Source organism: Vanessa tameamea, chromosome 15, assembly GCF_037043105.1.
Source record: "Vanessa tameamea isolate UH-Manoa-2023 chromosome 15, ilVanTame1 primary haplotype, whole genome shotgun sequence".
Taxonomy (NCBI): domain Eukaryota; kingdom Metazoa; phylum Arthropoda; class Insecta; order Lepidoptera; family Nymphalidae; genus Vanessa; species Vanessa tameamea.
In genome coordinates, this window is record NC_087323.1 from 4,204,951 (window position 1) to 4,475,260 (window position 270,310).

The window sequence follows — 270,310 nt, forward strand, 5'->3', positions numbered from 1 at the left end:
TCAGTGCGAATGTATTGCTTAACTGATCATTTATTATATATGTTATTATTAAAGCAGTCCTTCGTCATAGACTCGAGTCTATATAGCCTTCTGGCGTAACTAACCAAAGATAATGAAATGAAATGTATGTACATTTGCTCTATGAATTTCATCAATTTTTTCACTATCAAAAAATAATTATACTTAATAAAGAATTAAACAATTTAACTAAGCCCTCAAAACTGTTGCACTTTAATTTTTTTTATTATTATTATTTTCCTTATTACTAAAATAATAAACACTGTTTCATTAATATCTGCGATTTTCAATTCATTTATATTTAAATGAAGAAGTTGTATCCATTTTAATATTTATAAATATCCATTTATATATTTTTACATAACTAATGAATACAACACGATTAAATTCCTGTAATCGATGTAAATGTATCAATTTTGCCCACCTTATAGTTTTGATATCCACTATCAGACATTCTTCAGTTAAATAGTAAATTGTGTTTCACAGGTAACATTAAAAAATATAAATTTCATCAATAATAATATTTAATATTTCACCAACTTGTATTTACATGATTACTTAAAATATACTGATCTATAATCAAACAACAATTCAAAAACCATAAATATTTCGGGTGTACTTAAATAGATTTATGCTCAATAAGCATTCAATTGAAGCTTACGCGGCCTTTAGACTGATCTTGACGTTTTATTTGTAACTACGGATTTTACAGATAATATAAATTCATGTGACACAGATAATAAACGATTACAGATAACAAATTAATGTTATCTTTTCTATCGTAGTTTTACAAATAAAACTTAAAATGTATTCACAAAAAAAAAACTGCTGGAATGCTTACATACAAGAACCTACATATATGCTCGAACAGCCAATTTTACGTACCATCGGACTTTAAACCATAACACCAGGTGATAAGTTATATTTTCAAGCGAACAACAATGACAACATTATATATACAGAGCTATGAACACTGTAATATCATTTAATTTCTTTATTCAGTCAAACCGGAAAGCCTTTAAAATAATGTAATTTTTATGATTTAATATTGGATAAAAATTATTTAAAAAATCCAATAAAATTTTCCTTATTATATAGAATAACAATAAGAATATAATCAATAGTTACTTTTAAAAGATAAAAATAATACTGTAAAAATATAAATGTGTGCGACGATTGAAAATATATAGAAGTAATTGTCACCAATAAAACTATTGAAAAATCATTAAAGTTAAGGTCAGGCTGGGATAGCAAAGATTGGCTCCAATTTGACTGCTTGCACTACGAAGATTAAATAGAAGGATCCTAAATGGAATTTAGAAGAGCAAGTCTTCGTCTCCCTCGTCGAGTAAGTTCGCGATGTTGTCGCGCACGTCTCTGCTCGCCAAGAGCATTGCAGCTTTTTTCTGTAAACAAATAAAATTACTCGAATAGTTATTTCAAAAATATTACAAAAAAAGTAAGTATATAGAAATGGAGTTTTATTATTTAAGTACTACTTATATTTATCAAACCTTAATAATTTAAAAATAGTACTTAAGTTAAAAGTGTTACTTTATAAAAAATATTCAACAATATACGAAATCGTTACTAGCAAATTAGTACGAAATGTAAATTAGTATAAAAATAAACATTTATCCACTCAAGAGATATAAAAAAAATTAAATTATAATATAATGATGGGATGGATGAACATGAAGATCATCGAATATGAAACGATGAAAAAAATAAAATTGTTCATAATTTTGAACAAGGAACGGATCTATAAAGGGAACCGGGAACCTGGACATATTGATTTATAAAAAATTTAATTTTCAAAATAATTGGGCCAAGTCTCATTTGATTTCGATGCAGATTTGGGCATCCACTTCCAGTACAAAAAAAACACCTGTATATTATTAGCTGCCCGTCTTACTTCGTTTGGGTGAATAACGATTTTTATTCACTTTCCAACATACGGCATCATAGCACGGCACCTACCAGGTCGAAGATATGCTTGTTGAATGAGTATGTATTTTGAACCGGCTAAAAAAATTATTGGAGAAAAAAAAAGGTGTTGCCAGCGTACATATTACAACACTATACACAATTTAAATATAATATGTGATACTAATGACCCAAAAATTGTAAAATTATAGTTCCTCAACGATTTTTACTTAACATTTTGCCAACGTAGAAACTAGCATATTCGGTGTCCGTCACTCTATTCATAGAGAACTATCAAAAAGCCTTTTCGAAATTGAGAAACACTGTAACGCGTTTTTTTTTGCTTTATATTATATAACTAAGTGTCGCTCGCGTTTTAGGCGTTGCTCGTCAAATAGGCATAAAAAGCTATCTATGTTCTTTGGTTTCAAGATTGCTTCATAACAAATTTCATCAAATTCGGTTCAGTAATTTGGTCGTGAAAGCATAAAAGCAATGTCCAAAAAATTGAGTTTAAAAATCGAATTAAATAAGCTTACCGCTTCTGCCTTATCTTTGATAATCTTCTTCTTGTCCTGGATCTTCTTCAGCCGGTAGAACTCCTCACGCTCCAACTCGTCCAGCTCGGAAATGATGTACGCGAGTGTACGCTCCAGCCGCGGGATAATAACTTAAATGAAAAATTATACTTATATAAATTGTATAAACGGCAAATAAAACTCCAATAGACAATTCTTAAGACAGTTCTTAAAATAAATACATAACCATAATCTAAACAAAAAATATATCTTGCCCTTTAGATAAATACAAAGTTTGATAAGGATGTTGTGTAGGCAATTAATGCCTTTGATTAATGGATTTAAGAAATATAAATACAATAATTATTTTTTCATACATACTATACTTATTTGAGGATTAGTTTATTATTTTCAAACCTATGTTATAAAACAAGGGACATAACATCATAGTTCCGAGATTGGTGTGCATTGCTGACATCAGGAATGATTAATATTATTTTCAGTAACAATGTCTATTGACAGTGGTGACCACTTACAGTCAGGTGGCCCCACTAAGCTAACCTAACCAGTCCGCCTACCTATGACATAAAATGAAAAAAAAAAGAGTTAAATAAATACTTATTGCTTAGACTTTAGAATCTAGAGATGTGTATAGAAACAAGAAATTATAATTAAAAAAAATGTGATCAAGGACCATGAATCAAAAAAGTTATATGTGTTTTTTATTGTAACTGTCAATATTTAATTAGACATACACATTAAATGAATTAAATGATCATTATTTAAAAAAATATATAAAAAAAATTGCATTTTAATTAAATATATTTAAAGAATATTGTGTATAAAATTTAATTATTTAGTGCTTTTGTAACCCATTAGACATACTAGTTTGATCTAGTTTAGTTTCATAAGTCTATCAAGAACATGTTAATGGTAAGAAACTTAGAATTAAATAATTCATAAAGAAACAAACATTACCGTGCTCAATAGCATTAACACGCCTATTGGTGACCTTGATAACCTCATCCAGGGTGACGAAAGACGTCTGGAGGGAAGCCAATTCAACTAGCAGTTTTACTGCACTCTGGAAGTTCTTCTTCAGCTTGGTGAGCTGCTGTCCACCTCGGGCGAGACCAGCCAACTCATATGTATCAGAGCCATCTTGATATGACTCGAAGATTGGGAGAGTGACACCTGGAAGAAATAATTGTTATAAAATGATGGAATTATCAAAATTCTATTAGTGATACAATCATTCATTAAGCCATTATTCGTTTATAGTAACTAGAAATGTTAGTACACAGTTTTTATTTATTTTTTAGCAAAATTGACTTATGAAAGAGAAATAAAACCATTTTTTATCATTCAGGCAAACACTTTTTAATCATAACATTTATTGCTAAGGATTCAATATAGGATTATATATATAAAATATATATCTGTATAAATAAAATAAAATAGACTACTTTATCAGAAAACAGGGACTAGTATAAATTTAGTGGTATAGGCCTATAAGTTTACTTATAGACAAAACTCATAGGTTTGGTTTAGGCACAGCATGACACACATATCAAAGGTGATGAGAGAAATACACATAAAAAAGAGATTTTTATGTGTATTCCTCTCATCAAGCAAAGTAAAGACCTACTTTACTTTTCATAAAATTTTTTAGTAACCAATATTTCTGCCAGCCATAAGCTAACCTCTTCATTATATTTTTTGTCATCTGGTCAGTGAGAGATCCTATTTGTCCAAATATATCTGTATGTTTTCTAACAACTAAAGTTATGTTAAGACTAAAGTTTGGTTAAAATAACTTAGATTAAACTTTTTATATAAAAATAAACATTGAGTTATCAATGTGCCACTGCTGGATAGAACTTGTTTTATTTAGCAGAAGTATCCAACTTGCAATAAACAAACATAATCAATAAGAATAAGTTCAGAATCATCTTAAAATTATAATATGTATTTAGATGTAGGTACCTACCAGCAACATTGTCTTTCTTGGAACGGATCTTAATTTGAGCTTTAGTAACGTTTTGCAACACAACTTGGTTAAAGTCTCCAGTAGTGAACTTAGCCTCAGCCAGTGAAAATGCAGCCTCTTTCATCACTTCACCCATAAGGGTTTTAGTCTGAAAGAAATTGTATCTTACATAATCATAGAGTACAAATTATTATTTAACCATACAATTTTAAATACAACTTTATCCATAGTGATGCACAGGTAACATATATATTTAAATTATTTTATTCTTTATATAACAACATGCTCTCACATTTTCACTTGAAACAAGAATTACCGCACCCCTTTGGGGCATAGCGTGATGTAATATAAATAATAAGCTTTCACAATAAATGGACTATGTAAAAATATTATTCTTTTTTAAATAGATTCACTCAACTTATCTAATACAAAATTGGCATGCATATTTTCTCTAAAAGTAATGAAAATCATTCAATTCTTATTAGAATTTAATATCTATCAAAATATATATATTTAAAATATAACTTGATCAAACAAATTAACATTACATATTATGGAAATATGTTAAATATTAGCAAGTATATTTCATATTTGAATTGATTATTCTTCCATGATAAATATAATTTTCATATTAAGTTTTATACTTTCTCTCAAAAGAAATTCTTGATCAACAATACCGATGAACTAAGCATACACATTATAAAGAGCAAAAATATTAATTATTGTATTGCCTGAATTAGATATTTATTTGAATTTTGACAATCATTAAATAATGGGAAATAAAGCATCACCATTAAAATTATTTAGGAAGTGATCAACCTTGTCTTCTTTTTTCAATTTTTCTTATTTCAATAACAGAAAGAGAGTAATCAATGTTTATTTAAAACATATGATGAATTGTTAAAAAATTAATTAATGTTTTACTTGGTATATTACTTGGCCAAACCATGTTAAGATAAGCCAATAAAAATAATTGATTTCAATTAATTTAGGCATGTTAAGAAACATTGATACACTTATTTGCACAAAAAAATGGTTAATGATAAATTTTTTGCTTGTTTTTTTTATAGAAATTACCCAATATAGTGAGTACCTTTATAGTAACTATTTCATAATTTAACTAGAGTTAAATTGCTAAAGCAAAATTTAATTTAAGTAAAATTATATTTATTCTATAATAATTAATAGTATACTTTATTATTTCACTTAGAGTTTCTTCAAAACAATAATTTCATGAGTTTATCTATTAATAAAAAAGATCATCTTACCTCAATAATTTTTCCCAGGATCATACGGAACCTAACTTGTAAAGCATCTGCTTTCTTTTTCAAGAGACCATGGCCTTTTTGTGCTCCAGCCAGACGGCCTTTTATTAACATTTGAGCCCTAAAACGCAAAATAAAAATCGTATCATCTACGAATAATTTTATTAGAAAGAGTATTACTTAATGATTCAATTATTAATGTTCAACTTACCCCCGAGAAGGGAAAATCGCTAATTTATCCTTTCCAGACATATTGATTTAAGAAAATATTGGCGTTTTATCCCTATTCAGGATTTTTACTCCCAATTCCAATCACCTGATGACAGAAGACAAGTTGGTGATAAATGTGTGTCTATGGCTGGTCTTGTGATCTCCTTTATAAAAAAAATAATTTAGTATATGTATCCGATTTTTCCAAAAAAAAAATCAAAACATATTTTCATACAAATATGTAATAACAAATATGAAAACTTATTACTCCATTAATGATTCAAAGGTTACTTTTAATTAATCAGAGGCTTCCAAATTTAATTATTATTTCATAGAATAATTATTATTTTATTTGTAGCAATCCATGACGATCTTACCAACAGAAAACTGTCTTAAATGACATATTTTGATTTCTATTGTCAAATGTCAACTCTAATTTATAATGTTGTCAAACAACTAAACAAGTGTATGAAGAATTTAAAGTATTAACTATCACAAATAATAATTAAATTTCATAAAATGTTTGATCTTGCAAATGTTACGATAAAACATGAGAATGAAAAATGAGGTCTGTATTTCTAAAATATCATATATGATTAAAACAGTTAAGTAATAAAGTCTAATTTCCTAACATGGAAGAAAATATTTCAATAAATTTATGCAGAATCTGTTTAGAAAATGGGGCCAATATTTCTATATTTGCAAAGAATGAAGATGAAAACTGTGATATACAATCTAATCTATCATTATGTTTGAAAGAAAAGGTACATATATTTATAATAATAAATAATCTCGAATTTCATTCATTGGACTTGACTTGAGCTGAATTTGAGCGTTCTTTTTTAAATTTACAGATAGAAGATATAGAGGGTTACCCACGTTTTATATGTCAGGCGTGCAATGATATATTAAATGTGGCATGTAGTTTTATCAACAAATACAGGGACACATGTAAAATATTGGAAAATGGATTGGATATTTTAAAGCGTGAAAATGAGGAGCTTAGTAGTGTAAGTTGTAAAGAACAGTCTGAAGAAGAGATTGAAATAGAAACCATAAAAAATGAGTATAAAAGTGACGATGAAGATGAATTAAGTGATCATCATCAAGATTTTTTTAAACCATTACAACTTAAACTTAAGTTCAAGGTAGAGAAGGAAAAAATACCAAAAATCGTTAAGAGAAAAAGAGGTGTTCCCAAAACAAATAGTAAACAAATCACAAATAAATTAGCCTCTTCTATATTAGAAGGTGAATTTGCATGGAATGGTGATGAATGGTGGTAATATTATTTAATTTTATTCTATAAAATCTATTTGGCTTTAACTCAATTTCATATTCATTTCTAATAGATTATGTATGATATATAAACTTGCTGTCTGGAAATGTGACAACTTAGTTTGAAATAAGAAATTATTTGTTATTAATTTCAAAAGTATTTTTTTATCAAATTTTAAAATTACCAAATTTTTAAATATTGATAAATTTTAAAATTACCAAATTTTTGAATATTGATAAAAAATCTTGGCCTTCCAACTCCAATACCTTTGAGAAATGTCTAACAATATTAGTTTTCTTTTTAGTTTAAACTCCAGTAAAAGTAAGCAATCCCTAGTAAAGTTGAAACGGATGAAAAAAAAACCTGAAATTCGAAAAAGAATAAAAGTAAAAATACCAAAAACAAAGAAACCAAACCCACCAAAATTATGTGATTTATGTGGTGAAGTATTTAAAAATCAAGATAAATTATCAATCCACAAGAAAAATGTACATTTCAGGAACCCTGTTAAATGTGTACATTGTTTAAGATTATTTGTATCTGATTATTACTTAAACAGACATATGAAAAGAAAACATGACCCAGATAAAAAGTTTATATGTGCAATATGTGGACGAGGATTCGCCTTTAAAGGAGAACTCAGCAGTCACAATAAAAATGTACATAACAAACATTTGAAACCAAAGAAACAATATAAATGTAAATTTTGTAATAAATTATACAAATGTGCTAAATCTGTCATAGTACATGAAAGATCAGCACATACAGGTAAAGTTTTATTTCATGTTATCTCTTATTACTACATCTGGCTCATCTTATATTCTCTTTTATTAATTTTTTATGTATTTCAGGTCAAAGGCCAGCTGTTTGTTCTGTATGTGGAAGCAGTTTCTATCATGATGACTATTTAAAGGAACACATGAGACTACATACTGGGGAGACTCCATTTAAATGTCCCATTTGTGACAGAGGATATGCTCAAAGATGTAATATGAAGAGTCATCTCAGAATACATAAAAGATCAGAACTAGATGCAGCTACTTTGAGTAAACTGAGACCTAACTATTTAAGACTTCTCAAATCATAAATTTACTCACACATTATTATAAGCTAGTAACAGGACACTATATTAGTGTCTAATTTTATAAATAATATTAATAATTGTTATTCTTCCAGAAAACAATTTCATTTTCTATTATAAATATTTTTAAAGTAAGCAATTAATGTTACTGTCAATTACTCTAAATTCACAGTAAAAATAAGGTAATATTAAAAAGTGTTTCAAACAATTACATCCTAAAACAAGACAAAAAACTAGCTAGATATTTTTATTTATTATATTGGGATAAATTATCTTGCTTAAATTTGATCATTTATATTTTTAATATCATAAATGACATATATTTAAAAAAAATTAACATCTTTGAAAAGGATGCAAATGTTGTATATATTTAAGATTTTGTTTCAAACATGAAATAATTATTAAATATATAGTTAAAATAATTGATTATGACCATTGATCATGGTGTAAAAAAATACTATTTTTAAGAAAACTGTTGATAGATACCATAATTATTTGTTACATTTTCATTATAAAATGATATTGTTTGTTTCCAAATTGTAGATGATTATGTAGTGTCTTCAAGACTCCTTTCTATGTTTAAACATTTTGTTAATTTTAATTATTTTAAAAAAGCAGGTGTTATATATTGAATAAAACTTATTTTTTTAAACTGACTAAATTATTTCAAATTAAAGAAAATCAGAATCTAAAATAAAAATATTCTTTACTCCTTAAATAATTTACATTTTTTTAATATACCTTCAAACATTCCTTCTTCCATAAAATTTACATTACATTGTGAAGCATAGTGTTAATATTTTTCGTTCATTCCAGCAATCTGAAAAAAAAAAACAATTATTGCATTTTATTTAAATAAAAATATGTCATTCACATATATACAGTTTTAATAGAACATAAAATTCAATATTATTTCTGAATTAATCAATTATATAATACTAACTAACTAACTCCTTTAATGAAGATGATATATCCTGCATTATTTTTTACCTTTTGTTCTTCAATATTTGACAGAAAATTACTTTATTCACTTCAATTTTTTTCAACTTTAACTCATCACCTTTTAATTTTAGTTCAAGTCCTTTTAATTTTAATTCCTCATTATGCTGTATTGTCTCTCTATATCTAAAATAGGTCCTCAATTTGATGTGTTACATTTTTCAGTAATAATAAAATCTTATCATTTTCGTTCTGAAACATAAAAAGAACATTACATTAGATAGTGTTTTTAAAAAATAAAATATTATTAAATACTACAATTAAATACCTTCCATAGGAACTACCTTATTTTTTGAACCAAAGCATTCATTACCTGTAATACAGAAATAAAAATAATATAATCTATTTTGTCAAACAATCCATTTTTACATGTTAATTTTAAATACTAAATATTTTTGATCATATTAATAATTCAAATTACTGGTGAATAATATAAAAAATATATATTTCTTAATAAAAACTTCATTATTACAAAGATCCTTTAGAAAAAGAAACTGGCTTTATACCCAATTTAGCATTAAAGTGAGTGTATGATCAGGCTTATTTTAAAGACAACAGGTTTACTTTTTGGGTTTATAATTAAACAATAACTATCATTTTATTTATTCTATTATAGAATAAATAAAATTCTAATGGTTAAGATTTACTAATAATAAAGTAATATTTGGATTTTTGTGTGTAGTAGATTAGTAATAATAGATTTTCATTTTATTTTTAATTCAAATGAGGTGTGAAGATGAATCTCACGGGCTGGCAAGGCTAGGGTGACTAGTGCAGCTTATTCTAGCTGACTGTACTAGTTCTGTACTGTACTGTTCATGATTGGACTCCACTTCCACTTACCATCAGGTGGAGTGTAGTCATATGTCTGTCTGGACAATATAAAAAAAAATTCATCATAATCCATAACTATAATATTATCATTTATATATTCTTCTTCTTCATTTATATCATTTTTTTTAGTTAGTTTATTATGTATCGGAAATTCAACAATATGTAGCTAATCAGTCACAAAGCAAGGCATTTGCAATCTTGCAAATTAAACTATACTAATATTTTAACATTAATATTTTACATTTTGATTATTTATTGTTGATTGATTTTTTTAGTATATAGTATAGAGTATATTGTATTTTAAATGTTTTAGTTTCTAAGAAATAACTCATAATTATATTTTTTATTATATTAACTTTCATCCACATTCAGGTTGAAGGAGTGCAAAAGATCATTAACATGGTAATTATCATTCTCAACAATTTAAACTCAAGTTTAGTAAATGATGGTATTTGGCTTGAATTTAATTACTTTTTGCTTAATATGAGGTCAGCTTTTCTTTTTGTTTTGTTCTTCCGATCAGCCCACATCTAAAAAACCAATTTTTTTTTATGACTTTATTAGGCAGGTGGAAGGTGGCACAAAGTGTACGACCCTCAGTAATGAGGAAACGACTAAGAACAAGAAGAAGAAGAAGAAGGTAGGCAGATGAGTAGGATCACTTGATGAGATGAGTGGTCAATATTCAGCTAGTGGCAAGAACTCATTAATTACAAATGAAAAATGTTCTTATTAATACAAGTCATTTAAAGCAATAATTTTTATTGAATGTAGTTACGAAATACATTCACATTCCCAACATTGTAATTTATCAGTACTTAGTAAAATGTTTCTGTTTTTTAATCAAGTAAGTAAAGTGTAAACTAATAACTATATATAGTCATGTAAATATTTCTGTCCAATGAATATTTTTATATAGGTACAACTGAACATGATATAAAGCTGTATATATATTTAATATAAATTCAATATTGTTGAAGCACTTACTGTTTGCAATGAATGAGTTATTCCCATAAGTCGGTAGACTATAAATTATACTCACAAATGAAATATTAATTAATTTAGTTCTTACTTTACAGCATTTGAAAACATTTTTTGAACGCCATTATCAATATTGTACCGTAGTGCGTTTCCAGAAAGTATGTCTGCTCACATTATGGTATATAACCCTGCTTTTTACCAAAATTCCATCTCCGCTTAATAATTCTAATAATTTCACCATTTGAGCTCGACTTATTCTATCGCCTTTATTTGCCCTCCACATTTCGTATGTAATTTTTGACAATAAATCAGTACTATTAGAAACTCTTAACGTTTACTATTCATTCTATTACTTATTTATTTCAATTGAATATTTATTTATTTTTTTAAATATCTTAATTCAAATAATCTGTCATCCGGCTGTCGCTGGGTATATATTTACTATTTTTACTTTTTCTAGTTTATGGCATTTTAAAAAGTAAATATAAGTCCGTAAAAATTCAATTGTATTATCGAAAAGTAGAAAAAAATTAAAGTCGGTGGCTTATTATTGTGTATACATTCATATATATATATCTAAATTTTAGAACTAGGTGGTGTAAATAAATATTTAGATCTACCTCCAAATGTTCTTAAATATGACCATTCCACATTTAAAACTACATCTCAACTTGAATTAAGAACAGAGTTTCTATCAACATTTAACAGCGCTGAATACAAGAATTTTATTGCTTTTTTAAAATTATAGCCATAGCTTTTAGGAAATTTGAACATCACTATACAGGTACATTTTAATTGTCATTTTAGTTGTCAAATGTCAAAGCTGACAAATAATTCATTTTGGTGTCGTTAACTTTTCTTTATTATTATTTACTGCAATAAACGTATTTTTATTTCCTTTTTCAACATTTTCAAGCATACAGCTAAAATATTTTATTAAAAAAGTATGTTGCGCACCAAAATTCATATAGCCATAAGTGCTATAGGTGCGATATTAGGATTGTCAGCGTTTATATGTTTTTGCATTGTTTATGCAAACATTGAAGCTGGGATGTGGGCGTTATTGTCCGGTAAGTGTTTTGACTTTCTCATAAGATTTTATATTTATATTTAAGATTATAAGATCTAAGGTTAATTTAAATGCGTTAAAACAAGTGTAGACTGTAACACAAGAATTGTTTGTAATGTAAATTTATTAGTTCATTTGTTATATATATATATATATACACATATAGTTAATCATATGAACATACATTGATAATACTTATGAATCAGACATTTCACTTAAATGATAAAGATTACCACAATATTTCTGTATTGCCTCATAATTACTAATTTTATTTCAGGCATACATGCATCATTGACTTTCATGCTACATTGCCACTATCTGAAAGAGTCCTTACATGTCAACTTTTCCAGAAAAGCTCTCCAATATCTAGGAGATTTTGGCATGGTCGGTTTTGTCTCTGGAACTGCTCTCACACTGTTTTATTTGTTTTTAGAAATATACTATAAAGCTGGTAAGTAATATTTGAATTTTTGTGTATGATATAGATTAGTAATAATAGATTTTCATTTTGTTTTTAATTCTCAGATATTCTACCAATACAAACAAGCATAATCATCCGCATGATATGGTCCTTCATGATGCTTAAATGGGGTCTCTTGTTATACATATTTACAAAAAAATACCTACGCACCTATAATGATCACCAGCTATTCTCTGAAAACCCAAACATTGAAGAAACATAATTAAAACAAATTCGAATATTTTATTTGAAAAATAATCATTTTGATATAGTTAAGTAGTTACATAAGTGATTTATATACTACTATTATTGTATGATATATTATTTACAGCAACTTTAATGTATCCTCAAATAAAATGAGAGACTGTCTATCTTCAAAATACAATAAAATTGGTGTAAATATACATAGTTTATATATCTTATTACATTGCAAATTTCCTTTGATATGTTTGATTAAATTATATTTTTAATAAAGAATAGATTAAATACTGGCAACATTAATTATTATAATCATATAAATGCATCATATCTTACAATATATTTTTTAGTACTATTAATTACTTCTTTTTTTTTTAAATAATTAATAATCAATTGAAAATTTTCTTATGTTATTTCTTGTATGATATGTAATTCTTTTGTAATGATTAATATTTAATTTTAATATCTATTATAATCTTTACTCATTTATCAACTACTTTTATTAATTTTAAATATTAATGAGTAGTTTCTTTATTTTATGTATTACTATGCCTTTGGTTTAATTTTGCATGTAAATGCTTATATTAGTATAAAACTTTGTGATATATTTTTTTTATATATGTTATTCATATAAAATTGACTGAAATTGAAAATATCTGTAGCTGTATTAAAAATGCTTTACTATTTATTTTTTTTTAGTTATTTTTTTTTTAAATTGTAAGTAGTGTTTTAGAACTCTTTTTTTGTTACACAATTAAAGTTTGCAGTAGTTTTATTTTGCATTTACTTTCAAAATTGTGTTATCATAATTTGGTTTTGATGAAATCTTTATGAACAAAAACCGGGGTATGACTTAAGGCATTATTTATGTTAAGTAGTTAGTGGTGATAGTAAATTTCTCAAGCTGTAATGTTTTATAATTAGTATTACTGTTAAGATTGAAAATTTTATCTACTATTTATTATCTTTACATAATATGTATTGTAATTAGATAAATAGAAAATAAACTTGTTTTTTTACAAATTTCGTTTTATTTTTAAATGAACTTGAAAATTAAATTAAATGTCCAATGATCTTAACACCAATTTATTGTCTAGTTTTCTGAAAGGATCAAAAATCCTGGTTATCAAACACGTAATCTTGCGCTGCGCATCCCGTTAAAATTGTTAAGAACGTAAGAACGTATAAGAAAGATGCTTTGAAAACATTCAGTGTAAAGACAAGCGAGCGGCGCGCCACACGTGAAGAGATTGCAGCGTTCGAAATTTAAAGACGCGCGGGAAAAATGTTAAGAACTTATATATATGATTTGGTGTAATGAAATTAATTTAAACATATTTAGTGTTGTTCTTATAACTTTATAGTACATGTGGATTTTTTTAAAGTAATACTACGTTAGTGGTAAGTGAATATAAATAATTTATAGGTATTTCATGAATTGCCTAGTCTTTATGCTATTTCAATACTAGCTTTTAACTACCTTTTGTTAGATCACATAAATGTTTTTACATAAATATTTTATTTACTATAATTAATCCTAAACATTTGATTTCTATCAAAATTTTATTAGAAACCGTTCCGCCATTCGAACGCTATTTGTTAACGTGATGTACGTTAACAAATTGACAAGCTAGGGTATAAAATGTACCTAAGATGATTATTTGGTAATCGAATAAGTTTTATTTCATATAGTTTTTTATTTGCGAAAGTATAAAAGTGCAATAACGTTGAATGTATCTTAAGATGATTGGTTGTTATTTTTTCACATAACGTAGTTTTTTTTATCATAGCTGTCGATATTTTAACAACTTTGACTATATTAAATTCATATGAAAAACTTGACTTCCCGTAATCCCAACAACAGTAAGAGTACAATAGAGATTCGTAAACTTAAAAAAATCTTCAAAATTTGCACACAAAAAATATAACAAGTTGAATTGGTGTTTTTTTCAACATAAACGAAAGTTACCTTATTACTAGTATTTTATTGCTACTAAGGCTGTGAAAAGAAAGGGAAATTATTAGGGTCTTAAAAAGTAAGATATAGTTTTATGTCGTATTTAGTTTGAAACCTAAACAATAACACGCCAATTAAAAAAATAAGCAATTTTATTTATTTTAATAATTTTTAGCTATGAAAACTATGAAACTTTAATGATAACTGCATAAGACATTGATAAAGGTCAATGATATCCAAATTAATTCCTTTTTTACAACTCGAAGATAGCTGAGACTATTACTTACGGAACCTAATTAAGTGTCGTATGATTTATATACTATTTGTTATTATATATCTGATTCAAAAATATCACCATCTAATAGCACGTGCAAAATTCGTAGGTAGGTACTAAATTTTCATTTATCTACCCATAAAATTAACTCAATAAAAATAAGCTTGGCTTAAATTAATACATACCTATTATAGAAATAAAAAAATATATAAGATTTATTGATAATTTTAGATTTATTAATTTAATCGAGAATTCTCTATTTGAAAGCAATAGACATTGTATTAGAGGTATATAATGGGTCATCGTTTGAGCATTCGTTCCGTTCCGCTGAGGGCATCGCTAATGGTTCGTCGTTTGTTATTCAGGCGGAGCAAGGTGCAGGAAGAGGAAATTATGTAAACATTCTAATGATCGTGATTATATTATGATTAATCTCGAGACGAAATGTTGAATTATTTATGCAAAAATAAATACAAAAACGGAAATAGAAGGCATATTTTTTCAAAAATGGAATAACATTTTCGAAAAAATGTTCGTCCTATTATCGACGAAGTTTAAAAGTCACAAACATAATTATATATGGTGCATTAGTATTTCGGATCGGATAATCTATATCACTTCGTTTATACATCGTTGACATTTGAATTATGCCAAAGTATTATTTTACAGATCAAATATAATTTCATCAATAAAGGAAAAATAAAATTAACAAGTTCTTATTATGCTTCCCGTAGCTCTGAACAGCCTGAGAATTTATAGCTTTTAGCTATGGAATGAAAATGATGATAAAATGTTATCTAAAAATGCTAGCTGTAAAAGCTTAACAGCTTTAAGAATGTTCGATGAATGTACATAATTTAAAAAAGACAGGACATATGACAACAAATCTTGGATGAACTCGATTTAAGCAATTGTAATTCTAATAATGTTTGTAAGTATATTTAAATTGGATAAAAAAACAATAACTCGGGAACATGAAGATGATCTAAGCTAGGATATGGAATTCTTAATTGTGGTTTTTAGTGATTAACTAAAGTTCTTTCCGTTTTTGGTGTCAGTTAGTTTACTTTGTCGAGTTCCATCTATTGCGCTGATGAAATTGTCCGAATATTCAACTTAAACACATTAAAAATATCCACAGTAAAAATTAGATAGAACCCTAAACCTACACTGAACCCAGTAGGTACTAAAAGAAACATCAAAAGCCGGTTCATAAAAAAATATGTGAAAATACACTAAAACATATATAAACTTCTCCTTTTTGAAGTCCGGTAAAATACTGGCTAGTTTCAATTTTATAACATGTAGTTACGTATATTTAGAATGGAATTAAATTAGTCCAGTAAACTTTTATTTTATAGTACCTAATGGTTTCAAATAATCGCAAATTAAATGCATAATAATAGTGCTCGGTCAGTGATTGAAATTCTACTTTATTAATTGTAAAATTGAAGAAAACAGGATCAATTTATATGAGTTTGCTTGTTACGATTTTTTTTCTCCTCTGAATTCTATTTTTTTTGTTAACATTAAATTTCGCCGCAGTGGCGAGGCAGGACCAAAGTCCAAATTAATGTGGACATTTTACGAGGTCCTCTGGTAAAGCAACATCTTCGAAATATAATTTTTTAAATGTCCATTTTATTTCGTCATCGTGCAAATATCAACACTGTATGTCACTGGTACTGGGATTGAAGACATTAGGTGTCACTTTTATTTTTATGTATGAAAAATATAAAAATGGTTATATGATCTATAACAAAGTAAATACACTAAAATACGATAACTGCGTGTGATATTTTTATTAAAAATTTAAAATGACAAAACTGGGGCTATCTTTTCCAAAATATTTTATTCATTTTATATTAAGACTAACTGTCCATCCGGATTTCGTCTAGGAACTTCGTTCGGCACCTTCCGGGACCAAACTACACCTCTAAGGACCTACTCAAATACACACGAAATCGACCCAACCAATTAGTAGTTACATACACACGTACAGAAGTTTTATGTATATATACATATATAAAGATATTCCATCGTTAAAAGTTTATGGTTCTACCGACTACGTGTGAGTCTGATTTGTCGGAGGAATTTGCTCAATAATTATAAACCTATTGTAAAATCCATCATAAAACGGTTCAATTTAATACGTTCACGTAAAACCCTGATTGAAATGCTTTAATAGTTACTACCCATATAGTGATTCGAATAATAAAATCTGAAATAACTAAGCATTCGTTTTTATGTTGCTTTTTATAATTTAGAGTAAATTCGTCTAATGTATCGTTTCATATAGGTAAAGGTATTAAACTAGTCGATGAATTGTCTAGTCGATGAACTAGTCGATGAAGGTATATAACTAGTCGAATGAACTGAGTACGCGGATTTTTATCATTTAAATAATTAATATGCCTAGATATACTTATCCAGAACCCAGGCTACCTCAATGTCAAATTTCATTACGATCGGTTCAGTGGTTTAGTCATAATGTGGTAACATACAGACAGATAGAGTTACTTTCGCATTTATAAATAATATTAGTCATTGTATAGATATGATTTTGAAATATTGAATTTTTATTGTTTTGGTACTATTAAACATCGTGTAAACTGTATACTTCAATTTCAAAGTTGTGTGTTATAATGTCCAAGTGTAGCTACATTTATTTTAGTTGGATAATTCTAGATACGCAAAACCGGCTAACTAAATAGGTTGCCGGCACAGATATCTCGTTATATATATGGGATAGCTGACTTAAACAGTAATCTAACTGAACACACTTTGTTTATGTCCAAGATTATGGTCTGCGTCTTGTGAACTTCATATAAAGTAATAAACACAGTGGATATAAACCGAAGATTCGAAAGAGATCGTGACTTAAAGTCCGCGACTGTACAAGTAGTTACTTAATTTTTAATTTGTGCTCCACCTGAATGTTTTGCGTACATGTAATTTCTATCGTTTTTTCATATGCAATCATTGTTTAACATCAACTGATCGGAAGAGATATTTGTACCTAACCGATTGTTAAAATTATTATTTACTTTTTATTAATATTGAAAAGAAGACATATTTGTTTGTTTGTAGTTATATGTTTGTAGAGGGAAATCTCCAGAATGATTCATCCAATTCTTAAAATATCTTGACTGGTATAAAGCTAATTAATTCCTGAGCGCTAAAGGGTAAATTAAACCCTTCGAAGTCGGGGTTAATCACTAGTCTTATTTGCATAAATATCTGTATGAGATTAACACATTTTCACACTGTTATCCGGATCCCTATATAAATTAGTATATACGTATATGTATTTTTCATAAAGAAAGTTTTTATGCTATCTCTTTTATTGTAACTCACGGCTAGATTTCGCTGAAGGATATCTTCTATATAACACTGCCTGTGGTTAGGCTTTTGTTACGTTTTGCATTTATTATAAGGATTACGATTGTACGATTATACATTTGTTTGCCAATACAATATATATACTAATAATGCTTGCAATATCAACACACAAATTTTCGAAATGAAATATTTCGCCGTCTTGATTTATAGTTATAATTTATGTAGTCTAAAACATAGCGCACTTAATTATAGTAGAAATTGTAATACATAGTTAAATCGAGGTTATCGTGTGTGGTAATTGTGCGATAGAGATTTACAAAATATCCGGCGTACCTTCGACCATTGTACATATCGGTCCTATTGTAGAACATCTTACATTGTGTTTCTTACAACATCCCATTAGTACGTACTAATAAAATGCATGTGTTTTTATTTACAAGTCTCAACTTATGACCTCTCTTCCGTTCTATTTAATATTGATTATTTAAACAATGATATAATGCATTTAAATTTTAGCTCTATGGAGATCTAATATATAAAATGTAATCTGTTTTACACGTGTACTATTGTTTTTTTTTTAGTACAATCTTACGAATCAATGAAAATTTTGGACTGGCTTTACAGTCAATTAGGTAAGCTAAAATTTTACTCATATTTTTGGTGATTGTGACATTATAATCTTGTATATTTAATTTTATTTATTTTACCGGTTAAAATAAAACCTTCTTAACTTTCTTAACCTTATGTACTTCTTAAATGTTATATTATAATTATATTGCTTTGTCTTCAGTGCTTTGTTTTATCGTTTAAAAAATATCAAGCCCAACATTGCATATTATGTTAATGTTCTATATTTTCATCATTTAAATAAAATCATATTATATATTGTTTCTGTTAATCACTATTAAGTAATAGTGATTAAACATGCAAGGTGAAATGTATCGTGACAGTTCAATATAAAATTTGAATGAGAGAACCAAACAAAACGTCTTAAGAAAAATTAGGTTTACGTGACGCAGTTGACTTAAACAAATGATGTAAAGTAACACAATAGGTACATTGAAAGTAAAACTGATAAAACGAATGTATTAACGGAGTCAACATTCACTTTTCCAATCCTACTATTTTTGTATACCAAATTATAATATATTTTTTATATTACATACATTTACATTTTGATTAAATTTTAAAATATGCGAGCCGGTATTTTAGAGCTTTTTGTATTTATGTATAACTAATTGTCATCCGCGACTTATCACTAGGCCTATCTATCTAGCCTAGCCTGCCTAGCATAGCCATGTCCATCCTTGGAGTTACCTATCTCTCGTTTTATACTCAATTCCAACAAATTCGGTTCAGTGGTTACTTACGCAGTTATGATATTAGTATAGAAAAAAAATGATTATATTTCATATATAATAAAGAAGCTGTATGATACATAATAAAGAAGCTGTACCTACCTTTTAAAATCTTCTTCTCTGTTAATTAAATTAATTTTAATAACTTCTTTTTTTACAAAATAATGCTTCCTTTAGGATAAACCCGTACCTATCGGGAGTGCGGAAGCAAGCACGACAAAGTCTTATTCTTATAACCTATTCCAATTGCCAAAGGGCTAGAGATAAACAAACATAAGATTTACATATTGCTATGTTGTGCACTACAAATACTTCTTTAATAATATAATATCTATATTAAAGGCAAGCGGGCCGTCTGGGGCTTCGCACGGGAACAATTTATTTATTTAAGAAAATGATACGATGTTACGTACGTAATTTATTTCTTATATACTCTGGAATAATTTATGTGGGCACTTAGTTCCGGAGATCAAAATATAAAAAATACAACACTGTTCCACTAGGTTCTTATTTTTTTCTTCAAAAGATCTGTTAAGAATTTCGCAGACATTCAATATGCCATTTATCTTGAAACCGTAATGAATACCATTGATTATTTTAGATCTGGCCCAATCGTGTCACTTCAATTCAAAGTCGAGATTGTTTAATTAACTTTTATCCTCCTGCCATCGGAATACCTAAAGCATATGTAACTCGTAAATGTTTCAAAACGAATGCTTTTTTTATTCAAATTTTTGACCACTCAGTAACGAGGTCAATTTGTGATGTCCTTCTGTGTACAATGTACATTCTAAGTAAGTAATAAAATTCCAGCTAAGTATTTTTTTATGCACTAAATATTTTAATTCGTTTAATGATAACACGAGAGAATTCCGAAATAAATTTCTTGTAACTTCGCCAAAGCCTTCAAATCGTAATATGTATATATTTTTGTCCTGGTTCCCAATATTTTATCGATAGTAACCCTAAATGTACAATGTTGATGACCAGACCTAACGCTTATCAAGCTCAAAAACTAAGCATCGTCATTCCAATATTAAAATACCTTAGTCCGCAGCCCGTAGACATTACCTATACAATTACAACGGTAACATTTTCTGTGTTTTAATGACGAATAGATGTAAAACTGATCTAGATTCAAGCGGCTTAATAAAGGCGTCTAATAGGTGCATAGTTCTTTTATATTTGTTTAAAATGCATTTTTTCTTTATAAGAAAGTTTGATTGTATTCTAATTCCTATATTTATATAATACGTATGCTTCTTAAGTATATTTATTTTTTATTATGATTCGTTGAAAGTACCTTCGTGTATAGATTCGTATCTCATAATAGAAAGTGAAGAGAACTTACAAACCTTTTATGTTACGTAATTACATCTGAGAAATGGCAAATTACTTAAACACAAAAAGGAATACATTTTATATCGGTACATAATTATGAATTAAAAAATATGATCAGTTTTCGTGCTTATTGTAAATGTTCAACGTATCTTAATGTAAAACATCAAATAATACAAGATAATTAACTACCTATTTTTATAGGGAAGTCACTTTTACATTATCCAAATAAATTACTTATGGTTACAATAGAAATAATATAAAACAGTATGTCCATATGCACCTACCATATTTATTATTTCAGATATAAGTTATTATGTAAACAAAGAGAAAATCATCGATATGTTTGTCTTACTTATAATATTCTACTTCAAAAATATTTATTATAAACAGGTTTTGTAACTACTATTTTGAAAAATTTACTGTACACAGAATAGTTACCAAGTTAAGTGAACTTCAAACAAAATTAACGATACGCTGGAACTTTTAATTAATTGCATAAAGAGGATGCACTTCGAAAACAATATTGCATAATATTATGTTTCATAAATATGGTGAATAAATTATTCGAACATTCATTCGAAATCAACACTCGTATTCATGTTATATGTTCAAGTACATGTATCGATTTAGCATCTACTTTCTAGATTACATCTTGAATTTAAATCTTGTCTTACGTGTTTCTTTTTTTTTTGTAAATCTATCGTGAGTTGGATTTTCGATTTTATTTGTTACCGAATTTTCGTAAGCGCAATTTGCATTCGAAGAAATGCTTTTAATAACTTTTATTCAAATTATAATTACACGCTGCATATATTCGGTAATAAGAAGATAGTTGTTTTTTTCTTTTTTTAAATTATTCGCAGATGGTTTTAAGGACTTGGAATTGAAATATTTGTATCAGGCATCATTCTTGTACAGTGTGTAATAAAATATAGAAAACTGACTTACTTTCCTTCTCTCGATACTAAGATGATCTAACATATGTAATGCATACTGCGTGATGCGTTTCAATGTGCCTGTAAGCAAATCTTATTAGAATGAAAAGCAGATCTCGCGATCCAGCGATGCCGCGCTTTCATCACTTATGCAACCGAATACGCCTCAGAGTGATTGCTAATTACTTACTTATTTAAAATATTTAAAAATAACTTATTTAAAGTATTTAAAAATGTTATAATTTCTAAACAATATGCAGATTTTTGAAATTCAATTATGTCTGAATAGAACGTTTTGCTTTTTTATATTTAGTTAATTATAGTATAAATGTTAATAATTATAATTTAAACATATTTTTATTCATTAAAACGTAGCATTTGTTAGGTTTCTACACGGCAGAATATTCATTTTATATATTTATTTTAAATATGAATATAAGCAATGAAATCGGTATAGATAGGGAAGAAATAATAACTATTGCTTATAGCGCTATATCCTAGAGATATAAAATGTTGTATGTAGTCTTTATAGATAATTATACAGATTGACCATCGGACCAAACGGAATCGTACGATAATTTATGAGTAATTTCAATAATATTTAAAATTATTAACTTAAACAACAGAGTTTTTGGCAAAAAGTCAAATCTCAGATTAAAGAATAAGATCTCTTTTATTCTTTTTCGTTGGTCTGAGGGTCAATAGTTCACGAAACATCGTATCAATAGTAATTGTAAGGTATTAGCTTACTTTACTTTCGTACAAACTCAACATAAACTTTAAGTTAATAGTACTTAAAGACTGTTATTAAGGCAGGCTTTCATCGCATAATTGTAATTTTAAGCGATTGTTAATAAGTTGATTATAATTTTTTGATATCGCATGCCATTCGAGATTAACCTCCTTTTCTAATAATAAGAAGTAAGCGAATTTACCTTGTAATATTTATCTGTATTTAATTGTGTTTTAAGTGTTTTAATGATTGATTATGTACCTAAATGACGACGAATGATTATATAAAATTATATATGTTAAAGTGATTTAATTGAATGATTTTTTTTTTCAAAGATATATTCGACACTAACAGATAAATCTATCTATTTAAATCATAATCACAATCAATGATATAACTATACGTGATTATGTATTCGGGGAAATGACAAAGATATATTTCTAGACATTTCTAGAGATGTATAAATTCCTAGCGACTACTAAAGAACATTGTAGACTCTATAAAAAAACATGGACGATAGACATCGGAATGTTTGCTGTGCACATAACGGTGTCCTATATACTAAGGCACCATAGCGATCGATAATTGTATAGGTAGTTCAGAGATAAATTAAACATTTGATCCAATGAATTGATTTAAAAAAAAACTCAATTATTCTGTAAATCTGTGTAACGATGAATGAAAATTGCCATTTGGTGTGCTACTTGCCCAACAATTATACCTCATCCATAATTCGAATTTTAAAACTGAAGAGAAATTAATTTAATAAGCGAAAGACATCATGAATGATGTAACATCAATCATCATTACTTTTTATCTTATCAATAACAAACTTGAAACATTAATAGCATTTAAGAAATTGTGTAAACGAAAAAAATATAGATTTATGCAAATAAACTAGATCTAGCTGATTAAAAATATAAAGAACCGTTAGACGTCCGACCTCCACAAATCATTTCTGTACAATAATTTAAGCAAAATGTGCCACATAGATAAATTAAGCACATTCTCACGCAAACAGTCCCACGTGCCAATAGCGACATACAATTATTGTAAGTTCAAACCCGAACGCTATAAATTTTCCAATTTATTTACCACTATCTAGTTCGTGCATCCAACAAATACTAAGCTTAAACTGGACCTACACTGAACGCCTACCTGCACCTTTCTCAAGGTATTGTAAAGCGTCTGTTACATGAATGTTTGGATATTTTCCTTTTATTTACTTTGCATTTGACTGTTATATAGAATATAGATATATATATATAAATAGTAAAAAAGTAATATTGTCTATGTTTAAATCTCATTGTCTTTGATTAGTAACACCGCGGGTAACAGCTAGTATTGAATATATGACATCTTGTAGATAAAAAATGATACTTTAGTAAAAAATGACCAATAATATGTTTCTTGAAAGACGTATTGTATTTCATCATTACATCAATCGCAATATTCAGGTATCACCTTTCTTAAATGTCCTTGAAGGAGACAATAGAAAAACTGCTCTATCGAATGGAATAAAAACATAGATTATACAAGAAATATTTAGATAAGGGAGGTTAAAAGATTGCGTTGTGCATTATGCGTACTCAACTATCATCTATCCATAGACACATACGTAGACAAAGCGTGAGCGTCAATGTCATTATTTGGACTGTTGTACATCGAACGTCCTGAAAAAATTCCTGTCAGTAATTTATAAAGTTAAATATTGTCTATGAATAATTGTTAATACTTTATAAATATTGTGTACCAAATGGAAAATTACTAAGCCCCGCTTTATAATAGCCTACATACTCGTAGATACATTAAATTCTATGTAACTGATATTAACTATTAAGAAAGCAAAACACACGTAAGCATGTAGTCCCGGCTCGCTTCACAGGAGGTAGAGAATGCTTCGATAACAGTTTATCTGCTGAACAATGAGGTTCAGGTTGATTGCACTTGACTGCGAATGGCTTAGGCCTTGTACTTCCGCCAGTTGGATCACGCGAGCCTAAGTTTAACGGCCCCATTGAACGTTAGATATTTACTTGCATACGTTTAATTGTTTCGTCTATTCCAAAAATATCGTATTACATATTTTTGATTTGTTTTTGATGTCTTATCAATTTTATATTCTGACTAAGATTTCTAACTATTTCCTTTTATTTATGTATAAAGTAATATTATTATAATCTTTATTTTATGCAACGAAATGGACTTATTAGGCTAAGTAAATGGTCAAATGTTTTGTGACTTGTATACTGTGAATTTATTTGCTTATCTCGATAGTTAAATGCAGAATAGATTGTTTAGATGTTTTCCGTGTTTTAGATGTAAGTATACCTAGTTAGTAGTAACATTAAATGAAGACGGAGTTAAATCATTTATTTGAGTTTAATATTGCATTCATACATATTTTAAGATTGTGATGTCATTAAAATATAAATATAATTCATTCATCTTAAATAAATTTTCAATCGAACTTAAACTTAAAATGTTAAGTTAAGAAGAACGCAGCAAAAAGGAAGCTCTGCAGTAAGTAGTATATATATGTACTAGCTGTTACCCGCGGCCTTGCCCGCGTAGAATATGAATATATTTACAAATTAACTTATAATGTTATGCATTATATACAAAAACCTTCCTCTCAAATCACTCTATCTATTAAAAAAAACCGCATCAAAATCCTTTGCGTAGTTTTAAAGATTTAAGCATACAAAGGGACATAGGGACAGAGAAAGCGACTTTGTTTTATATTATGTAAAGATAAAGATTAGAGGATTTTTAAACATAATTCTTAAATTTACCCTGGATCAATCACAAAAAATACTTAAATAAAAATAAAAAAAATATTATTAATAGGCAAAGTTAAAACTCTTTGCGGGATTTTATTATTATTATTTTGTTTATATATATATATATTTGGACACACACACCTAAAATAATAGATGGAGTAAGTTTGCCGGCACATCGCGACTGATATCAAATTACCGTCGTGATCTGTAGGGCTAGAGTAACGGGAACCGGCTGTCTTAAGGCTATTTATTAGACTATTATCGTTACAGTTACTTCAAGTGCTTTCCTTTACTTAAATTGCTTAAACAATTGTTAGTATTTTCTAAACCTTTGCGTAATAATGATTTGCAGAATCCGCAAAGGCAGTATATGCATTACAGCCTAAATTCATCTTTATTAATGCTGCATTAAATTGCTCATATATTTAAAAAATATAAGTGATTTAGTTTTTTATTAAAAATATGAAGACTTCTAAGAGAAATATTCTTGCGTTAGCCCTGATGTCACAAGTAGATGTCAGAGGTTTACGTCATGGTTAGACCTATTTGCAAAATATGTTTATATTTTTAAGTATAATTTTATCGTAGTTCTTTAAAGTTAATAATATTGAAATCGTAATAAATCACGGTGATGTCTCTAAACCGTGACGTGAAAACAGAGTAAAAGTCTGTAAATGTCTAATTACTGGGCTAAGGCATATCTTTGAGATGGTTTATGTACCGTATTCCACCACGCTGTTGGAATACGGGACATGCTGCGGAATTTCATCCAACTATCCGATGTCTTCCTTTACCGCTGATTACGAGGAGAATAATGAATTATAAACACAAATAATTAATAACATGAAAATGCAGTACTGCTTTCGAACCTTTAACCTTAATTTAAGATTGAATTAGTTCTGCAGTAATATACGAGTACGAGCTTCAAATGAGTAATTGATATGAATCGAACCTTTCATTTTTACGCCTGAAGCTATAGGAAAACGTATTACTTCCTAGTTCATCCAGCCATTACATGCACATGATTGAATAAGCAAAGCAATCTATTCGTCTATATGCTAATACAAATTGTATGTATGCTTTATTGCAATTTGCGCTCCTGTTTCAAATGTATGGGATGTGTTAGCCGGCCCACGCATACAAGACAGGCATGATTTGCCTGTGTTTACCTCAATAACGGTATTGCATTCCCCTAGGCACTCTGTGCTTATGTATGCTTTGCAAATTATAATAACCGCTTATTTCTTCTTAAGAGGAAATTGTATAGAATACAATACTTAATTAGTTAGTTGTATTTGTACTGGAAGGTTATAAAAAATCTTATTAAAATACTAAATCTAACTCGAAATGACTCCGCGCAGTCTGTTGTAGTGATCTTGCTCTTGTTTTGTGTTTAAATATATTATCAAAGAAAAGTATATGTATAATTATATTCATACTAATGAATCGTATAGATTAATATAGGAACATGTATTTTTTAAATATGACATAGTTATTATACTTATATTACAAGGTAATGTATTACTTATTTTATATTGAGAGAAAGTCATCGCTTTTATAGCTCCATTAATTTTAGCGTCTGCTCTTCACATACCGGGTACAAACAAGTGAAATTTATACAGTTTAATTGCAGCCACGAATAATTGAACGCCACAAAAATCCTTGGAATTATGTTGTTATTATTTTATATTTATAATCTGTGGTAAATATTTTCTATGGTCACAATTTTGGTGCAACTATCTTAGAGCGTTTATGACGAGGCTAAATATAGAATGACATGTTTTTCTTGTTTGCACAGATAATGCAAGCGATACCGTATTATGCACAGACAAGTTCAACTTTATCTAACGGAATGTCTGACCTACATCAGGGCTTCTCATTACATCACGACACGTGTTCATGACTAGTCTAGTTTTTTTAGCAATGATGACATTCATGTTGGTGTTAAGGACATAAAGTTCAATTTGGTACGGCATGTTTGTTTAGGTAATACCAGTAATAGGTAGCAGACTATAGAGCAAGTCATCGTTCTGGGCGGTCACGGTCAAGTAACGGTGAGTTATGCCCTAGAAAAGGGTCCGGTGAACTTTACTGACGTTATGGTTTTGTTATGAACTTAAGTTATTATCACATAAATTTCGACTTCTACACGAATATTTTCACAGCGTAACCTATTTCTGTAATAATGATCATTAATAAATAGTCTCAAACAAATTCCGAAATAGCTCCAATGCGTTCGATTTAGGTTATGTCTTTGGAAAGATTCACATTCATATGAAATTAAATTATTGAAATGTTTTATATGGTTTTAAGTGAAGGTCAAGAAATGGTTTTATGTCAAGTTGTATGTCAAAGACGTAATAATTTATTTTACTGTTCCTCATTAAAAAAGAAATATTATTTTTCACCATCGATATATCGGTTACGCAATTATCAATATAAAAATACGTTTGATTTTAAAATATTTCCTTATTAACCGGTTATAGAGATGTTAGCAAATATACATATCATCATACAAAAATAAACTCAACTTCCGTCCTATGTCTTCGTTTAAAGTTTAACTAGTTTGTTTTTTTTTCGAAGTTCTTTTTTCTAGATATAAATATTAGGTATTTGTCAATTTTTATATACATGAGTGAATTCCCCAAATACCAGGGTCAGGCTTGTAAATATATTGGGTTTGTCTCCACAGCAACCCGTTTTTTGATAACTGTCAGTGTTTCTACTCCTATTTACAATTAAACTTAATTACGAGATAGGGAGTGCACTTGTATTTTGAACTGTAATATGTCCTGCACAGTTGGCTACTATCGCTTGTGAGGCCGTTCGTTAGTTCGTTAATATCAGTAGTAGTAGTATCGTATTATCCATCATAATTATAGGGTAGTCATAGCACACATAACTAATAATTTTAACGTTAGTATCTTTTTATTTATCTAAATTCAAATAGGCAGACGGATAACCAATCATAACCACATACGTTGCACTATGAATACCATAAATATTGGCACTGTAATAAATATTAACTATCCCTTGACCCTTGCCATTTCACCACCAACCACAGGGACTAGATGTTCCGGAGTGCCTAATCAGATCGTCTGCTCCTGATCCTGAGCTAGATATTATGGTACATTAACCGTTATATTGAGATTACCGTAGTACACAGGGAACCTTGTTTCTCTAAATCATGCGCTCTTGGAGACCTAGACGAAGATGCCTTGACAATCTTGATGGTTCGTGACGAGATAACGCTAGTTTACACGTTAAAGTTAACTCAGGCCGGATGACATAATTAGTATAGTCGTGTCTCTGCTGATTTTATTTCTTTAAAACACGATTTGCATGGGAACATAAGTTGAATGTACATTCATGAAATGAAAATGCATGCAATTTAGCATAAAAAATATTATGCATTTTTTTAAAATATATAAATAAAAAATAATTAAGTTTCTACAAATTGTTAAATCATGTTTATACTAGTATATAAAGGAAAAATATAATTATAATTTCGTGCTATGGTACAAATACAATTTATATTAATAACAGTTTCCTTTTATTATTTTACAATACAAGATGGATACGAAGTTAGATGATTGCACCTGAGTCACTCTGCCACTATTTAATTCAAGCATAGCGTGAGTCGAACAAATAAGCTTAACCAAGGACTATGACCCTATGGGATTTCTCACGGGTCCAATACAAATATTAAATAAGATCTTGTGAAGTGGCCTTGTTGATGTTCGATTTCGAAACTATTAAGCAATACTATGACAAAATTGAACACAGTCAAGAAGCCAGAAGCTATTAAATCTAAAGTCAAATTTAATAATAATAAATAAATAAATATTGGACAACATCACATACACTACTCTGATTCAAATGTAAGTAGCTAAAGCACTTGTGTTATGGAAAATCAGAAGTAACGACGGTACCACAAACACCCAGACTCAAGACAACATAAAAAACTAATGAACTTTTAAACTACATCGACTCGGCCGGGAAGCAAACCCGGGACCTCGGAGTGACGTACCCGTGAAAACCGGTATACACACTGGTCGACCACGGAAGTCGTCAAATTTATAATGCACTATAAAATAATTAAATAAAAATTCTTTCTTGAAACAAAACGTTTGTTAATTTCTCTTGAAATTGTTACTGTCATATGCAATAGAAAACATCTAAGCACAAATCAATTGTATTTTGATCATACATTTTCATAATTACAATTAATATTCTTTCCGCTCAATAAAATATACCTTTCATTTTCATGCGCAGGAAACGATCAAGCACATCGGCTCTCGGGAGAGACTGGGTTGTATGAATTATCTGTCTTTTGGTAGAGCTCTATTCAGCGGCGATAAAATATATCTTATCTTCACCGCATTTTTGGTTTAAATTTAATTTAATGATCCTGATATTCACCGTCACCTTAATTTGAACATTTTAATATCAGCATATAAAATTCGTATTCGTTGAATATAGTGCAAGTTAGAAAGAATTTAATTGTAAGTAATGAATACAACTATAATGATTAGTATGATTAAAAATGAAACTGCAGTGTCTTCCTGGTTCTTCTGATTAATAGTATACTGAGATTTCAGACGTGCATACTTGAGAAAGTTTATTTTAATTTTGAATGTTAAGATGTATTAAATAATGGCAGCTACAATTGGATTTACTACTACTAAACCAATTATGATCATTCTCGACTTTCACGAAACCAAAGTCAAGGTTCTGTAGGTCATAGGCACAAGGGGTCGTCACGAGGAAACCATACTGATCGCTCCTGTACTACATTATCCAGTTGAGTCATTCTATTTTGAACTCTATTTCGAAGCTATAAGATAATTTTTGAAATCCAATAAGTGAAAAGTAATGCCGCTCTAGACATGTTTAATACGTGATAAGGATATGAAATTTGATAATTATGCGACGTAGCGGGATCGCGTTCCGTTTAACGCGGAGCGTGAGCCAGTTTAAAAAAAAATAATTAAACAGTTGGAGAACTTTATTTTATAGACGTGTTAGCAACATACAATAGCATTGTAACGAATTAATACTATTATAGTGCAAGGTCGTTAAAAACAATGCAATGTATTTAAATCTCGGCAAGTTGTATAACATGACAAATAAAAGAAATAAATAAATGTACATTCATTTCAAATTTCAGATCATGAGGAAAAATATTTAGATATATTGTTTTTCTTTTCTTTCTGCGTGAATCACGTACCACAACTACTGAACGTATCGGTACGAGACTATGACCAATTGACGCTGAATATTCCGTAAACAGTAATAGGCTTTTTTGAATACCGTTGTCCCTTTCCACTTTTTATTTAATGCCGAGCGGACACGGACACGAACCTTTCCCAGCTACTATATTTTAAATACTAATGTCAAATTTGTATACGTATTGGACGATCTATGCAGGTATAGTAACCTGCATAGATCGTCCAATACATTCCCTCTATAGAATAAACAAGAGGTCTTATATTGTTAGGTCACGAAAATAAATAATACACAATTTACTACAATATTTTTAGAGACATAAATATTTATAGAGACGTTAAACTAAAACGACTAAATTACATCAGAATTACGGATTAGATATGCAAATATATGCTATAGCTCCACGGGATGCGTGATACTGTCGGAAATGTGAGTAATATTACTATAATCTTTATTTACGAGCACATTAGCCAGTGATATAGTTAATCATAGCTGTGGTTTAGTTTCCGGGAAGCACTACATGAAAATTTTCAAAGAAGTAAAACAATAAGTACTAAACATTTATAAGGCATTTCCCAAGAAATATTATTACACCAATGTAATAATTTTTTTTTTCAAAAAATACTTTGTTTTTAAACGTCAAATCTGGCTCTAAATGATATTTTTCCAATTGGTACTGAGTGTCGATTTTACCTAGAACCGACAAGAAACATTAGACTTCAAATGAAATATAGTCAACATATACATTAGTAAGTCCTGTATGTATATCAACGAATATAACCCACACGCTTTTCTATTATCTATTAAAAAAGATTTCTTTTTTATATTTTCGTATTACATAATAAACATTTTCTATTATTTATCATTCTGTTGAGAAGAAGATGGAAACGATTTGAAGTTATTACCCAATGCTTTTTCACTTTGGGTTGATGGATGTACAAGATTCAGTATTACATATAACACATGCAGATTGCAGGGCGATCACGACTTTCCTTTCACCGTTGAGCACGAGATGAATGCTGCCAGGGTTTGAACCTGTGGCCTTTGAGATCCGCGTTTTCTATCTAACGAATTATCTTGGCATTTATTAGGTCACATATTTAAGCAGGACAAGTTAAAGTTAAAACAAGGCTGAGGAGGCAGATTGAGATTGGAAACCTTAACTAAATCTAGCCATATCAAAATACAGTATTTCAACAATCCAGGCTTATCTATGGACTACAAAAAAATATGTCTAATGACATTCGTTTTTAATAAAAAAAAAATTAAAATATATTTTTTATGAAATCATCTCCCAAATCATCTCTGCCAATCACTGAAGCTCTCTTGAATCCAGACTTGATTTGTCTAAAATAATCTTATTCTTTCTTCAGATCCATAAACCATATACTTAGCATCTTTACAGATGTATAACAACTGTGCCAAATATAAGATTGTTACACGATCTGAAGACATATAATTCATCAAATAAAGGTAATGTTTAAGCACTGAGTTATTATGAGAAACGGTGATATTAATTAGCGGTTTTGTTTCGCTCGGTCTCGCTTCGCTGGGAAACAAGATGCTGAATGTGTTTTACTTGTTGCCAATTTCACAAAGTTTTTTTTCCGTAATTTAATGACAACTGTGGTCGCTCATTGGTCGAAATTCAACTGTAATTTGCTATAAAATGAGACTTCACATCATAAATCCATTATCTGCTACAATGCTTACATGACTTTCTTAAATTTTTGTAATAGTTTTCGAGATATTTGATAGGAAAGGCTGAACGAAATCTTTGTATCATTACGATGAAAAGAAAGCAAGAAATTATAAAAAGTGCGTTTATTTTTTTAAATTTTGACACATGTCAACAGTTAACGTAAACTATGAATATATAGATGTATAAATATAATATAAGTATTTGTAACACACTTCATATAAACTACAAAACTGATCCATGCGTCTCTTCATGTAGATATTTGGGATAAACGGTTTTTTACTTTATGAAGCGTAGGTCAGGTACTAGACGTGAAATAAAATACGACTGAGATAAGATAACGAAGAACATTACTATATCAGAAATTAGACTGAAGAAATGAATTGCAACAATACTGACTCAATAATATTTTAACAAATACCCAAAAAAATCTTTAAAAAGCAATTAAAATTTGTAAATCGAACACTTTTCCTTAAATAATTAGGTGTAATGATTCCAATCCTTCACAGATTTTAAAGCTTTAGAACGTTTTTAATGGCAAAGGTTATTGACTCCTTTTCTATACTAAGAGTCTATTTATTTTTGTATATTCTAGTAATGATAAGACTAATTATAATTTACAGCTACATTGAATCACCAAACTCACTCAAGTGTAAACTAACGTCCATCATCCTAAATGTTGATGAAAAAAATCTGTGATCTTAGTTTACCAATATACCGAAGTCATTTTCGAACTTTTGTTTATCTCACTGATTTCGTCATCAAAAAGTTTCGATGAAGAATAGTTAGGTGAGATGACTTTTATCAAAATAAACTTATTCAAAACGACTCGATATTCATAGTTAAAATAAATTATAAGTACTAGTATCATGATTAGCTGCATGATTATTTTATTTTAGGAAAAAGCAATGCATTATTTTACATTAATTTAATTGGGAAAACTATAACTTATGATAATTTTAGATAAAATAAAAAGAGATACGTTTGTCAACAAGTCGTATTATAATTTATGTATTAAATAGTGTTTGCTCGGCTCCAGTTAGATAACAATCACGAACCTCCGAGAGTGAAAGCGTTCCGCCGGATTCACATGTGATCAACCTCAGTTACGTCAAGATGCGTACGGTTTTCTTTGCCAAATGATGGCTATGATAAAATATTAAGGGGACTACATGAGCTAAATGCAAGTTTTATAATGCAAAAAAGTATATGATCCAACGCAGTAAACCAAATGAAAAAAATATATGATAATTTTCAGGATACATGCTAGTTATTTGTTATTTTGAAAACATGATGTAAATAATTTGGTACGATAGAAAAAAATCACAAAGTTACCTCTAAAAAAATATTTTAACAAATAATAACTATACTTATATACATTCAATAATTCTGGTATTTTGTCAGATAATTCTACAAGCAATATACTACTTTACCTCTGTGTCACTTTTTTAGTAAAATCAATAGATCTTTTGAATATCTACATGACGATATATTCAGAAAAAAACCTTTCCAATAAATAAATATACTTAAATTAATGTTATTTTCTCTAAGATATTTTAAAGATTATTTGTTTAGACTTAAACAAAACAAAATCATAACCTCGAATAATAAAAGTAACGGTACGAAAGTGATTTACATATTATAGTTAAATTAAAACAAGCAATAAATAAATTATAACGTTTATAACGGAAAGTATAGTAAAAATAAAATAAAAAACAACGAAAAAACACGCTTACACTCTAACTGACAAGTAACGGTTACGACACCAGAATACAAACATACAAAGTTGTTTAAAGAGAGAAAACATTTAATGTTTTTATGCCTCCACGCATAACAAAGGAGTTTCATCTTGATGGGGAGACAAATTGACAGGTGTCTACGTCAAAAGAACTTCGAGTGGGCCACAATAGCTATTAAGTAAACTGATTATATCGTCTATAGCTCAGCTTATGTAAGGTTTCAATGGCTTAATTAGAGGTTATTTATGGAAGTTGTATTCTTTTATATTATTAATCGATACGGATCTACTTATAGCCTATTTCAGTTGAAGAAGGTAAAAATACCTTCGATTTACATATTTCATGCCATTTCTTATTACCTTCCTATATTGCGCTTTTTACAGTTCTTGATTAGTATATCTGTAGTAGTTTCCGCCCGTGGCTTTGCTTGCGTGTGAGGGGAGAGGTGTATAGTTAGTAGTTAGTAATTATATGTGCCATTCCAGACTTATAATAATTTTCGTTCAGATCCGTTTAGCAGTTCTGGCGCGACTGATTAAAAACGTCCACCCTTTCATCAAAACATTCGCATTTATAATACTAGTAAGATACAACACCATACCATATAATTACCTACTTACATATATCCAAAGATGTATAATGTATATTTGTCTTTGCTCCTCTTGTGGTAGAAAGAGGATATACAACTTTTATACTCCACCCAACTTTGTCTTTCCCCAAAACCTGGTGCTACCTTATGTAACTCATACATACTACTTGTAATAAGAAGTAATAGAAATGTACGGTACTAGAAGTAAGATTACGGACTACTTGTAATAAGTTTGTAATTTTTATAACAGAATCTCTAGTAAAAGTGTAGTGTAGCGTTCAGTACGCCTAGAGTCTGGTTACCGTTGCGATTTGCGGTCGTGTACAACTAAGTATCATGTGAAATTATGTTTTCTACGACGACTTTGTTATTGTTAACTGAAAACAATTAAACATCGCATCTTCAACGATAATAAAAATAAAGATATCACCCAAAATATTTTTGTTTCGTTGTTATTTTTCGTGGATATTTAAACTTCGCAAATTAGTTTAGATATAAATAAGTTGATCTTAATCAAGGTTAAGCATATCTGTCTGATTCTAATGTCAAATTTCAGTTACAATTAGTATTGGGAAAATGCTCGTTAACATATATATTGATCAAAGTATTGAACAAAATATTAATTAATAATCAGAGATTAAATTCAATATATTTAAAATCTTATCTTAATATTTAAATTCGTTTAATTTTCTATTGTCACTTTGCTGATTCAATGATTCGATGATCCTTCCGATAAGTAATGGTAAGAGTGTTAAGCCAGAGCAACATTGAGATCATTAATATAACGTCAATCAATCTTCGAAATAATAGTTATATTTTTTATTAAAATATTACAAATAAAATATAATATCGTTTACATATTTCGTCTATTGCCAAGACCATCGCTTAATGATATGAGCAATACCAAAAGATGGATGACTACGAATGAAACGCTGACAGGTTGACAGATTGTTAGCCTCGATTTGCAAAATGCACTGTAAAGTAAGTATGCATTACTTTCCCTGGCTGACATTCACAAAAAAATAAGCGTGAGAATTAGTTATATGTAAATAAGATACACATCTATGTCATGAATTCGTGAAAATGCAAAATAATCGACGCACATTAAAGAATTAAATGTGCTTCTGATTTATTAACCCCATAAACAATTATACTTAAAAAAAACTTGTAACTAGTTTTTTTGTATGTACTTTCAAGACTAATCATTAAAATCCAATGCAAACCGTAAAATTAAAAAAAAAAACTTATAACGCTTAGAAAAATACTAGTAACGCTCCGTTAATCGATTCAATAAAGTTAACGACGATAAAATTGAAAACGTCTTTACAATAAATTGAAACTATTAACATCCAACTAAGAAACGTCCGTTTTCCTGTTATGGGAAATTAATATTCTTTTACTTATATTCTGCCGTTAGCGTGGTATTTACGAGAAAACACATTTCTCGGGTTTCCGCCGTCTCACAGCGGCAAGACTCATTACCAGGTAACGGAACCGTTGCCTTGGTACTGTTAGAATCACAGAACATTCCGGTGGTTGTGTACTAGTTGCTCGCTTAATGGGTTACTAGTATTTATGTAAGGGTTACTAGGATACACGCTGTCGTGCACAAGTTCATTGTATAAATAAAGACAATCCCATTATACCACGTACAAATTATATACGTACTATTGTTATGTATCTATTTTGCGTCTACGTGCTTCCATTACAATTATAATTTGCTTGGTAAGATTAAACAATATACCTACAATCTACATATTACTTAAAATTATTACTGAAAATATATGCAACCCCGCGATCATCGAGGCTAAATTAATTGTTTTCGTTTTTGATTATTTTAATATATTTTTTTGCTTTATTGTATAGCGTAGGTTTTATCTTAAGGCGGCCAGTTATTTATGCTCTCGAGTCTCACGAAGAAATATAGACCAACCCGAGTTGAGACCTAAACGGGGTCTTATTAATGCAATCTCAGACGACACAAATTCATATTACACATACAATTGAGACACTAAAATATATTTTCGCAAGCAATAAAATGTTTTAATATATTAAATTACACTATATATAAAAAAAAATTGAATTGGTAAAAAATGTAATCAATACTCCTTAATATGGTTGGTAATTTTATCCTTAACATGTCAACTATCAATTTTTTCTGAGAATTGGCCTTAAGATTACAATCGCCTACGTTGTTTAGGTATTGTGCTACCAACTATAAGTATACTGACAAAGCATAAAACTTGAAAAAAAGTAAATTATTTATTACAAAAAACCTCCAAATAAGTAAGTATACTTTTAACAAAAAAAGAAAAGAATATGGGAGTTAAAGTCTTAAAAGTTTTTTTTAAACGGAAAGGTTTTATTTTAGCAGATTTTTAGCACATTGTATATACTATTCTTTTTCACTTACATAAGATTTATTAAAACTAAGTCATAATTTATAAAAAAGAAATTGTTACTGCTTAAATCATGACCGCGAGGAATGGTTGTATGAATGCTAGCAGCTTTTGTCCGTTGTAACGCAATTAACACAAAAAAGAACCAACTCTATGTCACTAGTGGAGACAATATAGAATGTTATACTTTTAATAAAGGTTTTGCATTATTACTCCATGGTCCCAGTATTTCAACAAACGAAGAAAGACATAATTTGGAATAAGAGACGATTATTTGCATAGTTTGTTTGCTTGAGCTTTTTCCACGTCGGCTCCGCCATTAACGTTTACAGACTTTACTCTTAGAAATGAGCTTTAAAGCTTATACAGATGATACTTGTCATTCTTATATACGAGGACTAATTGCTCCGCGTGGTTTCGCCTGCGTTAAAAGTTGTATCTCTAAAACAGAGGTAATGGCGCTTAATGTTATATCTGGTTTAATACCATATCTCGATGAATCAACTATTTAATTCCAATTTTTCAGTTTAAAAATATCTATAGTGCTTTTAAAAAATAAAAATTGTAATGTAGTGTAGTTTTTATGTACAACAATATGGCAATAATAAGATTCAGTTTTGTAAATTTACTACACGAATTATTACAATACGTGTAGAATTACGACACGAAATTCGTAAAATTAGAACTAATCTTAGTAGGTTCACATGTTTTGCTAATTATTAATTGTTAAATATTAATTATTCGTAATTTTACAAAAAAAAATTATAATAGTATAGTGTTGATGACAAGTTTCCTATTGGAATACATTGTATACCTACTTAGAAATGTTGCATTTCCAACGTTGTTACCTGCCATTCATCTAGACGATATAAAAAGGCGAAACTCATCGATTGTTACGGAGCCAATGTCAAAGAAACTTGCTCACAATGCCTGTGAGAAATAATCTTTTACTGAAAGAATATCTAGTGTAAGATATCTATTCTATACAAGACTATGCATGTGTAATTACAGTTATTATAATAAAAAATAATAAAAATGTTAATTTTTATTTCTTCAATTAATATATCTTTGTTTTACATCACTTGGAACTCGTAATTAAGTAAAGATTTTCGCTTGTATTTGTATTTGCTCTCTTCCATATACCGTTACTTTATAAATTAATGAAATATTCTATACAAGATTAATTTTAAAAATCCATTTAAATGGCAAACTGTAAAAGGTGTACTGGACAAAGGCCTCCGCTACACTCGAGGAAAATGTTTGGCACTCATTATACCACGCCGCTCTAATTGGTTGGTGCATGTATACACACATAGCAGAATATGGTATACTATGTTTGAAAAAGTACTTCAAAATGTAGATTTTCCTAATCAAAAATCCACAAAAAATTATACTTCGGCAAAATAAACACGTTTTATTGCCATAAAATTAAATTAAATTTTAAATCTTTTTTATTCCCGCAAAAACGCTGTCAGTCATTTTGGTGACATCACAAAGCAAAACATCTTCCGCACAAACAGCTATTAAACTGAGAGCCAGTGTTCCGCAGACTTACAGTATAGTAGTAAACTCCATATATATATATTTTTTATGATTTCGGTAAGCGGACGAGCAAATGGGCCACCTGATGGTAAGTGGTCACCACCGCCCATAGACAATGGCGTTGTAAGAAATATTAACCATTCCTTACATCACCAATGCGCCACTAACCTTGGAAACCAAGATGTTACGTCCCTTGTGCCTGTAGTTACACTGACTCACTCACCCTTCAAACCGGAACACAACAATACTGAGTACTACTGTTTGGCGGTAGAATATCTGATGAGTGGATGGTACCTACTCAAACGGGCTTGCTCAAAGCCCTACCACCAAGTAAAAATTAATTAATGCCAGGTATACTCTTTTACCTGCAGTTGGTGAAATGGAGGTGATCACTTTTTCCATCAAAGGTTCCTTTGAGCGTGCCTAGAAGTCCAAAGGCATAAAAATAGACTTTCAAAACTTGATAGCACCATGTCTGCCGTTTTGATATCTTAAAATATATAAAAAAAATCAATGACAGACACTTACTTTGGTCCCTACTAAATTTTATTTAATTACTTAAATTTTATACAAATTTGCGTTATTTCAGTAAATTGGCGGAAAGATTCGTTACACCGGAGTAGATAAGAGGGACAACTTACAGTGGGTATTATATTGGATAATTTCCACTCACCTTTGTCAGTATCTAAATAGACTTAAAAATAGTGGCCAACAATTACACTAAGTACATTAGTATTTAGTAGTACACTAAGTACACGCTCACTAGTAAAGTAGAATGACGTTTTGCAAGTGTCAAGAAGCAGTCACGCACACCAAAACAATAAAGTTGGACCGTTTGTTATAGTTCTTTTATAATGCGACACTTTATCTAGATTTATAAATAATCTAAGAGGACCGGCGCGGGCGATTGCTTCTCGTAATTTCGTGAACTTTCGAACCAGTGAGTGTGTCGTGATTTTTTTTTCCGTTCATAATAGGTCAATGTTTCGCATTCGAGGTTTGCCATCCATTCCATTTTTAAACATTAAGGCGAATATGAAGCACGCCGCGTACATAATTGTCATAATAATTGAAATAAACTACGATCACGACACTGTAGATAACGGTGTACAGCATTAAGAGCGTTTTAGACTAATGACAGTCTTGGTAAAATATATAATAATATAACTTATTGTATGTATGTCAAAATGTAAAATTCGCAGAAATGATTTGTTGTGCTAAATTACCTTTACGGCACGGTGCTGCCGAAAATTTAAACGTTGGATTTTTTTGCTTTTTTTTATAGCTCGTTGAATTTTTTTACATAATATATCAACGGATCGTAGGCTTTTCAATTTGTATAATTATGTAAGTTGATGATAGGTGATGTTATATAAGTATTTATTTATATCATTTTATTATATTTTTATCAATGTATAATTTTATGTTTTTGGGATAATTATTAAGATCCGTTAATATAACTGTAATAATTATAAGTTCAAAAAACGTATTTACAGTTATCTACGTATATAGTTCTTGGTTTGTATGACATCAATACTATTTAATCACGTAACTTAACTATTTATCGATGAAATAGTGTAGTTATATTTTCATCACTACTTTCGTCCTCATTAACATAAGTAACAATCAGGCTGATGGTACTTGTGACACTTGTAATTTGCCCAAGTTCTACGTGCCATTAGCGAAATAATCTATGCCCTATTAGCCAGACTGCAAGCCACTAAACTAAGAATTTAACTGAATTGATCGAGATCGAGATCGATATATATATGTACATGGTACATTGTTATATTTGTTTGTGATTATTATTGATGATTATTAGAGTTCCTCTCCTTTGTCGCATGTTATGGAGGATGTTTTTATATTATCAATTCAGTTGTAACGCCGCTCAATGGCGCTACACATCAACTTCTATACCATAAATTGATAGATATTGTCATGGAAAATGATAACTATAATTTTAAAGAATGCATTTGTTTGCCATAATATATTAACAGGCTTTGCAAGGCATGCCGGGTATTAGATAGTAATATTGACACTACCGAACTAGTAACTGTCAAAATAAAAAACTGTAAAATCAAAACATGCAAAATTTATTATATGTACTTAAATGTCAAAACATGTGACTACTATTTGCTTCCAAGTAAAACCAAAATGTTCACTTCTAAAAGCGCTATTTAAACTAATAGACAATAATCCGTAACAACTTAACCATATGAATAATAGTACTTGAAGAAAATTGGTAATTATAGCCGGTTCAAAATTAGGCGGCATTGAACTTGGCCCGCGGCGTTGCTACGTAATAATACGGCGCAAGGTGAAAATTATAAATGCTATTATCTCCTGACATGTAATTACGATGGGATTTATGATATCTTAGAAACAACGCGATTCACATGCTCATCTATACTTGTATTAATATTACGGAAGTTATTATACTATCTAATCTCTGCGATTGAAAACTTCGACTGGCGTATGTTACGAAATAATATACCAATTTATTTAAATTTTATGCGTTTCGACGATTTCACTATTTTCTTTAAATCCAACGTATTATTATTATTTAGTTATTTTTGAGTCAGGAAGCTTTAGAATTGAGTTAGAATTGTGTATAAAAAATGTTTTTTGTATATTTGTATGTAATGTTTGTTTCCCCGCGTGAAGTGAGGGGATATGTAGGACTCGCCGGTACCAAGGACGATCTACTGCGTACTACTCTATGCTTCATGCTTCACACTAAGTTAGGGTGTGGTACGCCATGTCCATTATGTAAATACCTATTATAAGCATATTAATGCTAAAATAATATTTTATATGAATTAAGTAGGCTTATATGTGTATGTATGTCGACCTAACCATTTCGAAATCTCGACAATGGCGGCCAATGTCACAAGAGTCTAGCCAACTACGCAGGACATATTATTGTGAACATATGTGTGCGTAAGCATTCCTTAATCCGACCGGACAGAGTTTAGGCGCAGCACCAACTGCTTTCCGTGCTTTCCGAGACACGGGACACACTTCCATCATTTAGAATCTGGTCTGTTATTGAGATTTTTCCTGTCTGATCTGGGGTTTGAATCCAGGACATTAGAATCTGGGTCCTTATAACTAGACCAACGAGGCAGGCATAATTAGTCATTTAACGGCCTAATTGGTCCCTTTTTTTCTCATTACACAAATTGATCAAGCATTCAATAAAATATAAATATTTTAAAGTAAAGTAATAACACCTACTAAAACTGAGATCACTTTTGAAGAAAAATCTCAATCAAAGTCGTCGCTTATCTCGATTTTATTTAGATAAACGAAAGACACAATGTTAACTTTGATATATTTTGTATGAAAGATAAAGCTAATCATAGTCTGTATCACCGTTTGCTGATAAAATCAGAAAGTATTATTAATATTTGTTTTAGCATTTTATTAACTTTTGAGAATATACTTTAAAAAATCGATAAAATTTTGACCAAAACTATAAAAATAGATGTTTAGATTATTGAAAAATACTCGTAATCGTAGGGGGGAGACAGTGATGACGGCCTAGTAAATATAAGTATAAAATGATGTCCCCGTTAATTATATAATCTATAAACCAATGTCGATCACATAACCGCCTACTTTTTAAGTCGGTTAAAAGTACACCAGTATCTATGATGCGACGGTAAGATATGACTATACTTTCTCTTATTTATTGGTAGGGCTTATAACGGTGTATAGATCATTAAACGTCTCCGTTACGTTCTAAATCTATTTTGATATCAGTAAATTAAATTTAAACCTCTTATGGCTTACAAATCTTGTATCTCTGAAATGGTATCAGATTGAGACCGTAAAATCTTATGTCGATTCGAAATTCAGTGATTCAGTAAATCTTCTATTAGGTTTTCCGTCCTAAAATAAAGATACTTTTACTATTATTGTATAAAAAAAGACGTAAATGCCCCGCAGCGGGGTTAAGATTACAGTGCAACCTTAATATAACATACCTCAATATAACGACTTCCTCGATTTAACAAATTCTTCGTAATCCCCTTGAATTGTCCATAAGAGAAGTAGAATTGGGACATGAAGATGTGCTAGCAACGGGTGGTTTCAAAATATCAAAAACCAAACGAGATTGTTTTTTCGAAAAATATGCGGTAAAAGTGGTAGAGTTAATGAAAAAGTATGTGATGATTGGAAAGACAAACTGGCAGAGCTGACCGCCGGATACGATCCCGAAGACATCTTTAACGCCGATGAAACTGGACTATTCTATAAATGTTTACCTGACAAAACCTTATCATTCAAAGGCAATGAATGTACTGGTGGAAAAAACAGCAAACTTCGCTTAACAGTACTGCTGGGAACAAATTGTACTGGGACTTACAAACTTAAGCCAGTGATTATCGGAAAATATCAATAATCTGCCAACATATTACACGTCCAACCATAATAAGGCTTAGATGACCAGTGATGCTTTTTGCAAATGGCTTAAAAGTATGGATAAAGAGATGAAGAAAAAAAACAAGATAATTCTAATGTTCATCGATAATTGTACTGCACACGAAGAAATTCCTAAACTGAAAAATATAAAATAAAGTACTTACCTCCAAATACCACTTCAAAACTACAACCACTGGATCAAGGCATCATCCAAAGCTTCAAAATGCATTATACGAAGGAAGTTCTCAGACGATTTCTTGCTGATGTTGAACGTCAAACACCAACTACAATTGACGTTTTACAAGCTATATGGATGATCGCCAAAGCTTGGAATCTAGTCACTGAAAAGACCATTGCAAACTGCTTCAAGAAAAGTGGGTTTAAAGTAACATACGAAGATGAGGAGGACGATTTACCAGTCGCAGAACTTGCTAAGGCCTGGCAAAGAGTTCAAGAAGAATTACACCTTCAAGAAAATGAGTTCGAAGACTTCGTTACCTTTGATAATAATTTAGCCATCTGTGGAGAACTAACTGATGCTGACATCGTCACATCTGTGTTGCCAGTTACTAATGCAGAAGCGGATGAAGACGAGGAAGAAGTAAGTGAAATTGATGAGCATAACTTCACAATAAAAGATGGTTATAATGCTTTAAATATTATAAAATCTGTGTTTCTCAAAAAGGGAGGTTTGAGTGACGATGTAGTGAAATCCATCACGAAATTAGATTGCGCTTTGGATGTGATAACTCTTACTGGTGGTAAACAGACAACTATTTATGACTTTTTTTCTAATCAAGATGAACAAAATTGAGATTAATCTACTATAATAACATTGTTAATTCTTTACCTTGAATTCGTGAGTTTTGTTGTGCGAATCTTTGGAATTACCATTAAATTACCTACATAATGTATGTACCCACCAAGATGTGTACCTACTTTTACTGCATTTAATTTTGATTATTAATGTAAGAAAAAAATGTATTACATACCTAATTGTTTTTAAATACATAGAAAATACGTATATGTAGTAATTTGATAAAAATGTGTTATCATTATAACAAGATAAGTACGTAATGTTGAGGTGAATAAAACTATTGTTTACCTCGTTATAACGAATTTTAGACCAACCTAACCTCAACATTACAAACCTCAGTTCAACAAATTACTTGATATAACGAATATTTTCTTGTTCTCCTCCGATTTGTTAAATCGAGGTTGCCCTGTATTTCCATTTTGAGGCTCGTCCATTGTGGCAGATTTTCATCCAACACATTAATTATTTGTATGTTTTTTTATAATAATTAAATATTAAAAACAATACTAAAAGTATATTAACCTCAGAAAATCGAAACGCAAAAGCTCTACAAAATAAGACTCTTTATTAAATTAATTCTAAAATTTCAATTACGGACACAATTTTAACATTATTAAATAATAATACGTAATGTTACTGTGGTACATTCACACGCACGACTCACGCAATGTAAGAACACAGTTTTAATTACATTTTATAAAAAAAATGACGCATTTAGTTGTAACTGTGCTCTTTAACTACCTCTTAAATCACCTGTATTAAAATCGGCTTATTTTTCTCATCGACGTCATATAATGTGCTATGTTTTATAACAGAGTCACGGCCCCAAATATTAGTGAGTTAAACTTACAAAATCAAAAATATAATAAAATAATAAGAATTATTATTATAAATGAAATAAAAATTATTGCTCTCTGACACCGTAGGTTGTAGTGTAAAAGGTTAGCTAAAAGGAAAGCTATAAAGCTTAGGTAACCTTTATAGCCCTCTGTCACTATCGACTAAATATAGGTCGCTTATTGCGTTTATCGACTAAAGAGATTATCTATGGTTTTTTTTTCAATTCCACTTTATACCGAAAAGCCAAATCTCAGAGCCGTTTCTTTTTCTTTCTAAAAAGAATCCATCGTGACAACCTAACAAAAATATACAGTATACAAAATGACAACAACTGGCGAAAATATACCTAATTATAATATACGACTGATAAAATGGAATCCGCTTCTAACACCATTTAATATATAATCCTAAACTATTCAGTACAATATATATCATGGTCTACAAGTACAGACAAAATCAAATGAAACTTAGTAGTGCATAATATTATATGTCAAGACATAACTAATGTAAACTTTGTCGTCTTCAACTATACTAAACTCTGATGCAAATGGCGAAATTATCACCAACTGAGACATACTAATCGCTAGGCGGTTCTACGAATATAAACTATAGATTTTATTATTTTCAACTACTTCTCTACCAAGTATCCTAGTTTAAGACAATGTCTAGTGTTTACTCCTGGACATAAAACAAATAAATATCTCAAGCAAAATAATTGCCGTTTTAGAACAATGAAGAATTATGACGGAAAACAAGAATCGGATACCGTTACTCCGCTCTTCCGTTCTTCGCTAACTTTGATAACCCATTTTGATTAGAGCTGTTAGTGGCTCAATGAAACTGTTTAGATCATAATATGATAATTAAATAAAATGACCAGGGAGAGATATTTGAAGTTGAAGGATGCATTCGAAATCGATTTATTACTACCTAAAAAATAAAATTTAACATTACATCTCCTTTTATGCAATCGATATGTTATTAATTACTTTTTACATATGTTTGCGCAATAGATATACCTAATAAATTTAATGTAATCAATTACAAACTTACATAAAGTCGAAACTTTAAGACTTCTAAGGAGTTTATTTATATATGTATAAAATCTCTCCTTAAGATTCTAGGTAGTCGAATTCCTATAAAATATATAATAATTATTATCTGGTCACTGATCTCTAATGCCTAATTACATTTATAAAAAAAAAAACACCTGTCGTCTGTAGATTGCGACAATCCATACTTTAATCTAGTCTCCAGTAAATTGTTTTGAATTGCTTTCATTTCCGTCGCTTTGACCGCTGATCTAACCGCAACTTAGAATATTATATATAACATAATGTCTAACTGTCATGCAAAATTGTACTGGTGATTATGATTGTCTAGTGTGAGATGAATAATTTTACACAGTGGCGCTTGTCTGGATTTAACCCGCAGCCATCGGTTAAGACACCTTTATTCAAAATCAAAGTCAAAATTTATTCGAGTAGGCTTTCACAAATAGTCATTTTACAAAAGTATATTAAGTGAAGCTATCACCGTTTCGGAATGGAGATTCTACCGAGAAGAATCAGCAATAAACTCAACAGTTACTCTTATCCAACATTTAAAATACAAAGTTTTGTTAGTTAAATACAATTATATATATAATCTATCCTGTCTGAAAGTCAACAAGTATTAACTCTATGCTTTTTATCATATATTTATGTATGATTTTTTTTCAAATGATTTGAATTTATGATTAATTGGGCTCAGAAGTTAAAATGATTTATTATAAGATATACATACATATATACATTATTTCCAATTATTAGATGAATGAAATATAAATTATGCCTAATTTTGTTCGCAGGGTGCGCCGATATGTGGCGGCCAGTACTAATTACAACTCTAGTGATATCGAGTATCTATGCTCGTTCCAATCAGGTCAGGGACGTAACCACGTCTTGCGACAAGAGCTATATTAGTATTCATCTTGATATGGAACAACCATTCAAAGGACTCGTGTTCAGTAAGGATTTCTCCAGGGAATGTCGGGTACAAGGTATGTACACACTGGAATTGTGTTATTAAATCTTTATAATACTTAGCTTACTTTTATATACTATATATGATAGTTAACTTTACTAAACTAAACGCAAACACATCGACATTAAAAAATAAATTTGAAAGAATAAAAACATAGCATAAAAGATATTGCCACTTTCAAAAAATGATTAAATATGATATAAATGTGAAAAGAACGCTCAGCGGGTGATTAAATGAATTCTCTCAGCGATGATTACGTAAACTGAACTATAAAATAAAATAGAAAATATTAGTAGGGACTATCGAACATTATTTTGTCAAAGTGCATTTTTTTTAATTTATAGGTCAAATGCATACGAATGTAACTCTTCACTTGCCATCAAATGCGTGTGGTGTAAGAACATCTACCCTGAACACAACGGTGGAGGAGCTAGATGACAACGAAGATCTCTACTACAGTGTAGAACTGATCGTTCAAATGGACAGGCAACTGCAACAGTCTTCGGATCAGGAAATAATAATCAGGTAACTTTTATGGTATCCACTCAAATACACCAATGGCATTTTTGTTCATGCCATTTTTTACTTAAGTACTGTTTCGTTGGTCTAGTAGCAGACCGGAATTAGGAATTTGATACTGTTGCTTTTCGGTGCCTCGGAAATCCTTTTGATCAGGGGCCTGAGTCTAAATCGCGTCTATGTGACTGATGGAAAAGAGTACACTCAGAGCACCTAAGTTTACGTATTCACTTCTGCACTATAGTATCTTTTAGGTAGGAGAAGATATCTGGGTCTCGGTAAGAAAGAGCAAGGCCGGCTTCGCCGTCTCAAGGTGACAGTAAACGGCGTTTTAGTTGGAGTTGAGTCCCATTATGTTGCAGAAGTCCACAGTGTGGGTGGTATGGGTTGCCTTATGATGCCTGCTCCGCTTGCCCCGAACAGTGGCGAGCGCAAAATTGAACCCCCCCCCCCCCAGAATTTGCTCAGATGATGTACGTCCTGAGCATGGATGTCCAGAGAGGGATTCTCCACCGCAGTCGCTGATGGTACCCTCCTGGGGTAATGAAACCAAATTCTGCACAACCATTATGTTTTGGGGGGGAAGGGGGAATGGCCCACCGGGACTCTCACATACCGGACGAAACGCGGTAGCATAGCTACTACTTAACGCCGATTTTAAGTGAGAGAGTGGTACTTCCCCGGGCGTGCAGGCCCATTCGGCTGCAACCCGAAGGTATGCAGTGTGGCACTACCACTAGATAAATAATGTGTGGCAATTATAAATAAAAAAAATATTTTACCTGAATTAGCGGAATAATTCATGCCACATTTTACTAAAACATTATTTTACACACAAAACATTTTATATATAGCAAGGTAGTCCCGTTTAGTAAACCTTGACATTTGCTATTGTTATAGACTAGGCGTTGTATTGGCGTAACCGAAAGTAATAAAACTGTCAAGTGACTCTATCAATCTTCTAACGCATTATTAGTATCTCGATATAGAATTACCATAACTAAATACACTTATCTTATAGTAAATTTGACATGATTATTATAAAGTAATTATAAAATTAGGCAAAATTTAAAAACATTTAATTCTACTTATTATAAAACGGAATTTTCTTTTCTTGTACGTCTGTTTTATTTTTTACTTATAAGTATTAAACTAAATTCATAAAGATTTCTAGTTTATACGTCAGTGTTTATATTTACTATTAGGAACATTTAGATACATATTAAGCTGAGCTGGGCAAGTGACTAAAAAATGTGAATCATAACCGAAGATGGTTCCTAATTGATATTGATCCAGAAATCACACCTTTTATCAAAATAGTGCGGACAACTCGCTCGTTTATACGTATACAAACAAAGTTTTGGGCGAAAAAAATTGAAAATTTCAGACCTGAATTGTTGAAAGGTTGCCGGTTACCGCATAGAATATATGAGCTTAATAAGTCGGATGTTTTTTGCTATATTTATCCATCACGGACTGGAGTAGCGTGGTGGTCAAGCCACCAAACTTTCAACAATCATTAACAAACTTACGTTACTTTACTTTTTTATTTACGTATATCTGAGTCCTATAGTGAATCATTAAACGAGAATGACATACATTACTGCTTATTGCTTTTTATATAACGTTTAGCGGTTCTTTTTCATTTTACGAGTAGTATAATGTACTCAATGTATTGTTAAAATGAGACCTACATAGCCATTGGGTAGATACATATAAAGAATGACTGTACATTCATGTTACATATTGATTATTATAGTTCATTTCGAATTTTATACAATTAAACCGATTGTTTTCTTTGAAATGTCAAAATGAGTTAATGATGACGATGAATTAGAAAAAGTAACGTGAACAAAGAACTTATCTCACGATTTAATTGATGCAATAGATTATCTCCTAGATGTACATGGTCATATTATTACGTGTACTTATATAATTATTTGAATATAACACAGGTGTAAATTGCAACCGCGTGCGGTACGAATAAGCAGTTCCGCGCTGGAGGGCGTCATTAAGTCCAGGTTGCGAGAAATGACTGGACAAGAAGGAAAACGTGTAAGGTAATGATGTTAATACAATTTATAATTATAGTTATGATTGAACTTTAGATTGAATTGCCAATACCGGGAACGGATAATAATACCATATATAAATAAATACTTGCCAGTGGATACTTGTTGTATCATTTATACATAAGTATACGTGAAGAATAATTATATTTGTAACGATGTACATATAACTGTTAAGGTTTTTGGAAAATTTCTTAGTTATATAATAGTTAGATAGTTAATCGATAGTTGGACAAAGATTAAGAGTATAAATTTTAAGGACGTATCGTTAAATGAGGGAGAAGAAAGATATGGCGTAGAATTAAAGAGAACGAGAATGGTATATATGTATTTATTTTTTAGTTACCGAAGTTTTTTATTTTGTGCAACATTTCAATATGAAATATTGAAAAAAACATTACCGCTGCAATAAGTTTTACGCCCATTTTTATCTTATTACCAACCTGAACCTGTGGCTTTCATCGCGCGGAATTCATAAAACTACCTATACCACACAAACACTCCATTTTACCCACTCCAGGACTGAATTAATAAAATCAGCTATGTTCTTCCCCGAGCCTCATTCTATACCAAATTTCATTTAAAGCGATTCAGCGATTTATTTAAGCGCGAAGAGGTACCAGACAGAGTGACCTTCGAATTTAAAATATTGATATAGATACTCGTACGCGATCCAATTTCAGATAATGATATATTATTTCATAGAAAAATGTTTTCTTCCACTACAATCGAAATCACAATGACTTCAGGACGGGCAGAAACCGTCAAGGCTGGGAGCACGCGGGCGAGCTGGAGCAGCGGCAGCGCGTGGCGGAGGCGGCGCGCGCGTGGATGGAGCTCGCGCCCGCGCGCGTCGAGGTGGGGCAGCCCACGCGCCTGCTCGTGCAGTGCACGCTGCCAGGTCTGCACGCTCTCCGGCTGCTCACTCGACATCACGACCTCCGTCACTTCCTTTGACCTTTTGCTAATCAAGTTTTAATTCAAGAGAAATCCGAAAACAAAAATTGACTTTCAAATGATATCTTCAATCATGGTCTACATTGTTTAACAGTTTGCTATTAATCTTTCCAGTTGGAGTCGGTCTTCGTGTAACCAACTGCGTAGCTCACGATGGTTTAGGTGAAGCGTCGCAGAAACTCTTGGACGAAGCCGGCTGTCCCATAGACGAGGCCATATTCAACAAACCCACTCTGCACCGACACAGGCAGAAGGGCGAGATCGATTCGTCAGACTTGGAGCCGGTTAACGAAATAAATTTACAAAGTGACAGATCCGATCCCGATGACGTCATTCGAAATATGATGACGTATCAACACGCTGTGACAACATTCGCTGCCTTCAAGTTTCCAGATAGAGCAAAGTTGCACCTCTCGTGTGGGATAGAATTGTGTAAAGGGGTTTGTCCGCACGTCGACTGCAAGTCTCTGCAGAAGCCGCACCAAACGAAAGATGGTTTAGTTCGAAAGGCTCGATTGGACAAAGAAGCGAGAGGAGTTGTGATAGACAGGCTGGAAGTGTATAACAGTATCGAAGTTCTCGCACCGAATATTGAGTTAGAGGATGAAGCTTCCATTAGAGGTAAACGAAGACCTACAGACAATAACAGAAAAAAAATAAAAATCATTATTAAAAATATACGATATCCCGAATCTATCTATCTATACGTACATTCCCTAAAGGTAGATAGTCGGCCAGTCAGTTTATTTAAACATGGATAATTTACTTGAAAATTCTAAAAATATATTTTTCGGTTTATAATGTGTGTTTGCGCTTTATTTGCACGTTCGTATTTTGTACTATTACATCACACGCGGTAATAAGTAGTTCAGGGTCTAAATGTTAATGTCTATTTATCATTAAACAACAACACAAACTTTAGACACAAAACTTGACTGGAATCCTCATTATATCCCTACCAGAAATAGTTGACTCCACGGCATACTCGTTCGAAACAGTAAAGTATCGTACACTCGATGGAAATTTAGACAAAAGTTATACAACTAGCTTTGTGCATATTCTTAGACTCGAGTCACTCTTCATGTTTTTAAAAGAATACGAATAATTTAAGTTCGTAATATATTTTTAACAATATGAAGTTTAATAATAGTGATTATTTTGATAGAATCTGCGATAATCATTGTAATGATACGAGATGTAAACTATAGTCTATGTATGCAATTAAGAGGGGTTAGGCAATTAAGGGGCTGCAACCAAAATCAAAATTATTATTCTAATTAAACCTTTTAGCACGCATTACGTTATGTAAAACAAAATAAAATATTGTCTGCTTTTTTAGTATTTACTTTTTGTTTTTTGTATTTACGTTTATTTTGTGTTTACCCCCTGGGGCTACTGGGACTACCCCCAGTGGGGTCAAGCCCCTGCACACAAAATTTTCGCAAATTATTATTATTATATTTGCTATTTTCTTATCGTGGATATTTCATTAATTAAAAGTTTTCTATTCCATTGCAGGTTCTAGAAGAGTAGAAGGTGAAGAAGACTTTGTTCGAGGCTTCTCTCCAGGCGACAAAACAATTTGTCTTTCACCGGGGAAAATGGCCCTTGCATTCTGTATTCTAGGAGTCATATTCCTTTGCGCTATTGCAATCGCGTTTGCGTCACTAGTGCGAGCGAGACGGAGAGTTACACGTGAACCAATTCATACATCTCTTTCATTCTACACTGGTAGCAAGAGTATTTTCTCTTCTAGCGGCAGCAGCAGTTCAGGATTGAGTGGAAGCAAACTTCTTCTAACTGATAGTCCATACTTAGATCATCATTCATCGTCTAGTAACAACTGGCCTTACAACAGTGCGTTCTAAGCATTATTTTTTTATTTTGGAAAAAGAATCCTGTTAAATATTAAAAATCTATCTAATTAACTACTATGCTCTCTAATATCTTCACTGATGTGAAGCGAAGTGTTGGTATTGTTTAAATTTCATATTTGTTACTTTTTATTTCTACAATAGAACACGATAATTGTGCAATGTTAAAGTAAAATATATATTCTATAATATTATAGAACAGATTTTTGGAGGCAAAAATAATTTAAATATTGAAAAATAAGGCTAACAAGGGATACGACAACCAACAACCAACGCCCTCTAGAAATCCGTGTTATAAACCAACTTAAAACTAACATTCCAATACAAATGTTGAGAATGTTAATAAAGTATTTAGGTCATATACTTTATATATAAGAACTTTATAGTATGTAATAATTTTGTATTTATTATTAAGTATTAGAAATGTTTTAATTTGAGGGGATGCTTTTGTAATTTTGATTTACTTTACTTAATAAGTGAAGATAAGTAAGGTGTGGGATGTTTGTTTTTTTTTAATGGTAATAATAATTATTTCTTATTAAAACATTAGCGTTTCCTCGAAATCAACTTTATTTAATAATTTATGTTTTTTAAAATATCATTGCATGTTGAATAAATTAATGTGATAAAATGAATTTTCAAGTCTTGACTTACCTATACACATTGTGTACTTTAAGACTATTAAAAAAGACGAATACTATACATGACTTTTATTTTAATAAACATTTCAACATTCTTATATGGATCAATTACAAATTATTCCTGTAATACCTAATTCTTTTAAAATAGTTATTAGAGGATTGAAAGAAGGTAAAAATATATAAGTTACATCTAAAAATTATGTATCATAATAATCTTTACATATACAAATGGATCATGATAGGACAATCTATTATACCTACTCAAATATTAATATAATAATATAAACAATGCTATTTGTTTTGAAAAAACAGACTAATGGTATTATTTTTTTTTTGTTTTTGTGTATCAAAAATTTAACTGGTTTTAAAATTTATTTATTTACAGGTTTCATACAATAATAATATTTTAAATGAAATGAAATATGGTAATATAAACTTAATTTATTTTTATAAGCTTTTTATTTCAGTATTTTACAACTTTCGTTTAATATTATGTACAATAAAAACTTGTTTTATTTTAGTACTAAATATATTGGAATTTGTACTCTAGTAGGTACATAAATGTACGACAAACAAGTTGAGAAAATTTTTACGATGTTTATTGCTAACTAAAAACCTGAAAATTGATTTTTATATTAACATAACGGATTTTAATGGTCAGCGCCAACAAAAAGAACCTTTTTTTTTTATTCATTCAAGTTTCTTTTTATTTCGCGACAAAAATCGGTATTAGATACTACATACATTACAGGTTATTTCCATTTGTCAAAAACCTAATTAAATATTATCGAACAATAAAGTACAGTTAGAGAAAAGTTCAAATAGCAAAAAATATATAAAAAAATCTACCGTTTTTCTGTACAGTTGGAGCAAATATAAGAGAACTCTTTTCATATCTATACATGCATAATGGCATACTCCGAAGTCTAATAAGAATCTAATAAGATGTATTATTACATAATTAAAAAGAGTCTTTTTTTTACTAATATATAATAAAACAAAAAATATGAATACATACATTTTTTAAATTATAATTTAAGAAAACGTGTAAAATTGTGTTGGTTTATTTAAAATAATACTAAACATTTGACGAATTATGTGATTCGAGTATCCGAACTAGTCATAGACAAAACATCGATTGGTCCCTCCCTCTCGGCTTCTCCATTCAGTCTATGCTGGTGTATGACATCATTCAGAACAAAGATTACAAATTGAAATATCAGAAGCACCAAAATATTATCATACTATTTTTTATACTGATTAAATATATTTTTTGTACACAAATTTGTTTAATCATCAAATATTTGTAAAGGTTATATTTTGAAAACTATCGTTGTTCGTCAAAAATACTTAAGCGGATAAGTAGCTATTCTTAGCTAAGATGGCCAACAAATAAAAAGTTAATGTACACTACGAAATAAAAATACATATATATATATCACATGTTTGTTCTTTTCTGCTTTAATAAATAGCATTATTAAACACATTAAGTATGCAAACTACATTAATCTAATGCTATTTTATGATTCATTTTTATTCAGAACATAGTAGTACTTCTTATTTTATCATTATTATATCTGTATCTGTGATTGTATTAAATTTAGTCTATGACATGGGCGGTAAGGTGATGCTTTCGCGGCGATCTTTTGCCTTGCCTTGGACGCCGTGTTCGTACTCGTAGTCGCTGATGATATTTTGAAGATTTATATATGAATAGCGAGTATTTATAAGTTTGTTTTTTATGAAGTGATCGGGTTATGGTTTAAAGATAGAAAGCCGGTTAAGAGACAATTTTATATGTGTTGTATTTGACCTGAGTACGAAGATTACAGTAGTCCTGGAAACTGGAGTGATATTTTGTGAGTGTCGACGTTTATGTGTGTCAACTGTGCTGAGAAGCGTTACTTATTATTTCTGATTAAAGGTAAGACATTAAAGTACCTAAATATAAAAGTATGAATTTTACGGCGTTCGCAAATTAGATTCAATTTCGACTTTTAGTTCGGAGGCCCACTGAGGTGACTCGAACCGATTGGTGCAGTTTGTTATTAATTATTTTAGATTTAAAAAAATAGAGGTAACCATATTATAGTTTTAATAGATTTTATAGACTTAATAATTTAGTAGAATCCATAATTAATATTACTTACCTTCAAGATAAAATAGATAAAGTACGGCTATTGCTCAATGTTATTAAGCTATAAATACTTTTAGTAACCATCAGATGTACATATATTGATTACTAAAGATATAAAAAAAGATTAAAATAAAATATTTTTTATATTATACACAATGTATAGGTTAATGAAGGAATTTAAATGAGTGTATAGGTCGAATGAGATAAATAAAAGTGTTTCCGAAAAAATTGTGGACATGAATAATACAAAGGTGTAACATTATTGTTACTTAAAATAATTATAAAATATCGACCTATACCCATATATATCAAATTATATTGCTTTACATACTAAAATTTAATTAATTATGTTATTAGTTACATAGAATATAATTAATAATAACCTGTGTTAATGGTGTATAATGATTACAGTTTATCGGCTTGCACTTGCAGCCAATGGTTTGTGACTATCATGTTGCTAAGCATTTAAATCATTATGATTGCAGTTCATTGTTGTGTGACAAGGTCAGATCTTAGATACAATGGTTAAAATATATCTTTTAAACGTCAAAGTTATTGCATCCAACCTGGGCTAAGGTATTCATTCCTATAAAAAAAATCCACAGTTATTTATAAAGAGGCTTATTAAAATATTTAAAGCTGAAAAAAATGTAGACTTAGTATTTATTGGTAGGAATAATTGATATAAAAATTTAATTATACTTTACTTTTAAACTCTGTTATTAAAATGGTGGAAAACAGTGACTAGTGAGTTTTTCGCCGGTTCTTCTTGGTATAATCTACTTTTCAAACCAGTGGTAGCTTTACATTGAATTCAACACTGTAACATGACGATTCAAAAGTGCTGTTATAAGCCTATCTGAATAAAGCATATTCTGATTTATTTAATAATTAGCATAATGTCTTTATAAAATATTGAAGATGCAAGAAGAAGTTAAATTTCAATTTATTTATTATTGATATAAGAGTCACTATTATAATGAAATAGTGATAACACAATTATAATGAAATTACACTGAACTTAAATTACTGAAGTTAGAAGAAACAATTAAAATAAAACATATTCTGCTACTATATACCTCATTGCTTTAATAAAAAGTCTTAAAACTATTGAAGTTTTAGTTGAATATGTCGATGTCATGGGAATTGATAAACTTGTAATTTTTCATAGAATGATTAACAAGATACAGGTATTTAATAAATATATAAACTTTACTTTTAATTATTTAAAGAATTAGTATTATCTAATTACCAAAGCCATGACTAATTGTCAAAAATTCCAAAGCTATGAATCTGCACTCTGTACAGGAAATCATTAGTTAATGAATCTTAAGTGTAATCTGGTCAAAGATACAAATACTCATCTCTTAATAATATTATATTATGAGGTTTTCCTGACCGCGGCCAAGGCAACCATTCTGAGAGATTCTAGCCAACTGTGCAGGGCATATTATACTGTATGCACAAACGCAGGTGCACATTCATAATTCATTGGGACAGCAAATCCAATATGACCAAATAGAATTAAGATTTAGAAGTTGAGTATGTTATATATATTTAATTATAAAATACTTTAAATATATTAAATGATTATAATTTAAAAAACCTGTTACTTCATCACATGTTATCTTTTTAATGCAGACAAATAAAGAAAACTTCAACTTTATCATTTAGTTATTATAGATAGCGTAGATAATATTGCTATATATTGATAACACATATACTGTTATGTATTTAAAATTACAATTATTATTTCAAACTATAATAGGTATGTATATTTACTATTAACATCTTAGTAAAGATAAATCTTGTATAATTGTTATGTAAGATTTGTAGTAAATCAAAATAAAGATGATTTCATACTATAATATAAATGAGTCATGTAAAATAATAGGTGGGAACACCAATTCTGACAATAATAGGTTTTTGTATGGTAACACAAAAGTTATTTATTTTTATTAGTCGAAAATGACTTGTACTTCCACCTCATGAATCATTTCCAATCTATCCATCCAAGGTGTATCATACACCTACCAAAAATAAGTGCAGATTGGCCTTTAATTTTACATGACACATATATGTTTAAATGACAGATTAAGAAAGGTGATAGGTTACATTCCCATATGACAGTCTATTCAACTGTCAAACAGAATTGTTGTTGATTGTTGTGTGACTGACTTGCCTACACTTATGTGACTGAATGAATGAATGGATACAAGGGGCATGTTAAAGAATAGCTTACCCTTCCTTAGCAATATTATTGAATGCGATATACCATCAACATTGCCAAGTGATGATCCCAAACTCACAGGTGACTCATTTGTTTGTCACACTACTGCTATAAAAAAGTAATTATTTTCCAAGAAACTGTCTATTATAGGCATAAGTATTTATACATATACTTATACATAAATGTAATATGATCTATATGTATTACTGTAAGCATAATAAACAAATATAGTTTTATTATGTTAACCCATTTATATATTATGTAGAAGATATTTCAGTCTTCTAAATGACACATGGTTAGCGGAGTCAAAATGTATTTTTGATATCACAGTTACCGACATATTCAATTGTTTAATATTAAAAAATAATTGGCTTAAAATGAATGACGTAATATATATCCCACAACCTTCTTTTTATCTATATATTTTAGACATGCAAATGGACCAAATGATGTTAAGGTTTGGCCTTAGACACTGACACTGTGCTCCCAATCAAGGAATCTAAGATGATATATAATTTCTAAACAAAACATACTTGTAGCAATACAAATGCAGAGTAATTGATTAAGCTCAAATATTGGTGCCAAATCTGTTCAACATTTACACCTCAAGAATTAAATTGGTGCATATATAATAATAATATTAATAAGTGCTTCATAATTAATTACCTCTATTAGAATTTGCACTACACAAATACCTAAATAACACATCACAAACCTACGACCAGTACAGATAATAACACCAAAAATGTATAATAAAATGTTCATAGTGAAACGTCTAATATTCACTGATATTTTATGATAACATTTACCCTTTTAATTTATGTGAAAAAGATATTTATAGATATTTAAGTCATCATTCTAATAAACCAGATGGTTGTTGAGATTCTGAGTAAGTATTTCAAGGACTTGCTTGCATAATGCATGCCACATAAAGTCATTGTGGCATACATAATTAATTTTATCATTTGTTTTAAACTGGTTTTATTTAAATAACCTTTACTATTATATTGATATAAATAATAATAATTGTTTCGAGATTGCATTAAGTATCTTTGGTTTGGCTAGACTATTAACTATTTAATTTAGTTTTAAATATAAATAGTGTTTTTTTTTGTAATACTTTTTCTAGTATGTTGATTTCAATGTTGTGTATACCTTCAAAAAGACTAGTTAGCATAGTTAACAATAGTATAAAGCTTAAAATTCCCTTACAAATTAAATAAAAAATATTTATATTTTTTGTTACAACAATTACAACAGTAAAATAAAAAATAAGAGTGAGGCCCAAAAAAATTATTAATGTGGCACCATATTTGAATTGGCACTAATATGGAAATTGTGTGAACTATGAAAATATTTAATTAATTAATTATTATTACATGAAGTATGTGAGTTGTAGTGAACATAAATCAAACAATCTACTTGTTAATCATTTTTTTAAATAAGTTATACATATAATACCTACAATTGTAACTCCTATACTATTTTGTAGTAAATATTCCACCTAAGTCAAAAGGATTTATTTATTTATTCCGAGATATAAAATATATGTAGAAAATAAGTCTCAACTCACTACAACATACATATAAAAAAAATCAATTCCAGACTCCTTAGAGTTCAATGGCATGTCTACCTATTTTCCGCCCTCTGGACATAACACAATTCCCTAGTTGGATTCAATGCTGTATCGATATTTCAGAGGAAATAGGCAAGGTCATGATGAGAGGGGGAAAAGAAGATCCGTATTATAATGTTGCCACATTACATACGTATTATAACAGTTATCCGCATTTAATTCACTAATAAAATAACGCTCAAATTTTTATTACCAATTTAGATACTACAATATCGATGTCTACGTAATACCAAAATTAACTAAAATATGACGATTAAGTAATATTTCCAACGTGTAATTTGAATTTTTTTTTTGATTATAGTTTTATTATTCGTTTTAAAGTCACGCCATTAATTCGCAGCGAGCAAGGGTGTATTGTGGGGTGGCAAGTTGGCAACAAAAGTGGGAGGGGCGTGCGTGTACTAGGGATATGCGGACTGCCGGCGCCAGGAGTTCCCGATCGATATTGCGGGCCCGAGTCGCTCACTCTGAGTAAACTGTGTCGCGACGCGCTCGTGCGTCGCTCGCGCCCGTTTCGTGTGCTCATACCTTTTAGAACTTATAAAATCTGTGCCGTGTATTACTAATTGGATGTACGGATATGAGATAGTCATCGATTACCATTGGTATGTACTGGTTACTCAATACTGAACCGAAGGTATTGTACCCGAAATCCAGACGAGGAGATCAATAGTTTGACGAATGATGTCATAAGTTGTACACTAATTAGGAAGTCTGTAGGTGTAAGATAATTGCCTAATTTGTGGTATAAACCTTTGAAGGTTTTCCTAAACACATAGCATTTATTTAAACATCTACAATGTTCGATTTAGCGTGTTAATGACGTGGTTATTCATTTTTATTCCTATTTTTCAATCCAACATTACAAAATAATAGCTAATCCTCCTATTATTATACGTCAAAGTTTTCGCAATCGCTCGTCAATTTAATTTGTTTGCTGTCTCTTTCCACGCCCCCTGATGACCTAGAAAGCTAGCAAAATAGGTATAGAGAGCAGGCGCGGGCCTGGCCTATCTAGACAGACCCATTCCCCGAGCGAACGATTCTTTTCTGGAGCACATTGGCATGACTCATCTGAAGGAATAGTTGTCACAACCAATTAAAAGGTCAATAGTAATCAACCCCATGTAACCCGACATGTTATTTTTTAATAGATACATAACTGCTTAATAGGAGTTCCAGGTCTTTTTTTATTTCAATTATTGATTCGAACACTTTGATATAAATTTATGAATACTGAAATTGTAATTTAATTTGAAGATTATATCAGATTGACAATTATTAAGGATACACAGAAGTGTATCCTATAAATCCTGTAAATTTCTATAAATAGAAATTTACAGTTTATTTTTCTTCAGTACTTATTAGTATTTTAAATATGCTATGATATGATACGTGTGACTGATCAACGAGCTAAAAATCTTAGTGATAATATTTAAGAAAGGCTTTTATTATCAGAAGATAAGTTTTATTTTTATTAAATGTATTAGTTACATAAGTCGTCAAGTCTGTCGGAGAGAGTTTTTCGACGCATATTTAATGATTTTTACTTAATATGATGTAATAAGGTGGACTTAAGATTTTCGAATAAAGACAATAGATGTATTTTGGATAAAGGTATACTTTCATAGCTCATATTGTTTTAATCCGATCTTCATGTAAAAAAAATATATATTTTTTAAATATTTGATGCATTTATAATTTGAAAAAAAGTCTGACTGAAATTTTTGGTCGGTTTTGTGATGTTTGCAACACAAAATATAATAATATATAAAGGTTACCCAAACATGTAGATAATCAAATTGATATTATACCATTAAGAACCACCTTTATCGTGTTCCAAGAAATAAATGTAAATATGCTAGACGTTTAATAAATATTTAACGATATAAGAAAGCAAGGCTAGATTCCGTTTAAGGTAAAACAGTTTTATTCCTATCAACGGATATTAGACGGATATCAATCTCGGTTCATTTCAAATTGGAATGCTTGTTCATCTTCCACAGCTATCGAGGTCGTCTATACCTTACCGTAATAATCTATGTAATACGAAAAATAATATTTTACCTACAATTTTTATATTGAAGTATTATTTAACTCTTGTTATTGAAAAACAGTATATAGAAACAATATTCTCGCGTAATTTGTGTCGCTAAATATTATTTCTACTATTGACGTATTCAAGTTTGCAAAATTTGGACTTTGACACAATGAGTACTTTATTTATTTTGAGTTGGGAGATATGCTTAGTACAAAACAATACAATTTTTTGTGTTAACTGCTGATCTCCTCGGTAGACTGCTGTGCAATCAGTATTAAGGATCTGTATTACTTAGTTGTAGGCCTTTTACTGGGTCGAAAGGGTAGTTAGCACTAACTAATTATTCTACCACCAAACAGCAATACTGTGACTCGATTTTTAAACAGCGAGTGGGTCAGTCTATTTTTAAGAACAGCAGACATAATATAGAACCCTAAGTGGCGACGTCTTGACGGTAAAATAAGTCGTTTATGTTTCTTACTGTCTTCGGGTGAAGTTGACCACTTATAATCAGATGGCCCATTTTCTCGTCTGCCTTTCTAAAATAAATAAATAAATAAATGAGATGGCCAAGCAAATGTGAATATAATACCGTATGGTAACTTATATACAGTGCTAGCAGTCCATCGTTTAGGAAAATACTCGTTTTATTTACAATAAACAATAAATCATTTGTATTCTCTTGATTTGAGCTTGAAAATGAAATTTTAATTATCAGTTAGTCAAAATACATACCTACTCCAATCGAAGTACGAATAAAGATAAACAAACCTTAGATTTATCTAATTCATGTGATTTGCTATATTCACTTTAATTTCACTTTCAAAATTTCGATAATAGTTTCGTCGACGTTCAAAACGCAATTTTTTTAGCAAATCCATAGTAAAAATCATAGATTAATCAAGCTCTCGATGATATCGCGTAAATTTAATGTCAAATATTCTTTATTTGGCATTTCTCTTATGGTTGGAATAGAGTATCAGTAAATGACATTTCGAGGAAAAAATCACTTCTGACGTTTCATAACCTTATTCACAATAGTAATTAAAATGTAGTCTTGAAATTATTCAACAGCTTATTATCTCGATATAAGTAATAAGGGCTATAATAATGTTGATAAAATCACAAAAGCCCACTCGACCGTGTCATCCTTGGTGATGTCATACAACAATGCATTTATTTTGGCTTTTATGCTACAATGTTACGGTATGATGTCACACCAATTTGTGCATCTTTTAATCTCCTACACAAATCTCATAATACTACAAGATAATTCAGGCATGTACGTTTCAATTCACGTAGATTTTAGGTATGTAAATTAAATCATCATTATTAGTTCAGCCTGATTGTAGAACTTTTCTATGTCTTATTGACGTTTATGTTCTTTTTATTTTAGGTAACCACTCGATCTGACGTTTTCTACCAATGTCGTTTGACCGCAGAGCTGCTGGTCTACAATATACATACATAGTCAAGTTATGTATGGAATTATTTGTCTTAACTACGTTTCCTAAACTGTAGTTGTTTTTTATTCGTATATAAAAGAAGAGGAAAGCCATACCCTACCAAGTTGCTGGTGGCTTTTTGCAGACCATCGTATACCACTTACTAGTCATTCTACTGTCAAACAGCAATGCGGGTTAAGGCTAGCGTGGTCGTCGGCGCATTGACGTTGAAATAATTTGAAAGTGGGGCCACCTCCCATTTGCTTGTCTGCCTTAATAAATAGGGGAAAAATATTTTTGTACCAAAAAATAATACTTACCGCAAAAGAAAAAAGTATCGTTAAAACGATAAATTACATGCGACAAAAATCTTGAAATGAAAACGTATATGAATTATTTAATACTTACGCTAGCAATGTGTTTGTTCTAGTCATATCTCGAGTTATGTAATGCATATTGTACACAAAAAAAAAATGTAAATATGCATAACGTCTTGAGTTATTCTAGTTCAAGTGTAGAAAAAAAATCGTTATTACGTTGCTAATTTTGTGTCAAGTACATTCAGACACACTTAGTCCGTTCGTGGTGATAAAAAAACATGATATCATCGAACGAATTAAACTCAGCGACTGTTTGTTTAAGAGTTTCATACTCTGTAACGGCTTTACAATATTGAAATAGTTGCAAGTCCGGTTCCACTTGCATTGCCTAAATCAGATGTATCTGGCGAAACCGCATTTGAGTCGATTTTTTTCATGCAAGTAAAATAAACGTAATTTCGTTTAAAAAAATAATATTACGAAAACGTATGTATCTAAATTGACCTCCATTGAAAATAAATGATATTTAAAAAGTAACGAATTCTCTGACTACGGAATGTTACGTACATGTAGATTTAAAAAAAAAAAAACGATAACCACCTTACAGTTGTAAATGACATATATTAAAAATCTGGTGATTATACCAAAATATTATTTATTTATTTAAATTTAATATAAATGTGAATAATAAATATATAAAATATAATATCATATCGATATTAAATAAATTTGAGCTCACTATACATATTAAGTAGATTACTTTTTACTTTTAAATTAATTTCGAAAACAATATTGGAAATATCCCAATATATAATTTATATGATTATTATATTCTTTATAAGTAGGCAGTCATGTAATGAGTTACTTCATGTTGCTTCTTATCATTACGACTTAATCACTTCTTGATGATAATTCTGGTAAGACGACCTTCGATGCGCCAGTTATATTTAGTCCACAAACAAACTTTTATTATGCATTTTACTATCTGCTATGTTTATGAAGTCAATCTATCTTCTGTAGTATTTAAAATGCACGACTCGTTTGCTGTAAACAAGTGCAGCATAAAATCTGCATACAGTCTCCTTATCTATGAATATGTTTTTTTTATTCAGTGTGTCAATATACGAAATAATGTATATTATTTATTGTTATTTTAATGCCGTAAAGATCCAAAATAAAAGAAAAAAGGCAATCACGAGCGAAAACCATTCCATACATAGAAGGTTAGATTGTCAATTATGCTGTAAGTTTTATCATATACGAATTTTATGTACCTATCAGTCTATCTTACAGCGTATATGGGCGCGGTGGTGACTACTTGCCATCAGGTGACCCACTTGCCATCTGTCTATCTGTTTTATGTTCACAGTCCATCTGTCTATTACAAAAACAAAGTGAGCATCGACTGGCAAGGACAAGCAACTAAAGCTCCAAGACACTTAAAATTTTTGATCCTATGGCTGACCGCACATTGATTGCATTAGATAATAGCAACACTTAATAGTGTTAACGGACGGAGATGACCTATTACTATAACGTAACCAATTAACCCTTACACTGCTAATATAAAATAAACAAAACCCAAAGTACGGGCAAACTTGCGTGTGAGAGTCCTATAGAATTCGTACCGATTCTAAGTGCAATTATAATAATAATATGAACAAAATAAGTATTGCCATGGTAGCAGACATTCTAGTATTTATATAACTTATAGTTGTACTGTGCGGTTTAACCCACGTTAACGTTACTTCGCCCTCGTCGGTCCTAGAGTTTTATATTGTCTATAACGTATCTTAATATTTACGAAAATAATCAGGTTGTGTTCCGTCAATTCACCTGCATTAAATTTGAATTATTTATTGTTTGTGTTGTTCTAGGGTAAGAATTAACAAGGAAATTGCTACTACTATAGTCGTCTTCAAAATTTAATTGAGTTTGTTAGCTAAACCGTACCGATCAATCTCATTCGTTTCTTTTCCATCCTACGTGACATTGGCGAAATAACCTGTGCCCTGTCGGCACAACTAAAAGCTTTTAAACTAAGATTTGAATTGAATTATTTATATAATATTTTTTGTTATGAATACGATCTGGTTACATTTTACTACTCGGTTCCTCAACATGAATATTATAAATCAATAAATGGACTATTTCACCCATGAATATACTTTGTTAATTTCAATAAAGCATACAATCTTTCCAACTCCATATGACTAGTATTGATAAAATATGATATTATGTTGTATAAAACGGGAAATGAAATAGTTCTCATGGGATAAAAGTCGTGGTAGCTATATCACTGTGGCTCGTTGCTAGCTCTAATGAAACCTGTTTCTTGTTTACGTTATCTCATAAATTGTAACGTTTTCTATAGTAATCATCAATATACGTTTGTTCAGACTCATTACTCGCGACGAGTCATATCAATAACAAATTCGGCTCTAATTTATCGTGACTCCCATTGACCTCTGTTTGAGACAATGTCACATAATGGTCTTAATATTTTTTACTTAAATAATGTTTTTAATAGAAATATATGTATATTTTTAGATCTTTATATTTAAGTAAGTGGGTGCGTGTGCGCAATTTAATATTAAATTTTATTTTTATTAAGATGAAGCTTACTTTAAAACGAACTTTACGAGGTAGGCAGGAAAAGAATATATCTTCTTATTTATTTTTATTATTTAACTCGGTAACAAATATCTCTGTGTAATAAGTATTTAATAATTAATAATAATTGGAAAAATAGCTCCCAAACCATAACGATATAAAAATAAAGCAGTTTTCGATATGAAGTTATGGTACATATTTCAAATATTTTCAATTAAATAAACAAAACACATTCCACTCTTACGGTTTCTGGAATCTGCTTCATACATGGTAGTCTAAATATAAGTTTGGACTAGACAGTTGCGGGGATAAAACTATCAGACGTGACGTTACTACGTTTTAAAATATACATTTATAATATTTTATTATAATAAAATGTTTCATGGTTAATAATTCCATAGTTGTTATTACGAAGTTGAGGTTTGCAGCGAAAAAAGTAATAATATTGCAGAATTGTGATTTCCGATACTTCAAAAGTCATAGGAAAGCAATTTCCTAAGAATAAAAATATACGTAGTTATTATTTTATTCATTAAAGATTGTGACGTTGATAAAAACATATTAACATCGTCGTATTTTTAATAAATAATACAAATACATGATTTCGTTTTACATGCGTAACAATAATTGTAAAAATGCTAACGCAATAATACTAAGAACGTGCATTGGTAAGCCCTTTCATATCTGAGTATTTGAGCAACCAGAACGTTAATTGCGCTAACAAAACGTTCGTACGAGACTTTCTAAAGTATTCTTACTGCAATGGTGCCATTGTGGAGTACCATTACTCCGTACAGAACCCGTTTCCGACTTGAATTTTATTATGTACATTTTGTATACTGTTATGAAGTTACTTGGTGATTGAATGCTAATAAAGCTTTTGTGGAATGAACGAATCCATCGTACCTATTCATTCCGTACTTGGAAAGTAGACAAATGTATATTGATAGTTTAATTATTTCAGTTATAGATACATGTTATACCTATTCCATTAATAACGTGTTTATTCTTAAATTTCGTTTGAATTATTCAAAAGAAAATCTTAAAGGAGGTCTTTAGTATTTTTGTTCTGCTCGAAAATATCATCCTTTGTTTGTATAAAGTCTAATAAGAATTATTCAGTTTGTAGAATTCTCATGAAATTAATATTGCGGTAAATCTTGAAATTTTAATTCATTGTTTTAAAATTACATTTTATATTCAGCTGCGAGTCCTGAGTCCTCTACCGGGGTCGTCGACCTCTGAGCCAGTCCGTCTTGCACTCGCCGGCTCACGTAACAACCGCTTTCTGAACGTTCGCCTCTAACATAATATCCTATATTGATATACATCAGATACGACCTATGTGCTAATCTAATATCAAAAATCAAAATATTTTTAACTAAATACAATCATAAAAGCAATTGCGAATCGCCATGTACAGTAATTATTTAAATTTAAAGCTACCCGTTCGGATTGTAGATTCTTCTGTTACTGAATTTGAAGGATGATAAATTTGGATACCACATGTCGACTTAATTCCACAGTTTTCTATTAAGACTAAATATTAATTAATTAAAGTAAAATGTATAATATTTATGTAAGAAAAAATACATATAAATATATCGAAATAATAATCTGGCCTATAAATTCGAACACAATCATAATTACAACAAATACTCCTAAATTTTATATAAAAAATACAACCTTCACTAAAATGCTGTATGATTATCACCAGCGTAAGAATTAAGCAAGAGTTCAATTGAACTGGACGTTGAATAGAGCATTCAATCTACAAGAACAATTTGCCGGTTGTTGGTCAGCAATTTGTGACAATCAAGCCGTCTTACGGTCATCCTCCCATGCTAGTAACTGTGATATCATCTCATGAATGAACTATGATGTAATGGATTAAAGATATTTAGTCGTCATGGACGTCGTGTGATTATTGTACCTTGGTTAGATTTTCGATTATTGTTTTTTTTTTAGTCAGAATCTGGTTATAATATCCTTGCTAGTAATGATATTGTTTTGCTAAAAATAATCATGGCATAACATGGTCGCTATATTTGACTTAATTTTTTTTTTGGAAATGTATTCTGTACCTTATTTTAAGGGTCGTCCACAAGGTTCTTTTTTCGACGCGTATGTTTTTTTTTGTTCAGTAAATCAAGATTTGTTAGGCTTAGCTAAATAAGTGCTCAGTTTATATCTATGACACTATAAACTATACTATATATTGTTCATAGTAAAATTGTAAGATATCAGTATCGTGTATTATATGAACTGTAATGAGCAGATATTGATCATGATCGAGCTTGTGTAAAGTTAAAAATATCGCCATGGCAGAACCAGTAATAAATGCAAAATATCTCAAAAATATAGAATGTTTGATGTGCTCAAGTGAAGTGAAAATTCTCTTACAGCCCTTTGTAGGCCTAAAAATAGATTCAATTTAATTATGTTCCCTTTATGAAATGATCAAAGCAGTTCATGTTTCCGTGACATAAGGACAAACAGAATGTAAGCGAGTTTTAAGGTGATCCTTTTAGGCTTTAGTCGTCCCAAGCTTTCATCTAATTAGAATGTGACATACGTACACATAACCACATAGGCTTCTAATGTGTTCGACAAAGTATCAATTTAATTAGCTTCATTAGATAATTAAACACGACATATTTTTACGTGGTAGTATGTCATGTCATATAATACGTTGATGAAAGTTTAGTATAAAACTCTCGATAATAAAGTGCCACTTCAAACAATAAAGATCTTTCAGCCTTCAACTTTACTGTCTTTGTAGGTGTTTATTGGCACATATTCGCTTCATTACAAGTAATATGCCAGCGAGGTCAAAGTTAAAATGCATACATTCAAACCTTGCGCTTTATTTAACACACACAAACAGTTCTTTTTGCTTTACTGAGAAACGCTTACAGTTATGCTTGACCCATTTGAGTCTATAGGTTTGTTAATACAAAGCACACATTGAGAATTTCTAATTGACCGATATTTCAGTCTTAAGTGATACGTTTGGAATCGATATTTCTAGAACTTTTTTATTAGTTGTATACATTCGCTTTTCGAGTTTGGGGACAAATCTTGCAATTTGTTTTATACAAGTTCCACTTCACGGATCGAGTTTAATGGTACAAAAAGTGATGCTGATGGTTTAACTTTAAGTAAGACTAATAATGCATGTGACGGACATGACCTGTTTAATTTTAATTATTAATTTTATCGGTCGATGTGGATAATCTAATCATATTTTTTCACACATATAAACAATATGTTTAAACCAATAATATAATTTTACTAAAGTAAGTTATTATGGCTATATTAAATGTCTTGAAGCTTATTTAATCTAATTTTGCTTGATGGGTCCCGCAGTTTTATTATACGAAATCAATGTTGGATGTATTCATCCAAGGTTGAACGTTTGTTTGACGAAATACAGCAATGATGTTCATTTTTGAAGGTTGCCATGTTCAGCCCGTAATTGATTAAACAAATGATTGTATTTTGCAACATTAAATGATTTGACGTCGATATTGGTATACATTTTCAGTTAAAAGCTAAAAATTTTTTAGCAAACCCCAAAATTCCAGGATGCTTTCACGGACGTTTTCATTAACTTGCCTTAAAAAAACAGGAAAAATGAATTGTCCTGGGAACAAAGAACGGCGGCAATTGATTATGTAAATGTACAGTAATTGTCTAACCAATTGACAAGTGACGTAAATTCCTCTTTGAACGCTATCAATTACATTTTTTGGAATTTGTCTTTGACAATCTTAATTAGAAAATGTTAAAACGGCTTCGTTTGCCTAGTAGTTATTTATAAGGCTACAGAAGTTCAGGTTAGAGCCAATGAAGTCATTTTTTAAGAAATTCTCAGTTGTAGCCCGGAGTTTGGGTGTCGTCAATGCAAACAATCTTCGTGATAAAAGTTTCATTTGAACTGTCTTTGGTAGTGGCGAATTACCATCCCGTCGGATTGTGAGGGTTAGGGAATAAAAAGTGCATTTGTGCACGGACTTGTTTAATGTCATTTCTCCTGGGCAAATTGATAAGTCTTTGAATTTGACTGCCATAGCTGAAAATCGTCAAGAGAATAAAAGATACGTCACATATTCTATTTTAAGACTGATTATATCTTACTTTTCATTGGAAGTTGTTCAGTCGTATTCGTAACTATGTTCGTGAGTTAAGGTATAACTAACAAACAAACTTTTACGTTTGTTTACATTATATATAAATCAGAGTCTAATAGGTATAATATAAACTTCAATCTCACATCACTCCCAAAATATCACTCCAAAGTTTTGTTAATATGAATTGTGAAATATCTTAAAATGTAAACACGAAACTTATACTGTATTTAGTAGCAGCGTGAGTATTTTAAAATAAGTTTGACGAAGGAAGCAGTGATTCATAATGGTTAAAACATTTCGAAAAGCAGTGTATGAATTAGTATTGCGGAGAAATTCTTCGCCTTGTAAATAATTCATATTGTACTAATACACGAACGCTTGCAATGTCTTAGTATCTTTCGTCCAGTTTTAGTCCCCATAAATTTAATGGTTCGATGATTATAAGGTTTCTTACTTATTACGAACCCTTACAACTTTCATCACGTCCGGCCATTAGCCGTTGTTTGGTTAGTGTAACCAAAAACTCCAATTCTTTTGTGCTTGTTGCTTTTTGTCTTGTTTTTAAGTTTAATACGAAATGCTATAACGCTAGCTAGCTAATACCTTTAAATATTGTTTGGGATTGATTCAATAAAAAATAATTTGTCTTCTTTCTTCCGGTCGTTTAATTAATTATGTTAGAAAAAGATATATCAGTGTTTAACTAAACACTCGCTAAACATCTTGCATAAGGAAGACCGTTTATGTTCATAGTCTATACTATCATATAGACTTCCAGACATATTTGGATAGACAATTTGATTCCTTGATCTTATATGTATACAAAAACGGATATCTGATTGAGATTAATATTCTTCGACAGCGTTTGACCGATAACGACGAAAGTAAAAAAAAAAGTATTTTTTCACTGAGAAGTTTTTTATTCTACCCACTTTTTGTAACTCACCGCTGAATGTATCTGCAGCAAATAAACTTCAGTACCATGACTATTGGTATATAGGGATACAGAGTTAGTATTACATCTGCCAGCTTTTCCCAGCAAACTACAAATGTTTTTTTGGTATATTTTTTATCTTATAGACATATTTGTGTTATTTACTATATAGCATTTTTACGTTACTAAAATCGAACGAATCAAAGACGCATAAAAAGCGAATACATATTACGATACCTCATAACTACACTTGTGTTAAAGTGAACAATAACAATGTCAATATAATAGACACAATCACAATATTATATCTATTGTTATTTGTAATCCGATACTCGACAGATAACCACGACCACATTTTCCATTTGATAATATATTGAATCGAATGAGTCTCGTTAAAACTCGGCTTCCTTCGGGTTATTTAAATTTTTTTACAAACACGTTTCAGAAAATATTATGTGTACATTTTATATTTTCAATTATAGAACACATGCGTGAGGTCTTATAGTTGAACAAACTTTTGTTCTATGATATTAATGAACGAGTTATATTGACCTAAATATACGGATAGCGTCATCGCACTACAGACGCGAAGCGTTCTTCATAGGGCGTGGTCATTACTCGATGCATTAAACTTGATTTCAATGCGATTAATAACAATTTCTGCTTTAATAAAATAACGACTTTTGTCACTGATGTTACTTTGCTGGCATACTATTGTGGGTTATTCTACATAGCAATCGAGAGTATTATACTATACAACTTCTATATATAACCATTATAATTTTTACATTGCTTAAGAATATCAGGATCAATTGCACAGAAAAGTAAAGATATACTATTCAGCATATAATGATTGGCATAATAATATATAACATGCAAGTCGGGATCGTTTAGCGTAGTGCATGTGTCGTTATAAAACCGGTCAGACGCTCAAACGACAAACACAGCCGGCCTTCGCCACATTGCGGAGAGCCGACAACGCCCGCTGACGTCACCGCGCTTATGTCATACCAATAACATCAGCGTACTAAACAAACCTGCAGATCTCTGCCCTTTGGGAGAAACATGCGATCAATTACAAAGGTATTATATAATCTTATAAAAACCTTTGATGTGGCTGCCAATACGAAACTTGCTCTTTTACACATTCACGCTTCAATTGTAAGCACGATTTTCTTAGAAGTGAGGATGATTCGTTCTGCACGAATAGTTCGTAAAGTAATAACAGAAATAAAAGCAGGTAATAGTGTAGTATGGGAAACATAAAATGTTTTATAGTTTTGAATACTACGTCTAATATTTTCAAATCTCTAAAGTTAAATACCAAAGAAATGAAAAGGTCTAGGAAACAATTTCAAATGCCAAGCGCCACTGATATAAACTAACGCAAGGTATGTAGTTGGCAACTAATGAAATTCATCCTGCCGAGTAGAGTTCAGTGCCGACACCCACGTACGGTCTCATTGACTTCTATCTCACCCGCCCGGTATGAGACGCTGCAGTCATAATAATGATGATGACGACTGATCTATTATAATGACTGACATGGCGATCTTCTTTTATAAAAATATATAAATGGGACTTAAATGGAACATTTTCCATATAATTCATCTGAATTAATTTGACCAACGCAATTGTTAAATTTTTAGGTCTACAGACTGCAGAGAAGTTTCATGTAATAAAATATTTATCGTTCAAGCTAATATTATGAAGAAGCAGATCACCGAAGTTTACAAGTCGTATTAATACTATTGAGAATTTAAATGACTCAACCACCCGTATGGTTAAATCAACCGAACAGCACGAACATTCTGGGGAGGGTTAGGGAGCGTTTCTCCGTATAAAGCCTGCCAAATCCATTTTCCTGCAGTGTTATATGATATATTGCGCTGATCACAAAAAAGCGAAATAAATGCGAGCTAATGATGATGATGGTATCCAAACATATAATACTTTCAAGGTTATTTTTATTTAAATAACATGACTCAATTATTATTAAAACCATAAACAAAGAAAGAGTAATTGGCCTCTTTTCATCCAATCTCATCGAGAGCAAAGTACCTACGCGAATTTAAAAATAAAATCGTCGGGTTTATACGTGAAAATCATCAACCAAAATAAATCGGGAAATAGATATATCCGTTTGATAAGTGCCAATAGAAAGTATTGTCACTTGTAAAAATAATAAAGAAATGATTGTTCATTAATGACCAAAATTTCAAATCGGATAAAAGAAATTTAATCAATTGATTCTGACTCTTTGTTTAATTAATAAACTATATAAAGGTTTTATATTCTATTTAACATTTTTACGACAGTTGTAACGAAAGATTTCTATTTGGAGGTGGCAATGTTGACCGGATATCCCCTTTGTTTCTGTGAAGCATCACGTTTTCGATCGTCACGTTCCGTTTGTGTATATTTGAACAAGCATCAGCTATTTATGTCGGAGATTTGTATGAACATTTTGGATTGTACCTCATGAATTTATTAAAAACTAAAATACACTTATTCTATTAAAATTGGCACTTTGATTATTTTGCAAGATTAAAAAGTAAATATAAAGGAACACCAATAATCATTAGAATAAATGTTTTACTTTGCATAATAGTCTTTGGTCGTACATACTGTTGATTCCCTTGTGCACTATGTCTAAAGTAAACTTATACAAATGGATTAAAATGACTCTCTATCTTATACTAACATCACACACAAGAAAGAGATAATATTTTAACTCCGGTTAAATAAGTTTATTTAAATAATCGACACCAATGTTTGCTTCTGTGGATCAAATAATGGAATTGATTACTGAAACAGTTTCATCCGTCCAATTGAGATGCTGGTGACAAACAATCCGGTATTCAAAATTGCTTTCGTTTTAGTACCTGTATAAATAAAATAAGATTTTGAGCTCGAGTTATTTTAAAGAGATACGATGTAAGTTTGTGGTAGTCGACGGGCAAGGCTCGGGCGCGATCTATATTTGGGTTAATGGATTCGTCCGTGCTCCGCAACCAACATGGGAAGTACCTGTTAGTTCGTCCGCTAATTCGTTCCAACCTCGGTTAGATTGTTTAGACCTTTGCTACTTATATTGTATGGTTTGTATATTCGTACCGTAAATGCTAGTCTGACATAGTGTATAATATCTGTGTTGGAATTGGCGTAAACTTTGTTTTTTTTTTTTTACAATGTTATACAAAGCTACTTGCTAACACGATAAATAAGTCTTATAATACATTTAGTTCTCTAGATCTAGTCTAGAGTTCTTTAACTATTTGCTAGACTATTTGTTAGTTTTAATAAAACGTCTTATGTAATATTTATATCTTTAATGGTTCATTTTTATAATTTTTAATTATGTTGAAATTTAATTTGATTATGGTTTTATTTTATTATCAAGATCCGTTAAAATTCAAGAAGAACTTCACTTAATGGAAATCGTGCTTCGCTTTACTTCATTTAATCACTTCACGAATATTTTATTAACGTGGGAATAATTTTGGGGGAATATTTCGCGAATGTGTTAAAATTTTAATAATTTGTATTTCGAAATTTGCTTTGCGTGTCTGACTTTCGTTTTTAACATGTGTTTTCTTGCATGTGATTCTCTAAATAAGTTTCACGTGTCCGATTTTTTTTTATTTAGAAAAAATGTTTTATTTTTATCATTGTACAACTAATGAGAAACCGATGACAGACATTGTACAATATCTTTCGAGCTCTGCCATATAATAGGAATAAAAGTCGAAGGTTGATTACAAAAACAAACAAAACAAAGATCGGAGTGCGGTTAAAATGCAGAAGCGGTAAGGCTGTTAGTGGCAGGCACGCGGCGTACTGTGACGAACCGTAAATAACTAGGCTCTGCATCCGCAGGAACAGTTAGTCTAAATTGTTTATTAAAAATACACTTTAACACAAAGCAGTAAGGACCGTAATAAGGGTATGACTTGTTAATAGGGTACCGTGATTAAAATCGCATAGCTTCCCGCGGTTTTGAATGAACGGTACAAAATGCACATAGTAATGACGCGTTTTTGTTTTTGAAATGGTTAGTAAGCAGAGAGATGTGCGTGAGTACGAGTCGCTCGGCCATCATTAACATTTCCTATTCATAATATCTATGTACGTAATTATGACAATATTGTGCTTTTATTATTTCAACTTTTAGAACGTTTTTTGAGTTTAAAATACATTTTTTTTTGTTACGCAAAGTTATACTAATGTCTATATTTTCAACCACACACAAAATGCAACCTTTACGTGACATTAATAAGGAACTAATAAAACTAAGATGATGTTATGGAAATGCATATAAAACGAGTTAACAGCCTGCGTTAAATTTGCTATCTATAAATAGAAGTGAAGATGCCAATACAACTGACCTCATAAGTTATTTTAGACAACAGGAAATATTGCGTTGACTCGGGCAATAAAATGAATGCGCTACCTACATATACTTCGATTATGGTTTCAGAACTGTGTCATATTATTTTTTCATATAATTAAAATTGACTTTTCTAATCAACGCAACTAAATTATTATTATTAGTCTCCCTTATCTCATATGTGACATCGATTTTAATAATATGTTGATTATGATTTCATTGACGTCTGTATTAGCATATTTGTAGTTTGCAGTACATAAAAGGGTTTTACTTAAGGGGGGAGGCGGTGGTTGTAGTTTCGTAAATGACCCCCTATGAATGAATAGGAAGATATGGCTGAAAATAGACAGGGTCTATACTTTGTTATAAGAAAATGAAAATAAATTGTATTCTATTGATTAAACCCACCTGTATAATAAACCTGTAAGTAAAGTAATGTTGCTGAACTATTTCTACGTTGCAGACGGGATATCCGTTTTCCTTACCGGAATACACCGTAGACTTCCAAGTAGTTGCCATGAGATAATAAACATTCATGCAATTTTAAACTTTACCATCATAAGCATTGGTTATTAAAATCGCTTACATATTTTTACCTGTCGTGTATGCGGCATAGCGATTAGCGACAGAGGAAACTATATTTTGTCCCCCCCTTGATTGCATGACGTCTAGTGGTTCGGTTGATGCGATAAGTATGGGGGAAGTTACGCTAACTGAAAGGCCTCGAGTGCTTAACGACTGCGGTAAACATCATTGATGTTTACTTCGTTTATTCGTGTTAGATTATATTTGAAGAAATTTTCTTAAGAAAACTGATTTCTATGTGATTATATTAAGGTAAACCAGTTGCTTTGAATGAGGCTCCAAATACAAGCATAAAATTTTTTACATAAATAAATATTTATTAAACATATTATGTCGTGTGTGTGGTGTCCTGTCCGAAATTTCATGCCTCCGAAACTAGCTTGCTTAGGTTTTGAACATTTTATATTTGTAAAATTAATTATTGGAAGGACGATAATGGATAACTAGTATAAATTAAAGCGTTTGAAGTGTAAGTTATCAAGTGTTAAATTCGTATGAATGTCGAATATTACATGCATAGCTCTGAAGCATCTTGTAATTTATAATCAAATTCAATGTTAACTCTAAACTTTGTGTTTTTTTTTAATCACTACTCGGTCATGTGGCTTTAAGGATATCTGTATACTTGAAATGGCCGAAGGGCACGCACTACGCCTACATGGTGGCTTTTTATTGTAGCCTATGGTGTACCGCCGCCATGTCTGCCTCCCGCGGGTCAATGTCCTCGCTTGTCTATTGGCTACGCTCGCTTTGTCAAACATTAGTTCCTTGAAACGAAGACAAATGACTTAATAGTTTATTAACTACTATAACTTTATGTTCGTGTCGTTGCATCACTTACTTTGACTTTTATAAAGTCTATTAAAATAATAATATTTTTTTCTTATGTAATACCAATCAAGTTATATAAAATGTCGATTTTATTGACATTAATAACGATAAAATGATTCATTCCAAAGATTCACTATTATTTATAGATTTGTATCTCCTTAGCAAAGTGAGCTAGACAAGAAACCGGTTATAAGATGAGTATTAAAAATCACTAATATTATAGTATAACGTCATTCTGTAGACTTAAATTAAGGTATAGATTCGAAGACAAAAAAACACAGCAACATTTATTATTACAATTTTTTTTTATAGCGTGTATTTATCTTTTAATAATTATTGCAAACAAATAGTTAAAAATATAGTCAATTATTAGCAACTATATTAAGAAAAAATCTTATAGCGGTATATCCTTAGTTTAATTTTTTTTATATTCGTGTCAACGTAATATAAAAGCTTATGTTTCAAAGAGTTTTAAGCGATAATTTTTGCCTGACGCGTGGATTGTGTAAAGTGTATAGTGATGTAATATTAACATGAAATACACCTGCGTGTCTTAGATATTGTCGATTTCTCACGAGACAACTTTTTATTGTTCATTGTCTTTTATTATTTACGCCCGTCAGTTGGTTCTGAAGTTTGCTTGGATCTTTTATACAATCTAATTTTAAAGTTACTTGGAATAAGTACATAACGTACGTATTTGTTCCAGGTACCTAAACATATTATTTTTGTTATTATTTTTTTAATAACAGAGCTCTTTAAGATTTGTGACGTACATACAGACGTGTAATGATATTGAAAGTGAGGATATGAGTAGATAATTTGACAGGAACCACAAGTAAAATTTTCGAACGATATATAATATTTACTATAACAAATCGTATATCTTACAGTCTGAACGAGGGAAATACATATATAACTACTGGTAATTAAGTTGGGATTCCTAATACGGTCTTGGTTTATATAACAAAAGAAACGTCACGCTTAGGATATACGGTATTATCTAGTTCTACGTATTCGTAATACTATACCTTTGACCACTTATTCAAGGACGTGTGGTCATACGCCTTTACAAAGTTTAAAGTTAAAAGAACTAACTGTTTGCTGGTATATGCCTGGAGTTTGTAGGCCGTTCACTATTCAGAACAGCTTTTGAAATGATCGGTAACAATCAATATAATGCCTTCATGATAATCACCGCTTCTCAAGTTTAAACATTGTCCAACTGTCATTGTGTACCAAATGTCTTGTCAATCTAAAATAATAAAAATCTTTTAAGGCTCTTAAATGAATGCGTTATCGATATTTCTTTTATTACTCTAAATTGGCTGTCGTTTGCTACATCAAATTACTATGCTATCGACTGACATGCCACGTATGGCTTGAGAGTGTGGAGAAACAGATCTTAAAAAATAGAGAATGGCTTTGCCCAGCTGTGGACACTTATGTATTTACAATTATCATTTTATGTTTGATGAAATTACTGCTGTTATGAGATTGCATTTCCCTTGAAAATTGGAAAAGTTACTTTACTATAGACAGTTTTATAAATTAGAATTTAAATTATATATTGAAAAAAAGTAACTACTGAATTTCTTGCCGGTTCTTCTCGGTAGAATCTACATTTCATATATTTTATTAAATGACGATTCAAAAGTGCTTGTAAAAGCCTACTTGAATAAAGTATATTTTGATTTGATTGTCATTCTACCAGGAAATAAAAATATAAAGTCACGTAGAATTTAACGTAATAAAAAAAATAGAAATAATACACCAAAGGCATCAATCGGTGGAGAGTTGGCTAAAATAATTCGAGCACGATGAAATCGTTTGATATACAACAATAATAACGATATGAATAATGCGAATTGTGACGAAACTACAATTAAAACAGTTTGCACGTATGAGCTCAGGCGCTGAGAGGCCTAGTCTATTGAGGGCAGTTGCTAGGCTCACCATCAATTAACTCATTCTCTCTAAATGAATTTAATGTTGAAAAGACTAGCCGAATGTAACGTGTGTGTATACTATATGTGTAATGTATATATACTACAATTTATAAGGATTCGTTCTGCTATAGTCGCTGTATATTGAGTTATATAACACAGATGTCATAGTTTTATTATTGTTTGTGATTTTTCCGAATTTAGTATTTTTGATCATTCATTGAAATCATACACTTTATAAATTTACATTATTATAATCACGGTTTCAATAAAAAAAACTAAAATAAAATGACGATTTACAAGGATTAAAAAAAAAAAACGGGAAAAAATATATAACTTTTGTTTTCTAAGTTTTCTTGAATTTGATTTATACAGAACGAGTATTTGCGTATAAATTACGTAAATTACTAAGTATTTGCGTATTACATTGTAAAATAGACGAGTCGCTAATTTAAGACATTTTATGAACATATAATTGGATTTCATACTTACTTATTTTTTATTACATTACATAAAGTAAACTCAAAAGGAATCCGATTAGGCGTGTCGATAGCGCTCTAGAATGGATATCTAATCTTATCGTTTAATGACGTCACGGTAAATAATAAAATTTTCTAGTACAATGCAACTCGACGGGACCGGAGAACATTGTGAAAATAAACATGTAATACATACGAAAATAATTTGTGAAGCAAATCTAGTTTACCGTTAATTTTGTAAACTAAAAGCATTAACACCGTAACTACACATGTGTTTTGTTTCTTTAACGCGTTTGTTAATACTTAAGCAACGTATTCAAGGTGAAATCTGTTTTGTAATCAAAATTTGTTGACAATGAGTTCATTTAAACATTTTAACAAAATTTAATCTGTCTGTTATGAAGTGCACAAATTATTTTTTTTCCTTAAGACAGTGATTTGTGACGAATTATTGTTTGTTTAAAAAATTTTAAATTGAAGCCACATTAAAATCAATTTTAGACTTAAATGTTCTGGTTACAAACACTAATACGTTATCTGCGTCAATCTGATCACTTTTTGTGATTATAAGTGCATTTCAAAAAAGTATTCCATATTAAATTATATATTACTGGTAAAAATGTTTTGCTCTAATTAACTCTCCAAATTAACAGAGATTATTTAACAATATATACGAAGGAGACTTCTCGTTGTATTTATAAGTAAAATTTCTGAAGAGCTTGTAAAATAAATTAGGAGAATTTAACACGAATATTTTTCTTTCTAGATATTTGAGCGTGGCGCGGTGAGGTGCAGTAGGTCGCGATGACGACCGACATCTCGGTGTCCCGCTGGGACCCGTCCATCGGCCACGGCCAGGAGATCATCGACGAGATCGAGTACGATGGCGGCAACTCCTCCTCAAGGCTTTTCGAACGATCGCGCATCAAAGCGCTTGCAGGTAAAAACACATTTCTCATTTAAGTAATCCTTAATATTTTTTCAAGCGATTTGACCGCGTACCGCCACCGGAAATTAACATAATTTAGAATTAATTATAAAAACATGGCAAAACCACAAAAATAATGATGAAAAGATATTTACTTAAATTTGCTATTAATATTGTATAATTTATTCATGAAGTTCGGCGTCTGTTTGACTTGTATAATAGGTTAAAGCTGTTTTCTATGTTTAACGACAAATATAGTTTACATGTATGATGCACTTACAGACAATATACATTAAATCGTTGTGTTGCTATAAACACAGATACATAAAAAACAGAAGTGACATAACACGAATTTGTTTTTAAAAAAAAACTGGATCTGGTTACTAATCTTTGCGTGAGGCTTGTTGTAAAATTCATACAAAAAATGAGCTTTTTTGTCACAAACTCCAACAAACCGCCTTTTTATGTTTATTATTATTTTTGCACTTTGCTAGTGAACGACTCCTCGTATAGGATGATACTAAAATATTTTTTAAATCACGTTCCCAGTAGGTGCGTAACCAGTTTTTAGTTTGCCGCTAAACATCAGCAAAAAAAAAAACGGTTTCAATTATTTTTTATTTAATGAATACTGATGCAAATTGGGTTCTATGTGATTTAACACTTTTGTCGAGTCACTAAAAACAATTCTAAATTCCAACTAAATAGATAGCTCGAAAAATAGAATGAACTAAAGTTAGATCTTTGTCTGAGATTTGGCGTGCCACACTAATTCTATTGTGACCGGTCGTGAACCTTTGGGATAAACGTTCAATACATTTCAATTTTGTATCATAATATTACGTAACATTAACCTAAATTAATGAATATGTAGCAGTTATAATAATGTTTATAATTTACAGTTCTGCGCTCAACTTATAAGTAAGTGTAACGATAGGTATCCTCAGCGATAAGAACATCTATATGGCCGATAATAATGCGGACCCAGTAATGTAGGTAAACGATAAAACGCTTGAGCATATACTTTAGTTAGTTTGATGAAACACATTAAAATATGATTATTTAAGGTATGATTTGTTGAAGGCTTAAAGATATCAGACCGAGTTACGGGAGTACATTACGTTAAAATATATTTGTAATACATGATAATGGGAAAACGACGTTGAATTATAATTATACTCGCCTATACATGCTTATCATGACATTGCAATAACCACTGCTTCCGTTTTCCCTACAATGAAGGGATTATTAACAATTGGCACATCATTCGTAAATAGTTCCATCTTCAAAATCACGAACTATTCAGTAGTTTTATCTGTAACTCATACAGTTATCTGATACGGTCATAGCTTAGATACATTTGGTGTATATCATCGACTAGTGATCACGGTGAAATGTCTGTGACTAACCGGCTTATACCACGATACCTCGATATAATTTGTAACGAGGAATCAAAAGTGTATTCAAATTTAAAGACGTGAATTTAAATCGTGAAATAAAATAATATTCAGAACAAGATTAGTTCATTAAACCTAACCGAGTGTTGTCGACATCTGGAACGTGCGTATCGAATATCCTTGTCCAGTGACCAGTTGAATTTTGTCGCTCTAATTCTTCCCGTTCTTTCGTCGAACGCCTCAGTCAATCGGTGTTGCTGATATGACATCGACGGAGTGTTATGATCTCATAAGACGTGGAGTCGATATTGAAGTGCCCGGCTTGGAACTTTACTACGACAAAGTTGTGTGCGAGCTCAGAGGTTGGTAACATGTGATCGTAGTTGCAAAGGGTAGTGCAGTTACTTTTTCTTATTTATTTTTTTTTAAATAAGAATTATGTTCGCGTTTAATGTGTCAAGTGTATTCTGTGTGTGTTAGCGGCAATCATAAGGAAAATAATTACTATTAAATTTTATGTAATAAATCCAGTTAAAATTATTGCCTATTGTTTTGTTAAAAAGAGTTATTTGACAGATTTTAATTTAATGTAATGTGTTAATATAAGAAAAAAATATTACGTAATCTGCGTTCAATTAATTTATATAATTTAATAATATCGACTTTCACAAATTAGAGTATTGACGCACTTTTGAATAACCTCGGTTTCCGCTCTAAAGCGTATGGTAATACGATCTGCTTCTCGTGTTACCTGTATTATTTACTGATGCCGATATCTAAGCACTATGACTTATTGCAATGGATCAGCCTCACGAGGGCGGACGGTCCAGGACCAAGTCGCGGAGGGTGCCTCGCCCCGGTCGCCCCCACTGGCGGCTTATGTGTTAACAATCATTGTTTTCTTAATACTTGTCCGTACATATGAAATGATCGTCTATTATGTATATTTCTATTTCAACATCGAAGGTCTTGTAGTTTTTATCAAATCACTGGCGTTAATTATAATTTAAAACGAAAGTGATAATCTTAATGTATTCTCGACAAAGTTGATTGTATTAAAAAAATAAAATGTTATCTTGAAATGTATCAAACTCAGTGCAATTATGAAATAGACGTGTAATTTATTATAAAATATGTTATTATTTCAGACGAACGAGAAAGTGTACAAAAGAAAACTTTCCAAAAATGGGTGAATTCACACCTGGTGCGTGTGGGGTGCCGCATCAATGATCTTAACGTGGACATGAGAGATGGAAAGATGCTTATCAAGCTGCTGGAAGTACTTTCCGGAGAGAGATTGGTTAGTATATTAAGTAGTGATTTTCCTTTTTACACGTAGTTTTTTTTAATATTCATATGTACCTACACTTTATATCGCTGGAAAACTGTTACATATTTCCCCTACATTAAGTGAAGTGGTATGTTGGAGACGCCGGTGTTCAGGACGCCTAGTGCGCCCCGGTACACCGGAATTGCCATTATAAAACCAGCGGTACCCTCTCCGTCTCTTCTTCGTCACGGGATTGCTTTCGCATGCTTCCGTGACGCCCCGACATATTTACCTATCTAAACTGACAAATAATGATTATCCATCCATAATTAATATCAGGATCTTATCCGACAATAGCCAGTGAATTTGCTTTTATACCACCCATTTATATGAGTAAATTAAAAGCGCGTGGGATTCAAGATATACATTTCTGCGTCAGGAATGTTTGTCAAAAACTTTACGTACATTGCACACATAATAAACGATGAAGTTTTACTCTCATCGCTCTTGCAGTTTCACTAATGAGTAATCACTGACCAATTAGAATAACGCCAAGCACTAATGCCTTATAATATAATAATAAACCAGTTGAGAATATTAAAGTCAAATCGGTGTAGAATAATGTAATTAAAGTTTCATGTGGTTTCAAGGAACATTTATTGTACATACCTATGCAGAAATAAACAATGTAATTTATATTGTGTAACAGACCACGATATATTTCTTTACAGCCTCGACCAACAAAAGGCAAAATGCGTATACATTGCCTCGAGAACGTTGACAAAGCCTTACAATTCCTGCGCGAGCAACGCGTGCATCTCGAGAACATGGGCTCGCATGATATCGTCGACGGTAACGCCAGACTCAACCTGGGTCTCATCTGGACTATCATCCTCCGTTTCCAGGTTTGTTGATATTGTGGATTTATCTAATGTATACCTTTGAATCTACATCCCATAACGTTGAAGCTACGGCGGAGCGCGGGACTAAATAGTAGATAGTTAAGTTATTTAAATAGTAGTTTTAGACTTAATTTGATTTGTAAAATACTCAAATCTAAAGATTACTCCCTTATTTGTATTAAATATTTTGTTTTAAAATATCTCATTATGTAACATTATGATATGAGTTTTCATTTACTTCTAATATTTTAAGATTCAAGATATTACTATTGAAGAAACAGATAATAAAGAGACGAAGTCCGCTAAGGACGCATTGCTATTATGGTGTCAAATGAAAACTGCCGGCTACAACAACGTGAATGTACGCAACTTCACGACATCCTGGCGCGACGGGTTGGCGTTCAACGCCATCATACATAAACATAGACCAGATCTCATACAGTTTGAGAAATTACACAGAAGCAATCATATTCATAATCTAAACAATGCTTTCAATGTGGCTGAGGAGAAACTCGGTCTTACCAAATTGCTGGATGCTGAAGGTTAGTTGAGATGCTCCATGATGCCAATTTAAATTAACGTTACTTTTATTTTATTGAGTCTTTTTCTGATAAATTTTTGGAAATTCTCAGTACTAGCCAGTTGGGCTATATTTATATTTGCACTCTTACGGCTTCACTCTCCGGTCGAATTGCCGTCCCACCGGTTAGTGGCTAGTATTGTCACTGTCCGTTATAGGTTGGAAGGAACGTCATCATTAGTTTTCTTACAGCATAGAAGCTCATGTCACTTTCCCTAATACAGTAATTTTGCATTATTTTCATTTATGCGTAGAGACATTTCGTGACACCTTAGCGAAAGGCACAAATAAATCATTGTTTCTCTTGTATATGATATGTTCGTCACGGCCTAGTCGTTATTGGAAAACTATTCTAGTCTCAACTAAATCTAGAACAAAACAAATTAGTGCCGGTCAGTTTTGATTTAGCGTTATGGATTTCGTATTACTTGATTTCATATCTCAACTAATTTAAATGTTACAACAACAGTTTTTAGTTATCATCAAAAAAATAGTTATTGTTATATGTATATTGTTGTATAATGTTTTTTAAATGTTTATAAATATGGACTATCTGACTTATTCGGTGGAACAAGTAATAAAAACATTGGACTTGAAGATCGTAAGATCCATTATTATTTATCTGATAGTCAAGTAACTATTAAGTTACGTACTATTATATTCTAAGCAATAAAACTAACGTCCATTAGGATATGTGTTTCGTTTTAAATAATCAAGTTCTTGATTGGAGAGTACGTCAAACATTTTAATTATATTCTTATTTTACAGATATCGCAGTTGAGCATCCAGATGAGAGATCGATCATCACATATGTGGTCACATACTATCATTACTTCAGCAAGATGAAGCAAGAGACAGTTCAGGGTAAGAGGATCGGCAAAGTGGTCGGAATCGCTATGGAGAACGAGAAAATGATGCAGGAGTACGAGTCACTCACCAGGTAATTGATCAACACTTTCTTCACGTGTTTCTTATCTATCTTTGGTAATCGTAAAGTGTTCTGATTATATATTTATGAATTAATTTCGTAAAGTTCCTTATCACAAAGTTACGTTAAAATCTTAAAACAGCCAGCAAAGTCAACAACATTGTTATAATTTAATTTAACCAATGAAAAGCACATTAGCTAATTTTAAATGTTACTATTTTTATAATATCTTGTATTTTTATTGAATCTCGTCTTGTTTCAGTGATCTTCTGCAATGGATCGAGCGCACCATCGAAGCTCTGGGTGACAGAACTTTCGCTAACTCGTTGGAGGGAGTGCGTCAACAGCTCATACAGTTCGCTAACTACCGCACTGTTGAAAAACCTCCTAAGTATGATCATTTATTTATTTTATTTATTTATTTATTTTTGAATTTATTTTATTGAGAACCATCAGCAGTCACTACACTTACACATGTAATGATAAAAACATATTTAGACTTACTATAAAGTGCGGGACTCTTTAAGACGGTCACAAAATGCATTTTAAGGTAGACTATACATATATATATTTACTAAACTATATTATAACTATATTACTAAAACACTAGGGATTAACTACATTTCATTCCGGAAATAAAACAATAGTGCAATTATTTCATCAATATGTGTAATTTAATTAGTTATGTAATTAATTTGATATCTATATGTTGCTATTTTTTTAGATTCGTTGAGAAAGGTAACCTAGAAGTCTTGCTATTCACTCTGCAATCTCGCATGCGTGCGGCTAACCAGAAGCCCTACACGCCTCGTGAGGGTCGCATGATCCACGATATCAACCGTGCCTGGGAGCGCCTCGAGAAGGCCGAGCACGAGCGGGAGTTGGCCTTGAGGGAGGAGCTTATTAGGCAGGAGAAGCTGGAACAGCTTGCTGCCAGGTGAGTTTGATATTATTATATTAGTATTATAATCTTAAATATGGAAAATAGTTTAAAATATGTGTAAAACAACTACAATTACAAAAGGCATGATTTAAGAAGTTAAGTCTACAATTTATTATCAATGTTCTCTTTGACTAAGTTTGGAATTGCACTTTGGTAACATTTTTATTTACTTTTAGATTCAACCGTAAAGCTCAGATGCGTGAGACTTGGCTCTCTGAAAACCAGAGGCTCGTCAGTCAAGACAACTTCGGCTTCGATCTCGCTGCCGTGGAAGCGGCCGCTAAGAAACATGAGGCTATTGAAACCGACATCTTCGCTTACGAGGAGCGAGTGCAGGCTGTGGTGGCCGTATGCTCCGAGTTACAGGCTGAGCGGTGAGTGGAGAAGATTTTGATTTCATTTAAGTTTGTTGTTAAAAAGAGATTTAAGAAAAATTAAAAAATATACATAATTGCATTAATTCATGTGAAGATTCTCATATAGTTTTTAATTTGAATATCAATTTATGTTAATATGTCATACACAGAAGTCTGTCAAAGCAATTTAATTAAAAAAATATGAATTTAAATTCTGACCGAAATGTATACAAGTAAACGACACAAGTTATTCGCCATAAATGTGTATTTAATTTCTGGAATACTATTCGCGGCGCAGGTACCACGACATGGAGCGCGTGTGCGCGCGGCGCGACAACGTGCTGCGCCTGTGGGCCTACCTGCTGGAGCTGCTGCGCGCGCGCCGCGCCCGCCTCGAGCTGTCGCTGCAGCTGCAGCAGAACTTCCAGGTGCGGTACTCGCATCGCGTGTCTGTAAACGAATCTCAATACTGTATGGATGTGAACTTGCACAAATTTATTTATTTTGTACTTGACAGGAAATGCTCTACATTTTGGACTCCATGGAGGAAATCAAAATGCGTCTGCTGACGGACGACTACGGTAAACATCTGATGGGTGTCGAAGATTTGCTTCAAAAGCATGCTCTTGTCGAGGCCGACATCAACGTACTCGGAGAGCGCGTTAAGGTTGTTACCGTATATTATTATATAAAAGCAAATTATTTACATGACACGCTTACTTGGAAAGTTTGTTTATAGTACGTATACGTTTTAGTGAAAACAATACAGTGAAAACAATACTAAAATTTAGAAATATAACTAAATAAATTTATAACACAGCAATGATCGTTCAATAATGCAATTCTTAACACACGTGAACAATTCATCATGTCATCTGCAGGTGGTAGTGGGACAGTCACAGCGGTTCCTGGAGCAGGAGGAGGGCGGCTACCGGCCCTGCGACCCCGCCATCACCGTGGAGCGCATCCAGCAGCTCGAGAACGCTTACGCCGAGCTCGTCCATCTCGCCGTCGAGCGCAGGTATTGGTTGTACAGATTATTGTCTCCAAATGATGATTTGAATCTGTCTTATGTTAGTCTCTGAACATTAAAAGTAATGCATAAACTTTAGCTACCATGGGAACTTGACTATTTTATAATATAACAATATATCAGAACTAAATGTTATTTCTTGTATTATATATTTTATATACTTAATAGTTTTTACACTGCTTGTTCCTTTCGTAAAATAAATATATTAATGTAATATTTTACCTACTAGAAAGCGCCTCGAAGATAGCCGCAAACTATGGCAGTTCTACTGGGATATGGCCGATGAAGAGAACTGGATCAAGGAGAAGGAACAGATCGTGTCTGTTGACGACATCGGCCATGATCTTACTACAGGTTGGTTAAGAAGTAGATTCTGTGTAAATTATATAAAAAATATTAAAGAATTTGTGTCAAATCGAATTCAAAATTCAAAGTTTTAAACAAAATATTAAAAATAATTACTTAATAATGTGCCAAAAAACTTTTTAACTAAACTCAAATACGCAAGGATGATGAACATAAAATTATACTTAGATACTTTAGATACATATTATTTTCAATTTTTTTTTGCACCTCTATCATATAAATGTTGCACCTCATGCAACTTTTATGTAGCAAAATTGAAATTTTTAGTTTTAAGTTTGGGTGCAATAAAGAGTTAATAAATAAATAAATGGACTGAGCTTTAAATGAATTCTAACGTAAATAATCCGTTGTGTCGCAGTGTACCTATTGATCTCGAAGCACAAGGCGCTGGAGGCGGACGTGCTCGCGCACGAGCCGCAGCTCATGAGCGTCGCGGCCGTCGGAGACGAGCTCATCTCTCAGGGTCACTTCGGTGCCGACAGGATACAGGTGGGTAAACAAATTCACATGTAGTGACTACAGAACGTTAATATGCAACTCGTGTACGTGATTCTTTACGTACTTATATATATACAAATATTTCAAATATGTTTTATTTGTGTCCACAAATGATTTACCTTAAAAATATCAATTGAAATGTGTTTTGCAGGAACGTCTCCGTGATATTCTATCCCAGTGGAACCATCTTCTCGACGTGGTGTCTCTCCGAAAGAACAGACTCGATGCGGCGGTGCGCTATCACCAGCTATTCGCGGACGCGGATGACATCGACAACTGGATGTTGGACACACTAAGGTATGCTTAAAATTTATTATTTTATGTTTTAAATGTATGATGTTGTTTTCGATCAAATAAGTTTTATATACTTAATCAATTTTGATTGTATCGTTACAGACTTGTATCATCAGAGGATACCGGTGTGGACGAGGCGCAAGTGCAAAGCTTGCTGAAGAAGCACAAGGATGTCACCGACGAACTCAAGCACTACGCTAATGTCATACAGCAGCTCAAACAACAGGTAAAATTCAAATAATGCAGTAAGGTTTGCGATTGAACTCATTATTGAAAGAGGACGATATATATTTCATATGACACAATAAGTTAATATTGATAATACGCTGACACAGGCGAGCGAGCTGAGCCCCGAGGACGCCAACAGCGGCGAGGTGCGCGAGCGGCTGGCCGCCATCGACGCGCGCCACGGGGAGCTGGCCGAGCTGGCGCGCCTGCGCAAGCAGCGCCTGCTCGACGCGCTGTCGCTGTGCAAGCTGCTGGCCGAGGCCGACGCCGCCGACCAGTGGATCGCGGAGAAGGACCGCATGCTCGACACCATGCTGCCGCCCAAGGACATCGACGACGTCGAGATCATGAAGCACCGGTGAGGCCGCCGACGTGTGCTCGGCGTTGGAATATGAATATAATATTGTTATTTTAACGATATAAATGCTTTGACTCATTAAAGCATATCTATTAAAAATTACTTCTTTAAAAAATATAATATCGATGTATTCTCTCCTTAAATGAGCAGTGCTAATTGATTTTCGTTTGTGCTTCAGCTACGACGGTTTCGATAAGGAAATGAACGCGAACGCGTCTCGCGTGGCCGTCGTGAACCAACTGGCGCGACAGCTCATTCACGTGGAGCACCCGCAGGCGCCCGCCATCCAGGAACGGCAGGCCGCGCTCAACCAGGCCTGGAGCTCGCTCCGAGAGAAGGTACTCACTGCGCTTGTACAATAAAATCAGCAATATACATTATATAATTTAAAAAAATACATTGTTATGTCAAATGGTATTTTTTATCAATTTGTTATCGGACATTGTAATGAAAAAATGTTTTAGGCGGAAGGAAAGAAAGACGACCTTAAATCAGCTCAAGGCGTCCAGACATTCTATATCGAGTGTCGAGAGACCGTGTCCTGGATCGAAGACAAGAAGCGAATCCTTCAACAGACCGACAACCTGGAAATGGATCTCAATGGTAAGATTTAGTTGATATATCTTTTTAAATGTTATGAGCTTACTATGTAAGCCAACCAATAAACCAACATTGTAAATTTTTTGGATTTACACTATTGACAATACATTTTATTACTTTTTTCTTTCTATTCCTTAAGGTGTGATGACATTACAACGTCGCCTGTCCGGCATGGAGCGAGACCTGGCCGCCATCCAGGCGCGCATCACGTCGCTGGAGAACGAGGCCAGCGCCATCGAAGACGAACATCCCGACGAAGCGCGGCTCATCCGAGACCGCATACACACCATCACGGACAACTGGGACCAGCTCACGCAGATGGTTAATCTTTGTATAAATAACTAAAAGTCTTTTCCTAGGACACTATTCGATTACATGTGTGACGGCAGGAGGCATAGGATGTATCACCACCTGCAAAGTACCGAAACCCTATCTCTATTGGTACCCTATTAATAGTAAAACTAGCATTATATTTGTCACAGGCGCTGATAATATTATAAAAAAAGAAACTTAGATCTTTCTATACAAGTAAAAACAAAAGCTACCGCCTAAATTCTCTGCGATATTACTTACATGATATACGTGGAATAAATTGATCCATTGAAACATATTTTTGCTTTTTTGACACTAGCTCAAAGAGCGCGACGCAAAGTTGGAAGAGGCTGGCGATTTACATCGGTTCTTACGCTCCGTCGACCACTTCCAAGCTTGGCTCACCAAAACCCAGACCGATGTCGCTTCCGAAGGTAAAGTCTTAGATGATATACTACATTTTTTGGGATTAATGTGCAGTTATTATAAATACTATTATTAAATCTTTCAATCAAATTGTTCTAATTTATGAAATACTTTATTCTGTTATCAGATATACCCGGAAGCCTCCCAGAAGCAGAGAAGTTGTTATCTCAGCACCAGACTATCAAGGAAGAAATCGATAACTATAAGGATGAATATGCTAAGATGATGGAATATGGAGAAAAGATTACTGCTGTAAGCTCAATTTCCTATACATATTTGTATGCATATATGTTTATTTGATAATAAAAATATTTGCTTTTTTTCCTTGAGCAGGACCCTTCGACCCAAGACGACCCCCAGTACATGTTCCTGCGCGAGCGTTTGAAGGCGCTGCGAGAGGGCTGGGCTGAGCTGCAGCAGATGTGGGAGAACAGACAACAGCTGCTGACACAGAGCCTCGAGCTTCAGCTGCTGCAGCGAGACGCGCGCCAAGCGGAGGTGTTGCTGGCTCACCAGGAGCACAGGTCAGAGGATAAGATACAAATATTTTCATATATTCGTATATTGTGTGATATGGTCTAAACATATATAATTAAAAAATATTTTATTTTTATTTAACTAACAGATTAGCCAAGGCTGAACCACCTGCGAATCTAGAACAGGCCGAAAACACCATCAAGGAACATGAAGCCTTCCTTACTACCATGGAAGCCAATGATGATAAAATCAACTCTGTTGTTCAATTCGCTAACCGCCTCGTCGAAGAACGACACTTTGATGCTGATAAAATCCAACGTAAGGCTGAGAGTATACGGGCAAGACGAGACTCCAATCGTGATAAGGCACTACAGCAGATGGAAAAACTGCAGGATCAATTACAGCTTCACCAATTCCTTCAAGATTGTGATGAACTCGGAGAGTGGGTACAAGAAAAGAATGTAACAGCTCAAGACGACACCTACCGCTCAGCCAAGACAATTCACTCGAAATGGACTCGCCATCAAGCATTCGAAGCGGAAATCGCAGCCAACAAGGAACGTCTATTTGCGGTACAGAACGCGGCTGAGGAACTTATGAAACAAAAACCAGAATTCGTAGAAGTTATTTCTCCTAAGATGCATGAACTTCAAGATCAATTTGAAAACCTCCAAACAACGACTAAAGAAAAGGGTGAGCGTCTATTCGACGCAAACCGTGAGGTTCTCCTTCACCAGACTTGTGACGACATTGATTCATGGATGAATGAGCTCGAGAAACAAATCGAAAACACAGACACTGGCACTGATCTGGCATCTGTCAATATTCTTATGCAGAAGCAACAGATGATCGAGACTCAGATGGCGGTAAAGGCTAAGCAGGTTACCGAACTCGAAACTCAAGCGGAATACCTGCAAAAAACCGTTCCTGATAAGATGGAGGAGATTAAGGAAAAGAAAAAGTCTGTGGAGCAACGTTTCGAGCAGCTCAAAGCACCCCTTTTGGATCGCCAACGACACCTTGCGAAGAAGAAGGAGGCGTTCCAATTCCGCCGAGATGTAGAGGATGAGAAGCTATGGATACACGAAAAAATGCCTCTGGCAACCAGCACCGATTACGGAAATTCATTATTTAATGTTCAGATGCTTCAAAAGAAGAACCAATCATTAAAGACGGAGACCGATAACCACGAGCCAAGAATATTGACAGTTATTTCCAACGGGCAGAAGTTGATTGACGAGGGACATGAGGATGCGCCCGAATTCAAAAACCTTATTGAAGAACTCACTGCGAGGTGGCGAGAACTTAAGGGTGAGTTTTAATTCGTTTGTAAGTATATTTAACATGACAGGTAAAAAAATGGTTACTTAAGGGTGTAATAAACCATTTTATACGACGAGTTTTTATATTATAAAAAAAATCGTGTCTTCGATGTTTATTGTTGAGGAGATTCTTCTGGAGCTAATCTAGGTTGTAGAATCAAGTCATGCTTAACATAAAATTGCTTTGACATCTGTACAGAACCAATGTGTAAAGTTTCATCTCCATAGTAAGAGGAAGACGTTCTAATTCATCTTGCAAGATTTGACTTTATCCAAAAACATGGCTAATTAAATAAAAGTTTGTAAAAATAATATTTACTTATTTATCAGATGCCATCGATCAACGTAAGGACAACCTGGCCCAATGGGAGAAGGCTCAGCAATATCTATTCGATGCGAATGAAGCCGAAGCGTGGATGAGTGAACAAGAACTTTATATGATGGTGGAGGATCGTGGCAAGGATGAGATCTCCGCACAGAACCTGATGAAGAAACACGAGATTCTGGAGCAGGCAGTAGATGATTACGCACAGACTATCAGGCAGTTAGGAGAGACTGTTCGTCAACTGACCAGTGAAGAACATCCTTTGAGGTTAGTGTTAAATGGAAGTATTTTAAGTAGTAGTAATCGCATTATATAAGATATTATCATTACATAGTATAAAACAAAGTATATGTAGTATGCTTAGATCTTTAAAATTATACAACGGATTTTGATGAGTATTTTTTTTAAAACATAGATTCAAGAGGAAAGTTTATATGTATAATACATGCAAGATATAGTAGGGAAACACTGATAATTGTAGAGGTTTCTAAAGTGATGTCGTAACTAAACACAGTTTTTTGCGCTTACATTGCAAACGCTGGCTGAACCCTACAATATATTTCAAAATAATGTACTACAGTATTGTACACCTTAAAAAGTTCTTTAAAAAAGTTTGCCATGCTATATGTATGTCTATCTCTTAGGGATAACCCACAATAACCATATTTTATCCGTTACTTTTTATGAGAAATAATAGCTTATTTTATGCAATACAGCATTAATCCTTATCCAATTAAGTACATTGTGCATTTAATATAGATCAATATGGCCCTTTACAGCATGTAATTTAAATTAATATTTTCGAAGATATTACAGATTTTAAACAGTTTGTATTGTCTCATGACAAAAAAGCTGTGAACGTTGTAAGACATTCTGTAGTATATTTAGTATCAGCATTACACCCGTACGAATCCGGAGCTGGTCGCTAGTGTTATATAAAAAAAGACCGGAGAAAAAAAGAGAAAAATAAACCTTTTTTTTAACCTTTTTTATATAATTTATATTTTGCGTATGACGAATGATGTATATATTTAAAATGATTTCACAGTGAGCAGATTTCCGTTAAGCAATCACAAGTGGACAAATTGTACGCCGGTCTGAAGGACTTGGCTGGAGAAAGACGTGCCAAGCTGGACGAGGCGCTGCGCCTATTCCAACTGTCGCGTGAGGTGGACGACCTGGAGCAATGGATCACCGAGCGGGAACTCGTCGCCAGTTCGCAAGAATTGGGGCAGGACTACGACCATGTCACGGTAACAAAACACTGTCATTTTCAATGGAACAGAATAGTAATGGAATCAATTACGTATTTTTTCTAGCATTAATAATGTCTATAGATTCGACAGATTATTATAGAAATAATAAACAGTGACTCGAATATTGGCATCTACTCAAACGCCAGTTTCATGAAATGATCAAGTAAGACACATGTATACCTTATGCTGTGCAGCTTCTATGGGAGAGATTCAAGGAGTTCGCTCGCGAGACTCAGTCGGTGGGATCGGAGCGCGTGGCCACCGCGGAGCGCATCGCCGACCAGATGATCGCCATGGGACACTCCGACAACGCGACCATCGCGCAGTGGAAGGAGGGCCTGCGCGAGACCTGGCAGGATCTGCTCGAGCTCATCGACACCAGGACGCAGGTACGGCTCGTCGGAAAAACGATTGTCTTTTATTATTAAAAAATATTTATTATTTAGAAAAAAATATAATTTTTGAATACATAACATTTCGACGCAGTATGAGACGCTAATGCATTTTTCTGTAGATGCTGGCGGCATCTCGCGAGCTGCACAAGTACTTCCACGACTGCAAGGACACGCTGCAGCGCGTGAACGAGAAGGCTCGCGGCGTGAGCGAGGAGCTCGGCCGCGACGCCATCAGCGTCGGAGCGCTGCAGCGCAAGCACCACAACTTCATGCAGGACCTCAGCACGCTCCAGCAGCAGGTACGTCATACATTTTCCAAAGAAAATATATAATCCTAAAAAATGTACGTCGATAACCGACCCCGGGCGCAGGTGGAGGCCATCAGCAGCGAGTGCGGGCGGCTGGGCGCGTCGTACGCGGGCGACAAGGCGGCGGAGATCACGCGGCGCGAGGGCGAGGTGTCGGAGGCGTGGCGCGCGCTGCAGGCCGTGTGCGCCGCGCGCCGCGACAAGCTGGAGGACGCCGACCAGCTGTACCGCTTCCTGAGCCAGGTGCGCGACCTCACGCTGTGGATGGACGACGTCGTGCGCTCCATGAACACCGGCGAGAAGCCGCGGTGAGTCCACTGCCCCTCCGCGCCCTATCTCCTAGTGACCGAAAGCTACGCTCGCTTCGAACGCTTCCGATTGCAGCGACGTGAGCGGCGTCGAGCTCCTGATGAACAACCACCAGTCGCTGAAGGCGGAGATCGAAACGCGCGAGGACAAGTTCACGGCGTGCATCGGGCTGGGTCGCGAGCTGCTCGCGCGGCAGCACTACGCGTCGCCCGACATCCGCGACAAGCTGCTGCAGCTCACCAACCAGCGCAACGCTCTGCTGCGCCGCTGGGAGGAGCGCTGGGAGAACTTGCAGCTCAGTGAGTGACATATTTAGTTATCAATACCTCTATCTTGTGTACTGAATGTCAATCTTGTACACTTAACGTTATTATACCTCCATTTTTTATTAATTCATGCAAAACCTGGTGTTTAATTTGACCGATGATCTTCACTATAAGCATAATGTGATATCTTCCCACACAGTCCTGGAGGTCTATCAGTTCGCCCGCGATGCGGCCGTGGCGGAGGCTTGGCTCATAGCGCAGGAGCCCTACCTCATGTCGCAGGAGCTCGGACACACAATCGACGAGGTGGAGAGCCTCATCAAGAAACACGAGGCCTTTGAGAAGTCGGCCGCCGCGCAGGAGGACCGCTTCAGCGCGCTGCAGAGGCTCACCACGGTCAGTGTGGATATGGCTTGCTGTGGTGTTGGGCACTATCGATTTTCACGATTCTGTACAAATAATCATTTCATTGATAATTATGACATTAATCTTAATTTAACATATTTTTTATTTGATCTTGTAGCTAGAATTGATACTAATTTTTAGTAAGGGCTTTTGTAAAATGTTTTTCTTCATTAGTGCTCTTTACTTTAATCGCTTGTTGTAATTTTCTCAGTAGTTGTATGTTTGGTTTCTTTATAATCTTTTTCTTTACTACTAGCTTGAACTGAATGCAGCAACACTATGGCCTACCGCACAACCTTGGGATAAATGTGATGAATCATCCTTTGTTTTCCAATTCCCACCTCCTAAACGAGAAAAACCATCACTTAAAATCGCAACTGAAACTACTCGACCAGTTGGAGAAGTGGTATACGACATCATAAACACAAACGACAGATTCAAATTACCCGAAAAGTTTAACAAAAGGAACTTAAACATAAATTACTCCCAAAAACCGGCAACTAAAAACGATTCTTACCTTTGGTCGGTCGTAACGAACAATAGCTTATCTACGATTTCCGAAACGAGTAGTCCTCCAATGTCTCCTCATAGAGGGCCTTTATCACCCGAAATATATAGTTCAATTTTCTTTGAATATACTTCAGAGAACGATAGGTCCAATGAGAAATTGTCGTCAATAGACTTTATGTTATGGGAAAGATTGTCCTATCAGCACGTCTATCCAAACGTATCTTTGCTAAGACCAGCAAGAAGCCAAAGTGAGTCATCCTCTAAATCCGGTAGTATAAAAGGTTTAATGAAAAGATTGTCGTGGAGAAAGAAGTCCATAGACAGCGACCAGAAAGCTGACGTAGCCGTGTTATCTCTACCTGGACTAACGAGCAATATGAGAGCCGTCAATGACTTAGGCAAAGAAGTAAAAATTATTCCCCTCTCCTCTTCCCTCTTATTGTTGTCCCAAACACGCAGTTTATTGTTTCCGGAGGGTGCATGGTACTATAACTACTTGGATAGTGTAAGTGTGGAGTTGGTATATCGCATGAGCTTTGTATGTGTATATATATATGTATATATATATATTATTTAACATATATTAAATAAATATTGCATGATTTTTATAATATTTTTTTAAAGTTTGACATTAACAAAATAAGTTTACTTTGCTTAAAGTAATCGCATGGTAATATAACTGTACTATGTATTTGATTTGAATGCAACAACTCGTGACTACCCAAACTCAGCTCGGCATTAACACGAACGGCCTTCAACCGTCGCTACCGAACTCGAGTCGGCCCCTTTTCCAAAACGTAACTCCTCGCGGTCTCGTTGCAGTTCGAAGTGAAGGAGATGAAGCGGCGCCAGGAGGCGGCCGAGGCGGCGGAGCGCGAGAGGCAGGAGCGCGAGGCGGCCGAGGCGGCGGCGGCGGCGGCGGCACAGGACGCCGTCGACCGCGCCGCCTCGCCCGAGCCGCAGCCGCCAGGTGAGTCGCGCCGCGCCCCGCGCCCCCGCGCCCTCGCGCCCCGGCGATGGCTCTTCGAATTGCGATACACACTACGACTTGATGGCCTAAAGTTGGGCTCACGAAAACATTCGAACGTTAATAGTGGTTAAATGATAACCGGTAAACTTAGATGGCGCCTATCGTACGAAGATGATTTGTAGGATAAATGTATACGCCGTATTTAAATATGTGCGTAGTGTTTTGAATTTATGATAGTTGCCGATGATTCGACATTGTCTGTTTTACCTCAATATAATCTCAAATTCGAAGACTCATCGCCGTCGAATAAGTATATTTCCTATATTTTTTTTGTGAAAACATATATCGATAATACGTTAGTCGATTGATTTAGTATTTTGGTATTTAATATAAATAGGATATAAATGAATTTTAAAAATTCCTTATTTAACGATCATGGAAAACACAACTTTTTCGAAAATTAACCTCACTTCGACTCACGGATTGCAATGTAAGCACGCATGTGTACCTTCTAGCACTATAATTGAAACAAACTTTCGAAATGATAAAATAATATTTCTACTAATTTTCACCAAACTGGTGGAATGCTGCTTGCAATTTGCAATATCAAATAACAAGACTCTAAATATATTAATTAAAGTAAAAAAAAAATTTTAAAGACTTAGCACATTCGCACTGCGATACGGCTTAAAGTCTTACGGCGTCGCTTGCCGCTTTCCATGTGAAATTACCCTGTTTGTATCGCTTACTCGATCCGCGAAAGAATGTTGCATTTTATACCATAAAAACATAGTTGACTTATAGACGAAGGATCAATATTGACCTTCGTTCGACCTTTTCTTTCGCGGGCCGAGTTTCGCGTGTGAGACAAAAGGGACGTTACTTACCGATGTGTTGTCCACACATGCACACGCGTAGTCGTAAGGAGAACATCCACTAAAGCGGCTGAGAAGGCCCAAGAGCGACCGCATTCCCAGCCAGGTAATCAGAGCGCTTTATATAAACCTACCGATGTAAAAAGATACCCAGCTATACGCATGTGCTTAAACATCGTAGTAATAAAGTGGGTGTCTTAATTTGGACGGGTTACACTGCGCTCTTAACTAGTAACGCCACGGGGTAGATTGTTTTTATTATTATTTTGTTTAGAAGCTTTAAAAGGCTATAAACCTTGTATTAGATCGGATTTACTTTTTAGGCTCTATTAGATAAGGCTAAGCACAATTTCCTTACTGTTGCACCTTTTCTGTATTCACGACACTTTTTCATCTTCTAGGTGAAGGTTTTTGTATCATTAATCATTTGTATTTGTTCAGTATTTCCGATTTTTACAGTTGTTACAAAATATTTACACAAACATATTAGATTATTGACACGAAACTTAAGAAATTATTTCGAGGCTTAAATAAATTATTTCCTAAATATTTTGTAACATTAAACTTTATACCTATTTTATCACGCTATTTTAAATAACAAATAAATATATTATTATAATATCATTTATAAAAAAAATAAAATAATCGAACGACAATATCAGGTTTAGAACGGTCTAAATAAATTTCAAATTAAATTGTATTCGTTCACTATGGAGCTATATTTATCTCTTTTGACTAGACCTGTTTTTGTTGCAAGAAAGTATACCCAATCACATAAACCGAAATGAATATGAAATACATGTATTTTTTTTATATAATATCATTCGCTAATCACGGTGATGGTTTGATACTTCTCATTCTCACATCTTCGTCCTATTTAAAACAATTTTAGTAAAAAAAAAATCTGCTATAAATTTATACTGTGTTCTTCTCTTTCAATGATGCCGTCTCCATAGAAGGTAGGTATTACTTACCGCTTGCGCATAAGCCTGACTCGCTACACTTGTATGCATGCTTTGCTTTTTTCCGTAGCTCGCTTCTAACGAAATATATGCATGCATTTATTATATTTCAATGCAACGAAGTTTAATTGTGTTTACTCAGTTATTTTTACAATCTTTCAAATTTTATCTTTTTAATATAACCAATGGACATTTTTATTTTATATACTTAGAGTCTAAGGGAGAGTTTAATTGAGATTCCGATAATTCAGATAATAATTAGGTAGGACTTAACAATCAAGTGCATATTACGTAGTATGCATGATTTTGTGTTTTACATAAAACCAAATTGCATATGCGTGTATTATTTTTTATTTAAATTTAATGTTAAAGGAAAAAATATTTTGAATTTTTCACATTAGTTACATAAATACACACGTAAGCAATCCGTAGCATGCGTAACTGAGCATGTACGCACGTAGCGTGTAGAGTAGACGTAACTAGCACGTAGATGTACGCATGCAGAGGCGCCTAGCCCCGACCCCGTCCCCGCCCCCGCCCCCGCCCCCGCGGACGGCCCGCAGCAGGACACGCCCCGCCCTTCCTCGTCGAAACAGACACCAGCTAAACCCGCACGCCTCTCCAGTGAGTATGACACGTAATGGTAACTGTAGCGGGTGTGAAGTTGATTCGAATACGTGTCGCAACTAACGTCACGACGATAAACTTAATACAAAAATATGAAATTCCAATTTCTGATAGACTTTTTTTTGTATAGAATATTTTATATGTGATATAAGCCCTATGCACATACTATATACCTTAATTTAGAAACAGCGAAACAACTTTAACACCGTGCTATTAATAAAATTACATAGATTAATATAACATTAGAGAAACTTCGACTAGTATTAATTATTTGTATTCATTCTACTAACGACGCGCAGTGTATGTATATAGTGCATGGTTTCTAATTCTAACATTTGTGTTTTCTGGTGTTTAAATTGTTAAGTGTTTTTTTTTGTGATATATACCTACAACAATTAGCATGATAATGCTTTTGTTTATTTGCTGCGACGCAATTTTGTTTTTATGTTGCTTTGAATATTTTTCTTTTTTTGCCCCTTTCCCCTACCCGAACCTTATTCAACGTCTTTTCCTGGATTTATCTTATTTCTTCTTTAATCTTACTATCAAACATAAAATTCCAACCTCAATATAAACGTTTTTGGTACATCTTTAACCCACTATGTGCACAAATTTCCAATTCATTTCGCACACGAAACATAAAAACGACTCTTCGTACTATCACACAAATCCTGTATCCTCCCACCCGCCTACGTATCCCAAACCACACGTCGAACAGCGGCCGGATCGAGCTCGACTCCCGTAACGCCGTCCACCTCTGGTAAGGTGAAGTCGCGGTCTCGAAGCAAGTCGCCCTTCCGCAGTTTCCGCTGGCGCACTGCAAAGAAGCTGCTCACCGGCGCGCACCACAGCGACGATGAAGGTACCCACGGTAGCGGTTAGGGGTGGATGGATTTGCGTTACTATGTAACATCAGGTCAAATGACTATGTCGTTAATAGAAAGTTCACACGTCTTAATTTCTTATCGATATGTAACATGACAATTGTATCTTCAGTACACTGAAAAGACACCAAAAGGTTATCACAGTTATTCTCTTCGTATACCAGGTTTTAAGATACAATGTTTTCTATTTTATTTGAATTCGTAATTATTCACTTCAAAACACAAAACGAGACTACTTCATTTTATATACTGTTTTTAAATTATAACATAAATTGTCAACGGCCGATTTTTAAAAGGTTGCCAAACGTTTAAATAAAGATAATTGGAGAAAACGAAGATGATTGAAATAAAAATTTATATGAGTAATATTTATTAGAATTTGCAATCAAATTCGGTTTTTATTAATAAATATTAAATTAAGGAAACCAAGCATATGACTTAGTTAAAAATAAAGATTTTATTATTGGACAAATATAATATATTTATAAGATATTTTATCTTATTGATTGATTGGTTGGCCCACCTGAAAGCCCCTAAGCAAGCAACACAGCTACCCTCCCCCCCCTATTGAATTTAATTAATTGACAAATACATAGTAAAATAAGGTAATCGAAGATAAAATGCTAATTTGCTAATGTTTATGCATTGCTCTGGTTTATATTACACGTTTGTACGAACCGAACTAAATTAATTCTGATTTAAAAGAAAAGCTGGATTATTGAATGTATCCATCCACTTCTGTACTCTACCGAATGATTGTGTACGTCCGCGAAGAATGCTTTGAGTGTGCTGTTGTGTTTGTGAGCGCATGGTCTTCGAAGTTTTTACATTTATTTTTGAGTGTGTAATGCAATAAATTGTTATTATCTAGCAGACTTTCATTGATTTAGCTTTGAGCGTTTAGTATCAAATCTATCACTAGTGATTATTACGATTAGAAATATATCCGATTAATTTATAGATGTGTACCTTTAGACTTTGTTCTTTTTTATCGATGCCATGTTTGTATTTCAGTTTTTACAATCACATGTTTTCAAATAAAATACATTTTGTAGAAAATTGTGATGAATGTATTTTAATAGATGAAGTTCAACGTAGTTATCTTTATCTATTCTTATTCTTTCTAGTATTTTTTTATTGAAGATGTATGTAATATTAATGAGTATTGTGTGATACAGAGGGCGCGAGTCCCGCCGGGGAAGATGAAGGTGTGGAGGGCACGTTAGTTCGTAAACACGAATGGGAGTCTGCAGCTAAACGAGCTTCCAATAGGTAAGGCGTTTGTGTTTAGTGTGATACAAATGTCACATGTACATACTTTAAACGTATTAAATATTTTTTCCATATAACTAAACCACTTTAAGACCGACTATATAACTATATCTTCTTACAGATCATGGGACAAAGTATACGTAGTTGCGAAGGATGGACGCATGTCGTTCTACAAAGACCAGAAGGCGTATAAGTCGGCGCCCGAGCAGTACTGGCGCGGGGAGACCCCGCTCGATCTGAACGGAGCCGTCGTCGAAGTCGCCGCCAACTACACCAAGAAGAAGCACGTCTTCCGTCTCAGGTATCGAAAGCGTATACTCTTAATAAGTTTGACAACGTTGTGCGGAATCTCGAACTCAATTTGGTCGAATCAAAATAATTGTAGCCCTTTTAACTCTATTGTTAAAAAAAGAGATATCAATATTTAAAAAAGCTTTTTCAAATATTAGGTATTCCATCATGCTGGATTTAGAATGTCGTCACACAGTTAACCGTGCATTGTCATCCAAACTAAACGTGTACCTACTTATATTGCAAGTTTAATAAAAGCTTGTAAAATATTGTATTTTTTAAAATTTGATCAATTTGATTGATGAAAGGGGGATTCTCGAAACTTCGACCGGCGGGGCTCAGCATCCGCAAAATCGTGGGTGCCAAACGACTAATACGGGCTCCAGATTTCCAGATAATACATACCGTGTTATATAACCGTTCCGGTGCGCGTGCGCAGGCTGAGCAACGGCGCGGAGTTCCTGCTGCAGGCGCACGACGAGGCGGAGATGGGCCAGTGGCTGGAGGCGCTGCGCGCGCGCGCCGCCGCGCCCGCGCCGCGCTCGCACACGCTGCCCGCGCACCACGCCGCCGAGCCCAAGCGCCGCTCCTTCTTCACGCTCAAGAAGAAGTCAGTGCGCGCCCTCACCTACCTATACTCGCCCTAGCCGCTCCGCCCGGTCGCCCGGGCTGCCGGCCTGCCGCTAAGGAAAATCCTTGTCCGTAGAGATTCGAACATTAGTTACCGGAGTTGAAACGATGTGCTCGGTACTTATTTGTTATTTAAATATCGAGTCGGCAGCCCTGAGTGATGTCGCTTTTCGATGTGTTATATCAGATAAGAGAAGGCATGAATGATCGTATCGATAACTCGAGTGAAAAAATATTGCGCAGTATTTTATTTACATCGTGATAAATTACCTATTTGTATTATTATTATTAATATATTTTAGTAAAAATGCCCGATTATCAATTAATGTAATGATTATTTTTGAAAGATAAAATTGTATATACGGAATACCGATAGGTATTTTATTATCTTCGCTCGAACGTGTCGGTGTTCATTCGCTTTTTGCTTTAGCTTTATGCCTTACAATTTTCGACGAGCGCGGCCGAAGCGATATTAATATTTGGTCGTAGACGTTTTATGTACTCTTGTGACTGGTTCTTGGGTATAATTCGTTACTTCCTACTTAATAGGTATATTTTATAATAATATTCAGAGAGCTAAGTTTTTTGACGGATTGTCGTGATTTATCTAAAGATCACAATTAAAATTTATTATTACTATCTTGTTACTTTGGGAAGTAACGAATGCGAAATGAGTAATATGGGTGCGGTCTGTTGTATGAAATATTGTATACCGATCGCATGCGAAGTGTACTATGTTGAGAAGTACATTTTATGAGTTCTATCTGTATACAATGGTTTTACAATAGCTTTTGTAAAGTGACCATTTAAATTATTTTGAATACCCTTAGAATACTCTAATTTCTTTGTATGTAGATGGTTAAATTTTTCAAGGTAATTAAATAATTGAAACACGATGAATTGCTAATGCTATTTTACTAATCCGTACGTCTGACTAATCTTTATGATGGTCATATTTTAAAGTTAGAAAACTTATTAACCGTTCTCCTCCACAGTTAAGCGGCGAGGGACCCTCGGACAGCCGCTCGTAACGCCCGCATCACGTTTCTCATTACGCACGCCGCGTCCCCGGCCCCCGAGCCCGGCCGTGCCCGGCCCGTGTCCGGTCGCGCTCCGGCACGCCGCGGGGCCGGACCGGACGCCGCATATTTCTCACGACGCTTGCTACCGTAAGCTTTGCTAATGATGAAATTGTGTCGAGCGGCCGCACTGACGACTGTCAACTGTTTGTTATTATTTTGTTGCGTACAAAAAAAAAACGTTATTTAAGACTGTTCGATATTTGAGTGTTTGAATTGTTCGCCTTCGTCTGATATTGTATTTATTGGTCGGCCGCAGCCGAGCCGAGCCGAGCGAGTAAAGATATATTTTTATCCGAGTATGATACGATCCCACCCCGACGTGTAATTGTTGTATCTTGTAACGATTATAAATTTAATACATTTTATTAAATTCTAAATGCGACGATATTTATGAATAGATGACTTTTAGTGTTTATCTCAGATGGAAAAAATATATATTATTTATTTATATACGTATATCATATATGTAATTGATAAATTATAGTGTAAATTCATTTGAACTAGAAATGTATGACGTTCGTTTGAACCGAAAATTAAACTATCTTAGATGTTTTATTAGACTACTGATGACGACCAAGCAAAGATCAAAAAGGAATTCTAATCGCATTTGATAATAGACGAGATATGTATATGATTGTAACCGCATTTACAACACATAGTTAATTTACCCAGTTGATGTCGTTTTATTCATTGACTTCGCTACAACGGAGCGACGATACAACCGACCTCCCGTGTAACGAGAGCTACGTAACTCAATTAGAATTAATTTTCATTGTGAAGTGTCTTCGAACTTCGACGTCGCTGTCGGTTGACAAGTGCCGCTTTTAAAAAAATAAATTTATATCAAATATTTCTTAATAGATCCTTGGTAATGTTAAGAGGTGCGTAGTCTAGGTGGTAGCGGGTACAGGGAGTACCGCGGCAGCGATATTGAAGTGTGTCTTTATGATAATACGAGTTGTAAGTATGCTTTATGCCTCATATCGTGCTTTTAAGAGATAATGTCTTTATATTATTACATATTAATTTAATGATTATTTTACTGCCAACATTTCACAAATTTGTTATTTAACTTATAACGTACGTTTGAATTCACCCTTATTAGATGTTACGATCACACATTTTTAGTTCTGTTTTTGTCTTATGATTATTGTATAGATTGCGCGTGAGTCGGTGTGAGTGTCGAACATGTAATTCTGCGCCTGCGCCTCTTGTCACACTACCGCGTGTATAACTATGTTTAAATATTTTATTTCAAAATTTTACTTTTTTGAGGAAAATATAATAAATGATGTTTTCAAATAATTTTGTTATTCAATTACCTTTACCTTAATACCTAATAATGATATTAAAACTTAATATCCGGGCACTCGAAATATTTAGAGAATTAGATACGAGAGATATTCCTTCTCGTGATAAGAGATAAATTCGTCACGTATCAAGATAAATACTTTCTCATCCTAGTTTCGACGGTTCGAACCATTTGAAGTAGTCAAAGTTATTGTTAAAAAGTACATTGAATAAATAATGTTTTCGTCAAAAATGTGTAAATATAATAAAATATTATGTAAAGTTATGATAGTTTTATTGCTAATAAATACTTCGAGTTCATGTAGTGAAGGAGAGTGTGACATACAACCCAATGAGAGGATTCTCGGAGGAGTAACAAGTGAACGAAATTCTAGGCCATATCAAGTAAGTTAATTTAGTATGGTATTTATGATAATAATTTTGTCATTGTAACTCTTAAACTACATTCGTTTTTATATCATTAAACTTATAAAATAGAACAGAATTTTGTAATTTTATACTAGATACATTTTCCGATAGGAGTCGTCTGGCTTTTATTGTACATCGGTGGTAACTTCACGAAGTGCTAACAAAACCTGTACATAAATACAGTACTTACCATTTCGAATATAATCTAGATAGTTTTTGTCGTTTGTTGCCCCTAACCTTAGTGACCCCCGGTGTGTGCCGCAGCCAGTAACATTACAAAAAAAAATACAGTACAAGCTCCTTGACAAAGGAGGCCCGGGCACTCCCGTGTACTCTTATGGTAAAGACAATAATGAGCTCTTTCATATATATGAGACCTGCACGCATAATTAACTATGTATGTAAAATATACAATTGTTTATTTTAGATTGTATATTTACTTTAGATTCTCATGGTAATTGTTTTTAATTAACACATCTTTGTAATTAAACTTGTGGAGAAAAGTAAGTTGCTGTTTTTATTGTCGATGGTAAACTTGAAATTTAATTTAACTTGTAAGATGGCAATTCAAGAACCTGCTTGGAAACAAGCCTATTTTTGTTTACCAGATTTAGGAGGTTATATCATATACAATAATTACCAAAATTAAAAGAAGTTAAGAAAATTACATTTATATATTTTATGAACTATTTTAAAATAATAATAGTATATATTTTTCAAATAGAATTGAGCTAAATCTATGGCTTGAATAAATTTGTAAACAAAGGTTTGAATTATGATAAGACCAGCTTTACCGTTTGTTGCTTGAGAAATTGTTTTATGTTACACGTCGTATTTCATGACAGGTAGCTCTAAATCTTCGAGTAGGGGCAACTGGGGAGGTAGGTTTTTGCGGAGGGTCTCTGGTTCACCAACAGTGGGTGTTGACAGCCGCGCATTGCTGCTTCCATGGCGACGAGGAAGTGACGCATGTGCAGGTTTGATTTCAAAAATCGAAACTATTAACAATTCTCTAGTCATTTTTACTGTAAATGTTTTAAAATTAGACTAGGAATTAATGAATGTTCGTATCTCTAATGGTACACCCGTTGTCAAGGGGTTATCTTCCGCCATAGACATTCACTGAAAGGGATACTTACATACCCCTTCTAACACAGTCAATGCCTACACCACCCCATGTGAATTACTGACTAAATACTGGAACATACTGACTAACTCGTTGAAACCCTGAGTCAGGTTAATAGGCACATAGTTATTACGGTGTTCTACCGAGTAATGCTCAGTTCCGTGTATCGGAAAATACGGAAAAATTGTTTGTCTCACGAACTTTCTCCGGTCATGTCAAATAGCTGTCCTGCAAAATATATTGAGACAGATATCATGCACTAACGTGTGCACACAGTTGAACACTAGAAACTTCTGGGCAATTCATTGAGGAGAGCCGCAGTGAACAAAATAAATATTACGTTGACAAGGATTATATCAATTTTATAATTCATGCATAAGATCAATATACAAAAAAAAACCAAATTATTTAAAGATAGTATATATTAATTATTATATATTTATTTATATTATTGCAGGCGATTTTAGGAGCTCATTCATTATATGATCGTTATGAGAACGGTCGCCGGCTGATCAACGTAGACGAAATCATTATTCATCCAGAGTGGGACCCGAATACTTTTGAGAACGATCTCGCCCTCTTGAAGCTCCCCAATAGTGTACAAACATCTGGTATATTACTTAGATTATTTTGTTATCTATACTAAAATACATTTTGTTTTGACATTTAATATACTATAATCTATCATTCACCAAAATATTGAAAAAATATACACAAGTACTCATTAGTTAACAAAATTATAATAATATTTTAGAAAATGACAAAAACTTTAAGGAACTCATATAACTACTCAATTTTATCTCTTATGTCAACTAAAGATGGCCGCCTCGCCGGCCGCGTGTCATATATTTTCTTATGCCACGTCGTCTGTCCGGTGACGTCACTTCCCAAGCCACGTCACTCAGTCTTCGTTCAACAATAATACTTATATTATGTAATGTTTTTATTCTGTATTGTTGTTAATGTGAGTATGGAAGTACATGGATGGAAGGCGTCAAGGAAATAAGAACACTCTCATTATAAAGTTACAATTGGTTCAAGAGCTAGCTAGGTACAAATAGAAAGTACAATATACAAACAAAGTTGAGTTAAAACGCTGAGGTGAATAAATAAATGAGAATTTTCTGCATGGACAAATAGACAAAATAGAAGATATTCCCAAAATGAATACTTAATTACTTAGGATTATTTTATCATAATATAAAGTCTTTAACTAAATACTTCATGGTCTGGCATGCAAAAAATCGGCTGTCTTTTTTGTCGAATATGCCGTCTATTGAAACTTAACAGAATACGTTGAAATTAAAAATATCTTATTTGATATTTACGAATAATCTCTCCCTTAATGTTCGCTTTAAATATCGGTTTTAACTAAAACAGTGACAATTACACTTTCTTTAGAGACAATAAGTATCGTCCGTCTGCCATATCTGAGCACCGTCTCATCAAATTTCGCTGGTCTCGGCGCAATCGCATCCGGCTGGGGAATTGCTTCAGAAGGTAAGAACCGTTAGTCTAAACATATTTAATGATATACCTAAACAAATATGTTTAGACTAAAATAAATTTAGTCTAAACATATTTGTTTAGACTAACGGTTTATATATAAAAAATTATAATACATATACGTTTTGATGACGATATACAAATTCGTGCCCACGGACATGACATCAATTAAGATAATTTACTTTTAAATTAGGAGTCACATTCATATCTCCAACTCTCCGCGAGAAGCAGTTGACTGTGATTACGGATACTCTTTGCAACACATTCTATTTCCAAAATTTGCCGAGGGACGTGATATGCGGCTTCAGTTCGACTTCAGGCACTTGCAAGGTAAGATGTTCATCGTTTTATGTTATACAAAGTTGCATTGGTAATAGTGTATTCGTTTTTAGTCTCGCGTCTTATTTATTGGCTGGCGACGCTCAGGACGTCGGCTGTGTTTTTTTTGGGCGCAGTCAATGGCACGAGTGGCATCACAAGCTTAGCGTTTTCGCTCATTGATGCCTTGATCGTTGATATAACAGGAATGATGAGGGGTAGAGTTTATTTGGATCTGACCTTTTACTGGAATTTATTTCAAGCTGCAAATTTAAAAAAATATATTGATTGAGTCATTACATTTTAGCTCACACCAATTAAATATTATAATAGTATTACTATATAAAACGTATTATTAAGTACAAAAATTCTGAAAAAGGCGCGGACACGAATGTCTGTGGAAATATTAATAATTATAAAATGTTACGTGTAAATGCTTGTAAATGTGTATTATAATTTAATTATTGATATTACAATTGCGAGGGATTTTGTCGTTTGTCTAAATTTCATACTTAATGTAGGTATTATCAGTTTTAATATATTCAGCAATCACTGACCGTCTCGTAATAGCGTAATGCGCGTTTAGTTTAACTGTTTAATAAAACTATAAAATCACAATATTATTCAAAGCTATCAGTGAAATTACATTGTTACTGAAATAGGTCTGCGACTGCGTGCTTTTAAGAAAGATCTGTTTTTGTTTAGGGCGACAACGGCGGTCCTTTGACGATATTTTCGAATATAACGGAAGAAACAATATTGGTAAGTTTTTTTCGAAACGGATGATTTTCCTTTGAAATTTTCTAGTATATGATTAAATATATATAATAAATATTACAGAGCCTTCTTTCAAATTATTTTGCAAATTCTCAGATATGTGATTTTCTAATCAAAAACTAATTTAAAACTTTAAAAAAGGTAAACAGAGAACCGCGATGTTATGAATCAGAGCGGGGGTAGCATTCAATGTAAATATTTTTCATTTATTATTCACAGATCGGGGTCGCGTCTTTTATCGCAGCTGAAGGATGTAACAACGATATGCCGTCCGTGTTCACTCGCGTGCAACATCGCTTGAACTGGATCAGCAACGTTACGGGCATTATCCTTATTTAATTAACGTAACAAATTATCGGCTTTCTAGAAAGAGAAAAGCTGTGTTCAACTAAGCACACGTTTCTCTTTCTCTCATCAATGTAAAGACATCGGAAAGAAGAAGACAACATTGTTTAGCATATTAACCCCTAAATAACATTTAAAGAGTCTACCCACTACACAGTTGTACCACGTAAGAAATTGTTAGACAAAAGAATATTTTTAAAAAATATGAGACATTTTTCAATTCAAAGAATATATTTTCACAGCTGTGAGAACGAGAACCATACTGATATGACAAGCGGATAATACGGCCACTAAAATCGCGATGCGCGGATGGAATACGCTGTTGATACGCTCTAGTGGGCATAGTGATCCGCGTCACTGTGGTTTCCGTACTTGTTACGTTCATTTCATTCACGTATATCAGTTTAGTGGGCAGACTAATTTATTGTTAATGTTGTTAATTAATACGTTATGTTACATTTGTATATTAATAACATTTATTTTAATTAACTGATATGTTAAGTAAACCATAAGTAAAGCATAAATATTTGTATATTTTTTAAATAAATTTAAAAATGATTTTGCTTATAAAACGTGTATTCAACTTTTTTTCTTATTTCTTTTGTTCAAATACATGATATGACCTTTATTTACGAGTACACAAACTATTGTGACTTAATATTTTATCTGTGCAACTCTTCTGCATCACCATGATCTGATATACCGGTAAGTACTTAATAAATTTTTATGTTCGTGTCATCTAGTGTGATTAGAGAGTGGCCCAGCGACCAGCGCTTTCAGTACTCCAATGCAGAGACCGCACGAGTAAATTAATAATAATACGCTATTCTAAACCTAGAATAAGATGTAAAATTATAGAAAGCTTTTTAATCCTAAGAGTGACGTAAAGTGTAAACATTGTGTGTTCTAAATGTGTGAGACTAAAACGTAAGAAATGTATATATAAAAACATTAATCATAACTTATACCAACAAAATAGGCGTGTAGCTGTAAGAAAGTTTACCCTATTTATTGTAATATAAATGTACGATAAAAAAAAAACATTAAAACTAAAGTGGAATAGTACTTAAGTGCAATAGTATTGTATTATAAATAAAGATATATTTATTATAAACTCTTAGTAGTGCACAACATATCTGAGTTATTAGCAAATCGCATGAATATATATACGTTGTTTATCTTTTTTCCTACTTCCATTCGAATAGGCTATATAAGCAATCGCGTGGATTGGTAGATAGGTCAGGCACAGGTAGATGGCCAGGTAAATGGCCAGGTAAATGGCCAGGCACATAAGAAAGGTCGCAAAAGACGTGTTTGGAGAGTCGAAAGGAAAAGGTCTGATAGATAGGGATACATGGTTGTGGAATGAAGAAGTGCAAAATGTACTGAGAGAAAAGAAAGTGGCATTTAAAGAATGGCAGGTTGTAAAAAATGTGAATACAAGCTTAAAAGATGAAAAAAAGGAAGTTTACAAGGAATTTAAGAGGAGAGCATTCTTTGCTCGTCGTTTGCGGTAGCAGTGGCCAGAGCCAGGGCACAAGAGAAGTTGTACAACTCACTGAACAGCCCTAGAGGCCAGAAGGAACTCTACCGAATTACGAAAGAGAGAGAAAGACGATCGAGAGATATAACACATATCAAATGCCTGAAAGATGAGGCGGGTAAGGTGTTATGTAGAGATGAGGAAATAAAAGAGCGATGGAAGATTTATTTTGAAAAGCTTATGAATGAAGAGAATGACTGGAATGGTATTCTACAAGAGACACAAGTAAATAAGGGATTAGTAAGAGAAATAAGCATTGATGAGATAATGACAGCAGTCAAAAGCATGAAAAATGGGAAGGTTTTGGGTCCAGATGACATACCAGTTGAAGTATGGAAGGTGTTAAAGACTGACGGATATATGTGGTTGACTTTATTCTTCAATAAGTTGTTACATGAAGAAACCATCCCTCAAGAATGGTACAGTAGTTCACTAGTGCCCATCTTCAAAAATAAAGGGGATGTACAGGATTGCAACAACTATAGAGGGATAAAGCTCATGTCACATACTATGAAAGTATGGGAGAAGGTAATATAGAGAAGATTGCGAGAAGAGATTGAAATTACCCAAAATCAGTTGGGGTTTATGTCAGGTCGAGGGACAATGGACGCTATTTTTGCACTCCGCCAATTGTGCGAGAAGTACAGACGTGCTCACAAGAACCTGCACATGGTGTTCATTGATCTCGAGAAAGTCTATGATAGGGTGCCTCGTGAAGTGTTATAGTGGTCATTGAAAGAGAAAGTTTTGCCTGGGAAGTATTTTGAGTTAGTCCGTGCTATGTACAGGGGATCCTGTACCTACGTCCGATTGTCTACCAGCAACACCGACCAGTTCAGTGTGGCTGTAGGGTTGCACCATGGGTCGGCTCTTAAGTCCTTACCTCTTCCTGCTAATTATGGACGCTCTAACGGCGGACATACAGGAGGAGGCACCCTGGTGCATGCTTTTTGCCGACGACATTGTACACTGGTTAGTGAAGATGGACCTGAGATCCAGAGCAAATTGGAAGATTGGCAACAGAAACTGGAGAATATTGGCTTGAAAATCAATAGAACGAAGACTAAATACATGTTCTGCGATTTCGGCGGTCTCTCCGGTCCTGAAGCCATAGCCCTTGATGGCGTGGCCCTTCCAGTCTGCTCCGACTTCCGGTATCTCGGTTCACTTATTCTAGGCGATGGCGAAATAGATCGAACGGTGAAGCACAGGATTAACACAGGGTGGATGAAATGGCGGCAGGTTACGGGAACAATTTGTGACCCCCTTAAACTTAAGGGGAAGATCTATAAGACCATGGTCAGACCTGCTGTTCTATATGGATCAGAGTGTTGGGGTAAAAGGGATGACTGAAAGACAATTGTATGTGGCGGAGATGAGAATGCTGAGAGGAATGTGTGGTGTTACGCGAATGGATAGAGTAAGGAATGAGTACATAAAAGGAAGTTTGAAAGTGGCACCGGTAACCGAGAAGCTATCTGGAAACCGGCTGTCTTGGTATGGGCATGTTATGCGGAGGAATGAGGACCATGTTGTGAGATAGGTTTTGAGAATGGATGTGGATGGATATAGAGGTAGGGGACGACTCAAGAAACGATGGATGGATTGTGTGAAAGACGATATGGTTAGAAAGAATGTTACTTGTGAGATGACGTCCGACAGAGAAGTATGGAAGAAGAAGACATGCTTCGCCAACCCCAAGTAAAATTGGGATAAGGGCAGGAGGATGATGATGAAATTTCTTTTAGGGCCTGCAATTTAGGTCGTTGATTTTAAAATTGTTCTTGAGGCAATGACTAATAACTTTGTCATGTGGGCGGAAGCTAAGGCTTATTAAATAAAATCTGTCAATCATAATAATTAACTAGATAATATTATTATATGTATTTACTATCTGTAAGATTAATATTGGGTGCTACAGATATAATTATAATTATTTCTGTACTTATTTCCTTGACTTATATATAGTTAGATATATGATAGTAGACATTAAAAGGCCGTTACGTACCTAAAGATATACCTTCCCTTCTTAATGTATAGAGATCTCATCGCATCTCGTTCAATATCATATATTATATTTTCGAGTATTCATCATCTTCATTACTTCTCTAACACAATCGTTAGATTTATGTTTTAAAATGAAATGAGTTTAAATAAGCACAATTCAACAGAAAGTAAGAGAAAATAAATTGCACGCTCTCACATTACAACAATATAGGTACTCATTAAGAAAACCCAGGTATAACGTAATCGACAAGAATGAGCACAAACATAAAATTATCAAAATCATCGCTACTATTTATCATTAAATAAATAATCCTGGATTACATCAAAATTTACTGATTCTCAATTAAACATAGTATCGATAAGGGGTATATAAATGTAATACAAATATCGCTGTTAGTTTTAAATTAAAATGCGTTGCTCTGTCGTGGTCGGATTTTGTTTGGTAGTGGCAGTTTCTGCCACCATAAAGGTGTCTACTAACTACCACATCGATATCGGTATCCCGGAAGCGACCAGGATAAAAGAAGCAGAGGAAAAGATCTTGGCTAACCAAGACAATGTAAACGACAGGATAGTTGGTGGTGTTGTATCGTCTCCGAATGCGTTTCCTTATCTGGTAAGTATATTACACAAATATGATATCCTATGTTCCCCAGTACCAGCTCCTTCCATTTGACCGTATCCAACGTAGAGCAGCTCGAATTATCGATGATCAAGCCCTTTCTGATCTGCTCGATCCTTTGGCTCTGCGTAGAGATGTTGGATCACTCTGCATCTTCTACCGACTTTTCCACAGGGAATGTTCCGAGGAATTGTTTGGATTAATCCCGGCAGCTGAATATCACCTTCGGACATCTCGTCAAAATTCTAAATTTCACCCGCACCACCTAGATGTCCGAAAATCCACAACAGCGCGATTTTTAAGACATTTTTTGCCTCGCACAACCACTCTGTGGAACCAGCTTTCGCCGGCGGTTTTTCCGAACCGATACGACTTGGGAACCTTCAAGAAAACAGCGTACTTATTCCTTAAAGGCCGGCAACGCACCTGCAAGCCCCTATTGGTGCAGATGTCCATGGTCGGTAGTAATCACTTTCCATCAGGTGAGCCTCCTGCTCGTTTGCCCCCTATAACATAAAAAAGTCCTCCTGAATGATATTTCAACTTCCTACTTCTACGAATATCCTTCTGCAAAGGACTGTGCAGTTTGTCGAACATATGGACACTCTTTATTCCGTCAGTTTAATAGTCGTATTTGACGGCAATCCATAAAAACTTGGGCGAAACAAGGCCCGGAAGTGTGATACTGTAACAGTGTAACTTCCTGAGTTTTATATAAGAAGAAAGTAGGTAGTTTTAATTAAATAAGCCGTATTAGGTATTTAATTCACATAAATAATTAAAAAGAAATTAATTGTCCGTATGTTTCAACCAAGAATGTGCCTATGAAATATTACAATATTGAGTACGTGTATCAAAATTTCAGTATCAAAATTACTTAGATTATGTACTATTTTTTTTTACGTAATTACAGACAAAGTAGATTTCTAAACATGACAATTAAATTAATTTTAAGACGCGGAAGTGTTCCCTATGTATTTTAATATTTTTAGAATGATCAGCTTGCCATAAAAAAAATTAAGAGAATACGGAGATGAATGAATATAATAAAGTGTAGGAGATTTTTTGTGTTTGTACGTACTAGTCTTTGGATCTAACATTCTGATATAAAAGTATCTGTTTCTATTTGATAACTCAAATGTTGCGAAATATTTGGGAGTATCTAGGAAATAATAAGAATCCTAGACTCATGTATTGAATCTATGTCACAATGCTTTATACAGGCTGATCAGCTCGTCGTCTTCTTCAAACACCCGAGTACGTCCTTAGAATACTAACGTTTTTCGTGCAGGTCTACGATAGAACCGATCGAAACCTATCCATAATTATTAAAGATCGTTAAAAATAATGATTTTTGAGTCGATAACATACCTACGAGTATATTCAAAATTCGTATAATCGTGATAATATTTCGATATTAATTCCGTGAAATTCAATTACATGACAATTCAACGGGTGGCCATGTTTGGTACGGGTGCGTTCAGAAAGTGTGTTCCAAATAATAATTTCGTGCAGTTATTAAATATAAATAAAAGTTATATGTTATATGTAAAGTAAATGATAAACCGTATTTGTTTAGTTTTATTTATTTTACCCGAGCGAAGCCGGGTTTTCATCTAGTATTTAAATAATAAAGTGATTAATTATAGTCAAAACAATGAAACTTTTAATAAAGCATAAATGTAAATACTTAACAATTTCACAGGGTGGCTTGCTCATCACCTTCTTCAATAGCCCGAGTACCTCCGCTTGCGGCTCATCATTGATCAGCGCTGATCGGCTAATTACGGCCGCCCATTGCTGGAACGTTCCCGGCTCTCTAATAGTTAGACAATTCGTCGTGGTACTGGGGTCTCAATTTTTATTCAGCGGAGGCACCAGAATACCCACTTCGAACGTCGTGGTTCACCCCCAATATAATCCAGATTTTTATACAAATGATATAGCTATTATCTACTTACCCTATCGTGTTTCATTTTCCAGTAAGTATAAACATATTTTCTAATGTTTTTTACGTAACGGATAATTAAAGGATTTTTTTAACCATTTTAAAAATATGGACGAAACAAGGTATAGTAAAATTGATTTTTGAGATATGCGTTCAACAAGACTTACACAATCTAACGACAGAGTTACTCTTGCATTTATAATTTTAGTATAGATAATAATCACCGATCTAGTATAGCATCGATCTTTTCTAAATTACTAATTATTTTGTATATTTCAGCCATAATTCAACCAATCGCTCTGCCCCACAACAATTTATGGGATAGCTTCGTGGGTCAAGTCGCCACTGCCATTGGCTATGGCAAGACTAATGATGGTAATTACATTATTTTTAAATTATTTCAAATATAAGCCGTAACTACAAATATAGAATATACTCCATGTTTAGTAATAAAATAATAATTCATTATTACACAATTAATTTTTCTCTTCAAAAATAATAATAAATAATATAAATATAATCTTGTCTTCCAGCTCAAACAGGAGTATCCGTAAATTCTGTGGTGAGTCACGTTTACCTGCGAGTGATCTCAGTTCAACAGTGCCAGGCCGTATTCGGCTTGAACTTCGTGCAAGAAAGTACCCTCTGCACGGACGGTTTTGGCGGAATTGGCATATGCGGTGGCGACTCTGGTGGACCTCTTGTTGTCAATCACAATGGTCAGGACGTCTTGGTGAGTTAATCCGATGTTACTTCGTTATTAAATGCAATGCTATCATGAAGTACTTTATCTAAATATAAGTTATAAAAGTGTTTTTACAATTATGTTTCATAGCTAATTTTAAGATAGAAGACCTCTATAATGGTTGTATATTCTGTATTTTTTGTGGTACAGTACATGAATCAAAGTATTGACTGAAGCAAATGACGAAGAACTATTGTAGCTTTTTGTCGCCGAGTTTCTTTCACGAGATCTTCTTCGGTCTCACGCCACCCTTTCCTAACGGTGGTAGTTTTTTGTGGTAGTTAGTTGGTGGTAAGTGGTAGATGGATATTACGATCTTATTAAGTATCTTTGCTAACTGTAAATTATTATTTTCAGGTGGGTGTCAGTTCATTCGTCGCTAGAGCTGGCTGCCAGCTTGGTCATCCATCTGCGTTTGCCAGGATCACTAGCTTTTACAATTTTATTCTGCAGAACATGTAACTCGGATTCTATCTTTTGACTTTCAATAAGACTTTAATATTTTATTTTTAAATATAGTTTAAATTGGCATTTAAACCGATGTAATTATTATAAATCCCTTATTTATTTGACCACACTCACGTTACTTTCATAAGCTGCTTTTTTTTTCAGACTAACTGACATTTTTTTAAATTAATTGTGCTGTATACCATATCTAATATAAATAGTAATTTAATTACTTTAGGTTTTCTGGCATATATTTTTTGTTATAACTTATATAGTTATATAGTACTTATATAGTATTAACTTTGTTCCTCGTTTATGTTTTTATGTATATCTTTTATGTGAAATAAATATATAACATACAATAAAAATAGAATATATATATATATATATATATATATATATATATATACATATATATATATATTATATATATATGTATATATATTCATATATATATAATCTGCTAATGTACTACTGTTTTAATCTATTTGAAAAGGAAAAATAGAAAATATTAATTTATCATATCACAATGAGACACTTCTCTAAACACTTGCATCGACTAGTTAAAAAAAGCATACATAATAGTTATTTCTTAGCAAGCTGTAGGAACTTATTTAATATCAAATCATAAGTTGTTGTGACTCCTGAGTTGTTGATTAGTTGTAATCAAATAAATCAACAACAATATTGATTTGGTAGTGAAGAACACGTTTTCTTCGTTACAAATTACTAATTTTTCCATCGTTTTGTTATGCATATTTAAGTTAATGTTATTTACCAACTCAAGACTGATTAGAGAAATAACAATTTCTTTTCAATTCAAAATCAAATCATTTTTTTTTTTTGGGAAATATTGTTTTCGATCGACATGTAAAAGTGGCTGTGACGTCGAGCTATATGTTATTTTTGGCGGTATTTCAAATTTATTCGGTATTCAATTTAAACTTACAAATCGCCTTGTTTTTTTTATCAATTAGAGCCAATTTATCATCGGTCTTCGGTTTTCGGTGGTCGGATTGCAGCGTCAACGTCTAATAATATAGTTATCAAGACGTTAGTAAAATCTACTGTTAAATTTAAATCTACAAAAACTAGTTAGATTTTGTGAGTAACGTTAATATTGTCATCTTGTTAACTGTATCTTCAATAAAAAAGTCAAGTTAAATGACGAAAAGCAAGAGAATAACAATGAACTGAAAGAACACAACATATTTGTTTTATTCAAACAAAATAATATATTTAGAGTAAAAACACTAAAACGTGTACAAAGATAAATTATCACGTCTATTGTTATAATTAATCATTTAAAAAAAATAATAATCCTGGATTAAATCGGCAATTACCGATTTATTGTAAGATACCAGCGATAAGATGTACATATATAAATGTTTTATTGCAAACAATCATTATTTGAACTGCTAGTCTGTCGATGAAAAAATGCGTTGTTTTACGGTGGTAGTATTATGTTTGGTAGCGGCAGTTTCTGCAACCGTAGAGGTGTCTACTAACTACCACATCGATATCGGTATCCCAGAGGCGACTAGGATAAAGGAAGCCGAGGAAAAGATCTTAGCTAACCAAAGCGATGTTCAAGGCAGGATAGTTGGTGGTGTAGTAGCGCCTCCCAACGCACACCCTTATTTGGTAAGCATACTGTTTATTATTCGTCGACATTTAAAAAACTATTGAATCCTATCATTGTTTTAATGCAATCACAGCGGCATGTAGGTAATTTAAATGTTATCAGCTTTGAGGATTATTTTGATAACATCTTTTTCGTTATCAAATTAATGAGCCAAACAGATTTATTTTATTTATTAATTAATATTACGCATATTAGATTTAGATATTACGCATTTCAATCTTTAATTTTTTAAGATTTTGTTTTTTTACTATCTTAATAGTAAATATTGATTTTTGGGTATAAATTATAAATATATTTCTATATAGGAATACTAGCTGACCTGACTGATTTGTTAATGGTCATGATGAATGCAAGACGAATCGGAAATTGTAGTCGTTTAAAATCAAACGGTAAATCGGTTGGGATCATCGGGATCCTCGGAATGAGAACTTCTTCACCTTTGAGTTTTGCTTTTAGTATCGTCGCGTAAATCACATTGTTCATCAATTTACTTACCACCAAACGTGTTCCGTTTCACAGTTTTGGTTGGTTTATGTTTCGAAGCATGATTATTACGGAGCCTACCTTTAGTCTTAACTTGTGCGGTGGTAACCCTGGCATATCCAAGGAGTTTAAAAAATCAATTGGACAGTTAGTGGCGTCATCTTCATCCACTTTCTACCTGCAAGACCTGCAACGATTCTGCCTCAATGACGACATCATCTGCAAATCTCAAGTGTGAGATGTACTCGCCGTTAATATTTAAGCCCCAAATGCCAAGCACAGGGGCCGATTATACTCCTCGGTCTTCTGTATAATTTGACCAGAAGATGTTTTTATCTTCGTCAGATGGCTTCTGTCAAGGGGCCGAACGAACACTAATGACCTCCGATTTTTTTGATCGCCCGCTCGATAGAACGGGTATTCGAGTTTCGAAGGTCGCGTTGCGACGCGACGCTAGCCTCGTAATGGTTTTGTTCTTCTGAGCCCTATCTGATGGAGAAGCTGGTGGGTTATCTCGTCGCACCTACATGCGCTGCAGAATCTCTGCTGAAAGATCAGACTTCCTGCGTCTACGCCACATTTACGCAGAATTTTGTTCCTTCATCCCTCAGGATTCCTACCACTTGGTCAAGTCCCTGGTCTACGTCGGTTATGGTTTCCAAGGCAGTGAATATATAATGTCTTTACATTTTCCAGTTTTAATAATAATAATCTCCTTATCCTCCTCATTACCGATCCTCTTTACCGAATTAACGGCGGACGTTATCAATGATTAGCAATCTGCGCAGGCGCTTTTATGTGTCTATTTTTGATTTAAATCAATATTGAGAATTTCTACAATAGCTTATTATAATTTTATTAGTGTGACCTGGGATTTGAACCCAATACTTTAGGATCTCAGACTTTGTTTAACTAATACCATTGAGAAAGTTATTTTGTTATAAAAAATGACTACACAGATTATAGAATAAATACCTACTTATCTTTACCTATCTTCGTTTTTTATTATTGTCTAGCTTTCGGTTGGCCGGTCGTGCGTCATGGTCAATTATTATCGCATAAATTAATTAGCTACTAATGATAACAAATTGTAACTAATTGACACGTCTTTTTTTTTTGGCAAGAGTGTCTAAATATTTTCAAACATATTTTGCATCAACATATTGATAAAAAAATTACCTAAGTATAAATATGTGTACATAACATACTCATACTAACATCTACATACTACTCAAGCATTAACTGCTGCCTAAGTTCATAAGTAGGTAGCATTTTAATAAGTCGGCTATACCGGAATACTAATGTTTTATAAATTAGTGTTATAATATTTAAATAATAAAATAATATTCCCTTTATTTTAAGTAGGAACTAAAACATAGTATACCTATAACTATTTAATAGCACATTTGTTATCTAACAAATGAGACGAAGCTAAATCAAACGAACTTTTAATAAAGCATAAATGTTCTAGAATACATATACGAACTATATAAAGCAACCTTAACTATATTTAACAATTTCACAGGCTGGCTTGATCGTCACCTTCTTCAACCACCCGGGTAGCTCCGCTTGTGGCGCATCATTGATCAGCGCTGATCGGCTCATTACAGCCGCCCATTGCTGGGACGTTCCCGGCACTCTATTCGTTAGACAATTCGTCGTGGTACTGGGGTCTCATTTTTTATTCAGCGGAGGCATCAGAATACCAACATCACATGTTGTGATCCACCCTGAATGGAATGCTTCATTTTTAAGAAATGATGTAGCTGTTATCTACTTACCATACCGTGTTACGTTTTCATGTAAGTACTTTTTCTTTAAATATTTTTCATGGTCATTTTAATATTTGTTTTTCTGTATGCTAATTTATAATTTTCTCGATTAAAATCCATGACATGAAGTGCTTATTGTACTTGAGTGGATTTTTTGTAATCTAAATATAGTACAAGTACTTAGTTAATTTAAATAAGTTTTAATGAAAATAATATTTCAGCTACAATTCAACCAATTGCTCTGCCCCACAACAACTTATGGGATAGTTTCGTGTCCGAAACCGCCACTGCAGCGGGATACGGCAAGACAAATGATGGTAATAATTATTTTTTTCATTGGTTTTAAAAAAAACAAAATCCACAAAGAAATGCATTTGCTTCTCTTTTTCTTCCATATGAGATTTTTAGTGTCAAATATTTGTTTGTAAATTTATATAAATTAAGTTTATATTAATAACAATCTTGTCGTCCAGCTCAAACAGGAGTATCCGTAAATTCGGTGGTGAGTCACGTCAACCTGCGAGTGATCTCAGTTCAACAGTGCCAGGCCGTATTCGGCATGAACTTCGTGCAAGAAAGTACCCTCTGCACGGACGGTTTTGGCGGAATTGGCATCTGCGGAGGCGACTCTGGTGGACCTCTTGTTATCAATCGTAATGGCCAGAACATCTTGGTGAGTTTTTCCTTTGATATACTTAGTCTATGTAAGCTATTAAAAATTTGCATTTAATCAATGTAAATAAATATTATATGCAGACTATGTAAATGTAAATATAAGGAAAAATATTAGTGTTAGTCTATTTCGGACACCAGATTGAATTCCCCATCTAAACGAATTACATTTAATATACGATTATTATGAAAGCGAAAATAACTCAGTCTGCCTGTCAGTTGCTCTTTCACGGCAGAACTACTGAACCGAATTTGATGTAATTTGGTAAGAAGCAAGCTTCAACTCCAAGGAAAGACTCCTACATTTTTTATGATTGATATGTACAAATTGACAACCTTGAAGTACATCCGACTGTTATGAACTTAATAAGCGTCATTCTTTATTGTTAAATTTTATTTTAGGTGGGTGTGAGTTCTTTCGTCGCTAGTGCTGGCTGCCAACTTGGTCACCCGTCTGCTTTCGCCAGAGTCACTAGTTTCTACGATTTTATAATGCAGCACATGAACTAATATTCTAAAAAGGACTGAATAAATTATTGTTTATGTTTTATTTATTGAAATATTTGAGCATTTAAATATTTTTAAAAAGTGTTAATTGAATGTGCCAACGTATATATGGGCGCTCGGCCGTGCTGCCATCTGGTTTCAATGTATGTAACAAATCAAAACAAAACTATATCCATGGGCGTTTGCCGTGCTGCCATCTGTTGTCAATATATGTAACAAATCGAATAAAACTTATAATCTGTAAAGCGACATCTATCAGCATTCTTTTTTTTTTAATGTAGAATGTATCAAACAAGTCATTAACATTTGTTTTGTACCTACGGCGTTAAGCCTATGACTTCCGGACAGATTTATTATAATAAGTAAGGAATTAAATAAATTTAGATTTAATAGAAGTTTTGGTTATGGCAATTATTAACTAATATAATACTGTTTAAATAATTTAAAAACATAAATATGATCTATTTTTGTCATAAAATTTGTTTTAATAATTTTGAAATATAAATATGATTTCTTTTTGTCAAGAAATGTGTAAATTTGATTTGTCCGGTATATTTTTAATATAGATAGTGATAAATAATTAAGCTGAATACAATATATTTCGATTTTTAATTAAGATCAAAAATAATTTTACATTTTTTTATTATTATAAGCCATTAATAGTTATTATGTTTGTAACAAAATAAATATGGCCTTGTTGTTGATATAAAAAAGGATGTCGTAGTTTAGTTAGTAGAAAAGTAAGTTCAGGCGGGCGCCGGGCATTCCTCGGACAATTGTAGAACTATTCAGACCATTTAATTTATTAATACAAAAAGTGTTTTTCTGCAACATGAATTCTGGGGAAAATTCTGGTGAATAGCCGACATATACCATATGAACATTAAGTATTTATTATTTATACCTACCTCACACGCAACATATACGATATATATTTAAGTGCTTTTTCATGTTATTTGTAAATAAATGTTTTTTTTTAATATACACTATGAAGTTTGTTTGAGGTTTCCGATAATTTCATTCAATATGTAAAAACAAAGAAGTCCTCACGCTTACTTTACTAAAGTGATTAGGTATAAAGTAACGTTGATAATTTACATTTGGTCACAACAACAACAACAGGAATTTTGATGGTAAATATAGTTTAAGCTTTAAAAAGACATATTCTTTATACATATTTATAAATCTTCTGAACTCCTCCTAAACGGTTGAACCGATTTTTATAATTTTGTGTATTTTAATTAACATAAGAATTGATAACATTAAGTGCTTAAATATATACAAATATGAATTAAAAATAGTTACTGTATAAATCATGACCGCGTGGAATGGTGGCAAGAATGCTAGCAGCTTTTCCCCGTTGAATCGCAATTCCGATCCTCTGGGTAAAAACGAACCAGCCCTACTGTCACCAGTAGAGGCAATAAGGCGAGGTGTTATACTTCTGATGAAGCTTTTTGCACCATTATTCCAAGGGCCAAGTGTTGCGTCAGCAAATGGGACAAAAAGGTAATTTGACATAATACACGAATATTTAGATCTTTTTTTAACTTCAGCTTTTTCCGCAGCGGTATTTTAATTGGTTTACATTGTAAATAAAATTAGACCCGGACGAAATCGGGATGGGCAGCTGGTATTATATATTTCAGTAACCCTAATGATCTGATGACTTTAATACAATAACATATATAGGTATGTCGTATTTAGCTTGCTTATAATAGCATCATGCGTTCTTGCACACATTTATACATATACTTATGTGTATATGAATAGGAGTAGTAATATGGTGAATATACGTATAGCCTATTCCAATGGAAGTAGGAAAAAAGATAAACAAACCTTAGATTTACGTATTTCATGCAATTCGCGATTCTAATCTAAGTTTATGATTGATATATCTTCATTATATAGTATAAAACAAAGTCGCTTACCGCTCTGTCAGTCCCTGTGTATGCGTAGATCTTTAAAATTACATAACGGATTCAACATACAAGATAGATCAAAATAATATACTACAGTATTGTACACCTTAAAAAGGTCTACAAAAAAGTCCGTGATGGTATATATCTATCTCTCGGGGATAACCCACAATAATCATTTTTTGTCCTTTACTTTTAACGAGAAATTATGGCTTATTTTCGAAGCGATTTTAAGTAATACAGCCAAATACAGCATTAATCCTTATCCAATAATGTACATTAAATACATTGTGTATTTCATATAGATAAATATTGCTCTTTACAGCGTGTAATTTAAATGAATATTTTCGAAGATATTACAGATTTAAAATGCAGGGACATAGCGGTTTGTACTGTCGTATGACAAAAAGCTATGAACTTTGTAAATAATGACATTCTGTAGTATATTTAGTATCAGTATTGCACCCGTGCGAAGCCGGGTAGTTATTGCCGTCGCTAGTTATTTATAATACAACACTATTACACTTGACTACTTATTTTCACTTTAATTTTACTTCCAAAATTCCGAAAACAGTTTCGTCGACGTAACTAGCGCAATTTTTTCGCAAATCCATAGTGAATATCATAGATTAATCAAGCTCTCAAATGATGTTAATTTGCCTTTTTTTCCTCTTATGGTTGGAATAGAGTGGTTACTAATTAGTTCACGAATAAAATAACGACTCAGTTAAGAATTTAAGAATTTTCAGTTAAGAATATGACATTACTTGCAAAAAGTGTTTTGTTCTTTAAGTCTTGGTGGCAGGGCTTTGCGCTAGCCCGTCTGGGTAAGTACCACTCACTTATCAGATATTCTACTGCCAAACAGCAGTAGGTACATAGTAGTGTTGTGTCCCGTTTAAAGGGTGAGTGAGCCAGCGTAACTACAGGCACAAGGGACATAACATCTTAGTTCCCAAGGTTGGTGGCACGTTGGCGATGTAAGAAATAATTGATATTTCTTACAGCGCGACGCGGCTATGAGCGGTGGTGACCACTTACGATTAGGTGGCCTATTTGCTCGTCCGCCTACCTATATCATAAAAAAGCATTTTGCATTTTAATAAATAATGATAAGATATTATGATCACCTTGATATATGAGAAAAAAGACCATTTTATTTCAAGCTCCTTTATTTTGACCAGGTACCACGCGTCCATTCTGATAGTTGAGTTATTTAAAATGACTATCTATAAAATATTTTTTAAATCGACAATAGATAATAAAAATATTTCATCGATATTTTCAGATACACGATATAAATAATCAATATTCCTCACTCAGTCCCACGATGTTGAGCCAAAGTCAAATTAAAATTTACGTAACGGCTCCGATTAAAAAAAAGTCAACATTTGTCATAATTTGTCAATATTCAAATTTTGACACTGACTTTTAATTTCGTCAATGTCAACGCAACTGAGAAGAGAATTGACAAACATTGACTTATAGCAAAATCAAAATTAAAAAAGTCACTGTGCAAATCGTGATCGGGTGGAATGGGGGCACGAATGCTAGCAACATTTCTCCTTTAAATCTCAATTCCAATAATTCACGTGAAAGTCCAAGACTAAGAATTATTTGCACTGTTGGTACAAATACATTTTTAGAATTAGAGACGAATGTTGCCGCCGTTTGTTAAGTTCAGTATTTTTCTCGGCGGCTTCAGCCTTTAACATTGTTTCCCTTAGAGATGACGGGGCTGATGCGTCAACGCATGTAGCTTGTCACACCAAGGCCGGTCCCCGTTACCAGGGAACAGGTGTCAAAGGTTCAATTTTGTTTTAAGAGTTTTACATATAACGTTTGATGACGTGAATGGTGATAATTTGAATATTTTTAATTATTTGCTATAATTATTATTAGTTATCAACTCTATTTATTTAATGCTATCTCTTTATCGTGCGACTGTTCAAGGTTAAATAATGAAGATAATGTATCACAACTATTTAAATATTATATATAATATCAATTTCTAACCTTTGTCATTCGTTACCACAATTTCCTTATTCATTTCTACACAATTACAGATACAACAAATTGGTGTTGCTACACGAAAATTTAAAAGTGTGCGACAAAAGCCTCCGCGTTACATTGCTAACAGAACATAATGTTTCATTTATTTAAAACCTTTAAAATGTTTTCAAATTACAACAACAACTTTACACATATTATCATGCATTATAATTTAATACCTAATTTAGCATTTGTCGAGCTGTCAAAATGATAGAATATAAAAATAAGCTTACGAAAATGTCACTGTGACATTATTTTTTAAGATGTCATTTGAAAAAGTTTTTCTCTCGTAAGATTATCTTTAAATTCTTTTAATTGTATAAAGAATTTGTAGAATTTTCTTATTTTATAGATTGATATATTTTAAAATTAACAAAATTATGACTACGAACCGTTGAGACTAGAGATAAAACCTATTTTATAATTTTGTAACCTAAAACTACATTTATATTGCATAGTGCTGGGGATTAGTGACAATTTAATTTAAACTTTATATGACAAATAATCTGTTACATTGATTTATCATTTAATTATTTACTCTACGCAACTATTTCGTTTTACATGCTAATGGAAATAATATATCGATGTTTTTAAAACAAAAATAACTTTGGGCTTGGCTTAAACAAAGTGTATCGATCACTATTCGTATTTAAAACAATAGATAATCAATAAAAAATTGAATATATTTATCAATTTATTTGTGTTAATTGTTAACATTAAGATTGGAGCCCTTTTAAAATATAATATTTAATAAAACCTACGTGACGGCAAAGCTGATCATTATTATTTACAAGCCTCTCCAGTTAAATTCTTAAAATAACTAAATTCACTAATTATTATTTACCTTGAGACGACAATTCCGGTTTATTCATTTCATATTTACACCGCTTTTTCATAAAACATTAAATATAACCGATATCTTAAACAAATATAATAATGCAATGAACATTAATTGAAAACAGCACAGAATAAGTAAATCTTAAAAGGAAGCAATAATTAACAAACTACCATAATACGATATCACAGTTCATTTATGCAAAAAGTATCATAAATATGCCAAAATTAATTTGAATATGAGAATAAGTTTATGGCAATAATAACTTAAAATACGAAAAATAAAGACATTTTTAAAAATACAAATCTATAATACACATGGCAACATCGAGAGCATAGACAAAGTTGCGAATGCGAGCGTTTTTTTTATCTGTACTCGGACTTTTTTTTTAATTTACTTTTTTTACGTTTTAAATTAGAAAGTGCTTATATTAATCGCTGATGCGATACACTGATTAAATTTTATAATTGTTTTGATATGAAACAATGGCTTAATATTAAATAGAATGTGCTGACATCGAAATGTAGAAATCTGTAATGAAATTTATCCAAAACATAACTACATTTTCGCTTCTAAAATGACTTTATAATGATAACCGTCATCGTTCCAGATGACTACATTTTGAATATGAAAAATAAAGAGTTCGAAGCGTAAATGTAGTTGTGTTGTTATTGTTTATGGTATTATCTAAATCTGTGTGTGTTTATGTCGGACACAAGACTTTGAGTATGTAGTCTGTTAGCAGCGTCGGCACGGTGGGGCTGTCTTCATTGATTGCTTTGAGAACTGAAAATAAACCTTTTTTAGCTTGTGTTTAATTTTAATGCTGTCATTAGTTTTTATCTGCTTCGTTAATAAAGTGACTACCTTATAAGTTTAAACCCCGGACCCGGTCCTGGATTATTAGATTTGTCGTGATATTCTCAGTAGTAGACTGGAATATGGTAATGTATTTATGATATTAATTAGTCTATCTTACTTATATATCTAATTATAGGATGACTCGGGACCATTTGGATTTTTGGTTACCAAGTCTACAGTCTATGGTAGGCTCTGTGACTCAACACGGAAGAGTTCATAATACCGTAAATATTATTACTTAAATATATAATTGGCTTAAAAAACTTACTTTTGATAAGAACTTGGAGAGATTGATTGTCGGGAGGTCCATTGTCCATGTGGAACGGGATCACTGTAGTCAAGTACTAAAAAAAAAAATAACGCATCTATGTAGTTGTCCAAAATATTATAATGATTTAGAAGATTTTTAATACCATATTTTTATATATCTAACAATTTAATATTTCTTATTACCGAATTCTTGCAAGATTCATAGACAACAAACTGCCTGTCTATGTGTTATGGTCTAATTATTGTTTTAGTTTAGTATCATGCAATAAGGTGATTGCTCACTCTGAACTAACAACTGCTCGAGCGGCAGCTCACCTTGGGCTCGGAGTGCGAGTGGTTGAGGTTGGGCGAGCGCGGCGCGCCGGGCCGCTTCTTCTTCTCGATGTGGTGCTGGCGGCGCTTGTTCTGCACGGCCAGTAGCAGCGATATGAAAGTGTTCTTCAGCTCCTTCTCGTACTCCAGCTCGTCCCTCAACGCCAGCTCCGCTATCAGCGTCTCGGAGAACTCTCGGATCAGCACTTCCAGTTCCATAAATATCTCGTTCAGTTGAGCGAGTGATAATTGACGTAATTCTGTAATTCGATTAAGGTTATTTTAGTAATGTTACGATTTTTTATGATTTACACCGACTTTGTACATCTATTCTTCGTCTTTTTCGATTTTGTATATTATTTCTGAGCCTTTATTTACTGTCAATTGTCCATTTTATGGTTTCAGCTCGAGGAGAAAGTTTGGAGCGAATAAAGCGTCGTGGAATACATCGCGCTTTTATTACGTGGATAGACATATTGGGGCAGAATTTCATCTGACATGTAAAGGTCCATTTATGATGTTTTTTCCTCGCTTAGTACGATGACGACGACGTAAACTCATTAATACTTGCCCGGACGTGAACCCGCAATCAGTTAAGTCGTTATTATAACGTAAAAAACAATTTAAAAAATATTTAAAACCTACTTTACGTCTGTATTTAACGGTTATAAAACATAAATTTAAAATACGCTAAGTCATGTGTGTCATTACTTAATAACTACTGCCAATTTAAGTTTAGTTCCAAAATAATATTTGAAATAAAAAAAAATACCCGTAAACTTCGATTCTATATTCAGATCAATGATCAAAAGATGTGCGAATCAATCGAAAGTTTCGAGGTGAACGCTCTCTCGACATATTCGTAAACATCAACGTCACCTTACTTATCTAGATATCCTACGTATCCGATACATTCTGAGAAACTGCACCTTATGCTAGGGCAAAACAAATGACTCGAGTTACAATCAGAACGCTGTGCTAGCAAAATTCAAGTTATGAATTTTATGTGCATCTGATGATATTGGAGCAGTAAAGCAGTTTCCTTTTTCTTTAAATGCGATGCGACAGCAATTCGACACGTCAGGAGAGAAATCGTGAATAGAATTGATTTTGGTTTTGTTCCTAAACCTGAGTTTTTATTAATAATTTCTACATTTAACTGGATGATCCGAATCCGGAATTATATGTAGGTACCGCAGTCGAATACGCTAGTCATAAGACAAATAAATAACTGAGAATACTTTATTTATTTATGTGGAAACTTTAAACCTTCTCTTTAAAAATAGAGAAAATCTTCGACTAAGAGAGAGTTAAGAGGACTATAATAACAATAAATAGTTATAAATATTTGTTTTAATTTATGTCATATGGTTAAATAACTATATCTTAAGTGAATAATTTGTGAAAACATATTTTTTTAATAATTCGATTTTTTACATATCTTACGTATGTATAATTAATAAAATTAATGACTATTTGTTTTAGAACGATGGCGTATTTTTTATTGTTTAAAAAACAAACTATCATGACAATTGTCTTTCAAACAATAGAATATCTCGTTCGGTTTTAAGGATGTTTATTTATTTTCAAATGTATGTTTTGGATTTGTTCTATGATTAGGGCTGCCAGTGTTAAAATTAATTATTTGGACAGTTTCGAATTTTTAATAACATTCCATTTTACGAATTCAGATCACTTTGTAATGCGTATCAGAGCATACGATGACAGGATTTAGTATATATTCTTAATTAGTAGGTATATATTTTCTGTATTGGATTGTACGTCGAAAACATATCAATTTATTTAGTTATTTGAACAACTTAACTGACGGGCAAAAGACGAAATTTTAAATTTCACATTTGAAATGATATTGAACTGAAACTTAGCACAATGACTGTATATGTAACGAATTTGACACAAAAGATTCACTAACGTCACTTCTTCTGAGTTGTAAGCGAAAGAAATTAAAGTATATATAGAAATTGAAATTGAAGTTTTCAATAAAATATTTTAACCTAATAAATTTCAGTTGAGTTGCTTTAACAGTTTTGAAAATCTACAGATGTTTTGAATATCCTGAAAATTATAACAAATATGTAATATTCCGGATGATTACGTAATGACTGCAACGATAACTGTATTCCCTACGGCGTTGAGAGGTCATGACTGTGTTACGTCGTAAAGCATTATTTATGTTAACAACGAGTTATTAAGCTTGGTACAAATGCCGTTAACTTTTAAGCAAGACATGTAATAAAATAATTAAATCAATTACCTAATGACCAAAACCAATCCGTTTTTTGGAGTACACAACATTTCAATATACTATAGGTATTTATAAAACAAATAACTACATGCATACAATTTAAAGAATTGTGCAATGTTGCAATGTTTAAAAAAATTTTATGTACAGATTAAATAATTAAAAAAAAAAAACAATTATTGTACAAATATAATAAACATTTTAAAAAAAAAGATTTTTTACATATTTTTGTGTATGTATATTGTAATTACTGTCAACTATTATATACAATTCAATTCAAATTGCAATCATGATTCCGTATTCTGTCATAAGTCGGAATACCTTGGGATTCAAACATTTAGGCGCCGATTTTCTACCAATAGATTTTATTTGCGAAATGGAAGCGAAGGCATTTATAAACCAATTTTTTAGCAAGTTTTTTTAGCTTAGTTATTATGCAATACCGTTTTTATATTCCCTGGCACTCTCTCGTATTTCCCCGATTAATTATTCTATGATCCATATTCTATAGGAGGTCAAGTCTTATAAAAAATATTCAGGAAAATCCAAATTACTAATCCAAAAGTTTACGCGTATATAATAACATAAACATAAATACGTGATTATAATATTAAAATAAATGTATATAAAACTCACTATCTTCATAAAGGGGAGAATTGAGCACCTCCTTCCCCTTTTCCAGGGCCTCGTTATATTCTATCAGATCGCCCTCCGAGGACGGAGTCTCCTGCATCATGTCGTCTATTTCTTGTATTACCTGAAATCAAATGTATGTATAAATATATAAATTTATCAAATTACACTAATATTTGAAACTATCACAAGCATTTTTAATCATATTAATATCGAACCTTTAGTGCCTATGAACCTAATGCAACAAATATTTTTATAAAATGTAATGATATATTTAGAATATATAATTGATAATAAAAGGGGACTGTAATAATTACGAAACTAAATTTTGTAGTAAAATAAAGAATTATTTTTCAATGGATTGGATGTCTTTAAAAAAAAAAAACCAAAGCTTTGAATCATAAATTTGAATCATGTTGGACAAAGTTTTTTTAGGATACTTTAAAAGTAATTGAAATGTTCCATCTTGGGATGATAAGAGTTTAAAACCATATTAATATTATGGTTTTATTATTTAGGCTTTAAAAACTGACACTTTTAAAAGTAAAATATTAATATGTTACAGATCGTATAAAGCTGTTGTATCTCAGGAACTAGAATATGAAGGTGCTAGATATATATCAACCCTAGAGTGTATCAAAAATCGTGCATACTGGATAAATGATGATGATGGTCCGTATTTATAACAAAAATTCCGTGACATTTTTAACTTTGCCGTTTCAAATCAAATCATTAATTCAAAGCGTTAATGCTTGTTGCCTTCCAGGCAGAATGTATAAAATACATATATAATTGTATTTAACTAATATGACTGTATTTTTAGATGTTGAAAAAGATTAACTACTGAGTTTCTTTGCCGGATTTTTTATTTATTACGTTCTTAAAGGATTGAAAATTGTCCCGTAGCAAAATTTATGTGTGTAAAGCGTACCAATGGATTGAATAAAAATGAACGTATGTCTTATTATAAAAATGTTTATCTAAAATATCTATGGTGATATTTTAAATAACTTTTAAAAATATTCAGATAAATTAGTTTATTGTATGAAAAAAATTGATATTTTTGTATATTTTTATATCTTAATCATAAAGTTTTATACAAAAGACTTATAATACTAAAAGGTATTGTCACACAAATACTTGAAAACGTACAATTTATGAGAAGATAAGCTCATTATCTAACAGATATGTGTATTTGTTTTGTTTATGGAACTCACTTCATCAGCAGTTTTCACTGGGCACTCGTGGTCCTGATGTAGACCTCCTAAGATCAGCGCGTGCATGTCCAGGTCAGACGCGACCGCTTCGTCTTCCGAGCTATGTATCTCATCGTCCGGCGTCATAGCACCCTAAAAGACAAAGGTATGATATTTATCATTTGCAAACCCGTTAGAAATTTGTTCCTAAAGGAGAGAATGACTAGAAAAACAAGTGGGTAAAAAAGGAAATAAAAAAATATTAAGCTGTTAAGTGCGTGTTGGGCCTATAAGGATTCCTACTTACGAGTGGTCTCCGGGTCGCTCGCTCCACGCCGCGCTGCATCATGATAAACTTTAGCCATTTAGCAAATGCCTTTTTTATTTCAGCTAACGTATAATAACCAGTAATGGACAAGTTATTATGAAAGTAATTTATACGCTCCAAATACTATATTAACTATTGTTGATAAGCAGCAAACTACTAGTGTTACTTATATTAATATTTAATAATTAAAATATTTTACAAATGTTTTAAATTTTAACTTCTTGTAAAATATTTTAAGTTGTCCATAGTTCTCAATGTACATATTTTTTATAAAGTATTCTTGAATTACACATACCTATTTTTTATTCGCCAAAAAGGTTTTAATAACAATGTATAATGAAAAAATATTTAGAACAGAAGTAGCCTCATTAAAACCTTGTTTGGAGGTCGTTGAACTTCGCTACGTTTATACAACAATGGACCAAAACTTTTCTCATGAATAGCCTTCTAGCTCTCCGAAATATTTTTCTATGGCATATTATGAAAAATACAAAACTATACGAGAACTAACTTGCAATGCTGCATCGACTAAGCGACTACTTTGGTACATTAGTGTATTATAAGTGTGCTACTGTGCCTGATGTTGGTTAAAATTATTGTAAACTTTTGTTCAAAATTTTCTAAGTGGTTCATAAGTTTTTAAACAGTTTCAAATCGATTAAAATATTATAGACAAGACGTAAAATATTAAAATAACTCAAAAACCCTAAAACGAATTCTGTTGTAACAATTTATAGATCGGAAGGTTGAAACGAATGCAGCCCAAAGTGTTACATATTATTCAATATCAGATTACTGCTAAAGTACTAAATTCTTCACAAGTTTCACAGCTCCAAGAACCATTAATGGACTACGTCGGAGTTCTATTTTATATATTATTATGTTCATGTGATATGAATTTCAAGTGGAACAAACAAACGTGTGACCTTAGATTTTAATATACTGAGCGGAATTGGAGCAGTCGTGAATCATCTACGTCGCGTCTTGTATTTTAAGAAAGAATCAGAATATGAGTATGATATAAACAATTTATACGGTTATTATATTTAATTAAATCTTTTCATTATTGTATTATTCTGAAATGATTATGAATTTGTTAATTTTGTACCTTTTTATCGCTCAGGTTCAATGTTGGGATGTGCATCTTCCTCGAGAAGGACTTAGTCCAGTCAATTGGTAGGATGTTCCCGAAATTTCCTGTGATTGTCCACCACATTCTGTAACAAAGAAATTTAAAAATTTCGTTTATATAAATCTTATAATATTCATCAATATCAGAGCATGGTCAGAGAGAGAGATGGAGCAGATAGTGGTCTGAGCCTTAAAGTGGTAAAAATTAATGTCCTTAAAATGTAGTATCAGCTTTAATTAAAATTTAATCGACTATATATCGCGTAATTTATCGAGTGCTGTAATAAATGTCCCGACCGTCTTGTCTAGTCAGATTTATGTCAACTGTATTTATATTGTTCCAATATTTTTATAGGTTATTTTTATAGGTTATATTGAGAGGATTTGGCTCTAACTAAATAATTTTTGTCCATTGACGATAGTCCAATCATTGTAGATTATTATAGTGACGAAGGTTTGATCTTTTAAAGGATGAGGTATTTAAGTAAATTGATTTAAATTATCTATTTTATATTTTTGCATAGAAATATATGTATTTTTCATTAATAACATGTAGCCGTGGCCTTGTGAATGAAACTAAACCGCAAATATGATTTGAAATAATTCTCGGTGTATTTCCCGTGAGGTTTGTGCTGGGAACAGCGCAATTGCGTCAATCTTCCCAATTATTTGCGTACAAGGTCAACGAAGGATGATGATGGCTTTTATTTCTAGGTACTGCGTAACAATTTTTGTTATTTCTGATTATGCAATCCAAAACATCGTGAATTATAATTGCATAAATATATTACATAATGTAATGAATGTGTTTAATTTTGCTATTATTATCGTCAATCCAAAACAATTGATTTTAAAGTTATATAACTATTGTCATATGAAATATACTCGTAGTGCTATTTTATAAATTATTCAAAATTCGACAATGAGTGAGGGCTGCTCCTTTTGATATTGTAGCAGAAATAAATGCATTCTGTATTTTTATTTTTAAGCAACTCTGCAACTTATGATATACTATATGATATACCTAAACACAATTCTTGAAAAATATTTCATTAAAATATTTTATATTTTATTACAGATAAAAAACAAAATGTATAATCACTTATTGAGGTCGAGGTACTGGGATGTTTAAAAAAATCTGTTGCGTAATATATGCAGCAAAAATAGTATAACAGAATATACTATATATTTTCGTAGCCAATTATACAAACACCTGCTTCGCGATTTTTTTAAATATCTCTTCATTCAAGATTTCATATTTTTCATTCAAGAGATTTATATATACAATACATGCGAATTATAACATGGAAAAACAGATAATTTCAACAATCCTAGCTAGAAAAAATAAAGAATTTTTCTTTTTCTGTTTGTTCCTCAATCCTATAGATACATATATAGACGTATATAGACCTGTCATTGTACCCACGTGAAGCCGGGACGGGTATTATTATAAAATAATTTCTTGAGGTGTGAGACCATACGCATTTTAAATGTTTTTGAGTGTGATTGCAGGAACCCTGTTCGTGAAACAACACGAGCGTATGTGACTCAGCCGGAGACACAAATTGGCGTCAATTTGAGATCGCTCTGAACGTCACGGCTCAATTGAGGAATGTGTCACTTTACATTGCATACAAGTAGTACGCACTCGCTGTGGTTTTATCAGAGTCTGCCTTAGACTCTCTCGATGACATGCAAGCGTTACTTTATATTAATAAACGATGACAGGAGTAGAACGCAATTGAATAATTTATTTGTATAACAGCTGGACGAGAATTGTTATATGATAAAATATTACTTGCAAGATCTACTCTATAACACTCGTAACGTTAGTTCTTTGTGCAACAATATATCGGTCATTTGTTTAGCATCCAAAATATGGCTCAACGTACTAAAACTGTAAATATTGGTTAATCATATGTTGTTAAAAATAAATACTAAAGGTGAGGAATAATAAGATATATTATACGAAAAGGAAACTGCTTTGTAAAATTCACTCGTAAATAATATATAAGGTAATTAAAAAGTAGCGGGTTTTAAGTTACAATGTGTATACTTATCAGTAGCAACTCAGAAGTAATAAATTTCGGATAAAATATGCAGAGAATTAATAAATAAAGTACCAATTAAATGTAACCTCGTCATCTGTCACAAGTACTGGATATCGCATAATTATAAATATTGATAAATTGCGATGACCTTTTGAAGAAGCAACCGAGAAAGTTTGCTTATCTGAAGTAATATTATCATATCAACTGCATAAAGTTGTCTGAATTAGTCATATAACTTATTAATATTATCCATAGTTTATTGTACAATATCTAATACGAAACAAATTCGAATATTCGTATTTTTTTTTAATCTTATGGTTCATAACATAAAAAAACGTACAAAGGTTTCTATGTAGGAATAGTTTAGTTACAATTCTAGTCTTATAACGGTCAAGAAAGCTCCTAATGAGCAGGTTGAGTACATCTTGACATGCTTCCTACATGCGAGTGCGTACCTGACTCAGATTTTTCTAGATAAAGTGACTAGAAAACAAAAGACTGCACGTCACTTTGTAAATTTAAAAGTATTGCATATTATTTACAGCCTATGCAACCTCTTTTAAGTCGACCTTACACCGTAATGAATTATATAATTTTGTCTACAAGCAACATTTTTTTTGCATTAGTGTAATATCTTATCTTTGCTTCTCTTAGTTTTAAGTATGTTTTATTGTAACCGCATCCTAAAATTATGTATATACAATTATCGCTACATGAATACCTACTCACAATTTTTTATCAATTCTTTGTAATTGCGTTGGTGTTTTTATATTGTAAGGTACATCTGTTTATTTTTTATCTTTGTTATTGGTTGCGAATGACAATCTCAATAACACGAGGTCTGGTGTAGTCATTACGACCTTTGACGTAAGAGCGCCATATGGTATGTGATTTGCAGATGACTATTCGCAATTAAATTCAATATTAACAGAATGGCGCATAGTTTTTACGGTACATTATTCTACACTATAATTTGTCTTCATTTTATTTTTACACATAAAATACACATAAATGTTAAACGATAAATAAACAATACAGATTATCTTTTAGAAAGTCTGAAAAGTAATACTTAAAAAATGAATTTATTTGAACGTGATATTTATTTTGCGTGCGATAAACTAATATTGAACGAATAGGGAAGTTTGTTTCTTTTTTTTATAATTCAAATATTTTAAAAATCGAAGCATTTGCTACACTTGCTTGGTAATTGTTAAAAATCAACTATTCTTGGAAAAAATAATTCTGAATACATTCGTCAGAGACGAGAAGAGACTCAAACAGTTAAGAGAAGAGAGATGAAAGAAATCAGCGGTGTTATTTTTTTAATTTTATTTTATGTACTTCTTAATAGCGTATACTTCTAAGATTAACATAGTAAGCATATAATATGTTTATATATTGTATAGTTAATAATGCAAAAGATTTTGCAAATATTTTATCCTCACGATTGGAAATCAATAGTACCTACGTCAAGAAAATAAATGTTTCAAACTTTTGTAATATTATTTTACTATATATCGATATCGTTTTAATTGTAAAACAAATAAAGCACTTGAATTCATAATTAGTTAATTACTACTGTTTAACATTAGGTCAAATTTAATATTGACACTTGATAAAATACTTGATAACACATTACGATGTAGTCGACGGTTATTATCGATAAGTTACACATTAATTGCTTATTCAAATTAACTTTAAGCGCGTGTGAGTTGGACTATTACTATTATAAATGTAAATGTTTGGGCTATTCCAAACACAAGACGAGTAAAGCCAAGTAAACAACTTTGACAATGAATTGACGCGATATTATTGGTCGAGATCGGATGGTGTATTGTATTCATTGTGTAATTGCGAAAAACTGGCATTTGGAATGTAGGCGACTTTGGTATCGAAAATTTGAAAGTGAAATTAAAGTGAATAAAAGTAGTTATTAGGAATAGTTTTGTAAATAAATTTATAATTAGAACTGTTTGTTATATACAGCAGAGGTATTGGTAAATCACATGCAATATGTAATAGAATAGTTTGGTAGATTCTCTTGATAAATGTAGACGAGTTGGAGTTACATACAATTAGTTAGAAAGTTGATGGTACTATATGCGTATGATCATATATACATTTAATCAGGTTTATTTTAAATTTCGAATCCATATAAGAACATAGTACGTGTAATACAGATCCATTAAAAGATGACAATCAGATTCAATGCTTTGAAGTAGTAAATGAGTTTCAGGATGGTTGATTTTAGCCATATCTAAGGTACTCGTAGCAACGAATTAAAAGCAAGTCTCACATGCTTTTAATTCGTCTGGTTTCGCTTGATAAAAATTCTCGGTAATCAAGAGTTGAAAGGTTTTAAATAAATTATGTACCACCGAATTAAAGTTGATGTAAACCGAGACATCAGCTGAAGTATAAATAAATCGCTCAAGGTAAAACTCGTGTTATTATAATTCCACTAATAACATCACAGATAACATTAAAAATTTTAATTGTGAATTGCGATTGATAAAACTCTGTAAAATTATTAATTAAACTCGCTTCAATAACGCATCCATAATAATGACTTTTACTCCAAATGCAAAATTATTTATATACTTTCCGTACTTAGCTGTTTTCGACGTGAGCTGTCTTTATTACTTTTAAAGAAATGAAAGTTGCATCTCCTAATGATATTGCGTACAAGGTATCGTGTCCCCGAACACGCACCGAAACCTAAGCCAATATGGCAATGGTAATTTTTACCGTTAGCTATTGCGTTTAAACTCATCGTTAACAACGGACGATTTGACTTATTGTTTAGTGTGAGACGATTTCGGAGGTGAGTGAAATAAAATCGCTGAGAATATTTTACTTCTCAGGCTTTCAATTTTGAAACAATGTCCTTGTTTAGTAGATCTGTATATAAAAATACATGTTTAAGTCAAAACTTTTACTAAGTAAGTACGTACTATTACTGTTAGGTTTGTAATTAGTGTTAGACAATATAAAGATACTCAAAAGATAAATAATTTATTACAATGTGAAGTGATTCCTCGTCTGTCCTTCTTGATAAAACGATTCACGTCATTAATCAGTAATAATTGACCCGATTCAATTGAAAATTTAAATCCATAACAGCCATGATCGAACATAACCGAATATAACCGAATTTAAGTATGTACATTTTGATTACATAATAATTCAATTAAAACATTTAACCCTTATCCAATAATGATCTGATGTGGAGATGTTCTCGGAGATCTGGGCTCACGCCCATTTCCAAGTATCTCTCATGGTTCGCTAAGCGACTGACCATTATCAAATCAAGACTTAATTAAATTCTAATTGAAGATCGACAGATGTTTACGACACTAAATAGCGTTTAAACAATATTAATTATTTGACACTATTAACAAGGGTAATTAAATTATGACATATTTTATTGAACGCAGAACTAATTGTGATACTTAATTTTATTTCATACCCGATCGTTTCGTTAACATGATTTGATACACACACTATTAATTTCACCTACGTATATAAAAGCTTTAAATGTTTTGTATATGTTACAAAATTCGTTTATATTTATAATTTTATTCGTGTGTTGTGGTGTTATTGCTACATACCGATTTTCATGGTTTCACAGATCGTTGAGAAATATATACCGGTTCTTTTAAACTGTAGAGAGATTGATATATTTCAATCAGTACATAGTGCGTACACGTTAGTGAATTTAATTATATGTATGTGCATGAAATGAATTAACATTGTAATTTAGTCAAACTTAAAAAATATGGTCCTTATAATTCGCTTAGCCCATTATGTATTTATAAACAGAATGCCTTATCTAATGATAAGGCTCAGTGCATTTCTAAAATGCAATGCTTTGCATTTATGGGTAAAATGTGAGTGGACCAGTGTAGATAATTGGTGTAATTACATATGCAAGGAGCACAAAAGCTTTGTTTCATGGATGACAGCGCATTGTAGGTTATGGCTAATGCTTGAGGCAACAACTGTATAAGTCTACTTTCTATTATATAACCAATATATAATTGCTTTCGTAACTTGTATAAATGAAGTCGAACTATTATGGAATAGTTGTTAATAACAATTAAATTTGAATTGGATTGGATTAAAATAATTTAAATTTGAATTAAACATGTGTATAAGTTTTGCTTTACAAATGAAACCTTACAAAATATAAATGTACAGTAAATATATCGAAAGTATGTTAACGGTTGTTATATAAAAGCGTTATTAGAAGAGGTATTTGATTTGAATGCCAAATATTATATAAATTATATGTTTCTAGTTAAATGGCTTGCATTTGGATATGTAAGTACAATGCTCGGGTTTATAAGTTCAGGGTTATATTGTTTGAAATTAAAATAACTAAAATCTGAAGTAATGTATTCTCGAAATGCTGATAAAAAAGTCTCAAGAAACGTCGATTATTTTTTTCAACGTTCAGGTTCTCGGAACTTTAAGTCAGACTGGATTTTGGACGCAACATTCCTCTAGAACCGTAAAAGGAACGGGTATTACAAAGTACAAAAGCATGTTCATGTAATAAGGTCTTATGTCACTTTATAAGGTTGTATATAAAATTGATATTTTTTAATTAATATGAAATCATATTAATTACAAAATATATATTTGGTTGCATATTATTGCGTTATATAACATTTGCGATTTTTTATCGTAATAAATAAAATCAATTCATTGACCCGTCAATTAAGCCGAAGGACGCAGGTTCGAATCGTGAGTACCACTGAGCCATACGGTTGCTAAATTTGTGTTTATAAATTATCTTGTGTTTAAGGCTAATGGAAATAATTTAAAGTAAACCTACCTTTATCGGTCGAAATGCCTCATATACTTACATATGTACAAGCTTACTGTACTTACTAAGCTGTACTTATATATCCACAAGCCCGCAGTGATGAAGCGTGATCGAACCGCCAAACCGTCTCCTTAACAAGTAAGGAGGCCTTGGCCCAACAATGGATTTTACAAACTTTTGCTCATACTTAATATGATAATGTTTTAGAAGAATACTAAAAGTCGTATAATATGCATTAATTATCTTTTAACGTATGTCCCTTACTTTATTTCTGAGCTAAGGCCATAAGACATCTTTAGGAACATAAATAAAAGAAAAAATAGCTTTGTTCCTACGAAACTCATCAGTTGAGAATTGAAAATGGTACATGTTTCTTATACATTATTTTTTTTTTAGTATGTGTTTGGAACTATTTGGTAAGTACTCGTGTGGATTGAAATCAGCGATATTTGGTTAAGAGTCATATAAGTAAGTCTCATTATATAACTAACACTAACATTTATAGCCTAACCTAATCTATATAGCCATTTTAAAAATAGAGTTATTTAAGTAATACTATCTCATAATAGTTTCCCAAAATTGCATTTGAGGGGACTTATCCTCGTAAAAGTGAAACAAATTTATGATGGAATGCTGTGTGACTTGATTTTTATGGTGGAAAGGAGAATCTTCAAATAAATCTGATAACAGGTCAACGCATGTAGGTGAAAGGCATGAAAGTGCCTGAGGATACTTAGATCAATACTTTCGTATCGGTTTGTTCATACATTATTTCATGACTCTTAAAAGTATTTTATGACAGGTCATATAAGTGAAATGCGCAAATTTCAAAATCTGTTTCCAGTAAAAAAATAAAACATTAAATAAACATTTACAAGACTAATTCTAACAAACAAAGTCGTATCTGTGTGCGGAGTGTATAATACACAAAAAACGGGGTTAAGTTCGTGGTATTTATGTTATCAAAGTACACAATGGCTCAGTAGGTCGTTCGAGACGGAGTATCCAGAGAGCACGCTAATAAATCAAAGGCTGAAATGCCATCTTGACATTTATTAGCTCAGGTCATTTTGGCAAAATTCTTTGTTTTATAAAAACATATCGGCGGATAAGACATGCCTCAAATAAAGAAATATTAATAATATAATATGATAAAATTGATGTAAAATAAAAATAACATATAGTCTATTCCAACCACAAGAAGACAAAAGCCAAATAAACAACGTTTGACATTAAATTGACGTGATATTGGTCGAGAGCTTGAATCATCTATGATATTCATTATGGATTTTCAAAAAAAATTCGTTTACAACGTCGACGAGGCTGTTATCAAAACTTTGGTAGTAACATAAAAGTAGATATTAGTAGTTAAGAGGTATAGTGTTGTATTATAAATAAAGGCACATTAATCCAGAACTGTTAGTAGTGTACAATATAGCTGAGCTTTTGGCAAATCGCATGAAATACGTAAATCTAAGGCTTATGTATCTTTATTCCTTCTTCGATTGGAAGACTATATTTTGAGCACGTGATCCAGGTTTTTCGTCTGAAGCACAGGTATGAGTAAATGCTTTCAAAACCCAGCAGACGTAGCCTGCCTTTGTATACACACCGATTGTCTTGGCGATGGGTTAAACTACAAGTTACAACAAGGTTGTAGTACAGAAAGCTTTTCTATGTAAATATATATATATATAGGTATTCGTATATATGCCAACTTTCATCGATCAAACTGTGTTGAAGGATATTAATCGCAATTAGATATATAGATATCCGTTTATATCTTTATGTCTGTGGATATGTACATATGTATGTACTTATATGCAATTCGCATTATCTATATTTTGTTTTACATTATTCGTTGTTAAATTATTTGTAACAGGAGATATCTCCAACGAAAATACGCATTATAAAACATATATGTCATAGGAAAACATTGCATATATAATGAATATATAATATAAAAGCGATAAAAACTCTAGATTGAAAACTGTGGTGATTGGATAACAACTTCATTATTTATTGGAATGAAGACGATTCGTATTCGCAGTAAACTGGGTAAAGTCTTCAGACGTTGCGCATATACTATGTATTAAAGCTGCTATGTCTAGGATGTGCTATTGATCCGAACCCCGTTGTCATAGAGACGACGAACCGCAAACTTTTTATTATTTCTATCGTATCAGGGGAATACACTTTAATACGATTTAAAAAATAAAATGTTATTTTAGAACATACTATAAACTATCGTACCTAAATGATGTAATAATTGGTCGTGTTTATATTAACATAGCGTAATATCATGTTTTTTTTAAGAATGGAAGCCGTTTTTATATACATAGTAGTTCTTATTATAAAATTGTTATAATATTTAAATGATATTACATATGCTATAATATAAAAAAAAATGGTAGAACTATATTGTAACTAGTCTTGGTACTACGTTACGCAGTAGTTCACAATAATCATTGTTTTATATCTGTCCTATATTCACTATTGATCCGTCGGGGGTCGTCGTCGTGATCACGGACCACACATCCCCCACTCGACCCACTTACTTTTGTCGATCAATACCAGACTAGGTTTTATTTAAATAGGTTTTAGATACTCTTTTACGTGATTATTTTTTGATAATTTGACTGTCTCATGAGTTTAATGGTTAGCCTTATGAAGTTTGTAGAGCTTGAGTGGCGCCAATTTAAAACGTCGGGTTTTTCTGATGAGATATTTTCAACAACGGTATTGATTTTAGAAGTTTGCAGTGTTTAAGCCCGAGTAACGGAAAGTACGCAAAGCGGTTGGTCATAACTAATGCGCCCGGGCCCCAGTTTTTGAAATGATTACATTTCAAATTCAACCATCGTTGCTATTCAACCAGGTACCTATTTTACAAACGCAACGATCCAGTTGCGATTCGATTAAAGTTGGATCGGAGTATAATCGAGATCGTATTGTAACCGATATAAATAAGTAGAATTGTTCATCTGTTACGATTAAGATGAGGTTAATTTTTTTGTGATTATACTTACCGTTAAAAGTTGGTAGAATTGGCCCACTGAATACTTTCTGAACGTGTCGGATTTGCCATCCCATCGGATTATTAGGGTAAAGGAATTGTGATGGCTTTTGTGTTTGCGTACACATATTTGTGCAATTGTCCAGCGCAGTTGCCTAACTTCCATTGAGAATTGCTGCTAAAACCGAAACTGGAGGATGAATGGAGGTGGTCACAATAATGGTCATATAATTTATGTTCTTTCAACATTGATTTAAATAATAAAAATGTTATGGCGCACGACTCCGTAACTGTTTGCTTAAAAAGATTTATGGTTGCGGACGGTGCTATCAATACAGGGCAAAATTATCAATCATGGATGTAAAATAAACTTTGTACCGTGGTAATTTATATTCTAGCTCAAAAAACAGATACGACGGGAAATGTATGTTCTCGGCGAAAATTAAAACTTTTTATAACTAAAAAAGAAAGTATCATAAAAAAGAGTTACGTGAACGAAAAAGTGCATAGATTCATTCATAGTAATTTTAAAATTTATACTTTTGCTTTATTGTAAACTAAATTTATCGTTTTTGCCTAAAATAAAAAGTCAATTATCACAGTAAAAGGGATGAGAGCCAGATGAATTAAAACTAAAAAGCAGATATAATCATAACTACATGAACAAAATTGAAGGTTAAGCTCACAAAATTAACCTAAATATAATCGTAATAGATCTAAGGTAATCGAAGTTTCAATTTCCTATAAGTATATTGTAACAATGAAGCACATTAAAGGACCAAATGAAATTATGCCTCTACCGCTGTGTCATCTTCATAAAAACCGTGTCGTGTGATATAATAGCGTGGCGTCCTATTAAGAAAAGGCGGGGGAGATTCAAATTTAGAATTTTATATCAGTGAGTCAGATTCTTTTTTTTTCTTATGTATTTTACTGAGCCACGGCTCTAGCTGAAAAGTGAATGGGGCTAACGCGAACAGAAGTTTTTATGTATTTTTAAGACGAGAAATGGTTTCGTTATTCGTTTGATAATTTATATTTTTTTATTGCGATACCTATTTTACTGTACAATTCCACAAAAAACTTTATACGTTATTTTTAAAGCCAATCAATACAATTTTACTTTTACAGAAAAAGTAAGTGCAGTAAATCACTTCTCTGAAAATAACGTAACTCTTTTTATAGAATTATAAAAACATGACGTTTAAGTAATAATTCACGGTTCATTGGCTCGAAGTCAGTGTATTATAGTGGTCCCCAAAAATAGACCAGTTTGTATACATTTTTTGTGTAAAGCAGGTGCCAGATACCCATATCCGAACCGCAGGTAGTGGACACCAGCTCAGTTTCCTCTTCCCCTAGAAACAGTTTAATATAATAGTAATTATTAGATAAAGGAATCATTTTATTTTTGGGTATAAAGATATCTTAGAGTCGACTAAATAGAGTTAAGAAATAGCAGTAATTTCGAAAAGTTACTGCTATTTCTTAACTCATTGACGTTACTTTTTATTTGTAAGAATTTTGTGAATATTTTTTTATTTACTTTATACTAACTATTCGATTAGTAAATTATTTTTAATTGTCGTCGCCATTCTGTAAAGAATATTATTTATTTCAATAGTTATACTCGATTTTAAAAATCTCGTTTATATATATTTTTTTATAGTTAGGAAGTGGATGCCTCACACCGTTATTAATGATGGTGGTTTTTTTTTATATATTTCATTCCTTTTTTAAAGATTATATCTCACTTCAGATCTTATTTAATTAGATGATCCTGCATCATTTAAGAGGTGAATGGTATTGTCTAAAATATTTTGTGTCATTTATGTCAATTAGTTTTATTTCTCATAAAATTGTATAGATGGAATTACTAGTCTTTTAAATCGCGCTGATGTTTTGTACAAATGATTTACATATTAATATTGTATGCGAGTCAATAAAATGAGTTATTCAAGAACATGGAAGTTTAATTTATCTAGTGAATAGTGTGATCAGTATAATAGTGCAGTGTTGACATTCTGGTGCCGAAACCCGGGAAATATTCAGGATTGAGGAGGAAGATATATTATGGACTAAGAACATCGTGTGTTGAGTGGAAAACTGAACCTATGTTAAAAAAAAAGTGCGATAAAAGACTAAGAATAATAATCTGTGAAATTGTGGGACTTAGAAAAAATAATAATTGTGTAATTCCGAAAGACTTAAAAATAAATTGTGTTCAACTGAGACTTCAAATATTCGCGATATATATACGGATTTAAAGAAATGTGTTATTCTTAGTAATTAAAAGACTAAATTATATATGTAATTTCAAGATTTCAAAATATGAGTTCGTTGACATTGACAGTTTAGTAAATCAAACTATAAAATGGAGTCTACGATTTTAAAACAAGAAGATCAATTAGAAAATTTACAGAAAGCTTTTCGAAATTATAAAAAATCACCAAGGGAAAGAATTACACGACCATATATAGAATCGAAGCTTGAACATATAGAGAAATTATATCCAATTTTCTTTGATCAACATTTAGAAATAGTTTCTAAAGTGACAGTTGCGGATAAAATAAAATTAAGTTACTTTAGAAATGAGATCTTTGATAAATATGATGAAATTTATTTCGAATTCAAAGTGAAGTTAAAAGAAGATCTTGAGCAAATAACGTCATCAATTTCAAAGAAAAATTCTTCAAATCAGCCGACGAACATGTATGAAGTACGATTGCCGCAGATCAATTTACCAACATTTTCAGGTGGTTATGATGAATGGCAAACTTTTTATGATCTCTTCGTATCACTCATCCATGAAAACGGAAGTTTAAGTGGAGTGCAAAAGCTGCATTATCTAAAGAGCAGTCTTTTGGGAGAACCTGCAAACCTATTAAAAAATTTATCAACTACAGAAATTAATTATGGTGAAGCGTGGAAAATGTTGGTCAAGCGCTACAATAATTTCAGATACAATACCAATGAGATTATGAAGAAGCTTTTTTATCAAAGAAATGTAATTACTGATTCGGCGGTTAATTTAAAACAACTTTTGGATACTACTTCAGCGTGCCTGAAATCTCTGAGCAACTTAGGTGTAAACATTGAAAATTGGGACTTATTCATTAATTATTTAGTTGTATCCAAGTTAGATCAAGAATCTCGTAAACAATGGGAAGTGCATGTTAGTCAGACTGAGTCAGATGCCTTACCGACGTGGAAAGATTTATCACAATTTCTAGAAACACGCTTTAGAACATTAGAGATGATAAATCCATCAAAACAACTAATCAAGCAAAAATCATTTCATTCTACTTATGAAAAAAATGGAGCTATTTCACGTACAAATACCTGCACTATGTGTTCTGGATCACACATACTATATCAATGCAAGCAATTTGCAAATAAATCTCCTGAAGAAAGAACTGAGTTTGTGCAAGCAAAGAGATTGTGTTTTAATTGTTTGGGACATAATCATGCAGTTAAGTTTTGTCGCCAATCAACCTGCTGTCGACGTTGTGGAAAACGTCATCACTCTTTGTTGCATATTGAACGAAAACAAGAATCATCTCCTTGCGAGTCGAAGGAGCTTAGCATCGCAACAGAAACGGAAACTAAGATATCAACTCACTTTACACAGGAGACACGCAGAGAAGTATTATTGGCTACAGCAGTGGTCAAAATTAAAGCAAAAACTGGCTATTATCAATTTGCACGTGCTCTTATAGATCAAGGTTCTGAGGCATCATTTATCAACGAAGCTACTGTTCAAGCTCTGGGTCTTGAACGTACATCAGTAAATGGCCTTATAACAGGAGTAGGAGACGGGAAGACACGTACAAAGAGTTCGGTTTCATTTATACTAGAGTCACGATATCATTCTTTTACAATGCCAGTTGAAGCATTTGTCTTGAGTACATTGACTTCCTTCTTACCAAATAATACAACTTCAATCACGGACTGGCCAGAAATTGAGAATTTATCACTGGCAGATCCGCAATACGGAGAGCCAAACAGAGTTGATATTATTTTGGGCGTTGACATTCTTAGCGAAATCATCTTAGAGGGTCTTAAGAAACATCCATCTAAGGGTGGCCTTATTGCACAGAACACGCAATTAGGTTGGATCTTATCAGGACGTATTCATAAGACTAATAAATCTAATAGGATTATCAATCTCCATCTACAATTGGAAGAGGACCAACTCTTAACCAAATTTTGGGAGATAGAAAGAGGACCAGAGAATATAGTTAAGAAAATGACAAGAGATGAGACAATTTGTGAAGAGTTTTTTGAAAAAACAACAAAAAGAGATGATGAAGGACGGTACATAGTAAGGTTACCATTTAAGGACGAAGATCCACAGTGTTTTAAAAGTGAAACAAAAGAAATTGCACTAAGAAGATTTAAGCTACTAGAAAGAAAACTAATAAAAAATTCAGCCTTATATGATGATTATAAAAAGGTGATAGAAGATTACATAATTCAAGGTCATTTGATTAAGGTCTCGAATCTAGAAACGAACTCTAGAGTATTTTATCTTCCACATCACGCTGTTGTAAGAGAAGACAAAGAAACTACCAAGGTTCGATGTGTTTTTGACGCTTCTTGTAAAGGATCTAACAACGTTTCATTGAATAGCTGCTTTATCATAGGTCCTAAGCTTCAACAAGATCTTAGGCATATTTTAATGAGATGGAGACTTCATCCATACTGTATTGTAGCTGATATTGTACAAATGTACAGGCAGATTCGTGTACATAGTGATGATTCAGATTGTCTGAGAATTTTGTGGAGATTTGATCCGAACAAGCCCATAGAAACCTATAAACATGTAAGACTCACATTTGGTACCTCATGCGCACCATATTTAGCTGTAAAATGTCTACAACAACTAGCACTAGATGAGAAGTCCAAGTACCCAATAGCAGCCAAGATAACATTGCAAGATTTTTATATGGATGACTTACTAACGGGCGGTGATGATGAATTTGAAATTATTCAGATCTATGATCAAATGAACAGATTGATGAATGCTGGAGGCTTTTGTCTACAAAAGTGGTGCACAAATAGCGAGAAGTTACTTAATCACATCAAAGCAGATAAAATAAGATCAGATCAAGCTGTGATTTTTAAAGAAAATAATATGATTAAAGTTCTAGGTATATGTTGGAATAAAAATACAGATAATTTTGAATACTTGCATCATTTACCTGAAGCAGATATGCCCGTAACGAAAAGGAAGGTATTATCAGATATCGCAAGATTGTACGATCCATTGGGATGGATTGCGCCTGTCATTATTACAGCCAAAATTTACATGCAGAAGTTGTGGAAGTCTGGTTTAGCTTGGGATGATAATCTCACACCAGACTTGTTAAAAGAGTGGCTAGCGTTTCGACGTGATTTGGTTAACGTACAAGGCATAATGATTCCAAGATGGTTGCAAGTAAAACGTGACTATTACGTAGAACTTCACGCATTTGCAGATGCTTCGCAAGCTGCCTATGCTGCTGCAGTTTACATGAAAAGTAAAGATGAAATAGGCAATGTTAGCGTTCATCTAATCACGGCAAGAACTAGAGTTGCCCCAGTGGAGAAAGAAATATCCATCCCACGTCTTGAACTATGTGCAGCTCTTCTTGCAGCTCAATTAATGTTTGAAGTGTCGCAAGTTCTTAACATTCCAAAGGAACGATTACGAGCTTGGTCCGATTCCACCATAGTGTTAGCATGGATAACCGGCGAACCAAGTCGTTGGACGACGTTCGTCAGCAATAGAGTGTCAGAATTATTGACGATTCTAAATAGAGACCAATGGAATCATGTCAACTCAAATGAGAATCCTGCTGATTGTGCATCAAGAGGAATTCAAACCGAAGACTTGAAGGATCTCAATTTATGGTGGTTTGGCCCATCATGGCTCAAAGAGATTAATGAGTACAAAACATATAAATTCAGTGATTTTATAACTAACGAGGAACAAAGATCCATTAAGAATATGAGCGCAGTAGTTCAAATAAAGGAAGAAGAATTCGTGTGGACGAAATTTTCGAATTTGCAGAGACTATTGCGAGTTTTATCTTATTGTCGAAGAGTTTTGCTATGGAAGATACCAAATAAGATGAGACTTCTATCAGAAAACATTACGCCAGAAGAAAGGAACACAGTTTTACGAATTTGTATAAAAGGCACCCAACATTTTCATTTTAAGAATGATATTAATAAGTTAAAGTCTAATGGATATGTATCAAAATCTAGCAAATTACATACCCTTTGTCCTATTCTTGATGTCGATGGTATTTTAAGAGTTGGTGGTCGCATTGAACATTCTCAGGCAAGTTTTGATACGAAACATTCTATTATTTTACCTAGTACAAGTCACCTCACAAAATTAATTATACAAGATGCTCATTTAAAAACCCTGCATGGTGGACCGCTAGCAATGCTAAATTATTTAAGATCAAAGTTCTGGATATTAAGGGCAAGAGATAATGTTAAAAAATGCTACAGAAATTGTATTACTTGCGTCAGATATTCACGACAAAAAACTCATCCATTTATGGGTCAACTCCCATCAGTGAGACTGAAACCGGAGAGAGCATTTAAGTCTACGGGAGTAGATTTTACTGGCTTCATAAAATTGAGATTCGCGCCAGGTCGCGGTTCAAAATCTTATAAGGGTTATATATGTGTTTTTATATGTATGGTAACCCGCGCTGTCCACTTAGAAGCAGTTTCCAACCTATCTACTGAAGGGTTCATAGCAGCCTTTCGAAGATTCGTGAGCAGAAGGGGCTATTGTAAGGATCTGTATAGCGATAATGGTACCAATTTTGTAGGTGCTGATAAAGAATTGAGAGAGATGTTTAATAAGGCAACTTCTGACTTTTCTAAAGAAATAAAAACCTTGCTAGCAAATGAAGGTACTACGTGGCACTATATACCACCTCAAGCACCAAATTTTGGAGGACTTTGGGAGGCCGCTGTTCGATCTACAAAGTATCATCTCAAAAGAGTTATAGGTGACACTACTCTAACTTATGAAGAGCTTTCTACGGTACTGACGCAGATAGAGGCGTGTTTGAATTCACGACCGTTGTGTCAATTGAGTGATAATTCGGATGACGTATTGCCACTAACTCCCGGTCATTTCCTTATTGGAGAACCATTGATAACAATTCCTGATGAAGATTACTCCAAAAGCAATATCACAGGTCTACAGCGATGGAAACTTGTACAAAAAATGTTAAATGATTTCTGGAAGAGATGGTCAGCTGAATATCTGATTACACTAAACCAACGGTTTAAGTGGTTATCGAAGAGAGCTGAACCAGAGATTGGTGACATAGTAATTATTAGAGACGAAAATTTGCCACCCGCAAAGTGGCTACTTGGAAAAATTGAGGAGAAGCATTCGGGGAAAGACAACATAACCCGTGTTGTTACAGTTAAAACCAAGAATGGTCTTCTCAAAAGAGCTTGTAACAAACTTTGTTTTTTACCCATGACTGAGTCTGTCAATGATAATTAATTTTAGTTTTCTTAACTTTGTTATTGTGATTTAGAGTGTTAATTTAAATTTATTTACTATAATTGTTGTTATACTCGTTCAATTTACTGCGTCACGGTGGGCGGCCTTTATGTCATTACATAACTTCATTTTTTATTTTGTGAGTAATTTAACAGAACAAGTTCTTGGTGGGCGGAATGTCTAAAATATTTTGTGTCATTTATGTCAATTAGTTTTATTTCTCATAAAATTGTATAGATGGAATTACTAGTCTTTTAAATCGCGCTGATGTTTTGTACAAATGATTTACATATTAATATTGTATGCGAGTCAATAAAATGAGTTATTCAAGAACATGGAAGTTTAATTTATCTAGTGAATAGTGTGATCAGTATAATAGTGCAGTGTTGACAGGTATAATTTAAAAAATGGTTGATTGTTAACCGTTTTTTAAAAAAAATGTTACGTGTTACTACCTTTAACGCTGTTCATCATGGTCTCTTTCTAGCCGGTTTGGATTGTCATCCAAACAGATTATTATGAAAGTGAGGGTATACATGCTGCACCTGTATTTATGGTTAAATTTACACAAAGATATCTGTTGAAGTAATTCGGTCAAGACTTATTTACTTCACTATTTAAATAAAAAAAGTTAAAAAAGAAAAATTGACCGATCTCGATTACAATAATTTTTAACAACAATTTACTGGAAAGTGGGAGGTGGAAGGAGGAATAAAATGTACATATAAGAAAGATTTCAATTTTACATTTAATAAATTATATATAGTTATAGTTTTATACATAGTCTCTTACAATCTTTCTTATGTTTTTAGATACCATAATGTATTCGTTTTATTAACACGTCTTGAAATATACGTCAAATAAGCAAACCTATAAAAATATGTGAAGCATTTAATCTATTACTGTTACATGGTAGGTACTCTTTTTAATAAACTCTACGACCTAGTTGTCTTTAAAAGAAGTTTTTTACAACCACAACTGAAGGCATTGTGTAAAGAATTATCGTTGAAAGTAAAAGTGTCAGCTAGTTAAGAGTTGTAAGCCACTTGTCAACCAAAACAAGACGAGACCAATGCATTAGCATATGGCCTTTGCCGCACCCAGCCATCAAACATCAAATAATATATGGCCGCCTACTGTTTGCTTGTCTTGTGCATGTTTGAGCGACGATATTATTAGTGAAGATTTAAGACTGTAAGAATATAAATTACATCAATTACACCAGAAACGGAATCGTCGGAATTGTCTTTTGGTAGTTTTCAATATCGATAAATTAATCGATTTCAAATAATTTTTGTTCAAGTCTTGGTATATATTATTGATTGACCTCGTTAGTTTGAAACTCCTTACTCTCTGCCCGAGATCTCAACAATCAACTGTCTAAAATCCAAATCATGTAATACTCGCGTAACTTTAATCACTTACTTTTATAATCGCTGTTGGTATATTTCACCATCTATAGTATTTAGTTATTTTAGTACACTAACCATCTTTATTCCAGGCGAGTAAGCACGAATAGTTTGATTACTTTACCTTATTTACGTACTAGGTGTTGCCCGCGGCTTGTCTTGCATTTTATGATAAAGTGTGCATATGTTTTACCTATTAATTCAAGCTTACTTTTTATCAAAACTCATTAAAATTGGTTTTAGCGGCGAGAAAGCGACAAAAAGAAAGAGTTACTTTCATATTTATGTTATTAGTGTACATTTTGCGATTATTTTTCCAACTATAAATATTACCATAAATATTTTATCGTGCAATTTCTTAAAATACTAGTTCGACGGATGAATAAATGTTAGGTACAAATATTTCGAAAAAATATTTGTTGTCACTTTCTGAATCATAAAAATTAAAATATCAATGCATTTACGTCATCACACATAAACGCACAAAGATTAAAATGTGGGTACACGCCTACATAAGGTCGGACCACCTACTCGCATTGACGATTACATTTTGACTATCGGTCAAATGATTGCTCAAACAATATTTAATCAAATACCTGCTTAAATAAATATTTCATTGTGTCGTCAAACATAGGGTTGCTCAAATTTATAAATTTATTATGTAAATAAATGATTATTTATGTACATAAATACGAGAAGTACTGCCGACGATATTTAAAAAAAAAATTGCTTAATAACATTGATTTTAATGGAAGAGTTCAAGATTATAGTGTAGGTATCATGTGCATAAGTAGATAGTTCTGGTAGCGCAGAGGTCATATATACATATTATGACCTCTGTTGTTATGTAGGTCGACATGTCGACGCCATGACTATTTATATATTTCGTGGACATTTCTTGAACTATTTGAATAAATGATAATTACTGTTTACAGTTGCACAGGTAATTTTGTTTAAAATAAAGATTTGGCTTACTTCATAAACTTCATATGCCTTTGAGCCTTGAAATCACATTTAAATATAAAACTTTTAAATTTCGCGGAAAACATAAACATTAACCTATATTATTTTATTTCAACAAACAGTTTTCAAAAGTCTGCTGGGAGCATCTGTAAGAATTAAATATTATAACTTTAACACAAGTGAGGTAGTATCTCTAAGGTAGGTATGAAAGTTAAGTTGTTAAAGGGTCATTTATCGTCGTGTGCAAATATTCGTTTTACGTTTGTACACTGCGTCTAGAGAAATAACATGTTTGATTTAATTAATAAAATAATTTCTCACTTCTCACCTTAAATTATAAAATAACTTATTTATACTTCAACTAGTTTATTTATTTTTGTTAAACAATAAATAAGAGTACCTACGACTATGTATTTAATATTTCGTTGAGCTATTAACACGTTTCGTTGTTTTGTTTATAGAACGAATTCCTTACTTCTCTAAACAAACAATCCTATTTGCTTTCATACGTTCAAGGACTTCAGTTAGGTGATAGAAGATTCCAACAGATGTGACCATACTGCCCTGTTAAAAAAAAAACTTTAAACATTTCTTAATATTTTATTTAAAGTAACGATTAATAAACGGATATTTTGAAGGGAAAGGTATGTAATATATGCGATTGTAATGTAGAAGTTGTAATAAATCACGCCACACGGTATGTCTCTTCACGACTCAGGAAGTATTTTATCAGCTCGATTTTTTTTTTGTATAAGAATCATATTTTATGTAAGCGACGTTTTCTATAGGTAACAGGTCGTTTTGTTTATCCGACTATAAATTTCTTTCGTGAAGCAATACAATAGGTCAGTTATTTATAGACGTGTACTTACCTGTCGAGAGAAAGGTGCTTACTGTAAGAAATTTCTTTAGTAAATGGAGTACACTCGGGTTAAAAAACTATTACCCAACTTCTTAACCAAATAATTGAGAAATATTATTATATTAAAATTCAAAATGTTCGTCAATTGTGTCTTATATGTTAAATATTTTGAAATCACCTTTAATCCTATATTTGTGTATTGCACGTATTCTTATCATCATTTATTTACAAAGGAAATAAAACAAGAAAATCTAGATCAAATTGGTATTATCGCAACGGCGATAGAAGGGCATTGACCGCACTTCGAGAACGTAGCTGAGATGTACTTAATCGTTGAAATAAAAATATTTTGCAGAAAAAATGTTCAAGTTTGTTGTACCGTGGGAGTAGATGAGTGTCTTAAATGCTTATGTGTAGATCTAGTATAGGTTGCAGACCGAAATAAATCATTTTTATATATATCTCACTATTTAATATTAAATAAAGAAATCTGATACCTCGTAGACACAAATGTTTAACGAAACACTATTAACATAAGCAGTTGAGATCATTTCTATAAAGAAATATAACTAAAATCAAAAAGGTATATTTGATTGCTTTAAAAAAGTCCTTAAGTTTACTGCGTGAGGTATATTTAATAATATTTAAAAGGCTATTATTTTAGAAAGGTGGTTATAAAGTACCTCTAGGTGACAATTTTAAAATCCATTAGTGTAATGTATTTGAAGTATCAATATATCAAGTAATTTGGAATATAAGGAAACATTACTATTCAGTGTTTTTATATCATATTCGGCTTATAAGGGTACTTGAAATCTACTCATACAGTTCTACATAATTTATAACTAAAACAAGTATACATTGTTATATATTACTGACAATTAAATATATTTATTATCCAGCCAATTCAAAGAGGATTTGGATAATCTATAGTCTATTAGATTTTCGAAAAAATTGCGTTTAGAATGGCGACAAGGCTGTAATCGGAATTTTGGAAGAAAAATTAAGGACGTTATAAGTCGCTAAGTGGTGTGGTATTATTAATAATTAAATATATATTAATCAAGAACTGTTAGTAGTGGACAACATAGCCGAGCTATTAGCAAATACGTAAATCTAAGGTTTGTTTATCTTTATTCCGCCTTCGATTGGTATAGACTATGATTATATCATGCCGTCTCTAAATGTTCGCTATGTCGACGAAAATTAACTAATTGTATTGACATGCTATTAAATTGATCTATTTTACTTAATTATGTCAAAGAGAAAGTAACTTGATTATGCTATAATGTTCTGCAAATATTTGACGCTAATGATCAGATGAAAGTAGATCTTTATAATTATTTTTGCGATATCAATAACGTTTTTAACTTTGCCGTTTCATAAATTCAAATCATTTGTAAAAAATACATTGGTAAAGAAGGCATATTATTCGATACAAGATTATAAAGATGATAAAAAAGCGTGGAGTTAATGCTTGTTGACTTCCAGGCAGGATATATTACATACATGTATAATTGTATTTAACTAACATGACTGTTTTTTAGATGTTGAAAAAGACTACCGAGTTTCTTACCGGTTCTTCTCGGTAGAAACTACATTCCCACCGGTACGGTGGTAGCTTCAATTAATATAGTTTGTTAAATGACGATTTAAAAGTGCTTGTAAAAACCTACTTGAATAAAGTGTATTTTGATTATGATATTCGTATACCTATTTATTAAACATTACATGCACCTACATTGCCTTTTTGACAAGAGAGACTATTAAAGAGATTAACAAAATACAAAAAGGCTATAACGTGATGTAAACAGGCTATAGCCGTTTCCATGTAAAAGTCTTGATATAATATTTCTAGAAATATAATTAGTGTTATGTTTAACACATGTGGTAATCAGCATGACGTTACACACGTGCCCTTTTGAGGTTTCTTTAACGCACGTGATATAAATATATACATTAGACCTACACCTGAATACATTTTAAATAGTTTAAGTATTGTAATCGCAATCAGATAAAAAATATAATAGATTCGTAAATCGTAAATTTCAATTAAGTAATATATTACAAATTTGTCTAATGATACCACTTCATGGCACCTACTGCCTAGTTTATATCTACGCCAAATTAAACCGTAAATGGGAGTCAAACAAATTACTGTTTTTTTTTCGGTTCAGCGGGTTAGCCGTGACTGAGCAAAAGACAGACAGACGGAGTTACTTTCGCATTTATAATATTTGTATAGACTTAGCGATTATATATCTAACTATTTAGAGTTATACACCTGAAATAATAATAAAATTAAAGCAGCGAGGTAAAGTTTTGTACGAAGAATTTGTAGTAATATTGATAGATTATATTGATATGCATTTTAACGTTTTTTGTTCTTGAACCGCCAATTAAACATGTAGGTAGACCCGAATTATCAATTTATTTATCCTCGTATTATGCACTATTTTAAACAGGTTTACACTGGCCTTCACGAATGTAGCAAAGTATTGATTTCACTGAAGCAGGTTTATTACTTTGAAACGAAGATCACTATCGCAGTATCATTTTATGAAGGACGGAATTAATGAAACTGAGCGTATTGAATACTTGATATATCCTAAATTAAATAGGTAATAGTTTTAAATCAAGTTTTTTTTTACTAATGATTAAATAGTATATAGAACATCCTTTTATGAACATTACGAAATATTCGTATAAGTTAATTGTATGAGTTCGTAAATTTCCTTCCTGCTCCTAAATTTATATAATTTATGCGTAACAATAACAACTTACTAAAACTGCAATATTCCGCCAGTCATTTCCTCCCGACGCAATCCATTATATTTGTACAAGCAATTGAAGGAGAAAATTGTTTGTCCGTCACGTCACACTTTCGCTAAACGTGGTACGCATATAGAACAATAAAACAACGTCCTTTTACAAAATACAGATACACACATTTCACGTGTATTGGTCGTTCATCTAGCTGAGAGTACGAGCGGTGTTACCAGGATTCGCGGCGGTCAAACCGGTCGACGATTGTAGGATCCAGTTCGACCGTCTATACGACCTGACTTTCTTCGGCTAATACGTGCTTTGAAACAAAAACTCATCGCCTTATAATTGAAGGAACGGGGTTTAAAATAAAATAACATATTTGATAATAATTAATATTTTTTGTTTAAAATACTGTTTAATCCTATTGGTAAAATATAGTGATATAGAAAGTAAAGCTTAATTAAAAGTAAAAGTGATAATTGATATTTAAATTATATTATAATTACATTTCATTAAACATTTTGTATAAGCCTGTTTAAGGTGGATGAATAACTTATGGATGATTAAGAAACTCTCTTATAACTACGAGTATATATCATTTAAAGGCCATATTACTATTGCATAACGAAGTTGTACCGACGGCTATCCTTACAGAAAATAGCTGCAGTTAAATATGACACCATACATTTTCTCAATAATTCTTTAATGTTATTCTTGAAATGCTTAAAAATACCAAATTTGTTACCTGCAAAATGATTTTATCCTCGTAATCTTAAACATTATTTCATAGATTTCTGTTTATTTCGGCGATGATGCGATTAGCAAACTGCTAATAGTACATCTAAGAAATAAAATAAAAAATAAACTTAAGTGAAACGCACGTACAAATATGCATGCTTGGCTAAATGTGCTTTTTGAGACACAGATTTACACCGAACTGTAGAGGTAGTAGCGTATAGGAGTGAAAGAAACAGCAATAATTATGATGCGGCCAAACCGAAAAGTTTCTAAAGCAAGTAAGCCGAATGTGGTAAAGGTATTCGTAAACTGTTAAGGTTATAGGTTAGAAAGAGACGAAAAGCAAACGTGTCCAGTCTTACGTTGGGAGGATGAACAGAAATGTCACGATATACGAAGCGAGATGTGTACCAAATTAAAGACAGGGCGGTAAACTTGTCGGTACGCACATAGATCGTAAATCATCTCTTTGAAGCTTAGACTATATTTAAGGCGTTGATGTAATTTCAGGCGCACGAAATAGGATGGAAAGAGAGGGGAGCAGTTCCTTTATGCTGACCGGATGAGAACGCGACAGAAAGAACGCGTCCTTGAAGAGTTTTTGCAAGGTTAGCCGTATTTGGTATAGCCGAAGCGCAAATCCAGCAATATTTAATGAGTAATGTCACATATTTTGTAATTTGATTGCGGTGACTTAATGTCAATTTAGTTCTTTTCAAAGTTTCAATATATTAAAAGTAAGTTCATTCAGAATTGAGACATGGAAATAACTCATGAACGAATCCGGAATACTTCAGTCAATTCTGAATAGTGATTACTCACTGATATGATGGGTAACGTTACAGTTTTAGTCATACATGGAATCATACAGACGGTGTGACGTGAATATCACAAAAATAGACAACGCGGTTAAAGAACATGTAAACAAAGAATAAACTCCAAATAAATTTTAGCCAAAAATCCATACTAACATTACCGACAAGTTTACATAGCAATGTTTATGTTACGCATCTTTACAGTACTTCGAACTAGTGCAGGAAAAAACACGCCATGTGACCCTACACATGTGCACAAATACCGTATAAGATTAAATTCCCAACACTATTCGTTTTTTTTTTCCGGTTAAGTCAACTTAATTGTAATATGTGTGAGCGGGTGTTTAGTTAAATACTCATTTCTCTATTTATTTTATGATTAATTAAAAGACGACAAAGCATTGCTTTGATATAATTGATTATACTAATAAGAAAAAATTGGGTTTTGGGTTAGCTAGTACATACCAAGCTAAGTAAATGAATACTTAAACCTTATATATTTAATAATATATTTTGAAATTGAAACATTACATGATAACTTATTATTATTATTAAAGACGTAAACTAAAAAAATATTAAGTACAAAAATAAGTTAAATTATATAAAATATGAAATAAACAGTAATACGTTTTATATTGTATTTGTTTTATAACGCTGTATAAAATGACGTAACGGTTTCTGGTACCGGTCAGTACATCAATCACTGCAAGACAAAAACTATTGCGAAGAGTAAATTGTCACGATCATTATTAACATCATTCATATGTATGCCGTGAAATGTAGTAATGTAACAGCATTCCTAACTTTATATTATGCCTCGAGGGTTTTAAATTATATAAAAATAAATATATAACAAATTTTTTTTTTTAATATTTTTATTTGTAATAAAGACACTATATGACAACTGCAAAATTCTATTATTTATCCCACACTCACCTCCCGCTGCCCTCGCAAGCGTAATCTATTTTAAATTAATGGAAGGTCAACGCGTTGAGATGGACCAGGAATGTTCAATGCAGTTAACACATGCCGTGTTGAGGCCCTATTCAATTGAACGTGGATAGAATTATAGCAACAGAAAGATTTAGATCCAAAAAGAACTAAAAATTCTAAATATACTTCCATAGTCTCAATGTGCGTTTCTACTAAAATACTTGTTTTTTGTTTGTACGCGGTTCTTTCTTAAAGTGACCCACAGCTCAAGCAAGCGCAGAAAATTGATACAATTTTTATTGACGAAGAAATTACAGAGAAATTGGTCATCAACGCGTGACAATTTGGCCATTGCGATGACTGAACTTTAGAAAAGCGACGTTTCGAGTTTGTATTGGATTTATGAATAAGTCAATGAATTGTATAATTTTAAATACGTAAATATTATAAAAAATAATCTGCGCAAGAACGGTTTGTTATCGCGTTGGCGACTTCAAGGAAACACTACATATGGCGGAGATGCGTCATATGGATGCTAGCTCGCTGGATTATGTTTCTTGCTCACTGTGTGAACTTTGAAACTTATGATAAAAAAATATAAAGTAAGTAAAAATATGGACCTGCACGGATCAAAACTAAACTTGTACAATTAAAACCGCCATGTTAAAAAAAAAAACTGCGTAATGTGTCTATTCGCGTTTTAGTTTTGGACATGATAAGGAATGGAATTAAGTATAAAGGTTATATAAGGTTAACTCCATTTTAACATAACTAGTAACAGTTAGGTTAGCTTTTATTTATTTTTGTAGATATTTATCATTTAACAAAACGAACGATAAATAATAAAATCATTAATATCTGTCATTTCTTCAACACAAGTCTTTATAATTTATCAACGCATTGAATCAATTCATTTGCATTAAAATTTATTAGGTAATACCGGTATTGTCTGGTTAGGGTGCCTTATGTTTGGCTATGATTATGACACGATACGGTTTGAGGTAAAGATCCCTTCATTTGATTGATCTTTTGTTTGAATCAGTCTAAATAAGCAATGGCATGATCTAATTCATCTCACGCCAGTCTTTTATGTTTAGCAATCTATTGACAGCTTACAGGTACATTCGGGTACAGATATATTATTAATATTATATAAAACAAGTTTCTATCGCTGACGGTTTTTAAGATGACACCATGTCGAACAAAAATAACTTATGTAACTACACATATTTACTCAACCATATAATTGATGAGACCGCACCTTTAGGACCATGTTTAATTATTTAGATAAGAATACTTTTAACGCACCTAAATCGTTTTAAGTATTTATTTATTTAAATACCAAATACCAGACATAAAGTTTAATATGGAATAAAGTTCATAGGTATCTTACTAAGACTTGATTCTACATTAGAATAATTGTAATAAAAACTACTCTTATAAAATAGAATATTTTATTTCATAAGAAACCAGATTCGTGGTGTGTAAAACAGTAACTACTGAGTTTTGGACGATTCGTCTAGGTAGAATCTATGTTTCGAATCGATGGTAGCGTTTAATATAATACTATACAATACGTTAAGTTCTTGGCGGTTGAGCTTTTTGCAAGCACGTCTGGGTAGGTACCACCCACTCATCACATTTACCCGCAATACTTAATAATGTTGTGTTCCGGTTTGATGGATGTACATCGCCAATGTCGACAGAAAAGCAAATGATCAAATTCAAGATAGATATGACATGACTTCCGTTAGCTTGGTTCATACGCATGATTATAAGATATGTCTGAATGGTATATTATTGGAACGCAGTCTATTCTACTGGAAAAAAAAAGTTAAATAAAGACCTTTGACCTTGAAATGACATGACAGAGTTTAACTAGTAAGGGGAAAAGTACCGAATGAGTTGTTAGATAAATAAATGTTCCAGTAAATGATAGATCTTAATTTCACACATCATTATCATTAGTTTTGATATATACTTGTTGAATGTTCTTACATAGACGTAAGAACAGTCTATACAGTACTTGTGATACTAAAAATCTGCGAACATTGTCCTCAGCCTTATTCATGGAACGACCTAAGCGTTTCTATTTAAAAAAAAAAGTTTTATTTTCACATTTTGTTACGTTTCAAATTTCATAACTCTTTTCTACAGCAAGTTACTTATTTCGTTGAGTTATTATTAAACATTAATAAGGTTTAATAATGTTTTTAAAAATATTAGTATCTAATAAGTAAAACGAAATTCAAATATAATTATTTCTGAGTAATTAACCGTCTATTAATAAATCATTCATTTTGCGAAGATCGAGGCGCAAATAATTTGTGCTATTAATTGTAATATAAAAAACTACGTTATATAACGGCGAAGTGGTAATCGGAAGCTTGGACGTAAAATTACAGTAATTTAAGTATTAACTGAAATTCTGTTGTATTATAAATATATATTAATTAAAAAAAATGTTGTACACAATATAGAAGTATATTTAGATTTTTTATTTACCAACATTACCTATAGGAGGTTTCCAGATGTGTAGATGCATATCTTAGGATTCAGAGTAAGTTATAGCTCAGCATATATGTTAGACAGAAATATTTTCAAAAATTGTCTAGGCTGCACAATTAATTCTATACAGGGATGCAGGGGCATTATTATAGTTTTATTATACAATGTGCATTTATCATTGACACTGGTTAGAATTTAACGACTAGTAAGATAAAATCTCTTCGTTTTGGTACTATACACTTACATACATAATACGTTATTTAAGTTAGCCATCCGAATAATCGCTTACAATTACACAATACCACTTTATTTGTCTACATAAGCATTGTTCGAAATACATTAAGCGCGTAAAAGGTAATAAGCGTTGTGATCACATCATTTGTCGGATCACCAAATTTAAACATTACAGAGTCCTTTAGTCCACATTCATGGCACGAGCAACAATGGCACGGTAGTTTTTATTTACGTATCAATTGTAAATGATAAAATGTATAATAATATGAGGATGTCTTCGAAATGTTATTTTTTTAATTGAAATGATTAAATTTTGTCTGATAATGAAATTAGGACGTTACGATTCAAAACATATCGATCTTTTTAGTGCAGTTTCAATGAATAATTTTAATAACAAACCATATTCAAAAAGAAATGCGTGGTGTTATAAAAAGTTTAACACCGACTTTCTAATGAACCTTCATAAAACCGGATTCATCGGCGTTACTTAGATGGTCATAAATAATAACATTTCGTAATTGGAATTTTAAAAGATGCTTATCTATTTTTATCAGTGTCTGTTGTTTCATTACCATAGCGTTAGGTAAATCGACGTGCAATTATGTGTTCATGTGGGCAGATCTTCGCGAATTGTAAGACGCAGGTCATTCAACTTAGCCCGCATGAGTGGGTGATGCGATGACCAGTCTTTCCCCATAGTTTTATATTGATAACCTTTAATTTATACTCTGTTAGTACTTTATATAATATTACAAATAAGTGAAAAAGAGATAAAAAAATATACATCACAAGAATATGAAATTCACGTCAATAGTCTAATTTTAGGCGCAGCCATTTATAAATACTGAATAAAAAACTTTTATATTGAAACCTCGGAAACGTACCATCTACTGGTATAAGTTTTATGTATATTGGTGTAGTAGATTTATTTTTTCATCAGACATTCCAAAAAAATTCACCTAATTTTTTTGTAAACGTTTCCAAAAAAAAAAAAACATTAATAGCGTGTTACAATATTAACTGTGTTAATTAAAACTTAAATTTGAATAACAAAACAAGTCATTGTTTGTTTAACGGGTGCTGTGAAATTTTTATTCTGAAAACGTAACTAGATTAAAAAAAAAGCTACATTAAAAACTGTACAAAGAGAAGATTGACTGAATAAAACAAAGCAGCCGGAACATTGAATTGCTAAATACGCGGTACGAAAGTAGAAAAAACAGTAACTCTGTGCCAAATCATTACAAGTGTGCAAATTACAAGCTGCAGACAATGAGTTCTACTAATTGGTGTCGTATATTATTTAGGACGTGCATCCGCACCGGATAAACTGATACCGATGCAAATTGTCACACAAAGATAATAGATATGAGTAGATAGCAAATTAACTCATTACATTCGAAAACAAATGAATATTCGCTTGTTGTCCAAGAGTACCTTTATGAAAGTCGGGGTCTCGAAACATACATGATACAAACTGACTTATGTCACGACAAGCACCCGTATGATCCATACTAAGCGGAATCGAACCCATTTTAGCGCGGCACACAAATGCAGTCACTAGACTGATCAGACGTCAATTACAATTAAAGTACGAGTAATTACTACTCGAATACATAGTTTACGTTTATTGCGTATCGTTTGAGTATAATTCTCCGGAATCAAAATTAACATACATAGTAGCTAAAGCCGTGACAATTAACTGATACATATTTATAATTCAGTAAAGTTGCGCTTGTGCGCACCTCGATGCCACGACTCGACAGAACACATCATACAATTACACGACGGTCTATTTATTATCTTTGTTGCAATATATACCAGATAGTTAATATCCAATTTCTGCTGATTTGATTCAAATATTTTACGCTTCAACTTTGTTTTGTTTGCGTGTTACATAAATAACAATTACACGATGATTAGTGAGTGAATAATATATTGAACTGTAATACTTTAATAAAGTTTTCAATTAACGATGTATTTTAGGTTTCTTCACAATATTCGACGCTATATTATTACCAGTATAGATATGGTTTTAGAAAGTTATCCAGGAAGGCCACTTTAATTAAGTAATTTAAACAGACATGCGATAAGTTTTCGCTGCATCGGTAGTATTTACGTTAAAACGTGTATGAAAACTGAGACGAAGACCGATATTGCGGTTGTAAAATATGTATTGATCACGCAAATAAGTATAAGGTCAAAGGATATTGAACACGCATTACTGTTACCTATAAAACTGTGCTATTCTACAAAACTGTTAATCGAAATTAATGTAATAATAACTATTATTGCGTTCAAGGCTCATGTTAGAAAATAGCTTCACATTATATCAGTTACTAGGTTTCTTTAGTGATCAAGAATCTTGTGTTTACTCGAGCTTATGTGTATATTTTATAAGAATTTTATGATTTTTATCTATATTGTTGTTGGTTTTTTTCTATTAATTTTTACTAATAATTAACTTACTTAAATGGGCAAGTACAGCTCGGTAATTGTTGTTTGTTTATTTATAGTTCAACTAAATCAAATTTATTAAAAAATAAAAAATCTGTACTTCTTTTTTGAAATATCTTTTAATCGATCTAAATATTATGCTACACACAACGAGTAATTAGTTGTAAGTTTCCAAGTTATGACTTTATTCATGATGATTGGTATTCAAGAATTTTGGTATAAAATTTATTTCTATTAAATATAGAAATAAATTTTGTATTAGAAATAAATGCTAAAAACTGTTTAATTGTTTATGTTACGTAATTAACAACTAACTAATTTAACTTATAGTTTAAGTTATATGATTTTAAAATATAATTTTATTTAAATGATTTGATTAATTTATCTTAAATAATTAATAATGAAAACTTCGAGACGGAACATCAGTAGAAGCTCGAAGATGTTGCAAATGTGATAGCAGTCATTATTTGTATTCAACAGGAACTGCAATGAGGCGGACGTGAGTCGTGTGCCGCGATAGATGTTAATACACGGCGCCACAACGTGAATAGTAACTTCGTTTTGAATAAATGCATTAATTTTAGTCATCGTCTTTAATTAGGCAAACTTAAATTATAATATTGGACCAGATGCTGCACTCGTGCTTCGTTCATATGATTGTATATTATGAACTTAATTATTTGATATAATCCTGTGAAAACCTCTTCAGAAATAACAACAAGTAGAAATTATTTAATTTATATTCGTCCAGATTTGGAGAGGTGTGTTCCTGGCACACGGACATACAAAAACAAAGCCATATTTTTATCAGATTTACAAAAAACAACACCCAAACAAATATTTTATTATTAATTTACTTTTTGCTTCACAACTAGTTATTTAACATATAACATCAGACATCTGGTGTTGTGACGTCGCGATAATCACGTTAATTTAATAATTATTTTGCTTATACATTTTTAGGATATTTTTGCAATATTGGTAAAGGGTTATCCAGTCATTTGGCAAGTCACCATATGGAGGTCATTCAATATTCAGCAAGGTGTTCTTGGAATCACACAAGGTGGTTAGAACATCTGCGCGCCCTCCATTCGACAAGAATCACTACAGAATCAATGCACCTGTTTAAAATAATACGGATGAATAATTTTCAAGTAACTATGTATTCGGAAATTTTATCTTAAATTAAACCAATTTTTGAGTACCGCATGATAGCTGCACGATGGAATAAGATTCAAACCTTTAACTCAAGAAGAAAGGCCAAGCAGTGGGATTATTTACAAACTTTATAATTTTCATATTCATTGGATTATTTTACTATTTAAGCCCTGTTGTCTGAAATTTGCTTAAGATCCAATGTACATGTATATAACATTAGCTAACAATTGTCTACGTAGTTCCGTAAGGTTAACCTCTAATAATATATTTTTACTTGTATAGATTATCAGTTAAATATTATTGCTATAGAAAACTATATATTCTATCGGATTTTAATATTAACATTTTATACTCTATTTAAGCTAATATTGATGAAGATGAATAAGATGCCTTTTCAAATGTATAGTAGTATCAAATATTTACAATGGATGATTAATAAATTTACTAGGTGACCAAGTAACTATTTTTCAACTGATATGTTTCTCGTTTTTATTACAAGTACCGACTAATAAGCACTTGATATAATATTGTTCAACATCTGCTCATAATTAGAAAAATGGGTTAATTGATTCCTAAACGTTGTTACGTTTTTTATATCGATATATTGTAACCCTTAAAATGTTCGCAGTTTATAAAGTTTATTGGTTTTCCCGACATACTTAGTAGCATTTAGGTCGTCTGGATTCGTTCCAAAAGTTTAGTTCGACGTAAAAAGAAGAAACTTATGTTTACAAAACGACGTTCTTTATTGTATTACGTTACATTTTTATTTTAAAATATCTCATAACATAGAAAATTTTAAAGGTACTTTAGTTAATATATTAGTAACTATGTACATAACGATGTACGCATATAATTAACAAATTCGTATAACAAAAGATTCAAAGTAACAACAGAAAGCTTCTTGCTAAGTAAAACAATGGAGAGATGTGGGGGCTTGTGGGAACATCGCTATTATGTTAAGTTTCTCATAAATAAGAAAGAACGCGTAAGTGTGACCATGAGCACAGTCTTGAGACAAGCCTTTTGAATATATTCTTTGTCTAGCTTTTGATGGAACTGCTACGTGTTCATATAAAAGGTGAAGCTTCATAGCATAACGTATACGCTAACGTTAGTGAATACATGATCATGGCCATCGGCAAGCTTATGTTTCTTATGTTATATAAGTATGTACATACACATACATACACCTTTTGGTGAACGATATAAAAATTTATAAAAATATGACTTATGTAAATAAAAATATTTTTTATAGAAAATGAATCCTGTCAAACCCAAACTGAATAAAATATATAGTACTTATACTGAATTTTAAATTGTTAAATGCGTTTATCTGTATGTAATAATAGTCATCGAATTTTTCAAGTTATGCGTAATATTTAAGATACCTACAGAATAATGTTTATCGATTGCTTATTCGTTTTTATTCTTGGGACGAAATTCGACCTAATTCTGGTGCATATCTAAAGCATAATGCCTTGCGAATTATGTAAGTTTCAATTTCTTCTGTTACTGATGAATACTAAAAAATATGGACAAATTTCGATGTTCGCATATTTCAAGAAATAATTATGTATGTGAAAACGAATTGTTAATAAAGATGATGATACAACGTCGTAATTATTGGATCTGATCAAAGCAGGGCGCGACTGGATGCGTCATCGTTACCCTCCACGCACCCTCTCAAACACCCCCAACCAAAACATTGATCGATCCCGCAACTACTAACGCCATGCGCAAAGTCCGCCCTTTTTGTTTATGCTTCATAAAATTTTCTAATAAGAACCTTCTATCCTTATTACAGAATTATGCAATGTACAGAAAAGTTACAGAGAAGTAAGTAGAAAAGGTACAGAATCTAGAGTATTATATTGACGTCAAAAAAATGAAAATATCTAAAGACTGAATCGATGATATCATGATCACGTTCCAATAGTACAGTTGTTTAGTGATATTTAATATCTACTTACTGGCATTCGTTCATTATTTCCTCCTGAGAACGAACTTGTACTGGAGCCAGCTTCTCGACGCTTTCTTCGTAATTTCCAAAACACTTTGTGATCTTCTCATCAAAAGTGTTCACCAAATCCTCAAGTGACCCGGAGAAAGTCTCCGTAAAATTGTCGCCTTCAGAGTTCTGCATATTATCCTGTTTACACTTCACCGGTCTGGGCTCGTCATTATCGTTGATTTTGTTAGAATCGGTTTGTATTTTTACCATCTCACTCTTAAGGTTGTTGATATTATTGAGACGTATGTCATTCCCATTTATAGTCTTCTGTGGGTAGTCTGCTGTCGAGAGACAGTCATCCGCCTCTTCGATTTGGGCAAGCGGCGCCTCGAACTCTAGTTCGGCCATCCTGCCAGCCGCTTCTCGCATGACCGTACGTCCACCCGCGCCGATTATCGCGCGAACACTGCGCCGTACTGTGCCAACTGTGTCGCGTCGGCTCTATATCTATACATAAATTACTATACTACGGAAAGAAGCATCGTCAAGCAAAATGCAAAATGCACATAATTTTTAAAGCAGGTGACTTCAAAATCTTAAGCTAAAATATATATTAATTTATTTATTTTAGACTACAAGATGATTCTCGCTCTTGTAAATCTAGATTTCTAATGGTTTATGAAAATATATTTGGTAATAATAATTATATAGGTAATACTTAATAAATACAAAATCTGTTTAAAAACAATACATCTGCAATTGGGGTTATTAAACATGATTGTATTTAAATTTTGAATGTAAATTGAATAATACAAGTATTTTAAAAATATAAAATTCGTTTGATTTTTTAACGATGCTGTAATTCTATTTTCTACTTTACATTTTCACTTATCTAAAGTAAGGTGTTCAATTTACGTTTTTCTATTGTTTTGAAATTGGAATATTTTGGTAGCTTCTTTTTTCTAATTCTTGATTTCTTGATTTTCGTGTCAATATTTCGCGGCATTAAATTTGAGTTTACTTAAATGTTGCCACCATAATAATTATCAGTAATATGATAATCTGAAAAATTATTCTTGGTAATAACAAAGACATTGAAAATACCAAATATGACTGCGTAGAAATGGTTATATGAAAGCAAATATTTTGATATCAATTTAGAATCCATTTAGACCCATAATTACACTAAAAAACTAATGACATTTTATTTTTGGTAGCTTTTAACAAATTTAATTATTAGAATTAATATGGTCATTTTTAACATTATATTTATCTATAATGAGGCTTTTATTGCTATTTTAATATTTAAAAAAATATTTGCGACAGTTTAATTATCTTCTTTGCCCAAAAATTAAAGTTTAGCTAACAATTATGATTTTTGACGTTGACATTACATCATTTTTAACAAAAATAGAAATTGCCAAAAAATACAATGAAAAACATTCAACATGATACTAAATTAAATTTTGGCCTTTGTTATAATCGTTATGTATTTTATTAAAAGAAATACTTTTTTTGATTCGGCATATAAATTTGTACGGTTGTATAGGTAAGATATCTCTTCAATTTAAGAAGAAAATATGATTTGAAACGAAATTGTAACAGATTTTTTTTTCAGTTCTAGTAAAAAGACGCACTATGAAGTTCTTAACTTACAGAAAAACTGTACGGATAAAGACATAAAGAATGCATTTATCCAGATGAGCAAAGAGGTAAATACATATTAATACAAGCAGTATATTAAAGTTCGTTATTTTTATTTCAATTACATGCATGAATTTCAGTATCATCCAGATAAAAATAAAAATGAAAAGGCTCAAGAAAATTTTGTTCGTATTGTTGAAGCATATAATGTCCTCGGTAAACCTAGCAGCAGAGCTCAATATGATCAGATTTCACACCTAGATAATCAGAATACCTATTCATATGTTTATAAAACACATACACCTTATAAGTAAGTATTAAAATAATTATCTGTATTATTTATTTCTACTTTGTGTATAGTCTACTGGTGAGATAGATATAAAAACTTAACTGACATGCTTAGCTAGAAATTAAATGTTATATTATATGAAATATATATATTGTCTAATAATATAACTAGAGGTGTTACCATAATCGATAACTTATATCAGTTTTTTAGAAAAAAACAAACCTTATTTAATTTTTTGGTTTGTTTTATAACTTGAACTTTATTTTATAATATGCACATAACTTCATAAAAAAATTCAATGTATGTACATATATTTTGTGCTAATATAGAGAATAATTTCTAGGAGTTTAATATTTTATTATATAAAAAGAGAAAACCTTTGTACTATACTTATAAATTTACATATTAAGTCTTCTAATAATATTGTATTTGGAATAAATATTTGTATTTTTTACAGTTGGAGAACCACCTATAATGGACAATCAAATTACCAAAATTATAATGAAAAAACAAATTCATATTATGGTGTGAAAGGGTGGAAAAAGATGTCCAATACTGATTTGATTTTGATTTGCTTTGGTATTGCAGTTGTGGGTGTCATTTTACAAGTTGTTATTATCAGGTAAAAATACACTATTTCAAATTTGGAATTATACATTTTGTGTTAAAATATAATAAATAAATTTAATTATCAATTTGTGTACAGTATATAGATTTTATTTAAGTGAAATGTTTCAAATTCCAGGGAGTCTTATCATATTCATCGGAAGAAAAATGACGATAAATCTATAAAGCTGGCAGAAGAGTTGGAAAAAGTCAGAGCTACTGCTAGAGGAAAAACCAGAGACGTAATTAGTGCTTTAATACTAAATATAAATAAATAGTTAATTAGATGAAATTAGAAACATAATCATAAGAAATTTATTATGATTTATGATATGATTTATTTATGAAACCAGTTATTTCTGCTACTAAAGTTTTGAATAATAGTGATTTAGAACTTAGAGTACATCTATGGAAGAGAACTTTTAAGTAAATCACGTTAGAGTTATTATCAATCTCATACTACATTCTAAGAAGATAGAAGAACTTGACAGATGTACATGTAACTCCTTATTTTAAATTCTATATTATTATACTACCTAGTGGTATTAATTCTGGGTTCACTTCTGTACTTCTCATTGAATCTGGACATCTCATTACAACAGCTTACAAATATTTTTTGCTTTTGTATTATTTAATTCAGTGACAATTATATGTAAACAAGTTTCAGAGAGTATTTGGTGCCTTGGTTTTATTTGAAATGGTCAGTTTCGAAACACTTAACAAACTTTATTTTGGCCATGAGTAAAATTGTAAATAAGATTGACAACATTGTTCCATATATGTCTTGTAGTCATCTTACATAGATTGTTTATTATTGAGGAAATTATCATAAAATAAATAATAAAAAAAGTTAAAAGATACAAAAACCAATCAAGTCTTCACATATTAAAACTAAAAAAAAAACAAATTAAAACTGACAAAGTATTAGTAACATAAAAACACTAAAATAACTTCCTATTTCTGAGTGCACTTTTAAACTTATGAAAAAATCAAAGCAATCATAGTTATCGAGGCATCTAATAAAGAGGTTGAGTAGTGTGTACACCGGTTTTCATGGGTATGTTACGCCGAGGTCCCGGTTTCGATTCCCGGCCGAGTCGATGTAGAAAAAGTTCATTAGTTTTCTATGTTGTCTTGGGTCTGGGTGTTTGTGGTACTGTCATTGCTTCTGATTTTCCATAACACAAGTGCTTTAGCTACTTACATTGGGATCAGAGTAATGTAAGTGATGTTGTTCAAAATACAATATGAAAAGCAATAATCATACAATATGATCAACATAACTACCAACAATATATTGTTTTTGGAATCGTTGGTGGTCAGTCAGTTCAGTTTAATATTCCTTAATCCATTGAGCTAATTAATGTTTAGAGCTTATAACAAAGTTATCTTTCTTCTCAACCTAATTACATTATGCTATCATTTAAATTTCATATGAGAAATCAGAGATCTGCAATACAATGCAGGATTGTATTGTAGAATTAGTTAAAATATTATTATTTAATATGTTTTGTAACTTTGTAATTATATTTAAAAAAATTAAAGATAGTACGACTTTGTTCATTGCTTTGGAACAACGCCAATACCTGTTAAGAAGTTGGTATTTAACGTGCTCAACACAATTAGATTTTCTATTTTATTATACTAGACTGACTGCTCCTCCCAACTTTGCTCGGCTATATTAGAGATTCTGATTTTACTTGCAATACATGATTTTGCTTTTATTGGTCAAGTGTGTTGGTAACATTCTTGGCTATATTTATTACCACTGTGTGTGCTTTTTGGGCGAAGGTGATTATCATCAGGTAGAAAGATATATGTACTAAAGATTCGGCTTCGGTATTAAGTGTTATTTTTTATTTTTAAATTTATACTCCACAAACATGTCCACTTTTGGTGTAACTTAATTTAAAAAAAAAGTTTTTATTTTTATTACTAGGCAGTATCACAATATTGTGATAGTGAAGTTTGAAGACATTTTTATCGATATACGCCGTATATTATATGGTATTCACATGCAATATAAATGTCTCTGCAAAATAATCTTAGATTCCAGGAGGACATTATGAAAGTGTCCTTGAAAAGGGGTTGTCATTTGTCCTCTTAGGATTCGGGATTCCTTCTCATCATCATCTGAACATCACCTTATATAAAATTTAGTGTATTTTATGGCATTTAACCTACACATAGAACATATTGTTCATGTAAAAGCATAGTTCAGTGTGGTGACTTTATATGGATTTGTTAAAAGCTGTAAAATCTTTACTGATATTAATTTTATTAATATATAAAGATAAAATATTAATGTTTATTTCCTTTAATTATTAATGTATAAAAAATACACATCCAGGGAAAAATTACAATGTATGTATTGTTTTATATTTCAGATGCAAACACAAGTATTGCTGGATAAAATAGTGACAGCGGCTAACCCTAGCGTCGCCACAGCTTCACTTGGACAGACGTTAGCTGATGATAAAAAGTGATTTCAACTTCTAATTCAAAATTTATATATTTTTGATCGAATTGTTATTGTAAATATTTATAGTTAAGTAGACTTACTGTCTTAGATGGATTTTTGGATATTTGATATATTTTTTTGTAAATATTTTCGAATGTACATAATATATAATAACGTAGTGTACAAAACATTGAATTAAAGTAATTTTGTTATAAAATTTATTTGAATTATTTTATTCTGTAAATCAAAATTACATTGAAGTAGTCTTAATTTTATATTTTTCTATTAGCAAGTTAACTATTAGTAGCTGGTATCTTTAGGCAGCTTAGTAGAAGACTATATACACACATCAACACTGTCTAGGGATATTTTGAATTTACTCAATTATTTCAAAATTTATTAAAGATAACATGCAATATGTTTATATTTTTATAAAGCCCATTTATGTGACTATACTCCAGAATAAAAAAAGACCTTATTATTTTGCGTAAACTATTTTATACTCAAATAAAGAAAAAACGTAAAATAATGGTAAAACTAACAATTAATATTTGTCTCAAAAAAATGTGAAAAATATAAAAAAGTTATTGTTTTTAACAGTTATATGAAAAATCAGTAGTCCGTAAAACCACCCATGACGTTTATACCGGTCCTGCAACGATTTTTCATACTTTGGATTAAGTTATCCAACTCTTGCTGCGGTATATTGTCCCAGGTCCGACTAAGATGCAAAAAAAGTTGCTCTTCCGTCGCAATATTTGCAGGGAAATTCTTCAAAGCACTTCTTTAGAGCATGTCCCACGCGTGCTCTATGGGGTTTAGGTCAGGTGATTGAGCGGGATTGAATTCTTGGCCCATTTGTAGTCTATGGGGGTAAATTATCGGCACTAGCACCTCGTTACGGTATTTTTCAGCCGTCATGGTGTTTCTGATCCAAACGAGGTCTGTTCTTCCGCCAAGACGAATTCCCGCCCAAACCATAATTGTCCCGCCGTGGTATGAATGGACTTCCTGAAGATGTTGCAGATGGCTATCACGACCAGGGACTCGCCAAACACGTATTTTACGTGTACCGGGCTGGAAACCGAACCGGGACTCATCGGTAAACAGCACTACAGACCACTTCCCAGAGCAAATGTACACGAGCCCACTCTAGTCGTCTCCCACGATTTCCTCGGCGTAGTGCTGGAGTACGAAGCGGTCTGCGAGCATGAAGGTTAGCTTCATGCAGCCTTCTCCTTATAGTTTTGTCACTCACAAGCTACTGGTCCTCTGACTGGAGCCTCTAAACCAACTGCAATGCCGTAACATTTGGTTCTATTTTCGCGGCAACTTGCAAATATCGGTCTTGTCGTTGAGTGGTTATGCTCTTCCCACCTGGATGTCTTTCAGCCACTTCACCAGTAGCACGGTAGCGTGACCGTAACCTAGATATAACGTTTTGTCTTGTTCCAATCTCCTCAGCAATACACCGTTAAGTAGCCCCAGCTTGGAGCATGCCTACTGCCCTTAGCATTTCTTCTTTCGTTAAATGGCGCCGCTTAATGATGCACACAATAGGTTTAACTCGAAATTAATCGATAACTTGTTAAAAAACTTAAATTTGACACAAAAAATATCTCAATATTACTGTAGGTAAACGAAACTTTCGGATTTCGCTACCACGCCGCGTAAATATTTTGTTTTTATTTATTTTTTTCAAATTTAAATTTAGAATCGTCCAAAAAGGTTTACAAAGTAGTCTTTCATTAAAAGATTTTAAAACTGGCCAGGATTTTTTGTGTTTAAGAACTTTGTACAAAATATCCCTAGACGGCGTTGATGTGTATATATGTATATGTTTCTACTAGTTTTCTTTCTATAGTATGAAACATGTAGTAGTTGATAAAATATTAGACTTTTGGCCGCTTCTTGACGGTAAGACTAATATAACGGTAAGACTAGTTATGTCGACATGACGCCCCTTCCTCCTCCACTGCCGTTCTTTAATCCCATGCGTGTGCGTGGAACGTATACGTTTATACTTCGTTGGAATATTCCAATAAATTTTTTTTTAATTCCTTCGTTGGAATATATAAACATATGCTTTTATACATAAATCTTCTGTACGAGTGTAAGTAACTGAAATACTAAATGGTTGGACCGATTTCGATAAATTTTGCGAGTATTTGGCATTGATGTTTTAGATTGGATCAGGTCGGCGGCGCTGCTATCGGGAAGTAAATACAATTTTTTTGTTAATTTAATAATTTACCTGGACGAATTCATAAGAAAAATAATATATTTATTTCATTTACGAAACTCCATCGTCCAGTGACACTCACATTTTTCTCCTTTTTACTTAGTAATAATTATTAAAATTTCAGACATCTATCAGAAAACTGTTTCGTCCAATCACCAGTACCAGATAAAGATTTTGCGTTCAACGTACCTCTAGATAATGTGAAAGTTACTTTATATGAAGTAATAAAGAAAATTGTTACATACGCTTGTTATTTCATAAAATAAATTTAATAAAACCTTTCAAACATGTTCACAATGTTACTTTTATAAGAAGTTCTATTCTGTCAATACAGAACATTACAAGTTGAAACTTAATTTTCACGAAACAAAGACTATATTTTTTACTATAAATGTCTACCGTCGTTTTCGTTTTTATTTGAACACCTTAGTATTAATGGGTGACTCGGTAGTAACTTTCCCAGGTTCTGGTACGTGGAATCTGGTAAATATGCGAATATGCGAAATCAGTTTGGTTTGATTATCTCTAAACATTATCCTGAAGAGGAGGGGAGACAGCAAGATTTAAGGTATCCAGGGATATCCAATAAACATATGCAATTTATTTCATATATTTTGTCGCCAATTAAAAAATAATTACGAAACGTTTACGATGCATACCTATTCTTAAAAGCTCAGACTATCTGTATGAATCTCTTTAAATATTATTTATTCAAGTAGACTTATACAAAATTATTTCCCTACAGCCTATTCGACCATTCAAAATTCCATTTATTCGCAACCTAAATTTAATAACATAGATTATTCGAGCTCTCGTTCAATGATAAGCGTCAATTCGATGTCAAGTGTTGTTTATTAGTGTTTTCTCCTCTTATGGTTGGAATAGACTACTTCGTTTCATTTTATAAGTCAATGGGTAAAGTCACCACCTTGAAACACATTTTGAAAATTTTACCAAGAAGAAATAGAAATTAATAATTAACAGTTGTATAAAATTGCGTGTCGATTTCTGATCAAAAATATCTTCGCTGATGTAATAAGGTTCTTTTATCGTTACATATTATAAATATGACAATTTGATACCGGTTAAAAGAAATAACAATAATTTAATAATATCGTTTATTGTAATACTGATAATAATTATAACGGGAACAATTCCTTAACGTATACACTATCTTCCAAATGCGGGGGCTCGGGCACTATTAGCGGTTTTCCGTCCATCTTTATATCTCTGTATAGCACTTTGTAGTAACTTGTGTAACCATATTTTTCAGCTGTCATAGCTGAATAAGCGCTTGATGTGTCAAGACGTATTAGTCTGATCCCTCGTGTTCTTACAGCTTTTCTGAAATAAAATAAATTTTAGTTTGTATACATATATGTATATTACTTGTGCAAGACCGTCTGGGTTGGTACCACACATTCATCACGTATTCTACCGCCTAACAGAAATACTTAGTATTTTTGTGTCCAGTTGGTTGAAACAAAAGGCACAAGAGACAATATTTAAGGTCGTTGTCGCATTATATATAGGTAATTTATGAAATGGTTCATTCTTATAGTGCTAACGTCTATTGGAGGTGGTAACCACATTCCCTCATATGGCCCATTTGCCAGTCTGCCTACCTAGTTAAAGATACAATATAGTAATTATGATATGAAATTCAGTTTGCCTTTGTGTTGGCGTTCTTATTAAATAAGATTATGCTTTAGAGAAGTGATTTTAACGTCTAATTTTTAAAAGAAGAATGTATAATTTTTAATCCATTAAAACCATTAAAAATGTATTTAGCAATAATTTATTCTGTTTTTTATCAAAACACATTTGCTCACATATATTTTTCTATCGTTATCTAGATTCTAGGTAATTCTAGAATTATTCATATTAACTATTGTTACATCTGAAATGGTAAATTTCAGTTAATGGTTGGAGTGTATAATAATGAGGTTGGTTGGAGAGATGACCATTTCAGTTTAGTTTTTGTTTTAATATTTTACGGCTTACGTACTGTTGAAGTATGGGTTAATTGGCTTTTTGACTGATTTTTAAAATCCATTTTATATTATTTAGTAGAGGTTAAGGAATCCAGTAATAGTTGTTTTTTTAAATTCTAGTACATATTTGCTGAAAAATATCAAATTAAAAATTCCATATTTAAATAGCGCGCGAAAACGCTATTTTGACAATATGGCGCTGCAATGGGGTCGGTGACGTCACTTGCCTGTATTGTAATCTGTGGCACATATAATCAACATACAGTAGGAAAACGAGGTTAACGAGCGTGACAAACGTTTAAAGATGCATTTTTATTTATGGATTTTTGAATAAATAAATGATTATTTTCATCTTTCGTTGATAAATAACCATTTTTAAACTCATAATATATACTGATTACGATAATTGACACTTTATTTTTCGCATTGTCAAATAGCCTATTGTTATCAAAAGAACTCTTTGAGCATGCTGTATGAGTGTAGAGCTATTAGCAAATCGCATGGAATATATAAATCTAAGGTTTGTTTATCTTTACTCAAATAGTTTGGTAAGTTTAGTAGTTTAAAAAAAGTAGTAAGTACTCACTCTGTTTCTTCTGTTAATGCATTCATGATGCCTTTTCGTCTCCAATTGTGATCAGTTGCCGCGATTTTGACTTCAACCAGCTTGTGGTCGTGGGGAAATTTTTCCCACAGCTTTGCACCACTCTCCCGTCGGGCCAATATGTAGAGGATTTTTTGGAATTTCGGATTTGTACATCGCTGGGCTTGGCTGAGTAAGTCGTTGCCATTATCATCCTGAAAAAATCGATATACATAATTATTTAAAATATTTTAGGATTATATACAATATTATTTTTAGATACATATTTATTTTATAAATATTTTTTTTTTATACACAAACTTGAAATTGAACTAAATATAAATATTCTTATAATAAGAACTGAATCGAGAATATTAATTTGATAAAAAATCATCAATACTGTATATGTTTTACTCTATCTTTTTAAAGGGAAAGTGAGCCGGTGTAATTACAGGCACAAAAATATATCATCGTACGTGTCTTGACGGAGTATGAAGGGCTTTACGGTTGGAGTGGCAGCGTCTATGGGTGAAGGTGACAACTTACCATCGAATATACCATTTAGTCATCTGCTTTACTATAAAAATAAAAAAATTATATATTTCATTATATTATATTAATAAAAAGAAAAGATTATTTATAAGGAATTCACCTCTTTCACGGGGCACACCCCATTGATCATAGCTCCAATTACGTTGCCCTCAGCGTCCGTAGCTTTAAAGGACAAGCCTTCCAATAGTGAACCAGTGCAGTATTCATCAAGTTCTGGGCATGAATCCGTTTCTGAGGTACAAAGGCCTACAGCACGGTTTAACGGTTCATCAATGTAAAAAGTCCTATAATTAAAAAAAATGTGTCGACCATTTTACATAAATATAAATTAATAACGAGATGTCATCTGAATCTGTTGATATTATCCTCAATGAAAAAAGAAAGCATCCAAAAATATCGGAAAAAAAATTTTTTAGGCTCAACTTTGAGGCTTATATCATTCAAATGAGGCCGTTAATTTAAAAAAATACATATATATATATTTAGTAGAAGTATTATCTTATCGAAGCTTTTGGTTTTGTTTTCATTGGTTTTTTCGTGGCTTCCGATGTAATATAATAAATAAATAAAATCGGTCAAAATGATACTAACTATGATAACGTCATTTTTTATTATTTATTATTATTTTATTTCATTATAAAAAAAGCACTATGAAAAAGAAGCATAGAAAACTATAGCTATTTCTGAGTGTTGCGATGACAAGGTTATATTCATTAATGGTAATTATGACTTATTATACAAATAGTACATAGTATGTACATATATACATAATGTGTATTTACTAAAATGTAAAATAAGACCAGAGTGGAAATAAACAACATTAACAATCGCAATATAATTGTTACAAGCAAGCAAATTGAGAAAATAATGATTGCATATAAATTATACGTGATCAAGGAAAACTGTTAGGTTATATATGTGATTTTTTCATTTTATGTACTATACTATTAGCTGTACGTTTATTTTACGTACATTTTGTTTATTTAGGAAAAGCCGGCGAATAAATAACTACTTAACTTACCACCAAGTGGGTGCTACGTTAAGTAGTTATTATTACCAAAAAAAAAAAAATAACAATGCAAGAAATGTTAAACCATTATAGAGCCGTCAAACCATGAGATATAAGATGTTTTCCTTGTGTTTGTAATTACTGTATGGCACTGAGTCATTGACACTGAAAGCCGAAATCCAGGAACATATAATCTATATATATTTCACGGTAGAATAATCACTGAGTGGGTGTTAACTGCCCTGCCTGGTGGACAAAGCTCTACCGCAAAGTAAGAAATATATTTTTATTTTCAACACACTTCACATTTCTACTTAACTGTAGGGGATATTGTACAATATAATTATACTATAGGGGATATTATAATTGTGAGATGGATATCATTCGTTTGGCTGTCAGTTTTATAAAACTTTTGAATGTTTCATTGATTATTGCATTGCATTGTATACAAAATGTCGAAAGATTAATTTGTTTGTAAACGAGAATAAAGACCCTTTTAATGGTGGATGTGAAAAATATTTTTTGAGGCTCAAACAATCAAATAAGAATCCTGTAACGTCCCACTACGACAAAGGACGCCTCCTAGCTTTGGTTTTCAGTAGGTAAAATAGCATTTGGTCATGAATCCCATTTAATGTTGAATGTGAAAATGCATTTTTAGGGCTCAAACAAAGGCGTTAGAATTGAAGTCATGACTTGACTTAACCTATTTCACTTTTTAATATGTATTTCATTTGTACAATTTCGTTTGAACCTTAATTCGATGAAAAAGGAGATGTTTTATTCAAATTGAAAAAAATTAATGTGTATTATAGCAACATTATTATAATAGTGTTTTTTGATTGAACTCTTAGATATCTGTGGTAGAAGTATGGTTGATCTTGAGATTAATCATGAGTGGTTAAATTCATTTATTTGAATTAAGAGCCTAAAAACAAAAGATAGGTGCAAATGGTCGGCAGCGAAGATAATATGTTGCCAGTGTTTTTCAATGTCAATGGCTGGACATAAAGTATCCCCCTACAATTGGACATGATGTAATCTAATCTGATGAATTTCGAGATAGTACCTTTTATTTGTTACTTATTAATAAGTTTATGTCATAGAATCACATATGGTATCCAGCTTGTAAATATACATATGCCAATTGCATTGCTCGGTTTAACGGTTGATGTGTTGCATTGCCATCTAGTGGCGAATTACGATAAAGTGCATAGTATTAAAAATATCATGAAATGAATGAATGTGTCTCGAAGACTATAGATCTACTACATAAGTTTAAAGTGTTGATGTTAGCTATATACTAACCTTTTTATTAATTTCATAACAGATTCCGCGTCTTCTTCTGTTATAAGACTGATGTTATATACTTTCTCTTTCGACATGGTTTTTTCCTAATAAAATATAATAAAGGTTACTCAAGAATGTACTTAGACATAATGATGTTGTTATATACATATAGTTATATATGATGATACATATTATATCAATTTATAATTAATGAAGTTAGGTATTCTGTAACCAGGATAAATCAATGCACATTACTGACTCAGTGGTTAAAAAATTGAATTGAAACAAATTCGTATATATAATCGAATGTCTTGGATTCAAACTCAGGCAACATACTGGAAAATTTTCGCTTGTTTTGTTTTGTTTACAATTTAATTCGGTGCGGTCAAGAAAGACGGCGTGGGAAATCGTATAAGGTTTAAATAAAAATTAATAATAGCGTGGATATCATTGGAAGTTCTTTAAAAAAGTTCATATATTTTTGAGGAATTTACGCGCAATTGTACGGATGAGATTAATGTTAAAATAAAGTAAATTTAATATAGTATAATAAAAAATTATGTAGGTATTCATTTGTATGAACGCTACGCGTTGAACAACAATTATTATTAATACATAAATGTAGAATAGTAAATAATCATAAAATATACAGCGTTACATCGATTCTTTGTATAAATTATTACCTATTGTTTGTTATCGACAAACTTCATTTATATCTAAGTGCATCGTGGAAATTGTATCGATTTCGGAATACAATGATAAGCTGTCATTATGTTAAAACGCTTATAAAATTATATATATCAGTTTAAAATATTTCGATCCACTGATATATTTATAGGTATGTACCTACTAGATAGCAAGTAAAATCTTGTCAAAAAATCAGTACAGGCACTTGAATAAGGTACTACAGCTACGTTGCATCATGACAGAACTTGTATTACCTACTTTGAAAGTACAATATACTATAAGAAACATTTACGTACCTTTTAAAGCATTTCAATTTGTCAGACTAAAGATAAGTGAATTTATCACTTCACTTGACAATATACAGTCAATGTTTTGAGGCCCGCACGACCAACGTGTTTTGACTGCCGGGTCTGAGTGTTAACGGTGAATGATAAAAATAGTACTCCGTATGTTAAGGCCAATACCATTGTTTATGGTGATAACGTATGAAGATTATTATTATCAATACAAAACTAACATTATGTTCTATGTACTTACACATTTAAATATACTTATATTTTTGCGTAAATATATTTGTTTAGTGTAAATATGTTTAATATGTTGTTAACTTATATACATTCATTTGGATGACATTAATTTTTTAAGGTAATAATACAAATATAATTGTAGTAATAGTTAATATAAGAATGTGTTGGATTTTTTCCTTTATCTTAAAACAAGCAAGTTAAAAAAAGTAGACAAGTTTAAATTTAGAAAGATCTGCTCCTTAAATTATTGTAATCAGTCACGTCATCGTTTTGGTATTATCTCATTTCATACTTAAAGTAAACCACCATTCGATACTCGTTCGCTGCGAATTTTATACTATATCGAAATCAATTGATTTCAATTTGAGTTTTACTATTTAAAACTTCATTCGTCTTATCTTCAAATATTTATGAATGAAACATACATTTTTAAAATCAAGTTTTATACCAGTGTTTATGATTATAACGCGAAGCATTGTAAAAGTATTACCTATCTTTAGTTGAATATAACCAGTTGTGATTACTCACATTCTACCATAAACAAGTTATTTCAATTGCTTCTCGTTTGTAAGCCTGTTCTATAAATAAAACAACATAAATTTATATATTTATATAGTTTATTTTAATACACAGATATTATCTTATATATTAGAAACATCTACTTTCAATAAAATTGATCACATTACAAGGATTTTTGACTACAGCCACAATTGACATTGACGATAGGACAGTAACAACAGTAGAGACAGTAACACATGTATATTTATTAATTCCATGAAAATAAACTTTAAAGAACTACTGTATAAGGCTACCTCAACGTATAGAAGCACTTATATCCGATATCAAAATGATTGTTACACACTTTTGCTATATATTTTTGTCAGGAGTAGCCTTCCTTAATTAACTTTGCTATTATTTTCTGTAGGCGACATTTATTTGTTTTTTTTTTTTGCATACATTATAAGTGCATGTATAATAATACAATATATACATACAAAAGATCATTTTATATAACTAAACTATACAATTCAAGTTTTTTGACAGATTATTTAAAAAACTTTTTGTAAATTAAAATCTTTGTTTGTATCACAGCTAAGTCATAATTATTAATTGGGATTTTCTGAAAACATTTCTTTGCATTTTTTAAATGGCATCGTTCAAGCTATGTACATTAAATGATTAAAATCTTAATAATAAACAATGCTAGATCTTTTTGAGAACAATTTGCAGGTTATTTATGTAGGGATTTTTTAGTATATCATTTTTTTTTTTTTTTTTTCTATAATAATGTTTGATTAGTGCGTATTTTTTAAAAAGGGTGCGTATTATTACTAAAATGGGTCGTTTTAATTAATCAATAACAAAACATAGACACACGGACAGGACCCTCATTTTTTTTTTACCTTTTTTACTCATTTTAACAAATTTAATTGAAAGAATTCAGATTATATATACCTACTAAGATTACAGGTGATTGTTTTTGTTTATCTTCAAAATTTTAATAAAGGTGTTACTTTAAATCTCTTTGAGATACACTCTGCCTTCAAGATGTGGGGGCTCTGGGTGCGGGGCGTAGGGCAGTTCTGAGTAGAACAAGCCGTACACTTTCTTGTACTTCAGACGTTCCGCTGCAGCGGCAGAGAAAGCAGAGGTGGTGTCCATCCGTAAGGCGCTCGCGCCCAATTCCTTTGCTATCCGTCTGTAAAAAAAGTTAACATTAACTCGGTTCAAGGAAAAAGGAGAACTTAAAACGAGAAATTACATTTAAAAAGAAACAATAACTTAGAATAATGAAAGGAGTGTATTCAAGATATCGTTGTCTTTACAACAGTCGCGCTTACTAACAATCAAAATTTGCAATTAGAATTTTCAAATATATTTTCAAATATAATAAGAATTAGTCGTTCGCCTACCCTCGTCTTAATAACACACAGTACTGGATAATATAAATCAATAAATGTATGTACTAGTATGTTATATAAAAGGTCCTATATAAATCCGGTTCCGGGATATATATCATAAATTGAATCTAACAATAGTCGCCAAAAATGTGTCAGCTATTCATATTATAATAAATTGAGTAGCAGGGCTCCTTACTTCCTGCCACACATTCCCGTTGCTCACGGGAAAATATTTGTGATAAAATGTTGCATGCTGCGATCTAAACTCTTATACATAAAAACTGAATATGTCAGAAGATATAAAAAACAATATAAAATCCATAATATAACCCTGTAAACATTTTTTTTATTAAAATTCCGATATCGTTTGTGTAAAGTTAGACAATGAACGATTCTCGTATAGCTAATTGCCTTTAAAAATAATTTAATCGTATTAACCATGTTGGCTAAATAGGGTCTCTTATTAAAATTAAATCGTATTTCAGAGCACGCAATTAAAAGACCGGAGATTAATTAAAATCATGAACCACTATTTAAACAAATTATTCACGAAACTTTGTAGCCAGTAGTATTAATACAGTTATGCTCTACTTGTCTCTGTACTGAAGTATTTGTTTAACTAGTTCAGAATACAGATAAATAATACTTACATAACATACACAATACATAACATGATCCCATAGTTAGAGGTATACTCGTACAAAAACAATTTTGAATAATATTTATACCTATTGAAATTCAATTTGTTCGTTTGTATTTATGCCAAAAATTAACAATTTAAACTTAACGATACCAGACACAGACCGATTAAAAACGACTTTTATTTATTTACCAAAAAGACTAGACTTAATAATTGATATCTTTAAATGATTTGACCTACGCCATTTTATTCTAGAATCTATAAATATAATTTTAAGATACGGTTAATCAAGAAATATTGTTACTTTAGGCTTGTATGGATCACAAATAGATGGCAACTTCAACAATCTTGTTAACGATATTGCGATTAGGAAAGATTTTTGTTGTAAAAATATTTTACAAATTTAGGGATCGACTTGGCGATGCGATAATTCAATGCGTGTATTCTTTAAATTTAATAATTATATTGATGAATGTAACATATTGTTCTAATATTAGATATTTAAGATAAACTCTTCGTCTAGATTTTTACAACAATTAGTGAGTAATTATGATTATTTAAAAACCACTGCATAATTGATTAAATATAGTTTTAATATAGAATTCTTTGTATATTTTACCTTATGTAAGGATACAACATATTAGACTTTTGCAATGTATTTGTTTCAACATTAATTATATTTTAATTATGCCTTTTAATCAATTTAAATCGTATGTTAAGAAACATTAATAATAAGACCGATTATCTTATATTATTATTAAAAAGTGAAGTTAGTTTTCGTTGATTCCCATAGACAACAGTCAAATTTAATTGGGTATAGTTGACTAAGTATATATAATATTATAGAACAAAATAACTACAAGTTGTTGTCAAATTGTTACAGGTTCTCGTTAGAATCTATATTTCGAGCTACTGTTAATGACATACACGACGATCTAATAGATGACGATTCAAAATGGCTCATAAGTGCAAGTTGAATAAGAATACATTGATTGTAACATTTAAAGTAACTCGAGTAATTACTTTTTAGTATACAAGTTAGTTATTTTATTTCAATTCAAGGTAAACTAATAGATATTACAATTCGTTATTAACCAACGGAAAAGTCAATCATATGAATGAAAATTAATTTTAATTGTATTTATTTGATTAGTAATTGTTAGTATAATTTATAGAAAATTTAAGTGTGTTATTATATGATGTATATCATTAATATTATTATTGTAGGGTTATCTTTAAGGGTCACAAGTTTTAGGGGAGTCACGGGAACCATGTGTAGGCGATCCCATGGCGTTCCTCAACGACGGATAGGGTACCGCTGGTTTTTAGTGGGGAGTGCACATCATCACGAAGGGGCCACGTAGGGGGTTGCTTCAATGAATTTTAATAATGGGCACCAAATAATCTGCGAGGGAGTCACAGATAGTTCCCAGTAAAATATATCAAACTTTCAAATTTGGTATACCTAACCACATTAGATTTATGAAGGCATATGTTTTTTTTTGTCCTTTAAGTGTTCCTATACCTTCATGTATTTCTAACCGATTGAGTTATAGCTTTATGCGGTTGTTGTTGACACTTGCCATTTCTGGAATAATACGATTAGCATATAATAATTGGTGTAAATAATAATAATACCCGTCGTGTAAGTTTCTAAAATAAAAAAAACAGGTAATGGAACGCATGCGGATATTACCTATCCCACTGAATAGGTATTACATAAATGGAGAGTGTATGTTTCAACGTTCTAATCTCAAACTGTCAGCCGGATTTGAATGACCCTTTCCCTAAGGAAAATTACTTAGTTATTTAGTGCAAGCTCGTCTGGTAGGTACCACCTACTCATCAGATATTCTACCGCCAAACAACAGTACTCAGTCTGTTATGTTTCGGTTTGAAGGGCGAGTGAGCCAGTGTAATTACTGGCACAGGGTACATAAAATCTTAGTGGCCAATGTTGGTGGCACATTGGCGATGTTTGAAATGGTTAATAATTCTTACAGCGCCATTGTCTATGGGCGATGGTGACTACTTACCATCAGGTGGCCTATTTGTTCGTCCGCCTACCTATATGACAAAAAAAAGTAAGTAAATTTAACATAGCAAACGTAGATATATATTTTTGATAATTACTAAATAATGATAATTTCCTGACCGCTATCACCTATTGCTGCTGGTTTGAGAAAATAACTAATTAGAGTAAACAAAGGAAACTAGTCAACTGAGTAGAAAATATTATACTGCTAAGTGTTTGCGTAAAACATTCATAATTCGATGGGCACGACAATAAGACACGAAATAAGTGAAAATATACGCAGGACCAAAGGATTTACGTGTTTTCCGAGATATAATGTAATTATCCTTCTATTTATTCTTCTCGGTAGAATCTACATTCCGAACCGTTGGTAGGTTTACTTAAAATAGTTTGTTAAATGACGATTCAAAAGTGCTTGTAAAAGCCTACTTGATTAAAGTATATTTTGATTTGATTTGAAACTCTGGATTACTACTGAAAATTCCTCAACAGAAAAACATAATAGTGTTTTTTGGTTGGACCCGAGATTTGGACCCGAGATTTGAAGCCACTTGAGGAACTTTTGACTGCCTATATACTCTTAAGTATAACCATTAAACTAACAACGCTTTTTGACAAGTTAGTCTATTTTTAGGCATTTGTTTTTTGTTTCCCAGATAATTCTGTTAAACGAGTCATAAGTATAGAATAGATATATACTTATGTATAATTATATATACCATTTAATTTAAAGGAGTAATGTTATATTGACTACATGTATAGATGACCTAAATACTACTACTTCGGACTAATAGTCTAGAATTTTAATCATAGATTAGAAAGGAACGATTGTTTAGAATTCGAACGTTGAATAACAATAAGCTTACAGTGGACGCATGAACAAGTAACACTAGTGCTACGAACTGTAAAATCAATTCGAAAGACGCACTTCTCGTGGGATTAGTTAAGATTTTATTCTCATATATTTATGCTATAAATTTTGTATTTGAAATCGATATCACGTCAAGCGATTTTTTGTTGGTACAGTATCGCCAGTGGTTGAAACTTTTAATTAATGTTCTACGTACTTTTGAGTAACAACTACGTACATTTCAATTGCGCTGTACATCTACGAAACTGCAGAATTAAATTAAAAGTTAACATTAATTTATGTAAACTGATAGACACATCTTGTCACGAACATGTGTTTTATTAAACGATTTTATACATGATCATGGTTTAGATATTTAATTAAACGGAGATCGATCCAGCAGATAGGAGGATTTTATATGAAAATTATCTACGAATTCAAATCAGGCTAAGCGACCCTGATAAATTGCTTTAAAGTTCATCTCATGCTCAGCGGTGAAGGAATATCTTTAATATATTGACCGAAACCAAATTACAACTCTTAATTTCACTTTTCACAATTCATAATCAATAATCCCTGCTGTTGAAGGAATGAAGTTTAAATTAATATAACTAGTGTATGCTTCACTTTTGTGCAAACTCGGAAACTTTGGACACTAAATTAATTTAACTAAAAACGTAAATACATATATACGGTATTTGTCTCTAGGCAGTATATTTAAATGATAATAACAACAAAGCTTGACGCAGTAATTGTATAAAGTGGTTCTACTGTCATGTCTACTCTGTGACAGCTTGTTAAGAATTGCCTGTTAAATTACATGTGAGGAATGAACAGCGTAATAATACAATTTTATTGTTTCACGCCGCTTTATTAACCACGTATTTAGCGAGAGATGATGCAGCTTCATTCAGAGGACAATAATCTTTGTTTTCGTTACTTGGTACTCGCTACACTTGGTAATGAGCGTGACTTCACCTGATAACTCATTACAAAACTACAAGCACAATCGACATGACATCTTAGTTGCCAAGGTTGATGGCGCATTGGCGATGTAATGAATGCGTCATTACGCTATAAGAAATATTATCCACCATATGGTGGTGACCATAGACCATTGTCTATGGGCGGTGGTGACCACTTACCTTCAGGTGGCCTATGTGCTCGTTCGCCAACCTATATAATAAAAAGAAAAGAATATTCTACGGCGGTTTTTTTTTTCCATGTTTCAATTTAAAAGGTCAATGAGCTGATGTTATTATTTTTACAGAGCAGTGCAATATGTACACGTATACGCGTTGGTTGATACTTATCTCAGATCTTACACACTTATCTGCAGACTTTTTGTGCACATCACATCTTTTTTAATTATAAATTGAAATAGATGCACTAAAACTTTTTTTAACACTAAACAACCGTAACAAAGTAATATTTCATTATTACGAACGTTTTGAGTATTATGTATTATATTCGGAAATAAAAATATAATATTATAAAATATAGGTGGAATAACATTTTAAAATTCGAAATAAAATCGATTGGAACATAATGAATTGCATCAAAAAATCATTAGCCGATAATATTGGCTTCGATACAAGATTATACAGATAATAAAAAGTATTCAATCATTATTAGTTGTAAAAATCAACAGCGGTATAATTATGTAAATTGTATATGAATAATACTTTTATTTTTAATTAATAATACTGGCAATTAAAATAATATTTGTTATTAATCGTGTTTAGCGTTAAAAACATCGCAAGGAAATCTGCTTATGTCAAATGATATTCTACAACAAATACATTTTATATTATTAATACACACTTTGGCTCACTTACCAACGTGATTGAATTCATTGTAAATTTTCTCTTTATAAAGATAGTCGGATTTTGCTCTGCAGTTATCACTTTACGTAAACTTTATTTGTAATGCCTATTTTTAAAATGTATATTATATGAAATGTTTTCCCCATATTTTAAGCTTAAACTTATGTCAGACGTTGTGGAGACGACTCAAATCGCTGTGTAACCATGATGCTGTCCTGTAAAAGTGTAATCCACATTCTGTACTGGTGGTAGAATTATGTTTAATTGAAATAACAGACTATTACCACGACGATTCAAATTGTTTATAGCGGCTAACTAACGTAAAGTGTATTTTAATTTTATTTACGATATTACCTACAATACAAACAAATGTACTGCTCAAATGAGTCAACACCGTTTAGAGAAACCATTGACAAGTCTCCTAGCATCCAATTTCATTTTCGAAATGTCCACTCTTAAGTTTATTGGTTATTTAGATTCAGACGCTAACGAATCGAAACGAAATCATATATTAATTAATAATATATTTTTTCGTCTATCTTCTATCGTTTGTATGGAAGTCCGTCGTTTTTTAAGTTAGAAAGATGAAACTTTTATTTTTGGAATTCTGTTTAAAAAAGAGTAGATATGTCATACGTATTTATGCGTTTCGGGATATTCTACCGTAAGGGTAATACACACCAATGTGGTATACAAAGAGGTCTTAAATTAACGTAACATTTTAAGTTAAACTGTAAATGTATTCAAATTCCACGCGAGAAAAGCCGCGGGCAACAGCTAGTGAATTATATATTAAAGTAACAATCACATGACTCGTTTACAAAAATATTCTGTTAAAACTTATTAGGTTAAGTGAAGGATAAGATAATAACAAAACGTAGAAAATTTCATACACTTTTTAAATGTTAAGGAATAAGTTAGAAGGTCAGTTTTCGAGGATTACTTTAAGATGTGATAAACTTAACTTTATCTTTCCTTTATTGATTACATTGAAAATAATCACGAGTTCAGTCCCTATAGTGCTTATTATTCGCGTATGAATAGTTATTGTATTAAAGTCTTAACATAAAGTTTTTTTTTTAAATTCCACTCAGCCTTCAGCCATAAAAGATAATGCCTAGTGTCACTACCGCGTGTCCGATCAATAGAAGCGGCATGCTTGTGTAAATTATAGTATTATTGAAAAACTGAGGCAAACCAGATTATGTTTGAAATAATATAACTTCCTTTATTTATATTTGTTGATGATAAAAAGCTCGATCTGTTTATGGTAAGAATGTTATTTTATTTCTAACACATGACATTACATTATTATAGTTTTATGCTAATTAGGTATACGTACGTATCGTGTCGAGTTATTACTTGCCGTGAAACATATATTCGACATTCAGGTAAAAATACTTGAATGTAATCGATGATTTTATTACTAAATATTTTTATCTGCAGCTTTACCTGCGTTTTATTTAACCAAATTTCATCAAATTCCGGTCGATGGTTTAGCCGTGAAAGCGTAACAAACAGACGGAGTTACTTTCGAATTTACAATCTTAATATAGATAAATACTACTTCCGATAATTACTTAATTATATAGATACTCGTAATAAGCAGAAATTTGTTTTAAAAGTTGGACAATGTTTCACTAATAAGTACAGGCGTGTATCTTGAAAAAGATATTCCACTAAGACGGTGGCTGTGCAGTGTGCAAAATTGACATCTATCTACATATCTTAGATCGATGGAAATATATAAATAATTATGAAAAATACTTCGACTAATAATATAACGCTTTCAAATAAGTGTGTCCTTTGGTAAACCGTCAATAGCGACTTTAATTTTAGTATAAATATCTGTTTATATATTAATTTTGGGTTCGATTAAGATGTTCATATCGTATAAAAGTAATTAATTCATTCTCTAATGATTCTCGGATTATCAATGCGGTTACAGTCTTCAAATTAAATAGTATACAACGTCGTTGCTAATAATATTTCTGTGATCAAATATTTAAAATATATTTAAAATTTATTTCATAATTTTCGTTTTATCATGTTTGGCGTGTAAGTTTGCCTTATTTGCAGTTGTGTACTTGTGAGAAATACATTTGTCTTTCTCATTTTTTTCAAGCAATCGGTCTGTGCAAAGAAGTCTCAAAATAGAAAAATAAAAAAGTTTAATAATGTCGAGGCAAAAAAAAAACACATATCTGTCTGTTTTAAAACAAAGAAAAATTCTTAGAAGTTACAGTTTTCTTTGTCAGTGTAAAATAGAGAATACCTACATTAATCACGAAGATGCGAACCCTATTTAAATTGAAATAACTGTATAAATTTTGTTCTTGTAATTTTGGTACTTATTGTTTATATATATTTTAGTATATATTGTTTTAATCATGCAGACATAATTTTATATTACTTATTTTATAATACGAATACTTTATGTATTTAATATCTAACTTTGCGCAAATAATTATAAAATATAACAAACATTAAATATTTTCTTCAAATTTAAATGGGAATTTTCACAAACAAAAAAATAATTACTTAAAAAAAGAATGAAACAATAGTCGCACTTTTAATTTGTCAATTAACTATACACGAATATAAAATGCAAATTCATTGTTAAGAAGTTCTAGAATGACTCGATTTTTTCAACCAAGGTCGTTAGATCGCCGCCAATCAAATTTTTTTAGTAACATTATATACGTTAAGATGTTAAGTAATTTAAAATTATTTCCTGATGATATATTTAGAATAATGTCTGACAAATGTATCAAGATATCAAGAGCAAGTTTGTCTTGAGAGTCCATTAAAATTTAAAAGTAATATTTAAAATTGTGTAAATTCTTTTTCATAGAGTTAGGTATACAAATTCATTAATCCAAAGATTCTTAATATAGCTTTTTAGGTAGTCCTGAATTTATAAGACACGAATATCAAGTGTTACTATGTAAGTCAATTTTTTTAAATCAAGGTTCCAGAAACACTGTCTTTATAATTCATGTAACATACATAGAGACCAGTAGATAAGTTTTCTACTTTCCGATAAACGTATGTTAAAAATGTATATTAAATATAATTTAAAAACTATAAAAAGGCTTTTGCCAATATAACGTTTGAGATTAATAAAAAAAAAAAAATGAGAATTTGCTAGTGTTCATCGAAGAGTTCTATTGTCCACCTCGTAACTCCATAATCAGATCAGCTTGCTTGACATCCGAAACACATACAATTGCAAATTTTAAATCGATACAATATTTATAGTTTGTTATGTATATATAAGTAGGGTTAGATTTAAACATGTAAGCATTAAAATAGATAGTTGTTTATTGTCTTTTATTTGTACATATCGTATATGTTTTATTATGTTATCATATTCCCAATACATTGTGCCGTATTTTGGCAACTGAAACCGGATTATGTTTGGCACGCGACTGCTTATTTAAAAGTACAATGAATACCGGAATAAAACATAAATGTTTGCTATGTGTGAATTGCAACTATGCGCTTTATGCTCTTATTATACTGCGTTAAAAAATGCTGTGTAATGTATTGGCGAGATATTTATTGGAGACATAACAATAAAATAATTCTTTTATTAATTCTTAAGTACGCATTACAATAGTTTTATTTAGCTGTTGTCTGATTTAACATAAAAAATCATAACCATAAGAAAATAAAATATGTAATTATAGTATTCTATGTAGACTGAAGGTTTACATTGTAATATAAGTAATCCTCGTTTTCGCGGGGCATGCCAGTTAAGCAGTTAGTTAGCCTGATTATTTTCGATAATAATTCAATATTTCATATACCAATATGACGATGATTGTTGTTGATGTTTAATGAAAACTGTATGGAAATCGATAGTTTCTGAGTTTGTCCCGTTCAGGCATACATACAGATAGACGTGATAATAAATAAACGTGACTTTGTTTTATAATATGTAGTGATTTATCAAATTATATGCGAATGTCAAAAATACATGCGAGTTTTTGATATAGCCAACGAGTCTATCAAACGGGGATCTAATTTACAAGCTCTGGGTCGTCGGGCCTTTCCTTGTAATATTTTCCTAATTAAATAATGTACTAATAAAATACTTACTCTGTCTCCTCACATAAGACCCTCATGAGACCCCTTCCTCTCCAGTCGGAGTGGGTGGATGCTATTCTGATCTCCAGAACGGTGTGGCAGGACTGAGGCAGCTTGTCCCAAATCCTTGCTTCGCGATCCAGATAGCCGAGAAGTTTTAAGATCCGTCGGAACTTCGGGTTCGGACAGCCTTCCGACTTATCCGTATAATCGACTTCCTGAAACAATACAACATATAATCATAAATCTAATTATGATGCCAGCCGCAATAATTCCTTCTATTCTAAGGTATATTGCACTAATTTATATTATATTAAACTAAGTGATTTTCGTAAAAATAAAACTTTTAGTTCAGTAATATGAGGCTTTTATGTGATGCTAAATATTCGAAGTTATTGAAAATTGCAATCTCCATAAAACTAAATAGAATAACAATTTTTAATACTATAACGTCCATCCTCTTTTGGGTTAAGGGTAAAAGTACTTATGAAGTATATTAAACAAATTGCAAATTATAAATCGCGCTTAATTGTTTTTTTTTTTCTTGCAATTATCGTGTAAACGTGCAATACGGTAACAAATCATGCAAACGAGGTCAGTTATACGCAAGATTGAGTGGAAAAACTGTTAAAATAGCGTAGCATGTATTTTTGTTTTATATGACTATAAATATTTATACTTTCGCCATCTCTATTACGATAGTGACAAACTATACGTTGTAACAAAATAAACCGAAATGATAAAATATTTTTAACAACATTTTTTATTTAATTTAAATTATGTAACTAAAATAAAACTGAAAAGGAGATTGTATTGTTGCCAGAATCAAAAATCCATCTCATTCGATTAGGTGGAATTTAATTAAAATTCAATTATAGAATTTTGGATTTAGAAAACACGCACTAATATGTAAGGGTAAACAAAAATATCTGTAATTGACTACTTTTTTTAATTTTATGCATATCGAATTCGTTACAAACAAATGAAATAAACAAATTCCTGTGGTATAGTTTGACAAATTATAAAAGTATGTTTAATGTGGCATGGTTACAAGTTGTCTATACCAGTTTAAATTATACCTCATTATGTTACATAAGTGAATTACAAAGCGATCGTGACCAATTCCTTGTGGCATTTAATTATTTATTGAGTATTAAATATCCGCAATGTTTATTCGCATTAATTTCAAGTAGGTATATTGATATAGTTTCTTTACAATCAAATAATGTCGAAAATTTTGACTGACATATTAGTTTTTAATTAATGGTAATTTAATGCTACATGTGACATATATCTTCGCTAGGCAGAGATAAAAATATAACATATTTTTTAATTATATATTAAAATTGGATTTCTCGCAAGTTAAAACGCGACCGGATAAACATTTTTAAATAGCGAATATTTAATTTTTTTTAATAAATCAGAGTCGTGTGAGCTCGGTCGTCCAGGTACTAGTAATTATGCAACAATAAAATTTTATTTCTTAATTAATCCACTTAATTGCAATTCGAATCGTGGAATATGGTATTAGTTCCTTTAAATTTAAATATTAAACGATCACTTACTACAGCACTGGGTTTTATTATTTGGTCAGATTTACGATTATTCATTTGCTGTAAATCAAGTTATATCCTCTCGCCACGTAATTCCAGCCCTGGTGGCAAATCGAAATCCTATATCCGAAAATAACGCAAATACAAATAATAGAAAAATATAACACCGCAGACATGGATAACATGTTTATGGAGATATCATTATTTTAAAAAAATCCCATGTTGAAAATCAATAAACGATGAATCGAAAACGCGATAAAGTAGGATATCTGGAGACAGGCACAGGAACGTAGTTTACGTATATACGGTTATTATAGAATTAGTGTGTCCATGGATATACATTTTGGTAATAAAACAATAACCTACTGAATATTCTTTTGTTATATGGAATATTTGTAAATAATTACAAATTGACAAACAAAAATTAGACCTGCTGAGTTTCTCACTCCGGTCTTCCCAGGTCAGTTTATTTTCTCTTCGGAGCCGGTGGTAGTTTTCAATACGACAAATTTGAAAAGCTATACTTATTTAATATAGCTTATCCATTAAATTAAGGATTTTGATTTGATTTGTTGTATGAAGTTGGCTTTGTTTAGGTACAATTTAATATCATATCTCGATCGGTAAGATGGATTACTGATATTGATTCCATAAATATTTGTATTTAGGAGGATAAAAAAATCTTTGTGCTTCCCCGGCCAACAATAATTTAAATTCAAAGATTGAAACCAATCGTAATCTCCTTTGCGTTAAAAAGAAAATCCCAATTTTCTCTTTCAATAATAACAGTCGGGATAAAGTCCATAAGCCAAATAGAATGAATATAACATCACCAGTACATATAAAAATAAAACTGTATGTACCAACTAATATATATTAGCTACGTACAATAAGCAATATTTTAACCAAATAATTTAGTTGAAACTGCGAGATGGATATGCCTTGCGAAGCTATTATTTTCTCTAATAATAAAATTAGAACTTATTGGTTTTCTGTCATTCGCATTTTGCCTTACCAATTATTTTATACAAATAAGGTGGTCCAATAAAATTATTATTATGGAGATATCTGGTTTAGTTTCAAGGAATCGTATTATATTATAGGCATTTAACGACTAGCCGTTTGTAATTAAGCGATTTACAAAGTTAATTGAATAAAGTAATAATTGAAGTATCGAGTCCGTAAATACCAATCCCACTGCTGGGCAAGGATTTACTCTTTTAAGGAAAAGGTAAGCTTATAATATCGCACTGCTGTAATGCATACTTGTGACAAATAATCTTTGCTTTAGAGGTGAAATGAATACAATTTAGAAGTATAAAAAGTCACTGATGATTGTTCATATTTGAAATCGCTATCTTTGATTAGATTTAGGTGTGCCATCAACTGGACCATCTCGGCCAGCTAGCCATTGAACAAAGACCAATTATCTTCAATATGTAGATCGGATTAAACGTAACCCCTCAAGGTTATTAAGATAACATTCTCTAAATAACTAGTACCTGCCATATTATCGATCCAGGGCGATTATCTCATAACTGCATATTAGATTATAGGTATCTAAAACAATCGAACGAACGCTGACATATCTCGATAATTAAAAATCACATTGCGTCCGGCGACATTCAATCAACACCTGCGCGGAAGTTTCGAGTTTTATTATCTTACAATGAGTGCATTACATTTAGTTTTAGTTTATAAGATATGAAAATATTAACAGTTTTTGCGCCGAGTTGTCAACAATACAAAAAATAATTAATCAACAACAACCAGTCACGATCACCCAATTTCTTATCGAAGATGAAGAAATTGTTTAGAGCTCAGATTTTAGTTGGACATTTAAATTAGTCTTCAAAGAAATCGGGAAACGAATCCTGCCGATGACTTGACAGATACTTTTTGATGGCTTATCACAATCAAAACGCTTTTATATTGAGTGAACACTTAGAGCACAAATATTAATTGTTGTTGAAATAATTATTTATTTTGTTTGTACAACAATGCGAGACGGAAGAAAAATTCAAAATCAAGTCCATAAGAAAAATAAACGCATACAACCTTCGAAAACACATACCAATAGAGAACATTAGAAAATTGCGCTAAATATTAAGACTCCCATTTACCAATACTCTGAATAGATAAGATAGTTAAACGGTAAAACCTGTTATCAACAATATGTTAATGCGAACTAATATCATTAAGATAAATAAAACATCATCAATTAAAGTAACACGTGATTCAAAGGTTTGCTTAATTTTTAAATGACGTAGTCGACGCCTCTCTGTCTGAGAATGAGCAACGGTATCTTGTTTCAGTTTTAATAGTTCGTCTCACGTTTTATCTTAGTCACGTGCCATTTCTTTTTCATAGAATTGAATACGTATAATTATTTATTTTGCTTGATAAGCTCAATAATTTACATTTTATTGCTAGAGTTCATATTTCTTTCAAGAAAACTTAACAAGACGATAAAAATTTGGTTAAAAATCTAAATATGCGTTACAGTTTTCATACAATATTAAAGCATTTAATTATTTGTTTCAGGTGGTAATCAAAATACTGCTAAACGTTGCTTAGTAGCCGATGAAATGGATATATTCCATTTCTCCATCATGAAGAATATATTTTTTTACTAGATAATTTGATAATTTTTACTTGACATACCTCATTCAAATATAGCAAAGATTTATAAAAAGAGGGAAGTGCATCGTTTTTTGGTCAGTATGGACACTGGACAGCAAACATTTTTTATAAATTAATTAAATTATATTTATTTCTGTATGTATGTAAATTCCGCTTGTTTTATCGTTAAATTAGTTTATGAAAGTAAACAAATATAAACATAATATATAATAGTGTCTAAAGTTTATTTCTAAATTATTGAAATACAAACATTATCGTGAACTTATTCGAGTGATATTAGTATATTATTTTATTTTCTTTATGATATGCCGAGGAATTTCTTAGGAAACTTCGGTTGTGACTAATATCTATCCTGCGTTTGACATTAATAACTATCTAGGTTGGATATAACGAATAGCCAAAATATTAAACAACTTACTTCTCTTTTGACAATTCCATTGATGACCATGCCCACGAAATCTCCATTTTCATCAATTGCGGCTACTGATGCGCCATCACTAAGTGTGGAAGATGCATAGTCCTCTAGTTCGATGCAGCGAGACTCAGGGGTTTCGAGCAGGTTTATTGTCAGGTTCAAAGGTTCATCGCGGAAGAAAAATCTGTGAGGAATTGGAATTGTTGTAGTAATCAATAATTTATTAAATGTCAATAATGTTGATTTTGTTATCAAAATTATATAAGATTCATTTATAAAAATTAAAAAAACAAACTTGATTTAAGTTTAACCGAATAAAATCTATTATGTATCTATAAATATACAGGAGCCGAAAAACCTAAGCACTATAAATACTTATATTCGGCTAAACATATTTTGTAAATCCTGCAATAAGCAGTAAGTAATATACTGAAATCTTTAATATCCGTCCCTAAATTTCTTCGCTTTTGCCTTAAACCGCTAATTTAAAGTGGAAATTAATGTTTAATATATATAGGTATATGACGAATATATTAGGGTGAAGAATTACAAAAGATTTAAGAAAGATCATATTTTTTTTTGCTAATTTATGACTCAAAAAATGCACATAATAAAAAAATCCTTATAGAATAAAATATGGTACCTCCTCAAGAAGTCTATCACTGGTTCCTTGTCCTTTGGCGTCAACTTGCGCAGGGTGTAGGAAGGGGACATGGTCCGTGGCCTGAGGTCCAGCTCAGAAAGCTGAGCCGGCAGCTCGTCTGCCAACTACAAGAAGAAAATGATATTTTAACATTGATCACATTACAATTTGGAACTTCTAGTTAAGTCAAAATATTAACGCTAAATTCTGAACTGACGTTTATATATTTTTTTAAATCACGTACGTACAAAACAAAAGTGAAAAAAAAATATATATATTTGTAAATCCTATAATTTCTATAAAGCAACTAAAGGTTATATCTTATTTTTTAATATTTACTGTATGGAGAAGCTGGTAATGTCTGAAGCCGCGAATATGGGTGATGCAAACTGACATGGGATGATGGGATATCATGCGTCAGCGTCACCGTAACACGATATAGTGGACAAAAGATATGACAAACTGTTTTATTGTCACATGCTTACTCATCTTCAATTTAAACAGGACATATATACTCATACTTAGGTACATCTGCCAGAAACCGGACAAAAATGTCGGCCATTGTTATAAGTTAAATAGAGATATATCTATAAAACCACAGTCTGAACGTGTAAGTTAAAGTGATGTAAGTTTCTTTTGGGAGCGTAATTACAAATATACGTCAATATTAATTAATAACATTTTTACTATTTGCGCATACATATTACAGGGTGAGTATAATTCTATGCGGAAATACAGATACATTTTATATTCCCTTTAATCCCATAATCTGATTAGATGGCAATGCGACACGACCAGATAGAGCTCAGGCAACCTTAGGTGACTACAGAGAATTTCACGACAGAAAAACTCACTAACTTTATTGGTCAGAGCCGGGATTTGAACACAAAACTTCAGAGATACGCTGTCTTACATAAGCTAAGCTAGTAAAGTAATTTTATTAAAAGCAAATAAAGTTATATAAATTCAACATGACATTCATTAATATTGATATTTGAATTTTCAACGGTGCACATAGTTTAATTAAAACAATCGGTGCCAATAGTGCCTCTCTCTTTAACCCTTAAATTGCAAAATGTAACGAGATCGTGACTTAGAGGTGGCGGGTAGGCTATAATGTGTCAATTTTGGAACTGTCACACAATTAAATACTTTGTAAATAAGTGCGATACGTTCTACATTTGCATAACAGATTTTATAATGGTTATGCAGACTTCCAGCATAATTCAGCGCTAGCCTTTGTAATCTAGGTTAGGTAGGCATTCTATGCGGTGTTAAATTTGCATCTGTCTTGTTTCGATAGTTAAAATATCTTTTGTTGTAGATAATCTAGATTTAGTTTACATTTAAGGTGTACTATTTTAGTACAGTCATTAAATTCTATTAATATTTACCAGTACTCAGAAATATTTTAATACAAAATATTTAACTGTTGAACAAGAAGGCTAAATAAATAAATTATATGAAAATTATATTCAGTTTTAACTTGGTGGTCGTAGAGAAGTTCTCTCGAGTAGGATTGCATTGTCTATTTTAAACATACCTTGCAATGTCTATTAATATTTTTCTTCTTTAATGTATATTGATATTGTTATTAATGTTAATGAAGTAACTAGTTGGGGTAGCCGAGTAGTTTCTGAAATTCAGCCAAGAATGGGGAGCCCACGTGAGAATTCGAAAAATATACGAGTATGTCCTATGTAAATGGACGGTATTGGTTTCGTGCATCCCTTATTAGATATTAACGTTATTAATTAGACAAGCAATTTTGATTGTTATTTGCATGCTAATGGCTTGATCGTATTGTGATATGATTTCTGGTCCAACACAATGTATTGTATGAAATTAAAAGTTAAATATTTTATTAATTACATTATACCAATACGAATGTTTTATAGCTTATAATTATTATTTGTACTGGTATTGCTTGTACCCAAAATTCTGCATATTAAGTATAAAATTAAATTATAATTTTAACGCATATCAATCACATAATACAATCTGCGTGTTTAAAGTCGCATGTAAAACCGTAGAAACTACGCCATTGTAGGCACTTGGCACTAATTTTGAACAACGGCCAACGTAGATTGCGCGTACTGTCGTACTTTAGCTTTCATTCTGTGCATGTCATCCTACTAATATTGTAAATGCAAAAATGAGTTTGTTTATTTATTTGCTTGTTAAACTTTCACGTTCTAACTGTTAAATTCGTTGTCAGGGGTACAAAAAAGGACATACCGTACCTAACACTAGACCGGCCTACCTCCTTTTGCAGAAACTAGTAAAAAATGTTGAAAAATGTGATGTGAAATCTCATAAAAGAGATAGCTATGGAGCGATAAGGTCGCCAAAATTGTACGCTTCTTTTATTTAGGCTGTATCCATGTTTTAGTTATTTATTTTCTCTTTGTGGTGTACAATAAAAAGTATAAAGTTAAGTATGTTTCATATCTCTCTTGCTAAATAAATTTAATTTTCAAAACATTGTAAAATATTTTGACAAATGACAGCACTGATTAATTTTATTAACAATTATTTTGTTCTTTTTGTTATTGTTTTGAATTTAATTATAAATGGTTGTCATTTCTCTCCCTCTTTTTTGAACAAATTTTTAAATTAATTGAAATTTTATTCATTGCATCTACGCCTTTTAATCAATCATTGGAAACATTTATTATTAATATATATTTTTTAATATTTGTTATTTTTGAAATTTATTATGTACTGTTTTTCCACAGAAATAAATAAATTAATAAGTGATTGAATTGTAGTTGCACAGCAGTGCCTACCGTCGTGCGTCAACTGATTTATATTCCGCCAATTATCCGTATATTCAGCGACAAATGCAAACACATTATTGTACCCACAATGGTATTAACGTGCATAATGTCATTTATTGTATTATGCCTATTAAGTGCGGAAATGCTTTTATTACCTTGGGAGCTGTTATTAAACGATTTTGATTTATGTATTGTACCTTGTACCTTGGCCTTTACGTCTTTTAGTAGTTAGTTCGTGAAATTCTTACTATGAAATCAATTAGCTGTTCAGATAACTGAACTCTGAATTAGAATTTTTTGCACGACAAATCGTGAAAAATCTGCCAACGATCTGTTTTGCTTCCGCACAGCGATTGCGCGCGGAACTTAGAAACAGTAAATAAAAGTAAAATAAAGCGCGTGCAACTTAGCGCACTTGGCCTTACTGAAACGTGTTTATGTCAGAAGCGTTACATCTCAATACAGAGTTTATATAAGGTATTTTTTTTCAAATTATAACATATTTTAAAATTTCGAAATCCTAAAATTCGGTAAATGTATCTGTGATTCATCTATGTGTGAGTGACGTATATAAGTATGATCGTAAGGGGTTTACTCATCTCGTAGTTATTTTGAAAAAAAATTATCAGAATCAAATCAGACAGAAAAAAAACGGAATAAATCAGCGTCAAATGAAAAAAAATCAAATGTGCACAACTTTATAACTTTAATGGTAGAGGAGTTCAAGGCGCTTTCACTCCGATTTAACAAGATTTATTAAGCAGAACATAAATTTATAATAATTTTGAATATCCTTCGATTGTTCTGTACAAAAGGATTTTCTCAGCACATACCAACTGAGGTAGATGGCGCTCTTTAATTTTATCTCACTGGAGGTTGTCACGACTCTCAACAATGAGGTTAACGAACTGAGAATTGGACATTTAGAATTATCCAAGGCTACCTGAGCTATAATACTACTCTAAATTTAAAAAGTAACTAACATAAATTGTAGCTATTCAATTATATACATTTACTCATTACGACATATTTGTAGTAATTTAAAACTAAATTTAACAATAAAATCTATTTTTTATGTTATATTGTAAATGAGGTAGTGTGTGTTATTTTTTAAATTAATTTAATGTATTTCAAATGCATATTAAGTTTATAAAAATTTCATAGTCTTCCATTCGAGTAATTTTCGAAAAAGGGGTACATAATTGGCTTCACGTAGGTATATAGATAACAATTTGACGTTATCGAATGACAAATGATGTTTTTGTTTGTTTTTATGTCATAGCTTGGCAGATAGCATATGGGCCACATGATGGTAAGTGGTCACCACTGCCCGTCTAATGGTGCTGTAAGAAATATTAACCATTCCTTACATCGCCAATGCGCCACCAACCTTGGGACATAAGATTATATGTTATCACCCTTCAAACCGGAACACATCCATACTGACTACTGTTTTTTGGCGGTAGAATATCTGATGAGTGGATGGTACCTACCCAGACGGGCCTGCACAAAGCCCTACCACCAAAAAACACACATATATTCTTGAATATATTGCTTTTTATACGTTGCTGTAAATCATAGTTTCTGCAGAGAAGAAAAACCTTCTTTCCTTTAATAAATCACTTGAGTGCCGCTACATCTCTGGTGTACTTATTTTATTAGAGCAGAAACAACTTGAAATTCCATAACAAAGAATATAGGTCAGCCACGACTATGAAACAGGTTACGAAGATACTAAAGATACTAAAACCACGATATATCAAGTTTTTCTATATAGGTTTTCTATAAATACATTTATTTTGATAAGATTAATCAGAGCTTGTTTTTAATAAGAGTGTCAAGATACACATATTTTATTTATTTTCTTTATCTGTGTGTGTGTTTATTTTCTGTATCACGGAAACCAAAAAATCTGGTAACTTTTTGCAACTTGGAAATGAATTCACCTTCAGGCCTTTTTAATAAAAATATAATAATATTATTAATAAATTATCAATGAGAACAAAAATAGAACCTCGTTGAATATTCCGCCAGTTCATCAAAGTTTTGAGGTTTCCGAACCGTGGTAGATATTTGATAATCAATTAATGTACCGTTTCTATTTTTAGTTTTTCATAAATCCTGGCAAGATGATTTTAGGTTGTCTTTGCCTTAGTTTCCGCTTACCTACTAGTAAAAAATAGGAGTAACTTTAGTTTCCCATGATAAAAAAAAACTTTATCGTTAAATCAACATTAAAACACAAAAAAAAATCTAGTGCAAATCACTTCTTAAAATAATTAATACCCATTTTAGACTTCTAGAAACATCTGAATTAAAATACAGACAACATTTAAATTTAAAATAAGAATACAGTTGTCCTACTGTTATTGTCTGTAATTATAATTATATATGCTTATTTTAACATTAAAATGTCATAAGTATAATAAGTATTTTAATTAAAACTCAGTTTGATATGAATATTCAAGGGCAACAATCATGAGATTTTGATTATCATAATATCTGAAACAATGTCTCTCTGTACTCCAAATAACATTAAATCATTTTTAAGTTTTATTTATAAAATTAATCCCCATTTACCACTATTAATTATATTCAGCCAAGAGCCGAGATGGCCCAGTGGCTAGAACGCGTGCATTTTAACCGATGATTTCGGGTTCAAACCCAGGCAAGTACCACTGAATTTTCATGTGCTCAATTTGTGTTTATAATTTATCTCGTGCTGGGCGGTGAAGGAAAACATCGTGAGGAAACCTGCATGTGTCTAATCTCAGCGATATTCTGCCACATGTGTATTCTACACCACCACGCTGCTCCAACCCCCATTGGAGCAGCGTTGTGGTTTATGCTCAAAACCTTTTTCTCAATGGGAGAGGAGGCCTTAGCCCAGCACTGGGAAAATTAGAGGCTGCTAATGTTATGTTGTTAATTATATTAATACAAAATCATAAATATAGTTTTGTCAAAAAAATATTTTAAAAATAATTATTTAAAAAAATACCTCACATAATTATAAATCATTTGTAATTTCATTGCATACATTTGCAAGTATTTATGTGTGTGTTGGTGTAAATATTATATAAGTTAATGTAGAAGTTATTTTAATTCTTTCATTTTTATTGTTTCTTCATATTATAAAATTATTTACACAATATCATCAACCTTTATTATTAGGACTATACATTTAAATACCTGCAATAATTATTTGAGTATCGAGTTTAATTATAAATATGTTTGTGATAATTTATAAGCAAGTCAATTATTTTATAGGAAAATCATTTCTATAAAATATTTGATATATATTTCATACCTACTTATATCAATTTTGTTATTGTGTGTGTTCGTACGTTTTGTGTTAACCCAGACCAGTCTGACTTCCGGGTTTTATTTTTGGTATAGAATTACTATAAAAATAATACAGTATAATGAATATAATACACTTGCGTTTTTTATTGCCAATTTAATATCTCTGCTATTAGGAAGTATAATTTGAACGCATAATCTTTTTTAGCGATTGAAACAAATTGATTTATAAAATTATATGTACAAAGAAATGTTAAAATAACTTCGTTTTACGTAACCCAATAAGTAGTTCAATTAAATATAAATCTATAAATAAGTATTATATTAAAAACTGGATGACGTCAAACTTATTTTTGACGAGATTGTTTTTATTTTTTAGTTCGAATGTTTGTTACGGAAAGTCGCGAGCTCGATGATATACTAATATATTATTTAATTAATAAAAGTTTTATCAATTCCAAATCAATATAATAATTATGTAATGGTATCGTTATGCCAGTGATTTTTTTTTAAAAAAATATTGTAGTATATTTTTTAAATGTATTTTATCTGATCTGGTTTTCAACGTGTATCCTGCATTCAATGTTTACCAAGAAATTAGGCTGGAGCAGCATTTCCCTGAATTAAGGCAACTATGCCTAGGAACGTAATACCAATAAAAGAGTATAGTGATTATACTTAACAATATATATAATATATATATATATATATTTATTAATTTTATGAAGTTATGTGATATTGCTGCGCGGTGTTGAACGATTTAGATGTCGTGATGATAAATTAGTCGGAAGCAAAGATAGGTCGATGCCTGATCACGACAACATGACAATAGCACGCGGCAGTTCTGACGGAAATACTGTTTATGTGCGAAGGATTACGGATAAAATTATGAAATTAAATTGTCTCGGTAAATATTATCGTGACAATTCATTGTTTGTCACGTAAATGTCATACGTATTGTACGTGTGGTCAGTAAACGATAAAAGAGCGTTAATGTACATGTATTCGAATAATCATTTGTTATCCGCTTGACTAGGCTTACAAATCTGTGTTAATTAAAAATACGACGACGATTTTGCTGATTTTACGCGGAAACTAAGAACGCCGCTTATAAACAACGTGGTTAAGAGCCCTGCTAAGATAAAGGATTGCTGAGATTAACCAAAAAGTAGAGAATAAGCTCGACCTACTTTCTAGATTTTGTCACGAGTTGATTGAAATATAGTCTCGAGACTATTTCTTCAATCTTCTTGTTTGCGCTCAAACCGATGGAATATTACACAGCTGACATTTATTTTTGAATTTACTAGTATTTGCTTTTATTTAAAAAAAATATCATACAATTTTTTATTATTGGTAGATACTCGATAATTATCGAATTATCGAGACGACGTTTTTACATCCTCTTAATTTTGCCGCACATGAAATCTTGCACTAGCACAAGTTAATTCAGTGCTGATTGTATATGTTATTTAAAAAAAAGTTTTTGCACTATATATAGATAAAAAACACAAATAATATAGTAATATTCAAAAATTATAGCATTGAATACGGAACTGTTAACAAAATGCAATATAGAAACTCATAAATGTTAAATTGATTTGTTAATATTAGCATCATCGCTCGGTAGTATAATCAGGCATTCATTTAACCGTGTCGATAATTAAAAAAAAACTCAATTTCACGGTAACTATACGCAAATTAATTTAGAGTTCCTAGAAACTCACTTATCAAAAGCAATGCACTTGCTATCGGTTGAATTGTGATTATATTCATAGAACAATTGTTAGGCGATATGCATTTTTAATTCGGTGCAATGTTGCCGTTTGTTGATATATGATAAGTATATGAAATAGAAAATAAAACTAAAAATAATCTATAGGATATGATTCATAATATTATGAATGCCAGCGATGATCTAATTACAATCTAAGGTCAGTAAGATGTCTCACAGAATCAGTGGAGATATGGTCCCAGTTATAAAGGACTCGGGAAATAAAAAGCAATAGTTATTATTTTATTGATATTGATACGTATTTTAACATCTTTATTTGGGCTTATGCTAATGAATTTAAAATAGATCCCGGTTAGTGACAGCTAAACAATACTTTATCTCTAGCGTATCTGACTGTAAATGACATAAATTGGTATTCAATTCAGTTTGTGTTATGTTTAATTGCGTTGAAGTTTAAAACAATTGCTGCATTTAATAATTTCAAAGCTTATTAAAACAGATAAATCTAAATATTACTTTTTAAACGAAATGTGTTTTTTTTCTATTATTGCTCATTATATTTCCTATTTATTTATAAAAAATATTTAGAAATTAATGTTCTGATCAAAATAAACAAGTAATGTGTTTGAGGTTCGATTGTGTGTGTGTATTTTCTGTATAAGAGTATGTATGTATGCGAGCATTTCTTTCACAAAATATATTGACTCCAGATTAATATCTTCTGATATGTTTGCAAAGTAAAACTAGTTTTTATTTAATTCGATGAAACAATATGTACATACATACATCTTAATATTAGAGTAAAAATTTAAAAGTGAATTTGTTTATTACTCTTGTCTGTTTTGGTTACTTAATCGACTAAAAAAACTACAAAAGTACGGAAAAGAAATCTTTTGTAGTTTTTATTTGAAATGAAAAAGGACCTTTTTCATTTTTTGTAACCTAACTCCTCTCATACACGATATGCGAATATTTATTTCTAAGTTATAAATCATGTAATTTTTTAATTAACATCTAAATATCAAATAACAAAGTAGTACGAGAACCTTCGGCCTATTTTTGCAGAATAAATATTTTAATCGTTGTTTTACAAGACGACCCTTTGTCGCCTAAAATTTAAGTAAGTACGGGAACTATAACAGTTTGATAAGTTTAACAAGTTTTATTTCATAATTTATGAAGTTTATCATTTATACTAATTACAAAATTTCACTTCGATATTTCCATTCCACTATGCTGCACTCTCGTCTATAAAGAGCTCACGTCATAGTTTCGAGTTCAGTGGCTTGGAGCAGACTAGCGCCGGTTGATATGCTTATTTTATCTGTCATTACACTTTGTTATCTTCAATTAGGTGGCATTTTTTAATCTGTTCTTTTTTTCAATATTTTTTTTTTATTCATACAATAATATCAAATTATTTTAAATACAGAATAAATTATAGAATAATAAATCATTCCTGTTTGTACAAAACGTCGTATGTGAAAGTTAAGATTAAATTTAAAACTCATAGTTTAAATTTCTACAGTCATAATGAATATCAACATTCGTTTTGATTATTGAGAGGAACAAATAAGTTACAGTTTTGCCACTAGTACCAAAAGCGTGAACGAAATTTCAGCTAATTCTCTTTAAGTGGAACTAGTTTGAAATTCTCTTGCAAGATTTGACCTACATTTGTTAAATAAAAGCTTGTTAAAATAATCTTGATCAAAGTTGGTACCCACACTACTGTTTCACGAACTGTTTATGTTTATTTAAATGTTGAAATAAAATTAAATGAGACACAAGGGACAAAACATTTTACTATTGTTCCGAAGTTTAGGGGCTTAAACTATCTTACATCTTTAGTACTCAATCTCAAAGATCTAACAGGCTAAGATATATTAGTGTACACTTGCCTTACATAATTTTATTAAAGCTTAATAACTTTCGGAGTTTGCAAATATGGTCTGCACTGTTCTGCATCTTACATTATGAAGTAAGTAGGTCAACCGTTGATAAGTTTATGTACATCCATTTAATATAAATCAAAAATATTTAGATTGGTATTTAAACCTTATGTATTTATTTATTTAAAAAAAAAAACATATGTTATATTTTTTTTTTTTTTTTAAATAGAGTCAATGTTCTGTTATGTTAAGCATATTGGATTGTAAAGATGAATGAAAATTAACAATTTCCATGAGATGTAACTTTTGATATAACTCAGAAACTGGAAGATCTGTTTTAGTACTAACATATCGATTTTCGTTTTTACATATACTTAGACTGGATATCAATGTTAAAACCCTGAACACCTGAGAAATGTTTTATTTTAATTTGTGCATATTGTTTTGTAGAGTGAGTAATGTTACGAAAACGGAATTCGAGATAGGTAAATTAAATTGAACACTAACCACAAATGCAATTTGTGAGCCATTTTATAAGAACACGGAAAATAATGATTAGTTGTACTAAATTAAAGAAAAAAATATTTTACCTTGTTAAAATTCAAATCGTTGAACAATTAGTAGATATGTATAGATAAGATTTTAAATTAACATGGTCATTTTTGTTACTGTTTTTTTTGGTACATGTTTTAAATACTTGTAGTATGTAAAACATGTACTATTATTACGTAATAAAATCATAGAATATAATAATAATATCATAATAATCTGAATCTACTATATACAAATTTACCATATATTGGTAATCGTACGTATTTTTAAAAATAAATCATTTATTATTCTTAGCTGTCATGTGCTTAATTATATGAATTATTAGTGTTGATAATTCATTCAGCGGTTAATGAATATATCGCGAGGAAACCTGCATTGGGTTAATTCGGTGAACCTGACTGCGGCAGCTTATTGGAATAAGTTCCAATCGTTGTCCTTTGGAGTCATTTTACTAGCACAATGTCCCATGCATTATATTTATGTAACCTTTGCTTTATCCATATATAATTACCAATTTTTCTTCCGTCTTCGTATGCGTAAAATTCATACAAAGATATTCCTCCTGCTTCCTCTTTAAGTTATTAGTCGTGAGTGTCTACGTCGCGAAAAGGGTATACCTACTATAACTATGCTAAATAAGTCTATCGGACCTGTAGTTTTGGAAGTTCTTGTTATGTGTCAGGCAGTATTTCGCTTAATAAATGCGAAAGTTTGGATTGCCGCAAGCGAAAACTAGTAATATACTTAATAGTTAAAGAGGTCATGCCTATATATTTTTATGAAATGTTTTTTTTGTAATAGAATATTACTTTTTCTATTTTTCATTATGTTTATAATTTAGCATGTTTACACTATGTTCCATTCTACAAACAATTAAAATAAGTAAAAAAAGACCACTTTCTCAAAATTCTATTGTCATTTATTCCTATAAAGCAATTTCTTTAAAGTTAATATATTTTTTATTTGTACGATTTAACTTTGGTTTTGAATCAATAGCGCGCGCCTTTTTTTAAATTATAAATAAAACATGTTAATAAAATGTACAGAAATCTTAAGTGTTACCATAATATAAAATATATATTTTCGTAAAGTTATGTATGTATGTTATTTTGTATTTATATTATTATTATTAGTACGTATTCTAAGAAAAAACTTTACTAGCAGTCTATAATAAAAGACAATAACATAATTAGCTTAATTACGAATGGACGGCTATGATCAAAGTCTAACATATGATAATTTACATAATTGTAATCCAAAAGTTAGTCAAAACAACATACAATACAATACTACAATTCATACTAACCTCTATTAAAAGATAGACTTTGTATTGTCTGACCTTTGTCACGGAGGTTATATTAATAATTATAAAGTACAAATATTAAAAAAAAAACGACTGCTTCTCTCTCACTCATTCCACATTATTTTGTAGTCTCATCACACATTACTATTATATTAAAATTAATTAAATACTTTGTTTATAATTAAAGTTAAAAAATTAAAAGCGTTCAAATTATTTTACTTATTTCATACGTACAATAAGATAAAGTACAAAGATAAGATTTCTCGTAACAAAAACTTTATTGACAAGTGCATGACGCGGGCGAGGCGAAAGGCGATCATCGAACTTAGACCTTGATAGTGATCGTGAGCGAGGTCCGCTCACTGAGTTAACGGGTCTTAGTAAATTATTGGTTAATGAGTCGAAACGAAATTGAATCTCGTTATATAATAGAACAAAAAGTTGTCGTAAAATCCCTGACGTTTTGTACCTGAAAGTTTTGATCTGATTGTCATGACAAGTAACAAGAATTAGTCGTAGATCGTAATTAATTAATAGTTAATGAGTAGTATTGTTATATTTACTAGTGTTTGCTTAGGGTGAAGATCAGTCAAAATAATTTTGAAAATTTGAGGATTTACTGCAAAGCAAAGAGTAGAAAAATTAATCTTCAATGTTTTTAATTAATGAAAAACTTAGCACCGCCTGCTAAACAAAAAAATAAGATAATCATTTGACAAACAGAGGAGAAAAATATCTCACTGATCTGTATCGCCTTTGTCTATTAGAAGAAATCAAAAATTCAAAATATTCTTTATTCAAGTTGACTCATAAAAGCGCTTAACAGTGTAGAATTAAATGTAAAGGTTACTACCGGATCGGAAAGAGGATTCTACCGAGAAGAATCGGCAAGAAACTCAGTAGTTACCCTTTTTTACCATTTAGTTACAAAGTATGTCAATAAAGTACAATTAAATTTATATTATATAGGATATATATATTAATTTGGATGCCTGCATTGTTTTATATTATATTTACAAATAGATTCATTGTCAATAAAGAGTTGAGGAATAAAATTTATCGCCATATTACTTCAAAAAATTACTTTTTTGTTATAACATATTGTTACATGCAATACAAGCGCAATCATGCAAATGGGTGTTAATAGAAAACGATGTTGTAATGCCGAATGAAGCAGTAGCGCAGTAATAATGCCCCGTCCGAAGAGTAAAAAGTTAAATATGATGCTTTGATTGTTGATATGTCTAGATAGACTGCCAAATGAGATCGCGTCGAAGAAAATGAGGCCCAATGTTGGCCACTAAGTACACGCACACCAGTAAAGGAGTATAACATTTGCAGTGTCAAGCGTTGTTATGAAGCACATCAAAATATTAAAGTTAGAAAATGTGAAAATCATAATTAATAGATCTATTCTGTAAGTAATAAGTCTCCCGAGATGCCAGAAAGTGTTAACCGACTTTGTATAATAATTATAACATTTAAAGGATACATGCATCAAAAAGAAGTATCAACTTAAGCTGGTTTTCAAGATTTCACGAGTGTGATACGAAGGGAGTCCTAAGGGAATAGTACTGCAGTTTTTTTAGGTTCTTATAAATGAGTATTTTTCATTAGTTTCCCGCATGAAAAATTATAATCAGACTTTAATATTATCGACAATATAAAATATAAATATATATAAAATTAAAGCGTATAAAATAATAATATGTTCAAAGTTACATGGGACAAAGGTGATAAGTGTTATAATTATTAAATTTTGTAATTCTCTAGATCTTTCAAGAGTCTCACTATGTAACATTTTTGTTCATGTGTTTTTCTTTATCTTTATCTGTACTTTAATCATATTTAAAGTATTGTTTTATAAACGTATATTTTAAGCATATCATTGTATTGAAACATAAAAACTTTTGAAATAATACAACAGTAAATAATTTAATAAAACAAAAGTAAAATGAATCACGATGAAGAATGGATACTGGAAAATAAATTTAATAAATAATATTTTACATAAATTATTTATAATTATTTTTGCAAATAAATATATAAATAGAAGTAAACATAACTTCCGTGACAATGCATGAATGAATTTGAATACGTTTATTCTTAAGCCTTGAATATCGAGAAGAATTAATAAATTCGAATATCATATGAATAGTCGTTCTATATACTTAAAAAAATGTCAAGAACAACATTCGTTTGCCGATTCAATATGGAATGTTTTGGAAAATATTATTATATTAAATGAGCTTCAAAAGTGTTGCAATATTATCTTTGTTTCAGTTCATTTGATTTAAGTGACTGATAGACTCGATCTCGCTATCAACATTTATTCACAAAGTAATTTTGTTAATTTATATTTTATGATAATTCATTTTACGTTTATAATTCTCTTCCAAAATGAAAGTGACATAATACTAGTATCTAACAGAATTAATTGAATCATAATTCAACTTGTCAAGAATGTCGCTATAAATTAATCAATGTTTCAAATTTACCATAATTCAACAATTTAATTAACCATTCAACTGTATAAAGAGTAATTTGTGTCTTTTTGGCATTTCTTTAAACGTAATACGAAAGAGAGTGTTCGTTAGTACACGCGCTAGATGTGAAACCTTCTTGGTTTTTTTTAAATACGTATGAAATGGAAATGTTCTAGTGCAGTCTTTGTTTCCGAGAATTTAAACAATGAAAAAAAAAAGCAAGCACGAGTTTCAGTTGTGATTGTTTATTTGCTGCAGCTTTTATTTTAAATTCAATATAGTTCGCGATATTTCTATGCATATTGGAAAGTATCGAGTTTAACTTGTTTTGTTTGTTTTTCTTTGAATAAATATTAAATTTATACTGCAAAACATACTGACTGGAATTTTCTATAAGTTATTTTAAATTTATGAATTCAGACATGATTCTAGTAATTTCCTAGATGACATTAATTTTAGTGGTTTTAATATTACAACAAGGATGTCAACTTCAAGTTTGTTTGCAACACAGAAATAATTTTACATAGTTAAATCATTAAAATATATAAGAAATCATCTGTTTTAATAAATTTAATAATAAAATAAACGTAATGTATGTGACAAGTGGCCGTGACAGATCTTATTAAAATGAGTAATCAATATAATTCCAGAATAATTGTTATATATTTTTTTAATAATTATCATATTTTTTAATAAATAACATAATTAATTGCTTTTAAAGTTTATATGTGAATTTATTGCTTTTGTTTTAAATGTAATATTATATTTATTTATATTATATATGCTTGGAATTATGTGAGTGTAAAGTTTGGCCCAGTTTTAACTGTAGCGATTAATATAAATCACTGTGATCGGTTGTACCCTATGAATAGAAGCAAAGAACATTATATCAATCCGGGTCAAATACCCATAACAAACGGATCTGACACAATATTCTTCGAATATACTTCGACATCCTGTCGAAATATCATTGTTTTTTACGTACAATGCAAGTCACGAACGATTTATTAAAAACCTCAGCTTTATTATGTCATTTATTTGTAATGACGCGCCAATGTGACTGTCAGTTAATTGCGGTGACGTTTATTTTAATTATATCGTTATTTTAAAGTGCTAGGTTTAAGAGATTTCGTTTGCGTGGCCATTCGATCATTATGTATTTATTTTTTGAATATACAATTATATTACACTTCATAAAGACAACTTAGCACATAATCGGGTTTATAAAATAATTTGCCGCTGAACATCATAATTATAGCACGAAAAAGTAACGACAGACAGAATTATCTAGAAACTTTTATAGTCTAACTATGCTCCTTTAATTTCTGGTAAAACATATCGTTTTACTGTAACGGCATACGTGCTATATATAGACAGTATTTTACGCTTATAAAAAAAATCCTCGAATAGAAGAAAAATAAAGAAGAATAAATAATAATAATAAGTAAAGAAGGTAAATGACATATTTTGAAGTTTTTTTAGTAAATATTATATGTGCAATTATTTTATTTTCAGTATAATTAAAAGTATATTTTAATTTTTCAATATAAATTATATTAGCTATGACGTTAAAGTGACATTATACACAATAACAGAGGGCAATGAAACCTTTGAATCATTTGATACGCTGCCAATGTCTAAATACAGCGAGATGCAGTTCTCATGAGTAATACGTTTACTTACATCAGTACATCGTAAGGTGAAGTCGAAATGACTGACGTTAGAAGATGTAAATCTGACAACCGTAACTGAGTTAGCATTTGCTTAATTTGTGATAATAATTGATTTCATGCTAAGCGATGCTTTTATTTTACAAATCGAACATACTGAGGAAACAAATATGTATCGTATAATGAACCCGTGTATCCAATAACTCCTCCTTTAGAGTATTTAAAGCCTTAGACCAGCTGTGTAATAATAACACGGGCGTTACTATACTAAATGCGCAACAATGAAATGGCTTGTCTTCAATATTATATTAGACGTAGACTTTGTACGTCCTTTACATAACATCTCTTATTAAACAAATCAATATGTTGTCATTAAAATCTAAAAATAAATCGTCGATATTGTTGAAACGTTACTGTATTTCTTTGATTTCTAGAAAAGTCATAGTCGTACTTGTAGCGATCTATAATTACAAAGTTGATCTTTATTAAACGAGTAAAGTCACGTTGAACGGCAGTACTATAAAAACATTAAAAATTATGTATATATATTTCTATCTTAAATGACTTTAAAATTATCATTGTTAATAGACACGTGTCTTTCTTTGAATCTAATATTGTAATATGTTTTTGAATCAATACACAATGATTACATTTTTTTTTTAATGTAACACAATGATAGCATGTGATTAATTTAATATGTCCTATGATTTCTATTATGATAGGATAATCTGAAAATTACTTAATGTTAGGGTTTTGCGCCTGTCTGGGTTTGTACCACCAAAAAGAAATGCTTAGAATTGTGCTCCGGTTTGAAGGGTGAATGAGCCAGTATAACAAGGCACAAGACACATAGCATTATCCCAAGGTTGGTGGCGCATTGGTGATAAGTGAAATGTCATCATTTCATCATATTTCTTGCAGTACGTATGTCCTATCAGGTGACTCGTGTGTCAGTCTGCCTACAAATCAATAATAAAATGTAATGTCATTAGCTATACAGCTAGACTGAAACAAATGATCAGTCAAAAGATAAAAAAGATACATAATATTGCTAAGAGTCTAGGTTATAGATTATTTTGTGTATGTAAATGCTACGTTACAAAGGTTTTGTTCTATATCAATTTTGTCGTTTTGAACCAATAGGAGTTACGACTGTACCAAAGTTATTGAAAGATTAATGGTACGTTTATTACCACTTTTATTGTATACAAAACGATGATGATGAGTTGATCTTTTATTTCAATTGTCAACGTCACAATTGTTCGTTTGTTTTTATGTTATAGACAATATAAGAACAGTATACGAATAGTATTAAGAACGGAAACGAAAGGAGGCTCCTTTCGTTACTGTTCGTACGTTCCATTACATCATTTCACATTGACCAATGAATGAGTTTAAGTCTAACGCTAAAGAAATATAAATACATAACCCATACTATTTTTTTGATCTTGTAGAATTAGAATTGTTTGAAAAAGCCTCCTTGAATAAGAATTATATATATAATATATGAAAAATCTAGTAAATTAATATATTTATAGTTTCAACGAGAAGATGCAGGGAGTTTCAGAGAATGTTTCATTAGGTAGATGCTTTTCGCACCTTACACTAAACCATACACTTAGTCTTAAACTATCTTGTTTTTTTAATTTTAGAATGCGTTCAAGATAAAAATAGCTTTTTAAATGTCTAGTCCTTATTATAAAATATTACACTTATCGATTTTATAGAACAAAACGTGTTTATGTCAGTTTGTTAGGCCTATCCGTATTCGCTCTAATCAGAACCTTCGAGGTCGAGTCCATAGCACAATCTCTCCATTGTGTCTAGATAAAATGAGGATATGCAATCTATTTAATAGCCTTGAGGATCTTTTCGAAAACTTAAAAAAAAAGATTAAAGTAAACTTGTCCACCACGGAGATATTTCGTTTCGAGTGACCAGTTAGTGAACTTAGTACGACTCAATTTTTAAATATTGTGTGTGTGTGATATTTTCACAGTGAATATATTTATTATTATATTTGACTGCCACTGAGTTTGTAACTCAAGCAGCTGACATATGTAAACTTAAGCTGTAAATTATTATTCTCGATAGATTAATGATTTTAGGTTAACAAGAAAGTGTGTTACATTTGTCAATAAAATCACAAAAGTTTATCAATCGCAAAATATAAACCTAGGTCCCTGTTCTAATTTCGGTAAATTCTATACAAACAAAACAATATTGTGACTGATATCAGAATAATAAACAATAAGTTAATGTGTCAAATCCTCAATGTGATAAGTTTCTTATTTATTTATTATAAACTGTTGTATGAAATTAAATGTTAAATAAAATTTGTGTACGTAGTTTTACGTGTTCAAGGTACGAAAAAATTTAGAATGGACTTTATTAAATAACTTATTTTTACATTAATATTGTAACTTCGATCGTAATGTGTAGTAAATAAATGTACATTGTTTGATATTTTGTGTGACTGACAGAAGTATTATAATCTGTAATATCAATCGGTGATTTTTCGAAATTTCGAATAAACTAACGAGACTAAGGATGAACAACGTCCGGTGAAAGAAGAAATGACCCGTCTCAACGTAAAAAAAAAAAACAAAATGTTATAACAATCAGTATCCGCCAATACTGAGTTTATATTATGTATAAGTTTATCTAATAACACGCCTCACGTATTTTTTCCCAAGCTTCTATTCATAATACTTCTAATATTTCTAAAAACATTCAACCAACAACTGAAAAGCGTAAAGGTAATTTTTATTTATTTGATAATTATAGATATTTTGATAATTTAATAAATATAGCATCATACAACCTATGTATAACCTGATGCAATTATTTTAACATAATAAAGTCTTATATCAATTCCACGATTAAGTAGTTGTGACAATTATTTGATAAACTATTATCTAGACTCACCTTTATGTAATAATTTAAAAAAAAAACAATATTATTAATATGTGGTAATAAACGTTTATTTCAAAAGTTCATCGCAATCAATATTTTTACAAATAATAGGAGCCATTCACAGGAAAATGGCTTGCAAAAATATTTTATGAATTCTTTGCAACTTAGGAAATAATTGGGCGTACTAATCACTTTTAATTTATTTATAGCTTTCGTATTGATATAATTGTTCGTTTTCCTTTATTGTATAAATTAACACACTCTTGCACACTTAGTAAACACCTAAACACTTTCAAATATATAATGTTATAGATTCTGAAAGTGTTTAATGAATTAATTGATAAGATATATCATCTAGTTACCTAGTCCATGCGATTTTTATATAATGTAAATAGTAAATAATGTTAAAATGTTATGTAAAAAGTAAGTATTATATGTGCAATTATTTTTAATATGTTATTAAAAATTTGTATACGTTTTATTTACAAAATTTTCACCTGACGATGGTCAATCAAACTATAACAACAATTAACAAATTATTTAATAATATCTGTCTACCGTCCTAAAGTATTTTACTTCATAATAAGGTACTTTATAATAAATATGGTTGCTTATAAAAATTTCGTCAGTTAATTTTTAAATGACAACATATTGTAATAAATTAATCTTTATTCGTGTGTGACAGTGAGAAAGTGCGTATGTTGCGTGTTATGTTTTTGTAATGCACTGTATAAAATAATAAAAATAAAACAAAAAATATAAACATATTTACCGTGTATTTATCAATCCTTGTTTTCTCATGACCAAAATGACCCTTCTCCTTCATATTGATAATGCTCCTGGCACTTGTAACCGCCATTTTGAAAAATTAAAAAATTAAACCGCGTCTGTAAATTTTCGCGCGCGAATCTATCTCAGCTCTCGCTTGCACCCCGACGGGATCGCGGCGAGATTCCAAGTCGGAATGGTTGCGAAATCTTGCTTCTTTTATATAAAGCTGTAAACTGAACGCCTCACTCCTGTCCCTTTCATATCCGCGCGGCTCTGGCTATATGTAAGTGAACGCGTTTTAGAACTAGACTAGCAGTACTGGAAAGCACAGATAACTAAATAGGTCACATATATTTTTTTATTTTATTTATAATGTTATACTCTATAGAGTAACTATCTATATTTATATATTAAAAATATTAATAATTATTTTTTAAAAACTATACCAAATATTATTTTTGGTATTAGACTTCATACATTATTTTAAATAATGGTTCTAGGTAGTAGACAAGGTTTACTGATGACTAAAACTAACTAACTAATAAAAATACCTTATATAAAAATCGACTTATTGTTTTTTATTTTTCTTATATAAAACAAATTAAAAAATAAAGGCAACTGAACTCTGATCCTGAAATATGATGTGAATATTCTGGTTACATACTCTTGGTTTCGTATTTAGAAGTTGCAACAAAAATTAAACAAACATATTTATTTTAAAATAGATTTAACTAGATCTACTTACTATTATAATTACTAGATGCTTTATTACTTATAAAATATTTTTTAAGCATCCTGAATCACAAATAAACATTGTCTTTTAGCAAATCCTTAATTAATAACAAACAGTATTTTGAAGGATACTGATTTAATTTAAAATTACAGATTAATTATAAACATTCATGTAACGAAATCGTTCATCCAGAATCACGTCCTTAAAAATTTGCTCTAGTTGGCTAATAGCAACCGCGTCAGTTTACGTAACCTCAACTACACTGACCTCTAAGTTATAAATAATTTGAAATGGATACAACTTAATTTGAATATTATGTATCTATTTTTAAATTATTTGATAAGTGTTATTCTATTTTTAGAATGTTCAAAGCCTGTTTTAAATATTTTTTAAATTAACTCGTTGAAGTTGCTCATGAGGAATGTTTATAAAAAAAAAGAACATTTAAATTTTAATTATAAGTTGTACTTTTATAATTATTTGCCAATTATGTAAATTTTTCGATTAGTAATATACGTTTGTATGTCCTAAAATGTACGTATTGTATCATATATCTAAGGACACTATAAAAACTAGTTTTGGGTGATAGTTGCAAACTTTCAATTGATGACAATATAGAATCGAACACGAATTTATTTATCTGTTTTTGTGGCCTAGATGTATTTTAATAAAATTGAGTATATGTATATATATGTATAATATAGTAAATTGTAGTGAATAAAACTGAATTATTTTATTTTACTCTAGGAATGAAACATTTTCGTAAATGCTCATGCAATAGCATGTATTAAAATTAAATTGGTAATTAAGTAGTTTTTCCAATTTTACATCACAAGTTATTACAAATTATTCGCGTCATTGTGCCTGGAAATAAAACTGTATGCCTATAGCTCACTCTTAATCATATAGATTATCTTTATGCAAATATCACGTCGATTCATTGTCCGCTCCGAAAAGAAGAACAAAACAGAAAATCAATAACGTTGTTAGTTATAAATTTGTTTTACGCATAGGTATGTAGGATAGTTAATAGTGAAAGTGAATCCGTATGTTATATATTTACCTATTGAACCTTTTTTGTTACTTTTCTTTGTTTTTTTTTTTAACTTCAAACGCATGATAATGTTGGCAAATAAGCGTTAAAATGGATTTAATTCTCACACAACACTGTTGATTATTATTTCAAATCAAACCATTTTATTTTTATTATTTATTATACTAATAAACCGTTGTTGTAATAATTTATGTATTTTTTTCTGTTAATATGAACTCATATGAATATAATACGCGCATAGTTTTATTTCTTGATAATCCACTTAAATATTTTTATACCGCTTACAAAATTAATTGCACATGTGCAATAAAACAATGGTATGAAATATTATGTTTTATTATGTCTATATTTTCTTACACATTTACAAATGTCATAATAAGAGTATAAGACACGAATTTTAGCTTCCGTGTTATAAAAGAGGTCCAGTATAATACATAAATTTAGATTTACAAGTGCATTGCGTTCTTTATTATATCTCTTGTGATTATACTATAGTAAAAATGAATTAGTATTTTATCTGTTATTATTTCGGTTTTTTTAATATAGTCCATATGCGTGTTTGAGATCTGTGAATAATTTATGACTACAGTTTTTATATATTTATTATTGTTCCGTTAGCTTTCTCTTTAAAAATATCCTGGAATGACGTATTTTCGTCTGCGTTCCATCAAATACTAAAAATACATATCAAATGTTTGACTTTATTTTAATTTATTATTTAACTAAATGTAGTTAATCATTTTGGAATCGATCGACACTTCTGAAATATCATTTGCAACACGCAAAAACAAATAAATGTGTTTATATTATATACATAACAGAATCGTAATATTTTAAACAAATTCTTAGACAGTAAAGCAAAAGTGCACGATTGCTTGAATCTCAATGCTTAAAAAGTAAATTTTAAAATTTTTATCACAGAATTTTGTCATAGCAAAAATCTTAGCTAACTTATCTTATATGTAAATATATATAAATAATAAATACATTCGTTTATGTATGTCGGTGGCAACTAGCTTAATTAGCCTTTCAATCCAATGAGCAGTTGACATTCCGCCAAAACATCTTCCCTTCATAGAAAAGGTTCATTTGCTAGAATCATTTAAAAGTCTCATTCAGTCCTCTGGTTGAAAGGCTAGACTGTTAATTAAAAGGCTAATTAAACTAGCTGGCTTCGAAATAATTATATACCAAAGTCATTCAATTTAACCTTTAGAAAATTAAAGTACAAAATGAGTACAGAATACAGAGTTCTGGTACTCATTTTCTACTTTGAACAGGGCAATTTGATATTTTTAGGCCGTTTTTTATAGAATTGTTAATACGTACAATAAAATAAAAAAGGTTGTTATGATAGGATTCAATTAAGTTGATACAATATACGAGGCAAGCTAACACTTATACTCATACAAGAAAATTAAATGTTTCGACGTATTGCAAGGCAGGCCGGGTATTATCTTTTATAGGTATTAAAATTAATTATTTTGTATATTAATCTTCACTCAAATAATAAAGTCCCACAAAAATTGACCTGAGAAATACTAGGTAAGACTATAAAAAAAAAACGTACTCACAAAATTTTTAATGTACGTTTTTTATTTGAATAAATTTAAATTAATCAGTTTTAAGTATTAATTATTTTAATGTTTTATTTATTTTGTAATAAAACTGCAACTATGTTTAAATGAATCCGACTAGCAATTGTTAGTAATCTTATCTGACACATATTTTTGTAGTTTTTTGAAGCTGGACACTGCGTGGGAGTCATGATTTCAAGCAGTTATCAAACTAATCTTGCTGAGTTAGGTTACTATGAAATTTGGAAGAAGTGAGTGAATATTTAAGTTTTACCTTTTATATTATTGATATAATTTTTTTACGTAAAATAATATGACACTTTTTTTTTTAATTACAAATAAGCGCTTTAAAGTAAAAATTATTTCCTAGAACTAGATTTGTATGTATTCTACATATATTATGTTAATATCTTAAAAATGCAGCCATGGCCTGTTTTTTATTGCAATACGGATTAAAAGTAGGTACTTTCGTTAAGTTCATAATTTATGGGTACGCTTATCAAATAAATAATTAAAATTAATTGTTATTTCAATAATAAAACGTACTTTTACATTTCCAAAAAAATCAGAGAGGGATACGACGCCATTCACTTAGAAGGTTATCATAAACACGTCATTCAATTTAATATAATTTCAAGTATTTACTATGTATTTGCGTGACAGTAACCGTACATATAATAATTTTAAATAATTGAAACTTGATGAATTTATTATTAATTAAAGTTTTTTATTTATTTTTATAATTTTATTTTATTTTCGCATGAGTGTTTATTTATGTGTTTTCAGCTGACTTTTAATTCTTAAAGGTAAACTCTTAAAGGGAAATATATTTATTTATAAACTTATTAATGCCGTCAAAAAATTCTCGTGTCCGGAAGTTCGCAGTCTTGTGCATTATAATAATATACCCTGTTCTAGTTTCCCTTGAGAATTGGTTCCCCGTGGTCTAAATCAGTTAGGAGAACATAATCATTATTGTAAAATCTGGATTACTTCTTTATTATTATTACTACTATAGCAAAGCAAGAAAAAATGTAACCAATTGGACCTGTGTTTTTACATCTAGCAAATATCATATTTTGCATATGTAATATTAGTATGGATAAAAACATTCAGGACTATATTTTACTTAGTTAAATTACTCTTTGGGTTATTATTTGTGTACAATAAACAGATTAACAACAATTACTACTTTTATAATAATACAGCTCTGTTAGAGCCTGCTGAGTAGCTCCGCTGGATATGCTTGCTTTTTTTGATCTCGCTGGAAAAACACATTGCGTATTTCCCCTACATGAAGTAGGTAGTACGTGAGACGCACTGGCGCCGGGCCGGGCGACACGAAACTTATTTAAATTGTAAGCAGTTAGTTTCGGTTCACAATCTTTTGAAAGTTAACAATTTCACGAGATAGATTATAATCTAACGATATTTATAATTATACAGTGTGTGACATATACCTATATATGTTTTTTATATCATTGGTAGGCGGATGATCAAATGGGCAGTCTGATGGTAAGTGGTCACTACTGGCCACATTGTCTTTCAATCTGTTATATATATAATTTATATGACTTACGTGTATATTTACGTTTAAATGTTATGTCAAAAAGAAGTCCATCAAGATAATTATAAATGCATAATATTTTGCTATTAGCAAGTACCAGTTAGTTATAACAACATTAATAGTAATGTCAAGATAAAGGTATTTTAGAGATTGTCTGCTTTATCGTTTCCCGTGTAACTTTATCGCTCTAAGTTAAGCATGGGTATAATTTATCTTCTAAAGGTTTAGTTGATTCCAAGATATAGTTAAGAACAAGATTATTACAAACCGCAATGACGAACTCGTTAACGCGGTGCCTTAAATGATTCTATGAATAAAGAAATGATTTATGATTCTTAAGACGGATATAAGTAATGCTAAATTACTAGTGTGCGTATGTTAATAATAATAATAAATATTGGACATCACATACATTACTCTGATCCCAATGTAAGCAGCTAAAGCACTTGTGTTATGGAAAATCAGAAGTAACGACGGTACCACATACACCCAGACCCAAGACAACATAGAAACATGAACTTTTTCTACATCGACTCGACCGGGAATCGAACCCGGGACCTCGGAGCGGCGTACCCATGAAAACCAGTGTACACACTACTCGACCACGGAGGTCGTCATTTTTTTTTTATTATGTTAAGTTACTTGTAATTACAAGTTGCTACTGTAATGATCGATGTCAGGTTGGAAATTAGATGTGTGCTTGCGGAGTGAGCTACTTGGATTACTTGGATACTAAGAAAAAATGTGGAGATATCGAAATAAAAATACACTTTATTCACGTAAAATTTGACAAGTGAAATTCAATAAGGTAAGAGTTGGTGAATCTTTACAATATTTATAACTGTGTTACCTATTAAATCGAAAAGAATCGTCAGAACAGAGTAGTCAATCTTAAAATTAAAGATTGGTAATATTTTTAGGAAATATATATAAAATCATAAGATACTAAATAAATTAAGTTTTTACTGATAAGTAATAACAAAAATTCAAAAGGGATCATGGGATTAGTAAATAGTTATTTTGTTTTTATTATTTTTAAGGAAATGCTTATATATTGCCCATCGTGGCACAGAAAAGAAAATAGTTTGTTGTTTATATAGAATTAATTCTTACGCTTGGGAGTGAGAACAACCATTTTTATTTAGATTTTGAAATGCGTTCTAGTCTTGATAAAGCCTCATCATTGAGAAGCCGCATCATCGTTGAGAATTATCGGCCATTGTCGAGCAAGAAATAATTAAAAACTGCGATACTACAATAAGTTAAAGATGATGGTCCAATTTTACTTTTATTTCAATATCGTTGAAATTTTAATTATTAAAAGTTAATTAAACTAAATAATATATATATATATACAAATATTTTCATTGTATAAAAATTGTGCTATTTTTTCGACTTTAATATTATATATTTGGACACTTAACATTATAAATGTCATGTCTTATTTTTTTTAAATAAATTTTGTACTCGATTGTTTTAAAAAGTTAAATCGATTTCGTTTATTTTATTCCTCTTGTAGTTAACAGATGGACGTATATTAATATCCTTTATATATTATAGCTATTATTATTTTTTTTCGAATATAACCTTTAGATGGATAATTGAGTTAAAATTTGATTAAAATTGTCTGGAAATAATTGTTTTGCCAATAATGACCATTATTTCGACCTCTTGGAACAAATGTCCGTAGATCCAGCTAAGAACAATTTATTAAATAATTTTAAAATCTTTTAAATTTAGACCCTTCTAAAGTACATATTTTTTTATTTGGCTGCTCCAGTCTAAGGTGTAGTGCGCTCGTCTGGAAGATGCCTATAGTAATCCATATTATCCATATTAATATTATAAATGCGAAAGTAACTGTCTGTCTGTCTGTCTCGCTTTCTCGAAACCACTGGACCGATATAAATGAAATTTGGTACACAAATAGTCTAGAGCCTGAGAAAGGACATAGGCTACTTTTTATTTGGAAAAAGGTGCTGTAAAAGGTTGAAAAGGGGGATGAAAAGTTGTAAGTTGTTGAAAGTATTGTCATTTTTAGAATTTTTAGAACTAGAAGCTTAAAACTTACATTTTTGGTTGTATACTTATAAACAAACATATCATGACACCCACTAAGGAGGGAATTTTGAGAATTCTACCCCTAAAGGGGTGAAATAGGGGTTGAATGTTTGTATGGAAGTTCGTAATTTTTTAAGTTAGGAACATGAAACTTTATTTTTGGGATAGTGATTAAAAAGGAGTAGATACTTATTTAACTGTTTCTGCATATTCTTCCCCTACGGGGGTGAAATAGGGGTTGAAAGTTTGTATAGAAGTCCGTCATTTTTAAGATAGAAACATGAAACTTTATTTTTAGGATACTGATAAAAAATTAGTAGATACGTATTTAAGCGTTTCTAGATAATCTACCACTAAGGGGGTGAACTAAGGGTTGAAAGTTTTTATGGGAATCAGTCATTTTTTAAGTTACAAACATGAAACTTTATTATTGGGATACTGATTAAAAATGAGTAAATGCGTATTTAAGTGTTTTTTTATATTCTAGCACTAAGGGGGTGAAATAAGGTTGAAAGTTTTTATGGAAGCCGTAATTTTTTAGGCTAAGAATATGAAACTTTATTTTTGGGATACTTATTAAAAATAATTAAATATGTATTTTAGTGTGTCTAGATATTCTACCTCTAAGGGGTTTAATAGGGGTTGACATTTCGTATATAGGATAGTCTGGGAGACCGGCATTTTTGAAGTTCGAAGTAGGAAATTTTATTTTTGGGCTGCCGATTAAAAATGAGTAGATACGTATTTGAGCGTTTCTTGATGTTTTACGCCTAAAGGGAAAAAGTAGGGGTTGACATTTCGTATACAGGTTAGTCTGGAAGTCCGCCATTTTGAAGTTAGAAGCATGAAATTTTATTTTTGGGCTACCGATTAAAATAAGTTGATTCGCATTTAAGGGTTTTTGGATATTTTACGCCTGAGGAAAGAAATTGGGTTGACATTAAGGTCACAAGAAGGTCTGGAGTTGATTCCACCGCGATGCTCCAATTCGGATAGAGGTCTCCAACATATGTGGTGGAATTTAATTAAAATTATACACATTCATCTCTTCAATGGTCTTGGGCTTGCTTGGGTTTGAACCCGTAATTATCGGTTAAGACTCACACGTTCTATCCAATCGGCTATCTCGAAGACACCTTAAAAATAAACTGATCGTAAAGGTTAGGAAAAACAGACGTCATAGACAGAGGGATACTCCATATTATATCGATAATATAATTACTTTATATTTAGTGTTCATGTTTGTTAGAAATTCGTGCAGATATAAAACAGTTGATTATAGAGAGATTAATTTTAAAATCAATCCGTAAATCGTCGTTGTGTGCCAGTTTTTGTAACGATAATAACACAAAAATGTTTTTATAATAGTCGAGATTACTGTTCTGAGTTCATTTAAAACGCATTGTTCGTTTTCTGATTCTTTGAAGGTTATTTGTTTTCGTACTGTAATGGTAATTTAACTAATGAATCGAGCGTTTTCAAACACGTCATTCTAATCACGGCTTGTAATTTGATATCGGTTTCTATGTTAATTGAGTATTTTAATCAAAATTCAGTTTAAGATGCATTAGATAAGGACTTAATTTCATTAGATAAGGTCTTTTTTACCATTTTCACAAAAAGATATATCGACACTTTTGAGTATGCGATTTTGAATTGAGTATAGATTTAATAAATATTTTGTGTTTATCAGCTTAAGTTATATATTTTGTTGATTGACTTTGGAAATCGTTGCTTCTGGCAGCTTCTGTTGCGTGCGTTTTGTATATCGGTGTGATCTATACTAATATTATAAATGCGAAAGTAGCTCTGTCTGTCTACATGTTGCTCTTTTACGGCCAAACCACTGAACCGAATTTGATGAAACCCAACGTACAAAACGCGAGCGAAGCCGCGGTAGACTACTAGTTTATAAGTATGCAAAGACAAGAAAGTTCAGAAACTGAGGTTCTGTGACGCAATGTTATTTGTGAAAACGTGTAGATAAATTATATAAAAATAATTTTCACAGAGAAACCTTAGTTAGAGTCAGAGAAATATTTCTAAATATTGTGGTCCATTATTTAATTCAACTTAGTTGGTGTTACCCTTCATGTTTTCTCAATTTTGTACACCAATATGCGCAGAACATAATTTGAGACTATCGAAGCGGTTTGTGGTACATAGCAGTACGATGATGCTGAGCTCATGTTTGACCACTATACATATATACGCATAATTTAAAAAGCACATTTGCGATCAAAGTCAGTCTTTTAAATATAGTACACGCAGTAACACCATATCTGATATATATCTTTTGATTCACGAAAGCGCACCCCTTTGCGTTAAATAATACCTAAATAATCTAATTTTTATTTTGCTGTCTTTATTCATACATGAGTCATCTCACACACACTAATACGTCTTATAAGCACGAGCGACGCTCATACTAATGCACGGTGAAACATTTAACGTGGAGGGGAGCGCCTTCGTAAAAGAATAGATCTTTATAGTAAACTAGCTGAACCTGCGGCTTAACCTTACGAAATTTATGAAAATACCAATAGCACACAAACCGTCAACACCTATTTTAGCCCCTCGAGGGGTGAATTCAAAAAACTAGCCTATTTCCTTCCCCGAGGCTCAAACTATCTCCACATCAAATTTCATCTAAATCGGTTTAGAGGTTTAAGTGTGAAAAGTTGACATACAAGGCTACTTTCGCAAGTGTATATTAAATGTACATTAGGTGCATGAGATGGATCAGATGATTTTATAAAAAAAAAAAATTTTAAAAGGAACATTGCATTGAACAAAAATTACCTTGAATTGCATACAGTGCGTGTTACGTATGCCTATAACATATTTAAAATGTACGATAGTAAATAAATGTTTATTGTTTAATATAATAAGATATATTAGATCCAAATCAGTGTTCAGTCCTCTCACAGATCTAAGTGTTTTCCTCCAGCACTTCTCGTAATACTCATATTATAGTTTTTACCTGTTTTCCTCGGTCCGTTGAAGTTGATATATATTTATGTTATCAAAGTTTTTGTTATTCTTCATGATTTAAATCTGTATTCTAGTTTATATAAATATAAACTACGATAAATATATGTATAAATAATAATTTGATTTTCGTTTTTTATAAGCCTGTTTAATTTTTCATTGGATAATAGGTGAGTTTATTTTGATTTTGATTTTTAACGGTACCTGTGTGATTCAAGGTGTTATTTTCACAACATAGATAAAATTTTGTGCGCATTCTACTCTCCTTATGAGTGGATCTCTTTTGTCCAACTTTAGGTAATTTCCGGCCTGCTACATAATATATATATATATTAGCCCAGAAATATTTTGATTTTTCGAAATATTAATTATATTTTTTATTGTATAATATTAAATAATTTTAAACAAAAGTTACATTTTTTAAAATATATTTTATCTTTTTAACATTTTATTTTAAAAATTTAAGTACATTTAACTTACTATATCTCTGACATGACATGGCCCTCCCTATAAAGGGAAATTATTTATATACGCCAGTCAGTTGAGTAACTACACTCCTTCAAAATATATTGGTAAAACCTTCGATTTTTTTTAAATAGTAATTATTGTTTTAATTTTATTTAATTATTTAATACTTTGTAATTAAATAAAAGCAACAATTTAATTATTTAATTTTTTTTCTTAAAAATCGTTAATTACATATAAATTAAAAATATAATGTATATATTTTCATATAAAAATATAATAAATATATTTAAATTATAAGAAAAATACTATATTATACTTCATTTAGACTAAATAAAATTTATTAAAATGCTTTAGAAAATGATAAGTTAAAAATACTTCGAAAAAAAATATATCTTTGATGAAAGCATTGCTAGATTTTCGTCTTTGTTCTGTGATACATATTAACATATGATACACCTAGGGCGTGCGGTTGTATTGATCTGAGGACAAAATGATTCATACATTTATATAGTAGCCAGTTGATATGGTTCCCATGGCAAGTGCTCGCCGAACCAGGGCCGGACGGTAAGTTTAGAGGGGGGGCTAACACTACATAGGGGCCCACCGAAGACATATCTTAACGTAGACTTGAATTAAATTAATTGAATGGGTTTGATTAATTGCAGGACTCGCAGGGCTGTAAACCATACGATCTGTTTAATAAAGTTTTTTAAAATTTATTAAATTAAACAGCTTATTTAATTAAACAGGATTATTTCGCACTATCATCTATTTTTGATTTTGACTTAACTTAGCTGGGGCCCCCTTTGACTCCACGGGACCCTGTGCTGATGCCCAAAAAGCCATGTGGTCGATCCGGCCCTGCGGCGAACACCAGTAACACTGATGAAGTTACCTTTTTCGTGACTGCTCGTTGGTTGTATTATCTGAATAGTACGAGCGCATATTCAAAATGCACTCTCATTATTTTTTCAAAACGCGCCAAAAGTATAACTTCCAAAACATATATAATACATATTATTTTTTCTTAAATAAAAATATCAAATTTATAATGGTTAAAACGGAATACCCTATGAACCCTTTCTTGATTGGTTAAAAAAAACAATCAAGACCAATTTTTAGGATTTAAACATGCATATTAGAACAAATCGACTGACATAAGAGACACAGTTTACAATCACTTTTTTTTTTATTACGACGACAATTTTTAATTGTTTGTTTGTTTCGCTCTCCTGTAATTTATTATGGACTAAATGGATCTGTGCTGCAGCGGAGTGGTGCAGCACGACGCGATTATATTTATTAGTCGGTAGATAAACCTCATCCTCTAAGCGAGTTTAACAAAATATGTTATGTATTTGTTACTTTTATTTTAATATAATAATATAATAAATATATAATCTGTCGCCTCCACGTTAAAATATCGGCGTGCATTAGAATGACTGACGTTCGTGCTTACAATATGTCGTAGTGTGTGTGAGATGAATAATGAGAGAATAAATGTAAAATAAAATAATATTTGCTAATGCAGGCCGCTAATTTGACAATTTTAAACGTACAAGGGCGCGCGTTCCTATATGAATAGATAGCTGGTCGTTCATACTGTGAACTCTCTCGTCTTCTAATTAAGCTAGTAAGTATTGTGTGTAGTATAATATAAGTCAGGTGACTTATTTTTGCTACGACAATCTTCTGTACAACGGAACAAAGTAATGATCAATGATTCAGGAGCTTCCGCTCTTCTTCATCGACAAATATATATGCTACATAATATAACTGGTTTTATGCAAGACATTAACGTACACATCACACATTCAACCGATTGCCTACTTTCCGATGTAAGGTAGTGTAAACGGTAATAATTCTGTAACTCTGGATTTGTGAAAAATTCTCAACACAAAAACCCAATTGGTTTTTTTTGGTCTATAACTTTAATATAATGCCTTCCTATTGATATTCTGTAGCGTATCTTAATAAAGTCAAAATAAACGATCCGAAAAATAAAAGTAAAACTTTATACTTTACACCGACAACAACGAAGACCCGTCGGGGACTCGTGAAGGTGAAGTTTGACAAATGGCAAACACTAAGTAAATTCTGGATGACATTCTATAAATGGCGATTCATAATGGAAATTCGATTATAGATAAACTAGACGAATGTCATTCAGACCAGCTGAGGAATCCCACGAAAATTAATAACAGCAAGGAATAATACTGCTACTATTACTACGAACTCAGATCCAACGAAGAAGTTGTAATAGATATCCAAAAAAATTTTTTGTTGTGCTGGTGCTGGTAATACAGCCACATTTAAATAATTTTAAGATGTATTTTTTTTTTAAAGAAATCTATTATTATTTTAAAAACAACCTTATAGTGGACCAAATTGTCTGTGTGTTTTCCGCTCACTTTTTCGAATGAATAAGCATGGAAGAATACGTAATTGTAATGGAAACCAGTTCTATCAATAGTTCTAGGAAATACTTTAGTAAAATCTTAATTCATTGGTTTAATGAAAATAAAAGTTTGAATTACGGCGGTAATTGATTCTGAGATGTGAGTAATAATACCTTTGAGTTGATAATAAAACACCCATTATAACTTTATTAAGTAGTATTTGTTCAATTAGTTTTTTTGTTTTAGTTTTAATATTTGATTGGGTTTTTGAAATTATTAGTGGTCGCCCATTGGTCGAAATTCGACTGTAATTCATTAATATTCGATGCGTTGAATTGAAAGGTACGTAGGAAATATGAGACTCAACTGGACGATACCTTGTCACTATAATAAGAAAAATTAAATGTAAAAAAAAAATGATTTTCATCTTTGACATGACGTGTTTCTTTCGTCATTGGCAGTATGAACATAAACTATGAATGTTTCACATTAAATACTAGATGATGATGATAATGATTTGAATTTAACAAAAAAGTATTGTTATAGCCTAAGTTACTCCTTATTACATCAGCTTTCTACCAGTGAAAGTCCCGTCAAAATCAGTCCAGCCTTTCCAGAGATTAACCAGAACAAACAGACAGACAAAAATTGAAAAAAATGTTATTCTATTTTATACATACGTATGCAATGTTTTAGTAAAAAGCGGTTATTTTAATATTACAAACAGACACTTCAATTTTATTATATGTATATAGATAAGATTATGTAGATTACCTATGTGACACGTGTATTGTCACAAATTTATACTCCAAGTTATTGGCTCTAAAGTTAAATCTATTACTAATAATGATATATTTTAGGATGAAATATAGTCGAATACTATATATACATATATACTTTAGAATAGGTGCTCATTAACAACAAAGTTAAAAATATGAGGCATTTTAACCTAAAACGTGTAAAAAATATATTTATATCACCTAAAATTGTAAAGAATTGTCAAAATGAATCGAATTGTTAAAAAATATTACGTGAGTGATCGTTACTAAAAAGACAATTTTTGTTATGGATCATGTTTGAAAGTTCGATTTTTTAAAGACGTATAAATTTTTTGTATATACTATATCGTTCTCTTAAACTTCAATAAATGCCGCGTCGAACCATGAAGAAACATTAAAATATTTTTTTGAAAATGTTCGTTTTTGTCCACTTAGTAACGGTACATCTTTTTACGGAATGGGTCGTATGTGTTAAACGTAACGTAGTGTGTGTAATATTTCATATTTTACAAAAATATTAGCTTTCTGCACTCCTTTACCACATAAACTTTATTAGTGCCAAATTTCGTAGTATCATATCGTACGTATTTAAGGTAAAAAAGGGGTACGAAGTTAGGGCTGCACGTATTAATATATAGATGAATTAGCTATTTTTGCTTTTTATGTATATTTATTCATAAATATAATTGTAGGTGTTGGTGCGCATGCCAGGGTAGTAAGTATGTAGAAGCGATCATGTGGAGATCTCCGAAAGGATGGAGTGGGTACCGCTGGTTTTAATGGGTATTATCGAAATTTTATCGAAATTCTATAACCTAGGAGCCAAGGAATCATTAAGGTATAAATTTAAAGAAATTAAGATATTAACTGTTGCTTCTCAATATATATTCTGTAATGTTTTGTATGTACGGAAAAATATTAATGTTTTTATGAGAAAATGTGTGATTCTCATAACTTTGGTACAAGGAACAAACACAATCTTGTTACTCCTGTTATTCGACTGCATAGAGTCAGTAACTCTTTTGTGGGGCAATGTATACGTTTCTACAACAGGATCCCAGAAAGCGTTCAAAATGCTTTTGTTGCCAAATTAAAAAAAATTGTTAAGGAACGCTTGTGTGCGAAAGATTACTATACAATTAGTGAGTTTATGTTTGATAGCACACCTTGGGAATTAAACGATCGCCTCCTGGCTGTTTCTATTCATATACTTATCGACGAAAAGTAGAATAAAACAATACATTAAAACTTAACCAGAAATATATTTTACAACTGCAGATTTCTTTCTTTATTTAATGGAGTTAACCTACATCCTTAATTTTATTGCTGTTCGTACAATTTTATGTTATACCCTGGCATCAGTTGGTAATGTTAAAGATAGAGATAGAACCTTTCTAAATAATTTGAAATTTCAACCAACACGAAGAAGCCATTTATTTTTCCATTTAACATAACCACCAATTATAATACAATATTTATATTGTTCCGTTGGCCAAACATCTAAATATATTCTGCATTATCATCGACTTGAATTACATTATTCATTTGTAAACAAATAGCTTGCGTTTTGTAATCCGATCTAAAGGGCCTTATTGACGAGCGAGCCATAAGCTTGCGGTATAGCATACGGCGGCTTTATTCGCGAATCGTTTGTTGTAGCAATTTCTCTGCGTAGTTTTTCTAACTTGATGGTAAAATATGTACAGTCAATTCGGGTAACATTGAATACTTTTTGTGATTTATTTTATATTATCAGTAAGAGTTGTATGTGTACACAGCAATTTTATGGTTAATTTAGTGTTCTCATTAGCTTGTTTATCACACACAATAGAAAAAAAATCATAAAAATGATGATTAACTTCCGAAAATTTAATCTCAAATCGGGGTTCAAAGTTATCACGAATTTTGGGTAACTTAGAATCATCAATTTTTGGAGACGAAAAACCTGGATTTTTGCTGCGTAAGACACGTTTAATACGATAATAAATGTATAGGCTGTCATATATCAGCTATTTCCATCAGCTTTTTTTAATAATTTGTTAGGTGCTGCCACATTCGATTTTTCACCGTTGTAGGGGAGAAAAAAAAAATAGAAATAAATCTGACGTACGTATTATTTATTTACCATAGACTTGTAAACATATTATTGGTCGTTCCATTTTACGAATTCAAGGAGGAAAATTTATAAAAAAAGCTTTGAATTTTTTTTATTAAATAGTCTTTTTCATTTCGTTCAAAGATTCACTCAAATTCAAAGTTACCCGAAATGACTGTACTTATATCTATTATTTAGGAATGAGATCAAGGAAAAGCAGTGTTTTAGAGTTCAGTTGAAATTTTAAAAGCCTTTGTCGGTCTTTTGTATCAATACTGGTAGTCATTGGTATAAAATGTATAGTGCAGGGTCGCCAGCGTACCCACGTAACCCACCCACTTGTCACAACACAACTTATACATATAATATTAAGCAACAACATTGAAAAAGATTTATTGACTTTACAAGTTACTGGTTAGTACTTTCAACAAGCTTGAACTTCTAAATTATAAAACTTATGTGGAGCAAATGCTACCTAATTAAGGTATTATAAAATCGGTATTGGAAAACCAACAACCACACCACACGTATATACCGACGTCAATCCAGTGATTGGGAAACATTTATGTGCTTTAGCGTTATAATTATCGTTATATTTGCGGCAAAGAAATAAGAAAAAAATAACGATATATCATATTTAAATAAAGTATCTTCTCGAATACTGAGAATAGAATTTCAATATAAGGTTTCTGTAAATAACATTACTGACGCGAAAAAGACTTGTCTTTTGGTGCGGTTGTTGGTTTTCCAATAACGAATAAATAGTTTTCCAATAAATAAAAGTCATAAAAGACAGAAGTCTTTTTCGCGGACTATATTTATAACTGGGTGTTAGGAACCCTAGGAAAAGAAAATTTTAAAAGAAAACTGAAGTATTGAGTCTCATAAACAACATTGTGGCTGCAAAACACATTACGATTTATTGGGCTAGAATTAAGTACAAAACAATATTTATTTAGCTTATAAAATCACAGAATGGTGGAACTAGCTGCTACTGTATGATTAAGGGCATATAACATATATATATATATATATATATATATATATATATAACATAGTAATATTTTTGTATTAAAGGCGCTTCCGTGCCATTCAGACCGTAAACACCCCAATATTTTCTATCCACCCCAAGTCCCATATGTATTGTAAGGATATAAACGTATAGTTTTAGTTATGTAAATTGATTTATTTGTACGAAATTTTAAGGCATTTCTAGTAAGATCTGATCTCAAATGATCCGATAGAACATAAACCTTATTACAATAATGACATATTGTTCTTTTTTAAATGAGTTTTGATTTGGTCGGTCGGTTGGCTTAAATCCCTTCGACCTTGGGTTGTCATGTACATATTATCTTTCTAAAATCATATAATTATAATAATATATAATAAACAAAATATATTCATGCGTACCTTTGCTATTATTTGCATTTGATTTTTATTGCTGTACCTGCATACTTTTTTATTCCAGGTAGAATATCAATGATCTTGCTCAAAGCTTATCTATCAGTAAAATTTAATAAAGTTTATTTATACAATTTATTGCCTAACTAACATTATACATCTGTTACTATTATGTTTGCAGTCAAAAAAAAAAAGAAATATATAGAAATATATAGGCGCTCAATGATGTCTGTGAAGTCGAGACGGGTCGCTAGTATGAGGACCAATTTTACTTATTTATATTGATATGATACGATACCGATTTTATTCCGATGTTATGTGAGTGGAAAAGGAAATCGGTTAAACGACAACGATTACGTTTCGATTCGATAAAGTAACGATTTGTTAGTAGAATTGGCGCCCATTGGAGTTACGGCCTTGTAAGTATGGAGTTTAATCCACTTTTTGGAAATAAGTTCCGGTTATTTAAAAAATGCATAACTGTTTCGTCCTTAAAAATATTACCGAGAAACAGAAATTCAATTATAATTTTATTGCGGTGAACAAGATCTTTTTTCAAATTCAATATATTGATATTTTGACCTTTAGTGTCTATTGTGCTATTTTATCGTGTTGTAGAGCATATTATATTCGTTCGGAATTTAAATTTATTTAAGAATATATAACACAGCTTAAATGTCAAGTGTGCAAGATTAGACAGAATTCAGCGCTTGAAAAAAAATGGGTAAATGTAGATAATTAGAGTTCAGTAGAGTTCGCCGTCGTCGAATACTTTAATTAGTATTTGTTTATAAGGTTTACAGCCTGTTAAAAATGTGTGTTTAAGATTAAACAATTATATCGTAATCGTTTGACACCATCATAAGTCTACTCTAAGAGGTATATCTCGTAAATTTCAAGAGAAGCTTATAAACGATATTATGCATATACCATGAGAACAGCCCCCAGTCTTCTTTTATTATTTATTATAATTATAGAATCTTGATATTGATGACAATGAATGAGAATATTTACGAAACCTACGGTTTCTTAGTTCCCAGAAAAACCTCCAATTCAAATATATAATTTAAATCTTGTAGATTGCATATTTTGTTTTAAAGACCTTTTAATAATTTAGCTGGAGCATATTTGTCAGATACTTGGGAGAGATGTTCATAAACAAAATTCTACATCAAATATATCTTAAATCAAAATTTTATTGGTGTTATATAATGCCGATTGTTCTTAAAGCGCCGCGTTTGTTTTTCAGTTTATGAGCAATTATTTCAAACTAGATATTGCCGACGGCTCCACGTGTAAGCAGTTTAACAATTTTAACTAATTAAACATTCCTAAGGTTAGTAATATAAAATACTTCCATACCAAAGCTACATACATAGAAACAAATTGGTACAAGGTTACAAACGCGTTCATGTAAAAAGTTTTTAGCATACTCGCTAATTTCCTTTTGTGGTAATCCATACATCGGAAAGGTCGAAAGTACCGTTAGTTGACATTAGATAACTTTGATTAGTAATAAGTACTACTTACATAAAAATAAAAAAAATATTTTTATCGTTGTCTGTCTTTTCGTAAAAAAATAATGAATTAAAAAAATTTAGATGAAGTAAAAATTAAAAACACCTAGCAGTTGATTCTTGTAAAGAAAATTAAACCAAATTTTTAAATATTTATTTTTTTATTTATTCACACATACCTCACTGTTCATAATTTTCATTCTATATTTAATTTAAAAAAAAAAAGGTATTATATTCAAACCGAATTGAAACATAATTGCACGAGTATTGTTTTTGTGTATGCTTACGAAGTCGCCGTATAGCCTAAAGATTTATTCCTAGGACATATAACGGTTTTATTTAATCAAAACATGGAAATAACCTCCATTATAAATTCTCAGTTTAATTAAAAAAACGTTTAAGAATGTTGAAGTAAAAGAGAGGCGTGTCTTATGTTCATTACCGATATTGATTGATGATGAGCGGAGGTGATGATTGTGGGTTCTCTATTGTTATTGGCTAGCACCACTAATTTTTATTTTCAATGCTCAATTGTTTTTAATTTCTGAGTTTTTTGCAGGTCTTTCTTTGGTAGCTTTACTTTTAATAGAATTATGTTAAATCACAATTCAAAAGTGCTTGTAAAAAGCTTACTTGAATAGTAGTATATTTTGATTTTGATCTTAATATAATTGTGTTAGATGGCAAAGAAAAATCCACATGTGTTTGATAAAAGTCAGTTGCGTATTACTCATCCATAGTTGTTTAGTTGAATGAACTCGCAAACCTTCTCAAAAGGAGAAGAGGCTTTGGCCCAGCAGTGACACATTTACAGGATGTTACTTACTTATGTCCATTGCGGTCAATAATTAATCTATTAATATTATAAACTCGAAAGAAATTCTGTCTACTACATCACACTTCAACCGCTGAACCGTTTAAGATGAAATGTGGTATGTAGATAGTATGAGTACCCGGGATGGACATACTACTTTTTTGTTTCATCCTTAGAGGGATAAAAGTGTGCTGTAGGTAAAGTTTTATAAATTTCTTGTGGTTAAGGCTGTAGGTCAGATAATTTTATTGAATAAAAAACAATTAACGTATTTAAAAACTAAATGTTACTTTAACTGAATAATACAATTGAAACACAAACCAAAGATTTCCTATTTTATAATAGGAAACAATTATGTACCTAAAATTTGGGAAGGAACTTAAAAAACAGCTAAAGCTAGTTTGGAATTCAGGGCTGATATTAAAAAAGTTAAACAAAACTTGTGCGTAATAAATCAATTAAAAAAAAAGAAAAGATTTTAATATTATTCGAAGCAATAATAATATTGAGTTACATAATTATCATGAAAACATGAATTATTGAAAATAAATATTAAAAAATACAATTGATTGTAAATGTTTCGCTTGACCAGCGAGAAACGATATTGTTTATTTGTAGGTGACAAGCGATTATAAAAGATTTATCTTTAGTTCGCGTGATACGAATTCGCAAGCAACTCACTAAACAATTAACTTTACGTGACTGTGTATTTTGCATATCGGTTATCTTAAATTATTAAGCGTTACTTTTAATTAATTAAAAAATATGTATTTGTTAACATAAGAAAAGTAGGGTAAGAGTCAGTGGATGTCCCTTGCTGTTTAAATGCGGGTTGATATTATGTGTGAATGGATTGACACATGTGAGATATTACCATCCGATTTCCTTGAATTTTAAAAATATATGCAAATGAAAACACAGAGGTGCTGGCTCGGATTTGTATCCGCTATCAACAGTTAAGAATCACGCTATTCAACCTTGAATATGTTGACTCAATCTCTGAAGTCAATGGATTAAACGATTTTATGTAGGTAATCAATTTACTAAAACCAATAAATATTTACGAGCACTCAAAGTATATGCAAAAACCACAACCGCTTGTTTGGAACATTACGACAAATTGTTACTTTAAAGTAGTTTTTAAATGGAAGATTAGACTCATACGTATTTAGAGTTAATCAAAAACTTGTAAAATATAAACATTGTGTTACGTTTATCACACTGTTAGTTTTTTTATTCAATTCTATAACCAATTTCAAAGTTTTGAAAATAAGCTATTAAATTTAGTGAATACATTTAATAAATTTGTCATACAAGTTTGAAGCACATCCAGACTACAAAATAATTTAAAAAAGTGCAAAGTGAACTTTATGAAAACTTTTTAAACTTAAAAAAAGACAAATCTGATGAACTTATATATACATATATACATATTATTGGTAGGAAAAGAAAAAGGAAAAATATAAAAATGTTACATATTTTTTTACTGATAATAACCTTTATTGTTAAAATAGTATTAAATTAAGTACTTAATATTTTTCAAGTTGTCATTAATCAATAGTTTATCAATAAATCTATGGCTAAAAATTATAAGATGCCAAAATAAAAACATAAGTTTATAAGGATTATTGTTCAGTATTTCTTCCTTTTCTTTTTTATTGTATTGCATATTTTTAGTTTTTTTTTTATCATTAAATTAAAAAGACAGGAAACAGTTGAAGATTTCAAGGATATCGTTATTGTTATTATTATTATAAATAGGTCATGTTACTATTAAGCGTATAAAACGCAAAGTCGCTTATTTGTCTAAATTATATACTTACAACTTTTTATTTATGGAAATATTTACAGAGATATACAATTAACGCAAGCCTTACCGAGATAATAGGAACGTTAATGTCATAATTGGCAGGCGTTGGCAGCACCTTGGCTAGCCATTGATATGATTTATATTGACTAATTGGCCTTGGATATTGTCGCTAGATACGCATTTATTTAAAAAAAATTAACATTCATTATGAAAAAAATATATACTACATGATTATCTCAAACGCGAAATGTTGGATACCGTCTTACAGTGAAAAGCCATTTTGATACACGTATCCTTTAAATATTAAAATTAGTCAATATCGCATAATACTCACTGACATTTCACGATCGTGTTCTAAGTCGTCATTTGCGCTATTCTTAAAGATTAGCTCTGCATGTTTCTATTTAAATGCATTAAATATGAATACTTATGAACTGATAAACTATAATTTGATATTAATTAAAGCGCATCAAATACATATAGTTTTTTTTATTAAGCCTTTTGTCGTCCACTGCTAGAACAAAGACTCCCCCATAGAACGTCGACCATCCCGATCTCAGACTGCCCGTATATAACCCGTACCTATACGGCACCTACCGTACCTTACCTACTGTACTGTACACGGTGTCAGGGCGTCCTACACTACGTTTATTTAAACGTGATCTCCACTCTAGCACGCGCCGGCTCCATCGGCAATCTAGACATCTGGAGATATGACCAGCCCACTTCGCGTTGTCGATGACTTTAGTTTTCTGACGAAGTTCCTCATTTTAGATTATATCTGCCGGAGAAACCCTAAGGATCGCGCGTTCCATTGCTCACTTAGCGACCTTTAATTTACCGCATAACCTGGAAACTCACCGTAGAACCAGTTTTACGGTGACTTTCCAGGTCCAGCACCGTAAGTCATTACGGCTAGGGCGCACTGATTCCGCGAGCCTTAAGCGACTGTGGGAACGACAATTCAAAAAATATTACGTAAGCCCAAACGTATTCTTCTTTTAGCCTCCTGTTCAAAGTTGTGCCGGCCCAGTTATTTATGTAATGTGTTGGCCATTTATATTACTTATTTTTTTTTTAAATATAGTGATTTCAATATTACACAACATTCAACCCTTTACCCAATGAATTTCATAAATCTACAAATCAACCAAATTTTTCAACATTAGACAAACGTGCTGAGAAAGCACAAATATTTGGAAAAAAATTATCAACATCGTCGAATTAACCCAGACGTCGCGATTATGTTTCCAGCACACCGAGACAATTAATTATGGTCCACGGTGGCAGAAATCTTGGCTAGCGAGAATTAAAAAATAAATTATTTAATTAGGCTTTATTTTTTGTCTCAATCTTCGATTTTGCCTAAACGACACGTACTGAGTTGACTTTGTTGCAGCTTATCCTTTTTTATTTAACAACAACAAGTAACCGAAAGGATGTGTTCCTTTATGTTATTTGTTTTAGTTCTGGTTTTATGTTTGTATTTGTCAGAAACATCATGTCATCTGTTTTCAAATTTATTATTACTTTAAATACAGATTTTTTTTATTAGAAAGTATTTTACGTATCTTTTTCGTAGTGTCTTGTTCGACATATTTATAACCATATCCTACTGCCTTCCCAAATTTTACTGATTATATTTTTGGTAAAAAAAACTTTAAATATATTTTAGCTGAAGAATCCTGATTCATCTAATAGATTTTTGGTAATTTGATTTATAAATATATGTAATATTATTATACTTATGTATCTGTGGCAACAACATACTTGATTACAAAGAAGTTTACTAATTTTAACATAAAATCATCTTTGATTTAACTGAGGAAGTGAGCGCCATATATTTTTAATCACCGGTGGCCTTTTAAGCAAATGAGTCTTAGGAGAGACCTATATCGAGCAGTGGATTGCAAGTTAATGACGGTGATACATATATACAAACTAGACATCCTTCTAAAAGTGGATGATCCAGATCTGAGTTCCTCTCTAAGTGGAGACTTGGGAACGATTGGTCTATTCTATTCATTATATTTAGACTAGCGAGGCCTGGTCATTTATTACTTGATTTTTATTAAGAAATTCATTTAATTACCTATATAAAATGCATATATTCTCTGTATATACATATAGCTATGTACGTCTACATAGATCCCTATTATTGCTATCATATTTAATATTGTTACTAAGATATGTAATTAATAGAACTAGTTTAATTGGTAAGTAACACGAACACAACAATACAAAATGTAATTGCTTGGTATTAAAATAACTAGGTACATTGAGCGTCTAGAACTTTATGTAAATTAGTAGTCAAGCATTTAATGAATAAATATTTATATTGTAGTATTTTCATTAGAACAGACAAATTATCTTGTAACTAAAAGGAAGATATCAGTAGTACGGAGGCGTAGTGGTGCAGTACTGGTTGTAGAAGATTATATTATGTTTTTATACAGCGTGATCCTACATGCCATGACCACAGTGGCGTGCATTTGGAGAGGCCTATGTCCAGCAGTGGACGAATGCGGGCTGATGTGTGATCCTACATGCGTATATCGTTTAATATTTTTTTCATTTTTTTTTGTTTATATAGTCAATGCAAAAATCGCATTGATATCATATATATCGTATTTGCCCTTTTACAATCTCGCTTCATCGTTATATTCTGGACCAAGAGAGTCTTACAGAAGAATTCCACGGCCCTTCCTTGCGGACTATCGTTGACAGGACTGCTCATACCAAGATCTATCTCTGCGCTTCGTCATGCTACTTAGTTTATCCAATTTCCAATAATTTGTAATTTTGGTGTTTAACAAAAAATTTATAACAAAGTCTTAACTGATCTAAACACCGCACGAACAATGCGAAAAAGGTAGTTTTTGTGATTACTCGTGTACATATAAATATGTATACTATACACGTAGTATATACGTAGGTACATAATATACATTGTTTTGCCAATTGTATCGTCAAATATTAATCGTAACTGTGATTAAATTTTTAATACTACGTCTGGTGTTTTGAAAGAGAAACATATTTTTGAGCTTTTATATATTGCATTTTCGTCGATTTTAAAGTATAGTGAATAGTTCATTCGCTCTTTACATACCAAATATACTGATGGTATGAAGAGTGATTTACAATTCATCCGGCACCCGTACCGACGGTACTCTTCATTAAGTAGTTATTTGCTAATCAGATCCTGTGTGAATAAAAAAGGAAGTACAAATAAAACATTAAAAAAAAGAATATAGTGTTTTTTTTTAATTTACTACATCGCTAAAAATATGATCTTGATGCGAATTCCGGTAGATAGTATCAGTATAAATTACTTTTGTTGTCTCACGAAAGTGTTTTGTCCTTTAAACAAAGGAAGTTAATGTCATTCAGATGTCATAGGATATCTTATCTTAATATGTTTTATCTATATGCACTGTCTAATATAAAAAACAGAGTATTTATTAATAATATAGTCATACATTTTTTATATTTTGACCACTCAATATAATTGTTTTGTATCATTTAAAAAACAAAACCGCTTTCAAAATACCATAAATGCAATATAGTAAATTGGATTTAATTTAAGGATGTTCAGAAATTTGTTGCACAAAAAGGTCTGAAATCAGTCTCGAGTCATAAAGGTTTTTTTTTTTATATAGTAACTGTGTGTTTCTGTCACTAAAGTGAAAATTTCAAACAGCTTTAGTATTTCCACATGACAATCTATAGATAAAAAATCAATCAAACGTCTTTAATATACTTTTGATATATTTTTTTCTATTGATTTCATTGGCTTTTCTTTAATACCTTCATGTTTTTATTTCGATATTATTATAGATACTGATCTTTACATGATCATGTGGACATATATATTATTGATGAGATTATTAATAATCGTGTCTCAGAAAGCATCAAAAAGCCCTTTTCCCAATACTGCACACTCTCCGATCACCCCGATTGCCTTCCCAAGCTGATGCTTGTGAGTGAGTGAATAGAGAGTACACCTGTCTTCACACACACTATAATATCTCATGTGTGATTTGCTCCTCGTTAAGAACGGCTCTGGTAAAAATCGACGAAAATCGGTAAGGAAATCATGAACAAAATCATCACCATTATATATTAAAATTCACTGTCTCTTTAAAAAGCAATACGTCCGTATTAATTGTATCTACGTCATCGTATATGATCAACGAATAATATATATTCGAAAAAAAGAGAAATGTTTACTATTATTTCGGTTCAACTTCTAATGTTTGAATGACCCTCGCTCCTTTGATATACATATTCAGTCCACTGATATTTCAGTCTGCTATTTGAGCAAGCTATATCTGTCATTCTACTTCCTGTTCAGATAATCTTATTACTAATTTTATCATTCAATAACATTTCATTATATACAAAGACTCGGTTCTGATTTAATTGTTGATCTTATCGATTGATATAATAATCTTATTTAAGTCATATTAGCGTACTCCATAAAAAAGGTTACATTTTACTTTTGACTAATATCGGTCACTGCAGTCGTTTTCATTACAGACAATTCAAATTATAGTCCGCAAATATATGCTCAAGATTTGTAGGGAACTGATATTCCCTCGCTTTCGTCCGATGGGATGGCATTCTTATCTTTTCGCCTGATAAGGATAAATTAGGAACAAAAGGTAGATTTGAGAACGAAAACATCATTGTATTGTACCAGTAAACCTTTAGGAATATCAAATATACATAAAGGCGGTATAGATCTAAGTAGTATCTTTTATGCTGTCCTTATTCATACGTCAATCAAGTCGAGCAGACTAACACACCTTGGGCACATGAGCGTCACTCATACTAGAACAGGCCGATAATTTACCGTGAGTGGACAGATATATAAGAGTAACTACTGAGATTCCTTGCCGGTTCTTCTCGGTAGGATCTACTTTCCGAACCGGAGGTAGCTTTAATTTAAATTCATAGGTGTAACATGACGATTCAAAAGCCTGCTTTTATGAGCCTACTTGAATACAGAATATTTTGATTTGATTTATACGACAATATTTAGACAGTATACAAATAAATTACAGATAAACGTATAACGTAATATATTGAATATATTGATAGTATATTGAATTCACAATGTATTTAAGGAACTTAATTGAATAAGCATTAATGCTGTATTGCTTAAAATCGATTCGAAAATAAGCCATTATTTCTCGTAAAAGGTAAAGAATAAAAAAATGTTATTGTGTGCTATCCCTAAGAGACAGACATATGCCTTCGCGCTTTTATTAAATCTTTGCATAATTAATGAAAATTGTTGAGTATCTAATCTTCAATATCGCATAGTGTCGCACTTGAAATTATTGTATGATTTACAACCTTGGCCTCACCTATCGATGACAGTGAGTATTACCTCCAGGTTAATGTAAACTTCGTAATACTGAACGCCTAGGCCTTGAACCTAGTTATAGATGATATATAAAAAAATATATATATTTAAAAAAAGAAACTTTCTTTGTGTATTTAGTAATTTTATCTCTATTATTTTGTGCACGTGCTGTGAAAAAAATGAATATTTCTACACATATTTAACCCGAAGTTGGGCGTTGTGTAATAATTTGGCAAGGTTTTTATTTGTAAAGGACGACTACACATCAAAGTGTCTTGTGCCCTCCCACTTGTGCCCGAGTCCATTGCCCGTCAATTACATTTTTAATATCTACTTTCTAGTAAATTGCCACATTTAATGATGTATGGCAAGGTTACTCACATTCAATTCGGAAATTAAATTACCCGAGTGATTGTTGACCTATTTCAATATCTAATTTTTCTGATCAAAATTTATGAAAAAATATCTTACATCGACTTTTAAAATATTTCAATGATAAAACTGTTTAGTGTGGTTGGTTGTGCAACAGTATGGTTTCACTAAGGGAAGAACAACGTTATCGTCAACTTTATAGAAAAGATATATTAATTATGCTGGGCAAGATATTCTGTACAATAAATTAAGTTGAAGTGGCGTTAAAGGCGTATTCCTAAAATTAAATATTCTTAAAATTTTATATTAGTGACAGAACTCAAATTTTTATAAGTGTGAATTTTTCCAGATCTACAATAAAAATATGCGTCCCATTTCATTCATAATATATATTAATAAGCTCTCATATTTATGTGCTATGTGTATTACCTATTTGCTGATGATAATCTTCATCTTTAATTTTCAAGGTTGACAGACATGTTATAAACAATGAAGCAGAAAAATGTAGCGATAAGAATGGTGTATTATGTCGTCGTAAAGATTTAAATACCGCTAGATTATTATCGATGCATGGCAGTAACACTATGATATGTATAATTTAATAAAAAATTAAACCAACAAGGATACTTGCACTAAAATATGGATTAATGTTGCAACACAAGATTTAGTCATCTCCTAAAACACACCCTAGTCTTTGTTAGTTATTGCTGTTTTCAAGTTATAATCTAATAATTATGAGGATTATATAAAACGAGGCTGTTCAATCCCTAAGGATTGTCTAATGTGCACTGTAGTTTAATCTCCTAAATAGTTGGCCAGTAAATATTCAAAATAGCAGGTGTGCTCTATATTCTATCAGGATGATTGATGATTGAGTCACTATGCTATCGAATGGCAGATCACTATGGAATAATTGATATACCTCCAGTAAGTCATGGTCGGCTAAATAAAGAAAATATGCTAATTAATCGAAAGTAAACTGGAAAAGATCATTTATATTGGAATATAAACGTTTTTCTGAAATAAATGTATTCGGATTTATTGTTAACTGAAACACACAATCTAAAAATTATAAATTTGAGACCCATAAATGGATTTATATTGTAATAAATAAGGATTTTATGAATCTTAAATTAAAGTACAATATTTATAAATTACTTGTATTTTTTATATAATGCGTGTTTTCTTATTCTTATTAATATTTAAATATTAGAAAACAAGAACACACATTTTCAGAAAATGTAAAATTATCACCCAGACAAGCTAAAGATAAACGAATATGTACAAAGATCACGATTTATGATATCATATTACAATGTCATATAAACTCGATTCAGTACATTTAATAGACAGAAAAATTGTTATAGATACAACTGCCATAAGTAATATTAATTTTTGGGTAATCATGAATAGTTTTATTTTCAGTAACAAAGTAATAGGGCGTAGAACATCTCTTTACCTGCTTTTCGTGGCACAGGTGCGTTAACACTGAGAATTTTCGGAAAAACTTCTACCTCTAATAAGATTTTTTTCATATACGACCTCAATCACTTTTATTGGATATATCTACAGCCTTAAATTAAACTGTCAACAGCCCAAATTATTCCATTTTTTTTTTTGTATTTATCAATTATTTTAAAATGATAATTTCAAAAGTAATAAACTCGTCTGCTTGTCTAAGCAGATTCAGATGGTAAAGAAAATCTGAATTTAATAGATTTAATATAAAAAATGGGGAGAAATTTTTGAAGTTTCTAAGGTACTCTATATTACATATCTTATCTCTATTATAATGTGTCAGATAATGATACGTTTCAAAACTCCTCGCAACAATGTTCTTAAGTAAACCTTAAGGACATTGTTGCATTTAACTTAATATAAAAAAGACCGTTGAAAACCGTACATTGCACTACAACATTTGTTGATTGTTGATTAACAAAGCAGTCTATAAAAACAACAACAAATGAATACACAAGACATTCCTGTATTGGTATTCCCATCGAACTGTGCGGGTAATGAAACGGACTTGAATCCGGAGATAAATTCTATTATTAAAATAAGTATTTATACGTGACCAATAAATACTGCTTCGTTTAATCGCATTAATTAAACATAACAACAACTGCATTACAAATTTGTAATAAGAATAACCTGTTACATCCGGGTTTCATTAATTATTCTAACGCTTGCTTCCTATTCGTCATTAAATAAATATCTATGTATTTTTAAAATGCATAAGCACAAATATTAGCCTATTGTTTAGAATATATTATAAAGTTTGTGTGCAAACATAGGGCCACTCTCTTAAACCTTGACAGTCTCATTACAAAAAGCGGTTTAACTAAAAACCATGGTTTAAACTAGGGTCTAAGCGAAAACGTTATTATAAAAACGGGTTTAGCGATAAACCATAGATTATACTGTGGACTAACTTTAAACCTCTGCGAGTCTAGTTTTACGATGGTTTAAAGCGTATCTGTCAAAGTTTCTGTTATAAGTTTAAAAGTTACAATCAGTTGATAATTTTATTTTCTTTTTTGTTGTGTTGTACTGTTTTAACGTAAAAAAATGGACATGGACATGGTTGATTTAGTGGATATCGAGGACATGGAAGGCATCGAGTTGTTACAAACACCACGAGAGAGAGTTCAGGCGCAGAATTAACGGCTTAACGTGTTTTCCAATCCACGAGTATGACGCTACAAACTCGTTTTCAGCTCTATGGTAACTACGAGTATCTACATGCTTTGTCCTTATTGGTTCATATTCTCTCAAGGGAATCAGAATTAAGATTCAGCGGGGAAATTCTGCTAGTATTCTTGTCATCTATCAATGCGGTATTGATTTATGCAATGGTTATTGTTATGATGTCTGTCCCAAATGTTTCATTAAGTCGTTATAGTGAGCTTATATTTTTATATATAACCTTAATTTTCTTTAAATTTCATTCAAACGTACTATTATAAATTGTAATATGATTGATCACTTTGAAAAAAAAAATAACGTATCTTTGAGCATATTTCTGTCACTATATTTTTTACATTTTTCGTAAGTTGTTTTTAAGGAATATTCTAAAACTTCTTCTCGGGCCTTCATTTTATCTATATTTTCTTCTAGACTTTGAAATTTTTTTGATGTCACTATTTTATAACGATAAAATTGCTTTCTTTCTGTCTGAAGTGCTGATTTCAATGCTTTATTTTTTTTAGGGCGTTATTGTAGTTTCGAACTAATCTGTTCCTATTTGTTTTACGTTTTTTAATTTTAGATTCATTTTTTGTAGATAGTGTATTATTGCGATTACTTAAAATTTGTTTTTCTTTCTGTTTGCGTTTCTGTTCTCGCCACTTTTTCCTCTTCTTTTCTATTTCATATTCCGTTAGTTCATTTATTTTCTTACTCTTACTTTTCACTTTAGTAGTATGTTTTTTCTCTTCATATCTTTTTGGATCTTGTTTTAATTTTTCCCGATATTTTTTCATTTGAAAATTAATTACAATTTTATTTTGAATATATAGCAAAAAAATAATTCGCTTGTAATATAAACATAAACGAAAACAATTAAACTTCCCAATACATTAACACAATACTCGTATAGAAATTATAGTTTTACGACAACCTGACAACCGAAATCACATTCGTGCAAACTTTTATAAAAATGCCTATGTATGTTCAAATGTTATTGAAAAAATCACACATATACAGTAAATATATATCTTATTTTTAGACATATCCTGCTACAAATAATGCAAGCGATTTGTTTTAATTTAAAGATTTTTTTTTTAACTCATAGTTATATGTTTTTTTGAGAAAACATATCAGAATTAAAAATAAAAGAGAACGTATCTGGGGAACCTATTTTAATTTTTTTTAGTCAATTACTTTTAGGCCACGTTATGAATGAAGGTCGACGCTGACGCGTTTTAAAATGAAAACCGAAGTACTACGGAAAAGGTTTTTTTGGAAAAAAACAAAGTATCTTATTTTTAAAATAATTTATCTTTACTTTTAAATTGTTACATTATTAAAATACATCAGATTTTATGTACTTTAACCTTAAATCAACGGTTAATGTTTCTTTTACTGTCTCGTTCAATGACCTATTAGCGACAAGCCTGGTTAAGTCAATGATAACTATGGCACGCGCATATCACACGTATTTATTTAAAGCGGTGCTGAGATTAGGTAAGCGTACGATTAAGCGACGGCCCAGACGCTACATTTAGGAGGGCGCCGAGGTCTGGACAGAGGTACTTTTGTACACATTTTTTTATGACATAAGGTGGAAACCTGCGGCTAATTCACTTGATGGAAAGTGAGTACCACCGCACCTGCAACACCAGAAGGCTTGTTGATGCGTTGTCGGCCCTTCCTTTTAGTCCAGCCATTACGTCAAAGAAAAAAGCTAATATAGTATATAAATGCCAACTGAACCGAGACTTTTAGATATATGTAGAAGGCGTTATCGTTCAAGTCGATCAAGGTTTCCTATGTGCTTTGGCAAATTTACGGCGTAAGGATTATTTTGTATTTCTTACAGTGTCATTGTCTACGAGCGAAAATGATAACTGACCAAAGTTTGAAGCCAGTCGCATGTTCGTCTATTTTTATTAAAAACAAGACACTGTTTATTGTATGTAGTAAGTACGGAAATTATTATATCAGAGTGAATGCCGCGACTACTTAAAATAATTCTTATATTTGTTTGTATGGTAGAATCTTCTATGTAGTATATATTTACGCATACGATATTTATTTTTATTAAATGTAAACGAGTCGAATCTGTAATGAAATATGTCTGTCGCTTCTTTTACATAAGAGATAAGATTTCTTTGTTTTTTTGGGCTTAATCTAGTTATAGTATGTTTACATGTTTGATATACGACTTATTAGCTTACATTAATATATATACATATTCGAAAAAAATTTAAACAATTATTTTGTAGATTACAAAAATTGCCACAAAAATGTCCCCAAAATACATATGATTAGTAAATATTGAAATCATTCAAAAAACTTCTCTTACGAATTTTTTAACAGCATAAATAAAATATTCGATTTAATAGACATCGAAAATAAAAAAAATTAAAACGCGAATGGTTGTTTTGCAATTGGGACGTTAAAAATATTACTAGTTTTATACATAGATCCATAAGAAAACAAAAACAAAACACTATTTGAAAAAATAGCAGTCAGGCGTTAGAATGTAACTCTATTCACGTTTCGTATATTAAGCACCATGTGAAACATAATTAAATAAAACATATTATGACTACGTAACGATTGTATTAAGAAATTATTATATTAATTTATCTAACATGTCCCTGTGTAATTAAATTATTGTTCTTCTCGATAGAATCTACACTCTGTAATAATTTTAAATGTAATTTAATTTTGTTAAATTCAAGAGCCTTCACAAATGCAAAATATTTAGATTTTTCTAGATTACGAAAATAAATAATTTTATTACTGTGGTAACGTGTTAACTACGTTAAAGGAAATGCCAAATCTATAAATAAATAAAAATATAATGTCTTAAAATTAAATAATTTGTATGTTAATAAATCTCTCACGTGCGGTATTTGTATTTATATTTAGCCACTGACTGTATATGTTTTGTTAAGCCTTTAATTAGTTACTAATTATATTTTTGGTTACGTAATTTTTTTTTAAATGTATTTTTAGATAATATCACAACCTTGCATATTTCGTGTTAGATTTAGGATAGACTATCCAAGCGTATGGTATTTTCATTTGTTAATTTATTTCAACAAACAAACTATAAAGGATTCGCAGTAACCGAAAATACAAATTGCTTGGTGTATGAATAATCTCAAGAGCCTGAAATAAGTTAATAGCAATTGTTGTCTAAAAAATTTGACAGCTCCTTAATGTCATAGCTCGGCCAATTGGTAGCTTCTGCTGACTATGTGCAAGCTCGTCTGGGTAGCCGCCAAACAGTAATACTTACTATTGTTGCGTTCTGGTTCGAAGAGTGAATGAGCCAGTGTAACTACAAGCACAAGGGTCATAACTATTAGTTATGAATGTGGTGGTGCGTTGGTGATATAAGGAATAGTTTCAATTTCTTGGATCCAAAGTCATGGGCATTGGACCACTGACCATCAGATGCCCAATTGATATGTCTACCTAACAATTTTATATAAAAAACTCTTTTTTGTGATTTATATACGTTTTATCTCTCTGGCTTATCGTAACTCATTATCACGCGGTACTTTCGTTGAATTAATTTTATTAAAAACCTTATAATTTTTTATAATTATTACAATACGAGTTTCAACTTCAATGAATGTCTTTATTAAAAGAAAAAAGATATATACTATAAAAGTTAATTTTTTTCTTCGGTCATACGGACCAAATCTAAAAAAAAACATCTATCTATATAAATATACCTATATATATTAAAAGAATTAGACAAAAATATAATTTGATATGGTCTAGTAGTATGTTATTATAATAATTTATTCTGTATTCAATAATCTATTAAAGAATACATTTTATTTAATAGTATTTCTTTATATGACGTAAATTTCTTTACATAATATTTACATAATAGGAGAGTGGCTGTAACAATAAAAATTAAAAAAAAAGCAATACGTAAACGCGTATTTGTTTAGCGGGTTTCATTTTTAAAAACAATCACAAAGAAAAACGACCAGTTTCGAAACACACCAAATATGGTAAATGAAGTGAACCTTGGCTTATTATGATATTGTATTTTGTATTCTAAACCTTTAGTATAGAAAGTAGTTTTTTAAAATTGTGTATGTATATTTTTATCGTTTTATGATTTCTATTTTTATTTTCAATTACAAGGACTTTAAAAGAAAAAATTGGAAGCATTAATAAATTCAATTAAAATATATTATCGCCGGTTATAGTAATTGCATAATAAACATTAAGAACAAAATATTGTAAGAATGCATTATTCTATAATGCTGCATAATCTGAATTTTATCTGTGACTGGATATATAATAAATCCTTATATATAAAAAAATACACCAGAAACTTTAATAAGTATAGTTACTGTACAATAATGGTATGGTACGGTGACAACCCTAGTAGCATTTTCCAGACGAATCGTATAATTGATTTCTGTGCGAAAATTGCTCTCATATCACCAGTGGTGGCAGAAGGCAGGGTACTAAATTAAAAAAAAAAAATTTGCTCTATTAGTCACCTAAGGTTCAACCGTTACAACTGCATACAGCAAAAAGATTTTACTTGAAATTAAAGACGATTATTTGTACCGTTTATAAGGTTAAGGATTTTCCGCGGCGGTTTAGTCTTTTGTTTTTCTGATATAAGATCAAGCCAATTATGATTTCAGCTCACATCATAATTTATGCTAACTCATGTTATATAGCAAATTGGGAGTAGTGTACGGTACACCGAGTTACAAACGAGCACTAAGTCTAATATCCTCACCTCTTATTAAACGACATAATCGACTGCTAACTTATTTTTTATCAATTTCCGTGACCATATTGTAATAAGACATTTTTTATTGTATTTAATTCTGTCTGAGACTGTGACTTCTAACAGACCAATTAGGAGAAGTCACAAATGATTGCATCGATAAGAATGGTCAAAAAAAACAATGGCATATTACTATGCAAAAATTAATTGTTCTTCTAAAATTGGTTAGAAGGAGCAAAGAATTCATACATTTGTTAATGTACCTACAATTTTCAAATGCTAGTGCCACACTGCATACCTTCGGGTTGCAGCCGAATGGGCCGACACGCCCGAGGAAGAACCACTCTCTCACTTAAAAGTTTCGTCTGGTATTTGAGAGTCCCGGAGGCCCGAACCCCCCCCCCCCAACATGATGGTTGTGCAGAATTTGGTTACATTATCCCAGGAGGGTACCATCAGCGACTGCGGTGGAGAATCCCTCTCTGGGCATCCATGCTCAGGACGTACACCACCTGAGCAGGGATGCCCAGGCTGCCCTTCGAATTCTGGGGGGGGGGCAATTTTGCGCTCGCCACTGTTCGGGGCAAGCGGAGCAGGCATCAAAAGGCAACCCCTAACACCCTCACTGTGGACTTCTGCAACATAAGGGGACTCAACTCCAACTTGAATGCCGTTCACTTTCACCTTGAGACAGCGAAGCCGGCCTTGCTCTTTCTTACCGAGACCCAGATATCCTCTCCTGCCGATACGACTTTTCTTTCCTACCCCGGGTACAAATTGGAACATTCCTTTGTACCACGAGCTGGGGTGTGCGTTTACGTCAGAGAGATCGTAGTTCTTGATGATTTTAATGCCCACCATGCCGAATGGCTTGGATCACGCACTACCGATCATGCGGGTAGATCTGTTCTCGATTTCGCTTTAGCATATGATCTTACACAACTGGACACGTTGCCAACGCGAATACCAGACGTGGAGAATCATACACCTTCCCTGTTGGACCTTCTGCTGACTTCCCATCCGGATAGCTATCAGGTTATCGTCGATCCCCCGATGGGCTCGTCGGACCACTGTCTCGTTCGGAGTACAGTGCCGGTTGCGCGGTACTCACGACCTCGTTTCGTGGGCTGCCGCCGCGTGTGGCACTACAAGTCAGCAGATTGGGATGGGATGCGGTCCTTCTTTGCATCCTACCCATGGGGGCAGGTTTCTTTCTCGCCGGATGATCTGAGCGTTATTGCTGACTCTGTTGCCGATGTGGTGCTTCAGGGTATGGAACTGTTCATTCCATATTCAGCGGTGCCCATCGGTGGCAAGTCCCAGCCGTGGTTTGGTCGTTTCTGCAAAACGGCCTCACGCCGAAAATGGGAACGTTACCATGACTGGGCTAAACGCATCGGCATCTCGTGATGTAAAGACCAGCGCATTCAGAAAGGAATATAACTCTGCCTCTAGGTCCTTCAAAAACGTAATTGCTAAGGCGAATACGGAGTATGTTGGCAGATTTGGCGAGAGACTGGTGCGCCTTCCTTCAGGAACACGTGCGTTTTGGTCTCTCGCTAAGGCTGTTTTAGGGAATTTCTGTCAGCCTTCCTTTCCATTTCTGCACAAGGACGGTGAGTCATTAGCTCATACCGCGAAGGTGAAAGCTGATCTTTTAGGCTCTCTCTTCGCGTCGAATTCGACTCTGGATGACCAAGGAAATTCACCACCAACAATCCCGCGATGTGATACCACAATGCCGGAGGTTAAATTCCGGCAACGTGCAGTTCGTAAAGCACTTCTTTCCTTGGACATTCATAAGTCGAGTGGACCCGATGGCATCCCTCCAATCGTGCTACGGACTTGTGCTCCTGAGTTGGCACCGGTCTTATCGCGTCTTTTCCGGCAATCCTACGCATTAGGCTTCGTCTCGATCTCCTGGAAGACTGCTTTGGTGCATCCGATTCCTAAAAAGGGTAACCGCTCAGACCCGTCCAATTATAGGCCTATATTCATCACCCCCTTGTTCTACAAGGTAATGGAGTCCATTCTAAACTGCCAGCTCCTGCGGTATCTAGAGGAGTGCTGATTAGTGACCGCCAGTACGGTTTCCGTCGGGGTCGCTCAGCCGGTGATCTTCTAGTTTACCTTACTCATAAATGGGTGGAAGCAGTTGAGACCAAGGGGGAGGCATTAGCAGCCAGTCTGGACATAGCGAAGGCCTTCGATCGCGTTGGCACAAAGCGCTTCTTTTGAAGCTTTCTTCCTATGGGCTTCCCGGGAAATTATGCAATTGGATTACCAGCTTTTTGGCAGATCGGAGCATCAAGGTCGTTGTCGACGGTGCATGCTCCGACCAAAAATTCGTCAATGCTGGTGTTCCACAAGGCTGCGTTCTATCACCCACTCTGTTTCTTCTGCATATCAATGACTTGTTGCAAATCAGTAACATTCACTGCTATGCAGACGACTGTACCGTTGACACCTCATACACCGGCCGTGCTAATATTTCTCGGGAAAACGTCGAAGAAAACCGGCACAAACTTGTGTCTGAAATCGAGTCTTCGTTAAGCGAAGTCTCGAACTGGGGCCGGCTAAACCTAGTCCATTTCAACCCCACAAAGACGCAAGTTTGCGCGTTAACCGCCAAAAAACACCATTTGTCGTATCTCCACGGTTTGAGAACATTCCAATAGTCGCCACAGCTAGTATCGGAATATTTGGCGTTGATATTTCGAGCCTCGTTCAGTTCCGCGGTCAATTGGAAGGCAAAGCCAAATCGGTATCAAAAAAGCTTGATGTGCTCAGCAAGGCAAGACAGTATTTCACGTCGGCCCATCGCCTAAGACTATACAAGGCGCAAATTCGGTCTCACATGGAGTACTGCTCTCACCTCTGGGCGGGTGCTCTCCAGTACCAGCTCCTTCTATTTGACTGTATCCAACGTAGAGCAGCTCGAATTATCGATGATCAAGCCCTTTCTGATCTGCTCGATCCTTTGGCTCTGCGTAGAGATGTTGGATCACTCTGCATCTTCTATCGAATTTTGCACGGGGAATGTTCCGAGGAATTGTTTGGATTAATCCCGGCAGCTGAATTTCACCTTCGGACATCTCGTCAAAATTCTAAATTTCACCCGCACCACCTAGATGTCCGAAAATCCACAACAGCGCGATTTTTAAGACATTTCCTACCTTGCACAACCGCTCTGTGGAACCAGCTTTCGCCGGCGGTTATTCCTTAAAGGCCGGCAACGCACCTTCAACCCCCCTGGTGTTGTAGATGTCCATGGGCGGTGGTAATCACTTTCCATCAGGTGAGCTCGTTTGCCCCCTATAACATAAAAAAAAGTAAAGTGCGTCATGTATTCGACCGGTACTTATTCGTATAAATAATATTTAAGACAATATAAGGTAGGTAAGGTACCTACCTAGGTAGGCCACGTAATGGGGGCGATACGTGGTTACCGTACCTCAGGAACCAATCTAGGAGTGGAGCGGGCTAACAGTTGAGGCAGCATGTTAGTATGCGTAAGCGATCCCGAGATGTCCCGCGAAGAAACGGAGAGGGTACAGCTGGTTTTATGTACCAAATGTGCTGGCTAAATTTATCAAAATATGTTGAAACATACAAAATTTTATATATAGCAGAAATTATTTGCTTTGCTGAAGGTTCTTACGTCTTTTAATTTAATGATTAAAAATTATAGATACGAATTTATCTTCCTATAATATAATTTGAATACCTTAAAAATTACTTTAAAATTTGTATTATCTTTTTACGATCTATTCATGTTTGTAATTTACATTTATTTTCCTGACATGTTAACATGTTTACGTATTACTGCATACATAAGTTTTCTTTGTTTTATTTACTTTGACTAATAATCAACCTCCTGTATCAAATATAGAACTTTCGGTTCCGGTATATATCAAAGTCAAAGTCTTTATCTACATATATTAATAAATTAACTTTCCTTCCCAACTTCGTATGGGTAAAATTCAAAATGATGAGAGGGCCATTTCTCCCCTCAAGTTTAATTTTAAATAAAATAATCTAAACACCAGTAAATTCTAGGTTAGTCGATGGCCTATATCAAACGTCATGTTTGTTAAAATTTGTCGCTAAAAAGTAGACTATAAATATTTAAATAATATATCTTCCTGTGTTGTCGCGAGCAAAAAGCATGGTGACGACTTTAAATAGTTTTCAATCCCACCTGCGCAATGTTTTTTATTTGCGCAGCTAAAATTGTACAATCAAATTTTGAGAAATGATGGAACACGAAACGTTTCCATACTTTACAAGTATGCACGCGCAAACAACAAAATAGTTGTTGTTATGTCATGTTAGAGTAGTAACTTTATTTTATCACTTACTGATAAAATAGCAACAGACACACAAGCAACGTAATAGGAGCTCATTATAATAGGACTCGCTTATACATTATAATATTGTCACCTGGCATTTTTTGCGGTATTGAGCGCATGTCCGTATAGTCAAATAAAAACTTGCAAAAGGCAAATCCGATATTCAAATGGTCAATGTTTCCGACAAGCCGAACGAAGTTTGCGCGAGCTTACTTGTGCAAACTTACTTGTGTAAATGCAAGCTAGATGGAACTCCTGGGTGGAATTTTACTCTCAATGCAATTAAAGAAGTATCTTAAAGTGTGTTTAAAAAATTTAATCATAAAATGTATTAAAACGTATACGAAAAATTTAATACGAACATGACCTTGCAAATTTTTATGCGTTAATTTCAATGATCTTATCGCTCTCAAAACTATATAGGCGCGTGTTATACATTGTTGTAGGTCAGGTTCACGTATCCTTGACTTTTAACATGTATGTATTACAATACGAGGTGTGTTTACGTACACTACAATTAGTATAATTAGTACTAGTTATAGTTTAACCGGTTCAACGTAAAATTATAATTTATTCATCAATAATTAATTAAAGGAGCCATTATATTTTTTTAATTAATATAATTGATATAGTAGAAAGAGGGTACGTCAGTGAGCCCGTAAAGCCCTTTGGTTGCGAGAAACCAATCTACCAAAATAATTCCGATGGACGATTGGCGACGGGTATAAATATGAATAATTATAATATGTAATATTATGTATCTGACAAAGATTTTTTGTAAGAGATATGTTTCTGTACACTTTTGTCTGATAATATATTTTAATACTAGGAAATATACTAAGATATTGCGTAGAAAAAAATCTATACCCTTTTAATAGTTGTTACAAATTAAACAAAGGTGGTAAACCGTTGTTACCTTCGTGAGGCAAGTGAAAGGTTATCACGTATACAAGTATTTTAAATAAAAACATTTCGAAATTTACCGAACATTTCTAGGGTTTTCTATTTGACCTTGTAAGGTTCATTTCGTGAATGGATGGCCGGGAATTTAAATGTCTGAACGGAAAATTTTAAACGCCGCGAAACGATATTCTGGTTTTTGTATATTTTTTTTCTTTTTGTTTGGTAAATTAAGATATGCCTAGAAATATGTATTCAGAATTATGTTTTGTATTGAAAATATCTACAAAAAATTTACTTACCGTTTACGTTTGTAAAAGTTCTCATATAATTTTATATTTAATTAAAATATAAGGAGTTTATAATTCAATTTTATTAATAAAAAGTAATTTTATAGATGTTATCGTTTTATTTCTGTTATTTGATGATCAATACTTTGTAGATAAATATTTTGATTCAATCGGCAGTATTAAGAGCTATAAAATAAATCTACTAATCATTTACTTAATTTGTAACGCTAAATTTAGTTCAAATTTAAAATCAAAATATGTATGTACTTATAAAAATCATTAATCAAAAACATAGAATAATAAAAATATCACCAAGTGGCCTCTTATTTTTTTTAAATATTTTATTAATTCTCGAAATGCTACAAGTTATTAAAAATACCAGATAATTTATTATATTTACAAGTAATCTAGGGCTGTCAATTTTTTTAACACTTATTGGATAAAAATATATTGGCATTTAGTACATTTTCTTAGATCGAACGATAACATTAATTGCTGTTGCATGTCTTGTCAATAATTTTCACAAATACACAGCCGAGCTATAGCGACAGGGGAGCTATAGCGACAGGGGAGCTATAGCAGTCGCTATAGCTCCGCTGTGACGAGAGGACTACTGAAAAAACATTACTGCACGCGTCAAATCGAAAAGGAAAGGACTAGAAAGTGGAGTAAGACAAAATACTGCCCGATAATCTATCATGCGTTCAAGGCCAGGCCCAGACACTTTCGTGAACCGCAGAATAGTAAAGCCTCCGTTTTTGTGATGTCGGATCTGAAGCCCAGCCTAACATCTTTTACCAGTCCACCATAAGCCAAATTCTAACTTCGGCTGGGCGTGCCATATCCTGGAAACTGACCCCATCACCATGATCAGGATTTTATTCACGTAGCATAACTTGTCCTGAGAAGGACGAGGGCAGGCAAGACCCAGTCGAACTGGAATTTTCAGGGAATTAAACCAAGCACCACTTCGTAGAGTCATAGCCATCCTTCCACTCCCAGAGGACCTCCTGGAGGTATGCCTCCAACAGCCTCCTGAGATAAATTGGTAACCCTGATATGATGCTAGTCAAAACTTAAGGATTTAAGTTTTGACTAGCATCTATGATATTTGAATTCTTTTAACCGTTTTGTTCACCATGCCCTAAGCTTTTGAGCCGTGCATACTACTTGCAGAACCAGTTTATAAAGTATCTAAATTAGTCATTAAAATAATACACACATAATTATTACCATTAACTACAAATAAAAATAAATAAAAAGGGTTAACAAATAAACTAGGGACGCAGCCGCAGTGGATAAGTTGAAACGATCTGTGCGGGCTGGAAAGCGTAGTAACTACTAGTGCTTATACTCTACAGCATAGGCCCTGATATGAATGAATAATAATAAAAGAAGTACATATACACAAGTTACATTTATTTACGTATTTTATTTAAACATTAGCTTACGTTACAGTATACTTATACTAGATTCTTAATAAATATATTTTTTTATTGTATTCTGTTTTTCCTGCGCCTACGGTATTCTGGCGCATACGTAATCTGCCCTAACTTTGGCCATGTACTGTTACTGTCAGGTGTAGCCTGGTTATATTTTCTGTTGGATGTCGATTTTCTGGTTTCTCTGGTTATGTAGTTTAAAACCGCCATTTTCGTAGATATTCGTTGTAATGTTGCTGTTGTTCCTGAGCTTAGCTCAATCTAACGCGCTCGTTGTGGAAACGTACACGTTCTACCGAGGACAAAGCGGGTCGTCGAGGACCGGAATCTCCGACTTGCTACCCGAGCTCTTGCACGCCAATTTTACTTTATTATACTGTTATATTACTGTTATGTATCATACGCGGTGGCACCATTGTAAATCAGTCGTCGATTTTTTTTAAACACAAAATTATATTAGTTATTAATATGATTTTTATTTATCACTCCTACTATGTCGACGTAAGGTCCGTCAAACGCAACCACTTTCTTTCAAATCGATCAATAAACTGCTAAGTAATTACTAAATAAATATAGCGCACGACGGTAAATTTTGTTCCTAAAGCATCGTCTGATGCGATTATAGTGCCATTAAAGGCAGCGATATATGCACTACCGAGTATTTTTCCTACCAAGTAGGTTCCTATCCTCTATATAACAAAAACAAAATAATTATGCCTGTAAGTGCTATTCTTCCAAAATAATAAGTGATCTCGTTATATCATAAATTTTATTACATGAATGGTTTTTGGAAGAAGCCCATTTCACGTCAAAAAGAAAATTAAATGTTAATGTGGGACTAACGACGTCACGGACTTTCCAAAGTACGGAATTGTAGGTACTCATACTCGTAACAGCCTAGCTTCGAGCTGCTTACTGAGAATTTTTTAACAGAAAAACCCAACAACGAATGTGTTCCGTGACATTAAAAGTAACAAAACTATTCAAGTACATTTTTAGTATGTAGGTCTTCTGAGGTGTGATATTGAATTGAATATTTCTTTTAATTAATTTAAATCTTTTTGATTGCCATATGACGCAAAGTTCAAGAACAAATTTAAATGCAACATGACGTAAAAAAATATTACTTCAGTTGCGATTAGCGGCAAACACGCACTCTTTTTTTTGATTAAAATAAAGGTTTCGCAATTTTTTAAAATATGAATCCTAATATAAATGCAAAAGTAAGTTTGTTTGTTCCGTTATAACGTGTTAACTACTCGGTATACCAGTATGAAATTTTGCAGTCAGGGGTACAAAACAGAATATGTATGTGGTGGCCAACACATGATAAACAAAATTAAACAAACAATGGCATATTAGGGAAAACTTAAATAATTTAATAAATGCATAATACTTATTATAATAATTACCTAATAATTTATTTAATAAGTAAATGATTATGATTATCATGGAGAACATATTATAAAGTCAAGTATTTTAATTAAGTAACCTTCGATATATAAATATTTGTCTAGTAATATTTATGACATCCGTTTTTTCTTTTATTTCACATGTTAATTCGACCATGATATTAATTGCATTGACGTTCCTTGATGTGTTACTTTTAGGCTACTTAGACTAATGCTATATGGAATATAGATTGTAATCGTTTGTCCATTTGTAATAATTAAACAACTAAATTAAACAACTCTTGTTTTTTAAAATAGAAAAGTTACACACGGTGAATTTATAAGCTGACGCCTAATTCGACACCTCGAAAATGACCATGACTATAAGACATTTGAATATATTTTTAATGATATAATCATTGTTTAGTGTAAATGCTTTTTAATATTTAATACTTTACGTCATTAGAGTAAAAATAACTGTTTTTGTATTTATTTTATATATAGAACAAGCTACCCGAGCCGACATACGCAAATTAAAGAAAAAAAACACGAATTGTGTAAAGAATATATTATGTGTGTATTATTTTAATGATTAATTTAGATACTTTATAAACTGGTACTGTAAGTAGTATCCACAGCTCAAAAGCTTAGGGCATGGTGAACAAAACGGTTAAAAGAATTCAAATATCATAGATACTAGTCAAAACTTAAATCATTATTGCACGCGTAAAGCCTCCGTTTTTGGGATCTCGGATCTGAAGCCCAGCCTAACATCTTTTACCAGTCCACTATAAGCCAAATTCTAACTTCGGCCGGGCGTGCCATATCCTGGAAACTGACCCCATCACCATGATCAGGATTTTATCCACGTAGCATAACTTATCCTGAGAAGGACGAGGGCAGGCAAGACCCAGTCGAACTGGAATTTTCAGGGAATTAAACCAAGCACCACTTCGTAGAGTCATAGCCATCCTTCCACTCCCAGAGGACCTCCTGGAGGTATGCCTCCAACAGCCTCCTGAGATAAATTGGTAAGCCTGATATGATGCTAGTCAAAACTTAAGGATTTAAGTTTTGACTAACATCTATATATAAAATAAATACAAAAACAGTTATTTTTACTCTAATGACGTAGAGTATTAAATATTAAAAAGTATTTACACTAAACAATGATTATATCATTAAAAATATATTCAAATGTCTTATAGTCATGGTCATTTTCGAGGTGTCGAATTAAGCGTCAGCTTATAAATTCACCGTGTGTAACTTTTCCATTTTAAAAAACAAGAGTTGTTTAATTTAGTTGTTTAATTATTACAAATGGACAAACGATTACAATCTATATTCCATATAGCATAAGTCTAAGTAGCCTAAAAATAACACATCAAGGAACGTCAATGCAATTAATATCATGGTCGAATTAACATGTGAAATAAAAGAAAAAACTGATGTCATAAATATTACTAGACATATATTTATATATCGAAGGTTACTTAATTTAAATATAGATAAATAAAGTGACACGATTAGACTAATTGATAGTTATTTTCCAGTATAATAAATAAAAAGATTTGGATACAAAGTTGAATTTTAAATACTTGACATTATAATATGTTCTCCATGATAATCGTAATCATTTACTTATTAAATAAATTATTAGGTAATTATTATAATAAGTATTATGCATTTATTAAATTATTTAAGTTTTCCCGAATATGCCATTGTTTGTTTAATTTTGTTTATCATGTGTTGGCCACCACATACATATTCTGTTTTGTACCCCTGACTGCAAAATTTCATGCTGGTATTGCGAGTAGTTAAGACGTTATAACGTAACAAACAAACTTACTTTTGCATGTATATTAGGATTAATATTTTAAAAAATGCGAAATCTTTATTTTAAACAAAAAAAAGAGTGCGTGTTTGTCGCTAATCGCAACTGAAGTAATATTTTTTTACGTCATGTTGCTTTCAAATTTGTTCTTGAACTTTGCGTCATATAGCAATCAAAAAGATTTAAATTAATTAAAAGAAATATTCAATTCAATATCATACCTCAGAAGACCTACATACTAAAAATTTACTTGAATAGTTTTGTTACTTTTAATGTCACGGAACACATTCGTTGTTGGGTTTTTCTGTTAAAAAATTCTCAGTAAGCAGCTCGAAGCTAGGCTGTTACGAGTATGAGTACCTATAATTCCGTACCTTGGAAAGTCCGTGACGTCGTTAGTCCCACATTAACATTTCATTTTCTTTTTGACGTGAAATGGGCTTCTTCCAAAAACCATTCATGTAATAAAATTTATGTTATAACGAGATCACTTATTATTTTGGAAGAATAGCACTTGCAGGCATAATTATTTTGTTTTTGTTATTTAGAGGATAGGAACCTACTTGGTAGGAAAAATACTCGGTAGTGCAAATGTCGCTGCCTTTAATGGCACTATAATCGCATCAGACGATGCTTTAGGAACTAAATTTACCATCGTGCGCTATATTTATTTAGTAATTACTTAGCAGTTTATTGATCGATTTGAAAGAAAGTGGTTGCGTTTGACGGACATTACGTCGACATAGTAGGAGTGATAAATAAAAATCATATTAATAACTAATATAATTTTGTGTTTAAAAAAAATCGACGACTGATTTACAATGGTGCCACCGCGTATGATACATAACAGTAATATAACAGTATAATAAAGTAAAATTGGCGTGCAAGAGCTCGGGTAGCAAGTCGGAGATTCCGGTCCTCGACGACCCGCTTTGACCTCGGTAGAACGTGTACGTTTCCACAGCGAGCGCGTTAGATTGAGCTAAGCTCAGGAACAACAGCTACATTACAACGAATATGTACGAAAATGGTGGTTTTAAACCACATAACCAGAGCAACCAGAAAATCGACATCCAACAGAAAAGAACCAGGCTACACCTGACAGTAACAGTACATGGCCAAAGTTAGGGCAGATTACGTATGCGCCAGAATATCGTAGGCGCAGAAAAAACAGAATACAATAAAAAATATATATATTAAGACTCTAGTATAAGTATACTGTAACGTAAGCTAATGTTTAAATAAAATACGTAAATAAATGTAGCTTGTGTATATGTACTTCTTTTATTATTATTCATTCATATCAGGGCCTATGCTGTAGAGTATAAGCACTAGTAGTTACTACGCTTTCCAGCCCGCACAGATCGTTTCAACTTATCCACTGCGGCTGCGTCCCTAGTTTATTTGTTAACCCCTTTTATTTATTTTTATTTGTAATAGAGCAGGCCAATAGGCCACCTGCTAGTTAATGGTAACCACTGCTCAGAAACATTGGCGTTGTAAGAAATATTAATCTAACTAACCACGAATCTATTTCTTCCCGCTGGACCAACGTCTTTATGCAATTCCCCCACGTAAATGGGGGGCGAGAACTCACCGATAAAAATACTTCCGACGTCTTCTCCTCGGTCTTCATCGATGGAATGGATCAGCGGAGTTATATTCCTAATGTTCGACGCACCAATTTCACAGAAGGAGACCAACCGCTTGGCAGCGAGAGGTCTCCGCCGATAATAATTGAAGACTAGGAATGGCGCTGGTTTCTCCAGGCAACTCACTCCATCAGAGTGTGGCACGACGTATCTACCACAGGCACACCAACTCCTCCTGTTACTGGGAGGATGACAAAGTCCACCAGGTTATTCCGTACAGGTACTTTCCGAAACAGACGTGTTTGGTAAGCATATCTGTCACCCTAAATGTCAGTTCGCCGCAACTACTCTCAACATATTAATTCAGGTGGGATCGAATCGCCAAAATGTCACCAGACCTGTTGAAGCGAACCGTGAATCCTCCTCCCACTTCTGAATCAGGACTAGCTGAGCCAATGTTATGACTCGTTCCAATTCCACTGACCTTGGACAGTTGCCGTTTTGTTTTTGCCACCATCCAGAACCGGTGCACTTCCGTGAGCACCTTCATCTGTAGTTCCCAGAGTGGATCGCTTGCGAGAAGTATTGCAGCCCTCACCGCTATGACTCTCTGCGGTCTTTGTAGAAGAGCCCGGTTGCAGGTAAGACCCACACCCAAATAGGCGCATCGTATAGTGACATGAAGCGCATCACATCGCCGTATAAACGCTTACACGGTATTTCTGGCCCTCCCACGTTGGCGGCCTAATGTGGTAGAGGCGTTGGAATGCCTCTGGCCTGGTACAAGCTGCTGCCCGAAGCTGATACCTCATCTGAGCCTGATCATCACCCAGACCATTGTAAGTACATCGTGTCACATAGGCCTTAAGACATATTTCCTAAATGTAGTAACATCTCTTCGAAATCATTGTAGCCTGAATGTTTGCCTCATCTATTTTGTCTTTCTTATAATGATCCAATTGGTATGTATGGTAGTTTTTGGTAACAGTTCTGCTTTTGACGCCAATACTAAGGCGTTCATCATAATAATACTCTTCCCCTTACCCCATCTACATTTATTTCAAAGCGTATTATTTTTCTAGCAGAGCTTATATATTCGATTTGGCCAATGTTTACGGCTGACCGTCTGCCTGACGAATTCATCTTATGATATAATTTGTTATGAAATGTTACCGCTCAATATTATTTAATGCACTTGTGGCTAGTCGATGGTATTAATATGATTTAACAAGCAGCTATTAAGATACCGTATCTTCTTAATTAAAATGAAGTATCTACTCAAAAACGAACACACTACATAAAAAAATGCGGAAATTACCATATTGCAAATTATTTATTATAATTAGCATTCTTTGTGTAATTTCCACGACGAACGAGCAGAGAGTAGAACATTTGTTTCCTTGCCACATAGCACTTAATATTTATGTTTTAATATTTCAATTATTACGCTACTTTTTAAAATAAATATAATATATTGTTTGTGTTTGTGTTCAAAATTATGTTAAATTTAGCTGTTGCATTATAGGCCAGTCAATAAAGCCCGTGAAGGTCAAGTAATTAGTATCATTATGATTTTTTGATATGTGGTTTCGGACGTTAAAATAATAACAATTTAAAATTTTCAACCCTCTGGGGTGAACGCTAGGTTTGAGAGGGTGAAAAGCGTTTTTGCTTATAACTTTGTGAAAAAAATTGTTAGATGGTTGAAAATTGGACGGAAGGTGTAAATAATTATGATTTACCTTGTATTAAAATTTCAACCTTTTTTGTTTAGTGCAAAAAAGTTATTAACAAAAAATAATGTTTTTTGAACAGTGATAAAAACTTGTATAAACGGGTTGAAATGTTTATAGAAAGTTGTTAATTAGTAATGAATGGCACTTCACACCCTAAATGTTACTTGTTTTTTCACAAACAAATTCAAATTTAACAATAATAAATGTGAAACAAAAGGGGAAAGTAGGGCAAAGTAGATAACTTAAAAAATTGTCTTTAACATTCGCATTATAGGTACGATTCATACACACACACACATTCTCATTTCACACATTCTAACAATGCTAAGGTAATTAACAATTTAACAAATTTTACAAATAGAAATGTTCAAATAAATAAGATACAAAAAACATTCTTTTTTGTTAATAACTAATTTTGCACTAAAAAAAAATGGTTGAAATTTTAATACAAGGTAAGTTATAATTATTTATACCTTCTGTCCAATTTTCAACCATCTAAAATTTTTTTGCACAAAGTTATAAACAAAAACGCTTTTCACCCTGTCAACCCCCTAGCGGTCACCCCAGAGAGTTGAAAATTTTAATTTGTTGTTATTTTAACGTCCTAAACCACATATCAAAAATCATAATGATACTAATTACTTGACCTTCATGGGTTTTATTGACTGGCCTAATATAGTATTTGGTATTTCTATATTTAACTATGCTACCGGATTTTTTAATTAGCTCTTATCTACTAAAAAAAATTGTGAATAGTCTAAATTTAGTGCATAATTGCATATATTTACTTCCAACGATACGCTTTTAGCAACTTATCTAAAACATGGTATAAATATCTAAGCTTGACCTCTGTTAAATATTAATAAATTGACGTACTTATATACCAAGTATTTAAAAATAGAACTGATTAGATTTATATCAATTCAGACGTTGTTCAAGACAAGTACGATGAAGGCTAATTGTTAATGCTTAATCCTTGTAATAATTTGTTTATGAAATTTTAACTACGCAATTTTATGTGACGTTTATTGAATTTTTACACTCTTATTTAATTCAATGTTTACAAACTTGTCTGAAAAATAAGCCACTTTACAGAAAAAAACTTGATTCTCATGTTCATATCATTGGGTACTGCTACCATAAGCTGGGGAAAACACTAACCTTTTTTTTCAAATTAGGAGCGAAACTGCTAGTTTAAAAACTATTGTAAAAAAGCCGTCAAGTGAAACGCGAATTCGCGTGAAAAAGTGTTAAAATGAGATACGCAAAAATATAGAACTCAAATATTTTGTAGTACGTTTGTTGTAGGTATAACTTTAGTTTTCTAAAACATTTGACTAATTAAAAGTAAATACAGAAAAAATCACCACTAGACCAGTTATTGATATTTTATTATTTATTTTTTAATTTACATTTGACAATTTATAGAAAATGTTTATGAAAACTTTCCAAATAATGATTTCAACATTTTAGGCTCTTGCTTACCATTAGGATGCTTGTTATAAGTATATTTTCTTTAATATCTTGTAAACTTTGAAGTTAAAAATGATAAAATATATTTATTAGTGTCCAATCGATGGTCTATATTTGGCTGAAGCTGATCGGCAAACTATTCGGCGACAAGAAATTCATTAGCAGCCTGTAAATTTCCCACTGTTGGGCTAAGGCCTCCTCTCCCTTTGAGGAGAAGGTTTGGTGCATATTTCACCACGCTGCTCCAATGCTGGTTGGTGGAATACACATGTGGCAGAATTTCGTTGAAATTAGACACATGCAGGTTTCCTCACGATGTTTTCCTTCACCACCGAGCACGAGATGAATTATAAACACAAATTAAGCACATGAAATTCAGTGGTGCTTGCCTAGGTTTGAACCCGAAAGCATCGGTTAATCGAAATCGAAAGCATAAAAAAAAAACAAAATCAATTCTTTTTTTCAAAATGGCTGGCCAACGGACATTGGAAATCGTGGTCGACAAATCCAAGTTAATCTTGTTCCTCCTAGTCCTCCTACAACATATCCAAAAATAAGCCTTCTCAGTTCATTTGCATTTCCAATGTCCATAAAGACGGGCTACAGTGACATACAGCCACAGATCCCGAGGTTATGGGTTCAAATCCCAGATAGGGTCGATAAAAGTTATTGGATTTTACCTTCTAAATTTTTCACTATTAGCCCGGAGTCTGGTGGTTGGAAGTGTGGACACTCCCATGCTTTGGAAAGCACGGTGTTCGTGTCGGATTTGCCTTCCTATAGGATTATGATAGTGAAGGAATAGAGAGTGCAGCTGTCTGCGCACACGCTTGTGCTCTATAAAATGTCCTGCCTTAAAGTTTGGTAGTCTTCCTTGACGTCATTATTATCAACACAGCACTATCACGATTGCAGACGGGATACTTAATGTTTCTTATGTTACATTCATCGCTATTAATAATTTCTACCATATAACCAAATAATATAGAAATATCGCTGGCCAGTTACTTCAATATATTTAGTTTTAATGCATTTCCGACATCGCATTAGCGCTTGAAATAATCCACAAGTGTTCTGTATTTATGCAAGCGAATGCAATTGATAAACCTGGTAAATGAACTGTACTAGAAAGATAAGGAATGTTATTAAACTATTTGCGTAGATCTAAATGTTTCGCTCATGATAATTTCAAGAGAATTTATAATAATGTGCAGTTTGAATTGTACTATTGTATTAAGTTTTTTTGATTTTACCGAATACTGTGAGAATAAGTTAATGCGATTAGGATGAGGAGGAGTCGTTCCATTATAAGACCAGCAGTAAGTGTAATTTTTTGAGAAAAAAATCATAATAAATTGTTACGGACCAAGCTTTTTTTTTTGGTTGTTACATGTTCTTATAAGTTAGTTTTAGTAATTTGTTTCAGTAAAATTAGAAGGAAAATTCTTTTTTTTTTAGCGACGTGAAACGCTAAGTAATTTTTTTGAATATTACTTTATGAAAGCGAGCTATTATGAACACATATATTTCCACTTCAGGATTATTGTATTAGTTTTAGAATAAACATTTAAGTCATTAACACATAATTAAAAAAAAATGTATCACAAACACATAATAAAAAAAAATAGTTTTGTACACAGGAAATAATATATATATTTTATACGCGACGTAAACTACTTCTCTGTTAAAAACATGTCTTATTTTTTAATGCATTATATATAATTGAATATGATTTAAAATATTACATACCTTTCTCGTATTTTCCAAGTTCTATTTAAAATTAGACAAGATTCTTATGTGAATTTTCAAGCACTGATTTATTTCACTACAGTGTAACGGTCGGCATATGAATGATTACAGGATGACAGGGATCTACGGATGTTTCATATTCGATTTTATTATGCGTGTTTAGAGCTCTCGAAGTAAAGTCAGCAGATACAGTCCTAAGCGTTTTTTAACACTTAATCATCAACATAATAAATATAACGTATGTACACAGTGATAAAGAATACAAAGTTAGTTCAAATACTTACAAATTGTTTGATAAATATTTATGTTGCTAGAAATGACATTGAAAACATAATTATACTTATTTTATAAAGAAAAAATATTTATAAACTTAACTTGTTTGACATAAAACTTTCAAACTATAATAGGTAACAATTTTAAACTATATTTCATTTCTGCGTAGTATAATTTTTTAAACATCCCTTTTTATGTCGATGTAGTAGGTGAAAATATTATTATCACTCAGGCGCTTTCCAAGCAAAACGTTGATAAAACTGTAACATTTACAAAAAAAACTTTGTGACTCTCCAAAATATCCACCGAAAAGTCGCAAACAGCTTATAATGTTATCGATCTTAAAATACGGTAACCATTTTTAAGTTGAAACCTCGTTTAAAAGTGTCCCCATGCGATGTCGGGGAATATAATACCCGATATCGCACGGGTAGCAAGTAAGTCCTTACGTTCTTAGGATAAAGTACCTTTATAAAGTCATTTCATTCCTTCATGATAAAACAAATTTTAGTAATATGTTAAAACTTCAGGCTTACTTAAAACTAAACGTTTTTAACACAACACCAGCTAAAGATCGTTATATGGGTGTTTTGTTAAAGCGAATTTCTCTCTTTTTATCATCATTTGTAAGAAGGCACAGATTCATTTAATAATAAAAAAACAGCAATAACATTAATAAATAGGAATGGGAGATATTCCTTGACAACTGACCACCTGGATATACGTACGAGTAAAATATTATAGCATTTTATCCGAAAGTTTTATATAATCTTTAGCTTTCGTTTTGATAATTGTCCGAACATAATTGAGTAACAGATATCTAAATATACGAGCTTCATTAACACTAATGTCAGATACAAATTACTATAAATCATGTAAATATTTCACATCAAACGGCAAAGTTTTTGCAGACCCTCTAAGTTCAATTTGACTTGTCTGCTTGAGCAATCGAGCTTAAATAATCATTTATTGTTTTTAATAGAATACCTTTAAAATAGTTGATCGTATGATAGTTGATAGTACTTAAAGTATGTATTTAACGAAGACAATTACCTACTTTAACCAGGATTGAAATAACCATTAAAGATTTTATTGATGTGTTTATTGCTATTGAATGAATTTAATATTCTGTATTTAATAACGAATATATTCATTTAGTTAGTTATTAGTAATGGATATTAATGATCTCTTCTATCTGTCTAAATACAGGGGTACCAACATGCTACATACATGTAGGTAAATTGGGAATAAGTTTTTTTTTCGATTTAGAATTACTGGCAACGTCTGTATTATAATTTACACACTTGAGTACATATTTTATATAAATTTATTGATCACAATCAATGCCATAAAAGTAAAAACTACATACATAGTATACGTAATAAGGAAGCGTAAGTCCGAAAAACTTATCAACGCTACAATTGGCCCAATTGCTTTTGGGATCAAGGTTAAAGGCAATTGAATAAGAGGGCCCAAGATTTAATAGTATCAATGGTGACTGCTTTTT

At 31.7% G+C, this 270,310-nt stretch overlaps 11 protein-coding genes and 1 long non-coding RNA gene across 26 annotated transcripts; 7 read left to right on the forward strand and 5 right to left on the reverse strand.

Annotated features, from left to right (window-relative positions):
- Positions 1–524: 524 nt before the first annotated feature.
- Positions 525–6,086, reverse strand: LOC113399135 (V-type proton ATPase subunit D). Its single transcript, XM_026638193.2, has 6 exons — positions 5,929–6,086; positions 5,721–5,838; positions 4,453–4,600; positions 3,441–3,656; positions 2,484–2,614; positions 525–1,424 (listed from the first exon to the last, which is right to left on the reverse strand). Exons 1-6 carry the CDS (start codon positions 5,967–5,969, stop codon positions 1,335–1,337), a joined length of 744 nt encoding a protein of 247 aa, XP_026493978.1. The 5' UTR covers positions 5,970–6,086; the 3' UTR covers positions 525–1,334.
- Positions 6,087–6,398: 312 nt separating this feature from the next.
- Positions 6,399–8,622, forward strand: LOC113399131 (zinc finger imprinted 3-like). Of its 4 annotated transcripts, none has more exons than XM_026638188.2 (4): positions 6,399–6,691; positions 6,782–7,209; positions 7,499–7,974; positions 8,058–8,622. In XM_026638188.2, the coding sequence occupies exons 1-4, from the start codon at positions 6,560–6,562 to the stop codon at positions 8,291–8,293; spliced, it is 1,272 nt and encodes a 423-aa protein (XP_026493973.2). In that variant the 5' UTR covers positions 6,399–6,559; the 3' UTR covers positions 8,294–8,622. The 4 variants fall into 4 exon arrangements, with proteins under 4 accessions (XP_026493973.2, XP_064073222.1, XP_026493975.2 ...); XM_064217152.1 differs by having other exon boundaries at positions 6,782–7,206; XM_026638190.2 differs by having other exon boundaries at positions 6,782–7,206; positions 7,511–7,974; positions 8,058–8,616.
- Positions 8,623–9,000: 378 nt separating this feature from the next.
- On the reverse strand, positions 9,001–9,597 carry LOC135193671 (uncharacterized). The gene is made up of 3 exons (XR_010309359.1): positions 9,555–9,597; positions 9,278–9,478; positions 9,001–9,107 (listed from the first exon to the last, which is right to left on the reverse strand). It is a non-coding gene; the product is annotated as an uncharacterized LOC135193671 (long non-coding RNA).
- Positions 9,598–11,883: 2,286 nt separating this feature from the next.
- LOC113399138 (heme transporter hrg1-B-like) lies at positions 11,884–13,851 on the forward strand. Its single transcript, XM_026638198.2, has 3 exons — positions 11,884–12,171; positions 12,448–12,621; positions 12,696–13,851. The coding sequence occupies exons 1-3, from the start codon at positions 12,048–12,050 to the stop codon at positions 12,851–12,853; spliced, it is 456 nt and encodes a 151-aa protein (XP_026493983.2). The 5' UTR covers positions 11,884–12,047; the 3' UTR covers positions 12,854–13,851.
- Positions 13,852–14,013: 162 nt separating this feature from the next.
- LOC113399129 (uncharacterized) lies at positions 14,014–52,300 on the forward strand. The gene is made up of 7 exons (XM_026638185.2): positions 14,014–14,229; positions 46,683–46,874; positions 47,203–47,383; positions 49,333–49,437; positions 50,196–50,347; positions 50,518–51,024; positions 51,922–52,300. The coding sequence occupies exons 2-7, from the start codon at positions 46,694–46,696 to the stop codon at positions 52,269–52,271; spliced, it is 1,476 nt and encodes a 491-aa protein (XP_026493970.2). The 5' UTR covers positions 14,014–14,229; positions 46,683–46,693; the 3' UTR covers positions 52,272–52,300.
- Positions 52,301–54,530: 2,230 nt separating this feature from the next.
- On the forward strand, positions 54,531–104,528 carry Beta-spec (beta Spectrin). 11 transcript variants are annotated; one of them, XM_026638173.2, is made up of 40 exons: positions 54,531–54,842; positions 79,405–79,578; positions 82,112–82,263; positions 82,965–83,138; positions 83,389–83,677; positions 84,484–84,655; positions 84,906–85,034; positions 85,368–85,580; positions 85,763–85,960; positions 86,241–86,370; positions 86,460–86,609; positions 86,824–86,963; positions 87,205–87,329; positions 87,700–87,830; positions 87,991–88,136; positions 88,236–88,359; positions 88,469–88,719; positions 88,898–89,057; positions 89,184–89,322; positions 89,459–89,640; positions 89,951–90,065; positions 90,185–90,309; positions 90,391–90,581; positions 90,683–91,845; positions 92,187–92,448; positions 93,230–93,434; positions 93,632–93,826; positions 93,952–94,131; positions 94,204–94,448; positions 94,525–94,748; positions 94,915–95,111; positions 95,377–96,135; positions 96,453–96,600; positions 97,519–97,581; positions 98,942–99,061; positions 99,783–99,926; positions 101,127–101,220; positions 101,342–101,521; positions 101,951–102,121; positions 103,137–104,528. In XM_026638173.2, exons 2-40 carry the CDS (start codon positions 79,443–79,445, stop codon positions 103,138–103,140), a joined length of 7,926 nt encoding a protein of 2,641 aa, XP_026493958.1. In that variant the 5' UTR covers positions 54,531–54,842; positions 79,405–79,442; the 3' UTR covers positions 103,141–104,528. The 11 variants fall into 11 exon arrangements, with proteins under 11 accessions (XP_026493958.1, XP_026493962.1, XP_026493961.1 ...); XM_026638174.2 differs by lacking the exon at positions 54,531–54,842 and adding an exon at positions 59,375–59,526; XM_064217074.1 differs by lacking the exon at positions 54,531–54,842 and adding an exon at positions 78,797–78,959.
- A 270-nt stretch (positions 104,529–104,798) lies between these two features.
- On the forward strand, positions 104,799–116,361 carry LOC113399164 (transmembrane protease serine 9-like). Its single transcript, XM_064217199.1, has 13 exons — positions 104,799–104,918; positions 105,788–105,919; positions 106,526–106,679; positions 107,470–107,568; positions 107,768–107,904; positions 108,598–108,654; positions 108,889–109,007; positions 111,535–111,711; positions 112,967–113,180; positions 114,892–115,168; positions 115,414–115,509; positions 115,668–115,867; positions 116,237–116,361. Exons 1-13 carry the CDS (start codon positions 104,799–104,801, stop codon positions 116,339–116,341), a joined length of 1,887 nt encoding a protein of 628 aa, XP_064073269.1. The 3' UTR covers positions 116,342–116,361.
- A 1,368-nt stretch (positions 116,362–117,729) lies between these two features.
- Positions 117,730–121,460, forward strand: LOC135193648 (brachyurin-like). Its single transcript, XM_064217076.1, has 5 exons — positions 117,730–117,970; positions 119,980–120,256; positions 120,448–120,543; positions 120,700–120,899; positions 121,301–121,460. The coding sequence occupies exons 1-5, from the start codon at positions 117,764–117,766 to the stop codon at positions 121,406–121,408; spliced, it is 888 nt and encodes a 295-aa protein (XP_064073146.1). The 5' UTR covers positions 117,730–117,763; the 3' UTR covers positions 121,409–121,460.
- Positions 121,461–124,478: 3,018 nt separating this feature from the next.
- On the reverse strand, positions 124,479–167,914 carry LOC113399133 (fasciculation and elongation protein zeta-2). Of its 2 annotated transcripts, XM_064217051.1 has the most exons (8): positions 167,448–167,914; positions 133,183–133,291; positions 132,054–132,086; positions 131,768–131,899; positions 130,554–130,674; positions 127,658–127,914; positions 127,341–127,416; positions 124,479–126,997 (listed from the first exon to the last, which is right to left on the reverse strand). In XM_064217051.1, the coding sequence occupies exons 1-8, from the start codon at positions 167,855–167,857 to the stop codon at positions 126,915–126,917; spliced, it is 1,221 nt and encodes a 406-aa protein (XP_064073121.1). In that variant the 5' UTR covers positions 167,858–167,914; the 3' UTR covers positions 124,479–126,914. The 2 variants fall into 2 exon arrangements, with proteins under 2 accessions (XP_064073121.1, XP_026493976.1); XM_026638191.2 differs by lacking the exon at positions 132,054–132,086 and having other exon boundaries at positions 167,448–167,913.
- An 885-nt stretch (positions 167,915–168,799) lies between these two features.
- Positions 168,800–172,645, forward strand: Dnaj-60 (DnaJ-like-60). The gene is made up of 6 exons (XM_026638195.2): positions 168,800–168,977; positions 169,047–169,140; positions 169,213–169,382; positions 169,819–169,983; positions 170,107–170,209; positions 172,355–172,645. Exons 1-6 carry the CDS (start codon positions 168,916–168,918, stop codon positions 172,451–172,453), a joined length of 693 nt encoding a protein of 230 aa, XP_026493980.1. The 5' UTR covers positions 168,800–168,915; the 3' UTR covers positions 172,454–172,645.
- Positions 172,646–175,769: 3,124 nt separating this feature from the next.
- On the reverse strand, positions 175,770–181,216 carry LOC113399137 (uncharacterized). The gene is made up of 5 exons (XM_064217081.1): positions 181,082–181,216; positions 180,117–180,202; positions 177,900–178,083; positions 177,251–177,462; positions 175,770–176,014 (listed from the first exon to the last, which is right to left on the reverse strand). Exons 2-5 carry the CDS (start codon positions 180,191–180,193, stop codon positions 175,810–175,812), a joined length of 678 nt encoding a protein of 225 aa, XP_064073151.1. The 5' UTR covers positions 180,194–180,202; positions 181,082–181,216; the 3' UTR covers positions 175,770–175,809.
- Positions 181,217–181,911: 695 nt separating this feature from the next.
- Positions 181,912–217,553, reverse strand: Speck (speck). Its single transcript, XM_026638192.2, has 5 exons — positions 217,320–217,553; positions 197,911–198,035; positions 197,271–197,451; positions 192,669–192,874; positions 181,912–183,011 (listed from the first exon to the last, which is right to left on the reverse strand). The coding sequence occupies exons 1-5, from the start codon at positions 217,404–217,406 to the stop codon at positions 182,828–182,830; spliced, it is 783 nt and encodes a 260-aa protein (XP_026493977.1). The 5' UTR covers positions 217,407–217,553; the 3' UTR covers positions 181,912–182,827.
- Positions 217,554–270,310: the final 52,757 nt, after the last annotated feature.

Bases quoted from the DNA above. Each gene is read 5' to 3' on its own strand.
- LOC113399135 (XM_026638193.2), bottom strand. From the start codon at position 5,969: ATGTCTGGAAAGGATAAATTAGCGATTTTCCCTTCTCGGGG. The intron at 5,839-5,928 runs GTAAGTTGAACA...TTTGCGTTTTAG, and splicing joins GCGATTTTCCCTTCTCGGGG to GGCTCAAATGTTAATAAAAG. The intron at 4,601-5,720 runs GTAAGATGATCT...AATTTCTTTCAG, and splicing joins TCCTGGGAAAAATTATTGAG to ACTAAAACCCTTATGGGTGA.
- LOC113399131 (XM_026638188.2), top strand. From the start codon at position 6,560: ATGGAAGAAAATATTTCAATAAATTTATGCAGAATCTGTTTAGAAAAT. The intron at 6,692-6,781 runs GTACATATATTT...TTAAATTTACAG, and splicing joins CATTATGTTTGAAAGAAAAG to ATAGAAGATATAGAGGGTTA. The intron at 7,210-7,498 runs GTAATATTATTT...TAACAATATTAG, and splicing joins TGGAATGGTGATGAATGGTG to TTTTCTTTTTAGTTTAAACT.
- LOC113399138 (XM_026638198.2), top strand. From the start codon at position 12,048: ATGTTGCGCACCAAAATTCATATAGCCATAAGTGCTATAGGTGCGATA. The intron at 12,172-12,447 runs GTAAGTGTTTTG...ATTTTATTTCAG, and splicing joins GATGTGGGCGTTATTGTCCG to GCATACATGCATCATTGACT. The intron at 12,622-12,695 runs GTAAGTAATATT...TTTAATTCTCAG, and splicing joins AGAAATATACTATAAAGCTG to ATATTCTACCAATACAAACA.
- LOC113399129 (XM_026638185.2), top strand. From the start codon at position 46,694: ATGTGGCGGCCAGTACTAATTACAACTCTAGTGATATCGAGTATCTAT. The intron at 49,438-50,195 runs GTAATGATGTTA...CAATGACTTCAG, and splicing joins CAAGAAGGAAAACGTGTAAG to GACGGGCAGAAACCGTCAAG. The intron at 50,348-50,517 runs GTCTGCACGCTC...TAATCTTTCCAG, and splicing joins CGTGCAGTGCACGCTGCCAG to TTGGAGTCGGTCTTCGTGTA.
- Beta-spec (XM_026638173.2), top strand. From the start codon at position 79,443: ATGACGACCGACATCTCGGTGTCCCGCTGGGACCCGTCCATCGGCCAC. The intron at 85,581-85,762 runs GTGAGTTTGATA...ATTTACTTTTAG, and splicing joins CTGGAACAGCTTGCTGCCAG to ATTCAACCGTAAAGCTCAGA. The intron at 93,827-93,951 runs GTACGGCTCGTC...ATTTTTCTGTAG, and splicing joins TCATCGACACCAGGACGCAG to ATGCTGGCGGCATCTCGCGA.
- LOC113399164 (XM_064217199.1), top strand. From the start codon at position 104,799: ATGATAGTTTTATTGCTAATAAATACTTCGAGTTCATGTAGTGAAGGA. The intron at 113,181-114,891 runs GTAAGTATATTA...ACAATTTCACAG, and splicing joins CGAATGCGTTTCCTTATCTG to GGTGGCTTGCTCATCACCTT. The intron at 115,169-115,413 runs GTAAGTATAAAC...TGTATATTTCAG, and splicing joins CTATCGTGTTTCATTTTCCA to CCATAATTCAACCAATCGCT.
- LOC135193648 (XM_064217076.1), top strand. From the start codon at position 117,764: ATGCGTTGTTTTACGGTGGTAGTATTATGTTTGGTAGCGGCAGTTTCT. The intron at 117,971-119,979 runs GTAAGCATACTG...ACAATTTCACAG, and splicing joins CCAACGCACACCCTTATTTG to GCTGGCTTGATCGTCACCTT. The intron at 120,544-120,699 runs GTAATAATTATT...CTTGTCGTCCAG, and splicing joins ATACGGCAAGACAAATGATG to CTCAAACAGGAGTATCCGTA.
- LOC113399133 (XM_064217051.1), bottom strand. From the start codon at position 167,857: ATGCGAGAAGCGGCTGGCAGGATGGCCGAACTAGAGTTCGAGGCGCCG. The intron at 132,087-133,182 runs GTACAAAATTAA...ATCATGATGCAG, and splicing joins TGAACCTGAGCGATAAAAAG to CGCGGCGTGGAGCGAGCGAC. The intron at 127,915-130,553 runs GTGAGTTTTATA...ATCGAATTACAG, and splicing joins TTCTCCCCTTTATGAAGATA to AATTACGTCAATTATCACTC.
- Dnaj-60 (XM_026638195.2), top strand. From the start codon at position 168,916: ATGTATTTTATTAAAAGAAATACTTTTTTTGATTCGGCATATAAATTT. The intron at 169,383-169,818 runs GTAAGTATTAAA...TATTTTTTACAG, and splicing joins AAAACACATACACCTTATAA to TTGGAGAACCACCTATAATG. The intron at 170,210-172,354 runs GTAATTAGTGCT...TTTATATTTCAG, and splicing joins CTAGAGGAAAAACCAGAGAC to ATGCAAACACAAGTATTGCT.
- LOC113399137 (XM_064217081.1), bottom strand. From the start codon at position 180,193: ATGTCGAAAGAGAAAGTATATAACATCAGTCTTATAACAGAAGAAGAC. The intron at 178,084-180,116 runs GTTAGTATATAG...TTTTAATTATAG, and splicing joins GTTATGAAATTAATAAAAAG to GACTTTTTACATTGATGAAC. The intron at 176,015-177,250 runs GTGAGTACTTAC...ATTTTATTTCAG, and splicing joins GCATTAACAGAAGAAACAGA to AAAAGCTGTAAGAACACGAG.
- Speck (XM_026638192.2), bottom strand. From the start codon at position 217,406: ATGGCGGTTACAAGTGCCAGGAGCATTATCAATATGAAGGAGAAGGGT. The intron at 198,036-217,319 runs GTAAATATGTTT...TTCTTCTTGTAG, and splicing joins CAAGGATTGATAAATACACG to TTGGCAGACGAGCTGCCGGC. The intron at 197,452-197,910 runs GTACCATATTTT...AATTCCTCACAG, and splicing joins GTGATAGACTTCTTGAGGAG to ATTTTTCTTCCGCGATGAAC.